Source organism: Sabethes cyaneus, chromosome 3 (genome assembly GCF_943734655.1).
Source record: "Sabethes cyaneus chromosome 3, idSabCyanKW18_F2, whole genome shotgun sequence".
Classification (NCBI taxonomy): Eukaryota; Metazoa; Arthropoda; class Insecta; order Diptera; family Culicidae; genus Sabethes; species Sabethes cyaneus.
The window spans coordinates 69125192-69413549 of NC_071355.1; the positions used below are offsets into that span (position 1 = coordinate 69125192).

General features: G+C 40.3%; 8 protein-coding genes across 10 annotated transcripts; 4 read left to right on the plus strand and 4 right to left on the minus strand.

Moving 5' to 3' along the window:
- Positions 1-12759: 12759 nt before the first annotated feature.
- Positions 12760-15757, minus strand: LOC128739683 (cathepsin K-like). Its single transcript, XM_053835180.1, has 3 exons — positions 15581-15757; positions 13036-13193; positions 12760-12955 (listed from the first exon to the last, which is right to left on the minus strand). Exons 1-3 carry the CDS (start codon positions 15755-15757, stop codon positions 12760-12762), a joined length of 531 nt encoding a protein of 176 aa, XP_053691155.1.
- A 13600-nt stretch (positions 15758-29357) lies between these two features.
- LOC128744754 (uridine-cytidine kinase) lies at positions 29358-45600 on the plus strand. 3 transcript variants are annotated; one of them, XM_053841967.1, is made up of 7 exons: positions 29358-29559; positions 29712-29777; positions 31270-31606; positions 33927-34024; positions 34096-34144; positions 42807-42926; positions 45026-45600. In XM_053841967.1, exons 1-7 carry the CDS (start codon positions 29443-29445, stop codon positions 45127-45129), a joined length of 891 nt encoding a protein of 296 aa, XP_053697942.1. In that variant the 5' UTR covers positions 29358-29442; the 3' UTR covers positions 45130-45600. The 3 variants fall into 3 exon arrangements, with proteins under 3 accessions (XP_053697942.1, XP_053697943.1, XP_053697945.1); XM_053841968.1 differs by having other exon boundaries at positions 44340-45140; XM_053841970.1 differs by lacking the exons at positions 42807-42926; positions 45026-45600 and adding an exon at positions 34498-35104.
- A 9679-nt stretch (positions 45601-55279) lies between these two features.
- On the plus strand, positions 55280-181375 carry LOC128741102 (protein crumbs). The gene is made up of 10 exons (XM_053836677.1): positions 55280-55721; positions 122189-122320; positions 138863-140071; positions 151821-152515; positions 159564-161677; positions 170879-172038; positions 172101-172228; positions 172284-172528; positions 172595-172766; positions 180046-181375. The coding sequence occupies exons 1-10, from the start codon at positions 55673-55675 to the stop codon at positions 180274-180276; spliced, it is 6135 nt and encodes a 2044-aa protein (XP_053692652.1). The 5' UTR covers positions 55280-55672; the 3' UTR covers positions 180277-181375.
- A 5392-nt stretch (positions 181376-186767) lies between these two features.
- Positions 186768-214024, minus strand: LOC128741120 (protein pecanex). The gene is made up of 12 exons (XM_053836699.1): positions 213355-214024; positions 200970-201139; positions 198658-200903; positions 196340-198595; positions 196118-196278; positions 195888-196044; positions 194088-194330; positions 193871-194023; positions 193617-193810; positions 192981-193553; positions 191385-192914; positions 186768-188366 (listed from the first exon to the last, which is right to left on the minus strand). Exons 1-12 carry the CDS (start codon positions 213505-213507, stop codon positions 187872-187874), a joined length of 8331 nt encoding a protein of 2776 aa, XP_053692674.1. The 5' UTR covers positions 213508-214024; the 3' UTR covers positions 186768-187871.
- A 4356-nt stretch (positions 214025-218380) lies between these two features.
- Positions 218381-222643, minus strand: LOC128739684 (uncharacterized protein K02A2.6-like). Its single transcript, XM_053835181.1, has one exon. The coding sequence runs from the start codon at positions 222641-222643 to the stop codon at positions 218381-218383; it is 4263 nt and encodes a 1420-aa protein (XP_053691156.1).
- A 7598-nt stretch (positions 222644-230241) lies between these two features.
- Positions 230242-232700, plus strand: LOC128742342 (mitochondrial 2-oxodicarboxylate carrier). Its single transcript, XM_053838676.1, has 6 exons — positions 230242-230819; positions 230883-231065; positions 231133-231230; positions 231500-231674; positions 232163-232267; positions 232332-232700. The coding sequence occupies exons 1-6, from the start codon at positions 230658-230660 to the stop codon at positions 232530-232532; spliced, it is 924 nt and encodes a 307-aa protein (XP_053694651.1). The 5' UTR covers positions 230242-230657; the 3' UTR covers positions 232533-232700.
- Positions 232701-258745: 26045 nt separating this feature from the next.
- Positions 258746-259915, plus strand: LOC128744289 (uncharacterized). The gene is made up of 2 exons (XM_053841156.1): positions 258746-259712; positions 259773-259915. Exons 1-2 carry the CDS (start codon positions 258746-258748, stop codon positions 259913-259915), a joined length of 1110 nt encoding a protein of 369 aa, XP_053697131.1.
- Positions 259916-273497: 13582 nt separating this feature from the next.
- Positions 273498-274152, minus strand: LOC128739685 (uncharacterized; the record flags this gene model as incomplete). Its single annotated transcript, XM_053835182.1, has 2 exons — positions 273498-273846; positions 273921-274152. Coding segments are annotated over 2 exons (327 nt in total), but the record flags the coding sequence as incomplete, so codon positions are not given.
- Positions 274153-288358: the final 14206 nt, after the last annotated feature.

Consider the following 288358-nt stretch of genomic DNA (forward strand, 5'->3'; position numbering starts at 1 on the left):
AATCAAAACATTTTAATAAAAATTTTGGACACAAATTTCTAAAGAAAATGAATGCCAGGAGTCCGAAATTTTTATTGCGAACTTGCACGATCATTTCGCTAAGTGCTTATTCCAGTGACTAATGAACGTATTCTAACAACCAATGCGTCTGGCAAAGAGTGAACATGTGCAAATCTACAACTTCTGTTCCGTAACTCCAATCCCTAGCTCCACGTATTGCCCGCTGGAGTACGCAACCTTGGTTGTCGTTCGCAGAAAGGGAAGGGAGAACAGTGGCTCTCGCCCACTTTAAGATGGCAGCCCCATCAGCGGGATAGTGTACCCGAAAACTTACCAAGTTACAGAAAATTAAAGAAGATATCGACCTAGATTACTCGCAACGACCTTTAGCATGAAAACACGGACACCAACCGGAACATGGAATATACTGACCTTAGCCCAGCAAGGTAAGCTGCTTCAACTTGCAAGGGAAATTAGCCGCCTGAAGCTTGAAATCCGCAGGTCGTGCGAAGTCCCTTGGCTGGGTACTGCCGAACATAACACATCATCCGGATAGGTCTTGCTCTACTCTGGCATACGAGGATAAAATGCTACTCGAGCAAGAGGAGTTGGAGTCCTACTGAGCTCAGGGGCACATGCCGTCCTGATGAAGTGGGAACCGATAGACGAAAGAATAATCATCGCCAGATTTAAAACCATAGTAAGCAGGGGTAGAATCCTTACAGCGATCTAGTGCTACGCGCCAACAAATGCTGCCAGCATGCGGGAGAAAGAGAGTTTTTACAGCCAGCAGAAAGGCACGGTTGAGAAAATCTCGAAGGGGGACGTTCGAATTCACTTGAACCGCCCACTTAGCTTCGAGGTACGATGCTGGTCTAACAAGCCAGTCGTCGCATGTTCGAATCTCGGCTAGGCGGTGCTTGCTTGATAGAGTTAGTAGGATCGTTACACTGGCCCCGTAATTTTCCTGTACTCTAAACAGCTGGCTGCGTAGTCTGTCGATAAAGAAGGGTAATGTCTAATGACGGTTTCAGCCCACGACTTTGCTTTTCTAATTCACTTGGGCGACTTTAACGCGAAGATTTACAACGCGGACCATTAATGCGTCATGGGACGCTATGGCCTAGGAGCGATGAGCGAAATCAGGGAGCTGGTTACAGAGTTTTCTGCTAGTACCAACATGGTCATTGGTGGATCGCTCTTGCCCCATAGACCAATACATAAAGCCACGCCGGTTTTCCGCGACGACCGAACAGAAAACCAAATGGACCACATCTGTATCTTGATGTACTCAACAAACGCTTTGCCGATATTACATCCGACTGTCACATTGTTCTCGCTAAGATACGTTTGCGCGTCGTACGTATCCAACGACGCGAGGAGAAAGTTGGGTGCCGTTACTACGTCCGCCGATTGGATAATCCAGAGGTGAAAAGGGTCTTTGCCGACCGAGTCAGTATTTTCATATGTATAATTAGATTGCAAATAAGAATTACGTACTAATATGTATTCAACAAAATCGTATTCGACGCGCAAAAGCTGTTTATCCGTACCAATTTGGAGGCGATATACGCACTAAGGAATAATTTTGACCGATACACTTATATAGGTATTTCAATACGATAAGATCCGATTAAGCGCGACCATCTGCATGCAGCTATACGAATTTGTGCTGAAAATCGTAAGTTTGTCAGTTACTAGCATTATGCACGATAAAATATCAACTTGAGCGAGCTTTATTAGGCTTTATTTACGAATCCGAATTTGTAAAGAGATATTTACGATAGTTTTCGTACATTGATATACGAGTTGATGCTAGCTGGGGAATAACTTGAATCCCGAGCCTTGGAGTGTCTACCTGGTGGAACCGTCGAAGAGCAAGAGACCGGCATCAAGAACGCCAAGAACCCTCGACAAAGCGCACAGTGGGCGGAGAGAGCGGATCTATCGGATGAAACTTGGAGTGAGAGCGACAGCGGAAAGAGGCGAAAGCCGGTATTGAACGACAGCTGCACGATTTAAAGACCGTTACTAAAAAATAAAATAGGCTATTTAAAAATTTTGTTTTAAAAAGTTTTAAAAAGCAGATTGCTCATATAAAATAGATAAAAATCTTCGTTGACACTTCCAAAATGAACGTCCGGTATCACAGCCGGTATTGATTTTTTCTGCACCATATGCCCATTGGCGACCATTTTAGGAGTTTTACGCTGTATTGGGACGAACCGAAAATGTTCCGGATTAAGCCCAGCAAACATTTTTGTTCTATAACAGCTTATCAAATGCTTGTTACTCGATAATTAGCTGTATAACGGTTGACTAAGCTGCTATTCTAACTACACCGGCACCAGGAACAGGGGACCTAACGTGCACGATGGCTCGACCAGGTCGAAAGCGATTTGCGACTTCTGAAACGAATAGAAAAATTGGCGACGTGTGGCTCAACACCGAGTTGAATGGAGACGAGTGCTTAAAATAGCACGAGCCACCCCAGCTCTATGCTGAAGAAGAAGAAGAAGCTGCTATTTAACAGAAATGCTTGTTGGGAGTCATCGTTGTGGGAAATGGCCAGTGTCTAACACGAACAAATACAGAATTTAAAAATTAGATCAATCGAAGTCAGATCAACTACCTAGCACCACGTTGGTTATATCTGGACAAGTTCCGGGGACTTCCGGAAACACCAGCACAAGTGCTTCGTCCATGAACTAACAGTTAACGTGCAACACCTTAAATCACACTAGAATACAATAACTAGATCAATAGAAGCCAAATCTGCTATCTATGATCAGGTTTGGTCATATCTGGACATGTTTGGGAGACTGCGGGAACCCCTAGGGAAGTGACTGAAAATGATCAATGGAGCAGTATTGAGCAGGTGTGGGTGTGTATCGAACTCGCAAACAGCAAACTTTTTGTGTGTGGAATTTACATTCCGCCTGATCGAGTACGCGATGACGCTCTAATCGATGTTCACCCCCGGTCGGTTACGTCAGTTATCGATGTGGCTACCGCAACCGACGAGCTAATTGTTATCGGGGATTTCAACCTTCCAGGACTTCTGTGGCAACCATCCCGCAATGGGTTTCTCCATCCGGATCCCGATCACTCCACTGTACACCTCGGAGCTTTACGGCTTCTCGACTGTTATAGATCTGCCACATTGCGACAAATCAACCACGTGACCAACGAGAACAATCGCAGTCTGGATCTCTGCTTCGTCAGCGTACAGGATGTTGCCCCAGTGATTTCGCTCGCTCCGTCGGCTCTGGTTAAGCTAGTAAGACACCACCCTCCACTCATCCTAGGCCTCCACGACCTTCATTCTGATCATATGAAAATCATCCCACCTGTTTCGTACGACTTTCGGAATGCTGATCACCGAAGCATTGCCAAATTCTTTGCAACTATCGACTGGATTGGTGTTTTCGACGGAAACGATGCCGATAACGCAGCATTGACTCTTTCACATATAATTGGGCACGGAATCGATCGTCATGTACCTAAGATAGTACATTCGCGAAACAGTAAACCTTAGTTGACCCGCGAGCTTCGTATTCTGAAGACGGAAAAAAGGGCTGCGCTTAGGACATACTCCAAGTACCGCGCCCTTTCGCTGCGTGAGCATTACATAAGACTGAACGCTGTATACAAACGAACCAGTCGGGAATGCTATAGATGACACCTACACAGAATTCAGCGTAATCTGAAGTTGAAACCGAAAACTTTCTGGAAGTGTGTTAGCGATCAGCGTAAAGAACCGGGCCTCCACTCAACCATGACCCTGAATGGTGAGGTTGCTTCGGATCCTCAGTATATCAGTCAACTATTTGTTGATAAATTCGGTTGAACGTTTTGTGATGAAGTGATCCCAGACGACCAAGTTACTCAGGCTGCCAAACATGTTCTAATGACTGCGAATACGCTGGGTACTCTTAACATCGACGATACAATGATCTTTAGAGCCGCCTCAACGTTAAAATCTTCTACTAAAGCCGGCCCAGATGGCATACCGTCTGAGTTTTTAAAAAAGCACATCGCTGACCTACTTATTCCCCTTCAGCTGGTGTTTAGCCTGTCCGTCTCAAGCGGGGCATTTCCGTTCGTATGGAAAACTGCCCATATGTTTCCAGTTCATAAGAAAGGGGATCGGAAAGATATCAATAACTACCGAGGAATCTTATCATTATGTGCCATTTCGAAGATATTCGAGCTTGTAATCATGACTCCGCTGATGTCACACTGCAAACAATACCTAAGTGATGATCAACATGGATTCATCACCGGCGGATCAACCACTACAAATCTCATGTGTCTCACATCATATATTGCGGAAAGCTTAGCGGATCGTGCTCAAACGGACGTTATCTATATTGATTTATCAGGGGCGTTCGATAAAATCAATCATGCTATTGCAATTGCCAAATTGGAAAGACTCGGCATCAGCGGAAGTGTGCTGCGTTGGTTTAATTCCTATCTCGTAGGTCGTAAACTGATTGTGACGGTTGAAGGTTTTCAATCTAATGCGTTTTCGGCCTCGTCTGGAATCCCACAAGGCAGTCATTTGGGACCGTTAATCTTCCTGCTATACTTCAATGATGTCAACCACGTTCTTGAAGGCCCTCGTTTATCCTACGCCGATGATCTAAAGATTTACTTGAGGATTCACTCCAATGTCGATGCAATCCGTCTTCAACAAGAGCTTGACACCTTTAAGGATTGGTGTAACTTGAACTGCATGCTCGTGAATCCTGAGAAATGCTCCATTATTTCTTTCGCCCGAATCCGTCATCCAGTGATTTTCAACTACAAGCTCGTTGGTACTGAAATCCAACGTGTCGACCAAGTGAAGGATCTCGGCATTATCTTGGACAGTCAGTTATCGTTTAGACGCCACATTTCCTACATTGTGGACAAAGTATCCAGAACTCTAGGATTCGTCTTCCGCATCGCTAAAAGCTTTACCAACGTGTATTGTCTTAAGGCATTATACTGCTCACCCATCCGTTCGACTCTCGAATACGGTTCCATCGTCTGGCATCCGTATTACCAAAACGGAATTGCTAGGATTGAGTCGATTCAACGCCGCTTCTTACGTTTTGCCCTCCATCATCTACTTTGGCGAGATCCGTTCCGATTGCCGAGATACGAGAGACGATACCAGTTGATCCATTTGGAGACACTTCAGGTGCGAAGGAACGTCGCGAGAGCTTTGTTTGCTGCTGATATGTTGCAGGGAAGAATCGATTGTCCTGCCATTTTGGGTACGATTAATCTGAATGTACGTTCCAGGGCACTGCGGAATGACGCAATGCTGCGACTACCATTTCAACGCACCAACTATGGACAAAACAGTGCTATGACCGGAGTACAGCGAATCTTCAATAGAGTTGCCACTGTCTTTGATTTTAATCTGTCACGTGAAACTATCCGCCGAAACTTTTCTGTGTTTTTTTCTACCAATGACGTTTAAGAAAATCTGTGTATATTTGTAATTTTTTTACTGTGTGATTAGTAATAGTATAGGAAACCATCATTAGGGGCCAACCATATATCACGTGGACAGCTTAGAGGGGGGGGAGTACGTGAATGTCCACGCTTGTCCACGGAAGGGGGAAATGTCTACGTGGACAAGCGACATTTTTTGCAATAAATAAAACTTTCATTTGTGCCTTTTGAATTAATTAAAATTAGCTCACGACGTGTATTGTATTTTGCTTTACAATCAAATGCAGCTCACCATGAAAAAGAAAATCCATTGACAACGCCAACGTATTTGAAAAATAACTCGTCTTCCTAAAATTTCACGAACCACAACGGAGAGGAATTGTGATGTGTTAAAGTCAGCAACCAAGCTAAGGTACTCTGGTTGAACAGGGGTTGAAGCAGATGAATCCTCAAGCGAAGATCAAGCTGGAACAGGCTTTCCTGTAGTCCATCATTTATTTGCAATGGACAAGATCAGCATGGATAGAAGAACTAGATCTAGATAACATGCCTAGTTTAGCTTGCTTTTATGTAAGCTTTTTTCTTAATTTTTTTTATATTGCAGAATAACGCAAATGAAAACAGAATTTAGCACAGAATTTCACCTAAAAAAATGTCCACGTAGACAAACAATGGATGGGGTGGGGGTTGAGTCGATGTCCACGCTTGTCCACGGAGGGGGGTGTTGAAATTTGGTATTTTTGTGTCCACGTGGTGTCTGAATGGCCCCTTAGGACAATTGTAGTCTGTTGATGTTGAATAAATAAATAAAATAAAATAACACAATGTGGTATATGTTTGATAATAAAACCATGTCCGGAATTAGCCGTTGTGGTTCTAGCTGCTGCTGGTGTGGGAAAGGGCTACATATTATCACCGCTACTGTTAATCATCGTTATGGATGAAACATTATTTGGAGCGATTGGCAGTAGACCAAATCGAGGATTACCTTGGAAGTCTCCAACGATGAAGCAGGCAAATGACCTCGACCTAGCCGACGACAAAGTCTTGCCCGCACAACACCCAAAAGACATACAGAGCAAGTTGGACCTTTCCGAGAGCTACCAAGTATGCAGGTATCTCACAGTCAATGTAGCAAAAACTACGTCTACGGTAGTGAACACTAACAAACCTACCAACTTCCCAGTAGCGCGACAACAGGTTGAGTAGGTGGAAGTCTTTCAATAACCTGGGATATAACCACACGGATCAGGAAAGCCACTTAGGGGTGCCTTTGCAGGTCTGTGAAACATCTGACGCTCGAACCAATCACTCTACATACAAAAACCGAATTTTCAACTCAAACGTCAATTCCGTAATACTGTTTAGCTGCGAAAAGTGGTGCGCCTCAGCGGAGACAAAGCAAATACTGCAGGTATTTATTAATCCCTGTCCGCGATATATCATTCGTGCCTGGTGGTTTGGCTACTCAATATTCAATGTGGAACTCTTTCGACGATGTTATCAACAGCCGATAGTCACAGCAATTCAAGAAAGTAGATGGAAGGGGACTAGCTGTACAGCCCGAGGACTATTGGAACACCGTCGAAAACAACCATTAGCAAGCAGTGTAGCGGAAAGCTCCACCAGGCACGTGGCACGAAATTGACGGAATAACTGGCTTGACGATGAATTTAGAAAGGTGATGAATGAGGAGAACACTGCGCGGGCGGCCAAGATGCGCAGTGCCACACGGAAGAACAAAGAATGACAAAGACAGAAGAAGATGCAGCGAGCCCAAATCTTCCGGGAGGACAAGCGCCGCTTGAAAGAGTAGGAGTATGCGGAGTTGGAGGAGTTGGCCAAATGGAGAAGAGGTGCTAGTCCCAACGACAGGCGACGTTAAGGAGGCCATCACGCAGTAAAAGAACGATTAAAGTCAGCTGCGATTAATTAGTCTGCTTTGCCGATGATATGGATATTATCGATAGAACATCTGTGACAGTGGCTGACGAGTATACCAGACTAAAGCGCGATGGAGAATAGATTGGGTTAAAGGTGAACACGTCTAAAATGTACATGCTAGCCGGCGGAACGGGGTCGCCGCTTGGGCAGCAGTGTAACGATCGACGGCAATGAGTTTGAGGTAGTTAACAAATTTGTCTATCTTGAGTCACTGGTAACGGTGGACAATGACCGTGCTATCAGCGGTGGTCGTGCTTACTTTGGGCTTCTCAAGCCTTTGCGATCGAACAGACTTAGCCTTCATGTGAAGTGTATCCTGTACAAGACGCTCATTTGACCGGTTGTTATCTACGGGCATGAAACGTGGACAATGCTCGAGGAGGACCTGCGAGTGTTCGGGGTTTTCGAAAGACGGAGTATGGAGGCGGAGGATGAACCATGGACTCGCACAGCTCTATGGCGAACCCCGTTTCAAAAGGTCTCTAAAGTTGCACGGATATGATGGGCAGGGCATGTTGCAAATGGTGCTCTATATACACTACTACCAATATGCGAGGCAGTTGCGCTTGAAACTCTTCTATCGTGTTAACATAGCTAGTATTTGAGTGATAATCACTTGCTTCATGACCGATTCAATGATACACTAGCGCCATCAGCAAGCTGTTGTCACTGCAAAACTAGTTATCTTCAATGAGCCGGTATGTAGGCAATACTTAAATTATTTATATTTAAACAATATTTAATTTAAACAATATTTAAACAACAAAGACACCACTATAGAAAATAGGCCCAATTTAGCCGTAGCAACTTCATAGTTTCTCGCGACTATAACTTAAATTCTGTAGCGTTTCATTAAGATGATACGGTACTGAATCCCAACATGGCCGGAAAAATGGCGTCCTTGTGAGGATATAGGATATAGAATGTTGGATTCTGTACCGTTTCACCTTAAGGGGAAACCGAAAGTGGCTCAAAGATGGCTGGGTAAATGGCTACCATTCGAAGCATGTATTGTTTTGCGCCAAAAAATGCATCTGTATTGGCAGAGCACGCTTTCGCCACGTAATCAGTGCTTCCAGTGCTGTTATAATTTCCTAAAACTTGTAATTCAATTTATCGATCTGCTATGTATCAATAAACGCTCAGCAAAACATAATTGCTAATGGAAAATAAATTTAACTGATCATATCGATCATTACGTGTTCATAAAAGCGACCAATGTATAATTTGGAATTAGTTCATAGATATTTGGTTGCGCACATATTTCGTTGAACTAGCGATTTCCGAAAAAGCAGCAACACAGTATCAAACTTTCGTCACATCAATGAGCTTTTAAAGAGCTTTCAACTTTCGCCGCATCGATGAGCTTAGAGTGAAGTAAACAAACAAAACGCAAACGCAGGAATCAAAAACGCAATCCGATGCAAGCGGATTAATTAAACATCCTAGTGATCCTACGCATTATTCAGTTGCTGCTGTTAATTTTGATTGAATCGGAATGCCTTGATAAAGAAAACAAACCCTTTTTCGGGATGTTTGTAGTCAGTGCGGTTGGCTGCGGATCAGCTGTTTATGTTTCCTAAAAATAAAAAATAAGAAAACTTATCCAATTTAATTCTACTATGTGTATTTTATTCAATGACAGATACGTATTTCGCCTACGACTTGCAGGCTTCCTCAGTGTCTGTTTTCGAAAACAGACACTGAGGAAGCCTGCAAGTCGTAGGCGAAATACGTATCTGTCATTGAATAAAATACACATAGTAGAATTAAATTGGATAAGTTTTCTTATTTTTTATTTTTAGGTTTCGTATTCTACTAAGACGCTCCAAAAAACTTCAGTGTTTATGTTTGCAAGCTCCGCTATTTGACATATATTACCAATACTAATGCAATATTCAAATAAACGTTTAGGTTTTTAACGAACACATGAGATGTACAGTACAGTGTTTGTCGCACTAACACAATTATGTTAGCCACTTTCGGTTCCGCCTTAAGTATTTCGTTTGTATGAGAGCCCCCCTCTTAAAAAGGTAAGGGGTCCTAATTCATCATAGAAAAAATTTTTGTCTCCAAAAACACCCACGTGCCAAATTTGGTTCCATTTGCTTGATTAGTTCTCGAGTTATGAGGAAATTTGTATTTCGTTTGTATAGGAGCCCCCCCTCTTAAAGTTGGGAGGGGTCCTAATTCACCATAGAAAATATTCTTGCCCTCGAAAACTTTCACATGCCAAATTTGGTTTCATTTGCTTGATTAGCTCTCGAGTTATGAAGAAATTTGTATTTCATTTGTATAGGAGCCCCCCCTCCTAAAATGAGGAGAGGTCCCAGTTCATCATAGAAAAAAATTTTGTCTCCAAAAACACCCACATGCCAAATATGGTTCCATTTACTTGATTAGTTCTCGAATTATGAGGAAATTTGTATTTTATTTGTGTAGAAGCACCCCCTCTTAAAGTTGGGAGGGGTCCTAATTCACCATAGAAAATATTTTTGCCTCCAGAAACCTCCACATGCCAAATTTGGTTCTATTTGCTTGATTAGTTCTCGAGTTATGAGGAAATTTGAATTTCATTTGTATAGGAGCCCCCCTTCCTGAGGTGGGTAGGGGTCCCAATTCATCATAGAAAAAATTTTTGTCTCCAAAAACACCCACGTAAAAATAAAAACTCCAAAAACTTCAGTCAACACCCACGTGCCAAATTTGGTTCCATTTGCTTAATTACTTCTCGAGTTATGAGGAAAATTGTGTTTCTTTGGTACAGGAGCCCCCCCTCTTAAAGTGGAGAGGGGTCCTAATTTTCTATAGAAAATATTCTTGCCCTCGAAAACCTTCACATGCCAAATTTGGTTCCATTTGCTTGATTAGTTCTCGAGTTATGAGGAAATTTGTATGGAAGCCCGCCCTTTTAAAGAGGAGAGGAGTTATAATTCCCCTTATAATGAGGGGAGGGGTCTCAATTTACCATAGAATAAATTCTTGTCACCGAAAACACCCGCATGCCAAATTTTTTTCTATTTGCTTGATTAGTTGTCGAGTTATGCAGAAATTTGTGTTTCATTTGTATGGGAGCCCCCCCTCTTAGTGGGGGAGGGGTTTCTAACCATCACTAAAACCTTTCCTGGCCCCAAAAAACCTCTACATGCATATTTTCATGCCGATTGGTTCAGTAGTTTTCGATTCTATAAGGAACATACGGGCAGACAGACAGACAGAAATCCTTCTTTATAGGTACAGATAGCAGATCGATAAATTGAATTACAAGTTTTAGGAAATTATAACAGCACTGGAAGCACTGATTACGTGGCGAAAGCGTGCTCTGCCAATACAGATGCATTTTTAAGGCGCAAAACAATACATGCTTCGAATGGTAGCCATTTACCCAGCCATCTTTGAGCCACTTTCGGTTTCCCCTTAAGACCAAAATGCACGTCAATATTCGGTAAATATTATTCTATCAACTGATATAAAAATCTTTTCTCGAATAAATATAGTTTCAACGTAATTCCTGAATATTGTTCACGCTTCCGCTTAATGGGCTGAAAATACCCTCCCGTACCCTACTTTTTACGCTGGCCCGATAATTAATTGCAATGAAAACTGTTTTCTCACAGATTTTCCATCTACCTTAAGAGAAAACGTATACATACAATGTTTGCATCAGCTATAGATTTTCTCAAGACGATAATCCGTAAATCTGTGTTAAAACACTTTGCTAAACAGTTTTGGGTACATTCCTGGACATGATATATTGTTTTCGTTTAATTTTGGAAAGAATCGCTGGCGTGCATCTAAACGTGCGGCAAACCCCGATCTGTAAGCCGGCCTCGGTAAGAACCTGCCAGCTCCGAACCGAAGAAACTATCACTTTCAATTTATCTCCGATGGCTGGCGAGGTGGCCTTGCGTCACGTGACACCTGCTGCTTATCCTACCTATATGCATAGTATACGTATACATATTTACCAGGACCAGCAGTGAGCGAGGTGACTGAGACTACAAATCAGATCGGCAAGATAGCGGTAGTTGGAGTGCGTTGGCGAACAGTTAAAACAAAAAAAATTAAGCCGAATCAATTGAGGAATAGGGGGTTCTCTTGTGTGACACACCGCACCGCCATGTCAGTCAGGATTCCGAACGTGCGTAAATTTATCACCTCTGGCTGCGGTGACTGGCAATGGGGTACAGTACTTTCTCTGCTAGTACTGGTAAATATTATTTTCTATTTAGATAATTTTAAAAAAGGAAGGCGTTGAACGACAGAAAATGTGAGCCACCAATGCTAATTCTATATTTAACTCTGAAATCTATTTTTATTTTCTTGATATTTATTTTTTTACTATGTACTTAATCTATTCATTTTCAAACGAGATAAAAATGCAGGAATATACTCTTGCTGAGCCAAGACCAAAACGGACCAAAACCTCCCTCTGTTTTCATAAATAAACATGACGTTTGGTGAATAATCCCAAAATGCTATTTCTAAAATGGCTTTTAAGTTCCTGCAATATTTTTTGCATGTTATCAACCACACACTACACATTTTCACTCGTTATTTAACTGATTTCAATTAATTTTCCGAGTTTTAAATTTAATGGTAAAAATTAAATTTTCTACAATATTAGAAGAATCATACAAACTTAGTCGTTCTTAGATGGTCAGCATTTTCATGTTAAGCAAATGTAAATGTAAAAGTATTAGAAAACACTTTTTTCTGGTTGTATTTTAATTACAAACCACTTTCATTTCAAAACAAAAATATTCTGATATTGATACTAGAATTTGAGTACAACGAGTATGCATTAAACGAATCTCTACTGTATTGCTAGGAAACACTGTAAAGGATTTTCATCAGCACTTTGTAGTTTTCATGTGTTTTTTTTTTTTCAAAAAAACCGCTTGTAACTTATACCAGAGAGCACAGCTTCGGTGTGGGCTGCCAAAGATCCATCCACCAGATGGATAAGATTGTAATCTTTTGGTTTTTGCCGAATGGCGCATTTTAATACGTACATGTCACTCATCATCGGTGGAAAGTAGCCGAGTAAATCGTGTGGAAGCTCAATCCTGGACTGAGTACTGCTGTAGGGTTTCTGAGTTTCTGCGCTTCGATCGTCTCGTTGTTGTAGGTAACGTCAACTCAATTTCCCGGCATTCAGACAACCTTTAATTGCTGCCAGGTGAAACAAGAGTGTTTTAAGGCTCTTTTCAATTAACGCAGCGGCATTAAGCCAACCGACATGCAGTTTGACATTCAATCGGGACTTAACTTGACGGGTAGTGTAAGGTACTGGCAGAGATATCATAATCTACAAACTCACATAACTAAAGGGTAACAACATTGTTGTCGATTGCATGTAAATGACTAGATTGTGACGTAAGCTGCAAAATTGCTGATGCCGCACATGTTTTTGCCCCGAGCCAACTTCATGTAGCCTCCCTCGCCCCAGCTTCCCCACCAGTTTTTCAGTATCCAGTAGGTCGGCGCATATCCTACCAGCAGCATGGCGTGATTTATTTTTGTATTGTCGCAGGATACGGCGTCATCGTAAATGCCGCTCCTAGGAAAAAAATACACATAAATAGTTACGTTACTAGGTACTTGGGCATTTTAACAAAAGGTAGAAAAAGTTCTACTCACTTGTACAATTGAAACGATTTCGGTGAGGCATTCAAGCTTACGGCAATGGGACCTATTCTCCAAAGGGTGAACGCCAGTGCAGCTTCGTTTTTCGGCATAATGGCCCATTCGCTGATGTTGGTAATAGCGAAATTTCTGTTGAAGTTGCATTTGCCTTGCTGAAAATGAAGAACAGAAATGCCATTTACATTAATGTGAAAGCTTAAATAAAGTTGCATGAAATATGTGAAGGATAATATTCGTCGAAATTGCCATTCCAGAGTCCGCAGATGGTAAAACCCCTGTCAGAATGAGAATAAGAACGAAAAATTTTATTATTCTTGGTAAAGGCTGATTGTCAGCATTAAATTAGGCTTCATGATGTGCACAATAATTCACTGGTTACATATCACACATATTTTCCACGTCAAACTACAGAATACTTCAAACTTCCGGCAGAAAGGCTACGGGCCCGATTTCTCCAATCAGCGTCCTTTCAGCTACCTGCAATGACCAACCGAATTTAAATGAAAGAGATTTGATTACGGCCGCGCTGCGGTGCTTTCGGCAAAAATGCAAGCATTAGCACTGGCGATAAATTGTTGATATCGCGCAAAATAAATAACCGCTTCTGATGGGCAAGCAAGCTTTCGCTGTCATGTTTTATGACGAGCTCGGATTGGCCTGAAAATGCAGCCAGCGACAAAAAGGTCATGTTTCAGTGGTGTTGTGGAATTCATCGCCGGCGGCTTACGTCCAATTTGGGATGAATGGCCCGCAGATATCTTTTTACAGGTCAGAATCGGATGCAAGCACAATAGCCATTGCACCGCCAAAACCAACACAAAAATATTTAAAACATGAAACATTTTTGTTATTATGAGAATTCTTATTTGTAGAGGGATGTCACATATAATTCTGTGTTTTTTGTTGGAAAAATCTGATCATCTGTGCAGCGAGGAAAAATATCTCTGCAAAAATCTGTCCAATGCAAAACAATACGAGTGAAAGAGACGGAGAGCCATTTTGTAGGCTATGTCCGTCTCTTTCACTCTCATGTAAAAGCTAAAAAATCTAGACTAATCTCAAGTTTTTAGTCTTAACCTTGAAATGCGGTCATACATATATATTAATATTTTTTAAAACGATGGTTTTTCAATTGATGAAGGGACGGTAGGGGAAAGAAATGAAAATTTTTGATGAAGGAGGGGAAGAGCGGAAAGGAGGGGGGGATATTGGTAGCTACGCTTGACAAGTAGTCATTTTGACTCCTACCTTTTGTCCAATGCTGGAAGGTGCATGAGTCGAACCAAGCTATAATCTGAGATTATAACCGGATTCGAACCCACAACACCCGCCAGGGCATGTGATTCGCTGGTACTTGTACCTTTGAACCATAGAGGCGCTGGACAAAAGAAGACTGCAAAATCCACTTATCAAAATAGCGACGCGTTTGGTTGGATTATCGACACATATTGTGCCTCTTCCTACATCTATTACAGATTACCACCGAGCGAGAAGTTTAAATCTAACTTTTCTAAATCTAATTTCTTTTCCCTACCGTCCCTTCATCAATTGTAAAACCATCGTTTCAAAAAATATTACTAAAAAATCTGTTTAATCTGTGTAATTGGCGAAAATCTGTATTCTATGCATACAGATTCTGTACAAGCGATTTCTTTCAAATATCTGTTAAACACAGAATAAACTGTGCATGTGGCAACCCTGATCGGAATGAGGACATCATTCGATTGACCGTACGAGATCGGAGGCCACCAAACTGGATCATATTGCGGGAAGAGCCCTTCCACGATGACTTTTGGGGGCAGGTTTCCTGCAGAGCGGACGCACCCGTCATCTTTTTCGTCACTACCTGGTATGCACCACCCCAGGGGTTTGAATGCGCATCGCGGCATAGCTTCTGAAAACAGGATTTCTTGTTACGCCTAACCTCCTTGTTGAGCGCCAACCTGACTGCTCTAAATTCGACCCCCCGAGCTTCAGCATCTGCATCGGTCCGGGCCCTCTGCGCTAGCCTTCTCGCTCTGTGGCACTTGGAGCGGAGCTGGGCAATGGTATCACTCCACCAGTATACCGAGCGACGACCATTCGTTGGCTGCCCCATCCTAGGCATAGTGGTATCACATGCCTGTATTAGGACGTTTGTCAGCTCACGGGCACTCAGGCTCGAGCGGTTGCTCTCTGCGCTGAGTGCATCAACGAACAGGTCTTTATCGAAGGCCTTCACTTTCCACCTCCTCCCAGTCGACTTCAACCCGCGTGACCGTGGCATCCGTCGTTCAATCGTGTACCGTATAGCTTGGTGGTCGCTATGCGTGTATTCATCGGACACCCTCTAACCCATGTTGGCTAGCAGCGTTGGGCTGCAGAAGGTGATATCGATGATCGATTGTTGTACCCCCTTACGACAGGTACTGACGTATCCCACGATTTCCAGACTTACGTCCAGCTTGGACAGAGCTTCCAGTAAGCTTTGTCCCCTAGGGGTAGTGCACCTACTACCCCATTCGACAGCCCAGGCATTGAAGTCTCCTCCAATGACAACCGGCTTACGGCCCGCGAGCTCGTCGGTAAGCACGTCTAACATCCGATCGAACTGCTCCGGCGACCACCCAGGTGGACCGTAGCAGCTACAGATGTAGACGCCACCGATCACAGCAATCACGTTGACCGAGATCACCTCCTGGATGGGATATCTACCCATGACAGCAATCGCTGCCATCCGACCCTTATCGGTTACCCAGATAGCACCGTCTCGAGGGACCCGGTAGGGATCCGCGATTATGGCAATATCACACCCTGTCTCCTTAACGATCCCGTCTCGGCTGCCGTTTGCCAAAGCAACTCCTGTGCCGTATCACAGTGGTTTAGGTTAATCTGCATCACCTGCACCATCATCGTTGCAAAGCCCTCGTATAAGCGGCACACAGTGAACCATCTGTGATGTGCTTATTTCCCGCTTGAGCTGTGCAGAGCACGCACCTGGGGGTTTTACTACAACCCCTGACGAAGTGACCATCTTCGCCGCACCGCCTGCACAGCTTAGACCGATCGGGGGCCTTACACTTGCCGAAGCTCATACACCTGAAACAGCGTTCCATACGCTATTTGGACGCAAGTGTACAGACTGACCAGCCTACCTTAATTTCGCCAGACACGCAACCGGATGTCTGCGGGTGCCACATCAACATTAAGCTGATCCCGCAGAGCATCCTTCAGGTCAACTGCCGTGGTAATCTCATCGAGGTTTTTACGCTCGACTAGAAGACGCTGCGACAGCGCCTTGACCTGGCCCGCTTCGCCCAGGGACTGCTCAACCAGCTCCCTATCGTTCGAGCTCAGGACCGTTGGGTCCTTTTTGAGCTCGGAGAGCATATCCCCGGCCTGGATTCGGCGGGTCTTCACCACGTTCACCAGCTTGGGGTCCGCCCTAACCTTGCGAAGTAGGTCAGCGTACGACAGTTTACCTGTCTGCTTCACTACTAAGGCGTCGCCCTTATGGACCCGCCTTGGCTTTGCAGCCGCAGCCTCGCTCGGTTTCGGCTCAGGCGGTTTACGCCTAACCACCCCAGTCCCCAGTCCCGGCAGCATCATCCGGGTCCGCCTCCGCGTGTTCGCTGGTAGAGGCGCGATCCGAAGTCCACTGGCTCTTGGCCACCAGCGTTAGTCCATGGTCAGGTATAGCAGCTTTGTGCTTAGCAAGCGACGTACGCGCATGACTAGGCATGGCCACAGCCTTAGCGGCTATTGCCTGAGCTTCGGCGATCTCGCATCGCTGCAAAAGCTCCCTCTTCACCTCGGCAGCTATGACGATAGAGCGGAGGCTCACCGCTAGCTTTTTAATGTCGCGATGTACATTAGACCGTGAGTTGATGAACGAGTACAACACATCCATCAACCTTTTAGCTTCCTCCAGCAAGCCAACTCCCGCCTCCAGGAGGTGCACCTCGTCCTTGACTTTTTTCTACCGCTGTCGCCTGTCTTCTTGGCCGAGCTAACAGCGGTAGCCACCGGCGTTCTAACTGGGGTGTTCGGCTTTGGTGAAATCAACTTTTTCTGCGGTATTGCCCCCGTTTTTGGGGGGCTTGCCTGTTTGGGCTATGCCCCCGATTCCGGCGGACTTCCCTTCTTGGGTTGCGCCCCCAATAACGAGAAACTACCTGTCTTGGTTGGCGGCGAGTGTGTAAATTTGCAGCTCTTGGCGAAGATATCCTCTTTGCCTCCAGTAGCACTCGCGTTCGAATTCCCGGTCTCAGTATTGAAATACATAACAAATGAGCAACTTTATGTTATTAATACGTTGGATTCAGGTTATCCAATACTTATACTGGCTGTCACAAATATATTAGTCTATATCTAGTAACATGAAACTTCATCGCAACACCGTGTTATTATGATGTCATTGGTAAACTATAATGTCACATGATGTTGCATCATGTTGATTCAGGAATATTTTTAAATTAAATGTAACCAAATAAAAACAATAAATGTAAAATCCCATTCCGCCATATTTTATATATTTTGTATAAAAAAATGTTATCAACGAAGAAACATTTGTTTTTTAACAATAATTACATGAAAATATGAAGATCGTATTGCATTTACTAAAATATCAAATAATTACAGTATCTAGTTTGATTTTACAACGCATTTTTCCATCGTTAACGATTTGGCTGGTTTAATACTTTAAATTTGAAAATTAATAAATAAACAAATTTCACAGGGCGCATGAAATAATACGAAGCAAAATTATATAGCATGAAGAATAGCTTATGATAGATCCAAAAACAACAAAAACTAAAGTTTAGTTTCGCATTAAGGATATTAATGTAAATACCTTTTGTTTTGGAGATCAGAGAACAAATTTGTTTTCCGCTAAACATAATTCGCGATTACGAAGTTGCTCATAATTGTTTGGTTTTTATCCGAGAAAAGACAGAAAGAAGTATTTTTGTTATTGTTTTCACGCAAGTTTTGACAACGCGATTTAGGATTTCGTGTGAGTGCGAACAGGCTTAAAATCTCTTAGTATCGTAGTCGCGAATAGCTGCTTGTGTTTCGATAACGTGGATTGATGTTTCATAAAACATCTGTGTAACAATTGATTGCACATAGGCTCCACCTCTTGCGCATTTTCAGTCACATAACAGTTCAATAAAGGTAACGGATGCGAATTTCTACCATATTTGAATGTTTCAATAATAGTTGCGTAACCCTTTAATGAAGGGCCTTGATGCAACAAATGGTGCTGATTTGGAAGTGTATCGCGGGGAAGCATCAGTAGAGGACCTCGTAGCCGGTTTCTTGAGAAAATGTTAGTTGGACAACTACGGATGAGAAGCAGGAATATTCTTTCGCTTATCGGTTCCCGCTTCATTAGGGCCGCATGTGTCCCTGGACTCATTAGGAATCCAACTCCTCGTTCTCGAGTAGCATTTTTACCTTGCACGCCAGAGTAGATTAACCTTCCTAATGCATTAGAAAAAAGTTACATATTATGCATTAAGGGTCGAAAACGACCCAAGTTTTGAAATTGCTCTCATTCATCCATTTTCAATCCGAATTTCATTTTCTTTACCTCGTTTGAAAGCTATGGCCAAAAACTAGCACCCAAGGTATGTTGGGGAATATTTGTTGACTGATGGCCACTTCTACGTCGGTTCCGGAACACCCACTACCAGGTCCCGGGGAACATTTTTATATTTTGAGATAATTCATTTTGCGGCACATCAAATCACATTGGCTTGATAAAATAAGACTAGTGGAAGTACAATGGGGACATTTTGGACCCAAGCGGCCATTTCCTCATTGGTTCTGGAACATCCGGTACCCGGTTTTTGAGGACAATTTTAAATTTTAGGATGATTTCTATTGCGACACGTCAAATTACATCAGCTTGATAACGTAAGACTATTGAAAGTATAATAAAGACATTTTGAAGGCAAATGGCTACATCAGCATTGGTCCCGGAACATTCGGTACCCGGGTTTTGGGGCCATTTTTGTATTTTAGGATAACCCATCTTGCGACACATCAAATCACATCGGCTTGATTAAATAAGACTGATGAAAATAAAATATGCATGGTGAATTATCTCAAAAGCCAAAAATGTCCCCCGAAACTGGTACCGGATGACCCAGTACCGATGGTAAAGTGGCCATTTGGCTTCTAAATGACATTGTTTTACTTCCATCAGTCTTATTTTATCAAGCCGATGTGATTTGATATGTCGCATTATGAGTTATCCCAAAGTACAAAAATGTCCCCAAAAACCGGGTACCGGATGCTCCAGGACCGATGCTGATGTGGCCATTTGCCTTCAACATGTGTTTATTATACTTTCAATAGTCTTATGTTATCAATGAGATGAAATTTGACGTGCCGCAATAGAAATCATCCTAAAATTCAAAAATGGCCTCAAAAACCAGGTACCGGATGTTCCGTAACCGATGGGGAAGTGGCCATTCGGGTCCAAAATGTCCCCATTCTACTTCCACTAGTCTTATTTTATCAAGCCAATGTGATTTGATGTGCCGCAAAATGAATTATCTCAAAATATAAAAATGTTCCCCGGGACCTGGTAGTGGGTGTTCCGGAACCGACGCAGAAGTGGCCATCAGTCAACAAATATTCCCCAACATACCTTGGGTGCTAGTTTTTGGCCATATCTTTCAAACGAGGTAAAGAAAACGAAATTCGGATTGAAAATGGATGAATGAGAGCAATTTCAAAACTTGGGTCGTTTTCCACCCTTAAGGCGGAACCCAAAGTGGCTCACGTTATTGTGTTAGTGCGACAAACACTGTACTGTACATCTCATGTGTTCGTTAAAAACCTAAACGTTTATTTGAATATTGCATTAGTATTGGTAAAATATGTCAAATAGCGGAGCTTGCAAACATAAACAGCTGATTCGCAGCCAACCGCACTGACTACAAACATCTCGAAAAAGGGTTTGTTTTCTTTATCAAGGCATTCCGATTCAATCAAAATTAACAGCAGCAACTGAATAATGCGCAGGATTACTTGGATGTTCAATTAATCCGCTTGCATCGGATTGCGTTTTTGATTCCTGCCTTTGCGTTTTGTTTGTTTGTCACACGTTTTGTCACTGTAAGCTAATCGATGCGGCGAAAGTTGAAAGCTCTTTAAAAGCTCATTGATGTGACGAAAGTTTGATACTGTGTTGCTGCTTTTTCGGAAATCGCTAGTTCAACGAAATATGTGCGTAACCAAATATCTATTAACTAATTCCAAATTATACATTGGTCGCTTTTATGAACACGTAATGATCGATATGTTCAGTTAAATTTATTTTCCATTAGCAATTATGTTTTGCTGAGCATTTATTGATACATAGCAGATCGATAAATTGAATTACAAGTTTTAGGAAATTATAACAGCGCTGGAAGCACTGATTACGTGGCGAAAGCGTGTTTTGCCAATACAGATGCATTTTTAAGGCGCAAAACAATACATGCTTCGAATGGTAGCCATTTATCCAGCCATCTTTGAGCCACTTTCGGTTTCCCCTTAATGCATAATACGTAACTTTTTTTGCTGTGGCTCTTCTAGATGTTGCTGAAAGCTGAAACTCCCCCACAATGCTAATTTTCCAAAGTTAGGAAAAGTCAGAAAATTTCAAGTCTCTAGCTCGTACCGTTACTGAGTATCAAGCTTTGTAAGTATGCCGATGGGTCGAAAACGACCCCAATGCACTAGGAAGGTTAAACAAGACTTGCTTGGGTGATGTCTTGTGTTCGCCAGTACCCGGCCAGCGGACTTCCCTTCTTTAAATCAAACCCTTTATTTTAATTAATTAATTGATTTAATTATTCACTAAAAATAAAACGAACAGTTTCGTTTTTTCCAAATTTGCTCAGTATCACGTGGTATCACCCAGTGTTTTATCTTCACTTTCTATGAGGTCAGGTATTTTTATTTTTATTTATTTATTTTTATTATTTTTTTACAATCGACGGAGGGGACGGTAGGAGAAAGTAATGAAATAAAGGGGTTTATAATACCTCGCGGGAGGCAAGGTGTGATGGGGAAAGAGCGAAAAATTGAGTGAGGGAGGGTCATTGAAGCAACGCTTAGAAAGTTGTGTATAGTTCCTCTTGAGTCATCCGTATATTGCATTGTGAATTCCAAAACGGTCATATTCTTACTCCGACTGCATTTAGCTAGTTACAAGTTGAAAGACCTCTGATCTCATAGCCTGAAGAAAAAATCACCCTGCGAGGATCGTAAACCAATCAGCTATCACCGAAAAATGGACCCACGCATCAATAACTTTTGGCGCCGCCGCATTCCACCTTCACAAAGCCATTATCACGCTCGGCGCTGTGCTCCAATTGCTGATGTGCTGCTGCGCTGCTTATTAAATGTTTTGCAGTTTTTATGCAGCAGACCGTTGCGGAAAGGAGGACTCGGAATGTCCCAGCAGAATTCCATCGAAACGCTAATTACTCCCACCGATGCGATGGAGCAGCAATCCGTATACGGAGGCTGACACAGCTCAATTTGTGCTCATCTTTCAGTCACGGCGTGGAATTTTCGATTTGATTTTAATATCATGTCCACACGCTATCAAATGACTGGGTATTGAATTGGGAAACTAAATTTTGTTTGAATCGTTTTTTTCAATTTTTTCTGTGTGTTCAGTTTATCTCAACGTGGTTTATGCCCATTTCATATGTGGCCCAGAATTCACTGTCTACCGATTAAACCCCCAGGGGTGCAATATTGGAACTTTTGGAACTTTGTTTCTTTTGACCGGTTGCGACCAATATTGCCGAGTGATAAATTTTCACCACTGCTGGCCGCTGTATGCCGGTACTGGTCCCAAACTCGTAGGTACGGTACGTCGACCGCAACCGTCGTCGTCGGCAGGGCACCCAGTTAGCGCAACTGCCAGTAAACCAATAACGCTGGACAAAAGAGACAAAAATCCTGAATCGGTTCGCCATTAAAATCCGATTGGCGTTGTTTTGATCGCACGATGCGATCGTAAATTTGCCAGCCTCCTCCGTCCGTCGACTATGCGATGCACAAAGCGACCGAAGAGCCTGCCAGAATGGTAGTGCACAGGAGGACGGGTGCGATCGAATTAGTGCGCTCGGAAATCTGTAATTAACGAATCGTTATCGAAACAAATTCAGAGCATCGGCGCTGTTGATCGCGGTGATATATGGAGTCACAGCCAAAGGGAGGATAAAGATAAATTCTTTGTTTTATTTTAGTTTATCGGTTGCAGAGCTGTTGGGGAATGGGGAGTAATATTAAGTGTGTAGGGCGCTATATCTCTGCATATTAGGCTTGGTAAGAGGAAATGCTTATCAACTTAGGGACTTGGTTTGTTTTATTGTACCTGATATTGATTTTCAGGTAGGTACAATGGACTTAAGTTTGACACATGGTTTTCTACCTTTTTTCGTGCGCCGAAGAAAAATGCCGATTGTCCTTACAGTAAAGGCAAAATTTTCACTTGAACAACATTACAAAAAACACCTAAAGTCACCATGTGGTACCAACATTTTATTCTGACCTTATTAAGGTGAAATTAGCAGTCATCGATTCTGCCAATTTCAAAAGCAGTTTTTTTTTTTGTTTTGTTTCTGTTTATAAAAATATATTCGCTGTGTTCAGATTGCCAAGAAGAATGCAGTATTTACATTTTTATAAACAGAACCCCGCATTTGGGTCCAAAAACTGCTTCCGAAATTGGGCTCTCCGACGAAAAGTCAATGATTGCTAATTTCCCGTTAAACGAATGTTTTCCACAATCTGTGATGTGAGATTGAGATCAATGAAAATCATCCTTCTTTCCTCACTATTTTTTATCTTCAATCAAACAAATTATATGTCCCCACCATTGTTGCCACTTTGACAGTCACTATCGGACGCGCTTCCCATGTAACAATTTCAGACTGATCAGTTGCTTTTATAGCTGATTTTATTCAACCTGTGGCTGAAATATGGTTTAGTTTTAGAGATAAAAACCTTTTTTCAGCTAGTAAACATCTAAATCTGGCGATTTTATCAAATTTCGAGCTTGTTAATGGCTGCTTTCAAAACTGCAATGAAACTTAATAGTAAGGGTAAACGGGGTAACAACGCCCGCCGGGGTAAAACCGCCCACCATGGTTTTACAGGGCCTTGGTCAAATTGGTGTTAAATGTTGATGGCAGTCATATTACTGAATGCGTACGCAATATTTTACAATACCTTTTACAGCAATATCGTGTAAACTATCGGAGAAACAAATAAAAACAGATTTTTCGTTATAATCGTTTCGTTTTTTATAACTTTGTTCCCGCAGAACTTAGGGTTCATTTTATTCAAAACGTTGAAACTTTTAGTAAATTCAGCCCATATCGCATCTCTGATCCTGTCTTCATCCGACAGTACCTAAATTAGGTAACTGTTCATGCAGTTTTGTTGAAATAAATAGTGAAATGTGTAAATCGGTCATTTGGGGGTAAAACCGCCCACTACGAACGGCGCAAGATCGTCGTGCAAAATGCAAGTGCGATAAGGAGATTTTTAAAATAATTGCATAGTTTGGATCAAAGAATCTCAGATTTACATAAAACAATGTAAATGTGCTTAGCTTGTAGCTGGTAGACTGTTTGAAAAAATTTAAATTGCCAATTTTCCCTGCGGGAATGTCCTATGGACATTTTCTTGTTTTCTCGGATATAGCTTTTATCAATAATTCCTCCCTCTTGGAACAAATATCATGGAATAAACATTTTTTTATGAATATATAGCAAATTTTCTTAGCAATGCAAAAATAATATGTATCTGGTTTATCAATCAGAACAATTTTAAATGTCAAAAAATTACCCACCGGATCAATTGCAGGAACTTTAAAACCCATATTGTTATATTTTATCTTAGATCCTCTCTAGTCCTTAAAGATTGGCTCCAGGATGCTTAACCTGATCCACCTTGTTGTCTAAGGAAACTACACGGTATCAATTTCAAGACTGTAGGTACCTATATTACTGATATTCTTCTAATACGAGTGGTTGCCGGACACTCTTTCGAAATTGCGGATCTCGGGGATCCATGTATTGTTTGATGGCAAACTGATTCAATGTGTTTAAATTAGACAAATTCACGATTCCAATGCCACCAGTTTCGTTCAAATCTGTTAAATATTGTTAAAGTTATACGCAATGGCGGTTTTACCCCGTTAGTGGGCGTGTTTCACCCCGCATGGAAAAAATACTCTATTTTTTGGACGTGTTTCCAAATCGTAATAAAAAATAGAAAATCATTACAGATATTTATGTTTTTATTTTTTACATGTAGGTTATAGATCAATTGTTCATTTAAAGCAGATAAATTAGAAATTGAGCCACAACTTTTTTTTACACTGGTGGTTTTGCTTAAGTGGGCGGTCTTGCCCCGCTTACCCTTATAGGCTTTTGCGTGCTTTAAAATAGCCAATTTGCGTAATGCTGTCAATTCTATTTTTAGGACAAGAAATAATTTTGCTCTGCTTTTCCAGTCGCTTAATCATCGTCTCATAAACCTTTATTTAATCTATTTTTAAATTTAAAAAAAATGGAACGCGTCATTTTTATTCTTCCGTGAACATTGTCGAAGTAAGCTAATTAAAAATGCATATCTTTTTTCGAGAATTGAATCCACCATCTTCTGGTCCATTAGCACTCACCGTATGATCCATACGGTCCATAAGCCCCATCTGAATCTGCAGAATAGCAATAGACAGTGGGAAAAGAGCTTGCTAATTTGCGATTGCGTTAGTAGTTTGTTTTCCCCTAGTTAGAAAAACCCTACAATACTGTCATGGAAAAACCAACAGCAGCATCAACAAATTTTCAGCAAGCTATGATATTGAGATATATTGACACCTGAAGCAGTCGATAATGAAGTAATTTGCGGTTTCGTCACCAACGAGAATGACATTTGCTGAGGATCGCTTATGTAGGAGTGAGAGGGGAGCAAAGAGTGGAGGAGGGGATCCGGGAGTTTGGAATTTGATGTTGTTGATATTACTCCTACTGCAAACAGCCTCAGCGAGGGCCTCAGCTAATGTCAAAAAATCTTTATATGTGTGCGTGGTGGAATACTTCATGTAGATAACTGACATGTATTTTCGCTACCAGCCGAATTGCAAAATTCTATGATCTGACCCCATAGTCCCTAGACAATTATTGACGCTGGCATCACTGGATATTTGCAGGTTATGTTCAGTTTTGTTATGGACTGTTCCACTGTAGTGTACTGTAGTTTTCAGAAGGTCGCATAATCAACCCTTTTACATGCAATATCCGACTTTTTGAAAACTAAAGCCAGAAATGTCAAACTAACATGCAAACATTAACTTGTGCAGATCAATAATAATCATATTGTAAATTGCATCAAAAATGCGAAATACAAGGAACTTGCAAACAAAATGCAGTTTTTGCAAGCCATCAAATTGCTGATTACCAAACAGCAGATGCGGAAAAAGTGAGAAAATAGATACGTTTCGGAGTCGTTTGATGGTTATTTCGAAAAATACAACTGCTAATAATTCAACATATAGTGCAAAATGACCAAAATTTAATAGTAGAAAAATTTACTTTACGAACATTTGGCGCAATCATGTTCACCAAAAGCTATCAGAGCTATTGCGCTCATATCCAGTGATGCCAAAGTTTTGGAAAACTTTGAAATGAAAAATTACATCAAAGTAGCAAACCATTACATTTGATGTTTTTGGGTTTTATCACATATTTGTTAAAAATATTCTGTTAAAATAGAAAAATAGCAAAGAAACAATTTGATTGACATTGCTTGACAAAGAAAAGCAACTGATAATAACCACAGAGAACAGACATTCATCTTGAACCCGCAACATGTGTAAAAGCTCTGCGGCCATTTTGAAAGTATGTGGTAATGCTGCCGTTACGTGGCGCTCACATCACTAACAGAATGGGCTTTGCTTGATAATGTCTCTCAATTCATATCAAAGCTTTCGTCGGATTTTCACCAAAGCATTTAATATAGTTGCTACAGCAACTGACGTATTGTTTACCCAATCCATCGCACTTAAAATAAAGGTAAACATTTATCGAAAATAGCAATATTTGACTAATTCAGTTTAAATCCTGGATTTTGAATACGAATTTGAACAATGAACGATCCCTTGGCATACAGGCCGCGATTTTAGCGGCCGCCATCTCCTAGATCAATGAATCAAAGCCAAACGTTCCACCACCGGCGGCCTTCGATGAAGTGGTAAAAATTTTCTGGTGCTCAAAGATGAAAAGTTCACTTCTAGTACCACCGCGGTGGGGTCATGCTACGTGTAACGATGAAATGGTACAATCCAATGCGGGAAAACACTAAATACGATGCCTATTGGCCATACTTTATCAAAATAAAGGAAAAATTGAACTGCAATTTGGTTTCGGTTTTCCATGTTTAGCCGTGTTCAACAAATAACATAAACAAAATCGATTCGTTGCTACAACCGTTGCTAGGTTGCTACAGTAACTAACATTAGAGTTGGCAGTATTTCGAATATGTAGAAAATGACAAGAATATATAATAAATTTGGCAACGCGGATGTCGGATAACTGGCGCACCCTAAGAGAGATGTCGCTACTGTCTTGTTTAAAAGCTTACACACCATTTGCGTGATATTTTATATGAACATAATTGTCTGTTCTCTGTGTAATAACTATTAAGATTAACTACAATGGTTCTATTTAGATCGCAACACTGACTGCAAGATCTTTGCGTGGTTCCCTGCAGTTTCTGTGCATTTAGTGATTTCACTGCAATTTGCAATATTACATGCATGGATACATGCTACTTTCACTACAAAGAGGTTTACATAGTCCTGCGTCACCTATGCGGTCGTGTCTTGTACACAACCCCTCTGATTTTTTTTCTGTTTATGCAAATATTGCGGCGATTAGGCAAAATCCTCATGCAGCGGCGGTGATAACGCGCTCAGGAGATAACCGCGAGATAAACGCAATATTAAAATTTAGGTTTTATAGTTTGCAATTTTACAAAATAACAGTTTTGTAGTATGGTTTTGACGAAAAACAATTGATGTACTAAATTTTCATGTATTTGCATGTATTTTGCTGATTTGGTTCAACAATCAAGATAACCGCGATGTGAGGATTTTTCTTGCAAGCTGCAATATAATGCATGCAAATGTGTTCAGATTGGCAAGAAGAATGCAGTGAATACATTTCTATAAACAGAACCCCGCTTTTGGGCCTAAAAACTGCTTCCGAAATTGGACTTTCCTACGAAAAGTCAATGACTTAACCGTTAACGGGAAACTAGCAGTCATTAACTTTTCGTTACTAGCAGTCATTAACTTTTCGTCGGAAAGCCCAATTTCGGAAGCAGTTTTTCGGCCCAAAAGCGGGATTCTGTTTATAAAAATTAAATACTGCATTCTTCTTGCCAATTTGAACACAGCGAATATATTTGCATAAACAGAATTTTTGTTTCAAGCAAAAAAACTGCTTTTGAAATTGGCAGAATCGAAAATTGCCAAAAAGTTCTAACAATATTATTTTGAGCTCAACATTTGGGCGATTTTATGAACTGTACGCTACAAACTTGATTGCCTGGTGTTTTCGCTAGGTAGCACGGATCGATTTCGTGATGATACGATGATATTTGTTGCCGTTTGCTTGCTGTAAAGTGACTATATGCAGAGTGGCGACATGTCATCCCAAAAGTATGCAATGCGTATTTATTTTATATTTTCTTTCTCTTTCCTGCATGCACGTTGGATTGGTCGTCTGCTCGATTGGAATTACACTGACAGATAATTATCATTCCAATTTTGACATTGTCGCAACTCTCTATATAGTCACTCTACACTAAGAAAACTTTTCGTATAGTTTCTATGTGTCCCACACATAGATTTTTGCAATGTGCCTGGTCAATGAACTTTATATGCCACATAGTTATAATTTATGGGTACGCGAAACTTTTGCACATACTATTCATATGCGTATATTTTTTATGTGTATAATTGCACATACTATTCATATCCGTATAATTTCTATGTGTATTTCTTGGCGGATTGTGTTTATATGCGGCACATGATAATCATCTAGAATTTCATATGGAAATTTACCATTAGTTATGTGCAGAATATTTTGAGTGTAGCTTGCAGTTATATTTTCTAACGCGTTCATCGACTGATACTCCGCAAGTGTTCGAGCAAAAGATTCAGAAGTTTTCATCGAGATTCATGCCCACTTGGTTTCGACGAACCGAAAATGAGCCTACCTGCATGGCACTTTTTTAGTCAGTTTCTTTAGCCGCGAGTGACTGAGCTCCAAAGTCATTTCTTTAGTCAGTTTCTTTAATTTTTATCCGTTATTTGGAGCCATTCAAATATTAGGTAACGCCAAAAACGCCATTTTTACGAGCCCCCCACCCCCTAGTAACAATTTGTAACAATTGTTCCATACACCCCCACCCATACACGTAACACGTAACTTTTACAGCTGTATATATGCTCGATCGCTCTGCCGCTGATTGCGACACAGTAACTTAATGCAATTTAGCTGACAAATGTCGAGTAATTAGTTTTTGAGTAGTTGTATATATATTTTCTAACCAGTTTATTTTTTCAATATCTTTGTTTATGAAGTTACGCGCAACATTGTCGCTCAAAGCCCCGTCCCCATAGCAAATGCGTAACAGGTTGTAACAGAAATTCAACATACCCCCTCCCCCTGCTGCGTTATGTAATATTTGAACGGCACCGTTCTTATTTTGAATGACTAAAAGTTGAGTTGACTAGAAACACTCAGAGGTGAGAGATACGCGGCACCAGCCATCTTGGAAGCCAATCGAGCAGCGAGAATTGTCAAAAGGGAGCCAATCGAACATGCATACTGTTTGCTTAAATGTTTGACTAACAAGTATTGAAATAGTTATGAAATCTACTTAAGCTATTGTCACGCACCAAGATATATCGCTCTATTGTGCAAAATTGAATATAAACAAAACAGAAGCGGATCATGTTGAAAACAATCAAGTCACACTGCTACAGCATTTTGCTCCGCAGAAAGTGCTGGCAGTTTTTGTACACTGATGCCAAATCGTTGGCTTTAGTTTCCGCGTATCTCTTGCTGTGAGTATTTCAGAGTTGACTGATTCGGCAGCTTCGCTCGGGAGGGACCCCTCGTCTGCTATATTCTAGCAGTTTTTTTGCCGCTTCGCTGTTCAAGTAGTTTAGGAATATTTTAAGAATATCTGGCATCTCTGTCTGAAATGTCAAAATTTGTCTTCTCAAATTCCTTCCAATCGATTCAGCATACGACGTTTGCGAAAAAGTGTGAAATCAATTGAATTTTGTGAAATTTATTAGAGTTAATTGCAAAAAGTTGAACCTGCATGGGAGAAACCAGTGCCAGTGAAAAGATCGATACCGAAATGAAAACAAACGGCTCGGAAAATGGAGTGAAAACACCGTTTTTGATAGGTGTTGGCGGTGGCACGGCTAGTGGCAAGGTAGAAAAGTTTTAATACGCAAATGCAATTGGAGAGGATAGCTATTTACAATCCAAGCCATTGCAAAATTTTTGCAATGTTATATTGATTCCACAAGAAAAATGAAGCTTATAAATAACATCCCCTGTTTCGTGTATTTCGCATTGTTCTAGTCTACGGTTTGCAAACGGATTATGGAACAGCTGGGCCAGGAGGACATGGACCACGCACAAAGACAAGTAAGTGTAAAGTTTAACCAAGTGGAACTAATAAATATTGTTTACGTAATAAGTACGCTTCACTCTCGCATTGCGTTGGTCACATACACTGGTCTGCCAAGTTTTCATCTGCATGGGATATTTCACATGAAATTTTGTTTTTTGAGTGCCGGATCCAAAACTGATTTCCAGTTCTTTGCATCATGATAGGCAGATGTTATGCAAAACACACTTTTAAATGAGAAAATTACAAATACGATGAAAAAATTAACATCAACCTGAACATCTTGTTTCAAAAATGTTCATACCTACCAAGGCATAAATTTTGCTTACAAAACAAAGAAATTCCTCCTCCTTTCCTAATATTATTTTTATTGCTAGGTACCAAAATTTAAAATTTTCTATTTGGCATAAATTCAGGGGATAAAATTCAACGGTCAAAAGGACCTATGATTTTGTAATGCAGGTTTATGTTACCGTCACCCGGGGATACTTGCAACACTTTTGAACTTTGACTTAGTATAACTTTCGAAGTATATCTTTTAGGTCCAAGTGTAAGTAGCCAAAACTTGTGATTTATGATTATATGAAAAAAATATCAACTAAATCAATCTGTAGAATGAACCGAAAGTAGGAGTGTTGCAAGTTACCCAGCAAACGGGGTTACTTGCAAAACTTTTCTGATTTGGCGTTTCTGATGATTTTAAATTTGATTTCAAACCGCGAATGACTATTTTAAGATATTTTGAGTGTGTTTGCAGTAAAACACGTGATACTAGAGGCATGCTTTGCTTCCCAATTTCGTATATCGCTATTTTAAAAATATCCGGTGGAAATGTAACATGTAACTCCAAATTACCTTTTCAAGGCACGTGGAATTTTTCATAATTTTAATTTTTCTGAAGATGGCAGTAGAGAAAATAACACCGTACAGATGCAAACTTACTTTGTACATACTATCTATTACGATAATTATCTATTTTATAAGTGCTGCAACAACACGAACACGAATTCATCGTTTCTTCTCCAAGTTCAAAACATAAACAAAGCTCAAGGTTGCTATTTGTTAGCTTATATGATGCACTAATTGTGTACAGGAACTAAACGATAAAAAATAATTTCATGTCAATGAACTAGCGCAACTTTGCACATCCATTTTTCCTACCCTTAAAGTGAAATTATTTTCCAATCGTATAAAAATAAGCAAAACAATGATATAATGGATTTAACTTAACTAAACAATAGGTAAACGTCCCTTCTTTAAAACGGCATTGACTACAAATGGTTACGTAAACGACGTAAATAAACAAATGCGTTAGAGCTGTCAAAAGCGGCATGCGCAAAAGTTTTGCAAGTATCCCCGGATGACGGTATTGAAAAGTGGCATACCTGTTTCGGTGGTTCTATTTTGATAGGATTTAACATTAAAATTTTTAGTTTTAAGGAAGCAAAAAAGAGATAAATGAATCAGTTGCACGATTTACAATCCCAATTCATATTTTCCTTTCCACAGGTTGTTACCATTAGCCAGGACAGTTTCTACCGGGAGCTGACTCCGGCAGAAAAGGCACGAGCTCTGCGGGGGCAGTTCAACTTTGACCATCCGGATGCGTTTAACGAGCAGCTGATGCTGAAAACACTACAGGATGTACTGCAGGGGAAAAAGGTAGAAATCAACGAGTATGATTATCGGACAAATTCCATCTGTCCGGACCGGAAGCTCGTTATCTATCCGGCTGACGTGGTACTGTTCGAAGGCATTCTAGTGTTCTACTACCCGGAGATTCGCGATCTGTTTCACATGAAGTTGTTCGTGGATACGGATTCCGATACGAGATTGGCTAGAAGAGGTAAATATTTTTTCTAGTTTGCTTTTCAAAGACTGCGTAACAGTATAACGGATGATGGATGGATGAATGGGTAATGACACTGCATTTGCGAAATTGTTGTTTGTGTTTTGCTTTTATTTTTATTTGGAAGGCTTTCACAAAAACTTTCACAGCGATGGAAAACTCTAATGAAAAATCGAGAAAGCTATGTCTTGTCACATGGAAATACCTTTTTTAATGTGCTAATGCGGTAAGCGATAATGTTCAAACATTTTTCGTAAATGCTTGCAATTTTTTTCACGAAATTAATTAATGTACTTTTTCTTAGATCTTTGCAATGATGATTTTCTCTTCCTGCTTTTAATTAGCGATGATCAAAGTATTGCCAAATCTACAGTGCTAAGAAATTTGGCGGTTAGCGTTAGCTTCCGCTAAATTTTTGGTTGATTTAGCGGTTAGCGGTTATCGAAGCTAACGTTTTGATTTAGTGGGTTAGCTGTTAGCGAAGCTAAAGTTTCGGTTAGCGGTGCCCACCTCTGAGCTACTTTCTAATCATTCTTAAGGATTCATGAAAAATTATGTAATCATAGAAAATTGTTCCATTTTTATCACTAATTTTTTATAAATCGAAACTTGCTACAACTTAATAAGCATTAATAGGTCGTATGAATAAAAGATATAGAGCAAATGCTCTCATACGATTTAAACGGGAAAAGCAAAGTAAACTGTTTTATTCATACGGCCTAATGTCACACAGCGTTAATAATGTGAGGTTACGTCATACGTAATGTTACTTTTAGTCATCCAGCTCGTGTTGCAATATATTTTGCATGTCTGTTGCAAGTTTTATGCGACCAGTGAAAAAATTCTAAGCAATGTCATCGACTGCTAACGTTGCAGTTTGCAGTGAATTTTTGTAACCGCCCAGCATGGTGTTGAATAACGAACAAAATATTAACTAATTTCCCGAACAAAATATTAACTAGATAAATACCACTGTCACTTAAACAACCTTTCCGTAGAAAGTAACTTCTTGTATTTCCAAATACGCAAGCGCCGCCGGTTGAGTCAATTATGCACTATTTTCCCGAAGACCGCAACCTTTTAGATAGTCAACAGTGCAAGACACAGCCTATATAGGAATATTATGTATATACTAGCGCCGCGTAGTGAGACAATTTCGAAATTCTATAATCCAACGAAAACCCCTTGATCAACTGAACAACTATGTCGAAGACACCAACGTTTTATACGGTCAGGGTAACGAGTTATTCCATGTTGGAACCAATTAAGTCAATTCCCATATGCTACGTAGCCTCCAATAAGGGCGTTCCATCGCCTTAATGGGATCACTCGAGAGTCGAGACCATCCTTATTGGAAACGTTCTTATTCGAAACCGCCTTATTAGGGAGACTGCTGTATTTGTAAAGCTGCTCTAGTAGCTTACAGCAGGGCAAATGATTGGATAGGAGCTTCGCAGTAAAAACAGCTTGGGCAATTCGTCGTCTCAATTTCAAAGGCTGGATATCAAGAAGTCGTTAGCTCGTTGTCTAACAGCACTCCCAGGTCATTGACGCGCAGTACACGGAGGAGGCAGTGGCCCATAATAGTGTAGTTATACTCGATTGGCACATGCTTTCGGTGAAACGAAATTATGTGGCACATGTCTATACTTAACGTTAAATAATTTGTTGCACACCAGTTGACAAAAGTATTCAAGTATTCCTGTTCCCCCAACTGGGTGGTTAAACAGGCCTTATACAAATATCAATACAATAAAAAGCTCGTTAACGAGTGATGAAAACGAAAGATGCGTGAGCTTATAGTCCTGAGGGACGTCGGATACACTCTGCAGAGAAGCTCCTATTTTAACGTAAAACGATCAGATTGTCACTTAGATACATTCGATTGATCACGGAAGTGCTTAGGCAGCGTCAATTTGTCCGCTGGTGTCCACTATTCGTATAAACTAAATGAGTTTTATTTCTATTAATTTTTTTCCCACTGACGAGCTTTGAAATTGTTAGGGTAACCAACGTATTTTGGACCCCCTCAGCAGCTGTACATAATTTGGACACTTACAGCAAAATCAAATGCAAGTGTCCAAATTATGTACAGCTGCTGATGGGGTCCAAAATAGGTTGGTTACCCTACTCTTTCACATCTCGCGCTCGTTTCTTGATATTTTTTTTCACGTCTCGTCACATGTCAAGTGCGGTGCGTAGCCCTTGCGAGATTAGTTAAGCTCCTGATATAACTTGCGCGTGACAGCTCCTCTGTCCCTCTTATTGAAATTACCACTCATACTTAAATTATTTATACGGTTTATTTTATTTACAGTGCCTAGAGACATCAAAGAAAGAGGGCGAGATTTAGATCAGGTCTTGAATGCTTATATGACCTTCGTAAAACCGGCCTTCGAAGAGTTTTGTTCACCAGTAAGTATCATATAGGTCTTTATACACAACTATCAGAAGAATTTTTCCAACAATGTTTCAATATTTTCTAGACTAAAAAATTTGCGGACGTTATTATTCCACGTGGTGCTGATAATACAGGTATGTTTGCTGTTTGACTAATGTTTTCGTGTTCTGTTTCATTCATTGCATTTTATTTGCTATGTTCGTCATAATCTATAAGATAAAATTTACACGAGAAGACTGAGTTTACTAAATGAACAACGAATAATTCACTCAATTAACCAAACATTTTAATTCAATTTTCGTCAAAACTAGAAAAACGGCAGTAATTTTTGCAGTTTACTTCTTTCGTTATTATCACTACTATTCCAACTCACCGCCGAGGTTTCCGTTTATCGCTTCTCACAACCTATATTTTACTACCAACTCTATCACAACCTTTTCCACCCGCACACCCACGGTTTTGCTTTATTATGATATCATTTTTACAGTTGCGATTGACCTAATAGTGCACCACATTAGCGAGATAATGCATATTAATGCTGGAAATGGAACCACAGTCAACGGAACACAAAAGTCTCACATTTCACACGCGTTCGCAAACGGTGCGCCACACGCTTAGGGATGCGCTTTGCTTGATAATTTGGTTTACACATTCGATTCACATCGTGTCCGACAGCTTCATAAAAGGAGCTGAATGTTAAGCACACAAAGTAGTATCCAATACTAAGCCAAACTAGAACTGGCGGCTCTGGGCAGCTGCTTGCGCAAGATTTAGTTCCATAAGTTTTCCATTAGAATATCCAATGCTGCCTATTATCTGTGGGCTTCTTGTAGGCGTTCTATAAAGTATTAACAAGCGCCTTTGTTCAACCCTATCAATTTGATAACCAAACGGAATGCATTTTCACCCTACATTCCTCACCTCGAATGTATTTTCCTTCCCGTAGCATCATAGTAGATAATTCCTGTGAAAAATGTCAATGATCAATTCTAGTTAAGCGTAATGTTCTAAGCCAACCGAATTGTACTAATTGTTGAACTCGAGCTTAAGTATACACACACACACTAAACCCTTTCTGGGGGAGATCAAATAAATGGACGAATCGAAAACACGCATGGTTTCTTTTCATTTAGCCGATAGTAAATCCCATATTGGCATCAAAAACATGTTCCGAATGCTCTAATTGGAAAGAAAATTGGTTCGAAAGGGATTCATGTGTGTTAACCGGAGCCTGCTCTAATTCCGTCAATGCCCAGTGGAGTGTATTTTGAATCAAGTTGCTCTAATTTATACTAGATTCTCCGAAGCCATCAGCGAACTTGGTTGATAGTTTCTGGAAAATTTTTATAAGTTACAATGTTTTAGCAATTCGATTTAAAAGGCGACATTAGGTGCTGCGCGGAATTGAAGCAGGATAGAGTACTAATTTTTGGTTATTCGTCCTTCTTTTAGAATTATTATTTCATATTTCTCTCATATACCATGCAAGCACCATATTCAGAACAGTGCCTAATTCACTACATTCACTGCCTTATTCACTACATCTGATGATTTCATATTTAATAATATGGTTTAAATAGCCAGAGTTTTGTTATTATTTATGAAAAATTTGCAACTGTTCAGAATTAGGCACTGTTTTGAATATGGTGCTTGCAAGGTACCTATACATTGTTTTGTTATGTTAATCTGCTGTGTTGTTCCAACACACTCGTTTTGCTTACTACTTTGATATTGATTAGGGTAGGGCCTTGTTTAACTTTTACCAGCCCGTCGTCAAAAATTAGGGTAATTGTAATCACACTTTGACACTCTGTTGATTTCTGTTTGATTTTTATGCAAATATTCTTGAAAGAACCAAATTAGACCGAGGTTCAATGAAAATATATACTCGTAAAATTTGGCTCCACGTTTCTGGAGATATTCTGGTGGAATAGTTTTATGGTTATAATTATGCATTGATTGATAGTTGTAACATTTTGACAAACAAAAATTACTTTTCAAGCTTCGAGTGGACTATTTCACACTCTATAAATTAATCAGAAAATCTCTTCTGTGGTTGGATAAACTGCAGAAATTTGCTATTTTCAAAGGGACACGCTCCTGATAAAACCAAACTGCAGCTCGATAACTTCATGATGATGCTCGACTAAAAGTCTGTTCCTAAAAAAGAGGAACAATTTTCTTCGTTTTGGATTCCTGCTTAGCGCTAGTGCTATATGTGGATAACTAGCCCCAGAGTCAAGCAGGTGCGATTTCAAAACCAGCGATCCTCATTGAGCTATTTATTTATAGTCAGTGTTCCATATTCCTCCACAACCACTTTCAAGAACATTGGGCCTTTGTGTGATTTTTCGGAAAAAACCAGTTTAATTTTGTCACCATTTTTCTGATTTTTATAGTTATCCATACTTCATCTATTTGACAGCAGATTTTTCTTGCGATTTTCAAGTAACTAAATAAGTAACTAAAAACTTATGGCAGTTTTTATGATCCAAATTGGTTATAAATTCTATCATAACTGGAATAAAAGCAACAATTTTAGGCTGCTTGTGTTGTTTTGTCTTGAGCCTTTTCCGCCTTTTTTTTAGTTTTCGACGCATTGATTTTTGACCTCGAATTTATTCTTCAAGCCTCCGTTTTAAGTTTTGCGTACATGGCCTTCGCCATCGCTAAGTTTCTAGTAATAATGATGAGTTGCAAAGCCTTGTTGAAAACCTTTCCTCTCGTTTTGAAACCCGCTCACCGGAACACTTTCTCAATACCGATGTTAAACAACATACAAAACATCAGTCTATCCTCTCATTACAAGCCTCTGTGAGTTTCGATTCGAGAGTATCCTCAAGACACACACGCAATACATCACTTGGTCCGGAGTAACTTTCCGGAAATCCACATTCGTGCATTATCTGCCATAGCCGTTCCCGAAGATATGATTCGTTGATTTCTGAATAATTCCCATTCCCCTCCTCTAGTAGCATAGAACCGAAGTGGCTCGTGCTGTATCAAGAACTTGTTTCCATTGTATTCGGTCCTGGGCTGCTCGTCGTCAATTCGTTGAACGTCTCGATATCGCAAGTCACCTTTACCTGGTCGAGCCTTCTAGCAAGTAGGGCCCCTTTATTCTCAGTGCCGGTGGGGTTCCTGAAGAGAAACAGATTTCGCTGCACAGTCATCCTATGTGGTCGACCCACTGTAGCCTCCCGATTTTCACTAAGTACACAATGGGAGTCTCTTCAAGTACTGCCGGCAGTTTGTAACTCATACGCCTGTGTAACTCTCCGCTTTCCGCTTTTACTCCACCAAAAATAGTCCGCTATCCCTTTTGTTCGAATATGGCAAGATCGATTATATCTTCTGGAAGATTCTTCGGAATGTAAACATCTGGTCCCCACAAAGCCCGCCTGATGCTACTCTATGAATGCTCCTGCTATTGGCGATAGACGACGCCAAGATCTGGAACGCACCTTGCAATTGGTATTGATCAGCGTAATGTCCCCTGTTAATTACATCAATTGAATCGATCGTCAGTTTTACAGATAGGACAAATCGCGCCTTGCATCCATTCCTTCCAAATTCTACAAATTATGCAATCAAGTGCCGTTGCTAATGGCTCCTTACCATATTTAAAGAGTTCTGAATGACGTGAGTCGGTCCTTTTATGTGGCTCTATTAGTCCCTAATTGTACGATTTCTCAAATTTCTTTCAATTTTCTGAATTCCTTCAAGATTGGGTGCAAGGACGCTGCTATTGTCCACTTTCCGGCTGCTTCCGCTCTTTTGCCATTGTGATGTTCATAAGATGTTAAAATTTACTTCAATATGTAAACTACCTCGCACTCGTTTGTGATCAGGTTTTCTTATGAGATTAATTCGCCTTCTTATAAAACTTGCGCGTGTCATTAGCCCGAAATAGTTGTTCTAACTTTTCGCAATCTTTGTCCTACCTCTGGCGCTTTTTCTTCCTCAGAATTGTGGTCGAAACGTTCGTCGATACTCGGCCAAATTCTCAGTCATAGCAATGTTTAGACAATTTATCCAACCTCTTTTTCTCCGCCAGACGCGTATCCTGCTCATGCATCTTCGACGGTCGAAGCACCTAACTTCACAGAGGAATGTAGAGCCTCATTCAGCAAGCGCGCGTAGCTGTGGACCCTTACCATCCGACCTGAGTCTCCCTCATATCTTCGATGACGATCTTGATGTCCCGTGGCGAACAGTTGCCGTACGGTGCTGCCAGCTGCGCGTGGAACACTTTCTTCGTATTGATCGTGTTGTTGCGTCGGGTCTAGCTTCGTGTTGACCTTGACAGTGCACGTTTATGAGTTAATGTACACAAGAAATCAATGTTACGTTAACACACCAGGTCCATGGCTATCTGTCTGCAGTTTTTTAACGTCCCTTTTTACTAGGTACTGTGTCACTTGGTTTAATTACTGCTGCGCATATTTGCGCACAGATGGTAGATTTTACTTATTGTGAATTGCTAGATCTAAAATATCTGAAAGATGCCGTAGAAATATGAAAAAATCTGGATAATTTACTAGAGTTTATACATTACTGAACCCGTACTTCTACAAAACTCGGACAAATCTGTTGTAGGTCTTCGAAAATTTTCATAAATCTGGCATCGATGCCTCTGCGTCTGGTACCAGTCGGATTCGAGACAAACATCATTGTCCCCGCTTTAGCGATGTTCATCGTTCTTACATCACATACTCTGCCCAAGATAGTCTCAAACCCACGGCGTTCATAAATGATCAGTGCTGACAAATCGTTAGCCGCCGTTCAGTATTATCCACGTCTCGTGCCTTTAGAGAACTACCGGTCTTAAAAGCGTTTTAAGGGGGTAAAGTTTGCTAGACCGTAAGGTTGTGGAGTCCATAGCAAGCGAGATTTCCGGCAAGAATACCTGTACAGATTTGGCCACCTGCCATGAGCAATTTTATTGACGGTCGTGCCTGCAGTCCTTACTTTTCATAAAAATGCTTTGTGCAAGTTCGTTGAGTGAGTTGAGTTTAAATGAGTGTAATAAACCGTCCGATATTTGTTTATTTCTGGTAATTCATCTGACAGGTTTGTCTGAAAAATGTATCTATAAATTATAATAATTCCATCTCCTAACTCTTTCAACAAATATAGATGTAGCCTTGTCAAACTCGAACGCAGATTCGATTGATGCAAATTGGCTGAGAGCAAGCCCGTATTAACGAAGCGTTTTTAAGGATCGTTCTAGCGAAGGAGCAATACAACGCCTTCAGGCAGTACGGATCCGTAAAGTTCTTGGCAATTTTTTGAGATAAAGCCACTTGCCGGTTTGCCTTACAAAGAATCAACATATAATGGGCATTAAAGATAAACTTTGGATTAAATAGAATGCCATGATCCGTTCCATGGTCCACGGTCCACCCTGTAGTGAATCTAAGATAGTGAATCAATTTTTTGGAACGATGAAAAGTCATCGTTTTGTGTTACGTTTGTAAACGCATTCAGCAACATTTGCAAGGCGACACGATTCTCATTGCAATACATCACTGCGTAAATCTTCAAATCATCAGCGTAAACAAGCTTGCACTTAGCCAAGCGACAACGCGAGAATCATTGAAGAAGATGACAAACAAAAGTGGTCTTAAATTGCTTCCTTGCGGAACGCCAGAGGTTTTAACAAGTCGTGAATAAACGCATGAACCGTGCCTTACTTGCAGCATTCTCGCAGTTAAGCAGGACGAAAACCTGCTTCATCAATCTGTTCAATGCTCCCATTGGAGGTAGTTTTCAAAGTAATATCGACCATAAAAACATTATCGCAATCGCTTTAAAATCCGTATAGATTACATCAACCAAGAACCAACGTCCTAGTTCCAATAACTGTGAAACAGCAAAGCGAAGCAAAGCCTTGAGTATAAAAGTTTTGAAATTTGACCCGTCTTTATCGACACGAACTACGCAGCCGGTTACTAGAGTACAGGACAATTACGGGGCTAGTACAAGGATTCTACTGGCTCCAGAAGCACAATCTAGACGGGATTAGAACATCCAACGACTGGTTTGTTTGACTAGCATCGTACCTCGAAGCTAATTAGGCGGTGAACTGCAAAGCAGGTGGTAGTGCAATCTATCAAATTCGTTGGGGGTCATCCATATACCACGTGGACACCTTAGAGGGGGTTGGGGGTATGAAAATGTCCACGCTTGTCCACGAAAGGGGGGGAGGGGGTATGGAAAATGTTTACGTGGACAAGTTTTTTTTCCTTAAAAAATAGAAATTAGAAAGAGCAATGTTGAATTAATTCTACATATGTATTAGCATTAACCATTGATCAGTGATTGTTTTTGAGCTCAAATAAAGTTTTATCTTCTGAGGCATATGTTGACCTAAACACATGAACCGAGCATTACGAGGGCACATATCTGGCATAAATCTTATCGAAAAGATTAAGCCTACGTTAGTACACATGTTGATTGCCGAGCCTAACATTTGATGTAATGCAGTAATAAAGATATTATTATTGTTTACAATCCTTGCACCCTTATGAAAATGATAAAGGTAACGGAAGAATCCAGGAATATTCACCAGTCACCAGGAATATTCACCAGTGACTCATTTATCATTTAAGTCGCGCTTGTACCAAATGTGGATTGTATTTTGCTTCAAAATCAAATGCAAGGGCATCCATGGGCAACGTATTTCCAAAACAATTCGCCTCCAGAAAATTTTATGAATCACATCGCATCAGAAAGGTCTTGTGTTGCGTTGAAGTAGGCGGCCAAGCTGAGGTGCTTTGGTTAGACAAAGATACTCTGGACACAGATGAATCGTCAAGCGAAAGTCAAACTGAAACGGACTTTCTTGCAGTCGATAATAATTTGCACTAGACAAGATCACAAGAATTAAAGTTCTAACACCTTGCATACGGATTTTAATACGCTGCGGAAAATTGACGGGAAATCCATGGAACTCAAACCGCAACGACTGAACATCCGTAAGCATTGCGTTGGGGCCTTTAGGCTGGAGCTTACTTTCACGTAAGCTTTTTCAATAAATACTGCATAAATCAATTTGATAACAAAATTTAGCACAATGCATTCCTGTTTTGTTAAATTTGACATAAGAAAAAAAAAATGTCCACGTGGACAAACAAAGGGAGGGGGGTGGGGGTTGAGCCAATGTCCCCGCTTGTCCACGGAGGGGAACGGGGGGGTTGAAAATTGGTATTTTTCTGTCCACGTGGTATCTGGATGGCCCCTTGTTACAAATCTACTGGGAATGAAACCCTGCTGGTTAGAAATATGGTTATCCTGCAGTCATTCTTCACGTGTGCTCTGCGCGCATTTAAAAAAATCACGCTACGAAGCCACTGAGCAATACTTTAACCATGCCTATTGCAATTTTCGAGCGCACAACCGTTTTGTGTATAAATCCAAGAATACCTTCGCAGAAATCCGAAGAAGTTCTAGTCATTTGCCAACTCTGAGAAAAACGTAGACGCCCTGCCTGTAGAACTGTTTCTGGACGATCATAAAACCAATGTTGCTTGCGTTAAATGCAACTTCGTTGCTACACACTCCAAGCAGGCTTTCTATCGTTTCCATGCTTTCTTGGAACAAACTGCCTCTGCTGTTAGAAACACACCTAACGAAGTCATCAACCTCAACGTTTTTCGTGCAACAGAGGAGATTGTGGAAAGTCCACTGGAAACTACCATCGGAAAATAAAAATACACGTTAGTGGCCGGACCTGACGGTATTTCATTTTGCATTCTGAGAAAATGTTCTACTGTTTTCGCTTGACCTCTTTCATTGCTCTATGGCAAGAATCAGAAATATACAAGAAGTGCGAAGTTTAACACTATCCGGTTACATCGTTATGCTCCAGCTTTAAACTGCTCGAGATAATCGTGAAGGACGCTTCGTTTGCTAGCTGTCACCACTACATTTTCTCAGACCAGCATGGTTTTTTTTAAAAAACGTTCAATCTCCACGGATCTCGTCGATTTCGTCTCGTTCTATCCGCGCAACATGTATGAAGGAGTTCAAATTGATGCAGTGACATGGACTTGAAAGTAGCATTTGATCCGTGCTAAGCTGAAGAAGCTGGGAGTTTCCACACCGTTCTGCAATTGACTACAATCGTACCTAACACACCGTAGGTTGAGTGTGAAGATTAGGCCCGAGTTTTCTATCTCGTTCCGCAAAATCTCTGGCGTACCGCAGGGAAGCAACCTCGGACCACTGCTTTTTACTCTTTTTATAAATAAACGGTATGCTATCCCAGAATCCTTCCGCCATATGAGAAATCATCTGTTTAATTTGGAGACTCTTCAAAGCGGTGTGCCACCGCTCAAGCCTGCTATTAGGAGATATTGACTGTCAAGCCCTTATGAATCAACTGAATTTGAAGACCATCAAAAGTCCAGGTGGTTAAGCCATCTATTTGCCGTCGATGTTCTAGATTGGATGTATGTGACATACAATTTTTTGCGCTTCCTGTTGTCGTAATGGATTCGTCATCAGTAACGAACGACTCACTTCAAAAACAATTTTTTGTAGCATTTTCTTTTCCGGATAAAAATCACAAGTGGCACAAGGAGCATCAGGAGCAAGTGGCAAGCCCATTTTTCAGCAGCAAGGATTACCGCTTGCAAAAGCTAGCAAATGGTTCGCTAACAGAGCCAGGAAGATCATCCTTTTTTGATTTCTAGAAACGAAAAAGGAAGTTTAGTTATATGATTTGTTCTTGTTAGAAAAAGCACTAATTTTCGCTATCAACTTAAAATCGTTTGTTGCCTCTCATTCCAGTGGCCATCGATCTGATCGTGCAGCACATCCGCGAGTTCTTGAACAACCGCACCCGGCAGGACCACAGTCCCCACCTGGCGTCGGGTGGCACCAGTGCGCTGAATCTTTCCCGCGGCCGAGGTAAGATAACGACCGTCGACAATGATCCACACTATCGGCCACACTAAACAATAATAGCTAAGCCAACCGCCCATATCGTCTGAGTTGAGGGCTTTTATGATCGTGTGTGTTTGTGTAATGTGTTGTTATCTCATCGCATCGTTTCGCTGCACTCCATGCATATATAATTATCATGAATACGGCTGATATATGACAGAAACTGACATAATCGGACTGTTCAGAAAAAAAACAACAGAAACAAGAGCACCATTCTTGTACCACCATTAGAACCTCAAACTCGATCGGTTTAGGTAGAATCATCAGTTCACATCCTCCAGACTAGTTCGTACATCGAATGTAAATTTCACCTACTTTGTTAATCGTTTAGCTAGAACATCAGGATTAATACATTAGGTTTTTACGATTATACTACACTGACACAAAGTTCAAAGGTTATTTCACCAATAATGTAACAAGCGGGTACGGCGCACAACTCATACAATTAACTTTTAAATTTCATTCGGATCATCGCATCCTAAGTCTGCTTTTCTTTTTTTAAATTAAATTTCTTTTCGTTGAATTATTACTAACTGGGGTAGATTAGACCTCTACTGGGGAAAAAGTAGTAAAAACTTCTTCAACTTTTTCATTGTCGACTTTTGATGAATACGATAAAAGGCAGTACCAATCAAACTAATGCATTTTAGAAGTTTATTTCAAAAAAGCATTTTGAACCGTTCAGCTGTTTCAGCTCGAATTGTCCGATACTTTACTCACACGAGTAGAAGGATACAAATAAACCTAGATGTGCCATATTTTACACATTTGTTATACCAGTAATGAGGCTTTAAGTCATTTGTTTGAAACATGTTTTTAGTATCTGAGATATTTAGTTGTAGTTTTGTAGTTGTAGTATTGGATTATATTGCTATATCAAAAAAAAATTAAAGTTTTAAATTGAAAGATACTTTCTATGTTATGTTCATATAATGAAAATATTACGTTAATCAAATTCGAACCTTTAAGAAATAAATTCAAATTTGTGCCTCACATCTACCCCAGTATTGTCTAAATATAATTTAGACAATGAGACCATTGGAAAAGTTGTGGAAAAGTTACTCTTTACGTACTACAACATGTGTTACCTTTATTGTTTTTATATTATCATAATAATCATTATATCATGGGCGTGTAAAATTGTTGTTGATATGTTATCTCAGGTAACAGGTATCAGCATTTGTGGCTCGAGCAGCACGTTGTTATCTCATTACCTGATTATTATTATTATTATTTATTCACATCCACGGGCATTTCACGAAGAACATCTACTAGTATATAATTGGTAACAACAAACAATATACTGCATACAATCACAAACAAATGAATAAATTTACGACTTTACTTGTTTTTCCTTTCCATACAAACAAAACAAAGCTACCTTCAAACACTAAAAAACAAGAACAGTAGAAGCAACACCACAAGAAGCTGATTTCTTCTGCTAAATTGGTTTGAAATTTGCTAGCGTAATACCTTCGCCAAATTTGCACAATCGCCTAACGAGATGTAGTGACTAATCCGTTAGTTTAGCCAAAAAATAGCGTGTTAGTTCGAAGTAAAACATAGCATAACAGCTAGCGCAATTAGTGCAACATAAATTCATCTAAAAAACAAATCAAACTTCATCAATTCGACTGATTATTTCAATTTGTTAACGAGCGCGAAACTGCACTGTCCTATTATTGATGCATTTATTTCGTTTCTGATCCAAATCCCAACCATTCTAGTCCGTTACTTCGTTTTCCATTAGGAAGTCAGTGTCCAAAGTCGAAAAAAGTAGTGCAAGACAAAAAAAAAATATTTGTAAAAAACAAGCATTCATTCAACTACTAACCAAGCAAATAGCCATATTAGAATATCGAGAATACCAAAAATTAGTGCTAGCATTAAAACACAAAAACCTTCTAAAAGAACGACACGCTGGAAATTTTATGATATTGATTTGTTTTTTCCCTATTATTATGCAACAATGAATACTCTATTTGTTTTTCCTCACATTCTACGTACTCATAATATTTTAATTAAAATAAACAAAAAACGCAATACTTCCCCCCCAACAAAAGAAGAGAACGTCCCCGCTCCGCCGGAACCGGGCGCAACAGCCTTTCGGCGCTTTTCGTCAACCATCATCAATAGGAAGCTGTTTTCCTTTACACTTAACTACTAAGCAAGCACAGCAGAATGGATAGCAAACAAAGCAAAAACAAAACTAACGACAAAACAATAGTGGTAGAGCAATAATTTATCGTTGAGCAGCAACCAAAAAGTGTTAGTTCGCTCGTAGGCTTAAACAAAATTCACAGTCGTTACTTGATACAATAACAAGAGAAAAACACATCCCAGCTCTGAAATTAGGTGGCCTTTCGGAATTAGAGTAGATTGTAACAAGGTAGGCAGTTTAAGTTATGTCTATTTATTGTGAGCAAACTCTGGTGTGTCCAGTTGTCGAAACATTAAAGCCATAAGGTAAAAAGAGAAACAAAAATGCTGTTGATTTATATAGTTATGTATGTACTCGAAGACCACCCAATTATCTAGATAAGCCGGAATTTTATTTTACGAAAGCGTTATTTTGAAGTGAGCTTTTATGTATCTATTTTAAGTTTTTAAATGCTAAATTTTGCCGAAAATATTGTTATGTTGCTTTTAGAAAGTTCTATTTATGATCCGAAAGCCGTACAGTATTAATTTAGCAGTAGGTATTCCCGAAAAAAGTGTTGATAGTAAAACAAAGAATGTCTAATTAATTTTTATTATATTTTAAAATGAGCTGGCAAAAGACTGTACTCGTGCTGCAACTAAAGGTATAATTCGTTGTAGTCATCTACTTAGTTACTTAGTTACCGGGTACGCGGCAGTAGCCAGGACTAGGAACGGCGTATAACAGCGACTGATCTGGGGTGGACGGCTGATTTATGAATCGCTACACTGGGCATTGCATACCTAGGTACCGAGGTGCCCCTGGCCTTCCTGATCCATGTTGCTATATGAGTCTTGGAACCACCATCGAGCGTTGTTTGGCTACCAAAATAGTGAAAGGTCGCCACCTTCTCAACCTGATGTCTTGATATTGTGAGGTTGATTGGATTGTCAGAGTTCACTACCATAGACTTGGTTCTTACATTACTGTAAGACCTACTGTATTGAAAGTCTCGGAGAGGTCATTTGACTTGCTCTGTATATCGATCGGCGTTGTGCTAGCGAGAAAATGCCATCGGCATGGTCATGGTCATTTAGCTTCTCTATCGTTAGAAGATTCCATGGCAATACTCGATTTGGTCTACTGTCAAGTGCTTCAACTAATATCTTATCCATAACGTTGAGAAACAGCAGCGGTGATAAAATGCAGCCCTGTCTCATGACAGCAGGGGGAGGGGGGTGCGGTGGTCGGACAAGAGGCCGTTGTGCAAACCCTTGCAAGAGAACGCCTCGATGAGATGGATTAGCTTATCTGGAACTCCTCTACGCCTAAATGCGTCCCAGATGTTCTCGTGGTTAAATCGGTCAAACGCTTAATGAACAACATTAACGGTCAAGTTAATGAACACCAGCAGAAGAGAGTCCTGGAATTCGTTGAGCTGCTCCAATATAATGCCCAGCTTTGTGATACGGTCTACACATGATCGGCCAGCACGGAGTCCAACTTGCTGTGGCCGAAGGACAGCGTCTATCTTCTTCTGGATCTCGTAATTCTGGAGTAATACAGAGCAAAGTGAGGCCAGGCCAATTACCGCATTCAGTTAGGTCTCCTTTTTAAGGACTTTGACCAATGTGCGCTCCATCCAATCTTCCGGAAAAGCTGCGGATTTCCATATATTGCTGAAAAGCTCTCTGACATCTGAAACTCGGAAGAGTTGTTCAAAATGTTCAGTCCATCGCTTAAGCTGTTCTGTACGGTCAGTCAGTAGCTGACAAGTTCTGTCCTTTATCGGCATATGATAGGAACCCAAGTAGCAATTCTAAGGCCACTTGGTTTTACTTGAATTTTATAAAAGTTTTATTGCGGTCTTAATCTGGTTTTATTATGGTATTTACGCAATACCAAGAGGATACGCGCAGCGATGCCACTATGCCAGATATTTGCGCGTACATAAATTTGAGACCCTATCATTTTCTCCGGGATATCTTATTTTCTCAGTCCAATAGTTAACAGCATTTATGAACTCAGTAAGCTGAAAGTGATTTTTTATGCAAAATTGACCGCTGAATCCGAAAATGTGGTCAGAATAATTTAAAGTAGGATAGTTTTCGAGATATGCATTAAAGTTGAAATTTAGCTTAAAGAAAGAAAGTACATGCACATAAATACAAATTTCTCCGGCTGCAGTGCATCAATTTCAAATCTCTTTTTCCCATATTAAAGAGCAGAAAATTTGCTATCGATTAGTTGAACATCATTTTTCGTAAGAATAATAGTACCGTAGATATTTGAGCATTTGTTTACAACAAAACAAAAAAGAACGCATTTTTTTGAAATATTTTCAACTTTATCAAAGGTTTTAGACAAGATTAACGCGTTTCAAAAATTTCAATTGAAATGTGGGTCTTAAAGGCCGATAAAAAACAAAGAAATCATTGGGTTAATGATAACAATCGTTTGAAAATTGTAGAAGTTATGACCATTTTACTAAAACAGTAATGTTTGCGCATTTAAATATTATGCTCTTGCAAACACCCCCTTACTTCACGATTTTGCTCTCTTACTTGTCCACATGCCACAAATATACCTCTCTCTCTCTCTCTCTCTCTCTCTCTCTCTCTCTCTCTCTCTCTCTCTCTCTCTCTATTTTTCAAAGACATACGCATCAACATTAAGGAGCACATTTTCATTTTTTTTTAGTTTTTTTTTATTCACATACTTGTAGCATGGGCTACGGAAGTCGAGTATTATTTGTATCCCTGATGCAGTAATAGGATACCAGAAATGAACCGTTGCTTTTCAAGAGATGACGCTTTTCTCAAAATTTGTCGGTTATCTATGTTTACCTGCCTAAACAATACCTAATCTAATATTATCTAATTTTCATAACTTCTGCCTAACTTTAATAAAAACAAACTTTTCCTATACTCCATTGCATCTTACTACCATTCTTCCGTGAGCCCGGGAAGGTGATTTTGATACCGTGCGAGAGCCGGGAGCTGAATATTTTTGCGACATTTCAATTTAAAGAAATTAAATTTCGTGACATGGACGCGATAAACAAAAACAATATTTACAAACTATTTGTTGGTTCAAATGTCAGAGGTTATACCGCCTTTAACGGTAAACACAAAAGAAACAGAGATGAAAGAGAGAGAGAGAGTGCTGTTGCCAAGCTGAGAAAAATTTGTGTTGCGCAAAATTGGGTAGTTTTTAATATGTACAATATGCGTTACCAAGCAACGACATCTGTTGAATTCAACAGGGAAACATTGACAGTTTCAAGCATATTTTCACACATGACACATGATGAAACACTAGCGCCAACTTCTGATTTTTATTTTCAGAAACTAGAGGCGGTATCCTATACAGTCTTCAAACTCTGCTTAATGCTGTCTATGAACAAACGCCATTCAGCTGGGTCATAGGGCTCAAACAGTAACTTCGAATAGCCCTTTTATATCCAAACACTAACAAGCAATGTCTTAATTGGCATAACATTTATCGAATTGCTTGTCATCTATACCTATAAAAAAGGATTTCTGTCTGTCTGTCCCTATGTTCCTAATACAATCGAAAACTACTGAACCGATCGGCGTGAAAATTTGCATGTAGGGGTTTTTGGGGCTAAGTAAGGTTCTCTCGATGGCAAAAGACCCCTCCCCCACTAAGAGGGGGGGGGACTCCCATATAAATCTATACCTATAAAAATGGATTTCTGACTGTGTCCGAATGTTCCTTATGCAATCGAGAACTACTGAACCGATCGGCGTGAAAATTTGCATATATGGGTTTATGTGGCCAGGGAAGGTTCTTATGATGGTTGGAGACCCCTCCCCCCACTAAGAGGGGGGGCTCCCATACAAATGAAACACAAATTTATGCATAACTCGAGAACTTATCAAGCAAATGGAACAAAATTTTACATGTGGGTGTTTTTGGAGACAAGAATTTTTTCTATGGTGAATTGAGACCCCTCCCCACTTTAGGAGGGGGGGCTCCTATACAAATGAAATACAAATTTCCTCATAACTCGAAAACTAATTAATCGAATGGAACCATATTTGGCACGTGGGTGTTTTTGGAAGCATGAATTTTTTCTATGATGAATTAGGACCCCTTACCTGTTTAGGAGGGGGGCTCCCATACAAATGAAATACAAATTTCCTCATAACTCCAGAACTAATCAACAAATGGAACCAAATTTAGCATGTGGGTGTTTTTGTAGGCAATTTTTTTCTATGGTGAATTGAGACCCCTCCTCTCTTTAGGAGGGGAATAATAACCCCTCTCCTTTTAAAGAGGGGGGCTCCCATACAAATCTATACCTATAAAGAAGGATTTCTGTCTGTCTGTCTGTCTGTCTGTCTGTCTGTCTGTCTGTCTGTCTGTCTGTCTGTCTGTCTGTCTGTCTGTCTGTTTTGTGTTCCTTATAGAATCAAAAACTACTGAACCAATCGGCGTGAAAATTTGCATGTAGAGGTTTTTAGGGCCAGGAAAGGTTTTAGTGATGGTTAGAGACCCCTCCCCCCACTAAGAGGGGGGGCTCCCATACAAATGAAACACAAATTTCTGCATAATTCGAGAACTAATTAAGCAAATAGAACCAAATTTGGCATGTGGGTGTTTTCGGTGACAAGAATTTATTCTAGGGTAATTTGAGACCCCTCCCCTCTTTATAAGGGGAATTATAACTCCTCTCCCCTTTAAGAGGGGGGGTTTCCATACCAATTTCCTCATAACTCGAGAACTAATCAAGCAAATGGAACCAAATTTGGCATGTGAAGGTTTTCGAGGGCAAGAAAATTTTCTATGTTGAATTAGGACCCCTCCTCACTTTAAGAGGGGGGGCTCCTGTACAAATGAAATACCAATTTCCTCATAACTCGAGAACTAATCAAGCAAATGGAACCAAATTTGGCATGTGTGTGTTTTTGAAGACAAAATTTTTTTCTATTATGAATTGGGACCCCTCCCCACTTTAAGAGGGGGGGGGCTCCTATACAAACGAAATACAAATTTCCTTATAACTCGAGAGCTAATCCAGCAAATGGAACCAAATTTGGCATGTAGGTGTTTTTGGAGGCAAGAATGTTTTCTATGATGAATAAGAACCTCTCCCCACTTTAGGAGGGGGGGCTCCTATACAAATGAAATACAAATTTCCTCATAACTCGAGAACTAATCAAGCAAATAGAACCAAATTTGGCATGTGGGTGTTTTCGGTGACAAGAATTTATTCTATGGTAAATTGAGACCCCTCCCTCTTTATAAGAGGAATTGTAACTCCTCTCTCCTTTAAGAGGGGGGGCTGCCATACAAATTTCCTCATAACTCGAGAACTAATCAAGCAAATGGAACCAACTTTGGCATGTGAAGGTTTTCGAGGGCAAGAAAATTTTCTACGGTGAATTAGGACCCCTCCCCACTCTAAGAGGGGGGGCTCCTGTACAAATGAAATGCAAATTTCCTCCTAACTCGAGAACTAATTAAGCAAATAGAACAACATTTGGCATGTGGGTGTTTTTTTTGGTGACAAGAATTTATTCTATGGTGAATTGAGACCCCTCCCCTCTTTATAAGAGGAATTATAACTCCTCTCCCCTTTAAGAGGGGGGACTTCCATACAAATTTCTTCATAACTCGAGAACTAATCAAGCAAATGCAACCAAATTTGGCATGTGAAGGTTTTCGAGAGCAAGAAAATTTTCTATGGTGAATTAGGACCCCTCCCCACTTTAAGAGGAGGGGCTCCTGTACAAATGAAATACAAATTTCCTCATAACTCGAGAACTAATCAAGCGAATTGAACCAAATTTGGCATGTGTGTTTTTGGAGACAATTTTTTTTTCAATGATGAATTGGGACCCCTCCCCACTTTAGGAGGGGGGGTCCTGTACAAACGAGATACAAATTTCCTCATAACTCGAGAACTAATCCAGCAAATGGAACCAAATTTGGCATGTAGGTGTTTTTGGAGGCAAGAATTTTTTCTGTGATGAATTAGGACCTCTTCCCACATTAGGAGGGGGGGCTCCAATACAAATGAAATACAAATTTCCCCATAACTCGAGAACTAATCAAGCAAATGGAACCAACTTTGGCATGTGAAGGTTTTCGAGGGCAAGAAAATTTTCTACGGTGAATTAGGACCCCTCCCCACTCTAAGAGGGGGGGCTCCTGTACAAATGAAATACAAATTTCCTCCTAACTCGAGAACTAATCAAGCAAATAGAACAACATTTGGCATGTGGGTGTTTTTGGAGGCAACCATTTTTCCCATGATGAATTAGGACTTCTTACCTTTTTAGGAGGGGGGGGGGCTCCCATTCAAACGAAATACAAATTTGCTCATAACTTTAGAACTAATCAAGTAAATGGAACCAAATTTGGCATGTGAGAGTTTTAGATGGCAGAATTTTTTTTCTGTGGTGTATTACGACCCCTTTCCCTTTTAAGAGGGTGGGCTTCCATACAAATGAAATACAAATTTCCTTATAATTTGAGTACTAATCAAGCAAATGGAACCAAATTTAGCATGTAGGAGATTTTTGAGTCTTGAATTTATTTTATGATAGTTAGAGACCTCTCACCCCTGTGGTAGGGGGATATGGACTCTCATACAAATAAAACAGAAATTTTGGCGAAACTCAAAAACTAATCCAACTCGAGAAATTCGAGACTCTTCCATAAATCATTAATCAATAACAAGACCACAAAAACTATCTATAGTAACACTAGATCATTCAGGACGAGCCGGTCGCGAGTGTTGCCGGTGACCCGCCGTCGGAAGCGCCGCCCACTGGGGGACTTGCAAAACTCGAGAAGTGATAAAGATCATCCGAGATTCATGATTTATGTACAACACAGGTTAATTTGTGGCAATACGAAGTTTGTCGGGTCAGCTAGTGAAATATAAATTTCCTCATAACTCGAGAACTAATCAAGCAAATGGAACCAAATTTGACATGTGGGTGTTTTTGGAGACAAGGATGTTTTCTGTGGTGAATTGAAACCTCTCCCCGCTTCAGGAGGGGGGCTCCTATACAAATGAAATACAAATTTCCTCATAACTCGAGAATTAATCAAATGCAACCAAATTTGGCATGTGGGGGGTTTTGGAGGCTAAATTTTTTTAAATGATGGTTTGAGACTCCTCTCCCCTGCGGTAGGGGGATAAGGGCTCTCATACAAATAAAACAGAAATTTTGGCGTAACTCAAAAACTAATCGAACTTCAGAAATTTTAGACTCTTTCATAAAACATTAATCAATAACAAGACCACCAAAAACTATCAGTACTAACATTAGATAATTCAGCGCGAGACGGCTACAGTCCGCGAGTTATGGTCAACCGAGAATTGGTGCTCCGCAAAATGGTATTCGGCGAAACGGTTTGCAATGATGGCGAATATTTAAATGCTATCCACTTTGTTTTATCAGGCTGAACAATAGGGGTAGTTGTATTTTACTTTACTGTGAGGAAAATTTGTATATTAAAATACCCATGAACTCCCCAAAAACTTGCAAAACTCAAGATTGTGACAAAGGTCATCCGAGATTCACGAATTATGTACAACACAGTTTAATTTGTGGCAATATGACGTTTGTCGGGTCAGCTAGTGATCTATATAAATGGAAACGCAGTTTGCAATGAAGCAGTGAAATTAACCGGGGTTGTAAAAATATAGTTTCCACAGGCGTAACAGAGTTTCTGTGGATTAGGTTCATGTTCAAACTCATGCTTTGTTACGCTCATTTTTCTTACTGTTCTTACTATTTTCACAGTTGTTACCATTAAGAATTCAATCACTCTTCAAGCATGATCATGAGCAAGATATTCAAATGCTCAAATATTACTGTTTTAGTAAAATGGTCATAACTTCTACAATTTTCAACCGATTGTTATCATTAACCCTATGATTTCTTTGTTTTTTATCGGCCTTTAAAACCCACTTAAATCGAAATTTTTGAAACGCGTCAATCTTGTCTAAAACCTTTGATAAAATTCAAATTATTCTAAAAACATGCGTTCTTTTTTGTTCTGTTGTAAACAAATGCTCAAATATCTACAGTACTATTATTCTTACAGAAAAATGAAGTTCAACTAATCGATAGCAAATTTTCTCCTCTTTAATATGGGAGAAAGCGATTTGAAATTGGTGCACCGCAGCCGGAGAAATTTGTATTTATGTGCATGTACTTTCTTTCTTCAAGCAAAATTTCAACTTTAATGCATATCTCAAAAACTATCCTACTTTAAATTTTTCTAATCACATTTTCGGATTCAGCGACCAATTTTACATGAGTTCACGCTTTTTGTTTTATTTTGTTAACTAGTGTAATTGGCATAACAAAAATAGTTTATGGAGTACTTTAAATTTTGGGAACTTAAGTTGAACCAGAATTCACAGGAACTAAAATAATTGGTGGATCCCAAATTTATGCCTGTCATATATCTGGCAATAGTGTCATTCCTGGATACGAGCCAAAACACACTTATAGCTAGCTATAAAACCATTGTTCCTACACATGTCAGGTTTAGGTGTGTAGCCCTTATGAGTTTTGTTCACCTTCTCGTAAAACTTGCGGGTATCATTAGCCCGGAATAGTTGATCAAGCTCCTCACGATCTCTGTCCTCTATCATCAAAAGCTCCTGTTTCTAACTGATCCAGCAGCACCCTTTCGCCACCAACAAATTTAACGTTTTCCAGTTCCAGCTACCAGGTTCCAGGGCCTTTTTCAATGCCGAATGTTCCGAGTAACGGATAGCTACAGTCAACCAAAAAAGTATTCGGACAGCAGCGCATACAATTTTCTTTTAGTAATTTTGCACAGTATTTTTGCAAAGAATGGTAACACATATTTTTTAAAACAATGTTTAACTAAAGCATATTTAGAATTTTATCCCAAACAGATTAAAACAGGTCATCAAGAATGTAAATGGTCCTACAAGGTAGCAGTTGAGCGAGAAAGGACATTTGTTTCAACTAATAGTTAACTGTCCGAATACTTTTTTGGCTGCATTTTTGAGGAATTCAAACTATATGTAGCCTATCTTCAAAACGGAAAGCTTTTCCCCGAATTTTTGTTGTGCATATAAATATGCTTTAATTAAACATTGTTTTAAAAAATATGTGTTACCATTCTTTGCAAAAATACTGTGCAAAATTTCTAAAAGAAAATTTTAAGCGCTGCTGTCCGAATACTTTTTTGGTTGACTGTACATAGTTGAGAATTTTTAAAGACTGTGACTCGCTCTTTTTGCTCCCAAGAGAGTAGCAGCCTTATAGCGCCATAAATACAAAATTCACAGTAATGCTTACTTCAGCAATAGTGTAGATAATAACGAATTCTACAAACGTCCCATACATCACTTTTTCAAAATTTACTTGGCTGACATGCAGTAATCAAAAGAGCAAAATCGAAGCGAAAAGTGTATGCCAAGCCTGACTGTGAGGAATACAAAAGGATGTCGGTTATATTGTTATTCAAAGGTGCACTCATCAAAAATATACTTGCGCTACAGTTTTCACTTGGTGTATTGTTATTCTGCATTGAAATTTTTTTAAAGTGTAGGCCAAAATATTTCGGGAGGGCCAAGGACACCCACCCCCCCCCCCCCCTCCCTGAAAAATTGCACTTTCATTGCGTTAAATAATGTATTTTAATTCTTTGTGCATGCATTTCTGAACTGCTAGAAAGACATTGTGAACTCACTGTCTGTTATCTAGATATAAAAGCAGGGGCGTTTAAGCTACAGTAGGGCCTTCGACTTGCGGACCTGCTTGGAAACTTTTTGCTAAATCATTCAATGAAAACTTTTTGGTGCCGTGCACATTTTGTCCAGTTTCAGGTACCTGAAAGATTTTATGTTATTTAGAAATATTTTCAGAAAACGAACCGCCAATTCCCGTCTATCAAATCGAATTGTTTACACAGCTCACCTGTCCGTTTTGCGCAGCCTTCAATGTAGTTTCACCTGTGTAACCAACACAACGAACCAACCACCCACCGGTGTTGGTTCTGTAGCGTGGCTCGTTCAGGTGCCACCAAAACAACAAGCCGCTACCAGCCACCATTGATCGTCGTCGTCGTCGTCGTCGTCGTCGTCGTCGTTTCGTTGGCTTGACCACTACCATTCAGGGGCTTCAGTCAGTTGAGTTGTAGCTTTCGGTGCGTGCGGGTTGGATTTTTGTTGTGCGCTACGGCCAGGTTCAGTCGGATTATGTTTTAAGTTTGTTCCCTGTCGTGCTATCCCGTTCGCTCTGCCGGTCGTGATTGTGTTTCTGTGAGGAGAACAAACAGCGAAAGCTGTAGTAGCAGTTTTTTTTTCTCCTCGCTATATGTGTGTAAAGTGTGTGTTTCGGCTCAGTGTTTGAGATTGAAAGCAGAAAAAAGGCGAGCTGGAAAGCTCTTGCAGGCAGGTTCTTCAACGACCAGTCCGCCGTCCGTAACCGTACCAGGCCAAAACGGCAAATATAATTAGTGTGTTCTCTGTGTTCAGTGTTTTTGTGACCCAACCCAGAAGCCTAAATGAAGAGTTTATAGCGGTTGAAAAGCATCCAAAATGCGATTTAATATATTCCTTGCTCCGACGATTGGAGTACTCGTACTAGGTAAGTCGTGATGACGGTGTGGTTGGTGACGATGCCAGCCAGATCGAACGAAGTGGCCGTTTGAATGGATAAAAGGAATTTCGTCGTTCGTCAGTCAAACACACAAAGTGAGTCATAAATTGGAATTCAACCGCGACGATCAACCGAGTGTTGTCGCCGTTCACGTTGTGGCGTGGAACAGCAACCATTTGGAAGAACTCGGGTTTAGTGCAGCCGAGAGCTGTACGATCTGCCGTGTTTGCACACGCACGGTCAGTGGGCTTGACCAGTCGGTGTCCGTCCGCTAGCTGCCTATGGGATATGTGGCGCGGATGTGGATGCATGTTGGACGAGAAACTCCCGGGTGTTTCGGTGCAAATGTTCTGCCGACGTAACGGTTGTTCCCATGTGGAATCACCGTGTGTGTTCCAGTTTGGGAAGCGTATTTAGATTGCGGCAGTGCATCATAAAAAAAACTTTCCTCCGCCATCAGGCAGATGAGACGGCTTGCGGCTGCTAAGAGGTGTTCTAATTAGCCGGGCAACTTTCGTGCAAAAGTTGCAGAGGTGTTGGGTATGCGAATGTTTCATCTGCTGCGGCATTTATCTATCGCAAGAATGGAGTTGAAGAAGTTTACGGTCAACTGATAATGTATTTTCCTCGAGTTATTTAATATTTCATTCCCACTTGTGGAAAGTTGAGTTGGAAATTATAAATAATGTACGATGAGAGTTTATAAACGTGGACAGGTAATTGGGATGAAATTGAAAAGTAATGCTATATTACTGGTCAATTAAATTAAATTAAATTAGGTTCAAATTAACCTATTTCTATGGTTGTCCAAAGCGTCGTTTATGCAAACGAAAAGTTGAATTATTGCTCAAAAGTAGTTAATACAATTGTTTTTTACGGTTTATGGTGCAACAGAAATAAAAGAAAAAAAACCTTTCTCAATAAAAAGTGCTAAGTTCCCCTTTTATCTAATCAATCTAACCAAATCTCGATTGCTTGGATTAGTTTGAAAGTTATCCAACTTTCTGTTTTCATTGAAATTCCCACGGTAAAGCCAGGGAATCACAAATATTATCTAGCTTCATTTATCTTAAGAGCTTTAAATTATGTTGCAATCAAAAGATAGTGCAATTTGATATTAGATTGCTTTTAAATACACCCTAAATGTAAATAGGCCCACATTGTACGACGTTGGCAAACAGCGTATCATGAGCTCTTCCTCTGCTAAAATGCTTAATTACTTTATTTTTTTCTCTGGCACTCCTCTTTCCACTTGTACGCCGAAAAGTTTTAGTCAAGCTCCCTGTAATCATAAACAAGGCACAACATTTGAAGAAACAATACAGGAGGAAAGCTGAGCTGTAAATTTCATACCCTTCCCAAGCAACAATCTGAGTTTTATTGTACTCTTATGGTGGTCTTCAAGACCAATCTTGGTCTTAAATACCATCATAAGAGTGTAATAAAACCCAAATTGCTACTTGGGTTCCCTTCGAATGAAACAATCTCGAATGATGTGCGTTAATCGTTTGAACCCCAAAATAACATGAAAATGATAAGGCAATTTCAACAAAAAGCTAATGGTCAATTTAAACCAAATTTTATCTGAATAAAGGTTTCGGCTTTAGAAATAAAAATCTTTTGCTTATAAACAGCCACTTCTGCTAATTTTAGTGGACATCAAGGCACAAATCTTCCACACAATTGTGAGGAACGTGCTGCACGAGCCACGAATGCTGAAGCTTCAGGCCTGTTAAAGGTTGCATTTGCAGAATTCTTCGCGATCTTAAAAACTAGTTGCATAATGTTTTCTATTGTATTTTCAGTATATGATATAATTTTGCAATGCTTTTATACCTATTCACTTCCTTTATCTTTACATCTAAGATAGTGCAATTTGATATCTGTGTTAGGGAAGTGTGCCCAAAAAAAATGATGAAGTTGCTTGTTCCACAAGATCGCATCGCAATTCTTCACGGCAAGACGATTAAACGTAGGCGGATTTGATACCTGTGTTGGAAAAAGTGATAATAATTCTGTATGCAGGAGCATGCTCGCCGTTTCATTGGAAATGCAGTAAAAAGATATTCTGTTATAAAATAAAAAGGGATAAAAAGGGATCGGATTAGCAAAATCCTTTCAACGTGCGGAAACGATTTTTAAATTGTTTTCAAATGCACATAGAAATAACTGTGAAATGTATTGAGGATTGAACGTATACAATGTTACTACTTTGTAAAATGTTACATACAACGCGTCCAGCATGTATATATGCTGCAGGTATATATACTTAGACTCACGTAGTCCTACGTCGCCTATGCAGTCACAACCCTATGATTTTTTGTATGGAATTAATCGAATATCACTCTACGATAAAACTGAAACTTGACGTGGTGTAGGGCTTTTTAACTTAACAGTAAATAAACCACGGTCACGTTTACTTCTGAATGTCAAAATACTTGTGTGATTTTGTGATTCCCATTATAAATACTGCACACTACCTCTGTAATCTCGAGCGTTGGGAGGCGAGTGCTACTCAATGGTTTAAAGCTTCCATCGACTACCGCGAATGACCCGGTCATGTTGCGCTCAATTTGCTTTGTAGATCTATCTTGGACGGTGCAGAAATGCCAGGAGGATGAAAGATGAAATTTGTCATCCATAAGTCGCGCCCTGATAAGTTGAGACCCATGATGGTCCGAGATTTGTCTTCCTAATAATTCATTTGTGGTTATTGTGCTGGAATATTGACGGTGAGTGCGCGGTTGAGGACTGCCGAGGTCTCCACTTCTTGACTATACTACATTTTGCAACTCAAGTAGAACAAAATGTCTAGGGCAAAGCACATTTACATCTATCATTTTTTCTCTAATCATCATTATCATCATCAACATCATAATCATTATATTTAAAATATGACATTCCGGCCTTTAACACAGAGTCAGTTCGTGCAATCTGCGTCTGCGGGCCAGGGCGGGTCGGCTATGCTTGGGTTTCCACCTGTGTTTTAGTTGGTGGCATTGCCTGTCTCGTCAGGTAGAACTGGTGTTTAAGATCTCCCTGATACTCTTATTATGACAACACAAAAGAGCCCGGCATAGAGTTTTATACACTATTAAGCGACCAGCTGGATAACCTAGAAAAAGGTAAAACGAAAAGGAATTAATTGATGATCATCTTTCAAGATATTCTTCATGGTTGACTGCGAAATTCCCAGTTCTTTGGCCATCTTATGTCCAAATCTCGTTTTCGTCGAATTTGCTTTTGCTCATTTGATGGCTTCCGGTGTCCTTACAGTACGTTTACGGCCAGATTTGGGGAGTATTTTTCAAGAAGCGGTTTCCTTGTGTCGCCTGATGCTACGAAAGAAGAATCTTTTGTTTATTCCAAATGGCTTCAGCTTTTTAAAAATATCACTCGATTTAAAAAATTTCATAAACAGACATCATAAGTTCCATTTTTGCGTCCACGAATCTTTACCGAATGAAAATTCAAAACAAACTGTGTTGACATTTAAATGCACTCTAAACGAAAAATATGCCTGCATATCTGTGTTTAACCCTGTTTTGACTAAACACGCCCCATCGACAGGCAACCATGCTTTTGCCGCCAACATCTCAGCGTGAGCGAAAATGAAATAGCATTTCATCACTTCGTTTCACTCAACTGCCTGCAGCTTGATTTGGGTTCGCTGTCAAATTTTGAGCCCAGGACATGCAGTCGTTGACGTTCACTGCAGCACTGCAGCGTTCTTACCCCTGGCATTCTTTTATTTGTCAACCCAAGGACATGACTACTGAACTGCTGATAGTGTTTGTCTTTCTCAGTTTTCTACCCTTCAAAACAATTCATTCACAAATTGCAGTGCTGAATGATTCCTCTGAATGAATAACTAAGGGTGGCAGCAAATGCTTAAGGTGAAATTAGTCGTCATCGATTCTGCAAATTTCAAGAGCAGTTTAACAAAACTTCTGTTCATGAAAATATAATCGCTGTTTTCAGATTGGCAAAAAGAATACAGTGAATACATTTCTATAAACAGAGCTCAGCTTTTGAGCCCAAAACCTGCTTCCGAAATTGGGCTCTCCGACGAACAATTAATGACTACTAGTTTCCCGTTAAGTCCTGTTCAAGCAGTGGCTCTTATTGCTATGCTTCCCATCGAACTAATAGATGCAGAGACACAAAAAAAGCCCATTTCGAAAAATCCCCGACCAGATAGTACACACTACTGCAGACCTATGAAAGTTATTTCCGCTAAAGCGGAGTCAACGCTCATTTGATATGAAAAAGTCGCAATAGAATCTCGTTATCTCCATACAACAAATCTGTAAATGGTGCACATTTGCATGTAAATTTTGAGTTAATTGTTTGAAAAGCTTGCGGTACGTTGTCACATGAAAAAGCAGCAGCCAAATGTTACATATGTGGGGCTACAAAAAAAAAAATAATACAAACGTTCATGAAAAACCTGAAATTTCAAAAAATTTAAAATACGGAGTTTCGAAATTGCATTGTTGTTGGAGAAAATCCTTTGAGTATTTTCTGCATATTGCATATAAGTTTGTAAAATTCCTTGTTTTCTAATTAAATGTACTAGTGTTCCTCTTTAAAGACTGTCATTTAAAACATGGCAAGTTCACAGAGAAACAGATAAGAAAATTTTTGAGGAGCGCAAAAACTAAATTCAAAGCGAATTCAACGTTCAAATGGGGTTGATAGTAGGTAAGCCGAAACCCTGATACGGCGCTTCTAACAACGACAACACTGCGCGTAAATTCTTCAGTGATTCCTCGACAAGTGCTTCTATCACAGGAAATTAGGAAAATCATATTTTAAAACTTGCAATAATTTTAAGAATAATTTCGAGCGATAATTTTATTTATATTCTAAAATATCAAACACTGTTACAAGAAACAAGACAGCGATACCTAGCATTATACTAATGGTATTACATGCATTTGACTGTACATAAGATATTGATCCATAGTACTCATATTATCGCAATGTTTGATTTACCCATCGGAGAGTTATCAGAGGAAGTTCTGGAAGTCACTCACAAAATCGTAAGAGAAACCTGGTTGAATCACGCAAGGAAAACTCCGAGAATCAATACAAACGAGGATTTAATTAGGTCACTGCTCTTAACCCTCTAACGGGTAAGACCGTCTGTAGACGGCCTTCGCTTTTGGAGCTCCAGAGCCGCATACGAAATTTGTTTTTAATTGGCAATATGCAAAATGTGTTCAGAACAGATTTCTTGGCATTTTGATACTAATATCATAACATTCTGACCATGCATTCAGAAGTTGTCATCTTTCAAAAACAAAAATTGCGAAAAATTCCGAAAATAATTAATGCGCGAATATTCCCTTTTTCACTTTTGAGGTAAAAGGACATCTAGAACAAAATGATTGACCTAAAAAAAATTTCAATGAGTAACTTTCATGCATTATTTTAATTTTGTAACATATCTGAATTGAAAAAATATCTGGGCAGAGCGTTAGACATGAAAAAAGGGAAAGAGAAATTGGACTTTTTCTTACCTGGCGCTCCTCAAGATAATTATTTTTGCATGAAAATCAGAATTTAAGATTTTTTTGTGTGTACTTTCATGATAAAATAGTCATTAGCTTGATCGCATTGTTTTTACGGTGTTGCCCGTTAGAGGGTTAAACTCGGATCCATTTATATCTTCCAGCCGGCAAACAAAATTTAAAAATCACTGTGAAGATACAGAAATTTCAGACTACTTTAAAATTTATGGTACAAACTAGCTTGACTAATGGCTTGACTGTGTTACAGGTTGAGAAATCCAAATTTTTGCAAGTCGATACTGCAAGTTATACTGAGTTGACGGTCAAATAAACATTAGCACCACTACGGATCCCTTCTGCCTTGTCTTCTCTATCATTTTCGAAAGAAATTAATGCTTGACTATTGAATAGTAAAGAATTGCCGACGCAAAGCAGCAATTGAAACATTTAAAACTATTCTCGGATAAAAGAGCCGCCGATTTTCCTCACTTTAAGAATTTCTGCGTTACTTCACTTGCACAAATATCCCTTCAGTCGTGTTTCCTTGTAAGACAACAGTTCCGAAAAAATTCTTGCAGCACCTATTCGCGACTGCGAAAGCTAAAGAGATTTTTAATCCTGTTCGCACTTACACGAAAACCCATTGTCAAAACTTGCGTGAAAACAAAAGCAAAAATACTTACTTTGCTTTTTGCTCTCGCAAAAACCAAGCAAATATTAGCAACTTCATAGTCGCGAATGTGGATACAATCTGGCAAAAGGAAAAGATTGCTGCTCACTTTTCTGTGACGTTGCACCTTCAGGACATCAATTTGGACTGGATTCAATGTTTGAAAATAAACTATGTTAAAAGGAAGGGGTGGTTTCATACTTTAACTAAATTGTTTACTTTCAGGACATCAAACTGGACTGGGTTTGTCGCAGTCCTAAGAAATCTTGTTAAGACGAGCGAACTGTATCACTCTTTCTGGCATACTTCCCAAGCACAGATATCAAATTAGTATAAGTCTAAACGTCGTAAAGAATCGTCGTAAAGAGACCTACTGGAACGAGGGGGTTTTGTTGCTTCTTTTTTCTAAACATAAAGTAATCGAAATCACAGTAAACAGATAGTGTATTTAACTGTCGTCCCTAACTGTGGAGCAGGGCGATCACAAAGAAAATGTTTGGGAAAAGTTGACCTTGAAACTGTTCGGTAGTTTTTACTAATTAGTGATTGAAAAAGAATGTTACAATAGAAAATACATAATTACTACATTATTTATGAGTTGATCGATACCTAAACCATGAAAATCCATTCATAATTGGCAGAGCTATTAGCGTTCAAAATCTTTCATTCTTTCGTGACGCTGGGTTGAATCCAAATTTTGGATTGACACCCTGCGGTTAGACCTAGTTCTACGTCAAAAATAATAATAAAAATTGATTCAAACAACGGAAATAAAATATTGATAAAGTTGATTCAAAAAATGAGTCAAAATATAGAATTAAATCACTTGTTTTCCATGTTCCATTTGTGCTCGCAACAATTTTGCGAACAAATGTAAACATTCCAGCCCACCGTGCGCCCGTGATTCAAGTCACCGATCGTCGTATTGTATACACACTCGATCGTTTAGTAGTACCTACCTCTAGAGTATTGTCAACTTCAAACTTTACTCATATTTGGCGTCGGTATTCCTCGCTCGTTTCCACCTTCTGCCGCCAACTCCTACGCTACAACAACAATACAACCACCGCTTGATGGCTGTGCTGACAGAAACCGATCCGGTGTGGAATAACATTTTCTGTTTGGTCTGCACTGGAACACGGAATGGAAAGACATGAGTCAGACCCTAGTAGTAATGCATTGCAGGCAGAGTGGGGAGAATGGATGATTGCAGAAACATGCGAACGTGAAGCATCAAACAACAATCGTTTTACACGAAGCTCTACGATCATGTGTTTTCCAATTGTATGTGTGAATCTTTCTTCCACTCTATACTCTGCTGCTTGTTGTCGTCAGTGGTAGTGGCAGTGATCTTCATTGCGAGCTGATTTAAACCAAGAAATAACAATTATTGATCAAGTACATAGACAATGTGTCTATCAGCGTGGAAAATAGCGGGAATGGAGAAAATTGTCATCTGATGTAATGTGTCTGACCGCTAAAGCATGGGCGAAAATTGAGTGGAAGTTACCTATGCTTGATCCGGCAGGATCAAACAAAACAGGAAAACTTGCTGATGTATGTGTAAAAGAATACCAGCCGCCGCCGCCAGAGGTATTTAGAAATTCTACGCGACGAGAAAACCATGACGCGTCGAAATTAAAAGGAAGAAAAACAACCGTCAAATGCCGAGAAAGGTAACCTGCAGAAGGAAGAAATACGTGTAGAGAAGGTAGGGGACAATGGGAAAATAGGATGAACTGTTTAACTTTTTGAGTTATTGTAAAAGCTACTTTTGAAACATTATCGAAATTGGACAACTTTTCAAACCAATCTAAACCAGGTAACATATGTACCAGGTATTAGATCTGCCCACTCTCCCCTAACCAAACCGCTAAATGCATGATCGTGTGAGAGTGGTCATAGGATAGAATCGGAGAGACAAGAAATAATATTCCAAACAAAACGTGGTTGAAAGTTAACAAAGAATATGCAATCGCGAGTTCAAAGCAGAGAGACTCCAACAACCAAACCCCATCGAGAGCCCTCTGGATGGCAAGTCAAACGGCATAATGCGTATTATAAGCAAATTGCTGACAGGCGATGCCTGTAGGAGTGGCCATAAAATTCCACCGTGGGGCCGAACTTAGGGAAACGAAACGAAAAAAAACAAGGTCAGTGAGAGGTTGCAAGTTGTGTAAGAAGTACCGTTTTTTCAAATTTTTAAACCAAAAATTTTCTAAGAGATTTAACAAATGCTGTAAAAGTTTGTAAGTAGTTCAGTTCTTGAACTTTTAAGTAGTCAGTTGTAAATTCGTTCACTAAATCTGCACTTGTGGCAAGCCTGACCAAACGCCGTGAGCGATTTTATGGTTGCGATGTGCCTCTCTCACATCGCGTAAAACAGGAATCTGGAATCAAGATGAAGAATCAAAAGATTTCAACGAAGGCACGCATGGACGCGTGGTCTGCCTGTGACCAGATGTACGTAGTTCGAGATTTTGTTGGACATCGAAGTTGGGAATAAGTTACTGTTTATTTCCTGATTTTTTACCAGCTTCGACTTCTAACTTCAGAAGCTTATTAAACTTTGTTAATAGAGAAAAACGCAACACATATACACTCACGCATAGCTTTTTATTGCGGTTTCTGCTTCACCTCTTGGAGAAAAAATCCACCTGCTGTTTTCTGATAAAATTTCGAAGATGCAGCCATGAGCTGCAAGACTACATATCCTTGCACAGATGCTTGGTCGCGGCACCACGTGCCCTGGCGGCAGGTGATCGGAAATATTTCAATTTAATTTTCTTTTCCGAAAGATCACTTCTGTGCTATTAATCGTTCGATAGCAGATGCCCCACAGCATAGCAGTCAAGCAGTAAATCATGCATAATTATCATTCGATGTTGTATTGTTACTGCCAATTCGATTCTGTCAAGTTTCGATGGTTTGAAACTTTTACATGTATCGATTCAATGGATTGGTCACCACTAAGTTAGTAATTTAAGTTCAAACTACAAACGAAATAATTGGGTATTTTCAAGAAAAACCTATATATGGGTCGTTTCACGTCAAGTGTTCGAGTCCCATGTGTTCGACCTTCTCGGATTTGAACCAAATTGTATCAGATTGTTCGTTTCATGTCAGCAACAAAAAGCCCTAAGTTTGGTGCCAATGGGACATCCCCTCGATTAATAGGATTACTTCCATTTTTAAAGAAAAGACATGTTTATGTCAAATCCTCATTTTCTTTTGCTTATATCTGTGAAAATGTTAGGTTTGGAAAGACAATATTTTCATGTTTATAGCAGTATAGTTTTCTTCTTCACCCCTTTCAAATCTTGAGCAGGCGGAGGGCCGACTCGCTCAGGCACCTTTAACTAGAATTTCTTTTGAATTCATCTTTTGAACCTTCTGTTAGACCAAAGTTCGTGGCTAGAGCGAAGTTCCGGAGTGTTTGGAGGATTATCCTGTTTTGGTACGACCACTGGTGTGCCCAGACCTAAACAGACCGGTGGGTCTGTTCAAAAGTAAGTTTTGGACAGTAAATTACCAATGATTCGTAGGATAGCGGATCTTTTCTATGTAATTGATTTATTTATCGTAAAAGTTCCGTACGATTAGTTTAACTATTCCAAAGTGCAGAGTTCCATTATTAGAACTTTTTTACATTGAATATTATAGATCTGAGCCCACCAGTGAAATTCAAATTGGATTTGAAATCAAACCTGAAATTGTACTTTAGATTTGACATTAGATTGGCATTTGGATTTGAAATCGGACTTGACGTTTTATTTAAAATTGAATCAAAATTGAACTTCAAACTAAACTTGAATCGGAAATTGCAATTGGACTTTGAGTCGAACATAAATTTGAATTAATAGACTAGACGTTGAGCTCAAATTGGGCTTGAAATTAGACTTGAAAGCAGACTTGAAATCAGTATTGAATTTGACTTAAAATTGGAAATCGGATATAAAATTGGAATTGAAATTAGACTTTAAATTGGAGCTGAAATTGAAATGAAATTCGACTTGGGATTGGCTTTAAAACGGAACATTAAATTGGGCTTGAAACTGGGCCTCAACTGAACATAAAATTGGGCTGGAAATTGTCGGAGTTGAAATTGGATTATAATTAGACATGAAATTAGACTCAAAATCGGACATTACATTGGACTTAACAGAAGACTAAAATTGCACTTGGAATCGGAGGTGAGATTGGAAATAAATTAGGCTCGGAATTGGATTATTGGAAATGAAATCGTACTTAAATAGGACTTTCAAATTGAACTTGAAATTTGATTTGAAATTAGGCTTGCCATTGGACATGAAATTGGACCTCAATGGGACTTTAAAATGTACTTGAAATCGGCGGTAAAATAAAAATTTAAATAAACTAGAAATTGGATTTAAAGTGGGACATTAAAATGAGACTTCAATTGACTTTCCATTTGCAGTTTAAATTAGAATTGTATTTGGCTTAAGGCCTTAAAATCGGACATTACATTGAACTTTAAATTGGACCTGAAATCGGATATGAAATTGATGATAAATTAGACTCGAAATTGGACTTAAAATGGGACAATAAAGTGTACTGACCAAAAAAAACTTGATCGGAGGTGAAAATGGAATTAAATTAGGCTCGAAATTGGACTTAGAATGAGACATTGAATTGGACATGAAATCAAACCTAAATTGAACTAGAAATTTGATTTGAAAGACTGGGAATTGGTCATAAAATTAGACTTGAAATTGGACTTGAATCAGAATAGAAATTAACTTTAAAATGGGACACTGAAATTGGGCTTAATTTTCTTATCGCTTATTATTCAATACCAGGCTATTGAATTGATAACTCTGGACTTCCCAGTTGCATATCGAGCAATTATTTGCTTATACATTAAAATTGTTTTACAGTAATGTTCCGATTTTGACAGCCCCATGTTGAATTTTGGGCTGACAAAATGGGGAAATTGACAAAATCGGGAATTTTTTTTTCAAAATTCAAGACTTAAGACCTTGCAATATCGAAGACTTCTACTAAAAATTAAATTTTAACCCTCAATTGGTCAACCGAAAGCTCAATGAATCGGGCACAGTACACTGGTCCAGAACCTTTTTTGGTGCGCATTAGCTTTGAGTGGAAAAACTTGGTTTTAGGTGTTGGGACCTTTGGAAGAGTTTCTTAAAATGAACTGTTCTATCCTCCAGCGGAACTCAAATTTTGATTAATCCCCCTAATAGTGCAATAAAAAATTTATTTTTCTTCAGTTTCAATATAACACACTATGTGTTCTGCAAAGTTTTACAGCATATTATTATAAGGAATTTTGCTGAAGACAGTAACCTTCTATCTCTTCAGCAAAGATAGAAAAATCTTATTTCTCAAAAATTAAAAATCGTTAAAATCAGTTTTTCTATTTTAGCTGTGTTTGTAGTTGTTGTATGACTTTTTCTTGTTTTACAAAGTTGTACAAATAGTAAAAATACACAACATTGCTGAATATAGTATACCTCTATCTTTGCTTGTTTGAGAACTATAGAACTTTTACTATAAAAATACCCTAATTTTGACCCCGAAAAGTTAAGCGAAATCTATAAGCTGACAAAATCGGGACAATCGGGGGTGGAAAAAATCGGGGATAGACAAAATCGGGAGCTGACAAAATCGGAACATTACCGTAGAAGGTGGGGCACGTGCCCTAGTATGCCCCAGGCTGGGCACGCCGGTGCGAACCCCAACAACATTTGTTGTTTTTGTACCTGTCCACAGTGGTGCCATTTCGAAAAAAGATGATTAATATTTACGCTTAAAAAAACGCGTAATTTTAGAAGGTTAGTGTCTTTGAAGAAGTTTAGTAATAAAATGTAGCACATCTTTTTGCACTATTAGTATGACAGTGAATCCCCCTATTAGGGTGATATAAACTTTTGTTTTTTGATTGGACCAAAAAAAATTTGAAATGAGCAACAATGCTGGATATAGGAACTATCTATCTCTCACTGGTTGCAAAATAGGGTAAGGAACGAGTTAAGCAGTGACACCTATTTTAATCAGTTGAACATAAATGAGCCGAAAATGCACTTTTTTATTCATATTTTCAAAATCTTTTGATAGGATCATCTTCACAAATCACTTAACCATACATTTGATTCACACAAACACAATTTATTGGGTTTCCGACAAGAAATATGATGAATTAAAAATTGTTGTCCAAAAACGTACATTTTCAGCAATCGCCACCTCGCTGCTAACGAATCACATCACATTTTTCAGCACTGATTACAACCACTCTAAAAGTCAAGCACTCAATTGTCACATACCATATTATTCACTCTCTTTTTTTCTATTATCTAAGGCTTTGTCACTAGCCGAAAGTTTTATTATTTTCTAACAAAACTGAAAACAAATTCTGAATTGACGGAACCTGTTCACCAGTAGCAGCAGCTGCAGCACAACTGATGAACTATCGTGTTGCCAAGACACTGTTTCGGTTCTGGAAATAAGAATTTTAAGTTTGAAATTAACTGAAACCTCCTATGGTGGAAACGTGGTTCATTACTTTCAAGAGATGTATGTTCATAATTAATTTTTCTTTATTAAAAACAACACAAAAGACAGCTTTTTCAATAATTTTCGAAGATTTTCTCAGTGATTTAGTAAAGCAACGATGTGTTTCAATGTTATTTGCTTTGACAACACTGTTCTGAGTCGGATCGTTTGTACTGCTATGTTTACCTCTTTTGTTCTCCCACCATCCTTATGGGACTCGCATAAACTCATAAACATAAACTCGCAGTTTCCGATAAGAACACTAGAGAATAAAAGAGACGACGAATACCGTTTGCCGAACGGTGTGGTGAGTGTATGCCCCGATAAACAATTTAGACAGATGGCATTCTACGCATCTATGCCGATACGCTATGCCGATTACGCATCAGATGCCGATTAGTAGGTCGCGGATAGGAACGCGAACTTACTGAATAGGGGGAAAAGTTCGAGGGATTTTTTAAGGGGACGTAAAAAAATTCAGATTTCAGGATTGCTTAAAAAAGCACCTTGCGGGTGAAAATAGGTTCGGTCTGTTCAAAATTAGTTCCGCCGCTCCAACTTTTAAAGCGAAAAATCAAAAGTTTAGCTCAACAATAGTGTCTTCCAATGGTAACAGCTTGAAGAACTAAAGATAGCAAGAAGATTGGTATGCTGATATCCCCCACTTAGTCAACCCATCGCTTGTAATAAGGTAAAACAATCAGTGACCCGCTTAGACTGCTTAAAACTAGTTCTTTACCCTAGAACGGTTCCTTTAGAAAGACTTTTTAAAAATGAAATCTGCTCAATAACTTTTCACACGATTGTTTTAGTGCTTTTAAATGTTCTACAAACTTATGCAGTATATTAAAATACACATTTTCTTTAAAGACTGCTTTTTTCGCTAGGATGCATATTATAAAATATCTCTAAAAAAAATCGCAGTATCCAAAAAAAATTTTTTGTTCGATTTCGGGCTATTTCGGATAAACCAAACAACTTCCATAGGAAAGTACTATATTTTATCTACAGAAAACGCAAACTTCCACCAACAGCACTCTCCAGCAACCCCAGAAAAAATCATTCGAGAAGTGTACTGTTTTTTGACAAAATTCTTTATAGTTCGCTAATAGAAAGAGATAGAGAGTTATTGTATTCAACAAAGTTGCTTATTTTAGAATGTTCTACATCTTTTCTAACGACACTATACCTTTTTGGACACAAAAATTTTTTTGGCCCCAACCAAAAAAACAAAAATTTGTATCACCCTAATAGGTGGATTCACGGTCATACGAAAGATGCTCTATATTTTATTAGAGAACTTCTTCAAAGACACTAACCTTCTAAAATTACACGTTTTAGCGTTTAGTAACGTTTAGAAATGGTACTAGTGTGCAGTCGAAGACGGGCCAGGCATAGCAGCAGGATGCCAGGTCGGCCAAAATAGTATGAGGCCTTTGTGAAATATCAAGAAGGGCAGAAGTCGCTTTTGGAGGTATTCGTCCTTAAATATATGTGCGCTGACGGTCCCTGTTGTGATGAACAGCTGACTTGTTTTGTCACATCCGCAGATTGGTTGCAAGATTTTCAAAAAACTTTCAGCGACCCAACAAACACTGAAGCTGAATTAAAATGCTACTGATTTGGTCACAGCTGATTTAACTGATTTAACCTGTATTCAGAGGTGGTAGACGCTGAATAAATTTAAGCAAAGACCTCTGTATTGTATAAGTGATTAAGCAGCCAACGAATGCGCTGTAAATCAGCTGCTTCACATACTAGTATCACAAGCAGATTAGGCGCATCTTCAACCTTTCCACAACTAGTCAATATTCTCAATAATTGTGCTATAAACGATTTGTCATCCTAATAAACAGCCCTCCCACGACACATTTATGCGCTGATTAAGTATTTTAGCATCCATTATTATTCAGCCATAGCTGAATCGAATAAAATTTATGTAAACAATTCTACTATACTTATGCAGCCGAAATTGGAGAACTTATACAACCTATTTCGCTTGAGGTAGAAAAAACACTTGTTAAGCAATTATCTCGCCCTTTATATAACCTCTGTGCGCCTTGTTTCCAGCTTTGCGTAGATTGGTTATTTAAAACGCGCAAAAGCCTTTATTGCAGCTCCATTGCAGCTTCGAAAGCAGCTATTAGCAAGCCCGAAGCTTGATAAAATCCCTAAATTTACATGTTTAAGAGCTGAAAAAAGTTTTTTATTTCTAAAACTAAACCATAGTTCTGCCTCAGGTAGAATAAATTCAGCTATAAAAGCGTTTGATCAGCCTGAAATTGTTACTTGGGTAGCTGCTTTCAAAGCTGCAATGGAGCTTAATAGAGGCTTTTGCGTGTTTTTAAATAACCAATTTGCGCAATTCTGTCAATTCTATTTTTAGAACGAGAAATAGTTTTGCAATGCTCTTTCAGTCGCTTAATCAACGTCTCATCAACCTTTAGGTAGCCAAAAATAATCTATTTTTAAATTTCAAAAATGGAACGCGTCATATTTATTTTGCTTTGGCGTCATTAGCAGCTTTATTTTAAATTTCGAATAACTTGAATTCGTATTTGCAAGCTAATTAAAAATGCGTGTCGTTATCTTTCGGGAACAGCATGAGCAATTGCTGTTTACGAGTTGGTTTCAGGCGATCCAAGCTGCATAAAGTAAATACTCAAATGGTGTTTAACCAAGCGAAGTTTAAGCTACTTTAAGTTTTTCCAAACCAGCTTTCCTCCAAAGCTGATAAACAAGCTTAATAGCGGATTTTTCTAGTAAACAATCCGATTCTAAACAGCCATAAACATAGAGCCGTTTTACGGTTGCTTAAAGGTGTTAAAGTTGCTTTATAAACCAATAGACGCTTTCATTAGGCTCACAGCTTTCAAACTGCTTTAAAGCTGCTTAAGGGAGTTAAGGTGGCTTTACAAACTAATACCAAGCTTTCATTCGGTTCACAGCACACATACTGTCAGATCATAGAGTTTCGCAATTCGACTGGCAGCAAAAATATTTGTCAGTTATCGACATTATCGACTGCTTCAAGTGTAATGATATTTTCACTGTCTGTTCTGCATACGACGCCAAAGCAAAATAAATATGACGCGTTCTATTCTTTTTTAAATTTAAAAATAGATTATTTGTTGACTGCATAAAGGTTGATAAGACGTTGATTAAGCGACTGAAAAAGCGTTGCAAAACTATTTCTCGTTCTAAAAATAGAATTGACAGAATTGCGCAAATTGGTTATTTAAAAACACGCAAAAGCCTCTCTTAAGCTCCATTACAGCTTTGAAAGCAGTTACCCAAGTAACAATTACAGGCTGATCAAACGTTTTTTAGCTGAATTTATTCAACTTGTGGCTGAACTATGGTTTAGTATTAGAAATAAAAACCTTTTTTCAACTCTTAAACATCTAAGTCAAGCTTCGGGTTTGCTAATAGCTGCTTGGAAGCTGTAATGTAGCTTAATAGAGGCTTATGCGCGTTTTTAAATAACCAATTTGCGCAAAGCTGGAAACAAAGCGCACAAAGGCGATATAACTGCTTAACAAGGGTTTTTCCGAGTCGAATAAAATAGGTTATATAAGTTCTCCAATTTCAGCTGAATAAGTATTGTACAGTTGTTTATATAAATTTTATTCGTTGGGTATTCAGCTACGGCTGAATAATTGTGGCTGCTAAAATGTTTATTCAGCGGATAAATGTTTCTTGGGGAATTTCGACCACTTCTTCCGTACACTCTCGGTAAGCGCAAATGGAGTATTTCTGTCCCGGCATTTATTTGGTATCCATCTTGATGAGGTTTTATCATTCATCATAATGTAGAATGGTTCTGTGGACCACTTCCTGCACAGCTTATTTGCGCGAGTTTTAGCCACCTTGCTCTGTTTGTCGTTCATGTGGTCATTGAATTTAGTCCAGGTGTCATTAGCTTTTGCATAAAGCAAATCATAGCTTTCGTCTTATTTTCTTTATCTTATTTTCATCTTATTCTGGGTTAACGTCTGAATTGGTTAAGTCCTGGCTTTCTTTCGATGGGCGTGGCGGTACCACTTTTCCTTTTCCTTGAAAGTCGGATGGTCCTTGAACGTTTTGATCACTTGGGATACGGTCGAATGTCCGATTCCGAGCTGTTCACTGGTCCTTCGATGGGAAAAATTTGGTTTTTTTTCGCTCTTAATTTTTCTTATTCCGAAGCCACCCAAACCTGTAACCACCCAATAGTTTTTGATGAAATCGTAGATGAATCTGTCGATATAAACAATACACTTTCATCTACTTTCAGTCATTTTTGCACACAAGGAAGAAACCTACAAACAAAAGGGTGTGTTCAATTTTCTTCGAATACAATCTTTATTAAAAAAACTGAAACCTTTCGCCAGTAGGAAAATGTTTGTATTTCGCGAGAAAGTAAAATCAACACCTTTAAGTTATTTTGCCTTGAAAACCCCATATTCACGGACCCATTGAACAGTCATCTCAGCACGGCAAAACACTACACACTTTCGAACAAAACGAGGTAGTGCACGAAGCTGTGAGTAAAAAAACACACAACGCCAAAGTAAACATTCTCATTCGTTCAACTGGTAAAAATACAAAACAAATCCTACCGTGGTATGCAAATTTTCGTCGAAACCCCACTCGATAGAAGGATGCCAAAGATTCGAACAGGTTCCTCTCCGCCGTGGCAGTTTAATCTTTCGTCGTTAGTTAGGAATTTCACCCCAAAAAAAAACATTTCAACGTTAAAACAGGCGAATCGTCCGAAATCGACCGTGAACGGTGCACCGTGCAGAGCCAAGATGATGAATGGCGAAAAGATAATAGAAAACGAACACTTCATTGCAACAATAGGTCGTATAAACAAACTGTAGCAAATATACTGAGCACTGGCCTCCGACAGCATAGTTATGCTCAACGATTTGAAGGAAAAACTTTGCTTGAGAGCGCATACCTACCCACCTACCTGGCTACTCGAGGCGCCAGTCACGAACCTGGCTTAGCAGTTCGAAAAATGAGTATCGTGAGACCAACCGGCTTGATTCTTTTGTTCCGGACCACTAACTAGTTAGTCTAGGGCAGTTCAAAAAATTTGTTCATTCGCTTTCAGACTGGTTCGAAGAAAAAGTTCACCAAAAAGTTGCGCCACCAGGGAAAAGGTATATTTCCTACCTACCGAAAGCAATGTGCGAAACTGTTTTACATAACAGTCCAAAATTATCGGCTATTCTGCGCCAGGTTATTATAGCAGCTGCATCAGACGGTTTAGATTTTCGAGAAAGGAGTGCTTTCGCTTTCCTCTCGTCTGGCTCTTGAGCTGACTGAAATGCCGGCACTGCTGTTCGAAAGTAACAAGCATAATGCCACAAGTTAGGGTCAATGGTGTTAACTTTTAAGTATAGATGAATAGTCTTAAGTTGAGCAAAGATTTGCACCGTATTTCAAGGAGGGTGAAGCATGATCATTTATTGACTACTATAACGTATAGAATCAACCTCAATTCTATGAGAATCTAGATCAGATTACTTGTAAAAAAACAGTTGCAATTGATTCAATATAACCCGCCCAGTGCTACTGCACGGTTCAACGAACCTCTATGGTTCGGACGGTGACCATTCATTATAATTTGTTGATGTAACGTGAATTGGGAAAAAACGAAACGTTTTGGTCCGCTAATTCGGAGAGCACAACACCACACACGCAGTCGTTGTGCCGGTGGTTGGTGGCACGTTTATTTACTGGTTTTCATTTTGCGCGCTCGTGAACGATAAAATATTTTTTTGCGCACTTCTAATGGCGTGCGAATGAAAAGATTATTTGTTGTGCAAATTGAACCGTAATATTAGCTGGTCATTGAAGACCTAATATGGTTAAATGTATGCGCAAACATACATTTTGGTAAGTTAAAAATTTAAAATTCGTACTTAATTAGTTTCGTACTAAATTAATTTGAAAAAGACCCTTGAAACTGGCAGTTAGTAGCAGATCTTCCTAAGCATTGTTTCAAAAATGAGAAAAATTTGCAGCATTGTTTCGATATTATCGATAATAATCTACTTATATTTGAGAAAATCAGGTTAGTACGGTACCGCTGTACCCCCCAGTTAGCTTCGAAGTACGATGCTAGTCTAACAAGTTAGTCGTCGTATGTTCGAGTTTTGATTGGGCGGTATTGCTAGAATAAGTATAGGAACGTTGTACTAGCCCCGTAATTCTCTGACTGCCTTCGATGACCGGTTGAGAACTTTGTCGATAAATGAAAGACATTTATACGTAAGGCTTTGCTTTGATATATCTCGAGATCAGCTAATGGAGATTATGCTGTATTTTTAGAATGATGAAATTGAACTTGCCTCAATGAATTGATGGTAGTGTGCTTATTTTAATACATTAGATGAGACAATCTGCTCCTGTGAGTAATATTTTTTCGATATAAAAGGTATTGTATTGCTCTAATGTACTCGAATCTATAACGTTATCTATCAACAGAGTTCACTTTCTATAGAGACCTCCCAGTCGGAACTGACTTATCGGAAGCTACAATCGAAAGATAACGTCAACCGTTATCTGTGTTTGCAAAATATGGGAAAACAGCTTGGGTAGACTATTCCTACCCATTAGGACAACATTGCTTTTGTGTTTAGTTTGATAGCGATTGTACACTTGATACGAATGCTGCAGTATTTGCTGGTTTGGTCTTACTCCAACGGACAAAAAGTAATCATTATGATTAATTGAATTCTTTAGGAGTGTTTTGATTCTTGTACATTCTGTTAGGGCATGATGTCACTTTTAAACGCAGCATTACGTCTTGCTGGAAGAGACGATGTCATTCCAAAAAATCTTAGAAGAAATCTTTGTGACGCTAGACAAACAGTGATTAGGTTTTGAGCGTTAATTATTCAGCGGTTTCCTGATCAGTTTTCAACATTGTGGCACTAATCGATCAGAAAATCTACTTGATTTCACGCGCATTAGCGTGTCCAAACATAGACAAAAGGTGGAGCACCCAACCTTTCAGAAGAATATTTTAACCTGGAAAAACGGAGTAATAGTGGGCGGAATAGGCGAATCTATTATTAGGATTACCACGAAGATACCGACAGATTTGGTTGAAAACTTGGGATTCAATTTGATTGAAACATGAATTTCATCGTGAACTGGAAATTGGACTTAAAATTGGAATTGGAATTGGAATTGGACTTAAATTTGGAACAATTTGCAAGATTTGGAAGATTTACTTGGGATTTGACATAAAATCAGACTAAAGACAGAATTTAAAGTGTTAGTTTGAAATTGGACTTGAAATTTTATTGGAATTGAATTTGATATTGAATTAGACTTGGAATTGGATTTGAAAGGCTCGAAACTGAACTTAAAATTGTACTTGAAATCGGACATAAATCGGATTTAAATTTGGCTTGAAAATAGACTTTTTTTTTGTAAGGACTCATCACTGCGACCAGTATCGTTAGATCTATTGTGATATCGCCCGAGTGTTTGCTGTATGACCTGCACTGCATTTCTTTGCTATAATCGCTATTGAGTGAGCGATATAGGGTATGTTGCTACATCGTCGTAATTGCCTATTCCCGTCCTATCCAACACAAATTATTAAAAATATCACCATTTTTATGACACACAATGCAAAACTAGTTATTCCCTAATATTTTAGTTAGTTGTCTATCATACGCAATCAATCAAAGTGAGCTGAGATCTATTTAAATGCTTTTTATCATTAAAGAAGTCCTACCAGCCAAATTTCCTACGTTTTTTCGTGCGACGAAGAAGACAATGTCGACTAATCGTTTTAATTTCCGTCATTCATAAATGAAAATAACTCATGCAAGGCATTGTCGTTATTCTACAGCCAGAAAAACTTGCCAGACCTGCAGAAATTTTGTAGAATAACATTTGTCATGCCGTCCTACACAAATACATGCGCATTAGCTTCGTAAACATTGTTGTGATTTTTAGTTCGGACGATGAAAAATTTTGTTGGACGGATTTTGAAACGGTACGACGAATTTTAGTAATGAAGTCAGTTACGTAATGTCAATAATATGCTTTAATAGTCGCTTTTCAGTGATTTCAAAGTTCACGGATCGGAAGGTAAGTGTGGTTTAGTCAAATCAGTACAAGAACTTTTGGAGTATTCACTAAATCCATCCAGCAAATGATGAACATTAGAATGGCTTTCCTTATTACGACGGGAATTAGAAAAAGACCCTACTTATTGAATTTCATGCGTGCTTGTGTGTAATTGGGTTTTACCCTTCTATCAATGGTTTCTCTACTTTACCCACCTTGTTCCACATGATAGCGCTGTCCCCAATTATAGCCATCCCTGGCACAGCACACCAGTGCATTTAACTATAAGGGTCTCATTTTGCGCTGTCAATAGGCCTTATCGGGATAACATAGAATTTAGCATTAAGGAAGGGTAAATGAGGGGCCTGAGAATAAACCCATGCGTAAGTCACTTTGACATCGAATGGCCTGATTCTACTAAGATTCGAACCCACGACCATTCGCTTGCCAAAGCAGACTCGGTAACCTTGCGGCTACAGAGCCCCTCTGAAAATAGACTTGGAATTACATTTGAAATTAGAGTTGATATCGAGATTCGTAAGAATGGTGATAAAAAGGGACATCGGCAATTCGAAAAAGTAATTTTGGGACCAATGTTCTACCGTTGTAAGCAATTCAACGACGATTCTCAACATGGATTTATGCCACTTCGACCAACCACGACGAATCTCCTTTCATTTACTACTCATGCAACGGATACCGTCGAGGTGTTTCCAAACCGATGCAATCTACACCGACCTCTCTACTGCTTTTGAGAAGTTAAATCATTAAATTGCGATTGCCAAACTGGACAAGATGGAACTTAACAGAATCCTACTGCTCGGGCTGAAGTCCTACTTGGCAGATCGGCATCTGGTTGTGAAAATCGGAGAATCAATATCCAACGAGTTTATTGCTACGACCGGTGTTCCACATGGCAGCCATCTGGGCCCGCTCATTTTCGTACTATACTTCTTCTTCTTCTTCTTCAGCAGCATAGTGCCGGGGTGACTCGTGCTGTCTCAAGCACTCGTCTCCATTCAACTCGGTCTTGGGCCACTCGTCGCCAATTTCCTAGTCGTCTCAGAAGTCGCAAATCGCTTTCGACCTGGTCGAGCCATCGTGCACGTTGGGCCCCCTGTTCCTGGTGCCTGGTAGGGTTGTTGAAGATGACTATTTTCGTCGCACTGCCGTCCGGTATCCTTACGACGTGTCAGGCCCACCGTAGCCTGCTAACTTTCGCTAGATGTACGACGGGAGTCTCCCCAAGCAGTGCCTGTAGCTCGTGATTCATACGCCTCCGCCACACTCCGCTTTCAGTTTGTACTCCGCCGAATATCGTCCGCAGCACGTTCCGCTCAAACACGGCAAGGGCGCGTGTGTCTTCCGTAAGCAGCGTCACGGCTTCAAGTCCATATAGAACTACCGGTCTAATAATGGTTTAGTACATTGTTAGCTTCGTGCGGCGGCGTATGCTTCCTGATCGTAGCGTTTTACGAAGGGCAAAGTAGGCCCGATTTCCCGCTTGGATCTCCTTCCTAGTGTTGTTGTCCGCGGTCACCAGCGATCCCAAATACACGAACTCCTCTACCACTTCTAGTTCGTCGCTGTCAACGGTTACCGTCCGTGGGACGCGCGCGTTTGTTTCCTTTGAGCCTCTTCCTTTCATGTATTTGGTCCCCTTGTCTCAACCCTCGCCGCGTCTCGAAGGGACTCGAGAGTGTCCCAGAGATGCGTACGAAACACATCACTCGATCTAATGTAGCTCTAAACAGTCGCGTCAGTTTGTCCGGAAAACCGTGTTCGTGCATTATCTGCCATAGCTTGTCTCAATCGACTGTATCGTATGCTGCTTTGAAATCAATAAAGATGTGATGCGTGGGCACGTTGTACTTCCGACATTTCTGCAAGATCTATCGGATAGTAAAAATTTGGTCCGTAGTTGCGCGAGCCCCCATGAAACCCGCCTGATAATTCCCTACGAAACCTTGTGCTATCGGTGACAGCCGGCGTAACAGGATCTGGGAGAGTACCTTGTAGGCGGCGTTTACTAGCGTAATACCACGATAGTTGCAGCAATCTAGCCATCTGTAGATGGGACAAACCAGTCCTTCCATCCATTCCTCCGGTAGCTTTTCCTCCTCCCATATCCTCGAAATAACCCAGTGTGGAGCCTTTGCAAGCGTTTCTCCGCTATGTTTATAAAGCTCTGCCGGAAGGCGGTCCTTCCCAGCGGCTTTATTGGTCTTCAGTAGCCCGATTTCTCGTTTGACTTCTTGGAGATCAGGTGCTAGGACATTACTATCTTCCATGGGCGCTCCTAGGTTAATTTCCGTTCCGCCTCCTTCTGCGACTTCGCCATTGAGGTGTTCATCGAAGAACTGCTTCCACCTGTCGACCACCTTGCGCTCGTTTGTAATTAGATGCCCTTCCTCGTCCCTACACATGTCAGGTTTCGGTGTGTAGCCCTTCCGAGTTTGGTTCACCTTCTCATAAAACTTGCGCGTGTCATTAGTTCGGAATAGTTACTCTAATTCTTCACGATCTCTGTCCTCTGTTCTAGCTCGTCGGTATTTGGCCAGGTTCTCTCTAGTGGCAGTACTTAGATAATTTTTCCAAGCATTTTTTTTCTCCTCCACCGCTGGTTGGCATTCCCCATCAAACCAATCATTTTATGTAGTCCGAGGCTTAATACCTAGTGCCGCGGTAGCGGCCTCTCCGATGGCCGAGCGTATTCTGCCCCAACCGTCTTCGAGGTTTGAAGCACCTAACTCCTCGGAAGAAGGCAGTGCGTCATTCAGTACTCGCGCGTAGTTCTCGGCAGCTTGTGGGTTATCTAGCTGCCTGATATTCAGCCGAGGAGGGCGGCTTTGACGTGTCCAGTATACGGTGGACAGCTTTGTGCGCACATGTACTGCTACTAGGTAATGGTCAGAATCAATATCCGCACCCCTACGGGAGCGTACGTTCGTGATGTTAGAGAAAAACCAGCCCTTTATGAGAACGTGGTCAATTTGGTTCATTGTACGTTGGTCAGGTGATCTCCAAGCGGCTTTGTGGATATCCTTGCGCGGAAAAAAGGTGCTCCGGATCACCAGGCCTCGGGAAGCTGCGAAGTTTATACATCTTTGGCCGTTATCGTTTGTGTCGGTGTGCAGGCTATGGGGTCCTACCACCGGTCCTACCGACCTGGGCGTTCATATCCCCGATGACGATCTTGATGTCCCGTGACGAGCAACTGTCGTACGTTGAGTCCAGCCTCGCGTAGAACGCTTCTTTCTCATCGTCGAATCTACTTTCGTGCGGGCAGTGTACGTTAATGATGCTATAATTGAAGAAACGGCCCTTTATCCTCAATACACACATTCTCTCGTTGATCGCCTTCCAATCTATCACGCGATCCTGCATTCCGCCCAGCACTACAAAGCCCGTCCCCAGTTCGTTGGTAGCGCCACCGCTCTGGTAAAACTGGGCCTTTCCGCGACGGATCTTCCATCTTCTCCTTTGCGACAGATTTCCTGCAGAGCTACGATGCCGAGTTTGCGGAGTTCCAGCTGTTCAATCAGCACCCGCTCGCAACCTGCGAAATTTAGCGATCTGCAGTTCCAAGTCCCGAGTCTCCATTCGTCGTCCTTGTTCCGTCGCCTAGGTCGATGCCGAATATTCCGCTCCGAATATGCTTGAATGTTGTTAGTTTTTTTTAAATTTAGGTGTGTAGCCGTACTGGGGCAACACTACCGAGTCTCGTGATGGGGCTGTCATCTTATAGTGCCGAGACTCACTACCTCCTTCCCGGTTAGTATACGACCTTAGTTTCCACCGGGGTTGGTTACCCGTTCTCCGCTAAGGTTGCTCGTATTCCGGCTGGTACCACGAGGAGGTCGGGATCGGAGTTGCTGGATAAGAGGCTAACGACCACTATGGGGTCTATATTCCGCATTATCCAGCCGTTTACCAACTACGTAATACGTTCCACGAACACTTTTATTACGCTGATGACAGCAGTTCTGACCACTTTTGATGATTTCTCGATGTGCGAGTATTCCGGATTCTCGCGACGCGCGAACAAAATTTTAATGCGTCGCTTTTCTTGCTTAGACACCGTTCTCCAAAACTGAGGAACAAACGTCGAAATTAAAAGGCAATTGGAACACGAACATGTTAGCTGAAAATGTTGGTGAATTCAAATTTGATCAACCCGCTCGGCTGTGTGTGAGTGCCACGAAGATGTTGGGCTCGGTGCTCGTGCTGAATAACCCGATGCGGTTTTTGCTGCGGACCTATTGTCGAAATTTTTGTTTTGCTGCTAATAAAATAGAATGTGTTAATCGTAGGCCCAGAAGTTAAGTCAATAAAAAACGTTAAAATATTACTTTGTAAAACTTGTTGATAACAACCATTCCGCAAAAACATAAACTATCGCAATCATTTCCCACGGTGGTGGTTATAACCGGGTGATTCTCCGAAATAACTAAATCGCCTCGGCTTGTTCCCAGTAAATAATTTACGACTCTAACAATAAAGATCGACACTGCCTCTATAATCATCGTTATCACTTACCTTGATTGCTGGTAGGTGGCCCATCAATATGCACCTGTCTACGTTTTTTCAATCTACGGATTTATATTTCACCATCATAGATAGACGATTCTATCTGCCCGCATTCCACGCCGATACCGAACTCTAGGAACCGGCAAATTGAAAACGAGGGTAAAACAAGACGGAATACAGGGAGCGCGTGTGTGCGTCTCTGTCGACACAATTGCCCCAAAGTTGCTTCGATCGCGATAAATCCATATTACACTGGTCGGATAGCGCGCGGTCGGTGTGGTACCTTGGTTGCGGTATGTACACACTACACGCTACATACATACTCAATCCTCGGGTTTCTAACTGGCCACCCGCCGGTCGGCCCCGGCTCAGCTTTACAAGCCACCTTTCCCAGCTAGATGCAGTTTTTGCCGCCCGCAACAGAAAGATGATTAGCCGGAATTACGGTCGATTTACCTTCGAGGGGGGATGTACCTGGTTTCAGTTCAGCGGGTGCCGTTGAACACGTCAAAATAATCCCTAAACTTGCTTTGGTAATCGAAAAACTGCGTTTAAACCGTGATCGTAAATAAAATATTTTATGGACCATATTTTGATAAAACTTTACACAAAAAATCACGGCATACAACCCTGTTGCGTGTACGATTCACTTTCCGCGAAATTTATAGCTTGCTTGGTTTGTTTCAGCTTTGTACCTTTCCAGCAAGCGGCTTGATGAAGATGACGTGATACAGTTTTCTATTCAGCACTCAGGTTTCCGCGTCTGAGCCGATAATGCAGAAGCCATGGAATGCGATATCGAATACGAGCAAGCCTATTTTAGAACTTGCGACGACGTAATGTTCGATTCACCCACTGGTACAAGCTGGATTAATTAAATTTATTGAAGCTTTCATGCGTTTCCAGCGGCGTTGTTGATATCGTCAACCGAGGTCCAAATCTGGTGCATTCACCTTTTGTCCGATTCTGATAGAGGAAAGTAAAGTAAAAGCCAGTTAGCTGTAGCGGGAAGCTACTTATGGAGTGCGAAAAAGGAAAACAAACATATCGGATTGCGAGCAACAGCTCCAGCCGGCCTCATTTCAACCAAGTTCGAGACGTCGTCGTACCAAGTTCGAGATCTGCCGATCCGGTTCAATGTTTTTGATACGATTAAATTCCCAGTTTCGAATTGAAAGAAGCTTGGCAGAAGGTCATTGCTGCATGAGTTCTCAAATCAAGAATGTTATTAAAACATTTATGAACACTCGTGAGTATTGTTGTAGGTACCTATCACAGAGTGCTTAATACTTGTAATTTGTGATATTCACAACATGCATGTAAATCAGTTCAATTATTAACTACACCAGAGAGCTGGTAATCCGGTAATAATAATGAGCTCGATGTCACGTAAGGTTCATTTAGCTAACGCAACCTGAAACCGACACAATAATTAACCGCAAATTATGCCCCATGCCAAACCGGTTCACTTTGATCGGCTTGAACTCCACCGAATACCACGCCACGGTAGATGCAAACGAGAGTACCTACCCCTTTAGCGTAAAATTCTACCGGATGCCACACTAAAAGAGGCCAAACATGCGCCAACACGCGACATTCTATTGAGTAACTCAGGCAGCGGGTGTAGGCGTACATATTTCACGTGACATGGCCGGCAGTTTATTTGGTTAAATATTCTGCAGAACTATAGAATGTCGAGCAAAAACGGAACAGAACATAAAATATTTAGATGTTGACGGCGCGTCACGCTCCTCTTCCTGTGCTTTGTCGCATCGATCGATCGATGCACTGTATAGGCGGCACTGTATCGCTTCGATAGTTTCGATCCATACCGAAGGACGGACGGAGTGTTCGAAGGTTACCCATCCGGTAACCACGGACGGAGCTCCACTCGTTTGATGCGACAAGCACCAGCGGAAAAGCGAACGAAATCAATCTCCAACAACCTGTTGACCAACCTAATTCCGCTTTATTAAAAATAAAACCGTTTCCTTTTTGGTATGGCACTGTGTATTAAATACGAGTGTCAACTTAATTATTTATCCGTTTCAATGAGCATGGTCATTTTGTGTCCGTTACACTTACTGTTGTTTTGTCTGTGGAGCCATTTCAACGAATTTAACACCATCATCCTAAATCTTCATCGTTTATTCTATTTACTAAGGTCACTTTTTAAACCGGAAAAAATCAAATGAAATATGTATGATGTGGGCTATGATGTATCAACAACTTAATTGTACCGCAAGGGTGTAATATAGGGCACACAGATAAACAGAAGAGACTCTCTCGTTAATTCCATCGTCCAAGCAAAAAGCACTTATTTCCAAAAAAAACTTGTTTCGCAACATGGCCACACTACAGCACTCGAGTTTTCAGTATAAAACTGTACAAATGTAAAACCCCTGCAGCATAAAACCCTACAAATATAAGTTACTCAACAAACTGCATAACAGAGAGTGCTAGTGAGCAATCAATATGCGTAGGACGACATTTTTTTTGTGTCATCATGACAGTTCGTCAGTGTACGGCAGTTAAATATCGGCTGGAGACTTGTTGTGTACGCTGAGATCTGAAGCCGTTTCTGGCTGTTCAAACGGTTGCAGATGGTCGCCACCTGCAAGCGTACTCGAACCACTCGCAAGTGGCTTAAAATAATTGGCGCGAAATGCGAGGTAATAAGTTTCAGCGGTATCAAAAATTCATTTTTTTTAGCTAAGAAATCGATAGGACTACACTAAGTCAATCATGTTTAACACTAAAATTACATTTGAACACAAAGATTACATTTACCTTACATTTGATCTCAACAGTCCCTGTCCTTCTAAATCTTCTAAATATACATAAAAGTGAACGTATGGGTTTGTTCCGCCATAACTCAGGAACGCCTGAACCGTTCTCCACCAAACTTAACATATATGCCGTGTTTGGCATAAGGAGTTGGTTTTAGCGGGATAGAAAAACAAGGGGCGACCCTTGTCGAATGAGGAAGTCAAAATAAGTAAAACGCGTTGCGTGTCTTTCGCATTCGGACAGCTAACAAATGTACATGTGGCTGTTGGACAAAAGGGAAAGGGAAAGGGAAAGAGCTGACAAGATGGGAGGGATGGGCAAATGAGGAAAATAGCTTTGCTCTTTGCATTATGGGAATTTACGAAACGAAATCTGATATGCAAGTGGCTTGAAGATAAGAAGGAAGGTCTACTACTAAAAATATAAAAGTGAATTTAGGTTTTTATGTACCGCCATAACTCTTAATTCTTAATTTTGCCGTATGCCTTGATATAAGGGAATCAGCACGATGCATAGTGGGGAATCGCTGGCCAGCAGCCAAAAAATGAAAGTTCATTTTGACTCTCCGTTGTATTTTTCGTGTGATTCTATACTATTGAAGAGTTCAAATCCAAAATTTTAGATCAATATGACAAAATTTGAATTTTCTATGAATCTTGAAAATATGCTATCTCAGCATACCTTCGCCTTTTTTGAAAAATAACCCAATATTTTAAAACATGCTAGAGGTCTAATGGTAGCTCGGATTTCAACGGTGTGTAAGGAAAAGTTCTTCAAAAAATAGTGCTGAATAAAGCCCTTTAATTGAGTATGCAGTAATTTTATCATAGAATGCCACAATTTTAATTTTCATTAAAAAAGTGCTATATTTTCGCGTAAAACACGCTTAAAAGTTTTGAAGCCAAGGTTCGGCACTATTGACAGTACCGGTAAAAGTTAGTGTGAAATATGAGTTTTCAAATGGATATAGTTTCATTTAGCGCAGAGTAGCGCAGAGCACAGATGTTACGCTTGTAAGGCTACTATATCAGAATTCAACAATATAGACAAAAAGCAAACACTCAAAGTAAACGTAGAATATCTTAATTATGGAATATCTCCTTTACATGGCTGGATGACCTGCTTCGAATGCATAGTCCATATTAGTCCATTAGTCCATTGCATATTGACTAGATTTTAGAGGTTGGAGAAAATCTGGAGGATATAGCGATAGTAATTACGGAAATACAGCTCGAAGATCTTATGCAAATCCTGGTATTAGTTCTGAAATCACGGGCATAGATATGAAATTAATTAAAAGATTGAGACATTTTCTTATAGCAAGTTCTTGAACACATTATTTCAGAAAAATTCGAAACTTATTGTTTGTATACCAAAAACCTTTATAGGGGTATAGGGGTATACCAAAAACCTTTAGGGTATAATCCTCATAGAATACGTCCACTGCAATGCAAAGGATTTGAATTCACGGTCATAAATGAATCTAGACAACTATATTGCTGATAGGACGAATGACAGAAGAAGTACAAAAATAAGTTTTTTTGTTTAATTATAGTCAATTTAACAACTCGGGTCATTCGTGACTTCTGCGGGGTTGGGAATTGAACCACGGTCCTCGGTGTGAGAGGCGTGAATGCTAGCCACTACACCGGTATTGACCCTCACGAGGTTATTGCCGTATGCTAAAAATAGTGATAAAAATACAAGACAATATTTTACATGCAAAAATAAGTGTAAAAATACAAATCGTGATAGAATTATTCGTCTTCTTATTTATCCGGATAAAGTTTATAGCTTCTTCGAAACGGAAAAATGTAATTATAAAAATCTTTCTGAGAACGCTATATTACTATTGAAGACGAAATGTGAAACGAGTGATTCTGCAGAAGGAGAAGAAGAAGAAGAAGAAGAAGAGAAAAAAAGAAGATGGAGATAAAGAAGATTAAGAAAACTAATAAGGGGAAAGTTTTGATTTTTGATTAATATTACCTTATATGTGATTTTGTGTTGATTATTAAAGCTCATACTTGCTTTGTATTGTTTTATAAAATGTTTTATCCTGTAAAAATCCATCTGCAAAAATTTTCCAAATGAGCCTCATTTCTTATACGTCATTATACTTAAAGATACTTGAAAAATAGTTGAAAATTCTCCCTAAATACAAAAAATATACGTTTTAATGCAAAATAAACCTGAAATTTGGGCTCAGCACCCCAAAATTACTTAAGAATCACATATTATCCTTGATTTAAAGGGATTTTTTTGCTTGGCCAGCATTTGTATGGAGTCGCCCCACTGTGCGATGGTGGTCCCTAACAAGAGGGGGGGGGGAGAGCTATAGATAAGGAAAATGAGACTTGACCAAACTCGTGACTTTAGTCATGACCTTGAAATGCGGTCAGGCATATATTAATTTTTTTTTTTTTTGAAACGATGATTCTACAATTGATGAAAGGACGGTAAGGGAAAGTAATGAAGAAGGATTTTTTCGGAAAATGAAGGGGATGGGTGGAAAGGAAGGGGGGGTAATAGGTAGCTATGGTTAACAAGTTGTCGTTGTGACTCCTATCTTTTGTCCAATGCTGGAAGGTGTATGGGTCGAACCAAGCTGTAATCAGAGATTATAACCGTATTTGAAAACACCCCCCCCCCCTTCCTTTCCACCCATCCCCTTCATTTTTCGAAAAAATCCTTCTTCATTACTTTCCCTTACCGTCCCTTCATCAATTGTAGAATCATCGTTTCAAAAAAAAAGTATTAAAAAGAGATTTGTTTGTCTTGCATTATGCGAATTTTCTTACACGTACAAGTGACTGGGAGACAATATTAGGCCTAAAAAGAACGGTTTTTGGCAGCCATTGAACAGAGGGGGCTCACTAAAAGGAGAGGAATCTTTAATCCATTACAATAACCGTCACGAATTTCCGTTTCGATAACAGATGTACAAATAACTGGGGTGCCGAGTGAGATCGAGCACTCAGCTAGTTAAATTATAACAGACGTATAAAACCGTAATTATTAAGCTTTTCATATGGCACTTGTGTTTCCACTTCTTATTTGAATATTTTATAACGTATGACTAGGATTTTGTTTACCATATTTACAAGCACGAAACCTGAGCTTGTAACGAAGAATAGTTAGGTTTTATACTCTCAGAACTCAGTCTGCTTTTTCTGCTGATTAATGCATGAATATTATACGAAGTGATTGATAAAATTTGATAATAATTATTTGATCAATCATTAGCTGATATTCAAACGCTAATCAGCAGCTAGAGCTAAAATGATCCACAATTGTGTGTGACCCATGATTAACTGACTGTAGAAGATATTTGGATCAATCAAATGGAAATAATAAGGGAGATAAATGTATTTTCCTGAAGAACGTGGATCGAATTAACTGGAAAAAATAATATGCAAACTGTAAAAAATATATAATATAATAACTGAAATAAAATAACTCTCAACTCATATCATTTTTCCCAGTTCATTCACGAAAAAATATATATACCGACTTCCATTAAGAAAAGTACAATACTTGACCAGTATGATTCGGCAAAAAATTTCTACGTATCTTTTACAAGACAGAGAATTGTCAACTTTCGCAACAAACTACTGAACATTAAATAACGGGTGGCAACTAAAAGGCAACGATACTTGAAGACCCAAGTAACAATTCCAAGTTTTATTACGTTCGTATAGCGGTTTTCATGACCAATTTCATAAAACCGCTAATAAAACTATGAGCTCCACCAGAACTTTCTGATGACCGCTATAAAACTGCTTTCTGACCAAGTGGCCCACGCCTCAGAATGTTTTCATAACCGCTATAAGAATCAGGCTATAAACTCAAGTAGTCGTATCACGCTCTGCTAAAAGCAGCAATAAAACCGATTAAGCTTTCGCTACTTGACAGCCATCGCCATAATTTAAAAAAGCTTTTCGCTTTTTGCTTTTCGCTTTATGCTTTTCGCTTTTTGCTTTTCGCTTTACTTGCAAACGTCAGATAAGTTCGGTAGCTTTGTCAACTTGAAAATATATCCGTGAGCAGAAAAGTTTTAGTTTTACTGACAGATCATTCTGAACGATTTGGTTTATAGCTGCCAGAGTTAAATATCCCATAGAATATTTATTAATTTTAAGCAATTTCGTTGGTTTGCACTATGTGCGCATTTAATTTCATCGTGCATTTTGATATGATAGGTCGATAAAATCAGCGCGCCACTGAAATTTTGCAATTTTCGAAAACTGGTTGTTTTAACAAATTGAAAATATTCAGTTAATCAATCTCAATTTCTAGCAAAATCATTTTAGTTGCTTCCTCTGACAGGAAAACCGATTGATAATGACCTTCTTTCTGCAAAATACTTTGCTTTGATGAATTGTTGTTTGCGAGCTAAAACAAAATACTAGAATATGGCAATATGGCTTCGCATAAAAAAACGATTTTGGTGTTGAACTTTGGTATTCTTCATAATAGCAGCAAAAAAACTGTTTGGTTAGGATGGTACCATTTCAATAGCTCTATAAAACTAACAGATTTATTGCGGTTTGACAAGTAACCGTGATAAGATCAATTTCGATTGGTGCGCCATTTTGTGTTGCTACGCCACACTTATAGTAAGTTTATAGCAGACGTGGTGCAGCCAACAAGTTTTAACGTGGTAATATAAGCAACCACAATAAATTCGCTTTATTAACAGTTTTATTATGGTTTTCTAGCTAGCTACAAGTGTGTTTGGACTCGTATCCTCTTGGTATTGCGCAATACCACCATAAATCCAGTGGTAATGATTCATACCGCAATAAAACCTTTATAAAATTCAAGTAAAACCAAGTAGCTTTGAATTGTTACTTGGGGAAGATTTACTGAAATTAAAGATACATTTTCCATTGTTGAAAAATATTAGTGTACTTTTGAAAACGGTCCGTAATCGGTTGTTCGACGAAGCTTACATTTGATGTCGGAACAGGAGAGTATTTTGCAGAATAACATTCCCGCATTCTGCCGTCCTACACAAAAACGCGCGTTAGCTTCGTAAACATTGTTGTAATTTTTAGTTCGGGCGATGAAAAATTTTGATGGACGGATTTTAAAACGGTACGACAAATTTGGGAAATAAAGTCAGTTGCGTAATTTCAATGAAATTCTTTAATGTTGGTTTTTAGTAAATTTAAAGGACATGGATCGGAAGGTAAGTGTGTTTGAGTCAAATCAGCACAAGAATTTTTGCAGTATTCGTCACATACATCCAAGAAATGATGAAAATTAGAGTGGCTTTACTTACTACGACGTGAATTAGAAATAAACCTTATTTGCAATTCGTGGCTCTCCAGTTATTTTTATACACCGAGGAACTCAAAATCCCGAAGAAATCTTCGATTGGGCGCATTGAGACAGATTTGTCAGGTCTTGGTTTTTGGGTACAAATGGGATCGAATGGTAATTCAGGAACGATTATGTTTTTTCGGCGTAATGCGATGATGCTCTATCCGCTCAAAACACGTATTGCCCATCTGCATGATGTTTTAGTAGAAACGGGATCAGAATTTTTTTTCAAATAATCGTCTGGTGCACATTTTAATTGATAGCCAAACTAGAAGGCTTGTTGTTGAAGGCACGAGAAAAAGAACTATGTCCTTCTGCATCCATAATTTTGACTGGTCTTCCACTACTTTGCATGCGAATAGTTGTTGGGCATCTTAGGATATGGTAAACAGTCGAAGCCGAAACATATTTGCTTTTTTCCGAGATTTCTGAGGCAGTTCTTCTTCTTTTGACGCCAATTGGCAAAACTGGCTAAGCATAAACAAAACAAAAAATATTGGCAAAAAGAGGAGAGAGAGAGAGAGAGAGAGAGAGAGAGAGAGAGAGAGAGCTAACACATACATGAAGTATTCCACCACGCAAACATATATAGTTGAGTATAAGGGCCTCGAAAAAATTCCAAAATTTTAGTTGCCACCCGTTAGCACTTCATTCTTCGCCCTGTCCAATCACAAGTCCAACTTTGTGATTGCACCTTACCCTTATATGCCAAATGAACTGAACCTCAAATAAATCACATAGCCTTTAGGGCATAACTAACGCATATTAAAATTTTCACTTTCTCTTCGTTGACTCACCGATATGTTAGGTTAGAAGATTCCGAAAGATTTGGTCCCAGTGTCATTGCTGAATAGAAGTGAAGAATAGAAGGACTTTAACAAGTTGGTTTAACACTTGGTTGCCCCATACGGGGCAAGACTTAGCAAAACGTTGCTATTGAAATCAGTGTCACGCAAGTTATGGTTCAATCGCCATCTCCCACCTGAGTAAGTTAGAAAACGACTTAGAAGCAATCATACTTTTAATACGAAACTGTGAAGGAAAAGTTTGTCCAAAGCGACGCAAGCAAATCGCCAAAGGAAGGCCTTGCAGACTAGCGATATAGTGGTGGATAGGGTAGGTTAATGCAAACTTTCGTGATATACCATGATCATGCCAGGTAAAAATCAAAACAGAACTACTGTATAAGAAATTAAAGGCGATAAACATATTTTTTATATTTGTTTAACAACCGACGAAGAAATGGGATAGAAGAAAGTATTGAAACACAATTGTTGACAGTATCTCCGGGGAGACAAGGCGTGAAGGATGAGAGCGGAAAATTAGCTACGGGAGGGGGTCATTGCAGCAACACTTATTAAGTTGGTATAACGTTTCTCCTTACCCAAGCTGGGAAATCCGCGGATCGAAACAAGCTACAATGGAAAGCCAAAGGGAAGTGAAAAGAGAACGGAAATTTGTTGAGAAACAAATAACCAAGCTATGGCCATTTCCGTGAAATCAGTACCAGCAACATTTATCGTCATGACCATTTTGGGACGTGTTGCAAACCATATCAATATGAGTATCAAACTTTAATGTTTTATCTTTTATGAGCCACTGACATTGGAAGCTTTTCGTGCTTCGCAGCCCAGGCAACCCTGTAGCAAATTCTGGGAATCTTGGCAGAAGTGGTCCATAAGGCCAAAATTACCATAAAGAAAGGACGTTACTGACAGCATTTCCAGAAGTAATTTCACAGATGACCATATCTCGGTTATTTTTCGTCGGATTTCCGTTCGCATTTCACCAGTAGACTGCAAATTGATTCTAGTTCGTACAAAAAATATAAATGTGAATTAATTTTCATACTTGAAAAAGATAAAAGCAATGAAAAAATCATCTTTTGACATACTCCTATGAACCGGTAATATCTCCGGTATGCCCTGGCTATGGCGAATCTCGGAGTACTTTTAAAAACTAGAAAAGTTTGTCCTTCGAATGCAATTAGTTTCATCTAAAAATATAATCAGTTTATCCAACTCCTGTACATCCCTTAACCCCTAACGGGTAACATCGGTGCGATCAAGTTAATGACTATTTTTTCATGACGGTACACTCAAAAAAAGCTCAAGGTTTGATTTTCATGAAAAATAATTATCAGAACGAGTGCCAGGTACGAAATATCTTAAAAATTAGTAGAACTTACGGGTCCAGATTCTGGTCATTGTTCGTTGGGTTTGCTCGATAACACTTTTAGTATTACCGGAGACGGGTTCGCCTTTGCGAGTTTCAATTCCTAACAATTTTTTTTCTTTCCAGTTTTTTTAGCAAAATGAAAATACATTTTTTTGAAAACAAAAATTTGGATTCAATTCAAAAATATTTTTTAATGTTTTTGTCTATATTCCTTTGTACATTAGCATCTATTAAGTACTGTACTGCGTCATTTCCCAACTAAGTTTCCTCGGCCTCAAAAAAGAGGAAAAATAAATATGGGAATTTCTTACTCTGCAAAACTTTTAAATACACATCACACTTATAAAACTGCCCGTTCCGCTAGAAGGTCATTAGTTATACCACATCCATGGCAATTTTGGGCAGTTCTTCGGATTCTGTTGACCGTGACGAAGGCACAGCGCAAACCGAAATCATCAAAACAAATTCTTTGCCATCGTCTTCATTCCCACCGACGAGGTCTGTACTGTGTATGATTATACCTGCAGAAGAAATTTCCCATTAATTGCTGCCGCTGTTTTTGTCGGCAACAGCACTGCACTGCACTGCACTGGTTCAGGTAAAGAAATCAACAACACAACAAACCAGTCAAACTCAATGAGCCTCGACTATTGGAAATGTAAATTGTTACAAATCACCTTCGGAGCGAGGGCTAGCAAACCGTGGAGTTTTACGAGCTAGCGAAAGGAGGAAATCCCCCAAAGACAAGGTGTGCGTTTCTTTTTGTTACATTGAGTGTGCAGTAGTTTATGGTCCGCAGGTAGTGCGTTCGGCTGCAGCATTGGTTGTCTCAATTTGAAAGCCATGCACTGACATGCACAGCATAACCAATCAATGCATGGTGGTTCCTTCGAAGAGCATTTCCTTCGGTTTACAATTAAACAAATACGTCAAACTCTATGTTTTGTTTAAGATACGGATGAAAATAAAAAATCCGATAATTTTAAGCATTACGATTAGAGTCGATGTGATTTTTTCAGTTTATCGATCAGTGTTACTCATCGATAAATTCCCCATAGGCAAGCCGAGTAAACGGAGCCGATTGATATAAAAAGCTTTGCAGTATCATCGACCCAATAAAATGACCTGCACTAAAGCCCAGCTGCACTCAAACGAGGTTTGAAGCCACATACCTATTTGATTGATGGTCATTTCGTTGTATGCTGCCGTTGATTTTGAACGACTCTTTTAAGCGCTAAGTAGGTACAACTGCAAAGACATTGCAGGAACCGTGAGCTAAGTGGCCCTCGTCTTCTCATAGGGGAACTGTGGGTAAGACGAACAGGGTGGGTAAGACGGACAGGTGGTTGATTCTACCAGTTAAGCATTAAAATTCGTAAATGTTTTGATGGGAATCCAACCAGCTTGCTATCTCATGATGTCTGGACGTTTCAATCATCATTTAAAACTTTCCAATTTTGATAAAGTACAAAAAAACTAAAAATTGGTCATGATTCAACGTTTGGATGTAACTTTTTTTCCGTCGGAATTAAGCTTTTTGAGTGGTTTAATTCCAAAATGTTGCCCATAGCATGAGGTATTTCGATTTAATACCTTTTCAAGTAACGTCTGCATTGAAATAATACGTAATTTCATTTGCGTATGAAAAATTGTGAACGCTTTAAAAATATGTATAATGATGGGGTGAAATGGACAACTGCTAGTGTGGATAAGATGGTCAGTGAACATATTATATTAAAATTGTTGATTTTGCTTCTTAGTGATATCTCAAGCATATAAATGAAAATTTAACCGGAAAACGTGAACTTCAAACAAATCAGCAGCGGCCAGGCATGAAACAGTTTTTGGAATGCTTGTTCATATTACCGCTGCCAAACAACTTTCTATTGGCTGCCTCTAGTGGGAGGGGGTGGACTGCCCCCTTCATTTTTTGCACGCTACACCACCATATTTTACGTATTCAATTTATTAAGGGTCAAAAATAATAATATGCGCTCAGTTGGGGCGATTCACAATACCTGTCCATCTTACCCCCACACATTGTCCGTTTCACCCGCAGCATTAAAAAAGTTCACTTTTTCGGACCATTTTTAAAACTCAAAATACACATTGAAAAACATTTTTTGTTAAATATTTCACTAGCTCCTTTTGAAAACAATATGTTGAACTGAAGTAAACTGTATTTAGGTTTTATAAATCATAAGTTCTCTGTATTATATTAGATGTTCTTCTTAACCTGTTCGTCTTACCCACAGTTCCCCTACATACGTGAAAAGCGAAAATGCCGGTATTACACAAGAAAGTACACGTCTGAAAAGTACAATCGACAGAACTACTAGTACCTAGTAGCTTTACGATATTTGCCACCGTTACTTACTTAGACGTTCAATCTTTCAGTATATGTTTTGGAACAACGAATTCGTGCTTTAACTGTCGTCTTATACTACGAACAATTGAGCATGTCCCAAAAACTTACTAATCACTAGACTAATAAATCATAAATTACGACGGCGTAGAAACTTTCTTCTAAAATAATTATTATCGTGTCAACCGAGATAAATTCTGTGTTAATCAATGGGATTATGAGAATGCCGAAGCTACCATTGCAAATTAATGAGAAACTCGTGCGACGCGAGCGTGGATAAACCAGGTTAAAAAACGGGTTTGATATTAGAAAAACCAAGCTGAGCCCCGCCAGTATGTGAACGAAGCGCATTCAATAAAGTGGTATGATAGTAAACATCAAACAAAAATTTTCCGCATAGACGTAAAATCCCACGGATTACGGGCCGGAACTGTGTGACTGCCCTGCCAGCCAGACGCGGCAACCTGGCAACATAATAAGCCAAACAATTGCATGTGCGAACAAACAAAGCTTGCCAACGTACCTACATTCGGTTCTGCTATCAGTTCACTTCTCGTAGCCGTAGGTGGTATGGGTGCGAAACAACCACCCACTTACGTGTAGAACGTGTAGAGATAAAATATGCCGAGAGAAAACGGATAATATTTTCTTGTCGGTTTACTCAATTCAATTGACTTTTTATTACCGTACCTATTTAAATTATTTTTTTTATAGAAGGAAAAAATGGACGCTGGCATTTCAATTCGGTTTCATTCATCTTATAGGGCAGAAGATCTATTTTCAGCACATTAAGCGGCAGCCTGAATTATATTCACTATAATTATAATTAAATTGCGGGCACAGCAAACGTTAATATTTATCAAAATAATATGAGCGCTCGAGGGCTGAGACTGAAGTATTCTAAGTTTGAATGTCGACCATGCAAGCGTTAAAAGTTTAAATCAAATATTTTATACTTATTTTTGACATTTTCCCGGACAAATTTGACACCCTGAAAGTAAACTGTTAAAGCAAAGAGCGCAACTAACGCTTCCGTTCAACCGATAATGTTGATATACTGTAAGAATTTATTCTAAATTGAAGTCTTGTATGAAAACATGATAGACAGAGTATTCGAGCATGTGATGGGACGCAAAAATTCTCAAGGGCCTTAAAATGCACTAATCTATGCCGAATATATGGATCTCTTTTTAGGAATAAGAACTGAAGAAGACATCAATGTATTCCATAATTAAATGCACTGAAGTTTTTTTACGCGACTATTTTTACGCGGTTTTCGGAATTTACGCGGTTTTTTTACGCGGTTTTCTGAATTTACGCGGATGTGCTCAAAACGTCTATTTTTTCGCGTAGTGTTGAAATCCACAGTTTTTTTTACGCGAAATTTTGGTCTTTTTACGCGGTTTTCGGAATTTACGCGGTTTTTTTTTACGCGGTTTTGATTTACGCGGGACGTATCCTGCGCGTAAAAAGCGACTTGAGTGTACACATATTCTACATATGATTTAAAAAAGTTTATTTTAACTCAGAAATATTTAAATCATACCGATAATTTCAATTACATTAGGAAATTAAACAAAAAAGCTGAAAAAGGTTACGATTTAGGAATTATCTTAGACTGCAAACTAACTACTGACTACTGACTTCACCAATACGCTGTTTCTTCACGCATTGTATTTATTGCTCATTAGTATGATCCATTCTCGAATTTGCGCTAATTTTATGGTCTTCCTATGATGAATTGTGGATTTGCCGAATCGAATCAGGGCAGCATAAGTTTTTTTCAATATGCGCTACGAAATCTTCCATAGACGCACCTGGAAGACTTGCCTTCTTATCAAGACCGCTGTATCAAAACACCAGAAGATCGACGGAATATCAAACAAGCTGTTTTCGGTGAAAAATCTTACGATTCGAGATTGACAGTTCCGTATTGCTTGCTATTGCTGGTCAACTACACATCTACGCACCACAACATATTCTAAGGCCAAGCCGACGATTAGTTTGAGCGGACGACTCCAAGAAGCGTATCAATCGTACGACTTTAATGTGTCCACAACAATCTTCCGTTAACGTATTTGCGCGTAACTTGAAGCTTGTGATAATCGAATCCGGTTCGATTCCGGTTATAACCTCAGATTATAGCTTGGTTCGACTCATGCACCTTCCAGCATTGGACAAAAGGTAGGAGTCAAAACGACTACTTGTTAAGCGTAGTTACCAATATCCCCCTCCTCACCTTTCCGCTCTTCCCCCTCCTTCTCCAAAAATTTTTATTTCTTTCCCCTACCGTCCCTTCATTGATTGTAGAACCATCGTTTCAAATAATTATTATCTATAATATTTCTGAATTAAGTATTGCTCTACACTGTTAAATGATTCTACCTGTAAATTGGTCGGATTTAGTTAAAGCTAGGTTGAAACTACTCAAAATGCCCTTAAAGTGTACAAACTCAGATTTTGAATAGTTTTTCAACCAAAAAATTGGTAGTAGGAACTTACAAGTGCGTTATTTGTCATAGAGAATAATTCAATTATCGGCAGCAAGTAGCCAAAATTGGTTGAAATTTTTACCCAAAGTTTGAGTTTGTACACTTTAAGGGCATTTTGAGTAGTTTCAACCTAGCTTTAACTAAATCTGACCTATTTACAGGTAGACTCATTTAAGAGTGTACCTCTTGTATTGACGGCACTCTCCCGTTGGTCCACTAAGAGCGCACCGGCTGGCAACCCGGAAGCAATACTTAATTCAGCGATACTATAGATAATGATTAGCTCTACAAATATCCCACACATAAATTTTTCAAACTTTACCTAGTGGCAATAGGATTGCTTTGCATTCCCGGATAGAAATGCATAACGAATATTACTTAATATAAAAACATTACGGTTACTATGCATTTTACTGTTTACAACACTTTATGCTGTAACTTCACTGTACTGTTCCTGGAAATTTTGACGTAGGACTACGTCTTTCAGGAAGGTAGCTGGTATAGGGTGTCATTCCAAAAAATCTTTTTCGAAAAGTGGTCAGGTTTTGAACGCTAATAGCCTAGTGGTTTCCCGAACGATTTTCAATATTCTTATACCAATCGATTGGAAAATCTTCTAAGAATTGGCCCAAATGAAGAAAAGTATGGATTTCTGATGTTGAACTATTGGAAAATTGAAAATAATGAACCTATGTTTTACCAATTACCAATTTGGTATCTGTGCTTGGGAAGTAAGCCAAAACAAGTCACCAAGCTCCCTCATTTCAACAAGATTTCTCAACACCGCGATTAAACCTAACCCATTTTGATGTCCTTGCTTGGGAAGTAATCCAGAAAGAGTGACAAAGCCCCCTGTGCCATCAGATTACGAACGCTATTAAACCTAGTCCAATTTGATGTCTGTGTTACGGAAGTGTGCCAGAAAAAATGACAAGTTCGTCGTCCCAACAGATCGCAAATTCTTTACTGCGAGACGATTAAACCTAGACGAATTTGACATCTGTGTTGGAAAAATGTGCTACAGCTGTAGTGTTCGATTATAATACGACTCTGGACATACTCATGCTTTCCGTTTCATTAGAAGTGTAGTGAAAAGATGTGCTGTTGATAAAATAGGATTGAATTGGTAAAATCCCTTCAACGTGGGGAACTATGCGTAATAAAAACAATCTTTAATTTCTGTAAGGTAGCAGAACCCTACTAGCACGGTTGTTACAAAGTAGTTGTGGTAACCGAATTATGACTAATTTCAGTCGTAATCCGGTTGCTTCAACTAAATGGACCTAAAGTGTGCTACTTGGGAAAAGCAATAGTTTATGTTCTTGATTTTGTTAAATTGTTTCCAAATGCACATAGAAATAACTCTGAAATCTTTTGATGACTGAACGTAACGCTACTACTTTGATAAATATTACATACAACGCATGTAGTATGTATATATGTTGCATATAGCATGTATACATGAAGAATCGAATAATTACAAGTATGGATTCATGCTACTACAAAGAGACTTACGTAGTCCTGCGTCACCTATATATGCGGTCGTGTCTTGTACACAACCCCTCTGACTTTTAAGGGTAGAATTTACAATTGACGGAGGGAACGATAGAAGACAGTAATGAAACAAAGAATCGATAGGATCGATCACCCATATATCAGGTTATCTTGACAATAAACTAAAAAATCTAACAGATTGAAACCAGGCGTCAAGGGGAAAGAGCGAAACTTGTTTATGTCGATGTACTGACCTCTAGTACCTACTAGTACTTATGAGCGATGAATGCAGCTTGAAAATCATAATAGTTCGAAGTCTGTCAAATTCCTTGTCATTATATGATATCTTTTCAAAAACTTAAAATACTAATACTCCGACAGCTTACAATTTTATTTGCAGAATTTACCTTAAATTTCCCTTTCCCTTTCCCTTTAAATTTCATTGTAAAATAGTGTAAAACTTACAGTGAATGTACCACAAAGCTCACTGGTTTTGGTTTTTATTTGTATGGGAAAAAGCCGAAAAACTTAGTGTAACAGCACTTAATCATCCCCTTATTCGCTGTAAAATTGGCGGTTTCCATTAAAATTTACTGTGAAAACAGCGATATTTATGGTAACTTCAGCGTAACTTTTTTTTCACTGTTTCAATGTGATTTTTCGAAGTTTTTCGATGTTTTGTAACAGTGAAATTCAATGTTTTTTCACTATACATTTTTATTCGGGTTGTTTTGCAAGACATACAGGCTTTGTGGAATTTAACAACGATGAGTCAAAGAATCATTATATGCAATGCATATATAAATTATAGGAGATCCGCTATTTTCTTTTATCCAGGTATATTGTTCCAACAAAGAATTTTGTGATCGACAGTCTGCGTATTGTCTTCACATGTCGACTATCATCATTACGTTCTTTTCAAAAGTGAAATTCTTCACCACTCCATACGAGTCAGCAATCGCACTCATCAAATTATCACTAATGGTCAAGCTCATTGCCTTCACTCATAGGGTTCGATACGTAGGAAAAGCAAACGAACGGGCCCATTTATTTCCCATTTACGACACCATTGCTGCAGAAAAGATTCAGTGGCAATGTTCAGTGGTCGCAAAATTTCTTTTCCCAGCATTCATCGGTTGGGGCTCTTAACAGTAAAGAAAAGGCTCTTCAACTTTCCACTATCAACGTCCTTTGCCGAATGAAGCGAAATGGACAACCGCAGCCAATCTGCAAAAATGATATTTCCTCTGTATTGGAAACGGCACACAGCCGATGGAAATTGCTCTTTTCGCCAATAATGCCGTTCCGTTCCGAGTGGGTCCGTAATTATGGCGCTTGATTTCGCTTGCAAACTTGCAAGCAATGCAGTTTACACAACCAACCAAATCAGTCTATTCGATTCGCGATTGCATAATTCTAATATGAGTTTGAATGCAACCACCACCAACTTTCAATAAATCATCCATTGATTTACTCATAACTGCTCGCGCTTCTGACGCTGAAGAACGTGCTGTTCAAACAAGATAACACTTGTTGGATGGAAAATGCTATTACGCCGCCCCCTACTTGAGAGGTTGTCTGCAACCCGCCCACTTCACTCTGTAGGACCGCGCCTAGCTGCGCAACAGTTAGCAGGCGGCTGTTCGTATAAGTACCGATAATTGAATTTTGTAAATGATCTTCTCTTTTTTTCAAGTTCTGTGGGAACTTACCGAACCGTTTCGGCCTCCAGCTGGAATCGATGGATATTCTAAACATATAGTCATGAGTGGTTTGTTTGCATTTCATTCCTCTCGCTTATCAAGTAGGTAATGTGGTAATGATTTTACATTTAGTTGCTCAAGTATCAGTAATCAGATTCTTGTGGATGTTAGAATCAGAAGTTATGTTTACAACTTATAATTTGTCTCAGTGACTGAAAGGTGACACGTGCTCAAAAACATGTGTTCGAAAACTTGCCCAACCATTATATTTGTCAAATCGCATTAGCCCCACGTACAGTGTGCCACAGTAAAACAAAAAGACTGCATGTGGTAGCATTCCGTAGGAGCTTTTTTTTGCTGCTCCACGTTACGCATATTACCAAGCAAAAAAACATATCAAGAAATAATCTTGTAACACGTGAGCTCTAACATCAAGTCCATCCACCTGACTGAGTCTAGCTGGGATCACTCACAGAGGCGGCAGTGTATTTTCTTACATATTTAAAACAATGAAGCACGAACGGGACTACCTTCCAACTCCAAGTACTGGGGGGTACCTACGCACCGTGGCAGAAGGTACGGCGAACCGAGCACGAACATTGACCTTCACTGGTCGCGGTACTGGAGCGCGTCCTAGATTGCTATAGTTTTAGCGGCAAACATGGTCGCTAAACTTGATTGAAAGGCCCGGCAACCAGTGCAGTACAATGCAGTGCAAAGGCACTGCAATGCAATGCAGTGCAGTGCAGTGAATCGATCTATGTTCCACATCAGAAGAACATTATTTTTTATTTCTTATTTCTTATTTCAAACAAATCGTATTGTAATCCATCTTAGTAACTGCATGGCCAGTGAGCTGAACGGCTGTTAGGATGATGCAATTTTTTTTTCAAATGGTGCTGAAAACATTAATTTCATATAATTTATATCAAACAGTTATTTGAACCTGAGCAAGATGGATTGAAAGGTTCAAGTTCCTTTCAACTTTTAGCATAATTATGATACAGCAGTGGAGTTATTTTTGAGTTAGTGCTTGTCATCGGTTGGGATGAAGCTCAGAAAATTGATTGTAAATAAGGTTTTTCACTTCAATAAACCGAAGGAATTCTTTGATTGGCTTCTGTATTTTGGGATACGCATCAAATTTTGCTTATCCACTTTCTAGCGAAGAACGATATGATCAACATCAACTACTACTGTATTGCCTTGACGTATCGATTAAGTGGTTCATTGAAGCCTCACGTTGCAAAGAAAAAATCATTGCTTCACCAAGAAGATAATGTACCAATCCACAAACAGATAAACATGAAATCGATGATGAATTTGAATGATTTACAATTCAAATTATTTCTACAAGCCATATATTCACCGGATCCATCTACATCTTATTGAAGCCTCGTCGTGATATTTCTCAGTTGTCCTAATTAACTTACTTACTTTACTTTCTTGACGGCAATCGACGCTTATTGAATCTGGGCCGAATTTAGGAGTTGTCTCCACGCTTATCCACGCTCCAGTCACCCCTGACATCCGCTGTTCTAGCATCCTCGTCAACAGCGCTCATCCAACGGATAAGGGGTCTGGTGTTGAAGTCGTCGGCCTCTGTCGGGATCTCTGCTAAATAATGTTATTGCTGGTCTCTTATCCGGCATCCTTGCTACGTGACCAGTCCACTATAGGCTGCCGTGTTTTATTCGCTTTACAATATCCGCATCTTTGTATACTTGGTAAATTTCGTGGTTCATGCACCTGCGCCTGACTTCTTTGTCGAATATGCCGCCAAGAATTGATCGCAGGATCTTGCGCTCAAAAACACCAAAAGCTCGTCGGTTGCTCTCCACGCTTCGTGGCCTTAGAGTACCACTGCACAGTAGTTCAAAAGAGCGAAAAGTGGAACTTTTTTCCTAGTGTTTTTTACTTTAAAAATTGGTTTTTCATACTTAGCTTTTCTTAGTTGCATTTTACAAGAATACAATGTTCTAGGTAATTATCGAAGCACTCAAAATGCACGTTTTTGCAGAAGACCGCAAATCTCTTGGACCTTTACTTGCTAATTTATCGCATCCATAGCTTCACGAGCCCATGGGGTAAAATGGGGCAAACGTATATGAAATCAGCGCTTCATCTCAAAGCTTAAGTCGAGTACTATAAACTTGTATGGGTTCCGCTTGTCCCCAACCACTCAAATGAGAGTACGGCAAGCATACGTTTTATGTGTTTTGCGTTCGCTATAGGCTCGATACACGTCCATTCTTTTGTGTTAGTTGATAGACACAAGGTTTCTTCAGCAAAGTTATAGAAAATATAAAGGCAAACAACTTTGCTAAAGAAATAACATTTCTATCACTATCGAGTCCAGGGCTATAGAGAATTTTCTTTTAGTTCTTCAGCAAAGTTGCTTGTTTTTACATTATTTACAACACTGCCGAAGAAACTATGTCTATATTTCCTAACACAAAAAAGTAATTTTTTCATTTTCATTATAGTAAGCAAAGACTAACTTTTGACAGTTTTAGGCTAAGGGGGATATTCATACGAACAAAAGTGCTGAAGACCATAAATGATGAAATAAAACCAAAAGAAACTAGGAAAAAAGTTCCGCTTTTCGCCCGTTTGGACCACTGTGCACTGGGAGAAGTAGCTTGTAGGGCGCGAGGTTCGTATGGATTTGCAGGCTACGTAATTCATAGTAGGCCCTTGTCAAAAACTCAACTGGTTTGGATACTGATTCTTTTGATTGTGGTACGTCTGTTCAGCTTGATAAGGTTTATGCGAATAAGGGTGTTGGCTGTTATATACCCGTTATAAAATACGTTCAGTGCCCGAAGGCAAACATGATTTTGAAATGAGTGACAAAGGCCTACAGGATCCTTTCGCTCGATCTATAAAAACTGAGTGATAAGATAGATCTATGATGATGGATGATGCATTGGATGTGATCTCACTTTTGATAATGCTAGGGTGCTTCTATTTATTCCTAACACAGCCGGCCACTGTATCTAATTTAAGCAAAAAACATCGTAATTCTAATTCACTTGTAATTCTTCATAATTACTAATCATTATTACTACAAAAGTTCAATTCAATGGACAAAGTAGTCTAAGTCCCCCTTAACAAAAGAAATCACTATTCAAGGTCTCAAAGATCCAAGGAAGGTTGATCATCGTTACTAACAGGTACGTCTATTTGTGACACACTGCACGTTTGTTCGACCATGTGACCGATCGGTTCGACGCTGGAGTGAACACTTCAAGATCTTTAGGGTCAGTAGACAACCTGGTGAGTGATCTAGAGTTTAGACATCTCTCAATCTGGACTTGTAGTGTCTCGAAATCGTCCTTGCAAAGGAATGTGGTTTGAGGTATGTGTTGAACGACTTCACTTCTTACATGTTTTGAGCAGCAAGGCGGTATAAATTTGTACTGCATTTCTTCCTCCAGGCAGTACGAAACTACGGCATGTTGATGTTGCTGAGATTTGAATTGGTTTAGAAGTTTGGCTAGCGCTCGGGAAGCTCCATCAAAATTCTTCTCATTGTCGCAGGCAAGGATTGCTGGTTTCGATCACCGTATGATAAACCGCTTCAGGGCAGAGATAAATGCATCGGTGGTTAGGTTAGCCATCAATTCAATGTGTCACTTTTGTAGACAGACATACAAAAACTGCTATGTAGCATTTTACCAGAGGTGTTTCGTGGCCGACATGACGGTAGAATAACATACCACAAAAGTCAACGCCGGGTTTTAAAAACGTTCGCTGGGAAGATCACCCATCAACTGCTCCTGGACGGTAGGCTTCCTCTCAGTGATCAAAACTGTTCCCGCAGGCTAGCGAAAAGAAGCTGGGGTTCAGCATGTAGGAGCTTTTGGTGATAGTGGATGACCATCATTTCCGTAAACAGACGGTTGGCAGGAAGGATTATTAGATGGTTTCAGCTTTCTGGAATAGGTACGTTATGCAGGTGGCCATCTACCCTAAGAATTCGATCTTCCAGAAAAGGTGTCAGATTTTTGTAATTTGGAGTTGCGGGTAACTTCTCCATGAGTGGTTATCGCTTTTTTTTTTGTATCAGCCAAAGACTCGTTTTGGGCGATACTAACGAGTACTTTCCGGGCTTCCGTTAGTTGACAGGTACGGAGAAATCTAGTCTGTCGGATACTCGTTGTTTGCAGTTCTGAGCAAATCTCTAGATATATACCACTAGTGAGCCCAATTTAGCGTACGATGATTGTAGACTGAAGAAGGGATTTGGAGTTCTGAGTTGCATGGGTAGTGCTACTGTATGTTCTTTGAGTTCGTCAACAGGCAATTCTTCAGATGAGATGCGATCCAGCGGGGGCCTAAATCGGTTAGGCCATTCCACCATATCGTACAGGTTGTGAGTTCTGCCGGTAACATTCCGCGGGATATTATATCCTCCGGGTTCTCCGAACCTGGAACATGAAGCCCACATTCCATCAGTAGTTAGGTGTAGTGTTTCTGAAACTCCGTTGGCTAGTGGTCTTCCAGCGGGACGGAGCGGCAGCACTATCATAGAATCGGTCCAGCAAAAGCGCTTCATAGAGATGGTAATAACTCTAGTGGAGCTAGACAGATTTTCTTCTGCCGTCGAGTGTTTTCCAATGGTGCTAGCAAAGACTTCGAAGTTAGTAGTTGAACCGAAATTTCCCCGTTAGGGGATACCGCTCGTAAATATACACAGGCCCCGTTGACTCGTTCTGACGCATAGTAGAATTCAAGTGCTTCTATATGGGTTCTATATGGGCGTTAACAACTAGAATTACCCATCATACGACAGAGATCTTTTCGATTACGGTATGATCAGATCGAAACTGCAGCCAAGGCTTCTTCCAAGGCACGATTGCTTCGCCACAAATCCTGAACGAACAGTTTGGCAATTACTACATATAACCGGTCCAAGTAATCCTGGCGGGTCACACAAGCTAGCAGTATCGGAGGCGAAAACCCTTTTATTGAGGGGGAGATTGTCTTTCCAATTGGGAACATGGAAAGCAAAGACATCGGCTGCCGGCTGCCACTTCAATCCTAAAGTTTTGATCGAAGCTCCAAGGTCCAGCCCTAGCACATTGCGTTCATCTCCTAGTGCTTCGGGAATGTGGAAAAGAATCTCGAGAGAATCGAATGACCTTTTTCTCAGCTGAAATCTCGCTGAACCTGGAGGAGTTGATGGCACAATAGTTTTCTGGATTCGACATCGTTGCATCCCGTAAGCAAATCATCCATATAGAAGTCTTTGTCGACTACTTCTGCCGCATAAGGGTGTAACTGTTGACCTATCTTGGAGAGTTCTTGCAAGCAGCGAGTGGCCTGGTAGGGTGCTGCAGAGGTACCGTAAGTCACCGTTGTTAGCTCGAAGATTTGAATCGCCTCAGTAAGATCATCTCGCCAAAGAATCCGCATTGATAGGAACGATGCATCAAAATTTGCCGATACGTTTTTTTTTCTTTATCGGCAATAAAAACGTATCGATGAATTCGGAAACGTTGGATTAGGGTGACCAAGTCATATTGTACAACTGGCCCGACCATCAGCGTATTGTTAAGCGAAATACCAGTCTCAGTGACGCAAGATGCGTCGAAGCCGACGCTACGTCGTCAAGCTAAATATCAGGCCGTTCAACACAGTGTTGTGGAATGTAGTAGGGTAGGGAATGTACAGGGTTGGCTGCAAAAGGAGTATGCGGATTTAAGTTTGTGGTTAGCTTGTAAATGGCGCTCCAACTACAGAAAACGGTGCTTGGCAATTTCGTATGAGTCTCCTAAAAAAGACTAGTTGGAGATAGAGAGAACAGAGACTGCTAGATAGAGTCATTGGCAGAGATGCCAATGTTCCTGATTGTTCAGGATTATCCAGATTTTTGGTGCATTTCCTGATTCCGGAAAAGTCGCTCTTTTATCCTGATTTTGCAAAAAAAATCGATTTTTCCTGATGTTTATACATTTGAACTAAAAACCTGCAGAAACTCAACCCTCATTTCTCTACTCTCCACTGTTATACTCTAGTGGAGTCTATGGCTATTTTTCTATAACTCTTCACTTTGAGGTCACTGTCGTTTAGCTGCCGAAATTGAACCTTGCGAAGATGAAACCAGAAACGTCAATGCCGTCAATGCCAAAACGTCAACGTCAACTTTAACTCGGTATATCTCGGGACTCTGGCAATAAAGAAAATCACTGTTTTCAGCCAGGCTGATCTGCGAACCAAGATCTTTCAATCGGTAGACAAAGTTTCATAAGTTTTTCGCCAAGTGGCGTTAGTATTCGAGTGAATTTCGTACTTCATTTTATTTTCTTTATTTAACGTCAACGAGCAGTCTTCTTGAAGTGTATGGGAAAAGCCGATTTGAGTTGACAACGTTCTGTTTTACCTTGCCTATGAATCAAAGTTGCCGCGAGTAACGAAAGGATTAGGACGTCCATTTTCATTCCAAATTCCGTGTAATTACGATTGTGGTAGATAAGAATTTTTAGTATGAAAATGTATGCATATTACTTTCCTAAAACAATTGATACAAAAGTCCTGAATTATCCTGATTTTTATTTCCTCTGCATCCTGAGTTCTGAGAAAAATTTCTGGCATCTCTACCTGCGACCAAACTATCATTTATAGAAAGGTGCGTATAACTTGCAATGCAAATTGAAAACGACGCTCAAATTAAAAGTTAAATTTTGGAGTTTTGAACGCCAATTATAATTGAACTATAATTTTAATGTATGCATTGGAGTTGTATCTTCCATTTCTAGAAAGGTTCGGCAGGAGAACATTAGGTTGAAGAGAGTTATGTGCATCGTTCCCACTTACTCCGTATTCCCACTTGCCCCGGGGTACCTTACTCCATCTATCTGTATTTATGTTCATCTTCTGGATCATTTGTAGGTTTCGATCAAAATCATCGATGAACCGAAATAGAAAATCATAATTTTCTCGCTTCCGGGGTTTCACCGAGAAAGCGTCTAAGTGGATTTTGACAACCAATTTCTAGTTATCTTCTTTGGTCCAAGATGTAACAAGACAAGAAAATATATCGAAGTCTGATAGGTTAGGGTTGGAATCAATAAGACTTTTAAACGTATTCGGAAAGACAGCCACTTGGTGACTGACCCATCAAAGGAAGGAAGCTTTACTTCCGGGAGCCTTATCCTAACCATCGACTGAGCTAGAGTAGATATCGTACTAGCACGAATCTCGGCGGTAGTGGCGAGTACGGTCACCTTGCGTTCAGCATTAATCAATAACCCTTTCGCCCTCACATAATCCTTCTCGAACTGCTCGCGTGATTTACGACTGGCTTCGTCTTGAGCATCCGCATCTTTGGAATAGGGATCGTGCTGTAAATCTATCTGCAGACGGATTTTAGGAAATAAAAGTTCTTCTAAACAATCCTTCCACCCTGAGAATTGCCCTTGATCACGATTCTCACCCTACCAGCATAGTCGTTGCAAACTAGTTGTGGCAACCGGATTATGACTAATTTTAGTCGTAAATAAGTTTCGGCAACCGTAAGTGCGTAAAATGTGCTACTTAGGCCTTGAGCCCTCCACAATTTACGTTGTTTAGCGTATCGAAACAGAAACGTTCTTGTTCGCACAATGGTCTTAAATCATCCAGCAAGGCGAAGAATTTTTATTTTTACCGATAGCTCACTGCTCTATATCACAACCGCTACCTTGTGTTAGTCCAGCTAGCCTCAATTCAACACAAAATTTTATCCATTCGATACAGTAAAATACAAGTTAATGGCGTTGAAGTGTAGCACAAACATTAGAGGGCCCAGGTGGTCTTCTTGTGTGGGGATTCCGTAGCCGCCAGGTCTGCTTTGACGTGGGTTCGACTCTTAGTAGTAGAATCAAGGCTATTCAATGTCAAAGAACTTTTTTCTTTTTCATGTGTGGACTCATCGCTGCGACCTGTACAATTGTGATCGGCCGGGTGTTTGGTATAATCTGTAATGCATTTCCTTTTGCTCCAATCCTCGTTCTTATTTCTAATGCTGTCTCTAATTATAGTCATCTCTAGCATTCAGTACGAACGCAGGGTAATCAGTGTCTTGAGAATAATAAACCCTTGCTTGATTAAACGCTCAATATTATACAATCTATGAAATATTTTGTATTTACAGCCACATTTTTGGAACTCTATAATGGTTTGCTTATATTAGGCCGTAGGAATAAAAGAGTTAGAGCAAACGCTCCCATAAGATTTGCACGGGAAAAGCAAAGCAAACTGTCTATTATGTCGAATGTAGATTGAAGAAAACAATGAGTTTTTTGTATTCCACACTTCATTTTCTTTGCACTATGCTTAAATATTGGTACATGTAACTATATGGCTTTCCACTCTTTTTTCTCTCAAGCAAACCAGTTTGCAATACCAATTTCAATTCACCGTATTCATTTGTACCGAGTTAGATTTTATTTTTCGATATTACCCTTTTTATGGGCCACAGTTATGGCATGTCCAACCACAATCATAGTCGGAAAAGGTTTCGCATTCAACACTTATGCTGTGCCACGAAAGTAAATCAAATTCAATTTTAAACTTCACTTATTTTACAATCATAAAAAGATACCGCAAAGGTAAACAAACCATTAAAACCCAGCAAGTGTCGGCAAAAGAGTCTGGAAAAGAGTCTGAAAAAGTTTTTCGAAATAAAATCACCGACTTGAACCAATCTAACAAGCATGCAAAAACCGTAGGCCACGTCTTTTGCGCTCCTTTGCCTTGTGCAGGGCTCGTTTAGTCGACGCCATTTGTTTGTGTGGTGTGACTTAAATCTAATTAGCATTTGCCGGTGTACATAACTGGCTAGTACCCACCTTGGGCAATATGGGCCCGATGAAACGTCGTCGTCGTTGAGGCAAACGGAAAAGATTCACCACACATAAAGCACGCCGCTGCTGCGGTCTACAGTACAGGCTGCAGGCCATCTTGAAATTCACGCCATGTGTGCTCGCCGTTGCGTTGTCGTGATTGACGTGATGATGGCCTTAGGTACAAAGAGAAAAGGTATGCGAAATCCTTTCCATTGCGAGGCAAACTAATCGTAAATCTTTCTGGACAATGCTATGCAATCGGACTGGGCGAAACAATGGCCACCACCAAGGATTAGCTTAGCTGCCAGCTGAAGCGTATCCGGAGCTTATTAGCTATGATAGAGTTGGTTGGTCGACATTTGGCGATGGTTATCTGAACACGTTGTCCGAGCCGAGCTAAACTGGTTTGCACGGAACAGCGATTTTTCGGTACTAACGGTTCTTGCCACACGGCGTAAAATTTAGTGTGATGTTCTCGTTCTCGCTGGGTTGCTTATAAAATACGATTCGTCGTGATTCTCATTAGCATTCCGGTCGTTCGATACCCGGATAGGTAAAACGCCGAACATGGAAACAGTAGCACACCAATTTACCAATCGAGGTACGAGTAATTGCGCAGTTACTCCTTAGAAGCAAAAAAAAAGAAACAATGACAGAATTTATGTTATTAGTATTCATTCAGCAAAACAAGAATGCAAAAAACACACATCTATAAATGGAGAGAATGCATCTGTGGTTCGACCTCAGACTCGAACAGGTGCTAGAAGCTATATAGATCGTAAATCGCTTTGATGGATATTAGTTGCAACCTGACTAGAGGTACCTTCTCGAAGTTGTGCATTCCCTGGCTTAGGAAAGTCTATCGATCAATCTATCATGTCATCCGAATGGTTCAGCTCAAAGTAATACACAGGTGTTGCACTGTCTAGTCTAACTGATGATCTATAGTTGCAGTGAAATTGTAGTGCATTCAGGAATAACTAACTGATAAGCAGTGGCATGGCGAGTTCGGGGCACACTGGGACACGTGCCACATCTTCTCTTTAAAATTTAATATGAAACAAAGTAATTTCTGTAGCCCAGTTTTTAGTTCAATCTGCCACTATTTTTTATTTGCCAAATCTTATTTCACTTCCAACTTTAAGTTCAATTTCGGATGTAATAATTTCATTACATTACCAGCGCTTATTTCAAGTCCAATTTCAATTTTTGATTTTAGGTCCAACTTTAGGTATAATTTCAAGACCGATTTCATGTCCTAATTTAAGTTCTTCCAAGTCCAACTTCAAGTCCGATTTCAAATCCAGTTTCAAGTCCAATTTAACTTTCAAGTTTAATTTTAAGTGCAATAATGGTATAAAACAGTCTCTCAGTTGGCTACGAAGTATGATGCTGGTCTAATAAGCCAGACGTCGTATGTTCGAATCTCGGCTGGGAGAGTCTGTTGAAATCAATAGGAACGTAGCAACTGGCACCGCAATTGTCCTGTATTCTGACAGCTGACTGCGAAGTCTATCGTATAAAAACAGAAGGTCAAGTTTCGATAACGGAATTTAGCATCTAGACTTTGCTTTGCATTTTTCGTATAAAGCATCAAATATGTTTTATCACATGGGACTTTTTTGAATTGAACTTGTCTCTTACCCTGTCGCGGTCCAACGTAAACTTTTTAGTAAAGTGAAGGAGTTTCTGGTGCAATGAATGATAAACTGGATGAAACTAGGAAATTTCGATATGTAAGTTAAAAATATCTTGGGTCGTTGAGTTTAAAATATCCTGCCATTGAGGTGCCCCACACTCTTTTGATTGGTGCCCAAAATTTTTTTTGCAATTAAACTTCTGCGGCAGAAGAATGCTTATATTAGATAGTCTCCTATCCAATTTTGTCCCACCGTTTTTAACCGTTCCATTCACGTACACATACTCTTCCCCGCCGACGGTAATTATTTTTGTATAATTACACTTTGCGGGTGCGGGTGAGGCAGTAGTTTAATTGCAAAAAACTTTTGGATACCAACCAAACGAATGTGGGTTGGGGTCCCACCAGCCATTGAACGACTCAATATGTTTTTGGCCTACATATTGAAAATTCCCCAGTTTCGTCTAGTTTATCATTCCTCGCACCAAAAATTCCTTCACTTTACAAAAAAGTGTTATTTCTAATCTTTTAATGATAAAGTTTTCATGCTACTGCTCCTGGAGAAAAATAAATTACAAGAGCACGGAGGAAATCGGAACAAAAACTAGACAAACGGGATAGAGAAGCAGAAAAACACGAAAGAGAAAAAGAAGAAAAACTTACAAACCAGAAAAAAACAAAGAAAAGCCGAGAATAAAAAATAGAACGTAAAAAGAGAAAAAACTCGAAAAAAACGGAAGAACACAGGAAAACCGAGGCAAACAAGAGGAGACTGGACAGAAAAAAAGGTAGCAATGATTAAGAGAACGACAAATAGAGGACAAACTGGAGAGAAAAGAAGAATAGGCTAAATAAAAGGGGAGAAAAAACGTATATAAAAAAAGAAAAAGAAAAGCATAAAATACGGGAGTAACCTCGAGAATAAAAAAAGAAAAAATAAAAAAAAAACAAAAGGCAAACGGGATAAAACAGAAAATAGAAACGGAAAGTGACAGAAAAAGAGGAAAATCAGGGCATTTTAAGAATAAAAATGGAACAGAGAAAAAGAAAAAACAGAATAGGAGTTAAAGGAACAGAAAATAAAAAATGAGACTTGAAAAGAGGTAAGGAACCTGAAAATGAGGAACGACAAACAAAAAATAAATAAAACGGATTCAAAGATTTTCTCTTTGAAAAGAGAAAATCAAGACTGAAAAGGGTGAAAAACGGAACAGGAAAAGAAGAGAAAGAAGAAACGCAAGCAGGAAAAAGAAAAAAACGAGAGAGAGAAATAGGGGGAAAACGAGACAAGTAGAGGAATAACAGGACAGAAAAAGGAAAAAAACGTGACAGGAAAGGTAAAACGGTATAAATTAGGAAAATGAATCAAGAAATGGAAAACAATAAAAAACGAGAAAAACAAATAGGAAATAGAAGAATAGCGAGAGAAAGAGAGAGAGAGAATATAGATAGAGGAAATTAAGAAAAAGGGGGAAAACAGGTCAAACAGGATACAAAAGAAGAAAGATGGGACAAAATGGCAATAGGAAATGGGAATGGCATAGAAAAACGGGACAGATAACGAAGAAAAAAAACGGACCAAGGAAAAGAGTAAAACGGGAGAGAAAAGGTCAAGAAATAGTACGTAAAAACAAAAAACCGGACAGCAAAGCGAAAAAGTCAGCCAAAAACAAAATAAACGGTACAGTAAGGAAGGAAAAACCTGACACCTAAAAGTGGAAAATCGGAATAAACGAAGACGAAAACGAGAAAGAAAGAAAAATAAAAAGAGTTAGAAAGACACGCAAACTGAAAAAATTAAACACAGAAGATGAAAAGCAGGAAGGAAAATAAGTAAAAAAATAAGAAGAAAAACAAAACTGAAAATATTGAACTGAAGGACTAAAAAAATGGGACAGTAAATGAAGAAAAACGGACCAATAACACAGAAAATACAGAGGGAAAAAAGAATAATGAGCAAAAAGAGCAAAAACAAGACGAAGAAGAAGAAGAAATGTGAGATCAATAACCCATGAAAACGGAACAGAAAACAGATGAAGAGGTAATAGTAGAATCACGAGAAAGAGAAAAAAGAAAACTGATATAAAAAATTAGGAAAGCGGGAAAAAAGAGGTCAAACCGGATCCAATAAAAGAAAGATGGGATAAAATGGCACAGTGAATAGCATGGGAAAATTGTACAGAAAAAAAGAAAAAAAGGCTCAAAGGAATTTACTCTTTCCCTACGGCAGAGGAAAAGTAAAAAAAACGGAAAATAAAAAAGGAAAACCGGAGAGCAAAACGAGAAAGAGAGTCTAAAACAAAGGTGACAGTAAAGAAGAAAAAACGAGGCATCTGAAAGAGGCAAAACAGAACTGACGAATACGAAAACTGAGAATGAAATATGATTAAAAGATCTAGAATAAGACGAAAACTGAAAACTGAATAAGGAAATGAAGATAGCAGTCGGAAAACTTGAAAGAAAACAAGTGAAAAATAAGAAGAAAAACAAGAATGAAAATACTGAACTGAAGGACTGAAAAATAGGACAGTAAATGAAGAAAAATGGACCAATGACATAAAAAACACGGGATGGAAAAAATAAAAATAAGAAAATAGAGGAAAAACTAGAGGAAGAAGAAGAAAAGTGAGAACAATAACTATGAAAACGGTATATAAGAAAATAAAAAACAACAAAAAGTGGAAAAACGGGACTGAAAAAGAGGAAAAAGGAACAGAAAGGAGGTAAAACATATGATAGGGACAAAAAATATCAATCATAATTTCAAATAAAACTTCGTCCAAATTCAAATCTAAATTCAAATATAATTTGATACTCATTTTAAGGGAAAACCGAAAATGGCTCAAAGATGGCTGGCTACCATTCGATGCATGTATTGTTTTGTGCCTTGAAAATGCATCTGTATTGGCAAAGCACGCTTTTACCACGTAATCAGTGCTTCCACTGCTGTTGTGATTTCCTAAAACTTGTTATTCCATTTATTGATCCGCTATTTATCAACATACGCTTAGCAAAACATAATTGCTAATGGAAAATAAACTGATCATACATTTAGATCATTACGTGTTCATAAAACGTATAATCTGGGATTAGTTAATAGATATTTGGTTGCGCACCATGGTGGGTCTAGATTCACCATGGTTGCGCACATATTTCGTTGCACTAGCGATTTCCGAACAGCACCACGGTCTTAAAGTGTCGTCACATCAATGAGCTTTTAAAAAGTTTTCAGCTTTGCCGCATCGATATGCTTAGAGTGAAGTAAACAAACGAAAAGTTGACCAGGACTGGCCTTCAAAGCAAACGAATTGATTAACCATCCAATTGATCCTAGGCATTATTCAGTTGCTGCTACAAATTTTAAATGAATCGGAATGTCTTGATAAAGAAAACAAACCATATTTTGGGATGTTCGTAGTCGGTGCGGTTGGCTGCGGATCAGCTGTGTTTATGTTTGCAAGCTCTGCTATTTGACATATACTACCAATACTAATGCAACATTCAAATGAACGTTTAGGTTTTAAACGAACACATGAGATGTACAATACAGTTTTTGTCACTCTAACAGAATAACGTTAGCCAATTTCGGTTTCTCCTTAAGCCCAGTTTAAACTCTGTTTTCGGGTTCAATTTTCAGTACTTCCAATACAATTTGAATTCCAATTTCAAGTTTATGTTCAATTGTAATTCCAAGTAAAATCTCAAGTCCAATTTAAATTAAATTTACGTTTAATTTCAATTCCAATGTCATGTTCAAATTCAACTTGAATTTAAAATTCAATTTCAAGTCCAATTCCAAAGCTAATTCAATTCCAATGTAGTAGAAACTGAAAATTATCTTTTAAGCCCGATTTCATGTCTTTTTAAGTAAAACTCCAGTCCAAAGTAGTGCAAATTTAAATCCAATTTCAAGTCCAATTTATGTCCAATTTCAAGTTCAATTTGAAATAAAGCTTAAAGCCCAAATTAGTCCAAATTGAAGTCTGTTTTAATGTCCTATGTCAAGTCTGATTGCAAGTCCAATTTCCACTCTAATTTGAAGCCAAGTTCTAGTTCAAATTTATAGTCCTATTTAAACTTTGTTATTAAATCCAATTGCACGCGAAAGACCAGATTTTTCAACGTAATCGGTCGGTATTCTTGTAATTGCTAATAAGAGACTCGCCATTCCACGATTACTCGATTTATCAGTCCAAAACATTCTTCTTCCTGAAGGTCACGTGCCCCACATATTTACTCTTAACCTTTTCCTAAAATTTCTACAATAATTATGTATCAATCATAGTTGTTCAGACTGGAATCGTACTGATTGGTCGTTAAATTGATGTTCTGTGAATAGTAAGTAATCTGAAATTTCGTTGACACTCTGTTTTTTTGCTTTCGTTTGTGCTCATTTGTGTTCATTTGTCTTTGTTGTGATTTTTCAGGAAACGAAATTAGTTTCCTATAAAATATGTCCCATTTTCTTCAATTGTATAATCAGCTCGTCGTTTTCGTACAACATAGGGTAATTTGGTAGTTATTCTATAATTGACTAATGTTCCGTTCGCGTGTCCGTAAAACTGAATAGCTCAATTTCGAATAATTCTGCACTTATTCTACTTCACGGCAATGAAAGAAAATGGTTGTATTCGGCAAGTGTTCAAAGCGCTCAAAACTCGGTTGTAATTTGCAAAGTGGCCGGTGTATCTATAATTATCATCTGGTTTAAACAAGCAGTGATCACAGAAGCGTACACACTGTATGCTATTATATAAAACAACAGCCAAACACGCGGCATCGTAAAGCGCCGAGACGTGATACTCCTTTGGAAACAAAATTCTCCGGTCGGATTTGTTTTCCCACATGACAATAACGTTTGCCCGTACGAAATTAATTCACCCATCACTGGGCGCAACTTGCATCAAAATACCGGTGGACAGCTCCGCTCTAATGGACCTTTCCAACGTGACGACAAACGCATCGAATGATGCCGCCTCCGTGTCCGCTGTCGGTGACTCAAATGCCGGAATGGCGGCCGCGACGGGCGGAAGGTGGAGCAAACTGTATCAAAATAATTGCGAACGCGTCACCGACCGACCGACCGGCCGACCGTGCGCAGCAGCATGGAAGAAACACGCGACCGCATCTTGTGAATGGAAAGTGAAAACTCCCTCCCCCCCTCGGTGGGGTGGGGTGCGGTAAAGTTACGACATCAACGGTGGCAATGCACCATGTAAAGAGCGTCCGATATGTGGCAGTTTTTGGGCTGAACTTATAGAAAACTAAATAGAAAAGCTATTGTTTCAGTAACTAGTTTCAGCAAAAAAATGTGTGTTACGCCCTTAAAACAGCAAAAAATTCTGCCATCGAAACTAATTCACCGTACACTGCCACCGCCGGTGGGTCGGTAGCTACCTTTCCCCCCGCACTAGACCACGCCAGTTGAAAAGAAAATTTTCTCGTGAGAGACAATTAGCCAAAATGCTTTGCGGACCGGACCGGCCAACCGGATGATGATGATGATGATGATGATGATGATGATGATGATGACGGTGGAAGGCAGTACTTGCTGCAATGCGACGGAACAAAATATGTACTTTAATCACAGCATGAAAAGCATGCATTAGAGCCTGTCATAGGCCGGCTGGCTTAGCTTAGGGAAACGGGTTGACGTGTTGTATGGAAGACAATTTTATGGACTTTTGCACCCGCATTACAATGGGTGTTATTTTCTGCAGTGATTTCAGCTGGCCAGGTGTTAATGTACTGCACTGCCCTGGCGACGGTGAGTGAACGGAAGTGCACAATCATGTGACGAATGCGGCGTGATTTACTCTATCTATCGTGACTCTTTGAGGGAGATAATTAAAATGCTTTTTATAGATAATTAACTTCTTTTTCCGAAAGATCATTGATCTTGCTTGCCAATTCCGCATTCCGAGTCAATTATTTTAAACGCTCTTTAGGAGTATTTTCTAAAATTATCATACAAAATGGGCCGAAGAATCTAAGAATTTCATGAAATTTTGTACACGGGTATAGTGGATGGACAAAGGAAAGCGATCTTTAACAAAAATGAGGGTTCCTTCTGACCCTAAAAACTTTGAGAGTTTTGAGAGTTGAGAGCGCCCAACAACCTTTTATTTAAATTCATGAAAATTTTCTCAGCAATCCAGCAAAAATTTCAGTTGAAAAAAGTTTGTCACAGAATTCGCAACCAGCTACTACTTATTAGAAAATTTCTAAAATATATTTTTCTTACTATATTCGCAAACAGAGCTATCGGCGCAAAATTTACGATTCCAAAGCAGGATAGTAAACGGACCATTTACCGACATCCTGAGGGGACTGACCATTAAGAGACCTTAATGGTTTCTTACATGTTTAATTCACCAATTCGTTTATACAAATTTTAAGGGCTTTGAAGAAAACGAGCCTAGCTGCGTCTGGCTCAAGGTCCAACATGAAGTTATAAACGAAAAGGCGGTTGAAGCTTATAAGTGCATTATAGAACCGTACAGCCTGCAACACCCCAAAGTTTCGACACATTTTCCTTGGGATTCTTGGAAGAATTTTATCGATGTTGGAGTTCAGCTGCCCCTTACGCGTCTCAAAGCGCCAAAATTTGTATGTCTTCTTGAAAGATTCTGAGGGACCCATCATCATCCAGACTAGATGATCATCGCTTAACTTTCTTTGATTTTGATACTGCCTCTTTAAGGGGACATGAACGATATGAAAATTTAAAAAAAATCATTATTTGTTTATTTCAGATTTTGATTCCGCTTTCCGCAGTCTTTTCCGCTTATTTTGATACTCACTTTGTAATGATCCGATCATGGGAAATGGCCTAAAAACGATCATACACATAAGCATTCCATTGCGGCGTGGAACAACTTCGGCGGAATAAAACGCCGCTCCTGGAAAACCACGATTTTCCAACTTTATGTACCTTTTTCTCAGAAACTACACAACGTATTGGAACAAACTTTTTTTTGTTTTGTTGATAGTAGCTTGGCAAAGACTTTTATAACTTTTGAAGTTTGTACCGTGCTGCATCACTATCCGGACACTTAAGCAGGTCATATTTTTAATATGCTTCGTAAAAAATAATTTCGCAACGTAACGATAAATGCTTTGTACTATAATCAAATATAAAGTTTAAACTTACAATAACACATAATTTTTTTAATAAAAACTCCATAAAATACATTAAAATAAGTGAAACAAAAATCTATGTCTTGTTCATAAATCCGGACACCTCACATCTCAATGAATCAAAATCCGGACACTTTTGAATCGTTTTCCGGACAGGCAATATTTTGCCTAAGAAATTTATGCCTACAGGCAAACAACTTATCAATTGTAACAAAAACTACTAAATAAACATTCTTCTATACATTTTTCACCTTTAATTCCACTCAGGCTTGGCATACACTTTTCGCTTCGATTTTGCTCTTTTGATTACTGCATCTCAGCCAAGCAAAATTTGAAAAAGTGATGTATGGGGCGTATGTAGAATTTGTTATTATCTACAATATTGCTGAAGTAAGTATTACTGTGCATTTTGTATTTATGGCGCTATAAGGCTGCTACCCTCTTGGTAGCAAAAAGAGCGCTCTTTTTGCTACCAACGGCATTGCTGCGCTAAAGCACCGTAAATACTAAAGATAGAACTTCACTTTCTTCAGCAATATTATAGATAATTACTAGCTCTACAAATTCCGCATACACCACTTTTTCAAATTCTGCTTGGTTGAGGAGCAATAATCAAAAGAGCAAAATCAAAGCGAAAAGTGTATGCCAAGCCTGATTCCACTTTTGTGTCATTAAAGATATAATTTTAGTCAAGTACGACACAGAAGAAATTACCTACGTAGTTAGAGAATGAAAGTGATTAGATACTTCTCATTAAAAGCTTTAAAGTATTTAAGGCATGTATTTGATAAGTAAAAAGATGTGTTTTGTAAAGAACAGATCAATAAGAATTTATTTCATTGATTTAGATCCAATAGTTTTCATAATCATAGATGGTTTCATCATAATCTCAGGTTGCTACAATCGTCTGATGCACTCACGGTCAGGAGATCTGTTTTTAAACTCTTCTGACTTCCCAAGACATTTTACGGCTACCTTGTATCACGATTTTTGCGGTGACCAGACTTCCTCTGCATTTGCAACAATGTAATCCAACACGATTTTCTCATCGTCATTTGAACACGCATCCTGAGTGTTCCTTCGATCACCAACATATTTAGAATTCATTTTATCTTCATGCGTAGTTTTAGGAATTCCTAATATTTTTATGGTTCCATGAATCGAGACTCCTCCTCGTACCACAGCGTACCACTGCCTGGTTAAACGCGCCCTCTTGCATTTTCTAAGAAAAACATTAGGTTGTTTACCATCGATAGTGAAGCGTGTCCGGATTTAAAAACATGGTTTTGAATCCGGACAGCGTAATTATTCATTAAAAAATACACTTTATTCCAACACTTTAATGAATAACACTGTCACAGTTAATTAAAACTAACCTTCTTTGTTAATGCTAAGCCTAAAAAGTTGGTTTCTTTGTATTAATTTGTCCCCAAAACCTTAAAGTTTGAAAGCACTACTTTTCAGTACTCTGAAAAAAATCGCAGAAAACAGACACTGTTTGACACCAACGTTATGTTTGGATTTATTTAAGTTATTTCGCGCAGCCTACTTAACCACCGATTATGTTTAAACGATCTTAGTTATATTTGCAAAGTTATCTCATAGCTACACCTCATAAATTGTATATTTTATTGCTTAATAAGGATAAATTAATGAAGATGTCCGGATATTTATACCGTCCGGATTTTGATGCAGCATGGTAAACGAAACACAGCCAGAGAAAAAAGAAAAACTAAACAAAATTTTATTTTTTCAACCGTCTTTTCTACTTCTTTTTCGTTTTTCTCAAGCTATGTTTTGTTTACGAAACTCAAAAGTTATAAAAGTCTTTCCCAAGCTACTACCAACAAAACAAAAAAAAAATGTTCCATTTATGCGGCCGATTTATGCGCTATTATTCTCATTTGAAAGGTAATATAGCCGGATAGATCACTATTGAATTGTTTTTAGATTGGACTTTTAGTTTGAAAGTTATGTGCAATTGAAGTTACACGTTAAATTTACAATACTTTATAGCGATTTTAACCTAGATAATTTATCTAGTTTCAATTGTTTTAGTATTAAACGAGAGGTCTTAGCACTGCAAATGTAACTTCAAAAACAGAATAATATAGTAAAAATGTATAAATTTTCAACGAGTGTTTCTTTGGAGCAGTTAATTAATAAAATATAGCACATTTTCTTACACTTTTAGGGTGACTGTGACGCCTAATAGGGTGACACAAATTTTTTTTTTTAAACCCGTCCAAAAAAATAGCGTCTTCACAAAAATTGTAGAACACACTAAAAAAGGCAACTTTGCTGCAAATAGTAACTATCTATCTCTTACTGGTTGCGAAATTTAATGATTTGTTTAAAGAAACCACTTTAAAATCAAGCAAAACAAAGCCATGGGTGTAAACGTCCTTCAGAACTTGACCCTTCTTTATCGACAGACTTCGCAGCCGGTTATTAGAGTACAGGAAAATTACGGGGTTAGGGCAAAGATCCTATCAACTCTGTAGCGGCACCGATCAGTCGAGATTCGAACATACGACTACCTGCTTGTTAGGCTAGCATTGTACCCAAAATTTTACCCATTTTTCACTTGACTATTTTCGATTGGAATTGGAATTTGAATGTGAAAATAGTTTCTTTCCTAATATTTGACGAGCAACATTTCAAAAGGTCCAATGTGCAAATGAGAGATTTGCGTCTCGTCTCTTACCCCGAGCAAAATAATATAAAAACAATATCAAACTATGTTATAATGCTATATTTTGTTATTGAATGGATATGGAGATACATTGATAACAAATTTTGTTATTCAGTAGATATGTAAAACAGTGGTTGTAAGATGAGCTCAATAACTGATTTTGTTATCATATCTTATTATAATCTTAAAATAACATTCGAAATATTTCATTAAATTTTATTTATTGATTAAAGATATTTTAGATTATAAATATTTTATAAAATGATTTTTTAAAATCTCATATGCTATTGCATTTGTTATTCAAAACCTTAATAATACTAAAATATGTTATTCTAAACTGTGAATACAGTCATGTTATTGCTTTGTTATTCAAACACAAGTAGCTATTTTTTGGCCTTAAACGAGCAAAATTTTGATATTATTTTTTGTTATTTTACCAACTATGTCAGCCAAAACGAGACCAAATTTTGATATGAGTTATTCGATTTCCAATAACACATTTTGATATTATTTTGCTCTTCACTCCTGCTCAGGACGCTTATTACGGCGGCATAAATGCACTTGAATGCGTCTATTTTGCATGAAACGGTTACTCTTGTTATTGAAAAGCTTATCCTTTAGAATAATTGGGTTGAAATGTATTTATGCCGAATTTAAGATTTTTGCTTTCTGACCTAAAATGAACAATCTGACAAAATTTGGTTCAAATCCGTGAAGGTCGATTACACGGATTCGAAGGTCGATTACGCCGGAATGACTAAAAAGTGATGAAAAGACGATAAAAAGATAGCAAAACAGTGACAAAACAGATGACACATGCCAAAAAAGACTACAAATGACGACAAAAAGACGTCTTTAAGAGCAACCAAAAACGCCACAAACATTGAAATCGTTAAGATTACAATATTTTGGCGTATTATTATCGGAGGTAAAATTATAGTTATGATCAATAACTAAAAAAAATTTAAGCGATCTTGCCAATTTCCGCAGTTTCTCCTCTATACTATTCCATTTCCGTGCCGATTCGTTAACTTGGTCTTGATCGTCCTGCTGTTCATTCTTTGTACCAATGAATTTCCTACGGTTTCCACGGAAGTAGCAATTGGCACAAAAAACGCACAACTCGCGCCGGTGCATTTGATTGATTCAAGAAAATCAGCAAAATAAACATAAAGTTGACGATATGTTTTTTTATTGTTGCCTTTTCAACTCAATCTTACTTCAAATGCAAAATTGTAATTTCAATTCGGCGTTGCTTTGTACGGCATGAACGATTTAAGATAATTTTACCCAATCATGAATATGAAACAACTCCCCCCTTTGCATTTAGTTCTGTGTGAAAACCATTCAGCATCCTCCATAACCGTCAAGCAGGGCAGTTCCGCCCTTTGTGCTTCGAACTTACTTATTTATACTAAATTTGAAAAAGTTATGTTTCAACATTTATAGAGCTTATCATTACCTACAAATTGTTGTTGAATTTGTATTTACGGTGCACTCCCGGTTTATACTGGAAGCTACTACACAAAGAGTGCTGCAATTAAATAAGTAAAAACGGTACACAAAGAGCAGGACAGTCACGTAAAGAGAAAGGTAATGAGTAAAAAATGGGTTTTCTGTTTAACTCTGTTATTATCACGACTAACACACTCAACAATTAAAATTGGGATCATTAGAGAAAGGGAATGTTTATAATGTAATGTAAGTAGCATGCTTAAGCGACTCATCCGGAGTGAGTTCGAATGACCAATAAGATTAACACCTAACAGCAAAAAATATCTAGAAAACTTTACTTTTAGAATATTATTCGCCTGTTGAGAAATACTCCCTCAAATAGTTTACTTCGAAAAAATTTAATCTATTTGGTTTTGTTGCACAATTACACGACATCCATCCAATAAAGTTGTAAAACGAACTTAATGGCTTAGTTTTTTATTTTCAAATATTGGATAATTTGTCACCAATTCACCTAGGTCTAAGCTTACTCTTTAGAAATTTATTGAAACTTTGTAGGAGTGGGTACAAAGCTGGATTGAAATTCCAAAAACAACAATACAGTATTAACGTATCTGTTACTCTGCAACGGTACTCGTCGCTAATGCAAACTAACAGAAGTCCACAACTCCATCGATGGTATAAAACCGACTGAACAAAGCTCACTTGAAGAGCTTGACATTCATCCAGAAAGTATCAACATGCAACGAACCGTCAACTTCCTTTGATTCAGAATAAATTAAATCGACCCAGCCAAAAAAACCGAAATCATCCAATTTATGACCACTTTGTGTATAACGTGTAAATCTATTGCTTTGTTATGTAGTAATTTCCCGTCCGGAAAATGACGAGTGAAAAAAAGAAAAAAAAACAACAGCGCGACGAACCTTATTAACACATTCCTGCCTGCCTTGCTTTTTTCGTACACTTTTTTGATTTCTCCTCCTGTCTGCCTTTCCTCCCATCCACAGTGCTATGCTCGTCACGGATTGCGTCGATACAAGTCGAGAAGGAGGCCTACTTCAATGGTTCGTCGTACCTCAGGTTAAAGACGCCAATGACCCTATGGAGCCATTCGGCGATAAGTTTTAAGACCTGCCGAGGTAAGTGTAGTGTGTTTTTTTTCTTCCTTTATTTCCATTTTCATTTCATCATCATTTCTTTGTTCTTCTACGACCGAATTGCTCCGGTTCTTGACGCGTCGCAGTTTGACCCCAGCGCGGCGGCGGCGGCCAGCAGCGGCTTCCTAATTTTCACCTACTATTTCAGCGTTTCAGTTTTCGTTATCCTACAGATATTGCTATTAGGTGTAGAAGAAACTGTGCAAGCTGCTTTGTCTGTGGTTTCACTCGAAGAAGCACGTGGAATCGCTATGAAAGCTAATTTTGATTGGTATGGAATAGGAAATCAAATTAGCTTCAAAGATTGAAGTTAAATTGTGTCTTAATGAATGCCAATTTTGCAATCATTTGTTTAATCATTTTTTGTAATCATGTGTAGGAAACTGCCGAAAAGTTTTTTTTTTCTTACGATTACTGGGTATTGAAATTTCTGTATTGACAAACGGAAACTATGTTCCTTAAATTACTACTTTCCCAAGATTTTTCTAATAATATACCAACAATTCTACGTTTTTGCGAAACCAGTGCTCATTTCTAACTCAGTTTTCTAACTGCAGCTAGAAATGCAACTAATTCAATTTTTCTAGAGGGGCTAAATCTTTTCATGATCTAACCCCTCCTAGTTCACAGCGAAAATTGGTGAAAGTTTTTGAGCTCAAGTTGTTACGTATCTACGGGTTCTCTATGATCGCCTCATTCAGATGACGCTGATAACAATAATATAAATTAAACTACTCGACTATAAAGTATATATTTTTATACGACCTGACCAAGGGTGGACTGGCCCAACGGGCAACCGGGCAAATGCCCGGTGGGCCCCAGTAAAAATTTCGTCGTTACACAAAATGAGATTTTCCAAAATTTTTATTTCAGTTAAACTCTTTCTACGACTCACGAATGTTCAATTGCTGGGGCCCCATGATTCATGAAATCCTTTAACTTGAACTGTTGGGGCCCAAGCTCCGAAAATATTACCAGCTTCAATTCTGAGTATTTAAAAGTAGAATTAGTATTTCATCCGCAGTTATTTGACTACTTATAAATATTGAACTGTCGGCTTAAGCTCCATACTTAGTTTACTACAGTGGCGACGGTCCGTTATCGATCCTGCGCCGAATGAATTATGGTCCTCCAGTACTCAATCCTGGGCTACCTTTCTTCAAACCCGTCGAACACCAGCTGAACGTGCATTATCCTCGATAGCGCACATCTATCAGAGCGATGTCTACTCCGAAGTCTACGGCCTCTTCTTGATTCTCTGCTTAAAATAATTTTGGCTACTCTTTCGTCGGGCATTCTAGACACGTGACCAGCCCAGCGCAGACTGCTACACTGTACTATCTTCATTATAACAGCATATTTGCATTCTTAATACAGCTCGTGGTTCATGCGTCTGCGCTACACTCCATTTTAGATTTTGCAAAATTTTACGCTAAAACCCCAAGCATTCGTCGATCAGCTTCTTTTAGCGTCCATGATTCATGTCCGTAAAGGGCCACCGAGAGGATTAGTGTTCTCTAGAGCGTCAGTTTTATGTGAATTTGCAAGCTACGGGACTTCAGCTACAACATGTAATGCCTGCGTGAAGGCCAATTCGCAACTGCAATTAGTCGTTTTATTTTACGACTTACATCGTTGTCACATGTCACGAGCATACCAAAATATATTCAGTTCCTCTTCGACACCAACACCATTTGGATTTCCACGCCATGTACTTCATTTTGGCGGTGTTAATAGTAAGTCCCAATTTCTCAATAAATGACCTAAAGGCTTCTTTCGCTGCTCTACTTTTGATTTCGGTGATATCGACGTCATCGTCATCCGCAAAATCAAAAAGCACGTGAGGTCTCATCTGCTATACTGACTCAAAATTTTTACTCATCCAGCGTCACACGAATCAACGTAACTAGTTCTGTGGGAAAACCATGTCCTAGCGTTAACTGTCACAGCTCATTTCGTTTGAGTGAATCGTATGTCGCCTTGAAATCCATAGAAATATGATGAGTCTGCAAGTTGTTCTCCCGGAACTTGTCAGTTACTAGACTCAGGGTAAATATCTGATCCATCGTGAAGCGACCCTCATGAAAATCAGCTTGATACTCGCCGACGAAGAACTCAGCTAACGGACTCAGTCTAAAACACAGGATAGGGAGAGCACCTTACAGGCAAAATAGAGCAACGTAATGCCTCGATAGTTTTTACTGTCAAGTCGATGTCCGTTTTTAAAATTATGGGAAATGAGGCAAATCAATCACTCCTCTGATATTTATTTTCCTCCCATATTCTGTTCCTAACAATGAGGTGGCGAATTGTTTCGTACAGCTGCTCGCTCCCCGCTTTTAGAAGTTCAATCAGGATACCATCTTTTACAGCAACCTTACCGTTTTTCAGCTCACTGATTGCTCTTTTGACCTCCTCCTGTATTGGTGGCTCCACAGTTTGGCCGTCGCTCAAAATTCTTATCCTGTACCTGCTGATCTTCGTGTTTACTTCTCTATTCAACAGCGTCTGGAAATACTCTTCCACCTGGCTGCTACCGTCGTTTTGTCAGTAAGCAGCTTGCCAGCACTATGATTGCACATCACAGGCATGGCAAAATTCTTGCACCTGACAGTTTTGTAGAAACTCCGTGTGTCGTTTCTGGCGAACCTCTCCTCTGGACTGGCGAGCACGTGCTCTTCGTACTGGCGTTTTTAGACGGTGGGTTCTTTTTTCCGCAGCTCTACCAGGACGAACCAAAAAGATTCGCGCAGAGTCTAGAGCATTCCTCACAATAGAATCGTGTAAAGATATTCTGCAGAGGATTCGCACAGAATACCTTGCTTATAGAAGCAGGATTCTTATAGGAAAATCCAAGAATTTAATCCCAGGGATAGCTGTAACTCGGCACGGGAATCGCCTGCACTATGAACTGTTCTGTTCTGACGTGTAGACGCAGTAAGCTACTCATATATATTGAACTGTTGACATCCTATCATTTATAAAATCGCCTTATTTGAAACTGGCAATTTTGCATGTCATTAACCCTATAACCTAAAATCTGCAGAAGTATAAATGGGTGATAGATGAGGAAAGCGTTGCATTGCTGGCAAAGTGGCACTCATCATAATGTGGAAAGTTCTCTTGCGGGTTCGCTGAAGGACGGTCAGTAAAGAATCAAATATTCACACTGCGGCGGATCCTCCAAAAAGTCCATGAATACAGAATTCAACTCACAATTATTTCATTGATTTCAAAGTTGCGTATGATACCATCGACCGTAAAAGCATGGCCATTCTAACCTCGCAGGGGACTTTATCAACGTCATGGTCCCTCATGCGGGCTGCTCAACGTGCCGTTACAGGATGTTATGAAAGGAGCAACACACAGGCACAATCTTCAGCAAATCTAGTTAGTTCGTCTGCTTTGCCAATGAAATGGATATTGTCGATAGAACAACATCTGTGGTGGTGGCTGAACCAGCTAAAACTGAAAGTAGCGAAGATTGGGTGGAAGAAAAGTGCGTCCAAACTAAAGTACCGTGAACCGCTAATATGACGCACACGCTAAAAGCTGGTAACTCGGTCCTAATAACGACTGAGTTTGTTTTGTTTCGAGCATCGAGCCGTTATGCTGACCGTTCTCCCGATACTCGACACTCGACAGTGCCTGAGTCGAGTCGAGTTGCACGGCATGACTTACAAAATAGAGCCCATATTCATTCGATTTACTGTCCTTGTAACGCTGATATCTTTTGAGTAGATGTCGTTTTTTGTGCTAATTTACTGTCATGAGAATATTGCAAACTGGGGCCCCTAATCTCAAGGGCCCGGTGGGCCCTTTGGCTCCCAGTTCGCCCGTGAACCTGACTATCATTTTAAGTTTGTCATTTTGCGAGTTGCGTACTGCAACTATTCATGATTTAAATTTATCCAAAATCAAGAAATTAATCGTTTTCATCCGACATCCTAACGACGTGTCCGGCCCACCGCAACCTACCCACTTTCGCTAGGTATACGATGGGAATCTCTCCAAACAGTACCTGTAGCTCGTGGTTCGTACGCCTCTGCCACCCTTTGTTTTCAGTTTGTACCCTGCCGAAAGTTGCCCGCAACACCTTCCACTCGAATACGGCGAGGGCGTGCATGTCCTCCATGATCAATGTCGCAGCTTCAAGTCTATCAAGAATTACCGGCCTACTAATAGTTTTGAATATTTAATTTTAGTCCAATCTTCCTAGACTCCACTTTCAGTCTACGAAGTTTCTGACTATGATAAGCCAAAGCCATCTGCGACGCCTAGGAGACTATTCTGGCAACCAATAAGCATTACCAATGCAATTCAAATTATCGAATGATGTGTTTCGCGCGCATCTCAGAGATCGCCCTTCGAGACGCCACGAACGCTGAGATGGTAACGGTAACGGTTTATTCTAAATGGTATTCAACATCACTCTTGAGAGGGTGATTCTGCATCCAAAATTTTATTCAAAATTCTTCTTATCAGTAATCGCTGCAAATAAGCATTGTCAGCACTAAGTCAGCGCACTGTCAGCCAGTTGAGTAGCCGCATATATTCCCAAAATAATACTTAAATAGCTTTTAAGGTGACATTAACACGAGACATTAACGTCTCGGAGGGCGATCTCCGAGATGCGCACGAAACACATCATTCGATCCAATGTAGCTCTAGACCCCACAGTGGTTCACAGCCTCTTACCTAGCAACTCCTACCCCAACCTCCTCGTGGTACCAGCCAGGATACGAGCAACCTCGGGTTGAGATCGGGTAACCAACCCCGGTGGAAACCAAGGTCGTATGCTGACAGGGGGGAGGGCTCCTTCGAGCTACGTTGGCCCTCCGGCGATACTGTGGGGTTGGTTGCGGGCTTTGCAAGCCTGAACCACTAAAAAAACCAAAGCAATGGACTCCGTAAGTAATAATAATAACTCTAATCGGAACAATCGGCAAAGACCCAGGCGACGAAAACGGACTAACGATTGGAAATTAGGAACATGGAACTGTCGGTCTCTAAATTTCCTCGGAAGTACCCACGTGCTTTCTAAAGAAGTGAAGAGCCGCAAGTTCGACATCGTAGCGCTGCAGGAGGTATGCTGGAAAGGAACGATGGTACGTACGTATAGAGATGGTCATACCATCTACCAGAGCTGCGGCAATACACACGAGCTGGGCACAGCTTTTATAGTGATGGGCGAGATGCAGAAGCGGGTGATCGGGTGGTGGCCGATCAACCCCCGAATGTGCAGATTAAGAATCAAGGGCCGATTCTTCAATATAAGCATAATTAACGTGCACAGCCCTCACCTGGGAAGTACCGATGATGACAAAGACGAATTCTACGCGCAGTTGGAGCGTGAATACGACCGCTGCCCAAGACATGATGTCAAAATTATCATCGGGGACTGTAATGCTCAGGTTGGTCAGGAGGAGGAATTCAAACCGGTGATTGGACGGTTCAGCGCTCACCCGCAAACGAACGAAAACGGCCTAAGACTTGTCGACTTCGCCGCCTCCAAGAACATGGCCATACGTAGTACCTTCTTCCAGCATAACCTCTACCATCGGTACACCTGGAGATCACCCAACCAGACAGAATCACAAATCGACCACGTTCTGATAGATGGTCGGCACTTTTCAGACATTATCGACCTCAGAACCTATCCGGGCGCTAACATTGATTCGGATCACTACCTAGTGATGGTAAGGATACGTCAAAAACTATCTGTTGTGAACAACATACGATACCGCCGCCCGCCACGGTATAACCTAGCGCGACTGAAGCAACCAGAGGTCGCCGAAAACTACGCGTTATCTCTCGAAACCGCGCTGCCGGAAGAGGGAGAGCTGGATGAAGCCCCTCTTGAAGACTGTTGGAATGCCGTGAAAACAGCCATTAACAGCGTAGCGGAGAACGTCCTAGGCAGTGTGGCACCGAATCGACGTAACGAATGGTTTGACGAGGAATGCCAGTAGATATTGAATGAGAAGAACGCAGCGCGGGTACAAATGCTGCGTAGAGCCACCCGTCAGAATGTGGAGCGATACAAACAGAAGCGGAGGCAGCAAACCCGACTCTTCAAGGAAAAGAAGCGCCACCAAGAGGAGAAGGAGTGCGAAGAACTCGAACAGCTGTACCGCTTTCACGACACACGGAAGTTCTATCAGAAACTCAACGGATCTCGCAAAGGCTTCGTGCCGCGGGCCGAAATGTGCAGAGATAAAGATGGAGGTATCTTGACTGATGACCGTGCGGTGATCGAAAGGTGGAAGCAGCACTACGATGAACACCTGAATGGCGTGCAGGCGGAAGACCATGATAGCGGAGGAAGTGACCACATTGGTGCAGCAAGCGACGAAGATGTGCCACCCCCATCGATAAGGGAAGTTAAAGAAGCCATCCAGCGGCTGAAGAACAACAAAGCAGCGGGAAAGGATGGCATTGGAGCGGAACTTATTAAAATGGGCCCGGACAAGCTGGCCGGCTGTCTGCATCAATTGATTGTCAAGATTTGGGATACGGAACGACTACCGGAGGAGTGGAAAGACGGGGTTATCTGCCCTATCTACAAGAAAGGTGATAAGCTAGATTGTGAGAACTACCGAGCCATCACTATCCTGAATGCCGCCTACAAAGTGCTGTCCCAAGTCCTCTTTCATCGACTATCGCCAATAGCCAATAGATTTGTGGGAAGTTACCAGGCCGGCTTCATGGAGGGTCGGTCTACAACAGACCAAATCTTCACCCTGCGGCAGATCCTCCAGAAGTGCCGCGAATTCCGAGTCCCCACGCACCACCTGTTCATCGATTTTAAAGCCGCATATGATAGCGTAAACCGACAAGAGCTATGGAAAATTTTGGACGAAAACGGCTTTCCGGGTAAGCTTACTAGACTTATCATGGCTACGATGGATGGGATCCAGTGCTGTGTGAGAATCTCGGGTGGATTGTCGGACCCATTCGAATCTCGCAGGGGACTTCGACAAGGAGATGGTCTTTCCTGCCTGCTATTCAACATTGCGCTTGAAGGTGTTATAAGGCGAGCGGCGATCGAAATGCGGGGCACGATTTTCAATAAATCCAGTCAATTTATCTGCTTTGCTGACGACGTGGATGCTGTCGGCAGAACATTTGAGGCGGTGGAAGATCAGTACACCAGACCGAAACGCGAAGCAGAGAAGATTGGATTGCAGATAAATACGTCTAAAACGAAGAATATGCTGGCGGGCGGGACCGAGCGCGACAGGGCTCGCTTGGGCAGCACCGTGGTAATCGACGGGGATGAGTTCGAGGTAGTCGACGAGTTCGTATACCTTGGCTCGCTGGCAACAGCTGGCTACCAGCCGTGAGATTAAAAGACGTATTATCAGCGGAAGTCGGGCCTACTACGGACTCCACAAACACTTGCGGTCGAACAATCTGAGCCCCCGTACAAAGTGCACATTGTACAAAACGCTAATTAGACCGGTTGTCCTCTACGGGCACGAAACGTGGACATTGCTAGAAGAGGACCTACGAGCACTCGGAGTTTTCGAACGGCGGGTGCTAAGAACCATCTTTGGCGGAGTGCAAGAGAACGGTGTATGGAGGCGAAGAATGAACCACGAGCTCGCGCGTCTCTACGGCGAACCAAGTATTCAGAAAGTGGTTAAAGCTGGACGGATACGTTGGGCAGAACATGTTGCTAGAATGCCGGACAACTATCCTGCAAAAATGGTTTTCGCATCAAATCCGGTAGGAACAAGACGAAGAGGGGCACAGCGAGCGAGGTGGCAATACCAGGTGGAGCGAGATCTGGCGAGCACTGGGTGCCCGCGGAACTGGAGATCAGTTGCCATGGACCGAAACAGATGGAGAAATTATACTGCGCAGGCCTTGTCATAAGACGTTAGGCCAATTAAGTAGTAAGTAGCTCTAGATAGTCGCGTCAGTTTATCCGAAAAACCATATTCGTGTATTATCTGCCATAGCTGGTTTCGATCGACTGTATTATATGCCGCTTTGAGGTCAATGGAGATGTGACACGTGGACACGTTGTACTCCCGACAATTCTGCAAGATCTATCAGATGATAAAAATTTGGTCCGCAGTGGTACGAGCCCTCATGAAGCCGGCCTGATAATTTCCTACAAACCCCTGTACTATCTATCGGTGACAAATGGTGTAACATAACCTGGGGGGATCTTGTAAACTGCGATTACCAGCACTTTGTCAGGATAGTTGCAGCAGTCAACCCTTTTTGTAGATAGGACAAACCACGTCTTCTATTTCTTCAGTGGCTTCTGCTGTAGGCCTTCAACAACTCGATTTCTCGTTTGACTTCTTGGCGATCAGGTACTTAGGCTTACTTCTTACTTCTACCAGCAGAGAGTGGCTCTGCTGACGTATCAAGAATTTCTCTCCACTGTACTCGGTCGTCGATTAATTCGGTGAGTGACTCAACACACGCAAGTCGGCTTCAACCTGGTCGAGTCATTTCTAATCCTGGTGCCGGTGAGGCTCTTCAAGAGAACGGATTTCACTGCATAGTCGTCCGGCATTCGTGCGACGTGGTCGGCCCACCCTAGTCTCCCAACTTTCCCCAGTTATACAATGGGAATCCCTCAACGTGGTGCATGCAACTCGTGGTTCATACGCCTACGCCATTGTCTGCTATCCGTACTCCGCCAAAAATAGTCCGCAACACTTTTCGTTCAAATACGGCAAGTGCACGTATGTCTTTCGCAAGCAATGTTAGTGTCTCAAGTCCGTAGAGGACTACCGGTCTGACTAGCGTTTTGTACATTGTCAGCTTTGTGCAGCAGCGTATGCTTCTTGATCGAAGCGTCTCACGGAGGGAAAAGTAGGCTCGACTTCCAACTTGAATGCGTCTTTGAATCTCCTTATTCGTATTATTGTCGGCGGTATCCCAAATATACGAACTCATTAACTACTTCCAGTTTATCGCCGTCAAAAGTTGCTGTCCGTAGAAGGCAACCGTTGTTTTCTCTGGAGCCTCTTCCTACTATATACATATTTGGGTTTCAACGCATTGATTTGTAACTCAATCCTCCAAGTCTCCGTTTGTAGTCTGGCGCAGAGTGCTGAAGATAGTTCCTCTCGTTTTGATGCTCGTTCGTCGGATCACATCTTCATTAGCGATGTTGAATAACATACAGGACAGTCAAGTAAATGACTGAAGCATTGTAAGTCGAAACGTTCGCTGAAAACATTTTAGTTCTTATTTCTCACCGAAAAAGTCAACAAGAGTAACATACATACTTTTTATGAGTGTTCGACAGTAATTACCTATAACCTTTTTTCATGAAACGACCATGATAACGAATGCATTACAAAAATAAACAAAATATGGACGGCGATGAAAAGAACTACAAAAGGTTTCCTTTACTTCTATTAAGCCTTCTACAACAAATGCTTCGATTGGGGTCAGTCCCGGTGTAGTTAATCATGGCCGATGAAACGATAAAAATGTTCTACTGTTTGCAGTTAGGGGTATCAGGTAGGTATCAGCATCTTTGGCTCGAGCAGCACGTTCCTCACAATCATGTGGAAGATTTGTGCCTTGCCCATCTTGCCCGTGTCATCATTTACCTGATGAGGACGGGAAGGAAAACAGGAGGAATAGGAAGGGGTGGATGAGGAATTTGGACAAACACAAACATATATATACCGAGAGATTTTTGTACCCCCGAGGGGATACTGCAATCCTTGGTAGTTAACTTATCAAAAGTACACCCCCTGGGGGGTATACTCATGATAAATAAGAGCTTATAGCTCAATACCGCTTTCGGTAAGGAACATCAAAATGTCTCGTAATTTTAGTTTCCTAAAATCCGATTCATTTAAGACGTAGGATCCAAAGATCCTATGACACAATTGTGCTACTGCAGGACAGTTGCAAATTACGTGATATGGTGTACCGTATTCGGATTCACATAAATCAAGTCTCCGAGCAAAAGCCCATGAGTCTAAGCCACCTAAAACGATTTCTGGATCGTTTCGAACTTCAGGTTCCACACAGCCCGGAAAGTGACTATAAAAGAGACATTCCAGGATTTCATTGTCATTCGAACAGTATTCACCGTTCGAACTTCGAATGTTATTAACCTGATAATCTTTCGATTTTGACAGTATTTTATTAAGTCGACTTGCCTCGCCGAAACTGGAAACGTTGCTACAGAACCTGTGCCAGCTCGTGCGTGCTGAAGATCGTAAAGCCTTTGCATAGGCTTTCCGGGCCTGCTTGAAAGGCTCCACGCCATCTCTCCGACGTCTATTCCAGGCTCTCCTGCATCGTTTCTTTAGTTCCGCGAGATGAGAGTTCCACCATGGTGTTCCTCTAGTCGTTTTAATAGTTTTTAGCGGGCAAGCTACTTCAAAAGCTTCCGCAATAAAAGATGTTGTGACATCTACAGCCACATCCAAGTCGATCGATGACTCAATCGTCGGTTCGAATCCTTGAAATTTCGTCGCCAGTTCCTCCTCAAAGAGTTCCCAGTCAGAAAATCTCGGATTGCGAAATGTTGCAGCGTTCAAGGAGACACCCAAATGATCAAAATATATAAAGCAATGATCAGATATTGGTGTCTCATTTGAAACATGCCATTGTGCCAACTCATGACTGATCCTGTTAGAGCAGAGTGTTATATCTAACACTTCCTCTCTACCAGCTCGTATGAAAGTTGGACAATTGCCAATGTTGAGTATTCCAAGGTTGGTACCACTCAAATATTCCATCAAATTAGAGCCTCTCAGATTGATATCCGAGCTGCCCCAAATGATGTGATGGGCATTGGCATCACTGCCTACAATGAGCGGAAGCCCACTAGATTGGCAGTATCTCACCACATTTCTGAAATCGTCGCTGGGAGACGGTTCATCGTGTGGTAAGTATGCAGAACAGTAGACATAGCGCCTATGGACATCATCCACGACGAGTTCTACTGTGACTGCACAAATATCTCGAGTAGTCAACTCAGAGATAAGGCATGCACTAATTGACCTATGCAACAATATGCATGCCCTGGGCATCAAACGAGGATTTGTCATACCAGTTTTGCTGAAAACAGCAAAGTTCTGGTTTCCAATATCCGTCGAATGAAAGTACCCCTTGCGAAAATATGGCTCCTGGACCAATGCGATGGATGGTGACAGAGCCATTAAAAAGTTTTTCGCATAAATACAAATTTGCTGCCCGTTTGTGTTGAAGATTTATTTGTGCGACTCTAACTATTTGACTAGCGGAGTATATGCACAAACAATCTCCAACACAGATCAGACAGCAAATTGTAAGCGAAGCCAATTAAGTTGGCCAGAACGCATTTGGCGTAAAACCCATAAGGGAAATTGGGCAGGACTACTATGCTGTTCCCACGAAACGCAAGGGACAACAAAGATCGACCGTACCAGAGCCCCGCATGGCACAGTAGGGGCAGATGCCCAAAGCACTCCGTTCGCGAATGGCATGTTTTCACCCCTCCAGCCATTCAGTCATCGGCACGGAGATAGACCTTGACTTAGGGGCACCTGATTTGCCGACTCCCGGCAGGATCAGGTCCCGTGGCTCAATTTTTGCCCAAACGTACAATTCGGCACCAACCGCCAAAGGGCGTAAGTGCAGATTGTGTAAAACAGACCGATTAAGAGTCTCTCTCTCTCTCTGTGCTAAGCCAGCTGAGAAAATAACTCTCTCCCGGTGTGCTCACACCCCGCAGCCACGTCCTCCGAAAATCCTGCGCCGAACTGCATGATTAGGTAGCCGGAAACCACACGGCGAGTGTTCCACCTTCTCTGTCTGCATACGACAACCAAAGTTGCGTACCACCAGGTGCGCAACTTTGGCTACCGTACCCCAGCCGGCACCTCGTGGAGGTAGAGATAGGAGTTAGAAAACAGACGTGATATATTTGCACATGTTCACTCATTTGCCAGCCAAGTTGATAGGATGCATAATGTACGTTTTGATGCTCGTTCGCCGGATCACATCTTCATTAGCGATGTTGAATAACATACAGGACAGTCAAGTAAATGACTGAAGCATAGTAAGTCGAAACGTTCGCTGAAAACATTTTAGTTCTTATTTCTCACCGAAAAAGTCAACAAGAGTAACATACATACTTTTTATGAGTGTTCGACAGTAATTACCTATAACCTTTTTTCATGAAACGACCATGATAACGTATGCATTACAAAAATAAACAAAATATGGACGGCGATGAAAAGAACTACAAAAGGTTTCCTTTAATGCTACTTCTATTAAGCCTTCTACAACAAATGCTTCGATTGGGGTCAGTCCCGGTGTAGTCCCGGTGTAGTTAATCATGGCCGATGAAACGATAAAAATGTTCTACTGTTTGCAGTTGGGGGACGCTGGAAGGGTTGGCGGTATTCAGTACAATAATTATCTTTAGCCAGTACATTTCCTCCATTGACCTTTTGGCATATTGGGCCGAGGCCAGGGCGGCCAAAAGACCACGTCTTCCAGGTGGTAACTTCTAGCAAGCACATCATACTGTATATATCTCCGGTCACCACAAGCCCCAAAGGAAAGAACAGCAGCTTGAACATTCGCTTCTCGCTGATCGATGGTTACAGAGGGACCTTCTTTGGGAACTTTGTGTGGAAGATATATTTGAGGCCATCATTTACCTTCTTGGTGGGGAGTAATGTACCCAGTGCTTTGCCAGTCGTTGCCGTCTAACATCAAGTAAGTCTCGTCATCCTGCACCGGTAAGATGTTTTTCACCATCACCTTCAGCATTCAGCCAGCCTTGACTGATGCATCCACAGAAAAATGTCCATTTTGGCGAGGTACTTCTTCACTGTTTAGTTCCGACCTCCCTAAGGCGCGGAAGGCTGAGGGAAACTTGCTCTTGGTGTCCCTTTTTAGCTTCTACTGCACTAATCCATTCTCTAGAAGGGAGAGGACGTTGTATGTGCCGGATCGGCTATATCCGGTGGACACGAAGTACATCACGATGTCCAACTCCTTCACTCCGGGCTTCATCTCGCAGTACGAACAAAGCATTGAGTGAAGTTGCTTGCCTGTTTTCGTCACAACTGCTAAAAATCAATTGATAACGCTGTCAAATTATTTATGTACACAATCAATTCCTACGATTGGCAGTACGTAGGTGGGGTCATCACCAATTGGCTGGGTAATAGCGTTTAACGAAATTTTTGCTAATATGAGTTTATCGATTAGCCAGCTAACCTTTTTTTCGGTTAGCGGATTAGTGGTTAGCGACGCTAAATTTTCGGTTAGCGGTGCCCACCACTGCCGTCATATGCAAAAGTGACGTTAATCCATTTTGCACATTTTTCAGTACAAGCAAAAAACTAAAATTCGAGGCAATTTCTAAGTAAAGCCCAATTTCGGAATTTGTTTCTGTACAAATTGCTTATTTTGATGTATTTTAACTAACCATTGGTGTTTCATTAATTGTTTTGTAGATTACATGAAATCCAAGCGCTAACGTCACTTTTGTGTATAAATACAAATTCAATTTTTACGTTTCACTGCAAAAGTGACGTCGGCGAACAAAACGGCAGGGACAGCATGCAAATGCGGAATTTAACATGGATGGTGTCTTTGGAGAAGTTATTTAAAAAAATATGGTCCACCTTTTTAATTTATCATGGTGATCATGTATCCACCTATTAGGGTGATAAAAAATTTGTTTCCTGTAAATCGATCCAAAAATATGACATCTTCATAAATAATTTGGAACACATTAAAATAAGCAGCTTTGATGAATACCTCAACTCTTTTGTAACACATAATGACTCAGAAAAAATCCTCTAAAATCATTGTATACCAATAACTTTGCAGATGTTTTTTTGTGCTTTCAAATGTTCTAACGAGTTATTCGTTACATTAAAATACATACTTTTTCTGACGACTTATTGCTAGGATGCATCTGAATTCTGAACCTCCAAAACCACTCATATGCGAATGTTATGTGTATCTCACATTAATAATATTCAAAAGGTTGCCGAGGACATCTACCATATTGAAGCTTTTTTTAAAAAGCAACTCTAAAACTTACTTCCATGGAGATTGATCATATATAATTTATGTCAAATATAAAGCGATTATTTTAATGTCCAATAATTTTTTAAGCACATACCATTTTTTCACAATCCTGTGTTTGCGGGATAATCAATTCACCGTTTTGCAATAGTTTTATAGTGCTTATTGCCCGAGGGGAATGACTAATTTCCGATCTGGAACCCTGTTAGGCAGGGTATCAAATTTGTTGTTTTAACTTACTTATTGGCAAACCATGCATTGGCCATCGCATGCATTTCTGGCCTTATTGGAACAATTTGGATGTGTTTTAGATGTGGATTAACCTGGGTACATATTGAGTTATCTAAATCTTGTTTTTTAAATATGAGAAAATCACGAATGCACTTTTAGGTGAATTGAGCCATTTTTTCACTAAAACCATCTGATATGACATATTCAATTGAATTAATGTGTAACAAAGTGGTTTATACCGCAGTTAACACTATAACGTCATTTTTGCAGCGAAATGGCGGTTACGTCACTTTGTTTTTTCAATTTTTTATATAGTTTTCGATGAAAATGCATCGAGTTCTTAACAGCAGAAGCAAAAGCATTGCGTAAAGCACCATTTGGCAAAATAAAACCGTTTTTGACCAATTGGCGTTTACGTCACTTTTGCATATGACGGCAGACCAGTGAAACGGCTATGTAAGTGATGTTGATGCAGGTTGAGATTTGTTTCGGTTTTTAGTTCATAAAAATTGATCAAAAAGTGTTGATGAAGAGTATTATTTACGTTAGGAGAGGTATTCTGAATAAATTACTCTAAAAAAAAATTTCAATAAAATGCATTTTGATTATGTTTTCATGACACACTTGGCTCACAAAAAACACACATCTAGTTTTTTTTAAAACCATTTTAGGTTGATGAGCATAAATTTAAATATGTCGGTTAGAGTGAGACTTGTGACACCAATCGTAATTTCTTAACCTGTAATAACCTACATTTTATGCCTATAAACTTCTCCGGAGAGACTAAAATTGCTCCTTTCCGTGTAATAAAAGATGCATGATTTCGTTGAAGGGTTGCATCGGTGTGCAAACAATAAGAGCAGCTTCTCGGTACGATAATCGATCTCCAACACTACTTTAACTGCTTTATGATGAGTTTTGATTTCCTCATCAACAACGGCACAGAACTGCAGAAAAGATACTTAGCTTTCGAAGCGCGTAGCTTTCAGCCGTTAAAGTTTCTTTAGCGGATGTCGAAAGTTACACGTCTTATCAGAGAACTTTTTCTTTTTTTCTCAGGCCGTGTTTCGTTCACCGTTCTCGTAAGTTATAGACCCATTCTCCAAACATTCACCAATAAAACGAAACAAAAAAAGTTTGCTCCAACATGTTGTTTAGTTTCCGAGAGAAAGTTACATGAAATTTGAAAAATATGATTTTACAAGAGTGGCGTCTTATACCACTGAGTTTGTTCCGTGAAACGCTGAAGCACTAAGGAGATTTATTATTTTTCATTCACTTCTCGTGGTCGGATCGTTTCAAAATTAGTATCAAAATAAGTGGAAAAGCCTATAGAATCAAAATCTAAAAAAAAATGTAAATAAGAAAACGACGGCCATGTCCTTTAAAATGATATAGTAGGTATCAACTGATATTAATATTTGAAAACGTTTTTGTACGCTCATTCTAATCGGGTTTGGCATCCGTCGCGTTACCGTGCTTGCGCTGCGACCGCTGCGGACCGAAACTCTTCCACAAAACTGGGTCTTATTTGGAACACAAACGGAAAGAGCTCTTAATGCTGCGACAAAACCCGTCTATTTTGTGTCTACCTCGCTCGCTCGCCTAGCGCCAAGCGAGACCTAGATTTGGTCTTATGGCCCACGAACGATGCGAGTCCCAGTAACGATGGGAGACGGGAGACGCCGGCTGGAGCGGGTTCCCGCGCTCGCAAGCAGCATGCATGAGTCACTCCGGCGCCACCGCTGCTGACTGGCCGCTGGCGCTGTTGCCGCTGAGGTGTACATGCGCGAAGCACTCGGAGTACCTACATTGCATATCCAGAAGTGTGTTAATTGTTCGACTGGCTCTTATACGTGTTGATACTCAGCTAGAGTTATAGTGTTGTGGAATGAACTTTTCTCTGCATGTTGTTTGATCGCATAGCGGTTGTGCCCGAGTCGGTAGCTCGGGAAAATTATTTATGCTTCCAACTGTCTACTTGTTTCTGTTGACCTCTAGCGGTATGTGTGGCAATGACCGGCTTGCTTCACGGCCGGTTGACACGAAACGGTTCCAAACGTATAGGTCCTTGCTAACCAAGGTGATGCATTTGCCAGTAGCCATTAAAATAAAAATCTGAATACGAAACAATGAGATTTCGAAACAATATCAACAAACTCTCCACGATGAAAGCGGGTCAAACTGCGAGTGAAAGATTATTTACGATTTCCTGTGGTATTTGCAAACAATAATCCATGCATTATTACTTTTTTCCATTTTCAGGTGGTGAAATCCTGTCCCAACGTTATGCCAGCCATGCCCTGCTGGTATCGGTACTGCCGGATTCAGTTTCGATAGTGCTTTCAGCGCCCAGCAGCCAGCCACTGGAGGCACGCGTTACGGGCCGCTTCCTTGATAATAAATGGCACACGCTGCAGTTTGTGTACCAGCTGGGAACGTTGTACTGCATCATCGATAAGCAGTCGACGACGATAGCGAACCAGACCTTCAATAGTCAGCTAATCACAAACAAATACATCAAGGACGAAGCGGCAGTGCTGATCCTTGGTAATCAATACTCGGGATGCTTGCTCCACGGACCAGGGCTGGTGTTCAATCAGAGTGCAATGAACTACGAAGGTGTCGTGTTTGGCCCATGTCCCTTAGCTCCGGGACCCTGTACGGATCACGATGTCCTCACAGGACCCCCAAAGGATCATTGTGCAACGGATCCGTGCATGCAGCATGGAACCTGTATCTCGCGGTCTGAAGGATACGAATGTCACTGTACGTCCCGATTCAAAGGGAAAAATTGTGAAATTGACATGGGCAATCCTTGCCAATCGCATCCATGCCAACATAGTGGTAGCTGTCAGGAAGATTCTAAAGGAGATTACAAATGTATTTGCGCTCCTGGTTTTACAGGAACGCTCTGTGAAACCGAACTCAGTTCTCACCCGCTGTGTGATCCGACTCCGTGTCTGAACGATGGAATCTGTCGTGTTCCACCGGGTAAAAGCAACTACGAATGTGATTGCCTGAAAGGATTTATTGGTCCACGTTGTGAAATCAATTGGGATGATTGTAAACCAAATTTGTGTCTGAACGGAGGAAAATGCGTGGATGGTGTTGATGCGTTTACTTGTGATTGTAAAGGAACCGGATACGGTGGGACGCTTTGTCAGAATAACATCGACGAGTGTTCCGTAAATCCTTGCCTGAACGGTGGAACCTGTTTTGATACCTATGGATCGTACTTGTGCGAATGTCCGACTGGGTTTACCGGTGCCAACTGCCAACTGAGCATCAACGAGTGCAAATCTGCACCCTGTCAGCATGGTGGAACGTGCATCGACACCCAAGTTGGTTTCGAATGTCGCTGTCCGTCAGGTTTTTCAGGAGAGCTGTGCGAAATTGAACCAGGCTGCAATCAGTGTCCCATTGATTCCGATTGCGTGTCTGGTCGGTGTGTCTGCAAACCTGGAACTACAGGTGAGTAGAGCGGATGGTCATAAACGTTAGCGTTCAGCTTCACACCCTTCCTCACTATCCCATCCGTATCTAAGCTTTTTGGCAAATCAATTTTAACACTAACCCTAGAAACATTTTGTGCATTGACTCAAAAAAAGTCTGCAGCTGGGTTATCAACTGTACCAAAATATCCCTGCAGCGCTGCACGCCTTATCGAATCAATGCACAATTCGCAAACCCGCCAGCGTAACACCAAATAGTAACAAAAATTCAAAATTCGAAAGTTGACCTCCCCCTTACCACATTGAATTCGTTTTCCGTAGGCTTGATAGGCCAGTGCGTAGAGCAGCACACCGCCGCGGCCACGGCCACCGCCGCCGCCGGCGGCACAGCTGGCCAGCACCAGCAGAGCGGGCGCGTTGCGATCGCCCAAAAGTCGGCCCAATCCAATGCGTGCTCTAGCTATTGCTACAACGGTGCCAGCTGTGTGCGTGCCAGCCCTAGTGCCGCCGTGCCCACTAGCACCGCCATCGTCGGCAGCAACAATCCCGCACCGGGTTACGGTAGAAATATTACATGCATTTGTGCTAGCGGATTCACAGGTTGGAAACAGCATACTCAAAATTTACTCAAAATTAAGGTTGTAAACGCAATGAAACCGCTGGGGTGTTCTTTTGGTTATGGTAAAACTATAAACATAGTGGAACGATGTTATCATAATTTATTAGTAGTTTTCATGGCCCTGTTGTTGTCGGTGTGAGTTGATAGCTCCCTTAAATGGACATGACATCGTTGTATACACCACAGCCTACGATACCAGGGCGTTCAATATCTGTAAAATCCTCTAAAACTGGTCAGGGATGATCTTAATGATAACCACTGGGGTGCCCAGACAAAAACAGAAGGAGGCGCACCGACCCCCCAAAAACATGTTTTGGTTTGGAAAAATCATTATAAGGGGGATCTATTTTTACACAAAATTCCGAATTTCAGAGTTACATTATGAAACGGGCCCTAGCCTAGGTTTATCAATGGACTTGAAATAAACTTAAGATTGAACATTAGATTGGTTTTAATATTAAATTAAAATTGGGGTTATAATTTGAATTCTAACTTAAACTTGAAATTTTGTTTTACCTTACATTTAACTATAAATTGTATTTAAATTTAGAATTTAAAATGGATTTTAAATTAGTCATGAAATAGGACTAGAAATGTGACATGGAATTTAACTTGAACTAGGTCTTAAATTCGATCTGAAATTGGAATTAAAGTTGAAGAACTTGGAGTTAAAGGTCAGTCAGTTGAAAGTCTAAGCATAAGCATAAGTATAGGATACCGACCGTGTGCTGCTACTCCGTTATTGACCAGGACCGATGAAAATTGCAAAATGATGGCTGGAAAAAGCATACTTGGGACAGCACGCTATTCCTCATTGTGCAACCTTATCAGGTCCCTCCCAAGTAACAATCCAATAGCAAATTGGTCTTATGCATTTCTTATAGTAATTTTATTAGAGCATTGCAAAATCTATCAGGTTTTATAATGTTTTTCCTCTAGTGAATGCATTCTTATTTGATTAACATTTCTGAAGTATGATTGAAGGAGACTTGAAGAAACACGCATAAAACTGAAATATCAATAAGTGTAATTCACCTTATAAGTTGTTTTAAAGGATACTTGATTTCTGCTCAAAAACGACGCTCCTTAAAACCTAGCAATAGTTTTGACAAAAAATTATGACATTCTTCTGCAAGATTGGTTTGTCTTAACAATGCTACCATAAAACCGTCTTAAAACCGTATATTCTTGTAAGAGAAACCATACTCTGAAGAAAGAACATTCGAGCGTAAACAACTGATCTGTCAAAATGGGCATCTGAACCAGGAGAAAATTGAACAAATATAGATCTTTTGAACAAATTTTAGCAAGATTTCATATGAAAAATCAGCGAAATCAAAAAACAATGAAGATTTCCAAATGAGCTGAGGAAGGACTATGCCGGTGATGATGCATCAATGGTAGATTTGTATGTTATTATAAAATTTGGTTCGATTGTATTTTGGCGGAGGTGGTCCGGTGCCGGTTTGTAGAGTTGTTTGTATTTTTTAAACTGAATATAGAGGTCATTAACCGGTGTTGGGAAAATGTTCGAAGAGTTTGAAGCAGTTGAAGCATATTTTTTATAAAGACGGTTGTAACGACAAAGTATATAAACATTTTTGCAGATTAAACTTTACACTTGGACTTGCGTGCAGCCCTCTTTTAATTTTTAAAATCAATTTATATGGGTTATCATAATGACTACTGTACTTAAAAAATTAAATTACTTAAATTAAACTCAATAGAAGTAGGTGAACCTCAGGCACAAAAAACATTTTACATTGACACTTTGTTGACGTTTTCTTTGTTTGTACGAGAATGATTATCTTGCAAAAAACTTGGTCCCCTTAAGTAATTCAAACAATTCTTGTTCAAGCACAACTTGTCTTCTTCAAGAATACAATAAGTATAGATGAACTTATCGCCCTCTTGGAAAAATTTTCTTTGTCTTGTGCAAGAAATGTTAGTCTAATAAGCGCTTTCTGGTTGATTTAGATAAAACCATTAAAAAAATGGCGAACAGGACTGTTTTGATTACTTTTGAAATTCTAGCCAATTGCATATGGGCGTTTATAAATATGTTGTTATGCAATACCATAAGCGAGCTTATATTTTTAAATAAATGTTCGGTCACTTAAAAGACTTTTTGCTGCAATTTGTTAAAAATTTGGTAGCTATCAACTTCTTCATGAAATTATTGATTTTTTTTTAATTAATTGAATTTTTTAATAATCTAGCGAAAATAACCGGTGCGTTAAAATTTTCTAACTTTCATGTCACAAAACATCGACAAACTGAGCGTGGCATGAAAAATTTCTCATTGAGTGACAACAAAGCAGCTGCTATTATTTTCAATTTTCATTTATATGTATTTTGGAAAGCAATATCTGTGAGTACTTTTTCTATCATAGCTTTTAGTCAATTTAAAAAAATTAAAACTGTGAAAAGTGTATGATGTCTTGCAAGTGTTCTTTGAGACGACAACCATAAAATCATCAACACTTGTGGTGGTTTTCTTTTAGTTTCAACCGACTCTTGGAAGTCACTATAACTACATATCGATAAGAATTACATGTTTTAAAAGGATTTTTGGAAATATTCTTGAGAACCTTCTTTAGTGTGGGCCTCCCCAGATTTATAAGGGTTTTATGGCTGTTTTATCGCAGATTTGTAGAATTGCAAGTTTTATATTCGGTTTTAAGGAGCAAATGCTGGAAACCTCTTCAAGTGCATCTTAAAATTGAATTTGTTACTTGGGCCTGCATGCTGATCAATACCGTCGCCGGCCACGTCCGAATGCGGGTCCTGGAAAGTCAGTCAGTTGAAAGTCTAAAGCAAAAAGTCAAAAGTCACAATTCAAATATTAAAATTTTAATTTTAATTTTACAAATGTCAAATGTAATCACACATTTAAAAGTAAAAGTCGAAAGTTCAAAACTAAAAGTCGAAACACAAAAATCAAACGTCAAAAAACAAACTATAGAAATAAATTTAACAAGTGAACTTAAAATTGCACTTAAAATTAGACTTGAAAGTGGACTTGAAATTGAATAGAAGCTAGATTTTACCAGATTGGACTTGAATTAAACCTTAAATTTGACTTGCGAAGCCCACACTCTTGTGGTTTAATTTTCTCACACACGCGTACTCATTCTAACGAACGCGCCGCGCCGGCATGAGCGTCCCTTTCGGACTCTCGCTCGTACTTATTCATTCATTGCGACGAGTTTTGGCGAGTGTGTGTTAACCTTCCTAGTGCATTGGGGTCGTTTTCGACCCATCGGCATACTTACAAAACTTGATACTCAGTAACGCAATGAGCTAGAGACTTGAAATTGTCTGACTTTTCCTAACTTTGGGAAACTAGTATTGTGGGGGAGTTTCAGCTTTCAGCGACATCTAGAAGAGCAGCTGCAAAAAAAGTTACAAATTATGCATTGGGGTCGAAAACGACCCAGGTTTTGAAATTGCTCACATTCATCCATTTTCAATCCGAATTTCGTTTTCTTTACCTCGTTTGAAAGCTATGGCCAAAACCTGGCATCCAAGGTATATTAGGGAATATTTGTTGACTAATAAACACTTCTGCGTCGGTTCCGGGACACCCACTACCAGGTCCCGGAGGACATTTTTATACTTTGAGATAATTCATTTTGCGGCACATCAAATCACATTGGATTGATAAAATAAGACTAGTGGAAGTACAATGGGGACATTATGGACCCGAATAGCCAATTCCCCATCAGTTCCAGAACATCCGGTACCCGGTTTTGAGGACAATTTTGAATTTTAGGATGATTTATATTGCGGCACGTCAAATTTCATCACATTGATAACATAAGACTATTGAAAGTATAATAAAGACATTTTGAAGGCAAATGGCCACATCAGCATCGGTCCTGGAACATCCGGTATCCGATTTTTGGGGATATTTTTGTATTTTAGGATAACTCATAATGCGACATATCAAATCACATCGGCTTGATTAAATAAGTCTGATCGAAGTAAAACAGTGCCAAATGGCAACTTTACCATTGGTTCTGGAACATCCGGTGCCAGTTTCGGGGGACATTTTTGGATTTTGAGATAATTTACCATGCGGCATCTCAAATCACATCGCGTTGATAAAATAACAATAATGGAAGTACAATGGGGCCCCATTATTTATAATAAACCGTAAAACGGGGTAACTCGGGGCAGATGAATTACCATGCAATCAGTGTTGAGAAATTCATAGCAGCAAAAAACTCAAAGAGATTTCAAGCACATGAAATTTCAACCTTGATCACAAGCGCGAAACTCACATATGAATTTCTCTCGCTATTATACACGATGTCTCTGTTGCTATGCGATGTGAACTAAATTCAGCTGTAAGCATTTTGCTTAATTCTTCCACAGTTGGCATTTTATTACAACGAATCAGAGCACGAAAAAGAATCTACCGTCAGAGAAAACATCATCAGCGAAGAATGCCACCAACATTCAAGAATAAACATGGCAAACATATAAGCGGAATTTACGTATTTCCTTCGTGAGAATCGACATTTTCTTAACTAGAACGTAAAAAGTCTGATAAGAATGAGATAAACTTGTAATTTAAATGTGTGTTTTAGTTTAACTTTTCGAATTATTTAGAGATTCAGTTTCTCACGCTCCTTCACAGCAACGTTTCGCACGAGAGAGCGCCTATGCTGTTCAACAACGAATTTGTATCTATATGTGCATAGCTCCAGGTAGTTGAAGCAAAGCAGAATGTGATCAAGCGGGGAGAAAGATGTGTGAGCTTTGTGCTTCTTGCTATGAAAACAGAAAAACTCAAGCGTGAGTTTTTCTGCATAGGATCAAGTTGACCTGATTCACAATTGATTTTGATTTTTGATGCGTTTTGAGATTTTGAGTTTTTACCATCACTGCACTGCCCTTAGTACCGGGTACCGGATAATCCGGAACCGATGGTGAAATGGCCATTTGTCTTCAAATTGTCTTCACAGCTCGTGTAACTGTCTTATTTGATCAAGGCGTTGTGATTTGATGTGCCGCAAGATGAATTATTTCAAAATTCAAAAATATCCCACGGAACCAGGGGTGACATTGCGATTCTCGTTTCGAGTGATTTTGGTTCGTTTCGCCCATTTGTTTAACGTAATCGAAACAAACCAAAATCATTCGAAACGAGAATCGCAACGTCACCCCAGGTACCGGATTTTGCGAAACCGATGATAAAGTGGCCATTTGGCTTCTAAAATGATCTTATTTTACTTCAATCAGTGGCAAGATGAGTTTTCCTAAAATTTGTTTATTGGTTTATTTGTTTTAAAATACAAAAATGTCCCCAAAAATCGAGTACCGGATGTTCCGGGACCAATGCTGGTGTGACCATTTGCCTTCAAAATGTCTTTATTATACTTTCAATAGTCTTATGTTATCAAGCTGATGTAATATGACGAATCGCAATATAAATCATCCTAAAATTCAAAAATGTCCTCAAACATCGGGTACCAGATGTTTCGGAACCGATGAGGAAGTGGCCGTTTGGGTCCAAAATGCACCCATTGTACTTCCATTAATTTTATTTTAACTAGCCAATGTGATTTGATGTGCCGCAAAATGAATTATCTCAAAATATAAAAATGTCCCCACGGGACCTGGTAGTGGGTGTTCCGGAACCGACGCAGAAGTGGTCATTAGTCAACAAATATTCCCTAACACCCCCTTGGGTGCCAGTTTTTGGCCATAGCTTTCAAACGAGGTAAAGAAAACGAAATTCGGATTGAAAATGGATGAATGAGAGCAATTTCAAAACTTGGGTCGTTTTCGAACCCAATGCATAATATGTAACTTTTTTCTAGTGCATTAGGAAGGTTAAGCTAACAGCTACGGTCGTCGCTCTCGTTCTTCGTTGCAGCCCGAGCTGCTGAAACCGATTACTCGCGAGGGTTTGCACTTCCAGGAGAATCGAGGGCGAGAATAAAGAAGAAAAGAAAAAGTGATATAAAAACTGTATCCCAGTACGCTACTATGCCTCATGGGCAGCTGAGTACTCATGAGTTATTTGACTTGCGCATAAGCTATGCAGGAAGACGATGTGAGGATGTGCGTGTGCGAGTGTGTAGGTAGCAGAATGTCTGCATACACCAACGGTGGCTGTTTGTTTTACGCTTGCGTGTGCGGCATTAGCGTTGAATCCTATGTTTCTCATACTCACCCGCGAGTAGACAACGTTGGCTTCTCGTTCAATTTGCAACATTGCACAATGGGCAAAAACGAGCTCGTAATCTCAAGTATTAGAAGCCGCTGGTTTGGAATCTTACAAGATACCTATTCTTATGTAAAAAAATACGGGAATTCGATTGGTAACGGTTTCATCCTACGCAGACTTCGGGAAGTGGTCCATTTTGCCCTATTTTCCCTAAAAATCATGATAAAAGCTAATTAAACAGTATGAAAACTTATTTGCCGCTCGTGAAACGAACTCAAATTTTGTCATAACATCAGAAGAATCAAATCCCATCCATTCCATACTGTGCGAAATGCAGGTATAGTCCATTTTGCCCAATTCACCCCTAAATACATAGTAAAACCTAATTAGAGCGATTAAAGCTAATTCAAAGACAAGGAGATAAACTCGAATAGTACCAGTTTACTCGAAAGACATCAGGAGAGTTGTTTGTCATCGATTTAGTAGCGTGATGAATTCACAATCGGTCCGTTTTGCCTGATTCTCTCCTAGATCTACAAAAACACGTTCTTTTGCTGTTGCGTAAAAAATCGTAATTTTTGAACGATGGTGTCTTTGGGGAAGTTTATCAATATAATACAGCGCATCTTTTCAAACTATCAAGTTAATCTGATATTCATCTATCAGGGTGATACAAAGTTTTGTTTTTTTGAATTCGTCCAAAAAATTTTTTTATTCAAAAAAATTATAGAACACACTAAAATGAGCAACTTTGCTGAATATAATAACTATCTATCTTTTGCTAGTTGCGAGATATAATGATTTATTTAAAAAGTACTCTTAAAAATCAATTCTGTACAATAACTTCGCATCCAATTAATTTATTGCTTTCACTTGTTCTCCGAAGTTATTCAGTATGATAAAATACACATTTCTTTTGAAGGTTATTTTTGCCTTTGAGTTAGTTTTAATTGCTTTAATTAAGTTATCTATGTATATGGGGGTGAATTGGCAAAATGGACTATTCTTGCATTTTGCACAGTATGTAATGGATGGAATTTGATTCTTCTGATGTTTTGACAAAATTTGGAAGCTATTTGAGTTCGTTTCACGGGCGGCATGTAAGTTTTTAAACTGTTTAATTAGCTTTTATCATGATTTTTGGGGAAAATAGGGTAAAATGGACCACTTCCCAAAGTCTGCGCAGGATGAAACCATCACCAATCGATTTCCCGCATTTTTTTTACATAAGAATAGGTATCTTGTAAGATTCCAAACCAGCGGCTTCTAACACTTGGGATTACGAGCTCGTTTTTGCCCATTGTGCATTGGTTGAAATTGGCCATATATTTTTAAGACTCAATTTAAACTAAACTTGTAATTGGACTTGAAATCGGGTATGAAATTAAATTTCAAATTGGACTGAAGTTAGATTTGATATTAGGCTTCAATTTAGATGAATTTGAGCTTGAAGTTTTAATTCAGTTTGAACTGGAAATTGGAATTGATTAGACTTCAAATTAAATTTGAAATTGGTTTTGAGCATGGACTTAAATATGGGCTGAAAATTAGACTCAAAATTTCCAATCTAATCTAAGCTCACACTAACGCAGTCAATTCTTGAAAGCATCCTGGAAAATAACGATTACTTGAATCAATCATTTTTCTTGTCAATGGCCAGGCCAACTGCGCAGCATGTACCGCAGAGAGAATTCCAAGAAATCAAGTAGAACCAGAAATAATACCTAACTCCATTAAACTTCTTGAAGGGGAAGGACGAAAGCGTGGACCTCCCGTACCAAACGCTTCTCATATAGATAATTATTTAGTTACAGTCGTTGAGAATATCTTTGCTAATAAAGGTTAGGCGATACTCCGGACCTTCGGGATTGAACTAAAGGCATTTAGATCAGAAACCAAACTGCAATTGGCCAAGGATGTAGCGCCTTATTTCGCTCTCTGAAAATAGTTTAGCCTGCCAAAAATATTAGTTTAAACAATATAACACTTGAAAATAAAGTCGTGGGGTTCAATGGCTGCCCAAAACTTCAGTTGTAAGGTTAGGAACTGAAAACTACACGACTAGCGGCCACGTGGAGGCGCTGGGTAGGGGCTCGGGATAGCTAGAGCTATGTTCGGCGCGTTTTCCAAGTTGCCTTCCCTATTTCATACCCTGAAAATTAGACACAAGACTTTACTTGAAATTAAACGTGAAATCGGAAATTTTATTTAGAACTGGACTTTAAAATTGAGTTGCAATTGGATTTGAAATCAGACATGAAAGTGAACGTAAAATTGGCCTGAATATGATCATGAAGCTTATCACAAAAATATCGAGAGAATAAATTAAGTTTTCCGGGCTTCCGGGTTACACCTTCAACTTTTTCGTTTCTAAATAAATGTTATAGAGCAGATGAGGCCAGTGATGATAACAATGATCAATTAATTTCTTCGAAAATTTTGACATATCTATCGCCATCAGAATAAAGTTTGCGCCCTAGAGACAGTAAAAAAGGATAAGGAAATAACTGAAATGATAAAGTTAAAAGGATTACAGTAGGATTTCGAATTTGGCATGGTTCGATTTTGGCATGCCTCGTTTTTCGCAACACAAAATATTTCCCTTACAAAATATGCTTAAATATTAGTCAGTTTTCGCAAACATGCTTTAAATGACGCAAAAATGATGCCCTCAGTGTGTTCATGAAAAAAAGTTTGCTGTTATAGAATGTTTCGAACAATTATTGATACGGTTTCGATTTTGGCAACATAGGCGACACACATTTGTTGCCAAATTCGAAATCCAACTGTATTGAAGATAATCTAATCAATTGGGATGAGTTAAAAATAGTTTGAAGGAAAATCAAAGCAACACTAAAGAAACGGTTGTCGAGTGTGAACAAAAAACAAAACAATCAACACGGAATAAAGACAAAACGAAGATAATTTACCCCACAGCAACAAGATTTTAATTTTAACTGAATTCACAGTACGGCAAGGCAAGGAATAAAATCAAAATAAGATTAGCATAAATTTGAACTAATTTGAAAAACGCACTCTGGTTACATCTATGACTAAAAAGATACAGAGTTTTGACCAAATTTAAATACAATTAAAAAATTAAAACAACTTAACACTAACATCAAACTAACATTGAGAGAAAACTGATACAAAAAAAACCTACGAAAAAAGATTTTGAGCGTAAATTGATAATATTTTTTTCTCAGTGTTAATATTATTTTATTTGAATTTTCACATTTGATACATTGGACTTTTCTCATCAATAAATTGCAAATTTTGTACGGTCAAACGCTTAATGGAGCAGATTTTAATGTTTATTTGTAACGACAAAATCAAAATCGTATTCGATGCGCAAAACCAGATTATAACTAATATTTTTATGGCGATGTACGCACTGAGGAATAATTTTTAACAATTCACTTATATAGATATTTCTATACGATAAGATCTGATTAAGTTCGACCAACTTCATACTGCTATACAACTTTGTCAGCTACTAGCTTTGTAAACGATATAATGTCAAATTGTACGCAATTTATTCGGCTTTATTTACGATTCCGAATTTCTAAGAGATATTTGCGATGATTTACGTACATTAATATACGATTTGGTGCTGGCTGGGGGCCCCTTTGTCTCTCAGCCACTTGTACATCTGTTATAGTGCCAATAATTCTCATAATGCAAGAAACAAAACCCTTTCTCTTCTGTTGAATGTGTCTAAACTTTATCAGATCCCCCTTCTGTTATCCCCCAGCTACTTGTAAACCTGTCTTCTTTCCTATAAAGCCATACGAAACCTTTTTTATATTTTTGAACCTCCCCACAGTGGGATCGATCTTTTGATACCAAAAGTAAGCTATTTTTTTAGGGATTCTAACGGTGGAGTCCTTATTTACGGCACGCACCTTTTTCTATCAGTTTTGGCCAAAGGAAGGGGATTTTACCCTAGTAGGAGTATAGAGATAAATTGATCAATAACTCTGGAACCCGCTGGGATGAAACCAATCTGTTCTCGCCACAAGAAAGCGCGTATGTAGATGTAGATGTGTTTATGTAGATTCCGATGGCAAAATATTTGATCGGGGCAAAATTTGTCATTTAACCTCAATTTTCTTAGTTAACGTTGCCAAATTAAGGTAGCATGATTTTTGACCAAAACTACAAGAAAAAAATAGGTGCTGTGAATAAACATCAAACTGTTCGAAAACATATAAAAACAACTTTCTTGTGGTGAAAACAGATTTAATTTATCACAGCGGAATCCAGAGATAATCACTTTTATTGATAATCATTGATAAAACTAGGGTAAAATGCCGTTTATTTAACCAAAACAACTAGAAACAATCACGTTTCGTAAGCAGATACCATGCTGTCGGATTCTTCTTGAAGATAGCTTATTTATGGCGAAAAAAGATCAATTTTATCTCATCGGCATCCGGAGATATGGACTTTTACATCTCTCCATGTCGAGGAAGGCAGGGTAAAATGCCCTTCTTTTGGCAAAAACTGCTGGACATAGATGCGTGCCGTAAACAAGCATCACTTAATTGGAATTCTTATTTAAAAATCCTTTCTTTTGATATCAAAAGATTGATCCTAGCCCAGCAGCATTTTAAGATATAGAGAATAACGACTTTTTTCGAAAAAATCCACACTGTGCTCCTCCTTGTTAATGATCACCTTATTCCCCTTTCAGGAATCCCCTCTTGTCTACACTTGTTTATTTTGTTATTTGCTTATTGTACAACTGCTATCGTTCCAAATGCTAAGAGCAACACGACACACATACAATTTTATTCGATATAACTCAAACCATTAACTAAAACAAAAGAACACCACAGCGGCCATGCCTAAAATACATCAAAACAGCACACGTTAGTTACTGCATGCATACCGTAAACAACAGACACGCTTTGTTTTATAAACATTACTAATATCTCTTCCTTGCTTGCTCCCCCACATCGACAGGATCCCGTTGCGAATCGCCCATCGCACTTCCCTACTCGGACACGGAGTGCAACTGCCAGAATGGTGGAAGCTGCACACCGAACAGTAGCTCGCCCTGCATCTGTCCGCCTGGCTACGAAGGATCGCACTGCGAAATTCCTGCCGTTTGCACGGCAGCCAACTGTCAGGAACCGTTCCGTTGCATCGCCGGAAAGTGTCAGTGTCCGGAGAATATGAACTGTGATCACGTGTGCGCATCGACGCCCTGCCTCCATAATGGGTCGTGTTTCGCGAAAGGTCAGGATTACGTTTGCCAGTGCCCGCCTGGATACGAGGGAAAACGTTGTGAAAGTGATGTGGATGAGTGCAAAATTAAGGAGAAGATCTGTGGAAACGGTATCTGTCAGAACACGCCTGGTTCGTTTCGGTGCTTCTGTACGCCCGGCTATACGGGTTTGAATTGTGATCTCGACGTTGATGAGTGCCTTAGCCATCCGTGTAAAAATAGTGCCCAGTGTTTGAACAAGGAAAACGATTACGAGTGTATTTGCCCACCCGGATACAGCGGGAAGGACTGCAGTACGGATATCGACGAGTGCGAAAGCAATCCCTGCTCGAAGGGATCCACCTGCATAGACAGGGTGGCCAACTTCACCTGCATGTGCATACCGGGTATGACCGGTCGGCTGTGCGAGATCGACATCGATGATTGTGAGGTAGGTTGTGATTTTGTGGCACTTGGAAGTGAAGTGTCCACTGCCTTGTTTTCTGATTAATATAGTTTATAAGAAAATATATCGAAATCTAGATAGTTTTTCTGGTTTGCTGAAATAATTCACCTACATTTTTATTAAAAAAAATGGTTACTCTACAATGCTAGATTCAAGAGACTATTTAAAAACTTACTGGAAAAACTAGTACAAACATTGTTATTCCCTTCCAAACTTTCTCATAGCACATGCCACAATCTATACCGTGCTTTTGTATTTTTATTTTTGACTTTTAGGACTTAAAACGATTTAATCTCACTTCAATTCAAAAAACTTTTTCGAGATTCCTTGACCTATGTGCTTAGTCCAGGTTGAAGCAGAGCAAAGTGTGCTTTGAATTCCAAGTAACAATTTCACTCAAATTCAGTGCAATTGGACTTTAAGTGTACCGTGATGCAAGAGTGATTTTATATTTTTTTAGTTTGGCGAGCCAAGCGGGTTGTTTTATAAATTACTGCCGTTACTCGTAAAGTCGACATTCGCTCCGCTACATAGACTTTCCGGATGGTGAAAATTCTACGCTTTCCGACAGTATCGACTTCTTGCTTTAAAACGTTATTGTTTTATTTTAAACCCAAAACATGAATATCTCCTTCGTTAAGCGGAACATCTTCAAAAACATCGTAGCGCAGTATCTGGAATTGTCTCTAAGGTAATATTTAAACAGGAGCCTTTCAGCATCTACGAATTTACGATCTTCGTTTAAATGCAGGTTGAAATATTCTCCAACATTTGGAAAATTTATTAAGTTATTGTTTATTTATGCGAGTAGCGACAGTATAAATACACAATACGCCGTATATGCATTATAGCAAGCGCTACGTGAATACCCCCCTAGTATATTTCCTGCATTTTCTCCGTGGAAAATTTTCATTATTTTCATTGCCATTTAATTCAATAATTTCACACGCAAAATCTTTTTCATGTTAGATTTACGAGGAAATATACACTCAAGTCGCTTCTTACGCTAGGGATTTTCCGCAAAAAACTGCGTAAATTCCGAAACTGTTTTTAAAGCACGCATTGCATAGTGCATAATGCGTATAAATTACTTTTGACAGTTGCAAATTGTAAAACTGTAGCATAACTGAGACTTTGCATCCGGAACGGTCTGAGCTGAATTCACAAGATGGGGAAATCTGTTACCGACTGCCAAAGCGATCGCTTAATGGATCAGTAATGAAAATATTTTTTTTTTTTTTGAACATAGCACTACGTCATTCGCAGTGTGCCATTCCAAAATTTAGATTCAAGCGAGCGTCACGAAATAATGAAAGATTTTGAACTATAATAGCACAGCTAGTTCCGAACGGTTTTCAATGGTATATAAACCAACCGGTTCATAAAAGGTGTAACAATTGTATGGTAATTAGTATAACTTCGGGTTTCAATTGATCACTAGTGAAAATGAAAGGCCAAACTGCCCCATACATTTTCTGTGTGATCACCATACTTCCCAGACACAGATTTCCATCTACGAAAAAAGTGACCAAGTTTCTGCGTTCCAATAGGATGGATGTTGTTTTTGTCGCTTGAACCTGAACTAATATGATGTCCTGAAAGCAAACCGGTTTGAAAAAGTACGCAACGATACCCCGCTTTGAACGATTGTATGGATACCTTCAACATGTTCAAAACTGATGTTTTGTAACAAAAATATGATGAAAGTTATGTAATCTTGTATTCTCCCAAGTATTTGGGTTTTGGGTTTTATTATACTCTTAGGATGACCAAAATTGGTCATGACAACCGTCCTAAGAGTACAATTAAACTTACATTGTTGATTGTTGCTTAGGCAGTCTTCGCGTTTTCTGATTTACTTTACGTATTATTTATAACACAGAATCAAAAATGAACTGAAATGGGCAAATTTTTGTTGAATTTAAATGCATAGTAGGTATTAAATCTTACATATTTCATTGAGCATTCGCCAATTGACACAATATTTGTTAATTTATTTGCATGTCAACTAAACAAATAATCTCAGCAAAATTCGCATGTAAATTGTTTTTGCAGCTTATGATGTTTCCACAAATCTGCTTCAATTGCTATGTACCTAATGATGTTAACCATTAAGTAATCGCTGAACAATCAAAATTGGTTGAAAAGTTAGGACTTTTCATTTTTATTTTTAACCGATTGCATGCAAGCATACTTTTTGCTTCCCTTGCACAAGACGACGATTTTATATACCTGCGATTTCGTTTATTTTAGTTTCAGGAAAAGATAACCAAGTCATCCCGTCCCAAAGGTTAGAGATTATGTGGTTCGAATTTTCCTAAAAGTAAACCTTACTTCTTTGTGGTGCTACGTTTCCTACCACCACTGCCATCTTTCCACTTGGCAAGTTTAATGCTCCTTGAACGTTCCGATCACTTGTGATGCGGTTGAATGTCCGAATCCGAGCTATTTACCTATACACCTATGAGAATCATTTGTATTTTCGGCCCACATTTATTTTATGCACTTTTGACGTAGGACTACGTCTTACGGCAAGTTTTGAGATAGGGTGTCATTCCAAAAAATCGAAAAATGCCAGCGTCACGAAAAATGATAGGTTTTGAGCGCTAATAGCTCTGCGGTTTCCAATCGATTTTCAATATTCTTACACCAATCGATCGGAAAATCTTCTAAGAATTGACCTAAATGAAGAAAAGTATGGCTTCTTGATGCTGAACTGTTGAAAAATTGAAAATAATGAATTTATGTTTTACCAGAATTCTTGCTTCGTGATTGGTTGTTGGAACTTGGAAATGACGTCACCAAAGTAGAAACGCGTTTTCACGCTTCGGCTTATAGTTCAGTCAATTTTCAATAGATTTCCAAGATATTTACACCAATTGATCGAAAAATCGATTTGGAAAATATTGAAAATATAGAAAACTATTGATTTTCAATACGCGTCATTGAAAAATTGAAAATAACTCTAACTCGGTCGTACTAGAAATTGTCGCTTTGTGATTGGTTGGAAACGGTCGTATTCATCGGCTGAGGAAAGGAAAGTATGCTGAGCATGTGTTGGAGCTGGAGCACTTGTTTCGCTGCCGTGATGGAATATCTAGCTGCCGAAGTTCTGAAATTGGCAGGAAATATGCTGCTTGCGGCAACGAAACTACCAGAATTATCATCACTTGCAGCTGGCCATCCGCAACAACGAAGATTTGAACAAATTGCTGTCCTGTGTCACCACTGCTCAGAGAAATGTTTTTCAGACCATCCAAGCTGTTTTGTTGCTGCCCAAGAAGACGGAAAAAAAGGCTTAAATTTCCAACATATCACGTCGACAAAATGTTCGTTTAAGGACGAAACATAATATTCATAAAGATTTGAGGAATTTTCGCTCACTGATTTTAATTCTATTTAATTCGATTGATTCTAATTGTTCGCTTCTTATCAAATAATTTTAACCGATCACCTCCCGCGCTTCTGTTCGCTTGTTGCTGCCGGTTGAGTTGCCCGTCTCGCAAGGTACCAAAGCAGCCTACAAATATACCAGCTCCAAGTAAATGTGTTCGGTCAAGCGTCAAAATGCATAAAGCCATGGGTTTAATAAAATGAAATAGTTTTAGTAACATCCTTTGCATCTTCATATGAGAATTTGTTCGTTCTTCAAAGAACGGTTTTCGGTAATTGATGAAACCTAGGAAACTTGGAACTTAGGGCTTTTCACTCGGTTTTCTTTAGCACAAATTTATCCATCACCAATGCTACAATGCTATTCTTTGGCAGTAAAAGGCGAACGGCTCACTGGTAAGTTTGCTCTTTTGTTCAGACTGAAATTGAAATGCTCTATTTTATTTTACGTACATGATAGAATGAAGGACCATGAAAAATAGGTGTGGCCGATTATTGTCGCTTACTCTGGTACTACATAACGCGAGGTAAGCCGGCGAACAGCATTATTCAAACGCTAGCTGAGATACTGCTAACATGCACGTGCACGTTTGCAGTTCCCAGTCGGTCGTGTTCATCGACTGCTGAGGAAAGAAAGTATGCTGAGCGTGTATTGGAGCTGGAGCACTCGTTTCGCTGCCGTGATGAAATATCTGGCTGCTGAAGCTCTGGAGTTGGCAGGAAATATGCTGCACGTGACAACAAAACGACCAGAAGCATCCCATGTCACTTGCAGCTGGCCACTTGGAGTGGTATTTCATCGTGATTCAGGACCATGCACGAACGGCTTCGTTGATCGCATAGCTGCTGACGTGCCTGGTTAGCGGTTATCGGTACTCCAATTTGCCGAACAGAGAATTACGTTAAGTGGGTTAGTGCAAGTTTATTGCAAGCTGGAGTTAAGGTAAACAAATAATCGGTCCTTTTAAGGGCCACACAACGATTGAAGAGTTTATTATATTTTCTTGCCCAGTTAATACCATAATAACACAGGCAACGAAGGAAAAGTTGAATTTTTCGCCATTGCGGACTACCAATAAATGACGGAAATAAGCTTTCTGGTCACGGACGACATTTTCTGCGACTTCCAAAACGTCCAGCTTGTTAATGCTTTATTATCAATGTTCTTTTATAAGCCGCAGAAAAATTGCGCAAAATTTTCAACTTTTTGAAAACTCTCGTGTACCGTCTACCGATTTACTGAGGAAAAGCACTATTCAACGTAGAAACAGATCATACAAATGTATTAACTGTTTGGTTTTAGTTACTGACTTGGCTTCGTTTTAATAAAATAAATTCAATTAATTCATGGATATAACTCCAAAATCGGTTGAGGATTGAACGTATACAATGTTACTCCTTTGATAAACGTTACGTATGTAGGTTATATACATGAAGAATCGTATTATTTCATACATGGATACATCCTACTATCGCTACAAAGAGACTTACGTGGTCCTACGTCACCTATGCAGTCGTGTCTTGTGCACAACCCCTCTGATTTTTAGTCTGGTGTTGATTTCGCCTGCCGTCCCAAGGTCGACTTCGAAGCTAGAAGTTTTGCTTTTGTTGAGAACGTTCCTCTGGTTTCGATGCCCGCTCGCAGAATGCCCGGAACGCGTACCTAACACCGTTCTCGTGCATTATCTACCATACTTATTCGTGCTCGACTGTATCGTATGCTGCCCTAAAAATATGATGCGTGGGCACTTTTCACACGTGCCCGTGCGGGACGTTATATCTCTGCCTATTTGCGTTGATAGGAAAAGCCTATCAACTTAATAGTAGGGTAATTTGCCAATTATTGCACACCGCCCATTTGTTGCACACTGCGTAGTGTTTGAACCTTTTCTCGATGGTTTATTATGTTAAATGTAATTTGACAACAACATCGGCTATACAATTTCATTATTTATTGTTATTAGTAGACGAAGGAGGAGGCACAATTTGTATCTAAACCCCAACCAGACGCGTCGCTATCTTAATAAGTGGGTTTTGCAGTCTCCTTTTGTCCAGCGCCTCTGTGGTTCATAGGTACACGGGTACCAACGAGCCACATGCCCTGGCGGGTGTTGTGGGTTCAAATCCGGTTATAATCTCAGATTATAGCTTGGTTCGACCCATGCACCTTCCAGCATTGGACAAAAGGTAGGAGTCACAACGACAACTTGTTAAGCGTAGCTACCTATTACCCCCCCCCCCCCCTTCCTTTCCACTCTTTCCCCTTCATTCCCAAAAAATCCTTCTTCATTACTTTCCCTTACCTTCATCAATTGTATTAATTGTCGAACCATCGTTTCAAAAAATATTAATATATGCCTGACCGCATTTCAAGGTCATGACTAAAATCACGAGGTTTGGACAAATAAACAAATATTTTGGATAGGGGGACTGGGGGTATAATGCCCACGTTAAGAAGAATATCATATTATTCATCAATGCGGAATGCATTTCCAGAAACTAGACTATAAACCCTAAAGTAGAACAGTTTTCTACCTAACATGCTCGTCCTGAAGCATAAAAATCAATAAAACACGTTTAAATCGTGAAATTATATAAGGCATTTGAAAATTTGTTTTCAGATTCGTTAGGGGTAAAATGCGCATAGGTGTGTACAAAACGAACCACAACAAAGGGTCAAAATGCACCACAACAAATTGGCAAAATGCGCTGTCTATTTTATTTTAATGTAAACCCGGCACGACTCAGAACAGCGTGAGGACCTACCTACTTGTTAAATCTGTTATTCCGGATCGCGGTTTTGCAATCGCCAGGTCCATCTTCGCTGGAGCGGTCGATGCTAAGATATCACACAAGGGTTTTTCTTGGTACCTTGCCGGCAACGCGTCTTTCACTGTTTTTCACTGGTTTTCACTGCCGCCGCAAGTGGCAGGCCACCGGCGGTGGGTTTTTTATGGGCCAAGACCGGCGGTGGGTTTTTTATGTAGCTTCGCTACATCTTAACCGGGTTTTTCGGAGCGAATCAGAATTAAAACAACACTTTGCCTTTTGCTTTTACCAACATTTTGACGTTTGCCTAAAAGTGTATGGGCTACTAGATCGATTAACGTTTGGTTGCACTGCAAGTATATTCATGCTTCTCACGGCGCATTTTGCCCCGCTAGAACTTGTTTAAAAAAATCGTTTAAATCACATAAATAATAATTCAATTAAGCAATTTTACATTGGCTGCTGGATACCGAGATCATTGTTCAAAACAAGAGCCATTTACAGATACGTAATATTGTTTATTGGTGGCGTAATGTCTTACGAAAAAAGTTGCGAAAATTGTAAGAAATAAGACGGCAAGTAATTTTTTTGTTTTTTCAAAGGATTTATGTAATTTAGAAAGCTTATATGCTCAACACAAGTTTGTAATGTAAAATAGAAGCGATTGGCACCTTAATTACAGTTTAAAAGTGAGTAATTCGTGAAATATGACAGCGGCGCATTTTGCCCCGACTGGGCATTTTACCACCAGTAACCCTACATTAAACTGGCAAAAAAATAGCGCCAGATGAAATATGGATCATCTACCATATTTGTATAAAATGTTCATCTGATTTGATTAATGAGTTCATTCTTTTCTTTTCAATTTCAGTCCCAGCCCTGCCTGAATGGGGGCCGCTGTATCGACCAGCTGGGTGGCTTCCTGTGCGATTGCAACCAGACCGGCTATTCCGGTTCCTTCTGTCAGCTGAACATCGACGAGTGCGAATCGAACCCATGCACCAACGGTGCCGAGTGTATCGATAAGGTGAACGATTACACCTGCAAGTGCTATCCGGGCTACAGCGGCAAAAACTGCGAGGAAGATATCGACGAGTGTGAATCGAATCCGTGCCAGTACTCCGGCAAGTGTCTGCAGCGGTCGAACATCACGCTGTACTATTCGAATAATAAAAATCTGCCGGCCATCTTTACACAACAGTTTTCCTTCCAAAATGCTAGCGGGTACGAGTGCATTTGTGTTCCCGGTACGATGGGAAAGAATTGTGAGATCAATATCAACGAGTGCGACAGTAGTCCTTGTAAGAACGGAAATTGTGTGGATGGAATTGGAAACTACACGTGTGAATGTGAACCCGGTTTTGAGGGAATGCACTGCGAAACGGATATAGACGAGTGTTTGAAGTACCAGCCTTGCGTCCACGGTACTTGCATGGATGGACGCAACAACTATAACTGTGACTGTGATGGTTTATGGGGAGGGAAAAATTGTTCCGTTAGATTAACCGGGTGTGTAAATGAGCCGTGTTTAAATGGTGGTGCATGTATACCATATCTGGAGAATGAAACACAACATAAGTTCAACTGTTCCTGTCGGCAAGGATTCCAGGGGAAAACTTGTGACACGGTTACGACTATGTCACTTGCGGCTAGTAGTTTACTGATTGTGAATACATCGCGAGATGAAGGCTACGACATTCAGTTGAGATTCAAGACGACTTTGCCGAATGGTATTTTGGCGTTCGGAAACGGTGCTACCTCGTACATTTTAGTATTAAACAATGGAAGACTTAATCTGCACTCTGCCCTTTTGAATCGTTGGGAAGGAGTATTCATTGGTTCAGGGCTCAACGACAGTAAATGGCAAAAAGTTTTTGTCGCCATTAATTCGTCTCACTTGGTGTTGTCTGCCAATGAAGAACAGACAATTTACCCGATTAACTCATATGAAGGCACGAATGGAAGTAACACTTCCTTCCCGATAACTTATCTGGGAGGAACTACACCGACTCTTGCTCAACCCTATTTGAAGCATATCGCAAGAGCAGTCTCTAGCTTCGTTGGATGCATGGAAGATGTCGTCATCAACGGACAGTGGGTTCTTCCGGGACAGGAGCAAGAATTCACAACACTGCACAATATTGATACCGGATGCCCTCGCACTCCGCAATGCGAACCCAATCCGTGCAACTCCAACGGACACTGCACTGATCTGTGGCACACGTTCTCCTGCAGTTGCCAACGACCGCATCTGGGTCATACTTGCAAGTACAATATCACAGCGGCTACCTTCGGACACGAAAACACTACCCGCTCGGCCGTGAAAGTAATCGTGAGTGAATCTGCCCGAAGAGCAATACGATCAGTGCTGGATATTTCGATGTTTATTCGAACGCGACAAGCTTCCGGAATGGTGTTCTACCTCGGAAGTGATCCCGACATGGACAATAATCAGAATCCAGCTGACGACTCGTACGTGGCTGCCTTCCTTTCCAAAGGCGAACTGCTCGTGCGAATGATTTTTAACGACACCCCCGAAGGATACACAGTGGGTGGAAATAAACTCGACAACGGTTATCTACATCTTATTGAAGTGATTCGGAACTCGACCCTCGTGCAGGTCAAACTAAATGGGACGGAATATTTTAGAAAGACTCTCTCCTCATCTGGACAGTTGAATGCTCAAGTGCTTTATCTGGGAGGACCACCTCCGTATGCCGATTCGATTAACAGTTTGTACAAGGACGAGTCTGAGAAGCAATATTTTAAGGGTATCATTCAAGATGTCCAAGTGTCCAATGGATCGCATGCAATGATTGTCGAACTGTACCCGCTCAACGAGGAGGGACTAATTTTACCACCGCCATTTGGAAGAGTGACAATCGATCGCAGCTCGGTGCTGGAGGGTGTGGTGACGGATGACCTCTGCCGGACACAGCCTTGCAAGCATGAAGCAATCTGTGCCAACACCTGGAACGATTTCGTGTAAGTATTTGAACTGCACTTTTTTTATTACCACAAACAACAGCTCATCTCCTTATCGATACTAATGAGGAACGGACATTATTTCCCGTTTATTTATCGCAAACGCTTGCACCTGCCAATCCCACATTTTTCAAACACTCATCGTGCATTTGTGCGCCCGAATGCAAAGTATTCTTGCTAGCCGCTGTAAGTGGAGCAATCTGGAGGATAGATTGGTAACATTCTGGCGACTTTGGAGTAACCATTATCGAGCTAGGTAACATCGAAGTCAAACATTTTCGTTTCGCTTCCTACCCGGTGTACGCTAGGTGTATTCGCTAAAATAGGTCATGGTTAAACCTTAGCTATTAGCCATAGATCCAGATCAGAGCATGGCAGCCTATGAACATCATGAATTACAATATTACTCAAATAGGAATGCTTATCAACAATGAAAAATCAACAAGATGTTAGGTATCTAGTCGGACTAGACTAGTCCTATCCTGTTCTATAATTGTTCTCACTGGGAAACATTTACCAGACAAGAAAACATTATAGCTAACTCAAAATAGCTCTGAACATAACTGGAGGAGGTGTTTACCTTCGCCCCAATTCAAGAAAAAATAAAGGAATAAAACGGAATTACTCCTCGTTCTCTTTTCTACTATAACTATTTGGATTGCGCTGGTGCTGCTGGGGTGCGAACAAGTAATCAAAATCGCAATAAAATTTTCTTTCTGATGTGGTCTTATAAAAGAAGCAGCAACTGAAAGCTGTACACTGGAGGTGCTATTCAATGATGATTGGCAGGAGACACAACTTCCTACCTCGGATTAGGAAGTGCAAATTTCCTGGACATCGTTGGGTTTCAATAGATAAAATGAATCTGTTAATTAACCGTCCGATTGAATTGAGAAACTTCTGTTCAAGGCATGTACAGCGGAAGTTAGTGGCATTGTGCTATCAGCACAGCAACATATAATTTCACTTGTAAGAGTAGTTCGTGAACATCACGCATCCCATAACATGTATCAGTTCAGTTTAGCCAAATAGCTAACTATGGACAAATTTTTTGTCTGATTTAGCTAATCAATTTAATCCAATTCGACAAAAGTATTTTTCGCTCTACAATATTAGTTACTAGACCAGTCATTTCCATCACGTTCAGGTGCAACATCCGTATGCTATCCACTTTCAACAAAAGTTTATGAGTTTCAATTGATCCCCGTCGTAATTATGAATCCTTTTTCACTTCAGTTCATTTCCTTCACCACTTGATCAGACCGAAGTAAGCACAATTCGATATCAAGAATTTGTGAAATATAAAAAAATAACGATATATTTTTATTCAAAACATCATTACCGAACTTGCAAACTCTAACTGCTTCGCACCAACTGCAGCAACTCAACTGGGTAAGTTATTTTAAAAGTATTTTTGTCGTAATCGTGTAGGTATGGAAGTTTATTTTTCTCCACGTAAAATGAATAGTTTGCACAAGATTTGCCATGCCATTGATCACTTTGATCTTATTAGTTCATGATTAGTCCAGATATTAAGTTAATTATTCAAATCAGAATACGAAACTGTGAAAGAGTCCAGTGTACAGTTCGAAAAGATCAAAGAAGAAGGAAAGTTTTTTTTTTATTTTGTGTGTGGATATTAACACTACGACCAGCATTTTGATCTATTGTGTTCTTATCCAGGTGTTGTTCCGCACTTCGTTGTTAATGCAGTATCGCTATAGAGTGAGCGAACTGCTTATTATCCGTGCTTAAAGTGTCGAAGTGTTTTTCACCCTTTTTTCCCTCTACGCATCTTACTACTTTTCAACCAATTTAGCTCTAGAGCCAGGAAGTGCGGAGACTAGTTATAATTTGTCCTTGGACAAGAGGCTTCATTCGCACCTCGAGCAAGTATCATTCTTATAACCACCCCGGCTAAAGGCTTCATGGTCAGTAAAGCAGAGTTCAGCACAGAGTGAGAGTGTGTATGTGTGTATGTATGTATTCCTTAACTACTTATATATTACCAATCTCGTGCCTAGAACCAGGAAGTGGAACAAGCTATAATTTGCCCTTGAACAAGAGGCTTCATTCGCACCTCAAACAAGTACCACTCTTATAACTTGCCCTGGCAAGAGGCTTTCATTGTTAGTAAATACAGAATGCAGTAGGAAGGATGTGGAGGGGCCTGAGGATAAACCCATGCTAAAGTCACTTAACATCGAATGGCCTGATTCTACTAAGATTCGAACCCACAACCACTTGCTTGTCAAGGCAGACTCGGTAACCTTGCGGCTACAGGGCCCCTACAGAAGAAGAGTATTTTTTTATACTCTTCATATAGAAGAAGAGTATAAAAAATTAGAAAAAAATAATCAACAAAATTCAGCAATTCAACTGATAATTTTATTACTTTCAGAAAATTAACCTCCAACCAACCAGAACCATTTCGCTTCCAAAACCAGATGCTTACATTTTCTTTTTAATATTACACATAAGATTTTGTACAACACCACATCCGACTTTTTCCTGTTTGGGGTCATGTATCATGCTGATCTGAAGCTGAAACTGTTTTGACAATTTTGAGATATTTACGATGTTCCTGTTTCATACGGCCCAGTGTTTCTCTATCGGTTGCAGTTTATTTGAAGTTTAAAATCTTTCGGTACGTTTCTTCTTCATACTTTTCCTGCGCGTTCTTCGAGCAATGGGTTGGGAATAAATCCTTACAGAATATCGTTCAAATTCTTACTTACTTACTTATGTGTCCATGTTCGCCGGTCCGGCAGAACAAAGGGATGAAATCAAAGATCTCCACTGCTGACGGTTACCCGCCATGGCTTTTACCTGTCGCCATGAGCCTCTGGGTCTGCCTCTACTACGCTGTGCTTGTGGATTGCAGTCGAGTGCTACTCTGCAAACCACGTTCACTCCTTTCCTCAAGGTGTGTCCGATCCATTTCCCCCTACGTTCACGAATTTCTGTGGCTATCGGCCGTTGATGACGCCGTTGATGACACCGACGATGGAGTTCCTCATTGGATATCCAGTTATCAGGCCACCAGGCACGAATGATGTATCGCAGTAGAGTAATCTGGTTTGAGCGCCAAATGTTTCGCAGACCTGCAAAGGCACCCCTGGCCTTCCTGATCCGTGTGGCTATATCAGTGTTGGTACCATCATCGGGCGTTGTCTGGCTACCAAGCTTTTGAAAGGCGTCTACCTGCTCAAATTGTTGTCCCGCTACTGTGAAGTTGGTGGAATTGTCAGTGTTCACTACCATAGACTTAGTTTTCGCTACATTGACTGTGAGACCGGCTGCCTGGGAGCTCTTGGAGAGGTCATCATCAATCCTCGATTTGGTCTACTGCCAATTGCTCCAACTAATATCTCATCCATAACGATGAGAAACAGAAGCGGTGATAAAATGCAGCCCTGTCTCACGCCAGCAGTAACCCTTATGGGGTCGGACAAGACGCCGTCGTTCAAAACCTTGCACGAGAACGCCTCGTACTAAGCCTCGATGAGATGGACTAGCTTATCTGGAACTCCTCTATGCCCAAGTGCGCCCCAGATGTTTTCGTGATTCAGTCGGTCGAACGCCTTTTCGAAGTCAACGAACAACAGCAGAAGAGAGTCCTGGAATTCGTTGATCTGCTCCAATATAATGCGGAGTGTTGTGATATGGTCTACACATGATCGGCCAGCACGGAATCCAGCTTGCAGCCGCCGGAGAGTAGCGTCGATCTTCTCCTGGATCCGGTTGAGCATTACTTTACAGAGTACCTTGAGAGTAATACAGAGCAACATGCTGCCACGCCAGTTACCGCATTCAGTTAGGTCTCCTTTCTTAGGGACTTTGACCAATATGTCCTGCATCCAGACCACCGGAAAAGTTGCGGTTTCCCAAATATTGCTGAAAAGCTGATGCATCATCTGGGCTGACAAAGATGGGTCAGCTTTGAGCATTTCGGCTGAAATACGATCTATCCCTGGCGCTCTATTGGATTTCATACTCTTGATGGCTGCTACAATTTCATCCAGCGATGGCGCCGCCGAGTTCACGCGATTGATTCGACGAACTGCAGGCGTCATACGCTGCTGGTTTTGTTGGTCTCTGACATTTGAAACTCGGAAGAGTTGTTCAAAATGTTCAGTCCATCGCTTAAGCTGTTCTGTACGGTCAGTCAATAGCTGACCAGCTCTGTCCTTTTGCGGCATCTTTGCATTCATCCTGGCACCACTAAGGCGGCGAGAAATATCGTACAACAAACGGATATCACCATTGGCGGCGGCGGTTTCTCCTTGTTCGGCTAGGGAGTTAGTCCAGGCTCTCTTGTCCCGCCTACAAGCACGTTTAACAGCCCTCTCCAGTTCGGCGTATCGTTGCCGGGCAGCTGTCTTAGCCGATCTGGTCCGCGCTCGCTCAATGCCGGCTTTCGCCTCTCTCCGCTTGTCGAACTTCCTCCAAGTTTCATCCAAAATCCACTCCCTCCGCCCACTGCGCGCTTTGCCGAGGGTTTCATCACTGGTCGTGATGAAGGCGTTCTTGATGCCGGTCCATTGCTCTTCGACGGTTCCACCAGGTGGTAACTCCGAGGCTCGAGATTCAAGTTGTTCAACAAAGGCCCTTTTCACCTCAGGATTCTCCAATCGGCGGACGTCGTAACGGCACCCAACTTTCTCCTCCCGTCGTTGGACACATGCGACGCGCAGACGTATCTCTGCGATAACAGGATGATGGTCGGATGCAATGTCAGCGCTGCGTTTGTTGTGTACATCAAGAAGGCTCCTTCTCCATTTCCGGCTGATGCAGATGTGGTCGATTTGGTTTTCGGTTCGGCCGTCACGGGAAACCCACGTGACTTTATGTACTGGTCTATCGGGGCAGAGCGATCCACCAATGAGCATGTCGTTATTACCGCAGAATTCTGTAAACAGCTCCCCGTTTTCGCTCATCTCTCCTAGGCCATGGCGTCCCATGACGCGTTCAAGGTCCGCGTTGTTTGAGCCAATCTTCGCGTTGAAGTCGCCCATGTGTATTTGGATGTCCCCCTTCGGGATTTTCTCAACCACGCTGTTCAGATGGCTATAAAAACTCTCTTTCTCCTGCAGGTCGGCAGCATATGTTGGCGCATAGCACTGGACTGCCGTAAGATTCCTAACCCGTGTTCTGAATCTGGCAACGATTATTCGCTCATTTATTGGTTCCCACTTCATCAGGGCCGCATGTGCCCCTGGGCTCAGTAGGAATCCAACTCCTCTTTCTCGAGTAGCATTTTCACCTCGTATGCCAGAGTAGAGCAAGACTTGCCCGGATGATGTCCTGTGTTCGCCAGTACCCGGCCAGCGGACCTCGCTCAGCCCCAGGATTTCAAGCTTCAGGCGGCTAGCTTCCCTTGCAAGTTGAGCCAGCTTGCCCTGCTGGGCAAGGGTCAGTATATTCCATGTTTCGATTCGTGTCCGTGTTTTCATGCTAAAGGTCGTTGCCAATAATCCAGGGAGATTTCTTCTTTCATTTTCGGTAACTTTTTTATGTTCTGGTGCAGTAGGCTGTTAACCTAAGGTCCTTATCCCGCTGATGGGGCTGCCATCTTAATGTGGGCGGGAGCCACTGTGCCCCCTTTCCTGTTAGCATACGACAACCGAAGTTGCGTACCCCAGCCGGCACCTCGTGGAGGTACCGTCACCTTGTTGCAATTCTCGCCGCATCACTCGATCGATCGAATCACATCACTCGATCCAATGTAGTCGCATCAGTTTGTCCGGAAAATCGTGTTCGGGCATAATCTACCATAGCTGGTCTCTATATACTGTATCATATACTGCTTTGAAGCCAATAAAGATGTAATGCGTGAGCATGTTGTAATCCCGGTTGAGCCATTGCCAGCGTCAATCGGTCATGTTTATAAAGCTTTGCTGGTAGGTTGTCCTTACCGACAGCCATGTTGATCTTCAGCAACGTGCCTACACGTTGCTGTTTAATAACATGCAAAATTTCCTGTTATATTAAGCTTTTTAATCAAATTTGAATATAGGTCTCACTTGCCCTAGAGAGCCTTAGAGAGTCGCCATCTGAAACAAATAATCTAGCAACAATGCAGCTGCGTATGTCAGTGTTGCCGCACGCACAGATTATTCTGTGATCAACAGACATTTGGAATAAATAACTTTTATAAAATCTGGATATGTAATTCTTTTCATGACAATTTTACCACAGTTAATGGTCGTACCGTAAATAGTTATGCTGCTGTTGCCTGTTATTGCTAATTCTTTTGAGAACCAGCGATTTAAATTGAAGATTTCGAGTTTCTCGATGCTACATAAAATAATAACATCCTCAAGGAACCTTCCTCTGAAGCTTTCATTTTTAATAATTCATAAAAAGCTGCTAAAAATTTAGAAAGATCTACTCAAAAAATGTTCTTGATTGGAGATGGCGTCTCTCTATCTTTAACAGGCTCTCTAGTCGTTACTCTTTTTAAGGCTCTCTAATCGGTGTTTTGACAAGTCTCCTGTTCGATTGGACTTACTTTTGACAACTGATTCTGTTCGATTGGAATTTTCGGTTTAAGATGGCGACTCTCTAAGGCTCTCTAACTTGCCCCATTTACCGGGGCCATGATTTTGAAAAGTTCTCTTCAGATTCATTTTATTTAAATCGATAGTTCTTCTTTGTAATTAAACCTTCGAAGTAATACCACTGAAGAGTTTCTGTGCCGCTAAAATTTTAAAATTATCATAGCTGATTACACGGTCGAATAAACTCTAACTATGCAATTTTTAGGTCCCACTTGCCACGGGGTACCTTATAGGCTTTGTCCGTCATCAGAATTCTAACAAATAAATGGTTACATTACATAGTTATTAAAATATTGCTTAAGATTATGTTTTAGCTGGCCATTTGACATCTCAATGGAAATAACGGAATGAAGAACGTTGCAAAGAGCCATCATTTGATACATGGGCTCATTCCGGGCATAGTTCTGCGACCTATTCGATAAATGGAACGGCCTAATTCTCCTTAAGATAGCTCTTCCTTCATATCTTGTCACTTGGCTGAGCAAATATGGAGCACTGTATTTCTCTATATTATTGGCCTAGTAGGTGCTTATCCGTTTCGGCCACAAAATTATTGAAATAAATGCTACCTTTGAGCTTCGTCCTAAAATTCACTATTGTTCGCAGTTGGAAGACGTTGGGATAGTTGCTGATCGTCGGTACCACCTTTATCTTCATTCGGTTCATCTCCTCTAGTGATCTCTTGGCTTAATGGGCCAAGGCCAGTTCCGGCCAAAAAACCACATTCTTTGTGCGATACTTTTTATTGAAGGCGGCAATTTCCGGTATGTACTTCATACTGTATCTTCGTATCTCTTCGTTCACCGTAAACCCTGATCGAAATAACAGCGGCTTGAACATTATCTTCTCTCTGATCATCAGCCACAGAAGGATCGTCTTCGGGAACCTGGGGCGGAAGATATACTCGACGTTATCACTTACCTTTTTGGTGGGAACGAAAAGTACAACGGTCCTTTGCCAACCGTTGCGTCCAGCGTCAAATAGTTTTCGTCGCCCATTATGAGCACGACATCGTGCTTCGCCAGAAAGATGTTTTTCACGAGCACCTTCAGCCGCTCTATATTGCTCTATTCGACGGATACGAAGTGCTTCATCATGTCCAACTTCTGCACTACGGGGTGGAGCTGGAAGTACGAACAAAGCATCAAGCGTAGTTATTGGACGGTTTTCATCATGGTTGCTGCATACAAATCAACTGTTAACGTGGTATGAAAAATCGCTCAAATCAGTATAGTTTTTAATGCGTACGTTATTGCTAATGCTATACTGAATTGCAGGCCCTTTTTGGCGCCGCTAAGAGCTTGCGCCATTGGCGGGGGCCAGTCTGGTCAGCCGCACACTACGGCGCTGCGTTATCCTAATCCCTTTAGCGATTCAATGTTTTTCAGTTGTTCTGTTCAACAACTCATCTAAATGTTGTGTCCTGCACTTGGCCATTTCCGATTTCATGGTAATCAGATTTCACTCCCTAAAAATAAAGAGAATTCACATGGTCCAGTTTCTGATGCTGATTCTATAGAATCGTCTGATGCCATCACAGTCAAGCAACGCTCCACTTCCGCCACAACGCGATTCCATTGCTGGCGATTTTTATGGCACTGAAAGCCGCTCAATAGCACTCCTTGATCTGACGAGTTGAACTCAACGACGTGTAGGCTTTAAAAAAATATTGCTTATTTTACGCAAACTGACGCAGTTCAGAATAATTATGAGCAATCCTTATCATTTGCTGTTAACCCGAAAGTACATAACAACTGGAGTTAAACACGATTTGAACGGTTTTTAATCATAACGGTAGTTTTTACAATTGACGAAGGGCGCGGTAGATAAAGCAATGAAACAAAGGTGTTTATAGTATTCAAACAGAGTGGCATAATACGTCAAAGGAAAGAGCGAAACCGGATTCGAATCCATTTATATTTGGCTTGGGTAAAGAGGAACGATACACATACTTAAATAAGCGTTGCTTCAATGACCCTCCTTTACCTTGTTTTCCACTCTTTCCCTTTATCGTCTCGTCGCATTCTGCAAAAAAATAGGATAAAAGAAGGGTCATTTATGCAGGAATTACTGGGCTCGTAGTTTTTTACCTGGTTGACCTATCCTCTATGGCTGTAGGGTTGCGCTTTGCGCAATACTGGTGAATACTAAAGCCTAAGGAAAATTGGGTTCAAATCCGACTATAATTGGCTACCATTATAACCTACTGCAACCCACGGATCTCCTAGTTTGATAAAAGCTAAAAGGTAACGAACCACGAACCTATAAAACGTCTTTGTTTCATGAACTTTCTTCTACTATTTCCTTCAACTCGACTTCATTATATGTCAAGAGGTTGAGTCAAATACGTGAACCCTAGGAAAGTGAATTTTAATTAGTACTCCACCTAGATCTGGGATGATCTTTTTTCGATTTTTTTTTGTGAAAAATGCGGTTTATAGTGTGTTCGTATGCAATTTAAACTCGCATTATCCTTCCACATCAAGAAAGGGTATAATTTGTCTCCTACAATTTGTAGAGCGAAACCGCTTTAAAATAATTGCCTAATTTGACCTAGACAAGCCATACGCAATATCTTTATAGAAAATCCCAATTTAGAAATCTTTTAACCACATATCTTAATTTCTTTCTTCAACAGCTGCACCTGTCCGCGCGGTTACAAGGGTAAACTTTGCCAGGAGATACAGTTCTGCGAGTTGCAGAAGTGCCCTCAGAATGCCACCTGCCAGAACCTGGACACCGGCTACGAGTGCATCTCCAACATGACGTTCCACGATGACAACGAACCGCTAAAGTTCTCGTTCAACCCGGGCACGGCCGATCTGCTGAACAACCCGAAGGATACCGGGAACATGGATACTATCGAAATCTCCTACAGGACCAAATTTGGCGGGACCCTGCTGTACGTTCAGGATAGCGATATGTATTTCGAAATTTCGACGATCCGCAAGCTGGTGACCATATCGTGGAGGCTGTCGATGGATCTGCCGGAACAGCATCGATTCGAGTACGAAGACGACGACAATTACGGTTGGCATACGGTGTTCATAATGGTCACTTCAAACGGAAAATTGGAAGCCGGCTGGAAGGGATGGGAAACAACACTCGATCCGCAGCCTAGTATCTCGGTTAACATTGACTACTTAGCGTTTAAACACTTGTTCTCCGGTAAACATTTCATCTATTTGGGTGGAATGCCGGTGTTGTCTCATATTGAGAATAATTCCGTTGTGAACGGTGGAATTGACAAGGGCTCCACATTTAAGGGATGTTTAGGTGAAACTCGTGTCGGTGGATATTTGTTGCCGTACTTCCCACACGACGTCATCTATCCAGACACTTTCCAGTTTACCGGAGCTCACTTCAACCTGAACTCTAGTCAGCCGGAAGAAGGATGCGTTCTGTGTTTCCAGCAGTCCTGTAAGAACGGTGGTGTGTGTAGTAATCCTTCGGAAAAGTTTGCCTGCGATTGTCCCGCCGGCTACGAAAGCGACGACTGTTCGCAAAACATCGACGAGTGTTTAACTGCCAACTGTACTAACAACTCGACGTGCATAGATGGAGTGGCCAGTTTCACCTGTCGATGTCTAGAGGGTTACGAAGGTGATTTGTGCGAATTTGAAATCGACGAATGCATGTCGAACCCCTGTCATAATGGAGGCACTTGTACTGATCTGGTAGCGGGCTATCAGTGCGAATGTACGGAGGAATACGCCGGTCAGCAGTGTGATACTTTTCGATTGGTGACTTGCGAGAATCAACCGTGTAAAACTGGCTCAATTTGCATCGATGGGTTTAGTAAGCTTTTAGTCAGATTGTACATTTTTTACAAATTGATCATTATTCTTGATTAATTGCAGATTCCACAACGGGAAATAATTTCACCTGCTTGTGTAAACCAGGATTTGCGGGACCGCTGTGCGATGCCCCGTTCTGCCAATACGAGGAATGCCGGAACGATGCCGTGTGCATCACTAACGACGAAAATGTACAAATAAACAATTTAAAATGGGTATCGAAAAATAATTAGTACCTTTTCGTAGGTTCCCATTTGCCGCTGCACGCCTGGCTACACGGGACGTCTCTGCGAGATCGAAATTGACGAATGCGAATCGGCCCCCTGCCTTAACGGGGGCCAGTGTATCGACTTCATCAACATCTACCGCTGCAACTGCTCCGGCACTGGGTTCGAGGGACACAATTGCGAAGTGGATATCGATGAATGCTACGAAGAACGAATAAACTGCGGTGGGCGAGGCTTGTGCATCAACACGAGGGGTTCCTTCAGGTAAAACAACAGAAATGATTGAAGTTTATGTTTTGATTAAAACAAACTTTTTTTTTGCTGCTGTAGGTGTCAATGTGACGAAGGAATGTGTGGCAAAGAATGCGCCCAGATAGACCCCTGTCGACTAAATCCTAACGTTTGTGAAAACGGTGGAATCTGCATAGAAGACTGTGACAAAGATCACCGGTACTACTGCAACTGTACGGTTGGTTTTACCGGTATCAACTGTTCCGAGCAGGTATGTTTTAACCTAAATGTACCGTTTTTCATCCAAAAGCTACGCTTCCTCATCGCTTCACTGGGAGAAGGTTCAGAGTGGTGGAGTGTTTCATTCGCAGGCAACTAAATTACACTGACCATCATCCTCACACTTCATTTTTCTCTTATAGGTCGGCAATAGAGTCACTCAGATACATTATTTGGATTCGGTCTACTACTATGTCGATAAGATTGTGGGGAGTGTTCTTTTCTTTTTGTAACATACCTACATAAGCTTTTCACTCGATCATGTAAAATTCAAATTTTTTCCTGAAAAAAACTAACGAATTCGTAGAAACTAATGTGCATGCGCTTCTTCTATAGTAGTTTAATACCATTCGTATTAGTACTAATACAGCTGTTACTAATTTAATAGTGTCTTCTTAGGTCGTAATCTATAAATCCAGGCAAACATTCTTGCTTTATAATTGATGACATTTGTTAGTTGTATCTTTTAATGATGATACTAAGGCAACTGTTAATTAAGATTGAAGGACAGCTGAACCATCAAATGGCCCTTAAAATTGTTTGATCTGCATCTGCTTAACCTTTTCGAGCAAAAATCTGAATTGGATAGGGTCCTATAGGCCGGAAGTTGCATAAAATACTTGCAGGTCTAGGAATTTTCTAATTCTAGGATGTAATTCAGGATCATACAGGTTCAGTTGACTCAGAATGATGGGACAGGCAATGTTGCCTAAAATTACTCTTGCCACGAACGTAGCTTGATCATACACATGTTCCCTTTCAAGAGGTTCCCACACGGCGGTTGGTATCTGAGAACACGCCATACAGGACTGCTCAGAGAATAACGTAAGAATTTTTCTTGCACTGCTTCGATTCTTGTGATCCAAATTTGTTGCCCAGATCACGGCACCGTATTCCAAAATGAAGCGTACCAGTGAATAGTACAATGACTGAAGGAAGTATGGATCACGGAACCCGTTTCCGATTTTAAAAATAAACCCAAGTTGCTTACTAACTCTGGAGATAATAGGATTTATGAATAAAATAGTCTGCTTTGCTTTTCCCGTGTAAACCTTATGGGAGAAGTGAAGTCAACTCGTAATTAGATCATGCGTAATTAGATCATTTAATTGATCGGGTCAATCAAATTAAACGCAAAACTTCTACAAGACACCGCACTGAAATTTACTGTTTCATTTGAAGTTTGTCAACAATTGTTAAGGGGAATCGAAAAGTTGTTACAAACAAACAACAACTAGCAAATTACCTCCTTCAAAAACCGAAGATGAAAGTACTGCGAACGAATTAACCAGAGCATAGAAGCTAAATATCGTGGAAGGTGGAGAGCTAATTAAAGAAAAAACGAAAAATAGATCTTTATGAGCAATTCCAAAAAGCATCCAAATACTAAGATTTCCCCGGTCGATTCGAAATCAACAGAGCCTTCGTACAATAAAATGTAAAACCGCAAGTTTGAGATTAAGCGGCAATTAAAACAATTGTAATTGCCAGTACTAGATGATGGTTCAGATGCTCCACCTCGGAATGTAAGCGAGCCAGGTTTGCAAAATTAAGTATAGGTAGATGATTTACATGCAGAATTTCGTGTGTTAAATCGAGATTTAAGGGCTTCACTTGCAAAGTCACTGGATTCAACGACAAAATTTGGAACTTAATCAACCTACAAGTAGAATGACAAGACGGACCCAGAAGTTTTTGGACGAAGAAGACCAACAACTGGGATCAAGAGGTTGGCGAAGAATAGATGGAAGACAGAGCTTAAATGTATGCGATGGTGGCTGAGAATTCCAGCTATCAACGAGAACGGGAGCCTAGACACCGCCGGAGAATAGAACTCTAGCAATTATTTTTCTCGGTAGACACGAAGTCCGTACCGGTCGAAAACTGTCTCGACAAATGCGAGAAAATTACTAGAGGAGAAGGGGTATCGGATAGTAATTTGCTTAGAAATATACATCTCGTTGTAGAAGGACCGACTTCGGACTGGTTCATTAACATATGTCGATGAATTCGAGCACTGGGATGATGTCAAAGAACGGATTCGATATCGATTTGGGAATCTAAAATGGGACCATGGAATAAGACTGAAAATCCAAGAGCTGAAACAGCGTAGAGGTGAACGCGTTTATAACGGAAGTCTAGGCCGATTTCGCACGCACGTATCGTTTGTTCGTTGACTTCAAAGCCGCATATGATAATATCGACCGGAAAGAGCTATGGAAAATCATGAACGAGAACAGCTTCCACAGGAAGCTCATAAAACTGATTCCTTTTACGATGGTACACAGTGCTGTATTCGGATTTCGGGTGGATTACCTATATACCTATACCTATACCTATACCTATACCTATAAAAAAGGATTTCTGCCTGTATGTCTGTCCCTATGTTCCTTTTAGAATCGAAAACTACTGAACCGATCGGCGTGAAAATTTGCATGTAGGGGTTTTTGGGGCTACGGAAGATTCTCTCGATGGCAAAAGTCCCCTCCCCCCACTAAGAGAGGGGACTCCCATACAAATGAAACACAAATTTCAGCATAACTCGAGAATTAATCAAGCAAATGGAATAAAATTTTACATGTGGGTGGTTTTGGAGACAAGAATGTTTTCTATGGTGAATTGAGACCCCTCCCCACTCTAGGAGGGGGCTCCTATACAAATGAAATACAAATTTCTTCATAACTCGAGAATTGATTAATCAAATGGAATCATATTTGGAATGTGGGTGTTTTTGGAGGCATGAATTTTTTCTATGATGAACTAGGACCCCTTACCTTTTTAGGAGTGGGGGCTCCCATACAAATGAAATACAAATTTCCTCATAACTCGAAAAGTAATCAAGCACATGGAACCAAATTTGGCATGTGGGGGGTTTTGGAGGCAGGATTTTTTTTAATGATGGTTTGAGACCCCTCACCCCTTTGGTAGGGGGATATGGACTATCACACAAATAAAACAGAAATTTTTGCGTAACTCAAAAACTAATCGAACTCGAGAAAGTTTAGACTTTTTCATAAAACATTAATCACGAACAAGACCACCGAAAACTATCAATAGTAACATTAGATAATTTAGCGCGAGACGGCCACAGGCCGCGAGTGTTGCCGGCGACCTGCCGTCGGATTCGCCGGCCACTGCGGGAGGCAGCCCCCGTAGAGATCATCTCTATCTAGGTTTATTTATTTTCCTAGATCTACTGACCTCTAGTAGGGGAATGTCGTCGTGGTTGGGCCACGTTTTGGCATTCGCCCATAACTTCCGTTTCAAAAAGAATTACGGTAATCTATACAAATCGATGGAAAGGTCTAAGTATAAGGTACATTTCTGGAAAATCTTGAACTGATTGCTTGAAAAATAATAAAGTTATAGGCATTTCCGTGAAGACAAAAAATGTTGTCATAGTTGGGCCATGTTGTACAGGTTGGGCCACCGCGGAAAAACCAAGATATACGTATTGAAATTCTATGTAGAGACAAGCAAACAATGAATTTCGTGAACTACGGCTCATATAAGTACAAATACTCTATTTTTATTTACATTTTTGCGAAATTTTAGCGATTTTGTAAAATCAATATTATTATTTATCGCCTTTTCCGAAGTGAACTATTACAATGAAAAAACGACAACAATATAGGTTTTTCACATAGTAATTTTGCTTTATTATATCTCATAACACGTGACTGATGTTTTCTAGCGAATATTGTGCTTTCGCGCTAAAAATTATGGTGGCCCAACCATGACTAAACAAGTGGCCCTACCTTTACAAAAAGCGCTTTTGTCGTATTTTGCCTTACCCTACCCAAACATCTTACTGAAACGGGACTTTTATATAGTCTTCGTATAGAGCACAACACACTTAATATGTTTTCAATATTTATCTCGATAATTGCATTTTATGAATCATTTCTTGAAGAAAAGTTCACTACGCCTGAAAAACTTTTTTTGTACGATTCAATCACTAAACTCAGTACGCGTGTTTTGAATACACGATTGAAACTCACAATATTGTGAAAAGTTAGCGGTCACAGTAAGAAGTTTTACAATGCTTGTACATAGATATTTCGAGTTACTAAGACTGAAAAAATTGTTGTGGCCCGACCATAACAGTGGCCCGACCGTCACGACACTACCCTACTTTCCTTCAGTTGGGTTATCCCTGCGAAATGGTACTTTCTACGAAAAGATTTTCCGTGAAATGGTACATCCCTCGTAAGGTCTTTCGCGAAATGGTATTCTGCGAAACTCTATATTCCGTGTTATGGTCAACCGAGAATTGGTGCTCCGCAAAATGGTATTCGGCGAAATGGTTTGTAATGATGGCGAATATTTAAATGCTATCCGCTTTATTTTATCAGGCTAAGCAATGGGGGGGAGTTGTTTTCTACTTTACTGTGAAGAAAATTTGTATATTAAAACACCCATGAACTCCTCAGAAACTTGCAAAACTCGAGATTATGACAAAGGTCATCCGAGATTCACGATTTATGTACAACACAGTTTAATTTGTGGCAATACGAAGTTTGTCGGGTCCGCTAGTATACAATAAACAAGACGCTTATTACACTGGTTGTTCTCTACGGGCCTGAAACATGGACAATGCTTGAGGAGGACCTGCGATGTTCAGTTTTCGAACGACGAGTGCTAAGAACGATCTTCGGCGGCGTACAGGAAAACGGAGTATGGAGGCGAAAGATGAACCATGAACTCGTACCAGTATCCAAAAGGTGGCTAAAGCTGGACGGATACGATGGGCATGTAGCAAGAATGCTGGACCTCTACCCTACAAAGATGGCGTTTGCCTCAAATCCGGTAAAAACAAGACGACCATGAGCACAGCGAGCAAGATGATTAGACCATGTGAAGCGAGATATGGCGGAGAGTACTCCGAGTCTGAGGAATTGGAGAGCGGTAGCCCACAACCGAGTTAACTGGAGAAACCTTGTTCAACAAGCTTGACGGTAAACCACTTAACTGTGTGGCCATGGACCGAGTGGAATGGAGACGACTTCTTCGTACAGCAGAGGAAACTACGGCCTGGAGCTGATAAGCAAGCAAGCAGGTAAAAGGGTGTACGACTGGGTACACAGTCATCCCTATTACTAAAAACGTTCCTTATCTACAAAAGTACAACCCCCTTATCTGTCTGTAAAAGTTAGAGCTCACCGAAAGATATGGTTTGCAACTTCAACCAACAAAAGCCGATACTAGGATTTAATTTCTGGAGAAGCTTTGGAATTCAACTTATGGAGAACTTGGGTCGAGATCCAGAACCCGCGGGACAGTTTGAAGTAGTTAACGAGCTCGTTGCACTTACAGTGTGACAGATATGTCTTCGAACAAAAACAAAGTCATATATTTTTGTTAATAAAGGCTGAATTTCGAATTTTACTTTTAGAAGTTCTTTACCGATAGATACAGAACGCAACAACCAATTATTCTCTATTGAATCGCCTTTTGCCTGGATAACATACCCCAAACGCTTTTGACGTAGGACTACGTCTTACGGCAAGTTTTGAGACAGGGTGTCATTCCAAAAAATCAAAAACTGCGAGCGTCACGAAAAATGAAAGGTTTTGAGCGCTAATAGCTCAGCGGTTTTCCGATAGATTTTCAATATTCTTACACCAATCGATCGGAAAATCTTCTAAGAATTGACCCAAATGAAGAAAAGAAATGGATTCTTGATGTTGAACTATTGAAAAATTGAAAATAATGAACCTATGTTTTACCAGAATTCTCGCTTCGTGATTGGTTGGAAGATTCTTTACGATGATCTAAACCTATACCAATTTGATATCTGTGCTTGGGAAGTAAGCCAAAACAAGTGACATAGTTTCCTCATTTCAACAAGATTTCTTAACACCGCGGTTCAACCTACACCATTTTGATGTCCTTGCTTGGGAAGTACGCCAGAGAGAGTGACAAAGCCCTCTCGTGCCAACAGATTTCTTACGAACGCGATTAAACCTAGTCCAATCTGATGTCCGTGTTAGGGAAGTGTGCCAGAAAAAATGACAAAAGCTCGTTGTGCCAACAGATCGCAAATTCTTTACTGCGTGACGATTAAACCTCGGCGAATTTGATATCTGTGTTGGAAAAATGTGCTACAGCTGTAGTGTTCGGTTATAATACGGCTCTGTATGAATACGCATGCTTGCCGTTTCATTAGAAGTGTAGTGAAAAGATGTGCTGTTGATGAAATAGGATTGAATTGGTAAAATCCTTTCAACGTGGGAAACCAAGGATAATAAAAACAATCTTTAATTTCAATAAGGTAGCAGGAAAGTAATAGTTTGTGTTCTTGATTTTGTTAAATTGTTTTCAAATGCACAATCTTTTGAGAATTGAACGTATGCAATGTTACTACTTTGATAAATGTTACATATAACGCATGTAGCATGTAAACATGAAGAATCGAATGATTACAAGCATGAATACATGCTACTATCTTTACAAAGAGACTTACGTAGCCCTGCGTCACCTATATATGCGGTCGTGTCTTGTACACAACCCCTCTGATTTTTAAAGTCGTTACATGCGACACGCACTACTTCTATCGGAATATCATTCCATACCTTGTTGATAAGTAACTTAAATTCATCCAAATTATGATATTTATAGTCCTTGAGCTTCTGCTGCATGTACCGCCATATTCAAAAATCCAGTGGATTCAAATCAGGAGAATTTGGAGGCTTCATTTTTCGATATGAAATCCGTCGGATAGGCTTTGCACCACGTCTTCACAAGATTTGCAGTGTGGGCCGGAGTTCCATCCTGTTGAAAGCCGTAATCTTTTTCACCATACATTCCCCGAAAATAAGGCATCACATTTTGTTCTCAAACCATTTCTAGATAGTATTTTTCGCCCTTGTCCATAAATAATAGAGGAAGTTTCCCTTTCTTTGAAATGCCTCCCCAAACCATGACCGTTGATGAATTTTGGTATCGTGATACATTCCGTTTGTGCTTTGAAAGGTCCATGATTGAAACCAACCACAACCGATCATTTTGAGCATGATGCGGGGTTTGAAGAGCAAACAACTTCTCATCAGAATAGATCACTTCTGAAACAAACACCGTGCCGACAGAGCAGCAGTTTGCATCTTTCCTACAATTAGAACTATTCCTGTGTTTAATTTCGCAACTTACTCTCATGCATGCTTCGACTAATAACACACTGCATCTGACAACGCGTAGTATAGCGAACCTATCTTACTCGGAACTCACAGCGTAGAATAACAATGTGCGCTCGTTTTCTTCTTCTCCCACAGGCCGTACTGGAAGCGGAAGGAACAACCGGTGCCGACATTGCGCTGATCGTCGTCCCCGTAGTGATCGGTATCCTGACACTGGCGGGTGCCCTGATCGGAACGTTCCTGGTGATGGCACGCAATAAACGGGCCACCCGCGGTACGTACAGCCCCAGTGCTCAGGAGTACTGCAACCCAAGACTGGAAATGGACAACATGCTGAAAATACCGCCGGAAGAGCGGCTCATCTAGTGACGTACAAATTATTGCGCGATTGTTAGTATAAATGCGTTCCGTTGTTGTATCTCTAACTTTGAGAAGAGAAGAGCTTTATGCTTTGTTTCTATGTTTTTGTCCAGACAAAGATGACGCGCACCGGGTGTCGTTTTCCCCCCTTGTAGATAAAAAAAACTTTATTGATCTTGTTACGGCTCTCCAGGGCTGCATGATTGTGAATAGACATACGACTTTTACTCATAGTAGAAAACCGGATTAAATTAAACACAAACTTACGGATAAGCTTACACACTTAACAATAACAGCAACATCCTGCGGAACAACTTGCGGACGAGCTAGTTGTGGATTTTTTTGTACTTAAAATCTACCGAAAGGCGAACAAAAAGTTTTAACTTAATGTAAAAGAAATAATGTGATATGAATCCTACCCCATAAACAGAATACGATAAGTGAAGAGAATAAAAGAAAAAAACAAACAAACCAACGGCGAGTATTTTAACATTACTCAAAACTGTCGTAAAAAAAACAAAAACGATCAAGGGAGAATAGAATCTAGACTTCTGTTTTTAAGCAAATTTATCGTTTCCGAAAGCTTTAACCTACATTCCGTCCATTAGCAAGTGTATATAACATGAAAACAAATCAAAAACAAATCAATGTTGAAAAACAACTAAATTCAAGTGCCGTATGCAGACTGTTTTGAAAAACCTTTTTTTTTCAGTTTAGGAAAACAAATGCGAAACTCGAATGCGAAATTTTAACCTTCATTTTCTGTAGTGAATTATTATATACGAAAAAAGACACGTGTTCTTTCGGCGGCAAAGGCGAAACGTGGCTTGTAAACCCCGCAACCGCTTGCTATAGAGACTGAACTTCTGAAGCGGGAAACTTGATGCCTTCATTTTAAAGCGAAACATTACATACATAGGTATGGTAGTTTGATTGAGTAAAAAAAAATATCACATAAGAACAACTGCGCCACAATTTACTATGTGAGCAATTTATTCGGTCAGATGTTCTGCATCCATCCATCACAAGGACGGTGGCGAAGTGAAAGACTCTTTTTGTAAAGTAGACTAGAGCGTATATTTTAAAAGCGTCGTTATTAAATAGTTTAGTGTAAAATATAGAAAATATTTAAATATACTGCTTCATTTATTGCGATGACTTCCAATGATCACACGCCAATCCAATTTCATTTTTGAATCCATTATCCAATAGCATATCCAAGGCGTTGCGTAAAGGGCGATTTACTTTCAGGACATCGTATTGCTCCAAGTTCTTGTAGAAATAAATACCTTTTGGATTGTATTTCCATTTTTTTCAACAAATTGGTTCATCTATTCTCAAACACTTCTAACTGATACGATGCAAGTGGCATGACAGTAGTTGCAGGGTTTTCGTAGTGTCACAGTGGTGGGCGATATGAGTTCCCAGTTTATACAATTTTCTCGATATTCAATTCTTCCTCACCGTTGTTGTTCAAGCTCACATAAGGCTTAGCAAATTCCCGGGAAAAGAATCGGATAATGCGCTCTTCTTTCGAAAGCGAACAGACATCGCCTTCAATCTTTCTTGTAGTTTGCGTACCAATCATATTCACAGCCTGTACTATTTTTTCAATTTGAATCGACACATAATGATGTGGTGTTCGAACTGGAACCGGTGGAGAACTACATTGTAGCAGTTGAGGAGATTCATTACACGTCGCAACAGAAGACTCCGCTTCTGGCGTCAAAATCACCGGATCACAGGTTTCAGTAATGGAAGAATTGACTTCTGCGTGATCTTGAAACAAATTACGCTTCCTTGCAAGGCATTTGGAATAATCCACATTGCTTGGATTGAACGGATGTATTCACGTGAACAAAACTGAACAGGAAATTTTGGGACCATTCGGCCCAAACCTGTAACTACCCACTTTGTTCAACAGTTTAGGCTAATACTTTGCCAAAATGTGCCAAGGTCAATATTTCTCCATGGTGCTCAGATCGCCACTGCAGCACTGCACATCTCCTTAAGTCCTTAAGTGGCTAAAAAACAGCCACGTCAGGGTTGGGTTATGTGAGTTGTGTTCGGGTAAAATGAAATAAGTATTATTCCCAGCGGCTTGCAGAGGGTTGCTACTTCAACCGATTTGTAGCGAGCGTGACCGTCTACGGAAAGAATAACGGGAAATTCCACTTGCTGTCCCACCAGGTACGGATAAAAGATCTGGGTGTGTTCCCGAAAATTATTTACATCCGTCCAACCTCGTTCGCTTTGTCCTAGACCCCAGCCGCTAGGGCCGCTGTCCTGGCAGGTTCACGCGCGGATGACCTACTGCTCCACGTTCTACGTTCTGCTTTCCAGGTACTTGCTCTACTTTGTAGAAGTAGAGCAAGTCATTTTTCGCGAGCAATCGTGAATAGAACGAAACAGCGTTGCCAGATCAGCGGTTTTCCCGCTAGATTTAGCGAGATTTTAAGTCGGACAGCGGGACTTAATAACCAAACAGCGGCTAGCGGGAATCTAGCGGTTTTCTTAAATAACTCAGCGGAATTTTAGCGGGATCTCGATTTAGCGATATTTGATAGGCAAAAAGAGTGCTGAAAGAGAGGTTGACAGCAAAACACTTCGTTTAGTGACATTCTAATGTCTGCTCATGCATTGGCAGATGGTTCAGTATATTCTGTTGATTATAAAATTCCGTGGTTTTTACCTAGAATGGGATAGTTCTGACAAATACTCATTAGAACTTACTGAAAAAGAAGACCACCAAACAAATCCGTTTTGCACTAATTCGTTGCCAATGGATGGCAAAATCCAACTGATTCATGAATTGGAAACAAAACAACACTTATGTATCTATATACATCATTTGGTTTGTATGATAACAAAACCAAAACAAATCGGTGCTAAAACAAAATAAAGGCGAGAACAAAGAGCCGATGCGCTTTACAGATATTTTTGATTTTTGGGTGTTTCTAAAGATTGAAACATATCTTCTTTTGTCACCAAAAACCATAACCATTTGCCAGCGTTGCTGAAATTTTGCATGATTTTTATCATAGCTAGACACAGAAAAAGAATTTGTGCTAAAAGCTTCTTTCGAAATTTTCGCCTGTGTTCTTAGACTCCTTAATCTTATAATTCTTGCGAAATTTCGCAGTAAACTGTCATTATATAAGGGATAACAGAATATTTCGTTTTCTGTTTCCTGAATCCCAAAACTTCGTCAACATGAATGCAGTAAATTTGCATAATGTTCATTCAATTGCAACCTCTCAATTTCAGCAGATCATCCTAATTTCAAATGCAAGCCTTACTAAAATATTGCACCAGAAACGAAAGAATAATATGACTTTTGATTCAGCGGGATTTCTAGCGGGAAATTGATCCTGGCCAGCGGGATTTCAGCGGGAAATCAAGCTCTGGGCAGCGGGAAAATGGGCAATCGACCTGGTAACACTGGAACGAAACCATCCGCTAATGGCATTCTCACTTAGTCATGCACTGCCTGAGGAGATAGCTTCTGGTGTGCATCCCAGTCAGCCAGTCGGTTATTTTTAGTTCTTCGTGGTCCCGGAACAATCTTGTTCTTCCACTGACCACTCAAGCGATACCGCACCATAGACAACGGAGCATTGTACAACTTGCAAGCTGCGTAGACCGATATTCTGCTTTGTCCATTTTCCCCTCTAATCCGTCCGATTAATTTTTAAATCGCCTCTTCTGAATAGTTTGCTACCTTACCTTCGTTGCACTCTTTAGACACTTTTCCTATCCTAAAAATTAAATTTATTATTGCTGTTTAAGACTGATAATACATTCTACGAACCTAAAGTGAGAATGCAATTTCAGATAGGACAAACTAGAAAAATTTGTGCTTCCACTACAGATGACGACGACTGCCGACCACGTTGTAAAATTATATCAAATATTGGATTGAAACGACGTAATGAATGGTTTGACGAGGAATGTCAGCAAATATTCACCCCTATTCTGTATTTCGAACGAGTCTTCATTTCGTTCGACTTGCTTCGAACGATATGTTTTGCCCATTTAATTTTGCTGGCGGAAATTTCGTTCGAAAGAACTTTCGTTCGAAATACCAAGTCGTTCGAAATATAGAATAGCGGTGATTGGCTGAGAAGAACGCAGCGCGGGTACAAATGCTGCGTAGAGCCACTCGTCAGAATGTAGAGCGATACAAACAGAAACGGAGACAGCAAACCCGACTCTTCAAGGAGAAGGAGTGCGAAGAACTCGAACAGCTGTACCGCTTTCACGACACGCGGAAGTTTTATCAGAGACTCAACGAATCTTGCAAAGGCTTTGTGCCGCGGTCCGAAATGTGCAGAGATAAAGATGGAGGTATCTTGACTGACGACCGTGCGGTGATAGAAAGGTGGAAACAGCACTACGATGAACACCTGAATGGCATGCAGGCGGAAGACCGTGATAGCGGAGGAAGTGAACACATTGGTGTAGCAAGCAACGACGATGTGCCACCCCCATCGATAAGGGAAGTTAAAGAGGCTATCCAGCAGCTGAAGAGCAGCAGGAAAGGATGGCATTGGAGCGGAACTTACTAAAATGGTTTTTTTTAAACGATGGTTCTACGATGGTATTACAATGGGCCTGGACAAGTTGGCCGGCTGTCTGCATCAACTGATTGTCAAGATTTGGAATTTGAAGATTTGGATACGGTACGACTACCGGAGGAGTGGAAAGACGGGGTTATCTGCCCTATCTACAAGAAAGGCGATAAGCTGGATTGTGAGAACTACCGAGCGATCACTATTCTGAATGCCGCCTACAAAGTGCTGTCCCAAGTCACCTTCCATCGACTATCGCCAGTAGCCAATAGATTTGTGGGAAGTTACCAGGCCGGTTTCATGGAGGGTCGATCTACAACGGACCAATTCTCACCCTGCGGCAGATCCTCCAGAAGTGCCGCGAATTCCGAGTCCCCACGCATCACCTGTCCATCGATTTCAAAGCCGCATATGATAGCGTAAACCGACAAGAGCTATGGAAAATTTTGGACGAAAACGGCTTTCCGGGTAAGCTTACTAGACTTATCATGGCTACGATGGATGGAATCCAGTGCTGTGTGAGAATCTAGTGTGGATTGTCGAACCCATTCGAATCTCGCAGGGGATTTCGACAAGGAAATGGTCTTTCCTGGACAGCCTGCTATTCAACATTGCGCTTGAAGTTGTCGACGACGGCGAAGACGAGCGGCGATCGAAAAGCGGGGCACGATTTTCAATAAATCCAGTCAATTTATCTGCTTTGCTGACGACGTGGATGCTGAACATTCGGCAGAACATTTGAGACGGTGGAAGATCAGTACATCAGACTAAAACGCGAAGCAGAGAAGATTGGATTGAAGATAAATACGTCTAAAACGAAGTATATGCTGGCGGGCGGGACAGTGTGCGACAGGGCCCGCTTGGGCAGTACCGTGGTAATCAACGGGGATGAGTTCGAGGTAGTCGACGAGTTCGTATACCTTGGCTCACTGGCAACAGAGGACAACAATACCAGCCGTGACATTAAAAGTCGTATTATCAGCGGAAGTCGGGCCTACTACGGACTCCACAAATACTTGTGGTCGTACAATTTGAGCCCCCGTACAAAGTGCATACTGTACAAAACGCCAATTAGACCGGTTGACCTCTACGGGCACGAAACATGGACACTGCTAGAAGAGGACTCGGAGTTTTCGAACGACGGGTGCTAAGAACCATCTTTGGCGGAGTGCAAGAGAACGGTGTATGGAGGCGAAGAATGAACCACGAGTTCGCGCGTCTCTACGGCAAACCAAGTATTCAGAAAGTGGTTAAAGCTGGACGGATACGTTGGGCAGGACATGTTGCTAGAATGCCGGACAACTATCCTGCAAAAATGGTTTTCGCATCGAATCCAGTGGGAACAAGACGAAGAGGAGCACAGCGAGCGAGGTGGCAAGACCAGCTGGAGCGAGGGCTGGCGAGCACTGGGTGCCCGCGGAACTGGAGACCATTTGCCATGGACCGAAACAGATGGAGAAATTATACTGCGCAGGCCTCGTCGTAAGACGTTGCATTTCACCATCCGAAAATGTTTCATTTCCTTATATTTTCACGTTTTGTTACACTATAGCAATAACTGGTGCTATCGCCGTAACTGGCACACCTTCCCTAAGTCGTTTTTTAAAATTAGGTACTGCTTTTTTGGAAAGTCTAATAAAAGTCCATGGTGCTTCAAGTAACAGAAAAATCCACTCGAGCTAGACTAGTCTTTAAACTCTTACTAATTTGTCAAACTACGAACTTAGCAAGGTTTTGCCTCCTTGTGATATTTTTCCCTTAACATTTTTGCTGGTATTTTATCTATGACTTTTCGCAGCGGTAATAGCGGGTTCAGAATCGCCTGAAATCACGTTTCAAAACAGGCGTTCTGACAACAGAACTTCCCCGTAAGAATATTTCGGATCAACCACTACCCGGCGTACAGTTTGTAAAACGATTCTCTTCATTTATTGTATCGAAAGTAAAAGCTTAACATGAGCCTATTTCTCTGATTCAAAAGTTGTTTGTTCTAGTTTATTAGTTCTCCATTAAATAAGAGCGAGAATCAAAGCATATTTTGCTTCGTTTTAAATAACTGCTTTTGTCTAACCGTTTTTTTTATTAATTAATATATCTAACTACAAGAGTGATTTGTAATAGCTTGTTTTCTGTCGTTAAACCGTCTTAATAATATATTTGTGGTACTTTAAACTTCTGTTATCATTTCACTTCAACATATTTTTTCGTGAATAATTTAACGATCTCTTTTTGTTGTGTTCAGTTTTTTTTGTTCAATAATAAATCTAGAATAGGTAAAGTTACTTACTTTTAGTTATCACATTTTCATCTTTTGCAGTAGATTTTATCGCTTTGCCATTACACGCCGGAGCTTCGACACGCATTCGAATTTCACTCTCTTCCACTCGCTCTTGGAAACAGTGTCTAGTAATGAAACACGCTTGTTTCTGCGATAAAACTTTACATGTTTTTTTTTTTACTTTTAATTTAAAATCCATCCCCACTCTACAAAAATGATACATACTAGCTATACAAAAATAAAACTCTTGCCCCAATTTTCACTATCAACGATCCGAACTGTGCTAAGCATCGCTATTCCGAATATACAATGTTGCCTTTCATTGGCTGTTGGATGCTGACCCACTAAATTTACTACCTACCATAAGACTTTAATTCGTTAAAGATCATTCCCCTAGAGAGTGCCGAATATTAGGCAGTTTGTAAAAGACAAAAAAGAACAACACATAAAAACATTCGTGTTCCGTCGAACTTAAAAAAGGCAGAACAATATCTAACAGAATGATCCGTTTCGAACTTAATTCGGCATCTGATTAGTGCTATTAAAGGGGGCGTAAGGCGACCTATTGTAGCGAAATGTATTTGATTTTGTGTCCCACGGAGGATTGGAAATTTGCAGAAAGTTGGTCAATATTTTGAAATTTCATACTATACCGGTTACAGTTATTGAATCGTCGTAAATGACAGCTTGATAGCGGTAGCTAAAACGTAGAACGAACGACTGTCGACTTCGACCTTGGCAAAATCGAGCATCTAAACTACTGTTGGGTCAGAGGGATCCAGATCAACATTATGACCATCATCACTGCACGAGCTTACCTTTGGTGTAGACGACTGCAAGCCATCCGGTGTCGTTGTTGGCTCTGATTCAGAGGGTTTGCTAAGATATACCTCACCTGCCGAATCGGTTGTCGCCTCGGACGATGTCTGCTTGCCGATTATACCAAGACCCGATGTTGATGATGAAGCTACCGAACCGGGTGCCAAACCGACCGTGTTGTACTCCTTGACACCTTTATCGCCCACCGGCACACAATGGTCGCCGATTTTAACCAGCAGTATAGTACGGTTCACGTTCGAACGAAAGTGATGATCCGGGTGGTTCGGTTGCCAGTAATGGACTACGTTACCGACCATGCCCTCCTGCGGCACCCAGTCCTTCCAGGATGACCGTCCACCGCAGGCTCGCAGCTGCTCGTTCGGCCAGATGACATCGATGCGGCGACCCAAATCAAGGCAGTCGTAAATCTAAAAAATAAAAGGAAAATATACCAATTTTGGTATTCAGGTACAACGATTTGGGTTTATTGTTTATTATTTAAAAATTTCATTTAACCTATTCTCCTGTTATATGCAACGAAAAGGAGCCCGAAAGATTGGAAATGGCCAGGCATTGGAAACAGTTCGATGTACTGTTGATTGGTGAACGAGATGAAGCTGTCAACAGAAACGGGATAACGATTGAGGATGATGGACAAGCTGTGGATCCACCAACTTTGGACGAAGTTAGAAAAACAGCAAAAGGTCTGAAACACGGTAAAGCAGCTGAAAAGGACGGCTTACCCGCCGAACTTTTGAAAGTCGGGAGCGAACGGCTGTATTGTGCAATCCATCAGGTTATAAAAGGTAAAGGTAAGGACTGAGGAGGACTTACCTACGGACTGGTTGGAAGGTTTCATATGTTCTATTTTCAAAAAGAACCATCAACTCGAATGCAGCAATTATCGAGGCATTACTCTCCTCAATTCTGCATACAAAATTCTCTCCCGCATCCTGTTTCGTAGACTGAAGCTGATGAAAGAAGCCTTTGTTGGCGAATACCAGTGCGGGTTTCGAGAGCCCGACGGACCAAATGTTCACCTTGAGGCAGATCCTCGATGAATTCCGGGAGTTCAACTTGCAGACTCACCGTTTGTTTATAGACTTCAAGGCGGCGTACGATTCAATTAAACGAAATGAGTTGTGGCAGATTATGCTTGAATATGGTTTTCCAACAAAACTGATTAGGCTGATACGTGTTACCTTTGATGGTTCAAAATCAAGCGTCAGCATAGCAAATGAGGACTAGTTTGTGACGTTGAAGCAATGTGACGGACTATCGAAGGGCCGGCGTGCAGAGAAGCAGTACCTTCATCACAAAATCTCATATGCTTCTAGGGTTCGCGGATGACATCGATATCATCAGTATTAACCGTACAGCTGTGGAAGAAGCTTACACGCATTTTGAGGATAGGGCTTATCATAAATTCTACCAACACAAAATATATGATGGCTGGTAGAGAGCGTGGTAGCCCTTCGGGTGTTGGAACTACGGTGGTAATAGATGGAGATTCTTTTGAAGTGGTCGACGTATTTGTTTATCTTGCTAGATCAGCGGGTATTACGGGCGACTGAAAAGCGGCAGCTCAAGACCGAGAAATGTGGAGACTTCTTCTGAATTCGGCATGGATTCGATAAGCGGATTGTCGCCGAAAAAGTAAAATAACTAAACTATTCCAAGGCATCAGCAGGATGAGGAGAACTCCAGAAATTGCAAGGGCAACGCGCAGTGACTCAAAATCAGCTCTGCGGAAATCGAAACGCGGAACGTCTGAGATATCCACGGATTGTACCGGCTCCATTAGACTGACAGAAGTGTCAAACGCTAGGTGGTTAGCCGAGTCGGGTGGTAGTTAGATAGCGTTGAAACATATGCAGTGAGGAGGGACTAAAATTTTAACCCAAGTGCTCAAGTTGCCCAAGTGTATCACAAATTCGCGTCGGATAGCAACATAGCTGATTAGATATCTGGAGACAGCAATCAAGGGTCTTGCTACTTTTGCGATAATCTCGATCGCAACGGTAAACGATGGTAAAAAGATTACCAAAAAGCTGCATGGAATAACCGCAACTGTCCAGCGAGGTTTCGGTCAATACTACAACGTCGTAGTCACATTCCGAAGTATATCCGAAGTCCAGCAGTCAGTGAACCGTCAGTAGGGTTTCGCTCGATAGAGATCGACGATGGATCATCGAGTTGCGTAGTACTAGAAGCACGGTACGGATCAGTAAATGAAATAGAGTTAGCGAATATGCACTTGCCGTGAAGAGTATTTTGGAAGCCCCGTTCCCCACACCCCAATTTGGGACAACGGTGGAACGAGTATAGTGGGGGGATCAAAAAGCAAAGCCATGGGTTTATACCGTCTTTAGACATTACCCTTCTTTATCGACAGACTTCGCAGCCGGCTGTTAGAGTACAGGAAAATTACGGGGCCAGTGCAACGATCCTATTGACTCTAACTAGCAAGCACCGCCTAGCCGAGATTCGAACATTCGACGACTAGCTTGTTAGACCAGCATCGTACCTCGAAGCTAACTGGGCGGTGGGGGGATCAGGGGCGGCCATAATACCAACAACGGTGCATCCCAGTGTCACGTCATTTGATGACATAACAGGCTGTCCGAAGACGGATGTAGCGTTAGGGTGGCAGGAGTCGGCAGGCAGAGCCAAAGAGTATCCCAGTACAGTCGGTTTTTCGCAAATTATGGTATTCCTAAATGGACCGGAGCCATAATTAGCGCGAGATCCAACCGATGGAGTACTAGCAGGAGCAGGATCAATAGGAGGCAGCCACACTGCTGAATTCGCCCGAACATCGCTAAATTCCCTGAATACAATACCTTGTGGCCAAGCATCAAACCAACTTTGAACGAAACGAAGTTGAGCGCTAGAAGGTCGATCCCCTTTTTCACCGTAGGTCAACCCGAACGGCATCCGTAATTTGTAGACCGTCTCGTACAAGACTATCCAGGATATCGGATAGTCACGGTGGGGTAATACCGCGGAAGATACACCTCAAATAACTTAGACGGGGAGCTGACCACCAGCTTTTTATGGTTTTCGATAGGTCTAGTGCCGGTAACCAGTTTATTGGGTGTCTCCGTGTCAACGCGGTCGATCGCGATCAGGTACCCGCATCGGGGTTGCAGCGTTGACCTTGTCGGCGAGTTTTGCTACCTGTTGGTTGTTCCTGATAATTTCGTCCTTGAATTCCGAAATTCCATGTATTTAGCCCTCGATAACGATGGAAATAACAGTTCCGAGAGATGAGACAACGCTTCTGAAGCTCATTTCACTTGACTGTAGTTAATAAATACTTGTTTACTGAAAAAGCTGTCCCTAAAACTGAATTCTAGAGAACCTGTATGTACCTACTCAAAATCGGAAGCTAGCCAGCACATGGTAAATAAATGAGTTAATATTTATAGGAGTGTAAAACTCACCTGCAAAGCATCGACGATGATGACCTTTCGATTTAATCCAATCGTCGGTGGAGCATTGACCGCCTGTGATGGCACCTGCTGTTCTTCCAGCTCGTTCCCGCGTGCTTTCTCCTTCACTAGATTATTTTTATCTCCCCGCTCGCCGCTGGTCCTCTCGCTCGACGTCCCTGTCGCGTCCATGTCCATCGCAAAAATTGCATACTGCTCAACGGGAGCAGACAACGTAAACATTACGGAACTGCCGCCAGCAATTCCAACCGCACCGCTGTTCGGCATGTTCAAGTTAATCGACGACGAGTTGACGCTCCTCGCATTTCCGGACGTTGATTCTACACTCTCCTGCTGTTTAAGACCGGAACTGGTACTGCCTACAACTCCGGAGCTGGCCAAACCAAGCCCACTGCCACCAGCAGTAGCAAGTGCTTCCTTAAAGGATTCGCGTTTACTAGCAGCTAAAGCTCGATCAATTCGGTCTTTACTACTGCTACTCAGATTACATCGTTTCGTTACTCCGGCTCGATCCCGCAGCGTGTCTCGCTCCGAATCTCGCTCTCGATTTAAGAAACCAGCCAACAGAGTGGAACTGGTGGGCTTATTAATGCTAGCAAGGCTTCCACGATTAGCTGCTCCCGATAAGGACATATTCTGACTACCATAGGATAACGTTCCAGCAGTACCTGAAAGAGTATTGTTCGGTGTAGGATAAACTCCCTGAAGTTCACCCATTTCGTTGTCTATTATTGCACTTCCACTGCTGCAACCCTCGCGACACCGCTGCCTTACACGGTTCCAACAGTTTATTATCAAATGCTGCAACTTTTCTAATGTTATCTCACCCCCGATAATTTTACAAAGCTGCGGATTCGTTTCCGCATAGGACGTTGTCAGCGGTGACACATAGATCGGATAACCGATCGGTTGATCGCAGGACGAATTGATAATATTCCGTAGCGCTTGTTTTGCATTCTGTATGCTACCTCGTTCGGGATTCCGATTGCGGAGATAAATCAGTTCCTGCTGCTGCCCGGCCCATAGGCCTCGAACACACTCGCGATTCAGCTTAATCACGCGAAAGCTTAGGAATCGCTTACTCAGTCTTATAACTCGATACTCATCCGATCCGTCGTCCATTACGTGGCGCAAGGCAAGCAGATTGGGCGTCCCCCTCAGTACTGCATTTCGCCACAATGGATCTGCCTCATGTGAAATGACCAGCTCTTTGGTGTGGTAGTCGATCGCATTAAACAGCGCTCCGTAGTCATCGTATTCGTCCGGGCAGAGAAAGTGATCCTGGTGCAGTTTGAGTGACATCCGTACCGCCGGCGCAACCACTCCATGCAGCAATTCCATATCGGCAAACACCCACTCGTCTCGGGTTGAAGTTATACGGAAATCACCTTTGAAAAGTGCATGCAATCCATGGAGAAAAAACTCAACCCCACTCGATGAACTGTGGCTGGCGGTAGCCAATGTTCTACGCGCAAGTAAGGCCAATGCCATGCACAGTGAAGTAACAAGAGACTCTCGACCCTGAAATAAAGCAAAAAAGAACGTTTATAGTTCGAAATTTACACATGAAGTTAGCATGGTACTTACCGAGTTAAAGAACGGCTGGCTAGAAGTACCGGGAGTGACGTTACAATTGTTAACCGAACTTGACATGGCAGCGCCATTCGAAGCACTGGATTCTGGCTCCATAGGTTGCTTGTTTCCGCTGCTTGAACTCTGTTCTGCTTCCGGCTCTTTCATCGCTACTGTTGGGGTAGCCACAACATCGTTCGCTTTCGTTGTACTATTGTTTAGCATGGAATTCGACGTAGCTGCTAGAGGAGGTCCACTGGCACTGCTGGTGTTTCCGGTAGCAGCACCCACCGCAGTCGAAGTCGAAGCTGCTGTCTTTTTCGGAGTATTTTTTTCATTCAATGCAGCCTGCATTTGTTGACGTTTCTTTTCACAGCAAAACTGTATCCATTCGCCATACACGTTCCAGAAACTTGCTCGCGTTATTCCGGCTGACCGGAAATCGTAATCATCATCCAGATTGTGATTGAACACCGGATCCAAGTCGACAAACTGCCGATCTAGGGTATGTTCCAGTGCTTCCTCAATCGCTTGCGACTGCAGCCAGTTGACGAGTTTCGGTGAACGGATTGCGTAATAGATTATACTCTAAAATTTGTGAATAAACTTGCGCTTAGACTTTAATCTACCCAATAAGTTGTCAAATAATACCTTCACATAGTACGATATCAGCACCTTTCTGAATTCGAAAACCTGCAACGTAGCCGTTGCCGAATTGTCCGATATTGAGTATCCCTCTAGGACGTATTTAGAGGCCATCACCTGCCACGCAAGCCATCGGGTAGTGAACATGGCATTTGCACTCAACATTCTCGGCAAATGCCCTACAGTACAGCAGCAGCAACCTGCAGAAGAAAAGAAGTTACCTTACTCTGTTCAACAAGATTATTGACGGAGCAACGTACCGATATTTTCCTCAACTTCCTCCGATATAGCCTCTACTTCACGCTGCTGACAGTAAGTTCCTCTGAACTCTAAGCCTCGCATTTGAAACGTACAAAGTCCATTGCCGAGTTCAATTATGTGAACTAAACAATTAAGATAATCCGAAGCTAGGACTAAAATCAATTGATCATTTAGACTTAGACTGCTCAGCACAACCAAATCGCGAATGAGACTTACCAAAGCAATCCCCTTGGCTGACATTTCCCCAGCGTCCCATCAGCAGATCACCGCACAGCGAATGCTGCAGCGATCGGGTCAGATGTTCGTAGAAGATACTATTCAGATTATTATCGTCGGCTCCCAGGTCACGCTCCAACTGTGAGCTCAGTCGGGTGTTGGAGTGATCTATGCGGCGGGTGTTGTAGTCGCGCTCCCAGAATTTGATTGGCCGAACGTACGAGGTGAGGAATATGGCACTTCCTGCGAAACGGAACAGAGGCATTAGGAAGCAGGTAATCTAATTAATTTCCATTAGTGCCCGATTTTGCTCGGCAACTCTCTTTTTGTCTGCATTGTTTTTATTTCGGATATTCCCTTATGGCAAGAAACTAAGCGCTTTCACTAAACTCCGAAAAACTATTCTTTCAAAATGAATTTTGCATCGAAACCGGAAGGAACAAAATGAAGAGGGGCACAGCGAGCGATGTGACAAGACCAGGGGGAGTCAGATCTGGCGAGCACTGGGTACCCACAGAACCAAAGACCAGCTGCCACGGACCGAGTTATATTGAGGAATTACGGTATGCAGGCCTTGTCATAAAACGTAAGTCCAACTCAGTAAGTAAGTAAATTCAGTCTTGCACAATGCTTCCATATTGGACGAAACTGCGAACAATTTTGAGGAGCTCTTTTGGGATGAACTGAACTCCATTGTTGTTGTACTATTGTAGGACGACCTTGCTGTAATTTGGCTAGATCTGGAGGTTATGAAGGGAGGATCCGCCGAGGAGAGATATGTGAAAAAAAATGTTTTGTTCCTTTTCCGTTATAGGGATTTTCAGTAAGCAAAAAAGCCTTGGCTATATACGTCTTTAAGACTCGACCCTTCTTTATCGCCAGACTTCGTAACCGATTATTAGAGTCAATTACGGGGCTAGTGCAACGATCCTACAAATTTCAGCTGCACCCAGCCGGGATTCGAACATAAATACAACGACGAATTGGAGAACGGTACCAGAGTTTTAAATTGGTGAATAACAGCCATCAGTTTTATCACACATTTTTAGGAGACATTCAATAAAAATGGCTTGAGAAACACTTATTTCATAGCTTTGTGCTTCTAAAAAGTTATTTAATCTCATGAAGTAGGAGGTTTAAGACCAATTTTCAGTACAAAATTTTTTCAGCTTTCGAATGAAAGTAACTGCATTGAGCTTGCTAATATAGTTTTTGTACCAGAGCTAATTTAAGGCAAACAGAATCGAACACTAATAATGTTCAATAACTCTGTAACGATTGAGATTGCGAGGGTTGTTGAATTCTTCAACTTAGTTATCAGTTTGCTTTACTAATAATAGATTAATAATCTATGATTGGCCTTTTAGCCTTTAGAACTCCTAAGTCGCTTATTTCTTGGGGCGCTGGCAATCAGCAATTATGGCGTTGACAACAGTTTATGAATAAACATTTTCAGTTCTTGTAAACGATAGCAATCTTCGATACCAGAATCTCACTGCAAAATCGTTTTAAATTCGTAGCATTAACAAGGTTAAGCAAAGACGCAACATAGTATAAAAAGATTGTGAACCGCAAAGGTCCCAAGTTACTTCCCTAGCGCACTACCACGTTCCACGGTGAGGAAATGCACGTTCTCAATTTTACACATGCTGTTCTACCGTTAAAAAATGAGTAAAGTCATACAATCAAGCTATCAGAAGTGGCAAAATGGGCAGACACTAGTGTCCCCGCAGAAATCTCCAAATGACTTTAAGCCATACAGGATGGTCCCAACCTCATCTGATAGAGTAGTATACTTACCCAAAAACGGATTCAAAGGAGTTGAAAGGAGCGCACTGATGGCAGTTTGCAGGAAAAGCATTGCAGAGTGTGGCACGCTGAACGGTTGTGCAAAAGCATGGAATGCAGAGCCCCAGGTTATCTGCCACGGCGCTATGTAGGTGACTACAAATTGCAGCTGAAAAATAGGAAAATATGAGTTAGGGTAATGTTTAGTTTGTACGAAAAATATTGCTCCAAAAAAAACATACCTTTAACAAAAATTCGCTAATTTTTCGGTACAGAATCGACACAAAAAAGTAATCGATCAGAAACGTTTCACTAGAGAGTTTGTAATCGATCCGGAAGAACAGTACGGTAAAGATCAGTATGATGTATTGGCTGCCCACGTCCGAGTACGCATTGCGAACACCTAGAAGGAAAAACGACAACATGAGGATAGACCACAGACCAATCCACAACGCAATACTAACACTTCAAGCCACTAACAACGACGAACGTCGTCCCTAGCGTAAGACCAAACTTTTGAGCGATTGCACCCGAGTCCGCCGTTAGTGCACTCAGGAAGATCAACGGATAGAGTATGTTGCGCTCGAAGAAGCACAATCCCACGTACATAGTTTCAAACCACATGATCTTCGAAAGATTTTGCACTTCGAACTGACCAAACTCCTTCGGTTTCAGTATTGGCTTTGCAATGCACAACCACGGCAGATGTTTTCTTAGCTGCGGTATAATGTAGTGAATCAGAAAGCCAAGAATGCACGCTCCGGTGTGTAGCACATAATTTATGTCCGGCTGTAAAACAGTAAAAACCGTGCTGCAGTGCAAACTGAAAATGACAATCGATAACACGACACAAACGACTGCATCGTTTTTAAGTCGGACAGTGACCGTGGATTGTAGCTTCTTTGGCAGAGGATCGTCAAGTTCCTTTACAGAATCCCGATTAGCCTCCTCGTCTACATCTTTGGGATGCATTTCGTCACTCGATCGTTGATGTTCTCCACTATCAGCAGACATCTTGTTTTCATCGGAATCGGTCGACATTTTGGAATCCTCTTTGCTGCTGTCGTCATAATCTGGATGAACAATAAGGCTCGATTTTATAACAGCCCAGATGTAGGTAAAATCGCTGGTGCACCGCGATAGATGATAGGAAACGGTGATAAGAAACGCACAAAACATGGAAAACAGGACGTGTTGCGTCCCGGTTTCGGACAGACCACCGTAGGCTGGACCAAACAGTAAAGTGCACGCCAGAATAGATCGCATGACTGACAGAAATGATGACAGTAAGCTGCAGGACGCATTGCTCCCAAAAATGTGCATATCAATCTGCTCCAAGAAATACATCGCGAATGTATTGATTTGTGGAAACAATCCCAAGCTAAACAGAAACGGAAACAAAAGTATCACTACCGACAAGATACTTTGAATGTACTGGAGAAAATCGATTATCGATATCTGAAAACCGAAGAACGCTGCTTTGGGACCCACGGTATCCGTTCCAGTTTGATAATCCCTCAGTATGTGGTGTGCAGTCAGCAGCAGAGAGGAGCAAAGGCAAAAATAAATCGGTCTTGAATACGTGACAGTCTTGTTGAAGCCGTGGATCGGCGAGGCAGCATCCGGTTGAACGCTTTTTAGCAGTGAGTACTGGCTTCCGGCAATAACAAAACAAAAAATAAATGCATACAAATCTTCGTAGAACTTCAAATAAAGCACCATTGCACCCAGCAGGGAAACTAACATACAAAGCACGACCGCAAGACACACTTGGAGATAGTTCGTATCCCGGTCGAATAGTGCCAGCAACTGCAGACGGTTCATGGAAATACTGACTTCCTTCAGGCACAGTAGGTTAATCGTTAGCTTATAGTAGCGCTTTGGCCGTATTTGTGGTTCACCAAACATCGAACGTGGTACGACATCAATCGCACTTTGTGCACTGGACAAGCTATACTCGGTCGGTGCCATCGCTTTATCGATCCCAGACGAATTAATCGAGGTACAGTTATTGTCACCGGACGCATGAGCCAAACCACTTCCTATTGCGCCCACGCGGTGACTCATTGCTATACGCTCCTTGATGACATCCTCAATAGTTGACCGCTCAATCAAATGTACCCATCGCTCGGGTTCGTCTACAAATAAATTCAAAGGCACCTCTGTTTGATCATGGAACGTAGAACTGGATCCGCCCACGCTTCGACTGCTAGACGTCGTTGGATTGTCCATCGAATCTAGACAGTAGCTATAATTGTTATTATCGTCATCTCGAAATAAACCGCCATTTGGTCCATTCTGGCCACCAGATCCAATGCTGTTCGGCTCCATGGAAACCACCGGATGTTTACTTCGAGACATCCGCAATCGGCACTGAATTTGTCGATAGTTTCGGTCGGAACCATACGCGTTAGGCCTTCTAAAAGAGGTAAAACTGGACGTATGCTGCTCGGAAAGAGAACTATTTCCCGGCAGATAAATCGAGGGTATCGGCACTTCCGGATGGTAGTTCAGGAACGTAATCAACGGAGCAGCGGTTGCGTTCTCCGGAATACGTTCCGCCGACAGCCGCTGCGAAAGCGTCCGGTTGTAGATCTTGTTGCTGGTGCTCGGGTAGTTTTCTTCAGCGCTCAGTCTTCGATTGGTGAACCGACTGGAGTTTGTCGTCTTAGGAATCGCTCCCAGGTTGCGGGTAATAGTGACAGCTGCCTCGGAAGTAACTAAAAAATACGACAATATTTGAATGAACCGCAACAGATAGGAACAGTTTCATGGTACTCACCAGCGCCCGTTTTCTCCCTATCAAACTCCTTTCTGCTGCTATCCTTCTTCGACTGCAAATCGGTCTCGTTCGATCGGTCATCGTTCAGAACAGCTTCGAAGCTGCTATACTCCAACCATTTCTCTGGCGACTGTTTACTTTGTCCGTTAGCTATATTCCCACTGGTAGCATCATCAACAACGCCGGAGATGGATTTTGTCATAACTCCTTCGCTCATACCCAGCTGTCCGGAGCGTTCTTTTGTAATGAGTAAATCTTTCGAACTGGCACTGGCCTGCTCCCAGTCGCTCGAAGAAGGGCCACCATTTTCTTCAAAACCCTGCTGCTTGATGGGCGAGTCTTCAATGGTAGGCCCAACAGATTTTTTCATTTTGTCACTTGATTTTGAATATTTGAGTGCAGCAATACCGGCTTCTACTGTGCTGGATGCAATGCAAGCTGGATTTTTCGCCTCAACAATAACTAAGGGAGGTCTACTGCGTGGTTCTAACAGCGGAGATCTGGATCCTGCATTGTTCTCGGTATCGGAGTCCGTCGATTGAAGGGCTGGTTGATCGAGATCGGACTCGGTATCCTGTTCGTCGCCTTGTTCCGTTTCTGTGCCAAGCTGTGATGTTTGCGATATTTGCTGAGATGGAGGATTCGATTGCTGAGAGTGTTGCAACGAGGCCTGTCGGCTAATGGCACCGGACCGAGAACCAGGATACTGATGATGGTGATGGTGATGTCGATGGATATGAGTATGAATGGTGTGAACACTTTCATCTTCGCTACCAACTCCTTGAAGCCGATCGATTGTTTCCTCATCATCGTCTTCTTCCTCGTCGTCATCGTCATCGTCTTCATCATCATCATCCTCTTCGTTGTCATCGTCGTCATCTTCACATCCATTATCTGAATCGGAATTCAGCTGAAATGTTTCCACTTTGTCTGTTTGATTTTTAACCGGAGTGCTTTCGTCGGCTTGCTCGGCTATAGGATAAACGGGTTCCACATTAGACGCATTAGCGTTCGCCGCGGAAAGCACCATAAGGCCAATAGATGTCTCTCCGTTAGCTTTCGGGAACAAATTGAGATGAGGGTTTCGAGAGAGACATTTACTTGGTGGTGGAATAACCGTATGCTGGGGGTTCCTTAGCGTCTGTCCTCCTATCACTTCGACGCTATTCGGATGGGTGGGGGCTAAATTCGAGATCGAAGATGGGCTACATGTTTCCAGTGCAGCACTTTTAATTCGCCGCACTGAGGTTAATGATCTTGGTAAAGGACGGACACCGGCCGCAGCGCCTGCATTGACGTTGGAATGGCGTCGATTTTTGCTGGTGGTCGCTCCGTACGAGTTTCCTACCACAGTTGGCAGCTGTAGGGCAGACATTGTGCTATTCGAATCACGGCGTATGGGGGTCGACTGTTGCAGCAGGTAGATCTTACTCGTTGTTTCTCCAGGAATATTCTCCACCGCCAGTTGGACTGCAGATTTTGTATAATTATGATCCATGTACAGATCGGGATCAAGATTCTGCAATGCTAACAGATGATGATGATGATGGTGATGATGGAACAGTGACGTGTTTGATTTATTATTTTGATCTTCCGAGCTTAAGTGCCTCTGAAGCTGCGTTCCTCCGGGTGCTTCCTCGTCAGCATCAATACCCATGCCAATTTTTTCCGAATCCAGAGAAATCTGTCGCTGTAGCTGACTGTTCATAAAACGCTGTTTTCGTTTGGATTTGTATTGATGCCTACGTAAGGTGGCACTCTTTTTACCACCGTCTTTCGTCGTCTCGCCTCCTACAGCGCCCTCGTCACCATCCACCAAGTCCTTTTGTCGGACCGAATCAGTTCGGGTTTCCACTTCCATCTCGCTTGATTTCGTTTCATTTGGCGTACTGAGGGATCGTTTGTGCGTTGCCGTGCTGCAAATATCGGCAGACTGTGTTTGAACTGAAGAACTGTGTGCATTTGATTTGGAAAACATGGCACCGCCCGCCGTCCGGTTACCCCCGGTTGCCATTTCAGTACCATTGCTATCACTGGATTCGGAACTATTTTTCCTATGCACGTCCACTTTTAGATCAATGGTACTGGCGACTTGCTCCTGATAGTCAATCGACATAGCACTGTTGGCACAGCTTATTTCATCGCTATGACGCTCAACCGAGGTACGAGACGACATATCAACCGGAGGAGTTTCCACCACCTCGGTAGTACGAAGGATCTGCATCTCAATGCCGGTATCATTTTCACTGCAAGTAGCAAATAGAAAATTAGAAAAAATCAATCAAACTCAATTTGCATTAATTGAACCTTACCCGGACGTTTCACGTGTAGTTTTTACAGGCTTCTTCAAATCCGTTTCGGACATGGTCCTCGCCTTATCGTACATTCGGTGGAGGGCCATGTTGAGAAACTTGAAGAAGCCGATGATGATTGCGATTAGTACGCAGTACAGACTCCATACTATTGCAGCGGTGGGAAAATACTGAAAGAGAGATTGAAACACGTTATTGAATGGCTGTAAATAAATGTGCAGATTGAGTACCAATACAGAAATCAGGATACTATGTACCCGGACCGGAGCATTATGCAACGATCTGATTTTAAGATTAAAATTGATAAAATTTAAAAATACCTTCTAGGGTTTTAGAAGAATCTGGAGCCATTCAACCGGTTGAAACCATTCAACCGATTCCAACAATTCAACAATTGATCTTTCTGTTTGCTTGGATTATCAGATTAGTGAATTGCAGTTTGGGCCTAAACTATGAATTAGTTAGAGAGTGACTTCGCCAGAATCCTGCACAATGACCAAAGATTAGAATGTGTCTCAATCGTCGATTAGGAATATCATCAGACATGGGTCGAAGCTCGAAGCTCAAAGCATAAAGAAAGCAGCAGATTTACAAACTATCGGAACTAGCCGGAACAGACTGGGCTGCCTATAAACGCATGACAGTCCCATGTAATTTTTCGTCACTTTTAAGGTAAGCCTGGGAAGCATCTTTAAATCATTTATTCTTCCAGTATCGTTATGATTCTTTCCTACATGTTGACAAAAATACCAAACTATGCCAGTCTCACATTACAAATAAACGCATTATAGTGTCAGTAGTGGAAATATAATGATCTGTTATATGAACATCTGTTTTTTGGAAATCCTACCTACCTGGACCGATTTGACGGCAACAATTACTAAACGAAAGGTTTTATAACCTATTGAACGCTATTGAAAAGAATTTGGATGGGATGTACTACAGTTCCGAAGGTATGGCCGAAGCGAGTTCCGGAATATATAGAAATTGACCGCAAAAGCACCTTGAATCTTAACAATCTCATATTGCGACACCTCTAAGTAGTTAGAATTGTAAAACTTGGCCATTAATGACCTATAAAGTGTTCAAAACGTCAATGGCCACATCTGAGCATGTCCGAGAATGCTCTGAATACCTCTACTGGGATCAGTTTCTGAATTGAACTAAAATACAACATCTGCAATCTCGGAATTGCAAAACTAGTTTATTTGTCGTCATATGAAGTGTCCTGGACCGTATTGGTTACGGCTTCAGGAAACAGTTTTTCTATATTTTGGAACAAATTTTAAGCACCTTGTGAACAAATTGAATGAAAATTGTCGTGGCTGCGGGATGTGAACAGACCGATTAAGAGTTATTTTAGCGAGATTAGCATAAATAAAGAAACGCGCACTGAGTCTGTCCACATTCTGCAGTTGCACCCTCTTGGGTGGTTAGTTCCAAATTCTAAAGTTAGACCTACATTAGACCTCGGGACCTGGCCTGGGCCCCTAATTCCTAAGTGTAACTTCGTGCCATTGACTAATTGGCTGGAGGTATGAAAACATGGTTAGAGCATCATGGATCTGTTGTATCATGCGGGGTTCTGGTACGGCCGATTTTTGCATGCATATTGTTGCATAGGTCAATAAATGCATGCCTTATCTCTGAGTTGACTACTCGAGATATTTGTGCAGTCATAGCAGACCACGTCATGGATGATGTCGATAGGCACTACGTCTACTGTTTCGCATACTTACCACATGACGAACCGTCTCCCAGTGACGATTTCAGAAATGTGGTGAGACACTGCCGGTCTAATGGGCTTCCGCTCATTGTAAGCAGTGACGCCAATGCCCAACACATCAGTCGGGGCAGCTCGGATATCACTGTGAAAGGCTATGATTTGATGGAACATTTGAGTAGTACCAAGCTTGAAATACTCAACATTGGCAATAGTCAAGTTTCATGCGAGAGGTAGAGAGGAAGTGTATAATATAACACTCTGCTCTAACAGGATCAGTCATGAGTTAGCACAATGGCATGTTTCGAACGAGACACCAATATCTGATCACTGCTTTATATATTTTGATCATTAGGGTGTCGCCTTGAACGTTGCAACAATTCGCAATCTGAGATTTTCCGACTGGCAGCTTTTTGAGCAGAAACGCAACAAAACTTCAAGGTTCCGAACCGACGATTGTATCATCAATTGAATTGGATGTGGCTATAATAGATGTCACAACATCTTTTATTGCGGATGCTTTTGAGGTTGCCCGCTAAGAACTAATAAAACGACTAGAAGAACACCATGGTGGAACTCTCATCTCGCGGAACTAAAGAAACGATGCACGAGAGTCTGGAATAGACATCGTAGGGATGGCGTGGAGCCCTTTAAGCAAACCCAAAAATTCTATGTAAAGGCTCCACGATGTCCTGCATGCTTTCAACGTTTCTAGCTTCGGCGAGGCAAGTTGGCTAAATCAAGGTTAGTCAAGAGAGACTTTTAACTCACCTTGGGCTAAATAAAATACTGTCAAAATCAAAAGATTATCAGGTTAATAACAATAAAAGTTCGAACAGCGAATATGTACAGTACGAAGGACAATGAAATCGTGGAATATCTCTTTTACAGTCACTTTCCAGACTGTGTGGAACCTGAAGTTCGAAACGATCCAGAAATCGTTTTAGGTTACATAGACTCATGGGCTTTTGCTCGGAGACCTGTCACGACTGAAGCGATTGAGTGGACCGTGAACAGCTTTTCTCCATACAAATCTACTGGAACAGATGGAATATACCCTATTCTACTGCAGAAAGGATTCAAATGATGTTTGTGCGCAGTATTGCTATTGCGTACGTCCCAACTCAACGACCTAAAATAACCCTTAAGTTTATTCCTAAAGGTGGACGCGCGACATATGAGCAAGCAAAAACTTTTAGACCAATCAGTCTAACGTCTTTTTTGCTTAAATCACTTGAGCGGATTGTCGACCACCACATCCGCGAAACAAGCTTAGTAGCTTAGTAGTCTTCATTCAGCAGCACAACATGCTTATCAAAGTGGCAAGTCTACAACCACTTTATTACATGTCTTGGTGAATAAAATTGAGATTGCTTTTTCACGAAAGGAATCTTGCTTAGGAACTTTTTTGGATATTGAAGGCGCGTTTGATAGCGTATGTTTTGCTTCCATTTTGGAGGCTGCTCGGTATCATAATGTGGCTTCAAAAATCATAAAGTGGGTTGAACAAATGCTTAGTAACCGATTGCTTTTTTCGTCGTTATGGCAAGCAAGAATTTGGAAGCAAAGTGTTTGTGGATGTCCACAAGGTGGCGTTCTCTCGCCTCTTTTATGGAACCTTGTGGCGGATGGTCTACTGAGAAAACTCAATGTTCTAGCCTATCCGTCATATGGTTTTGCGGATAACTATCTCATCCTCAACTCCAAGCTTGAATGGTCCAACTCCAAGCTGGATTGGTCCACAAATATTGATTTTCGAATTAAGAAAGACGTAGACGAGCAATTGGCAACTCTTGGGGAATTAGACCCGAATACATATCACTGGTTGTATACGGTTATTATCAGATCAATACTGGCGTATGGTTATCTCGTATGGTAGCAGAGGGGGGAAGTTTTGACTTTCCAGACAAAGCTAAACCATCTTCAAAGGATGTGTTTAATGGCAATGTCTGGAGCATTTATTACAACTCCTACTGCCGCCTTAGAAACTGCTTTCAATATAAAACTTCTACACTTCTAATTGAAGCAAGAGGCACTGATATTGTTGCTGATATTGTTGGTGAGGACAAGTATGCTCTTGCTCCTAGCAATGTAACGTTCATGTGTACTTTTTCGTATAGGACTTTCTCTAGTAACTTTCCTCCTAGGAGGAGTTGTTATCAGGCTACATGGAAAAGAAAATTTCCGACTATGTGGTATGTTATACCGATGGTTCCTTGTACGAAGGTCGCGCGGGTGCTGGTGTTTACTGCCGTGAGCTGGAATTGAAGGAATCCTATTCGTTGGGTAGTTACTGCACCGTTTTTCAAGCTGAAATCTTTGCAATCATGTGCATCCACAGTTCGCATTTCAGAAAGAACTGATAGTCAAGGTTATCTATTTCTGTTCTGATAGCCAGGCCGCTATAAAAGCACTATGTGCGGAAAACTCAAAATCTAAAGAAGTCTTCGCCTGCCACACTCAATTAGAAGAATTAAGCATTCTGAATTCCGTTTATCTGGTTTACATTCCTGGCCATTCTGATACAACTGGGCTGGTATAATCGGCTATAACTGGTATGAACGGGCTGATGAACTAACAAGTTCTGGAGCAGAAAAGTTAGTTTTCGGTCCGGAACCTGCTTTACCAATTGCGGTATGTTGGATAAAATAAGTGAGCTGAATCGTTTCAGTGTGCTTTATGTGAATCCGACTACGGTACACCATATTACGTAATTTGCAACTGTCCTGCAGTAGCACAAATGCGTCTTGAAAACTTTGGATCTTATAGCTTAAATGAATTGGATTTTAGGACACTAAAATTACGTGACATTTTGATGTTTCTTATCGAAAGCAGTATAGAACTATAGGCTCTTATTTATCATAAGTATAACCCTCAGGCCATTGGGAATACGAATGCACAGGTCGGAAGGCCTGAGGTTGACAAACTTCGCTGCAGCCAGAGGAATGGCAATCTGTAGCACCTCCTTTGCACGCCGATAAACTCGAAAGCACACCTGGAGAAACCCGAATGGTGAAACGTACTCCCAAATCGACCATGTCTTGATTGATGGCCGACACTTTTCTAACGTCATAGATGTCAGGTCCTTCAGAGGCCTAACATCGACTCTGATCATTCTGATAGTGGTATGTAAAATTCGCGCTAGGTTGTCAAGCGTAACAAGAACAGAGAACTATGCAGCGACATGCAACATGCAACAACATGTGAACATCCAGCGACTTTTGGCTCAGGGTGTGACCACAGAATATGCGCAGAAGCTTGATGCTTGAAAACACTTCAGATGCGCAGTGGCGGCGGGTCCATGATGTGTTAAAAAGCACAGCCACTAAGGTACTGGGTACCGGAACAAGCCGACCAAGAAATGACTAATTTGACGAAAAGTGCCAAAGAGCGGCAGATGAGAAGAACGTGGCTAGGAGTCGCATGCTCACTGCGGCCACACGTCAAAACAGGGAACGATATAAAGAGCTACGAGTAGCAGAGAAAAGAGCCCATCGGCTACGTAAGCGTGAGTACTAGGAGCAGGTGCTCAGTGAGGCAGAAGGTTGTTTTGCCAGGAAAGACGCGAGGAGTTTTTATAAAATAGTCAACAGTACGGCGAATACGAGCATCTCGGTGCCAGTGATGTGAAACGACAAGGATGGAAACTTGTTGACTGACGAGGCTGTGGTGGCTGCCAGATAGAAAGAGCACTTTGAACACTTGAATTTTTTTACCGAACACCGTAATTTTTTGACGAAATTAGAACTCCTGAACGTTCGGTAAAAATTTCGGTGATGGCAAACGATACTGAGGATCCGAAAACGTTGATATCTATCACAGATTTTTTTACCGAGCGTTTAGCAGCTCTAATTTCGTCAAAAAATTACGGTGTTCAATAAAAAAATTTAGTGTGTGAAGAGCTTCTAAATAGTACAGGTAATAGGGAAAGCATCAGACACATAATACGAATTGAGGAAGACGGTCAGCATGGAAATCGGCCTACATGTTCCCTGTGCATAAAAAGGGAAATAGGAAAAACGTAGTTAACTATCGAGGAATCTCTACACTAAACTCAATTTCGAAACTGTTTGAGCTCGCCCTGTTTGAACCAGTATTTGCATTTTTCAAACCGTACATCTCTGATAACCAACATGGTCTTATGCCTAAGCGCTCCACGACTACCAATCTCTTGACTCTCACATCCTACGTGATAAATAGTTTCGATGCTCGGTCGCAAACAGATGTCATTTACACTGATCTTTCTGCAGCTTTCGACAAATTGAACCACCAAATCGCTATTGCTAAACTGGATAAACTTGGCATAGGTGGTCCGTTGCTGCGTTGGTTCCGGTCATACTTATCCGATCGCCACTTAAAGGTGAACATTGAGGGCAGTCTCTCTGGATCGTTCACTGCTCATTCTGGAATACCACAAGGCAGCCATCTTGGTCCTTTAATATTCCTAATCTACTTCAATGACGTCAACTACCTGCTTAAAGGTCTGCGACTCTTGTTTGCTGACGACCTCAAGTTATACTCAAAAGTCGAAAATCTATCCGACGCCGCAGTCCTTCAGAAGGAACTATCGACCTTTGACAAATGGTGTGTCGACAACCGAATGCTGCTTAACCCCAACAAGTGTGAAGTCATCACATTTTCCAGAAAGCTGAGCCCGTTCGCTTTTGACTACAAGCTGTCAAATACGCCATTACGTCGTGAAAACTGCGTCAAGGATCTGGGGATACTGCTCGACTCTAAACTTACATTCAAACAGCACATCGCGTACATCGTGGACAAAGCCTGCAGAAACCCGGATTCATTATGCGCATCGGCAAGAACTTCAACGATGTTTACTGCTTGAAAGCTCTTTATTGTGCATTAGTCCGCTCCAACCTAGAATACTGTGCTCCAGTTTGGAGCCCATACTGTCAAAATGGAGTTAGCCGAATCGAGTCAGTGCAGCGGAGATTCATTCGTTTTGCTCTTCGGAAACTTCCGTGGAATAACCCTTTCCAGCTGCCAAGCTACGAACAACGCTGTAGGCTCATCGACCTAGACCCCCTTCATGTTCGTCGCGATGTAAATAGAGCAACAATTGTCTCCGATTTATTGACCTCACGGGTGGATTGCCCGTATATATTGCAAAACCTTGATATTCACGTTCGGAGTCGTACATTACGCAATGGCCACTTTTTACACGTGCCGAATCGACGGACTAACTACAGCAGCTTCAGCACGATTACCGGTCTCAAACGTCACTTTAACCGCTTTTACTCCAGCTTCGAATTTGACGTCAGCCGTAACGTGCTGAAAAATCGCTTTTTTTCAATAGCGCGTAGTTTTTAGGTTAAATTATCATTTGGGTCACAAGGCCTGTTGATGTACAAATAAATAAATAAACAAAATAAATAAACGGTCAAGCTGTGGAGCCATCCACGCTATTTGAAGTTAAAAAGGTGATAAAAAAAGGTTAAAAACGGAAAGGCTGCTGGGAAGAACGGAATTCCGGCCGAACTTCTAAAAGTGGAGAGTGAGCAGCTACACAAAGCAATCCATGTCACAATCGAAAAAATCTGGCCGTCAGACTGGCTTGATGCAGAGTGACTATATACAGAGTGGCGACAATGTCAAAATTGGAATGATAATTATCTGTCAGTGTCATTCCAATCGAGCAGACGACCTATCCAACGCGCATGCAGGAAAAAGAAAGAAAAACCTTGAAAAACCCGCATTGCATACATTTGGGATGACTTGTCGCCACTCTGTATATAGTCACTCTATCTTGATGGTCTCATTTCCCTGATATCCAAGAAGGGACACCAACTCGATTGTAGTGACTATCGGGGTTTTCGAGAAGGAAAATCAACTGCAGCTCAAATGTTCACCTTGCGCCAAATCTTTGACAAATTTCGGAAATACAACTTGCGGACTCACCAGCAGTTTGTGGATTTTAAGGCAGCGTACGATTCAGTGAACAGAAATGAATTATGGCAGATAATGCTCGAACACGGCTTTCCGACCAAGCTAATAAAACTATGTCATACGACGCTTGACAAATCAAAATCAACCGCCAGAAGAGCAGGCGTGCAAAGGAATGGAACCATCATCAGTAAATCGCACATGCTCCAAGGTCATGAGTCATGGACGTTGAGAGAAGCGGATCGGCGTATACTTGGTGTATTTGAACGATAAATTTTGCGGCAAGATGGACAACGACGAGTGGCGTAGACGCATGAACCACGGGTTGTACGAGCTGATCAGGTGCCAGCGGTCCAATCACAATCTTCCACATGATTGTGAGGGACGTGCTGCTTGAGCCAAAGATGCTGATATCTAATAGGACTCCAAGATCTTTGATACATTGTACATGGAAGAGACTGTGGCCGGGAATAATGTAATTATATTCGATTAGCGCACGCTTTCGACAAAATGTTGCACTTGCCAATACTTAACGCTAAGCAGTTGGTCCTGCAGATCGCCATAATCGCTTTGCCACGTGATGACTTGAAAGATTTTCGTATCGTCAGCTTGAAACAACCAAAAGCAAAACGTCGCAGGGTACGGGAGGGTATTTTCAGCCCATTAAGCGATGGCACCTATTTTTTCGGCCTATGGCCTAGTAATAGTGGAAGAACAGGTGGTTTTGACGTTCTTTGAATAAAAAATAGTAGATTAATTACAATGTTGAGAAAATAGTTATAACATATTAAAATTGTATGTCGGCAAAGTATTTTTAATGGCGAAAATAAAGACAAATAGGCTGAAATTAGAATCCTGCAGAAAATACCCTCTCGTACCCTAAATAAAAATGGAGTAAAGAAGCGGGCCCTGGTTGCTGCCTTACGGAACTCCAGATCGATTGAAGAAACAGTTGGAAACGAATACTTCAGTTTACCGACAGCAGCAATTACGGTATCAGCATTAATATACGGCAAGTCGAATGAGAAAACTTCACGAAGCGCTACGTTGCGACTCATCCTTGGTACCATCGAGCGACATAAGGAAACCGGTTCTTGAAAAATACTCCCCAGGCCTGGCCGTAAACACACTGCAAGGACACCGAAGGCTATCAACGAGTAAGAAAGCGAATTCAACGGAAACCAGATCAGTCTAGACGGAAGATGGCCAAGGAACTGAAAATTTCGCAGTCAACCATGAAAAATGTTTTGAAAAATGATCTTCGATTGATTCCATAACGGGTGCACAGTTTGACTGAAAAGCAGAAAGTTTCAAGAACCGAAAGATGTTGGCAGCTGCTCAAGCGGCACGGTCATTGTAAAGTTCTGCAGCAAAGTTTGTCATTGTAAAGTTTCCTACTGCAGCATCATCACAACCAACAAAATGTTCGGATATATGCAGCGCATCTTTCTAATATTCCTCGAGACAAACTGGCTGTTCAAAGATTCCAAAATGTTTCCAGGATGATGATATGGGGATGTTTCTCGAAAAATTTGAAGATTTCATTGCTGTTCATTGAACCTGATGTTGAAATGTGAGGACAATTTTCCAGATTCTATTTCTTCGAAAGAGTGGCCGGTTCTTCGCCCGATTTTAATCCGCTCGAATTCTATTACATCTATTACGACGTTACATACTAGGCAAACTAGGAAGTACCAAAGGTTTAACTGGGGATACGTTGAAACAACGTTTGGACAAGATTTGGAATGAAATGGCTCCTGATGTCGTACGTGCCAGCTGTAACGCTTTTTAAACTACGATTGTAACTAAGGCTAAGGGATTAAAATCGTACTAATTCAAGACAAATGTTATGGTTGCACCTTGCACGAAATACACTCAAAATTACAATACACTCAAATTACAATTACAATTTGATGCAAGCGTCTTATCGACAGTTATTACTACTCACGCTGTATTACGAGGTCATGATGTTAACTGTTTTTGTAGAGGGAGCAAATGTATAATATGCAAAATAGTTAATACGATGAACAGGACAAATTCAATATACTCTAAGTACACCTAATTCTGCGAATTGTTCTTATTCTGCGTACCGCATATTTTTTATCAAAAATTCTCAAACATTCTCAAATTAATAACTTCATGCATACATAGGGTATGTTGCTGCTTCATCGTAATTGCCTATTCCCGTCCTATCCAACACAAATTATTAAAAATATCAGCATTATTATGACACATAATGCAAAACTAGTGATTCCCTAATATTTTAGTCTGTTGTCTCTTATACGCGATCAATCAAAGTGAGCTACGATCTATTTAAATGCTTTTTATCATTAAAGAAGTCCTACCAGTCCAATTTCCTACGTTTTTTCGTGCGACGAAGAAGAAAATTTCGACAAATCGTTTTAATTTCCGTCATTCATAAATGAAAATAACTCACGCAAGGTATTGTCGTTATACTACAGCCAGGAAAACTTGCCTGACCTGTAGAAATTTTGCAGAATAACATTTATCATGCCATCCTACACAAATACATGCACGTTAGCTTTGTAAACATTGTTGGGATTTTTAGTTCGGACGATGAAAAATTTTGAAGGACGGATTTTAAAACGGTACGACGAATTTAAGAAATAAAGTCAGTTGCGTAATTTCAATAATATGCTTTAATAATCGCTTTTCAGTGATTTCAAAGTTCACGGATCGGAAGGTAAGAGTGTTTTAGTCAAATCAGCACAAGAACTTTTTTAGTATTCATTGAATCCATCCAACAAATGATGAAAATTAGAATGGTTTTACTTACTACGACGGGAATTAGAAATAAACCCTATTTTGCTAAGTGTGTCAATTAGGTTAACAATTTGTAAGAATTTGGAAAGTTTAACTGAAATGTGGGGTGCGGTGTAGACCAAGATTCTTTCTCTGAAGACTGCCCGGCCGAATATTACTGACTGTTAAGTAGTTTAACACAACTTTGCGAATAACAGCTATCAAGATTCGGCAATGCAATTCTTTCGACTAATTCTTACCAAACGATTCATGAATCAAATAAAAATAGAAATCTGAAGGCTTATAAAGTACCGAACTTTGAGACAACGTTGCAAGTTGATAATAGAATGAACGCACAAAGGCAAATAGAGAGTATTTGAGGGCGTTAGTAGGAAGCTAGCGGTGCAATAATTTTGTTCTCAGAAAGTTATGAAAATATGCCAATCATAATAGACGATCAACTGCAGCAAATGGCTTATGTCATTGATTTTATTTTTACCAAAAGAAAGAAAATAACAACCATAACAATTGTTGAATGCTATGTGCAGGTTTCAATGAGAGAAAATAAAAGAATTTTTATAGAATCTCGCGTAACTTTTCAAAAAAACTTGTTTGCTTTGGTTATCCCGCAGGTTACGTTTCGATAGTACGTATTCACGCGCATTTTCTGTCCCTTCCTTTTCTATTAACATGAGTTTGCGCTTTACGTTTTCAGCATGATATCAAAAATCCTAAAGTACTAACTCAATGTCTAGAAAGATGAAAATGAACCGAAAACCCGAAAAATTAACATGAAAGGAAAACGCACGTATGTAAACGAACGCTCGGAAGAACCTACGAATCCAAAATTTCAGAAAAGTTAAGGAAAAAATTAACATTTCAAAGCGTTTCACGAGAGCTGACAATCACTTAACTTTTTCGAACAATTATCTTTTCTGCGAGTTGACTTACTCGATATTCCACTGAAGTCGAATGTCATTTTTTTATTATTAACTTTCATGGTTATGTAATTAGTGGTGTACAGAATTTTTAGTGATTCAATTACAGATTAATCGTTGAGCTTTGCTTTTACTAATAGATTGATTCAACTATTCGTGCTGGTAGTATTCGATTTAAAATTCGATTAGTTGACGTTTCTGTATATGCTGTGACAAAGTAAATTGCTGTTGAAATTATAATTCACCCGAACAGGATTACACTAAAAGTTTTTTGTTGAAAAATTTATTAAAAAGTTGTCAAAAGTTTTTAAGCATGTTTCAAAGGAAATTCTCTTTCTACAAGTAGGTCGAATAAATAAAAATTACTACGTGACGTGAAATAGGTGAACAATTTCAACGTGTTCAGATGTTTATATTTTGCCAAAGGTAGCGGAAATGGTGCCAAAACAAATGACAATAGACAATAATTAAATTGCATAGGCCTCGAACGTGTGAAATGGGATACGAGGCAATAAAAGCCATTATTCGAATTCAAAAAATCGTATCTAATTAATTACTCAATAAATTTTTACATCTCGTAGCCACACATGGTAAATCATACTGCACTTGGAAGGTCCGTTTCTCGAATGTGAAGACCAAAGTATATATACAAATTGATTACCGCACAGCTGATGAAACAATTTTCAAAAACAACCTCCACTTAAGAAACGCAATCGCTCACAATCCGCAGCATGCCAACAAGGAAATACGCTCGCAATTGTGCCACTTTACTCATTCACAATAAAGTAAAAATAATAAGCTAAACAGTAAATACGGACGAGTTTTCGCATTAGCGAGCAATTTTCAAGTCAAACCGGACGAGAACCGGAGCCGATCCAAAAAGTGAAAATTAACAATAAAGTAACGGAACTTGCGAGCAGCATCTCACGCACATTTGCGCGACATGTTTAACCTTTCTCTTGTCGATTGACTACCGTGTCTGGTGGTGACTAACAGTAGGTAATGACGCACTGCTGCTACTGTTGCTGCGGCCAGCAAAAGGCGAGACAAATTTACTTACCATGTAAATGATGAATGGCAGGAACAGCAAAAACAGCCAGATGTACAAGTGGACCGCGTTGCAGAATACATTCTGATGGACGTCGTAGAACCAACCACCGGTCAAGCTGGCCAGCACTCCTTGTCGTAGTATTTCCAAGGTTTGCGATCCCATTGCCGAAGGCTCATTTCATAATTTACTCTCACGCTGCTTTCTACGCTAGTCACCTCTTGCTGCCGACGCAATGCAATTTTCTCAAAACACTGGCCTTCAGTCACCAGTGCACAGAAGGCGACCTTTCACCACCCAAAGATCGTTTCTCGGAATGCCCATAAATGCTTCGGTTGTCGCGTAAAAATTTCACTAAATAGCAGAAACAGCATAAATTGTTCGACACACGGCAGTCAGATTTATGAGAAATTTTTATATCATTTTCTGGGTTGCCTTTACTTCTTCGAAGGGGCCTTTACCTAGCGCTACTTGTAATAATGCAGAGTACTGCAACAGTGAAAACTTTTCGCCTGGTACGAGTAACTTTAATCATCCAAATTCACAAAATACGGAACGTATTTCTTCCCTTGTTAAACCGAAATCGATTCCGGCGACTACAACCTATAAAATACACCCGTAATTTTGCCTTTCAAAACGATTTTCTTTGAACAAATCAGACACGATATTTTATTTCTACGAACGACACTACTTTCATCTTCAATAATTTTTAAGATTTTCTTCCCTTTTCGCTGTTTGACAGCTACTTTGACGTATTCCAACGCAAATTAATGCGTTCGGACATTGCCGGTCAAAAATATTGAACAACTGTTTGCACAAGACGGATTTCACGCCAACTCCGCCAGAGGTTGGTATGATGACCCTCTCAGAATTTAATGAAACTTTGTGTGTGTAAGGAGTTCATGTAAATAAACAACTTTGCATGAAGTAATTTCATTGGTGGAACTAGCGCTCATTTCTCATTTCGGCATTTTTCTCGACCATTTTATTGGTCGGCCAGGTCTATTTTTCTAGGGTGGGTTAAATTCAAGGCTAAATCTCTCCTAAACTGTAAATGCAAAAGAATTCTGTAGAAATTCAACAAAAAATATTGTTGACTGAAGGCTAACCCAGATATTGTTTTGATTCTAACTATTTGACCTTTTAGTTCAACAATAAGGTTTGTTGTTTCGAATAATAGCTAGTTTCTATCAAAGAAAAAGTTGTCAATTCAAAAATAAGGGTTTTTGGGTTTATAAACGAAGAAGCAAAAAGAGTATGAATTAAGTTTAAACAATATTTTTTTGATTCAAAAATATGATTCCAGTTGAACTCAACAACAGGTAATTGTTGTTTCAAACTATCAGCATTTTTTTGCGTGTAAGCTACTTCAAGTTTTTCAAACCAGTTTTCTCCCAAAAGCTGATAAACAAGCTTAATAGCGGATTTTTCTACTAAGCAATCTGCTTCTAAACAGCTATAAATATCAAACCGTTTTACGGTTGCTTAAAGGTGTTAAAGTGTAGAGTGGAAGCTTTCATTTTGCTCACAGCTTTCAAACTACTTTAAGGCTGCTTAAGGGTGTTAAAGTGGCTTTACAAACTTCTACCAAGTTTTCTTTCGGCTCACAGCACTCATACTGTCAAATCATAGAATTTCGCAATTCGCCTGACAGCAAAAGTTTGTCAGTTATCGACATTATCGACTGCTTCACGCTAGGCGGGCTAGGCTTCAGTAAAAATATTCTCACTGTCAGTTCTGCAGATGTAAATGGGGCGGATCATATGGTCAGTGCGGGTTCAATTCCCGGAAAAAGACATGCATTTTTAATTAGCTAGCTTACTTATACGAATTAAAGTTATTCGAAATTAAAAACCCAAGTAACCATAAGCATTAATCTAAAACCGTATATTGGAAATAATTCTGCATCCCAAGTGCCAAACTTTTGTATATTAGCAATCTTAATGCTTATAAAACGTATATTAACATTGTTGATGCATAAAAGCATTAACGTAAATCAGCATTAAAGAAAGCAATATATGCGCATATAACGTAACAATATAATGCATTTAGTCAATTGCATTAAAACGAGCCGTAAGTGTTGATGAACGGCTTGTACTCGACTTCTTATTTTGCTATTCTGCGGCCACTATTTGTGCCCTCTTCCATCTGACGGTTGCCGTCTTTTTCTATCCTATTGGTAATGCAGGACAAGTAGCTATGATATGAGAGGGAATATCACCAAGATTTAAATACGACTAATTTCACCTCACTCAATCACATCCGCTATGGTTTAGATAGCAAAGGTGCAAGGAAACGAATGAGGTTGCATGACTAACTCCCGGTTCGAGCCCTGCCTAGGTGGTAAGATTATTCAGCATTTCCAAAAATGGTTCTGTATACTCCTGCTCCCCTTGAGATGCTGCACAAAAAAATCGCTTGCTTTTTTATTTTTTTAAATCCCGACCGAATCTATTTTTATTTACCATAACAAGCAAACGATATGCCATCGATACTTTTTCGATATGTCGATAATGTAGACAACATGACGTTTCGTTTAAGCCTCAAAGAAACACTGATAATGCTTATTGGATGCTTGTGGCGTAGCATTTTAACAACCCGCTATTTCGCCTTTTTAGCATTATGTGAGTTCTACAGAAGTATATAAAGAAAAATATGCTTTTAATCATAGTTCTGTATGCTTATACAATGTTGTCCAAGGGCTAGTGTTTAGTGCTTACTGGTTACTTGGGAATATCGCGTTCGACCGGCGGTTCACGGCAAAATAAAAATGACGTGTTCCATTTTTTTAACCGTTATGTGTGCAACAGGGTACCCGGGTACCTTTTCAGTTTTAAAATAGTTATAACTCATTCAGTTTAAAACATACGTCATTGAAATTTTGCGACATCGTAAAACTCGTTGATCTTAAGTAATTGAGGTGTTTTTGGTGCATATCCATAAAGGGGATTAGCCATGAGAGGCACTTGAATTTTTTTATTACGTAGGAGGGCGACAAGGGTACCCGGGTACCCATGATTTGCTATGTTCATAACTTTGGCTATCTTGAACCGATTTGGATGAAACCAGTGGCATCTGATTCATACATTTATCTAGTTTTGATTAGATAAAGCATTTGGCCATCAAATGACATGTAGTTCCGGGGAATCGGTGATTCCGGAGCAATGTCCGGTAAAACGTGGGAAGCCGTTTGTTTTGAAAGAATATCAGCTTTCAGCAAACTATTTGCTTTGAACTTGACGTTGTGGACCCTTTTTTCATCTTATTATATGAATTGGTGACTTTAGATCGCATTGGCCATTCCAGAATTGCGTTTCTGTAGGGTTACAGATGGCCAGTTGGGCGCCCAATCCAATATTAGAATTGGTTTAGCGGATCTTTTAGATGTTTTGAGCCGATGTGGCCAGTTTAGTACTGATTAATAATTTCGGAACTTATTCCAAATGTATAACGGATGGTTCTACGTTTTTAACTGTTCTGAAAATGCTAAGCATTATCTTGAATTCTGCGGTATCATCTGTGACCCCATAGAAACCATTTTCGAAATAACCAATCAAAATACATCGAAATGTAAAAAATATCACCTACCGAACTATTTCCAAGAACTTTGATACCCATATTGCTAGGTTTTACCTCCAATCCTAGACTGGCCACCCATGACCTCTAAGGAACCTACTCCGGAATGGCCAACCTGATTCACCTCATTATATGAAATAGTTCATTGTATGAATTTTTAGATTTTTTATATCCGCATGACTGATTTTCCTGCAATACAATCAGTTCTCTACCTCACAGCGGACACTCTGTCGGAATTCCGGATTTTCGGGCCCCGTATGTCTTTTAATGGCCAAACGGCCAAGTAATTCAAAACTAGATTAATTAACGAATCAAATGACACCTATTTCATCAAAATCGGTTTAAAATTGTTGATATTATAACAATATCAATTTTGGGTACCCGGGTACCCTTGTCGCCCTGCTAAAGGTGTTTTTTTTTGTCGCACACATAACGGTTAAAGCGGGGTACGCTGCTGAAAAGTAATGGGTAAAAAGATAGGACAAGAAATGCTCAAGAAATCGATTTCTTTTACGATTTCTTAAGCAGTACGCACCTCATAAGTACTATTATTTCACGTCCAGATGGCGAAGTTTTACACGCAAGTGAATTAAAACGTCACTTTTCCGAACGGAATAATATCCGGCGCAATTATTACCACAAGAAAAAATGACAGGTGGAGCTTGTATTCGAGTTGTCAAAATTTCTTCGGTAAATAGCAAGATTTTTTCTTGAGCCGTTTTCTTTTCAGCAGCGTACCCCGCTTAAATTTAAAAATAAACTTTTTTTGCAGCTGATCTTCAAAATTAAACAATGTTTACATTTTTACACTCGAACAACAAACAATCATGGATGTTTCCATTAGTAACTCCGTCAGAGCAAACTCGACGCACTTGCAACGAGTGACAGCGTCAGGATGTCTCGGGCTCAAAATTTGACAGCCGGCCCAAATCAGACTGCTGGTAGTTGAGTGAAACGCAGTAATGTTGTGCTATTTCATTTTCGCGCACACGAGATGTTGGCGACGAAAAGATGGTTGCCTGCCGATGCACAGTGGTCAAATTTTTAAAAAAAGCGGACGTTACACTCAATATATTCTGCACATAACTGATAGTAAATTTCCATATGAAATTCCATATGATTATCATGAGCCGCATATAAACACGATCCTTCCTGAAATACACATAAAAATTATACGCATATGAATAGTGTTGTGATATCATACGGTTATTCACACAACAAGAATTGTTAAAAACTATTTATTAATTATATAAAACAGAGATAAGTAATAACGTGGTGTGCTTGCACTCGACCGGTATATCTCGGGACGGAAGTAGAAGTGAACCAGTGATGACAGCTCTGTTAGATAGTGGGCACGGTAGACGTCAGTCGCTTGACAGTGTCAGACGGTGAGCCCGCCGAGCCAGTGTTATCAGTTGTATTATCAGTCGGTAGGGTGGTCCTCCAACACCTCCCCTTTTTATTAGAGATGATATGGGTCATACCTCACGGGTGCTCTTCTGGTCCTCGAAGAGTGGCGAAGTGGAAGTTTTTGCTGAGTAGTAGCTTCTGGCAAAGGAGCTGTATGCTGAGGAACCTCCATAGGTTCAGGTTCACACAGAACATGATTTTCGGATGATGATGACTGTACTGGCATTGGTGATTCTGGAAACTGGGTTTCATTTGTCTGCTGGTTGAGGCTCCAAGAATCCAGTAAAATGCTGAGTGGTATCTGGAACGACTGCTGCTTTACTGGTTTGGTCTCTTCTGCAACGAACCGCTTTCGTAACTGGTTACAATGGGATCGGATGAGTTTCTGCTGTTTCGATAACCACACATTGTATACGACTTTTCCAACTCTTTCAACTATTGTTCCAGGTTCCCAGGTCCACGAGTTGTTTCGATGCACTTTGACCCAAACGTCGTTTTTAGCATCATAGCTGGAAGCTTTGGTACCATGTCGCCGATTAAACTGAAGATCTTGTTTTGCATTCATCGGCTTGTAGTACGATGAGGGCGGCTTCAACAAATCAAGTGATGTTCTCAGCTTTCGGCCTAGTAGCAATTCTGCTGGTGATTTGCCTTCCTGTGCACTGCGACATGGGGTAGAACGGTAGCACAATAGAAATGTATCTAACGCCTCACGGAGGGCCTCTCCCCCCGCTGAAATCTTCTTCATGGTTCGCTTGAACGTATCGACAAACCGTTCTGCGAGTCCATTCGACTGAGGATGGTAGGCTGGGGTTTTCAAGTGCAGGATTCCATTGGTTTCACAATATGCCGCAAATTCAGCGCTGGTAAATTGTGTACCATTATCGGTTACTAATGTTTCTGGCATACCATGTCTGGCGAATATTTCCCTGAACATAGCTAAAGTGGCTGCAGTGGTGATTCGCTTGGATGGTACAACCTCTGGCCACTTGCTGAACGAATCTACAACTATCAAGAAAAATTGTCCATCTACGGGACCGGCAAAGTCTGCATGCACACGTTGCCACGGGTGTGTAGGTATAGGCCAAGACTCTAAATTTGTTTTGATATTTGTCTTAGCTGCTCTGGAACAATTTGTACAAGAACGAACAAAATTTGCTACGTCCTCGTCGATACCTAGCCAGTAGACATAATTTCGGGCGACCGATCGCATTCGGTCAATTCCAGGATGTCCTCTATGCAGTGAATGGAGTACGTTGTCCCGGAATTTGCTTGGAGTTACCAGTCGTTCACCGTAGAAAATGCAACCCGAGATGACAGAAAGACTATCACGCCGGTCAAAGAACTGTTGGATTTGGGAATTTTCGATGACATTCTTCCGTATAGGCCAACCTGTCTGCACATGCTGCTTAACCTGCCTAAGGATTTCGTCTACATCTGTATTAGCTTGAACAGACTTGAATGTTACTGGAAGGACCTCTCTTGACTGCTTGATGATGTCGAGCATAGAATCCTCCAACTCAACTGAAGCGATGACATATTCCTCGTTTGGCCGAATGTGAGTGTTTTTCAGCCGCGACAGGATATCAGCATAACCGAAACTCTCGGTATTGACGTACTTGATGCTGAAATCATATAGAAGCAAAGTTAATGCCCATCGTTGCAGTCTATTCGCCGTATAAACCGGTATTCCTTTCTTGGACCCAAAAACAGATAATAACGGTTTATGATCCGTTTCGAGGACAAAATGTCGACCAAAAACCATCCGATGGAAGCGGGTAACGGCGAAAATCAGTGCGAGCGCTTCCTTTTCTATCTGGCTGTAATTGGATTCGGCTTTGGTTAATGCGCGAGACACGTGCGCAATCGCCTTGATTGTCCCATCAGGAAATTTGTGTGCTATACGACCTCCAATTCCATGCTGCGATGCGTCCGCCGACACTATAATTTCCATATTAGGGTTGTAGTGTGTTAATGCCAACGGACTCTGCAAAATTTTCCGGAACTGGTTGAATGACCGTTGACACGCTGCTGACCATTCCCACTTTGTGCCTGCTTTGAGTAGTTGATCCATTGGGAAGCGCAGCTTACGCATTTCGGGAACATACTTTGCATAGTAGTTCACAGCTCCGAGATACGAACGAAGAGACGGTACGTCGTGCGGGGGTGGCATGTTGGCGATAGCCGCAGCTTTGGTAGGATCCGGTCTGATCCCTTCACCATCCATAATCTGCCCCAAATATTTTACTTGTCGCATATTGAAGCTACACTTATCGATCCGTAACGTGAATCCATACTCTTCCAGACGGCGCAGTACGGCGTTGAGGTTAGTGTCATGCTCTACTTGTGTTCGGCCACCAATGAGGATGTCATCCATGTATCCACTCGTACCGCTAAGTCCACTCATCATAGTGTCCATTAGCTGCTGGAATGCGCCCGGTGCTACCTTGATACCGGGAGTGAGGCGAGTATACTGGAACAATCCCTTGTGGGTGTTGACGGTTAGTAGTTGCTGGTCCTGTTGATCAACTTGCACTTGTAAGTACGCATCGGAGAGATCCAAATGACTGAAAATTTTGCACCCAGCCATTTTAGTAAAAATATCCTCCGGCAACGGCAACGGGTACTGATTTGGCTCTAGCACGTTGTTCAGACCCGTAGAAAAATCAGCACATATGCGTACCCGTCCATTCGGTTTCCGCACAACAACGATAGGCGCGGCCCATTCCGAATGCTCAACCGGCTTAAGAATACCCAAACTCAAAAGACGCTGGATTTCCTCTTCGACTGCTACTTGCACACTGTATGCTACAGGACGCTTGGGTCGAAAAACTGGTTTCGTGTCTCCTTTCAGAGTGAACTGGATTTTCGTTTTTGTGCAGAGGCCCATTTTCTCGGTGAACACCTTCGGAAAACGAGCTTGTATTGCTTCGATACCTTGTTCCGACTGGTCGTTGATTCTGTGACAAAACTGGCTGATTGGTACGTCCCACAGATTAAACAACTCCATCCAATCGGAACCTAAAATATTCAGGTCAAGGTTAGAAGATGCAACGCGACACATACCTCGTTTATTGATGCCACTGAGCTCAACGTCACACCAAAATTCCAAAGCGAGATTGAGTGGCTCTCCTGAAGCAGTTCTAGCGTCGCATGACGGAGTATCACCCTGTGGTTGTCCAATCCGCTTCCATGTCGCATCGGAAATGATAGTGATATCCGACGCTGAATCTACTTGCATTTGGACTGGTACTTTGTTGATCTGAACTTCAGCATACTTCCGTCTCTGGCTAACGTTTTTGACCGACACAACGTTCACGTCCTTTTGCTTTCTCGGCTCGAATTTCTTCTTCGCAGGCTTCTTCGAAAAACAACCGCAATAGCCTTCCTTATGCCCCTTCTTCTTACAGTCACGGCACAGGTGTTCACGGTATTGGCAATCTTTTGTATAATGCATGCCTCCGCAAGACCAGCACGGGGTCCTGGGTAGCTCACTATTTGGTTTGTTACCGGAACTTTGTGGTTTATTTTTCTGCTTCACGAATCGGTTTTGATGCACTGCTCGCACTGCTGTTGCTGCTGCATGCGCATTCTCCACCAGAATGTTGTCCTGCTTCAGATTCGTTAGCTGCTTGCATTCTTCTACAATTTTCTCCAGTGAGATATCTGCCGTCTCGTTGAGCTTCGTAATCAACCGCATGCGTATGTCGGAATCTTTCGGTGACTTTAATCCACAGGCAAAGATTAGACTTTTAAACTGCTCCTCAGACAAGTCACGAAGTTTAAAGTCAACACACGACTTGTTAACTTTGCAAGAATATGTCACAAAGTCATCTGCATCTTCTTTGACTGTTTGAAGACACTGATATCGGCGATGAAAAATTGACACTGGCGATCCGTAAATAGCTTTCAGCTTCTCAATGGTCTGCGCGAACGAAAAATCTTTCGTCTGCTTTGGGAGGATGAAACTGCTATACCGCTCGTGCACTGCTGGATTCAATTTCCGCATCAGAAGTCGGACCTTCGCATCGTCATCCAGGCTGCTGGCATCTTTGTCGAATAAATCAGCATACCTCGAGTACCACGTGTCGAAGGTGGATCCGTGCTCCGGATCATAGGCAAACTCAACTATATTGCTGGAGAGTGAATCCAAGGCTATCTCGTCTCTCGCTAGCGATTTCATGGCGATCTGTGTCGCAGAAAACTGATGCGTGAGCTGAGCCATCAGCTGCTGCTGCTGGGACAGGATTTGAAGCAACATCTGATTGTAGCTTTGCTGCTGTTGAGCTCCTGCCGCTGCGGATGGATCGGTCATGATGACTTAACCTCACTGTTCGAGCTGATGTTTTTTCCGTCGAGAACGCGATTTACTGGACTTTACGCGAAAACCGGTACCGAAGTCACTCGTCGCCACTTTGTTGTGATATCATACGGTTATTCACACAACAAGAATTGTTAAAAACTATTTATTAATTATATAAAACAGAGATAAGTAATAACGTGGTGTGCTTGCACTCGACCGGTATATCTCGGGACGGAAGTAGAAGTGAACCAGTGATGACAGCTCTGTTAGATAGTGGGCACGGTAGACGTCAGTCGCTTGACAGTGTCAGACGGTGAGCCCGCCGAGCCAGTGTTATCAGTTGTATTATCAGTCGGTAGGGTGGTCCTCCAACAAATAGTATGTGCAATTATACACATAAAAATTATACGCATATGAACAGCTTGCACATAAATGATAACTGTTTGGCACATAAAGCACATAATCCTATACGCGTATGCAGGAAAGAGAAAGAAAATAAGCATTGCATACTTTTGGGATGACATGTCGCCACTCTGTATATAGTCACTCTACAAAAATCTGTGGGACACAAACTAATACTAATTTTCTAACTAATTAAAAACTAATTTTCTCAGTGTAGCAATTGGGTATTGCTGATTGCAAGTAAGATCGTCCAATCAATAAGTGCGCAATCGCTCATAAAAGTGCTATTTTGGCTTAAATCGTTTCGATCTTTTCAGCGCACTTATTGCTTGAACTGTAACGAAAAAGTGCGCCGAACAGACCGAAACGATTTAATGCACGATCGCACTTTTATGAGCAATTTCGCACTTTAGATGGTGCAATTTTCCTTGCAATCAGCAACAAAAAATGCAAAAGTTTTCAAGGGTGGTGTCTTCGGAGAAGTTTAATAATAAAATATAGTGCATCTTTCTGCACTATTAGGGTGACCGTGAATTCGCCTATTAGGGTGATACAAACTTTTGTTTTTTAAAATAATTTCAAAATTTTTTTTTTTAATTTTATCAAAATATAGGGTACTTGATCCAATAGTTGTGGTAGTACCAATAGGGTAACCAACGTATTTTGGACCCCCTCAGCAGCTGTATATAATTTGGACACTTACAGCAAAATCAAATGCAAGTGTCCAAATTATGTACAACTGCTGATGGGTGATAGGTTGGTTGCCCTAGGTGCGCTACTATTCATTATTAATGCATATTTTCGTCACCGTAGCATTTTAGATAAAACAATTACATTCATTATATAAAACAGGTTTTCAGAAGTATTGGTAATTAGACTACACCATTTAAAATTAAAGCATTATTTGCTAAATTTGCCAAATTTCCAAAATCCAACGCGCAGTTGGAGCGCACAACTATAGGCGCTCATCTATAGTTTTGCTACGATGTTTTTTCACTTAGCAACCTAGCAATGTATATGAAATACCACAATTAAAGGAACATCAAACTTAATTAAGGAAACATTAGCGCAACTGTTGGTACAATATAATTGAATCGAAAAGTTCATTTTTTCTTTATAAAGCTTCTCGTACAACGAAAGCAATTGTCTTGCCTTGTGACAAATACCTTGTATTTGATAAATTTATGTCCCACAAGCATTACTTGAAGCATATACCTCAATAAACAAGCAAAATAAAGTTATATTGTGCTTAGTAGCGCAACTAATGGATCATCTACCCTAACACATTTTTCAATTGATTTTTCTGAGATTCCTTTGGAGATCTCCTGATGGAAATATTTTTTGTATAGACAAAATATAGTACTTTCACCTAATGGTTGTCTAGTTTGTGCGAAGCGGCTCGAAATTGAATTTTTTTTTTGAGTATTGCAATTTTTTTTCATTTATTTTTTAACTTATTAAATATTAAACAGTTGAAAGCAGTAAAAAATCATGTGCAAAGTTATTGAGCATAATTGATTTTTAAGCGCTCCTTTTTAACACATCATTATATTTCGCAACTGGTAAGAGATAGATAGTTGATATATTCAGCAAAGTTGCTTATTTTAGTATGTTCTGCAACTTTGTGAAGAAAAGTTTTTTTAAATTATTAAAAAAAACCCGGTTTAATCCACCTAGTGGTGAAAGGAACCTTTGTTATACGGTCTTACTTGCTATTTTAGATAGAAACCGACACGTCTTCGGAGCAGGGCTTGAAAAGGGATCGCAAGTTGAATGTGACTGCCGTGAATGCGAACTTTCCGCATTCAAACTCCGCTTTTTGAACGATCATTTGACTGTTTTTTTGAATTCAGTCAATCTCCCGCTTGCGCTGCTGCCGTCTTACAATTCATGCGGCATCTCTGCAGAAGCAAACAGTCAATCTCCCGTTTTGCTTTGCGCTTTGAGAATATAAACTGCAAACTGACTGGAAGCATACGGTGACGTATTTTTTCGTTTCTCTTTTTGTCTCCAAATCGGCTGCTCACAGTAATAGTTTGTCACCCGGACGTCGGTCCGACGCAAGCAAAATATTCGTTTGTATTGGACGGAGTCCGACCGACTTCTTCCATGCACATGTAGTGGTTGTTTTTTTGTAGTATTGAATCATACGATTGTGCGGTTGCTTTTCGTTAGCGTGGTGATTGCCAGTCATTTGACTGTTTTGCAGTCATTCGCTGCTCTAAACGGTAAAGGCAACTTGATCGAAACGAAAATGTCAAAAAGCATTAGAACGCATTCATACTGTTGCGTGCATTCGGCGTTTGACTGAGCAAACTGCCAGTTGTGTTATGCATAGCGTTCGTATTCCACCTCTAAACGGACGGTGTGAACTTGAATGCGCGTTGGTGTGACTGCGGTAGAAAAAAAGGATCGGTCGAAGCCCTGCTTCGGAGTATAATCCATCTATTGGTTAACGTTGCGTACTGCGTTGGTTTACATAAAATTTTTAAAAATTGAATACGTTTACAAAATTTGAACAAAATATGACCACTTATAAATTTTGATAGATCCTTTTTTCATGAAATTGCTGAATAAGGATAAGTCAGTTGTTAATAATTTGAGTAAGTGCAAGTAAAAGTAGGTTGTAAGAGCAAATATTATTCTTTAATATATACATTGCGTAGTAAAGGTCTAGTTTATAGATTTTTGAACTATGCATAATTTCCTGTAATGCCTATTTGATTCACACCAATAAAGTTTTCTAGAATAAATTTCATCAATTTTTATTAACCTTCCGTTACTCACGCTGTTGTATTTTGTATAACACGTGTAGGTTTTTGAACGCCATATTGTTATAAAGTTACAAATCGTTGTGTAACTAACGTATATTCTTCAATAAACTTGTTATGAGAAAAATGTCATAATTATTCAATGCATTAATACTTTAAATTGTTGGGAAAATTGATCAGCATAAACTGACATCACAGAAATGAAGCAATCAGCAAATGAGGTGTACCGGAATTGACCTGGAATTTTCTCTCGTTTCTTCATATGGAAAAATGGTGTCTGTATGCATCAAAACAATCAGCAATAATGTAAAATGTTTAAAATGTATCCGTCTGTTGGTAGTCGAGTAATTCGGGGTCAAAATTAGGGTATTTTTTATAATCAAAGTTCTACAGTTCCTAAACAAGCAAACATAGAGGTATACTATATTCAGCAAAGTTGTGTATTTTTACTATTTGTGCAACTTTGTAATACATGAAAAAGTCATACAACAATTACGAAAAGAGCTAAAATAAAAAACTGATTTCACTAATTCATATACAATAAATAATATTTTTCTAGCTTCGCTGAAGAGATAGGGGGTTACTGTCTTCAGCAAAATTTCTTGTAATAATATACTCTAAAACTTTGCAGATTACATCAATGTGTTATATTGAAACTGAAGAAAAATAATTATTTATTCCACTTTTAGGGGGATTAATCAAAATTTAAATTGCACCAGACGATAGAACTTTCAATTTCAAGAAATTCTTCCAAAGGTTCCATAAACCTAAAACCAAGTTTTCCCAGTCAAAACTCTAGTGCGCATGTCTTTTTGGCTTTGGGTCATTGTGCGCGCGAATAACCCGTATTACAAAAGTTGGCGCGAGTGTTGGAGGGTTAATATCTTTTGATCGGCAAAACCAATTCTACTGAAATTTTGCAAATATATTTGCAGCATTAAAATCTCTAATTTGATGTCAAAATAATTCAAACTAGATAAATCATCTTAGATGAAATGATTATAAATTATTATAAATTTTAATGTGTTGTATTCAATTGCTCGTAACTTTCAAATTGAACGTCCAATCAAAAAACAAATCAATAGTGATCTATTAGGCTATGTTACCTTTCAAATGAGACTAATAGCGCCTAAGTCGGTTTAGCCATCTCTAAGAAACAGGCGATAATTATTACCTTGTCAAAACAGGTTTTTTTAGGATAACTTTTAAACTACTTGTTTGTTTTCAATAAAATTTACCCGAAAAATTTGGCGTTAACAAGAGCTTTCATTCGATACCAAGATCGTTGAAATCGGTCACTTGGTTCCGGAGAAAATCGTGTCACGTAATTTTCACGTTTTTACTTATAACTTTTAAACGAAATGTCGGACCTCGAACTAATTCAATAGTGATATACTAGGTAATAATACCTTTCAAACAAAAGTAATAGCGAACAAATCGGTTCAGCCATCTCCGAGAAACAGGCGATAGAAAAGTTGCGCCCCGCACATACATACACACATACACACACACACACACACAGACATTGCTCAGTTCGTCGAACCCTGTTGATTGGTATATGTGGCTCGGCCCTCCGGATCAATTTCGTGTTTTTCGACCAATTCCTAAACCTTTGTTATAGTATAACAAAGGTAAAACGTATCACCGTATTATTTATTATTATTGCTAATTGCAAGTTGTTCAATCCATAAGTGCGCAATCGCTCATAAAAGTTCTATTTTTGCTTAAATCGTTTCGGTCTCTTCGATGCACTTATTGCTTGGAATGTAACGAGTGCGTCGAAGATACCGAAACGATTTAATGTAAAATAGTACTTTTATGAGCGATATCGCACTGTGGATGGCATAATTTTCCTTGCAATCAGCAATATTTAAAAAAAAAAATAAAAGTTCGTAATAGGTGAATTCACGGCTAGATTCACGGTCACCCTAATAGTGCAGAAAGATGCGCTATATATTATTATTAAACTTCTCCGAAGACACCACCCTTCAAAAATTACGCATTTTTTACCCAATTGCTAATGTGTGCTTTTTATTAAAATTTGACCACTGCGATGGGGTGGTCGCTTCAGTCTCGTGTTCGCTATTCAGCTTTTCACGAGCGATAATAGCGGAATGGCACAATCGCTATGACTCAATTCACATTCCTTTGACAGTACCGTCTCTGTCAAGCAAAATTTGACAAAGTTTTATATGGGACAATTTTAGAATTATTTATTATCTATAATTTTGCTGAATAAAGTTTTGCTGTATCTTTTGTAGTTACGGTGATACAATGCTATTAGCTCATTAATAGCTAAGTAAACGTTCACTTGGCTACTAATGAGTAACTAGCATTGTAGCACCGTAAATACAAAAGATACAACCCAACTTTATTAAGAAAAGTTGTAGATAATAACTAATTCTTCAATTGTCCCATACAGGGATGGTCCGATTACTTTGACAAAGTTATGTATGGAACATTTTTAGAACTATAATTATTATTTACAATTTTGCAGAATAAAGTTTTGCTGTATCTTTTGTAGTTACGGTGCTACAACGCTACCCAAGTAACCAGGAAGCACTAAACACAGTCCTTTGACAACATTGTAAAAGCATACAGAACTATGATTAAAAGCTTATTTTTCTTTATATACTTCTGTAGAACTCACATAATGCTAAAAAGGCGAAATAGCGGGTTGTTAAAATGCTACGCCACAAGCATTAAATAAACATCATTAGTGTTTGTTTGAGGCTTTATCGAAACGTCATTTTGTCTACATTATCGACGTATCGATAAAGTATCGACGGTATATCGTTTGCTTGTTCTGGAAAATAAAAATAGATTCGGTTGGGATTTAACAAACTAAAAAAGCTAGCGATTTTTTTTGCAGCATTTCAAGGGGAGCAGATAAACAGAACCATTTTTTGAAATGCTGAATATTGTTACCACCTAGCTAGACAGGGGCTCGAACCGGGAGTTAGTCATGCAACCTCATTCGTTTCCTTGCACCTTTGCTACCTAAACTATAGCGGACGTGATTGAGTGAGTTGAAATTAGTCGTATTTAAATCTTGGAGATATTCCCTCTCATATCATAGCTACTTGTCCTGCATTACCAATAGGGTAGAAAAAGACGGCATCCATTAGGTGGAAGAGGGCACGAATAGTAGCCGTAGAATATCAAGATAAGAAGTCAAGTACAAGCCGTTTATCAACACTTCCGGCTCGTTTTAATGCAATTGACTAAAAGTATTATATTGTTACGTTATATGTGCATATATTGCTGTCTTTAATGCTGTTTTACGTTAATGCTTCTATGCATCAACAATGTTAAAATACGTTTTATAAGCATTAAGATTACTAATATACAAAAGGTTGGCACTAGGGATGCAGAATTATTTCCAATATACGGTTTTGGATTAATGCTTATGGTTACTTGGGTAGTATCTCATCAGTAACTAAATGAACGTTCACTTAGTTACTAATGAGGTACTAGCATTGTAGCACCGTAACTGCAAAAGATACAACAAAACTTTTTTCAGTAAAATTGAAGATAATAACTAGTTCTGCAAATGTCCCATACAGTCCCATAAGTTTGTCAAATTTGGCTCGGCTGAGATGGTACTTTCAAATAAATCAAAATTGAATCAAAGTGATCGGACCATCCCTGGTCCTATACATAAATTTTTCAAATTCTGCTTGACTGAGACGGTACTTTCAAATAACGAATGTGAATTTAGTCCGGGTGATTGTGCCATCCCTGGGCACAAGTGGGTACAATCTTTTGACATTTATTGCAGGTGCGTCAAGTTCGCCTTGAAGAAGTTACCTTGGGAACATCCATGATTGTTTATTGTTCAAGTGTGAAAATATAAACATAGTACAAAAACACTACTTGTTCAAACGACATTTAGTGCCTACTTTATGTAGCTTTCATTACCTTTAACCAACCCGTAGACAACTCTTAATTTAATTGCTTACTTGAAGATAGAATTAACAAAAGGGCGAATGTCGCAAATGTAAACGAACCGAGTGAGGGTTGATTTTCCTATGCTGGTCCAGCAAAAAATAACTCTCACTCGTTTTGTTTACATTTGCGCCATTCGCCCTTTTATTAATTCTATCTAGAATTGCTCTTGCAATTCAGCTACCGTTTTTATTTGGGTATTTATTGAGAATTTGAAATAGCAAAATAAAAACGCTATACCAAACGAACGCAAGTTTAAACTGTTGCGTAAATTGTTACACTCCCCTACGCTGGACACGAAAGTTGCGTTTTTTATCAGCTGACTTTGACATCAGCGTGAAAACATGGCCTCACACATGTAAAACATATATGAATGTATTATGAATGAAACCGATCCAACACAAACACCTGGTCCCGTTAGGTCAGGCCATCCATCTATAATAGTAGAAAGCAGCTGAGAAAAGTAAACATTCTCTGATAGGAACGGAGAATCATTCGGTGTGTGCTGTGTGGGACAAATAAGAGCAGTTTTCAGATGCTCTTATAATTTTTATTAAAGAAAGACCAGTCATTAAGGACAGGTTGTTAAATTCAGTGTAAGTTTACCGCAAACTAAATAAGCATCCAGGATTATCAGTGGCTAATTTACGTTCTGTAAACATTGATAAAAGTTATCATGACTTAATCATGTTTTTATAAACTAAACAATATATGCTTAAGTAAAAAACAGCAGCATATAAAGTGCACGCACAGATCATTTTATATGCAGTAAGAATAAAAACCTATAGCGCATGTCCGACCTTCTTTGTCACCGTTGATCAAATCTAATACCATACCAGACAATCGTCCTTGTAAGCACATTTTGGAAATCGACGGATTACGAACGGTCCTAAAAATTTGTAGTAATGGGCGGTGACCTAAAGGAGTTTTTAAGGCAGGCGGCCATGCAGGTGGGAGCCGGTGGCTCAGCTGGTTTTGTAGAAGTTTGCATTATGCATCCGTTGGATTTGGTTAAAACCAGACTTCAGTTGCAAGCAACACCTGGTGCCGGAGTGACAAAATCGCAGGTAGTTTCGATTGATGCAATCAATAGCTGCTGTGTAATGTTAATCAAACCGTTTTTGTTTCAGGCTTATTATAATGGAGTGTTCGATTGCATTCGAAAAATGGCAAGAAATGAAGGATTTTTCTCGTTGTATAAAGGAATTTTACCGCCAGTATTAGTGGAAACTCCAAAACGTGCTGTAAAATTTTTAACATTTGAACAATACAAGCGATTCTTTTTGTTCGGAGCAGATAAGCCAACGCCACTGGTAAGAGTTTGTTCAACCGAGTCTTGCAGCTGAGAAGTCTTATCAATATTTTGCAACTTTTTCGCAGACGTTTTCTTTGGCAGGGCTCGGAGCCGGTGTGACCGAAGCAATTCTAGTAAATCCGTTTGAAATGGTGAAAGTAACACTGCAGGCCAACAAAAACAAGTAAGTCCATACATATGCTGATACGACTTAAAATTGAGCTTGTTTATTTGATCTGATAAAAATCTACTTTGCGCACTGAATCATAACTTGCTGGATACGGTTGAAATATAGGTAGTGGTTTAGTAGATCACAGATTCCAAACCCTACTTATCTAAGAGTGAATTAAGCTACTATGAAGTAGTTACTTTAATACCCTAATACTTCCAAGACCTTTTTTTAGTTTGTTTCAACAGATTTCTGTTTGTTGCACAAATTTTCCTTTCCTTTAGGGTTGGCCAAATTCCAAGCACCTGGTCGGTAACGCGCCAAATAATCCACGAGTCAGGTTTCGGACTGAATGGGCTGAACCGAGGGCTCACTGCGACGATCGGCCGGAACGGTGTCTTCAATATGATTTACTTCGGCTTTTACCACAGCGTGAAAGGGATTCTGCCGGAGTACAAGGTGAATAGAAAGCAATTGCTCGTGTGTCGGTTTTTCAGCCATATGACACAAACTTCTTTATAAGTGCTTATTTTCATTGGAATGGTTGGTATCATTTTTCTGCTTGCACTAAGAGATGCATTAATGTTTGGTTGGACTAAAGTTGGTAAGTTAAGAATCCCATTGTGTTACCAGTAGTGATCACTTCCCTATCCCGACTAAAACCTAATTGGTCCTTTAGAAACGTTTTGAAGTAGGTATAGTATAATGTAGTTAATCATACTGATGAATTTTCAAAATTGTCATGTGCAATTGTAAAGCAGTCGCTTCACTTTTTCGTAGCTACATATTGCTTATGTGTTTTCATAACCTGATCACTAACTATACGGTTCAATGATTGGCGTACCCATGATTATTTTTTCTCATTGTGTCTTGTACGTAACGTGTAGCACGTTGGTCATTCAAACTAGCTATAAAAGTGAAGTAACTTTAACTATATTTGACTTCAGGATCCAGTGCAGGAGTTCCTTCGTAAAGTTGGAATTGGCTTCGTTTCCGGTACTTTGGGATCGTGTGTCAATATTCCTTTCGACGTTGCCAAGTCCAGAATACAGGTAATTATTTTTTGCTAAGCAGATGTATAGTTCAAATTTTGAAATGTTGTTCTCCTCCTGTTAGGGCCCTCAACCAGTGGCAGGGCAGGTAAAGTATAAATCTACATTTGGTTCGATTGCCATCGTATACCGGGAAGAAGGATTTGCTGCCCTTTACAAAGGCCTAACTCCAAAGGTGATGCGCTTGGGCCCCGGTGGTGCTATCATGTTGGTCGTGTACGACTATGTTTATGAATTCCTGGACAACTACTTTAAACGCTCATAAAGTCCAAGTCTAGGGCGCGTCGTAAGATAAAGCAATAATTTGTAAATGTTGCTTTTGAACATATCTCAGGTAATGCATATTTCAAAAGCGGACCACGTTCCGAAAATCATCCATAATGTGATGATTTTAAGAAGGCATTTAAGCATATATAACAATAAAGATTATGTTTTCAGCTAATGTAGCTGTTTTTTTAATCAAAGCAAAGCCTTTGGGTCGCAAACATCTTTAAAAGACTAAACTCTTAAATTTTCTTGTTCGTAAGTTGTACGTGTCTCGTATGTTCGTTAAGTGCTGGGACTATCTTCTTTCTGGTGGCATCATTTAATCTTTCTTTGTGATTTGTGATCTTTAACTGTCAATGTAGTCAAACGTTTTGTTATACTTACCTATTTAAAAACTCTTTTGGAAAAAAAACATGTTGAGATTTAGGATATGAAATAATTTAGCACATTATGGAGTAATGTGTAGTAGGGGGACCCGGGGCAAGATGAGCACCCGGGGCAAGATGGGCACCCCTCCATTCCACAGCTACAAAACAGCTTTTGGTTAAAAAACTCCCACAAACTATTAGATTGTGTCGAAACGAAGTAATGTTTTAGCGTTGAACATAAAATATCACGCGCTTGTTGGAAAAATTCCATGAAATAAAATTTCGTTCTGACAGCCTTGATTTCTTATAACATTTTGCCATCAGAAAATAAGCATTTTTAATAAATAAAAGATGCTTGTTTATAAATTACAGCCCTTTTAAGATTGAACAACATGTACTTTCCCAATTGAATCGTTTAAAAATATTTTTTAGTGATTCTTTTATATTTTGTAACATTTTAAAAATATGTCGTTTTGCCGGGGTAAAATGAGCACCATTTCCCAGGGCAAGATGGGCACCCTTAAACTTTACAACATAGCTTGCAAAAATAAAAATTGGGGCCAAATTCAATTATTTTTATCGTCATAAATGTTTTTGGGACGAAAACGGTTAATGAATAACGTTCTTCGAGCTGTCGTTGACGCGTTGAATGTAAAAGGTTATTTCATTAGAAGATACGGAAGAAACGCAAAAAACTATGGCATGCCGATGTAAATTCTTGAATGATATCCCAAAATGCTTGAGCAAGTAACGAATACCAATGAAATGAGACCATTTAAAATCATATTCAGCAAGAAACGAGAGAAAGCGATGATCCATCACATCCTTGAAATTAAAACTAGCAAAACAAAAAAAAATTCATTCAATCGATAAAAATGCAATGGTTTTTCATAAACAGCCATGCAAATTTATAAATTTAAAAAACAGCTATGCAACTTTAACCTCGAATCCCTTAACAAACTTTAGTCCCTAAAGCTCGGAACTTAAAAGTGACTATTGGTAAACTAATCGAGTTGCTTAAAAATGTTACCTCACCACCGGCTTTTTCATCTAACTCAACGCTTTTGGAACTAATGTTTAGTTATTAAGGCTTTACTAAAAACTAGGAACGTAACTTTAAGCAAAAAATTCGTTTATTAAACAGGTGCCCATCTTGCCCCGTGGGGGTGCCCGTCTTGCCCCGGTATGCTTCAGGCGGGTGAAAAAACAACTATTTTCTTATTTCATTTTTTTCAATATAGTTTCAAATATTTCAAATCAAAATTGTATAGGAAAGTTAGATGGATAATAGAACAACTGTTTAGCAACGGTTAGCTGAAGAAAAATCGTGCTTTTTATAACCAAAACTGAAGCTGAGCTTAGGGTGCTCATCTTGCCCCGGGTCCCCTATCTGGTATAAAAACTATTTAAAAATTTAGCTAAATTGCAAATCGGATGAAAAATTACAGGGATACCTCGATATAAGACAATTTATAATTTCAAAAAGTTGTCTTATATCGAAATTGTCTTATATCGAAACATGATTTTTTCGCAAAAATTTGGCATTAGCAGTCACCAATTTTGCTCTGTGTTATGTGTTTATGGTTTTTGAACTATTTAATATTGTTTGAGCTATTAGTTGTTTACAATTTTTAGGATTATTTTGAAATAATGAACAAATTTATGGCGCCGCTTTTGGAATGGAAAATGTACTCTGGTGTCGTAACCAACTATGTCAAAGGGATTTGTCTTATATCGAGGTAAAAATTGTCTTATATCGAATTGTCTTATATCGAGGTTGTTTTATAACGAGGTTGCCTTATATCGAGGTATACCTGTACTTGAATCTTAGATATTGTTGTATACAAACTGACTGAGTAACCGACCGGTTTTGTTACAAACTCGGCTCGCGCGTTACTCTTACGCTAGCAGTCGCTACTCGCTTAAGACTCTATAGTGGTTCACAGCGTTTTATCCAGCAACGCCTATCCCTGCCTCCTCGTGGTAGCAGCTGGCATATGTGTAACCTTAGTGGATAACGAGTAACAAGCCCCGGTAAATATTTAGGTCGTATGCTGACCAAAGAAGAGGGCTCTTTCGAACTTCGTTGGTCTTCGACGAAACCGGAGGTTGGCGCCGCAGGCTTCGCAACCCGCCGCCATGAACAATCAACGCGTAACGAATGAGGAATAAGAAAATTCGGATTAGAACAATCGGAATAGACCCACGTAACGAAAACGGACTATGGATTGGAGAACTGGGACATGGAAAAGCCGATCTTTCAAATTCCAAGGGAGCACTCGAATGTTCTACGACGTCTTGAAGACTCGCAAGTTCGACGTCGTAGGGCAGCAGGAGGTGTGCTAGAAGGGTTACGGTACATACCTTCAGGGGTGGACGTGCCATGCACCAGAGATTGAATGGTGGCCAATCGATCCTCGAATGTGTAGGTTGAGAATCAAGGGTCGGTTCTTCAGTATAAGCATCTACAGGAATTCTACGCACAGTTGGAGCATGATTACAACCGCCGCAAAAATATGACCTCAAGATCGTCATTAGAGATTTCAACACCAGCCGATGACTTATCGACTTTGCCGCCTCTAAAAATATGACTGTAAGTAGTACCATCTTTCAACATAAACTCCCACAAAAGTACAACTGGAGGTCACCAAATCAGCCAGAAATACAGATCGATCACGTTTTGATTGGCTATCGGCACTGTCTCAGGCATCATTGACGTCAGACCCTATCGAAGCGAAGCGACTCTGGCGATGGTTAAGAAGCGCCTAAAACTCACGGTTGTGAACACTATTCGATACCGACACCAACCTCAATTAAATTTTATGCGTCTGAAACAGCTAGACATCACCGTAAACTACGCACATTCACTCGAAGCTACGTTGCCAGAAGAGGACAAGCTGGACTAAGCCCTTCCCGAGGACTGCTGGAACTGGAACACTATCAAAACAGCCAATAGCAGTGTAGCGGAGAGCACCATCGGATATGTGGCACGGAATCAGCGACGGGTATGACGATGAATGTAGGAGGGTGATGGATTAGGAGAGCGCTACGCGGACGGCAGTTGTATCGTTCTTTAGAAACGCGAAAGTTCTATCAGAATTGTGATCGTGAGGTGACCGAAAGGTTGAAACAACACCTCGATGAACACCTGAATGGCACCCAGGCGAAGAACCATGGCGGCCGGGAAAGCAATTTTGACGGTGCAGCAAACGGGTAAGAAGTGCTAGCCTCAACGATAGGCGAAGTTAAGAAAGCCATCAAGCAGTTAAAGAACAATAAATCGGCTGGGAAAGATGGCATCGGAACGGAACTTATTTAAACGGAACCAGAAAAGTTGGCCTAAGTAGCTGTACTGGCTAATTGTTAAAATTTGGGATACAGAACTGCAACCGGAGGAGAGGAAAGATTTGCTCAATCTACAAGAAAGCTACAAGTTGGCCTGGAACTATCGTGCAATCACTCAATACCGTCTACAAAATGTTGTCCCAAATCCCCCTAAAACAATCGTCAGCGATGACTTCAACGGTAGTTGACAAGTTTGTCTACCTCGGTTCACTGGTGACAGCGTTCAATGACAGCAGGCGTGATATTAGGAGGCACATTATTAGCGGACGTCGTGCTTACTATGGGCTTTACAAGCAAATGCGGTCAAATAGGTTAAACCTTCGTACCAAAGTGTACCATATACAAAACGCTCATTAAACCGGGTCTGCTCTACGGACATGAAATATGGACAATGCTCGAAAAGGACTTGCGATTGCGAGTGTTCGAACTTTTAGAGAGACGATGAACTCGCACAGCTCTATGGCGAACCTGGACGGATGGGCAGGGCATGTTGCAAGAATGCCGTACAACTGGCTTGCAAAGATGGTGTTTGCTTCAAATCCGGTAGGAACAATACGACAAGGTGGAGTGAGATCTAGCGGAGAGTACACTATATCCAAGAAATTGGAGAGCCGTAACCCACAACCGAGTAAATTAGAGAAATATTGTTTTTAGGTTACTTCTGAGTATGAAGGCCAATTAAGTAAGTAATCTGTTCAACTGAAAACGGCGGTTCGTGTTTGGTGCAGATCGGTTGAAGAGTTTCTGGAGCGCCACATGAAAGGCTCGTCGAAGAATGGAGAAGAAAATGTGATGGTCTGGGGGTGTTTTTTGTGGGGTGGAGTGAAACGCCTTGTGAAAATCGACAGTTTTTTCAACTAAAAAGCGGACGTTTATGTTTGAATGTCCGCCATTTTAAAAGCATTTAGAAAAACGATGGGTTAAACATGAGATAATTTAAAATACTTTCATGTCATTTAGCAATTTTTCATTTCGAATATGCCCTCGAGCGACAATCCATGGAACCGAATATGATCATTTTCAAGGAGCCATACGAAAAGAAAGAAAGGTTCCCATATGAAAATAAAATTATAGATATTAGTCTAAAGTGCAAAATTTAGAATATGAAAACCCCGAATCCGTTCGTTTTTGCGTTATCAAGAACAAATTGAAATGAGGCAAAACCATGGCGTTAGATGTCCTATGTCACTTTGACGAAATTTTATTAGATAAAAAAGTATTTATTTTTGGGCGAACCAACCAACGGTTGAAAGCCCCATCAAATAGTAAATAAATAAATAAATAAGTATTTATTTTTACTGATATCGGCGTTACATGAAATATCGTTAATTTGTTTTTACAATTATCGCCATTCAAGAATAGTTTTCGGGAACTTAGCATACAAAATTACCTAGAATATGCAAAGTCGATTTTTTTTGACGAAACCTCGTTCAAATGACCATTTACCGTTCAAGTTCAGCATAAACTTTTACCGAGGTAAAATTTTGGATTCAAGCGTGTAACGTTTGCATTAAAAAAATGGACTTTTTTCGGATGGTGATCAAAAATAACTAAAACAGCTAACTGAGTTTGATAGATTCCCCATGGATGGTTATTATATTAGCTTACTTGCAGAAAAATTCTACGCCCTTGCGAGCGGCCTTCCGGCAGTTAACCGGAACATTCACCATGGCGGACGAAACAATGCGTGTAGGCATGTTTTTGAGTTCTTTCTTCGTTTTATTTATCAATTTCTCCTGAGTTTGCGCGACAAAATTGTTGGAGTAGATCTTACGCTTCACGTTTGGCCAGAAACTCTCGATGAGACGCAGCTGGGGCGGGTTCGCCGACTTGGGTACCAGCCGCTCCATATCCTCCAACGATCGCTTCGAGTAGTGGGCCAACGCCAGATACGGCTAGAACACTGTATCTTCGCTCTTATGGTATTTCTAGATTAACAACGCAACTTCCGGCATTGATATCCTCTTCTCGCTGATTGTCAGCCACAGCACCACCTTCTTGGGGAACTTTGTGCGTGGAAAAAACTTCCCCTCGGAGCTCCCTTTTTTCGTGGGGCAAGTAAAATACGAAGTGCCCTGCCAGTCATTGCCATCCAGGGTGAGATAGGTCTCGTCGTCCATCACCACCGCCACGTCGTGATCTCGTGATTTGCCGGGAAACTCGTCTTGACCATTCAGCCGTCATTGCCTGCAGCTCCGAGACCTGTGGACGGGACTGTCACTTCCTGACATGTATGTCCATGTTCGCCAGGTACTTTTTCACTGTTTGGCCGGTTGCACCGACCTCCCGGCCAAGCGCACTCAGCGATGTAGCCACTTTTCTCTCGGTCTTCCTCTTCAACATCCTTTGGAGCTTCTTGTTGTTCAGGGTCGTGGGCCGTCCTGAACAGGGATTTTTTTCGATGCTCTGATTGTTGTCCAATAGTGCCAAGATGTTGTAGATGCCGGAACGGGGGTATCCGGCGTCCACAAAGTGCCGCACGATGTCCGTTTTCGACGCGGCGGGGTACCGTTCTTTGCGCACACTTCTGAACGGAGTAGCTTCACTGTTTTCGCCATTACGGTTAGAGTTCTTTCCATGGGAAATTTATCACACTCAATTAACTGTCATAGTTTTCTTTTTATCACCGTTTGAAAAAAGTCCACTTTTAATGCATACGTTAGATTTGATTTCGCTCTCGAATGCGTTACTGAATCTCCTTACTAGTGTTGTTGTCCACGTCAGTAGCGAGTTTGTCTCCTCTAAGCCTCTTTCTTTCATGTATTCGATCTTTGACGTATTTATGTTTAGTCCAATATCCTTCTAGCCTCCGCTTCCAGTCTGATGTAAAATGTTTCTGCCGTCGCAAAGTTCTGGACATTATATCAAAATTATCTGCGAAATCTGGGAATTGACTATGCATCCAGGATAAGCCGCCGTCCCTGTCTCCGAGATGCGTACGAAACACAATACTCGGTTCAATGAAACTCTGATCATTCGCAACAGTTACTGCGGAAACCGTGTTCCTATATAGCCTCTTGATGCGCTGATGGCCGACCAATAAAAAAAAAACCGTGTTCGTGCGTGTTCTACCATAGCTGTTCTCGTTCGACTGAATCGGATGCTACTTTGAAACCATTAAAGATATGAAGGGTGGGCACGTTGTATTTCTGCATGTTTTGCATTCGATATTTCGGTAAAAACTTGTGGCATGAGCTCCCATGAAGCCTGCTTTGTGCTCACGGTGGCAGCCGGTATAACAGGAATTGGGAGAGTACTTTGTAGGCGACAATTATGAGGGTTGTCGAAGAGCTACTTTTACCTGTCGACCGCCTCACGCTCGATCGCAGTCAGATTCCCTTCATTATCTGTACAAAAAGCTACTAAGTAGGCTTTCAGTTCTATACAGGAAGTAGCACAAAGTGGCCGAAAAACGATCATACACATAAGCATTCCAATGCGGCATGGAACAACCTTTATTTTTAACGAGTAGGGAAATCTGCTATTAGACAACTCAGGGAGTGGGGTTTGGTATCCCGACCCCCCTACTGGGGCGTGAGGATCTAGACCCACTAAAACCCTACTCGAGTCTCCAGCCTCAATCCCCCCTGATACCACCTTATCGGTATTACTTCAGGGAGGGGCTATTGTGCTTAACGCACACTCTTAGATAACTACTGGACCATGGTAGTTAGGCTGTTTATTCACCGTTGATCGGCTTTCCAGCGGTTTTGTAGTTCAAGTACGATCTGGGTAGCAGCCGCATTGGCCGCTCCCCAGACGTGCTAGCTAAAACACATCCTTTGGACTAAAATATCCGGAGTAGTGTCCTGTCCGCTAACTGCCATCATGTTGCTTCTCACGCCCGCGAAACGAGGGCATATGAAGAAAGCATGTTCTGCAGTTTCCTCAACGTTCACGCATTCGGGACACGCGGGGGACTCCGCATGCCCCAACTTGTGCAGATACTGTCTAAAACAACCATGCCCTGACAAAATCTGTGTCAGGTGGAAGTTGACTTCGCCGTGGCGCCTGTTGACCCATCCGGATAGTTCCGGGATAAGTTGATGTGTCCACCGGCCTTTTGTGGAATCAGACCATGCCCGCTGCCATGTGATCATCGGGGCCGATCTTGTGGTACTCCGTATGACTCTAGTTCCACGTTGGTTGAAGCACTCTACGTCCTCGCTGATGATGATAACAATAGGTATAATACCCACTAAGACGCAAATTGCGTCATGTGAAACTCGCCAGTCTTAAGCACATGAGACGATAGGTGCTTTCCAGCTTGGCTAGATAGCTTTTGGTATCTAACGCCGATGACCACACCGGCCCGCCATACCTGAGACGAAATAGTGCAGTCCCCGACGTTGATATTTGCTTGCTGCACCGAAGTACGGTTGTTCACCCCGATAACCTCCGTTTTACGATGCGCTAGATCCAGTTTCCTGGATCGCATCCAATCTTCAACAATGCTTATAGAGTGGGCAGCCATCAACTCAACCTCTCTGATAGATTCACCGTAGCCTTCCAAGATGATATCGTCCGCAAAGCCGACAATCACCACCCCTACCGGGAACTTTGGCTTCAACACATCATCATACATCACGCTCCACAATACCGGGCCCAGTATGAAACCTTGCGGAACCCCTGAGGTGATTGGAACGCATTTCTGACCCTCCTCCGTGTTGTAGCATAGCACATGATTCTGGAAATAATTTTCCAGAATTCTGTACAGCGACACCTGCACTTGAACGTTCCGAAGCGAGCTGGCTATGCAGTCCCAGCTAGCGCTATTAAACGCATTTCTCACGTCGAGCGTGACAACTGCGCAATAACGGATACCTGTCCTCTTGGGCTGGATTGCCACCTCGGCTGTCCTAGTGACAGACAAGATGGCATTCACCGTAGATTTGTCTTTTCGGAAGCCGAATTGGTGCCTTGACAGACCGTTTGTACCCTCCGTGTACTGTACGAGTCTGTTAAGGATAACCTTCCCAGTACCTTGCCGGCAGTATCGAGCAGACAGATCGGCCTATATGACGAGGGGACACCCGGAGGGTTTCCCGGCTTCGGCAATAGGACCAGGTTCAGTCGCTTCCATCTGTCCGGGAAGTGACCATCTTCCAGGCATCTATTCGTTACTGCCGAGAATAATTCGGGAGCCTCTAGAATAGCCGCTTTAATGGCCATATTCGGGATACCGTCTGGCCCCGGTGCCTTGCTCACCTTTAGGGATTTGACGATCTCAATTCCTCGTTCGTAACCGTCACTTCCTCCCCGACCTCCAAACCGCCGTCGCTCACGCTGGGAGGCCGACCATCCTACGCTATGGTCTGAGATACTGGAACGTCGGCCGTGGAACGACTCAGCGGCCTGGGGCCAGGGCCTTGGCTCGTGGCGCGGAAAGAGGCCCTCGATGATCTGCTCCAGCATCTCTGGCGATTGCTCAGCAGGCGCCATCAGGCCCTTGGTCTTTGCCATTACGACTCTGTAGGCATCACCCCACGGGTTCGCATTGGCACCAGCACATAACCTTTCAAAGCAGGCTCGTTTACTAGCTTTAATCCCGCTCTTAAGCGCTGCGCGTGCAGCAACAAGTGCTACTCGACGTTCAGCCCTACCTTCGTCCGAACGAGCACTTTGCATGATTCTCCTCGCACGAAAGCATGCCCCGCGGAGTTCCGCAATTTCATCTGTCCACCAGTAAGCCGGTGACCTGCCATACCTATGTCGACCTTTCCTAGGCATGGTAGCGTCACACGCTCGCGACAGTACCTCAACCAAATGATCAGCGTTCGGATCGGGCATACCGCGATCACCGCACTCTCTCCGGATCGCTTCCACAAATACTTCGGGATCGAAGTATGATGTCTTCCATCCACGGGTGGTTGGAGTGTTGGCCCTACTCGCCGCCTGCCGCCTCGTTATCTGACCGACACCATAGCGGACCGCCTGATGGTCACTGTGAGTGTAGCCATTGTCTACCCTCCAATCTCCTATCAGACCAGGACTGCCGAAAGTCACGTCGATGATAGACTCCGCACCGTTCCTACTGAAGGTACTTGTGTTGCCGACTTTGGCCAGATCTACGTTAAGCTTTGCCAGAGCCTCAAGCAGAATCCGACCCCTATGGCTCGTGCGACGACTTCGCCACTCTACCGCCCAAGCGTTAAAGTCGCCCGCCACAACCACCGGCCTTAAACCAGTCAGCACAACTGATACTCGGTCTACCATGCGGCGTGGAACAACCTCGACGGAATAAAACGTCGCTCCTGTACCTTTTTTTCAGAAACTGCACGTATTGCAACGCATTGGAACAAACTTTTTTTTGTTTTGTTCGTAATACCTTGGCACCCAAAACCAGTAGAAAGTATCCTGGTAATTTTGTTTGAAATTGGCATGAAATTGGATATGAAATCGGTCTCAAATTTAGATCAATTTGCTTTGCTTGGTTCTACTGGCGTCAACTTCTCTAAGGCTTTCGATAAAATTCTGCATATGCTGGCAGTTGAGAAAATGAAGCGCCTAAATAGGCATACGGGATCCGGCCGGAGTAGATATACAATTGATTGGGCTCCTATATAACTGGACGCACTGCTTGCGGAAATGTACAAGGAGCTAAATCACATTGTTTTCCTATACCATCTGGATTTTCTTTAAGGCAGTATTCTAGGACCATTAAGTTTTGTGGTTTTTGTAAACGATATTTGTAATATACTTGACTCTGAAAAATTATTATTTGCTAACAATCTGAAATTTTTTAGAACTATTACCTCTTCTCTCGATTGTGATAGAAATGCAATTATTAATTTAGAACAAAACTAGTCTATACTGCAGTATACTGCACTATGCCGAAAATTATATTACAAATAAATAATAAATAATTTCGGAATCACACATCATCTGCGGGTTAGCGTTTTCAGGTAGCTTCTAAGTTTCGTACTTGTTAGTGTTCTAAACATTCCTGAAAACCTATTTATGCTTGTTTCCCCGTAGAAATACGAAAAAAACTAGCTAATGTGATGCAGTGATCTATTATTTACTGTGGGATTCGTTGTGTAAAAATCCACAAAATTGATTGAATTAAGTTCAAGATACTCCTTTTTACTTTTTATTATATGTTTATTCCCTGTTGGGAATCAGTAAATGTTAAATGTGAAAAAAAAATCGGATGGGCTGAAAAATTTTATATGTCTTTGTAGAGACCATTAAAATTTTGTCTTAGGCAAGTAGGTATAGGATCCGAACCAAGAGCTCTCGACTGCTGGTCAAAAATTGTGCGAGCGTTTTGCTCATAATGCTGCTATTCCTGTCTATGCGAAAACCCAGCCAAAGAAAGATAAAATCGAAACAGACTTTGTTATCACTTTTTGATCGTCCCATTGTTCGAACTTCCACTTTTGTGGTGTGGAATATTCACGACATCATGATTAAAAAATTTCTTAAACAGCATAAAAATGCTCAAACGTTTGAAAATTTTTAATCATTGGATTTGAAATTAAATAAAAAAGAAAACTGCCCAGTTAAATTCTACTATGTATATTTATTCGCCACAGATACGTATTTCGCCGGCTTCATCAGTGTCTGTTTTCGAACTCGAAAACTCGAATTTAATTGGAAAGTTTTCTTTTTTCTTTTTTATTTAATTTCAGGTTTCGTATTCTACTAAGACGCCCCAAAAACTTATGTCAATCATTGGACACCATAATCAGTCATATTGAATCTATCATCTCATGAACAATAAAACTTGAGGTCTTAAGCGAAGGTTTTTTATAACAGATTTTTTTGTTAGAAGCGAAACAAATGGTTGGATTCAAAAATTTATTGATATCCTATTCAACGGCATTTGCATGTTTTGTTTAAATTCGTTGTGACGTATGCAACTTTTGGAGAAATGTTCACTGCTTGCAAGTGGTCACACTTAACCTGAACACTTCGTAATAATCTTCATTGTAACTGACATCACAAAATAATAGGTTTATTTTTACTTTTCATTATGCTAAATAGTAAAACAAATTATTTCAATATATTTTCACTGTTATTTTTTTACAGTTTAATAAACCAAATTTCACTAATTTTTCCTACTTTACGACATTAAACACACAAGAACAACAGGAAAGATTTGAGTATTTACATAACACTTGCAATTGGCACTAAACATACTCGGCGTAGCAGCAATACCGTTCCTTTATCGTCCGTTTAGGGGCGAAAAGGGGCGCACCGTCAATACGGTCGAGGAACACGTTTTCCGAACACTTGTACTTGATAGTTAGACGGTGCACTTACGGAATCCCCGTGATAGGTCACGAGATCGTACGGCTGATCGTGCATTTTCACACGACTGTGCGATGTGGCAACGGAGGGCGAAATCGGAGCGACTAAATTTGCGCCAGCCGGTCGATACTGTTGATGTTGGTAGGCTAACGGATTGAACGGTTGCTGAGGCAGGAACGGTGATTGCAGGAAGACGTTGTTCCCGAAGTACGATGTGAACGGAAGTGTTCCGTAGGCTTGCGAAGCAAACGGGTTCCATAGGGGCCTTTGGATGAGCTGTTGTGACGCAAAACTGGTCGGTGTTTCCGGTGAGGTTCCGTTGCTATCCGTCTCGTTATCACCACGGCTCTCTGCACTATCGGTAACGGTTGAAGTATCCTCGGTAGGGGCATCGGCCGTAGTCTGATCGGGTTCGGATGGTGTAGGCTGAATCGTGGTTGTAGTAGGTTCAGATTCAGATTGTTCCGTAACTGCCTCTTCTGGAGGCGCTGCAGGTTCAGAAGTTGAGCTAGATTCAGGTTCGGCTTCTACTGCCTCGGTGATTGCTTCAGTCGTGGTAGTTGTATCCTGAAGAACTAGCTTAGATGGCCCTGTGGCTTGCTTTTCATCCTGAACTAATCGTTCTGGTTTATTAGGTATCTCGTATTGTAAGCTAAATGGCTTGGGTGTTGTAGACTTTGTTGAGCCACTTCCTCCGGAAAATTTAGCAGATGAACCCATAAACAGTTGCTTTAATGGGTTAGCTGAAGTATCCTGCTTTTCGGTAACTTTTATAGGATTGCTCAAACCAAAAAACTGGGCAAAATGGTTCACTATATACTGAATAGTTCGTTTATTCCGGTTAAGTTCGCTTCTGCTGCTGTAGCTCGCAGCCGGATTTACCATGACTACCAGCATCACGAGTGCACACGAAAGCACCAGATTAATCTTCATCTTTTCAGAACCACAATTCTTAAGGATGTGGCACAAGAAACTTAATCGTTTAAAATGCGACGGACACGCCTGACTCGAATCACGTTCAAAAGTGAACTGATTAAACAAGTTCAGGTGACCGTTGCTTATTAGAATAGAGAGAATACTGTATCATTTTTTTCATTCACCCATCGTTACAGTGGATTGATTTTTGCTTACTTTTTGCGTGTGCCGGTCGGTTTTGCTCAACTGTTTGGGACATTTATTTTTCTGTGCGTATGATCAATAAGTAAATGCATGAGTAAACCGCGCTCTGCGCAGTGCCTGCATGATTGTAGAGTCGCATAACAGACTGTCAACACAGACTGTTACGGTTCAATGTTTTGTAAATCACAATGCAATAGTCCTAAATAACGATGAGCACATGAGTGAAACACATGTTTAATGGACGGATGGTAATTTCAAATAGAGCGAAATCATTGGCTTTTTGAACAGAAGCTAATCAATATAGTCAGTACCGGATATGGAAGCAGTTCCTTATCGGTAAGTTAGTTACAGCGGTCATCTAGAATTTAGACATTCCTCTCATCTGTACTCTTGACAAGTCTGTGCCATATTAATTTCAACTCAAACCGCGCTACCAAGCGAACGATTACCAGCGGGTGCACGCGATCGGATGTAGAATTAATAGCCGCCCGAACGACGACGTGGAGTGTGAGTAAAAGTTGTTCCAGTTTTTCGGTTGATGCATTTGAAATGGCTTGTTAACGCCGATTTATGGAGACCGAAAATATAGCTGCATTCACCGCCAACACTGGCAAAGAACGTAACTTGAAGGACTGCTTTTACGAGGAGAAAAAAGGCAAATCATGCATTCGGCGGAGAATGTAAATGAACGTAGCCGACTGAAAATCGGTCTACCAGTATTATAGTTTCTATATCTACTACTGTCGTTTAATGCGTTTTATGTAATATTCTGTGTTGAAGGAACAAGGTTAAGGGAACGTTTCATTGTTGCATTGCATGACATTGAAAATTATTTCGATACGATATAAAATAAATTCATAGGATAAATTGCTAACTTCAAGTAAAGATATTGAATTATTTTATCTAAAGCCCATTTCTGCGCGTTTAGTTCACCATAAAAGCGAATACGGATTTTACTTATTGACTAAAGTCGTAAATATTGTGCTTTTAATTGATGTCGAAAAATATACAATAGCAGATGCAAAAAATCATCCTCAAGTTCAAGCATGAATTATTGATTTCTAAGCTTTCAAAAGCCGGTTTTATGCTCAAAACAATAGTAATGTTCATGAAATAGTTGTTACTTCAAAAATTAATGATTCGTACTTGAACCCTAAAGTATACGTAATTATAGAAATATATCCTTCTACGAGCTGCCGATAAGAGTTTTACTTTAAAAAAGTGTTCTGTCAAATTTGATAAGGGTAAACGGGGTAACAACGCCCGCCGGGGTAAAACCGCCCACCATGGTTTTACAGGGCCTTGCTCAAATTGGTGTTAAATGTTGATGACAGTCAAATTACTGAATGCGTACGCAATATTTTACAATACCTTGTACAGCAATACCGTATAAACTATCGGAGAAATAAATAAAAACAGATTTATCGTTATAATCGTTTCGTTTTTTATAACTTTGTTCCCGCAGAACTTAGGGTTTATTTTATTCAAAACGTTAAAACTTTTAGTAAATCCAACCCATATCGCATCTCTGATCCTGTCCCCATCCGACAGTACCTAAATTAGGTGACTGTTCATGCATTTTTGTTGAAATAAATAGTGAAATGTGTAAATCGGTCATTTGGGGGTAAAACCGCCCACAACGAACGGCGCAAGACCGTCGTGCATAATGCTAGTGCGATAAGAAAATTTTTAAAATAATTGCATAGTTTGGACCAAAGAATCTCAGATTTACATAAAACAATATAAATGTGCTTAGTTTATAGCTGGTAGACTGTTTAGAAAAATCTAAATCGCCAATTTTCCCTGCGGGTGCTATGGACATTTTCTTGTTTTCTCAGATATAGCTTTTTTCAATAATTCCTCCCTCTTGGAACAAATATCATGGAATAAACATTTTTTTATGAAAATATAGCAAATTTTCTTAGCAATGCAAAAATAATCTGTATCTGGTTTATCAATCAGAACAATTTGAAATGTCAAAAAATGACCCACCGAATCAATTGCAGGAACTTTAATACCATATTGTTATATTTTATCTTAGATCATCTCTAGTCCTTAAAGATTGACTCCAAGATGCCTAAACCGATCCATCTCGTTGTCTCAGGAAACTACACGGTATCAATTTCAAGACTGTTTGTACCTATATTACTGATATTCTTCAAATACGAGTGGTTGCCGGACATTCTTTCGAAATTGCGAATCTCGGGAAACCATGTATTGTTTGATGGCAAACTGATTTAATTTGTTTAAATTAGATAAATTCACGAATCCAATGCCACCAGTTTCGTTGAAATCGGTTGAATATTGGTAAAGTTATAGGCTATGGCGGTTTTACCCCGTTAGTGGGCGTGTTTCACCCCGCATGGAAAAATATTCTATTTTTTTGGACGTGTTTCCAAATCGCAATAAAAAATGGAAAATCATTACAAATATTTATGTTTTTATTTTTTACGTGTAGGTAATAGATGGATTGTTCATTTAAAGCAGATAAATTAGAAATTGAGCTACAACTTTTTTTTATACAGGTGGTTTTTCTTAGGCGGGCGGTCTTGCCCCGCTTACCCTTACATAGATTCTTTTTTTCATAGATTGCAAACTAGATGGTATTATTTTTTTCCATAATAAATATTTAAAAAAGATATATAAAGTTTGAACAGCATTCACATTATTTATTGCCTGAAACTGAATTACTTTTTTAATAGATAAGGTTAGAGCTTGCCAAAAGTTTACTTAACGATATCCATTCGTTGCACCGTTTTGATTTAATCGAATAAATTGAAATAATTTTCTTAAGTTTTGATAAATGATGTACTGATCATGTTCGGTCGATACACAATAGTTTTCAAACCATAACTCACGAACAAAAAATATCACTATCGTGAAACTATCAACATTAAAAGATTAGAAATAGGTAAACGAGAAACAACTATTTTAAAAAATTTCTCGATAACCCGAGGAGGACTGGTTGAATTCCTCCTTTTTCTGCAAGCATGGTACTTACTTTACTTACTTTACTTCAGTGATGTTAAAAACTCGAAATCTCAAAACTCATCAAAAATCAAAGTCAACTGCGAATCATGTCAACTTGATCCTAAGCAGAAAAAACTCACGCATGAGTTTTTCTGTTTTCATAGCAAGAAGCACAAAACTCACACATATTTCTTCCCGCTTGATCATATTCTGCTTTTCTTCAACTGCTACCCAGAGCTATACACCTATACATACAAATTCGTTGTTGAACAGCATAGGCATTCTTTCGTGCGATACGTAACTGGGACTGAACGTAAGAGAATGAATCTCTAAATAAATCGTAAAGTTAAACTAAAACACACATTTAAACTACATGTTTATCTAATTTATATTAGGCTTTTTACTTTTTAGTAAAGAAAATGTCGATTCTCGCGAAGGAAAAATGTAAATTCTGCCAATTTGTTTGCCGTCTTCATTCATGAATGTGTGCTAGCTTTTTTCGCAGCTGATGTTTTCTCTGGCGGTTAGTTCTCTTTCGCTCTCTGGTTCGTTGTATGAAATGCCAGCTGTGAAAGAAGTAAGCAAAATGCTCACAACTGAATTTGGTTCACATCGCAAAGCAACAGAGACATCGCATATAATAGCGAGAGAAATTCATATGTGAGTTCGGCGTTTCTGATCAAAGATGAAATTTCTTGTGCTTGAAAACTCATTGAGTTTTTAGCTGCTATGAATTTTTCAACACTGCTTTACTTTAGTGGCAACGGTCCGTTACCGATCCTGCGCCGAACGAATTATGATCCTCCAGTATCGTCGGCCCTGGGCTGCCGTTCTCCAATCCCCACAAACACCAGCTGAACATGCATCGTCTTCGACAGCACACACCCACCGGTCGCGGGGTCTGCCTCGGGGTCTTCCATTTTACCACCAAGTATAGCTCGAAGAATTTTACGCTCAAAAACCCCAAGCACTCGCCGATCAGCTTCCTTTAGCGTCCATGATTCGTGTCCGTAAAGGGCCACCGGGAGGATTGGTGTTCTGTAGAGCGCCAGTTTCGTGCGAATTTGCAAACTACGGGACTTCAGCTGGCTACGTAATCCGTAGAAAGTCCGATTCGAGGCTGCAACTCGTCGTTTCACTTCGCGGTTTACATCGTTGTCACATGTCACGAGTGTCCCAAGGTATAAAAATTCCTCCACTACTTCATATCGTTCCCCATCTAACTCCACCTCGGCACCAACACCACTTGGGCTCCCACGTTCCCTACCAGCAACCATGTACTTCGTTTTGGCGGTATTAATGGTAAGTCCCAATCTCGCAGCTTCCCTTTTAAAGGGCCCGAAAGCCTCTTCCACTGCTCTACGGTTGATTCCGATGATATCGACGTCATCCGCAGAACCAAAAGGCATGTGAGATTTCGTGATGATAGTTCCATTCCTTTCCACGTTTGCCCTTCGTAATGCACCTTCCAAGGTAATGTTGAATAGCAGGTTAGAGAGTGCATCCCCTTGCTTCAGTCCATCCAACGTCACGAAAGCAGTTGAGGTCTTACCCGCTATCCAAACGCATGATTTGGATCCGTCCAGCGTCGCACGAATCAGCGTAACTAGTTTCGTCGGAAAACCATGTTCTAGCATTATCTGCCACAGCTCATATCATTTAACTGAATCGTACGCCGCTTTAAAGTCCACAAACAGATGGTGTGTCTGCAAGTTGTACTCCCGGAACTTGTCTAGCAATGACGCAGGGTAAACATCTGATCCGTCGTGGAGCGACCCTCACGAAAACAAGCTTGGTACTCGCCGACGAAGGACTCCGCTAACGGTCTCAGTCTGCAGAACAGGATACGGGAAAGCACCCTGTAGGCAGAATTGAGCAATGTGATTCCTCGATATTTTTTACATTCCAGACGATGTCCCTTTTTGAAAATTGGGCAAATGTGGCCATCCAACCACTCCTGCGGCATTTGTTTTTCTTTCCAGATCCTGATAATGATCCGGTTGATTGCTTCGTACAGCCGCTCGATCCCCGCTTTTAGAAGTTCAGCCGGGATACCGTCCTTCCTTGCGAGATACTGCATTTGATAATCAACCGCTCGCTCCGAGACAGACGCTGTGTGAGCCGCCCCTCACCTGGGGTACAGGCGCTCAAGTACGCACCCCCTAGCTTTTTTTTTGTATTGTTTATGCAGGGAGAAAATCTTCATAGACAGTACCTTCACGGTGCCGAATAGGATTCACATGGTGCCAACATGCGCCTACCTACTAAAACTATCCTGCTGCCCGTTCCTGAACCCCTCCCGGAACTACCATTAGGTTTTACTTCAGGAGGGAGGACGTGCTGAAGCACTCCGACTTGTCCGTTGCGTGTGTGGGTTCACACAACACCCTTGCCATTTCATACCGCCACTACCCTTCACCTAGGGCCTGGGCTACCCAATCAGCCCATTACTGACCCTAGCAAGCTATGTCAGGCCCTGTCGTTGCAAACGTTCTAGCCGTTGCAACTCCGTTATCACCGCCGTTGCCGCCCTATCGACGGCACCCCATGCGCGCTGCTCAGCGCACATTCTCTGCACAATGTTGTCGGCGTTGGTGTCTTCCCCAACGACCGCAAGCATCACCCGCCGAGTGGACGTAAACCGCGGGCAGTGAAAAATCACATGCTCCGCCGTTTCCTCGGCTACCGTGCAAACGGGGCAAAAGTGTGAATCTACCCGCCCGCGCGTATGTAGATACTTCTTAAAGCATCCATGACCCGACAGAAACTGGGTAAGGAAAAAGTTTACCTCACCATGACCTCTGCCTATCCAGGACGATATGTTCTGGATCAGCCTATGGGTCCACCTACCGTGGTCGGTGCGATCCCATTCCGCCTGCCAACGCCTAATAGAGTCCAGCCTAACTCTGTTCCTAGCGCCGCTGACGTTCCTCTGCCTATGGTACTCGATATCCTCACCTAGGAGTATGCATATTGGAATCATGGCTGCAATAACCCCAATCGCATCCAACGATATGGTACGGTAGCCGCACGCAACGCGCAATGCTAACAGCCTGAACACCTTGTTCAGGCATGCCTGATTGCGCTTACTCTCCAAAGCCGGGGCCCACGCCGGTGCACCGTATCGTAGCATCGACATGGGAACGCTAGCCATCAGGCGTCTCTTACTGCTGCTAGGACCGTAGCCGTTCGGCATGATCTTGGACAGCGCAGTAACCGCCGTTGATGCTTTACCACAAGCATAATCCACATGACTGGTGAAGTTCAGCCTGTTGTCTGTCATGACACCCAGGTACTTCACACTTCGTTTGGAGACAATCACCTGTCCCCCAACGATTATTTTGCCCTCTAGGGCCGACTTGCGGTTACTGACCATCACCGCTTCCGTCTTATGGTGGGCCTATCGTAGATTGACGCCCGCCATTCAACCCTCTATTATGCTTATAGCGTCTGACGCCAGCATTTCCACCTCCTCTAGAAACTCGCCTACCACTGTAAGGACTATATCATCGGCGAAGCCAGTGATATCGACCCCAGTGGGTAGTTCGAGCCTCAGCACCCCATCGTACATGGCATTTCAAAGCGTGGGGCCGAGAATCGAACCCTGTGGAACACCAGCTGTCACTTTGTACCTCTTCGCCCCATCCGCCGTGTCGTACACTAGCGTCCGGTTCTCGAAGTAGCTTTTAAGCAACCTGCATAGATGATCCGGTACCCTCATCCTATGCAGCGCTAACGCAATTGCACCCCAGTTAGCGCTGTTAAAGGCGTTTTTGACATCGATTGTGACTATGGCACAATACCTGTCGCCTCGCCTTTTCCGTTTCATAGGCTTCTCGGCCCTCTCCACCACGGACTTTATGGCATCTACAGTGGACTTCCCCTTACGGAAGCCAAACTGTGTGTTTGCCAGTCCGACATCACTTTCCACCACAGGCGTTAGCCTGTTTAGGCTTACCCGCTCTAGCAATTTGCCTAGCGTGTCCAATAGGCAAATTGGCCTGTACGACGAGGGATCACCAGGCGGTTTCCCCGGCTTTGGCAGCAGTACCAATCTTTGGACTTTTCATTTGTCTGGAAATTCGCATACCTCTAGGCAATTCTGAAGCGTCTCTCTAAACATATCGGGATATGCTTGGATCGCCACTTTGAGTGCCTCGTTCGGAATCCTGTCAGGACCGGGCGCCTTCTTCGTTTTCAAACCCCTGGCAATTACGATGAGTTCCTCATTCGTGACCGGAGTGAGGACGTCATTCGATTGACCGTACGGGGTCGGAGGCCACCAAACTGGATCGTGTTGCGGAAAGAGCCCTTCCACGATGACTTTCAGCTTTTGGGGGCAGGTTTCCTGCGGCGCAGATGTACCCTTCATCTTTTTCATCACCACCTGGTATGCACCTCCCCAGGGGTTTGAGTCCGCATCGCGACATAGCTCCTAAAAACAGGATTTCTTGCTACGCCTAACCTCCTTCTTAAGCGCCGACCTTGCCGCTCTAAGTTCGACTCCCCGAGCTTCAGCATCTGCATCGGTCCGGGCCCTCTGCGCTAGCCTTCTCGCTCTGTGGCACCTGGAACGGAGCTGGGCAATGGTATCGCTCCACCAGTATACCGAGCGACGACCGATCATTGGCTGCCCCGTCCTGGGCATAGTGGTATCACATGCCCGTACTAGGACGTTGGTCAGCTCACGAGCACTCAGGTTCGAGCGGGTGCTCTCTGCACTAAGGGCTTCAACGAACAGGTCTTTTTCGAAGGACTTCACTTTCCACCTCCTCCCTGTCGACTTCACCCCGCGTGGCCGTAGCGTCCGTCGTTCAACCGTGTACCGTATAGCTTGGTGGTCGCTATGCGTGTACTCATCTGACACCCTCCAGCCCATGTTGGCAAGCAACGTTGGGCTGCAGAAGGTGATGTCGATGATCGATTGTTGTACCCCCCTACAAAAGGTACTGACGGATCCCACGTTAGCCAGACTTACATCCAGCTTGGGCAGAGCTTCCAGCTTTGTCCCCTCGGAGTAGTGCACCTGCTACCCCATTCGACAGCCCAAGCATTGAAGTCTCCTCCAACGACAACGGGCTTGCGGCCCGTGAGTTCGTCGGTGAGAACGTCTAGCATCCAGTCAAACTACTCCGGCGACCACCTAGGTGGAGCGTAGCAGCTACAGATGCAGACGCCATCGACCACAGCAATCACGAACCCCTCTTGGTCGGACGACACCACCTCCTGGATCGGGTATCTACCCATCACGGCGATCGCTGCCATCCGACCCTTGTCGATTACCCAGTTAGCGCCGCCACGGGGGACCCGGTAGGGATCCGCGATAATGGTAATATCGCACCCCGTTTCGGCTGCCGTCTGCCAAAGTAACTCCTGTGCCGTTTCACAGTGGTTTAGGTTAATCTGTATAACCTGCACCATTATCGTTGCAAAGCCCGCCTATAAGCCGCACACAGTGGGCCACTTGTGGCATGCTTATTTCCCGCTTCGGCTGTGCAGAGCAAGCACCTGGGGGGTTTGCTACATCCCCTGGCGAAGTGGCCTTCTTCACCGCACCGCCTGCACAGCTTAGACCGATCGGGGGCCTTACACTTGGCCGCCCGATGGCCAAAGCCCATACACCTGAAACAGCGTTCGATACGCCGTTTCGACACCAGTGTACACACTGACCACCCTACCTTAATTTTGCCGGACGCCAACATCTCGTTGGCGATTTCCTCCGGTACGTTTAAGGTCGCGGTTTGCATATCTCCATATGCCTTCCGCAAGCGGATGTCTGCGGGTGCCACATCAACCTTAAGCTGATCCCGCAGAGCATCACTCAGGTCAACTGTCGTCGTAATCTCGTCGAGGTTTTTACACTCGACCAGAACACGCTGCGACAGCGCCTTTACCTGGCCCGCTTCGCCCAGGGACTGCTCAACCAGTTTCTGGTAATTCGAACTCTGGACCGTTGGGTTCTTTTTCAGCTCGAAGAGCATGTCCCCTGCCTGGGTTCGGCGGGTCTTTACTACGTTGGCCCCAAGCTCCTGCAACTTGGGGTCCACCCGAACCTTACGCAGTAGTTCAGCGTACGACAGCTTACCTGTCAGCTTCACTACTAAGGCGTCGCCCTTATGGACGCGCCTTGGCTTTGGCTTTGCAGCCGCAGCCTCGCTCGGTTTCGGCCTCGGCGGTTTAGGCGGTTTACGCCTAACCACCCGCCATTCATCCTCCGCGGTCCCGGCAGCACCATCCGGGACCGCCTCCGCGCGTTCGCTGGTAGAGGCGCGAGCCGAAGTCCGCTGCCTCTTGGCTACCAGCGTTGGTCCATGGTCGGGCGTAGCCGCCTTGCGCTTGGCAAGCGGCGTACGCGCCTGACTAGGCATGGCCACAGCCTTAGCGGCTATGACCTGAGCTTCGGCGATTTCGCATCACTGCAGAAGCTCTTGCCTCTCCACCTCGGCAGCTATGACGGTAGAGCGGAGGCTCACCGCCAGCTTTTTTATGTCGAGGTGGACATTTGACCTAGAGTTGATGAACGAGTACAACTCGTCCACCAACCTTTTGGCTTCCTCCAGCTTGCTACTGACTGGAGGAAGCCCAACTTCGCCCTCCAGAGGGTGCACCACGCCCTCCGTTGACATTTGCCTACCGCTGTCGCTCGCCCTCTTGGCTGAGCTAGCAGCGGTGGCCACCTGCGTTCTAACTGGGGTGTTAGACTTTGGTGGAGTCAACTTCCTCTTCGGTATCGCCCCCGTTTTCGGGGGGCTTCCCTGTATGGGCTGTGCCCCCGATTTCGGCGGGCTTCCCTTCTTGGGTCGCGCCCCCGATAACGGGGGGCTACCAGTCTTTGCTGTTGGTGACCTTGCCAACCTACTACTTTTGGCAAAGATATCATCTTTGCCACTAGTAGCACCCGTATTCGATCCCTCATTAAAATTTAAATACTTTTCCATTCGAAAGGGTCCCAACTCTAGGCCGCTATCTCCACTCGTAATTGTGTAGTCGCCTAATCAGCGTTAGTCAGGAATGTATCATCTGAGCCTACACCACCGCACTTTGACGTGAGTGACGAGCTTTGAACGTACCTAGAGGCCAGCCACGGTTTTAACGGGACGGAAGGCAGCTGTACCATTAGCCTACTCGCCGTTTCAGGAAGGTACCACCCTTCCTTACCTAAGGTAGTAGAATAGCACAGCCGTCAGCCCTGTAGCGCCGAATCCAAACGTTTATTCCCGCCCGTCCAGTACACCATAATTAGGATCTTCCTGGAACCGATCCTAATGTGCCCATGGCACTCCTGACCCGGCTTTTTTGCTTAAAGTCCTGAGGACGCTAGTACGTCCGCAGCTGGCTTATAGGAATTGGGCCCCGCACGCCTCTTTACACCACTACGCCACGCTACCCTCAGGCACAACGTGCCCCCCTTTCCCTGTTAGCACACAACTGAGGGTGCAACCAAAGACTGGTATTTGGTTGACCCTAGGCCCAGTTGCGTCCCGGCCGGTACCGCGTGGAGGTAGGGATAAGAGTTCCCGCTCCCATCTTAGTGGCTATACGGAGTCGCGCAAAGTCGAATGCAACTTTGTTCGGCGCCTTAACCTCGCTGGGTTAGGGCCTTAATCGACGACGCAGCCTAGCCAACGACATCCGGGCTATAGACGAGAACCTGTCCTGGCGACAGGTAAAAGCCATGGTGGGTAACCGTCGGCAGTGGAGATCTCTGACTTCATCCCTTTGTTCTGCCGGATCGGGGGACATGGACACATAAGGCATGGATAACAGCTGCTAAAATCATCCACCTTTTAGGGGCTTTGGACCCTCTGCTTTGATTCTCAGTTGCTTTAGATTCGTTCGAACTTGCCTCAACAGAAATCCGTCATTTGCAGGCGGAGTTTAGCAAACAAAAAGCTATGCTTGAAAGCCTATTTTGACTAGGTAATAATTATCGCATATTTCTCAAAGATGACCAAACCGATTTATGCGCTTTTAATCTCATTTGCTAGGTAATATAACCTCATAGATTCCAATCTATGAGGTTTCAATACATAGTGTAGTTTCTGAGAAAAAGGTACATAAAGTTTGAAAATCGTGTTCTTATAGACGTTTTATTCCGTTGGCGTTGTTCCACACCGCACTGGAATGCTTATGTGTATGATCGTTTTTCGGCCACTTCCCGTGATCGGATCATTATTTTGTAATGATCAAAATATCAAAATAAGGGGAACAGACTGCAGAATCAAAATCTGAAACGAAAAATTGTGATTTTTTCAAAATTTTTAGTCGTTTTTGTCCCCTTAACCGTGAATCGAGGTTATATAAACTAAATTTCACAGCGTTAACTAACAGTTGAATTATGTTCCAAAGGCGTGTCGATTTCTATATCAAATAACAAGTAAGCTGGTATAACAAAGGTTCCTTTCGGGTTTTTCACTTTGCGATAATCTATTTCAATCATTAATGTTGCTAGAATGCAACGGAGCTGCATGGTGTTTTGTATTGACTTGCAATAGACAAATATTTTTGGTAATAACGAACCAGAAATTCCGTAATGATAGATTTAAACGGAAAAAATTATCGTTTACCCATTTCATTTTGCATTTGAATCTGTCTAACACTCGAAAGATATAGATATATTTCCAACGCAAATATAGAATCGTTTGAGATTCAATTACATTGAAAGACTCTGTACTGCCTTTTGCTCAATGATTAGAACCCTAACATCGTTGCACCATTCATCACTTCAAGTTTTTGACGCTGCTGTTGACTGGGAAAACCGGTACCTATGTATACAAGGACTGATAGAACCGGCCTTTTTTTAGAAACCTAAACAACTTTTATTCGGATTTGACGAGAAAAAAGTTTGAGAGCGTAACATGTGCGTCCAGTATGTACGTCTTACTTGTAAAGCTTTTTTTTTTGCTTCACCGTAGATAATACAAACTGGATTGCACGTAACTGACCTGACACCTTCGATCGGTCGGTATGCACCGTGCCAATGGCCGGGTGCCACCGGGTGTGATTGTCACGAACGGATAAATTGCTTTGAGCGCCAGAATACTCTAAATTTGTCTCCATTGAAGTACATTGCAGGTGATGGGTGGCATACGCAGCATATCGCATACCAACGATCAGTAAATGCATGCGGATGTCATGTCCGAGTTCCATCGCTGTCAGCATGTATATGACACTTGAACTTGTTTATGATAAACAGCGAAAACGGGGAGTATAATGAAAAGTTCGTTCAAATAGTTTAAATAATGACTTCTTGTTTTAAATATTTTTATGCAACTATGCATTGTTGAACAAAGGACAAATAAATCAGGAAATCAGTTGATATATTATCTGTCGAACTTAAAACTGCTGCGCTGGGACCCGAGCGGTGTCAATTGTAACTGTAGCAATGTGAGTGCGAATTGGACACAGATTGTGTCAGGAAATGCAGCAAACTTATACGGCATTGCTTCACTATCGCCTGGCGTTACAATGTTACGCCATCAAAATGCATCACGCGCCTTGTGGTGGTCCATAATTGGGGATCTGAGCTGGCCCTTCCTTTGGTTTTGCATTGCATTACCTCACATTTATTTCGATCGATAAATTGCGGCTGTTATACATATCGAGAGCTGCGAACCTGGCTGGCTCATCAACCGACTTCTACTGTAAACATTATTCGGGCAAGGAAAAGTTTATGCTTCCGAAGCACGATCGGATAGGGTACAGTGAAAACCGAAAGCATTTATCGCGCGGACAACTCTAGAATACTAATCGCACCGTGGATTGGCTGCTTGACACAGACTTTTCTTTTCGTTTAGGAACTCACACCTGCCTGGTCGACTGTTGGAAGATGGTATACGGCTTATCCACTCCCGAATTCGTTGTCGGACGGTTTAGTTTGTGGTAGATCGCAATAGTTGAAGTAGGGACCGATACTTGTGTCTTTATTAATACATATTATGTTAAATTGATTGGAATTACACGCACTAAAGAAGGTGTTCAAAAAAAATGGAAATAATATCAACTGGCGTGTTATAAATATGACCTCATGTTTTGACAAGTAGTTCATTGTTGCGTTGCTATCCGGTCGGGTGGATATTTCGGACCTGTTATCGAACTTGAAGAGGACAGTGTTGTTAACTAGTGTGTTGAAAATTGGACAAACAGTTGAACCATGAGAATCAATAAGTGCCTTAAAGTGTGTTTAGTGTTATGCTGTGTTATAGTTAGTATATCTGCATTGAAGAAGAAACGAGGGTTGTACCATGGATTACCGGGTTATAGTATACCATTAGGAGCCAGTCTATACAAACCATATCACGCCAGTCCGTATGCTAAATTTCCCGGATTTTATAAGGGATATGGCGCCTTATCACCAGGATTTGCACTGTTCCCCGGTGGAGCAACGGTGGCATCGTATCAAAGAAACTTTCCAAAACTGCCGGCAGTTTATACACCGCCGTACTTGCCTCCGCTTGGCGTTCAGTCGACAGTTCTACGTCCAGTTTCGAGCTTTGCTACAGTAGCTCCAGTGGCACCTTTTGCTCCAGTTGCGCCACTAGCCCCCGTAGCACCTGCAACACCATTGGTACCGGCATACCCGGCCGTGCCGCAGGTTCCAGTCATCCATACTCCTACATACATTCCAATTGGAAACGCACAGCAAACCTCCTTCTTTGCAACCTACCCTCAGAAACCAATTATTCCTGTTGCCGTTCCTGCAGTTCCAGAGAAGCCGAAAGTGCCCATTTTCATCCAAAAGCCGCTCTATACTGGCTTTCAAAATGTCATTCCAACAGGTGTGTTCCCTGCGGGAGTGTACAATCCTCAAGTAGCAGTGTCAAATGTTTCACCCACCTTCGTGGGAGTTCCCATCGCAGGACCAACAGTTAGTACGCCTACAGTGTCGACAGCAACGGTAACTCAAACTGCTCAACAACCCTGGCGTCCGGTGGTTCTACATCATCCAACGCCGGCTCCGGCCACAACGACGGCATTCAAACCGTCAATCAACTTGCTACCTCCTTTCACTCTGCCCGCTGGATCTCAGGGTCAAATCTACATCAGCAGTACACCCTCGACAATCGTCCATCAGGATAGCCAACAGCAGCAACAGCAGACGTTGCTTGATCTGGAACAAGGTATTACTTTGGTCCTAGTAGGAAGCAGATAACTTCATCTAACAAAAATTCAATTTTCAGCATCCCTTCATCATCACAGTCAGGAAGATGGGAACGGTGCTTTCAACGGTCAACCGTACGACGTAGCTTCGAACCACGGCAGGTACAGCGGTCCTTCCAGCTACGATGTCGATATTACCCACAACGGATATCAGAAGAAATAAACACGATTAAATATCCTGTAAGGATTGTTCCGATCCAATTGCCATACTTTCTGTGTATAAATAGGAAACAAACAATTAATAATATTTATTACTCAAGCTGCATTTTATTACTGACCACAACCGAACAAAAGACTTTTCCATGGCTAAAGCCACGAACCTGTTTTCGACATGCAAAAATCGTGCTCTTGACTAGTAAGACGCAATAAAATGCTAAATTTGATGTTATAAAGACACTTCATAATATTATCATATATTAATACTTTAGGCCCTATTAAAGCCATATAAATGTATATCATTATAGGGCTTTAGGTTATATTGGGGTGGGAATATATTAAGGTTGAAAAAATATTTCCATAGAGAAAAGTAATATATTTTCAACAGTGTCTTGCCCCTCGATTTGATGTTAATAATATTAGAAATTGGGCTGTTGGACTACGCACTTGATCCATCAATCAAAATAGATGTGGTATAAAAATGACAAACTGTTATCAAATTGGTGAAACAGGCTATGATTGATCACACCCCAGTGGAAACGGAACTCATTTGCTATTCTGCATTGCTACTACCTAGTTATTTTTTCATCTTTTTTAACTATTCCGGTCATAAGTTTTAATTTTGGCCTAGCGGATTTTTGATTATTTCATAATCGTACGTGTCACTAGAAAATATGGGAAAAGATGAAAGCATTTGTGTAACGTGTCATGTCGATATTATTTTATTGGCAGTCGAATCACCACTAGCATACATAATAAAGTGCGACGGCGGAAAGCAATGTTGAATGCGTCTTGTATCATGTTGGCCAATGGAAATGGATAGGCATGCATTTTGCAGTGCGATCCGGCGCATTTAAAAAGTTTTACGCCAGCTGCGCATACTCAATTGCTTTAATGTGTACCTAGCATGATGCATCGAAATCCGGACGGTTTTGTTTTAAAGTTTTACGGTTTTGTGAACTTGTTATTACGAAGAAATCTATTTCTAAAGCTTAACATCAAAATAAAATATAAGTATAAAGTATAAAAATAATATAAGTATAAAAATAAAATATAAAATTGATCGAAAGGGCTTTCAACCAGCGCTTTTAAATGTTAAGGAAAAAATAATGCTGGAAAACGTTATTGCAAGTGCAGAGACAGGATATACGGTCACCGAAAGACTACCCAGCTAGCACCAACTCGTATATCAATGTACGAAAACTATCGCAAATATCTCATAACAAACTCGAAATCGTAACTAAAGCTGGATAAAGTGGGATCAAGTTGATTTTATGTCGTATATAATGATAATGACTGACATACATACGATTTTCAGCACAAAATCGTAGAGTAGTACGGAGCGACTCGCGCTTAATCGGATATTATCTATACCTATAAAGAAGGATTTCTGTCTGTCTGTCTGTCTGTCTGTCTGTCTGTCTGTTTTGTGTTCCTTATAGAATCAAAAACTACTGAACCAATCGGCGTGAAAATTTGCATGTAGAGGTTTTTAGGGCCAGGAAAGGTTTTAGTGATGGTTAGAGACCCCTCCCCCCACTAAGAGGGGGGGCTCCCATACAAATGAAACACAAATTTCTGCATAATTCGAGAACTAATTAAGCAAATAGAACCAAATTTGGCATGTGGGTGTTTTCGGTGACAAGAATTTATTCTAGGGTAATTTGAGACCCCTCCCCTCTTTATAAGGGGAATTATAACTCCTCTCCCCTTTAAGAGGGGGGGTTTCCATACCAATTTCCTCATAACTCGAGAACTAATCAAGCAAATGGAACCAACTTTGGCATGTGAAGGTTTTCGAGGGCAAGAAAATTTTCTACGGTGAATTAGGACCCCTCCCCACTCTAAGAGGGGGGGCTCCTGTACAAATGAAATACAAATTTCCTCCTAACTCGAGAACTAATCAAGCAAATAGAACAACATTTGGCATGTGGGTGTTTTTGGAGGCAACCATTTTTCCCATGATGAATTAGGACTTCTTACCTTTTTAGGAGGGGGGAGGCTCCCATTCAAACGAAATACAAATTTGCTCATAACTTTAGAACTAATCAAGTAAATGGAACCAAATTTGGCATGTGAGAGTTTTAGATGGCAGAATTTTTTTTCTGTGGTGTATTACGACCCCTTTCCCTTTTAAGAGGGTGGGCTTCCATACAAATGAAATACAAATTTCCTTATAATTTGAGTACTAATCAAGCAAATGGAACCAAATTTAGCATGTAGGAGATTTTTGAGTCTTGAATTTATTTTATGATAGTTAGAGACCTCTCACCCCTGTGGTAGGGGGATATGGACTCTCATACAAATAAAACAGAAATTTTGGCGAAACTCAAAAACTAATCCAACTCGAGAAATTCGAGACTCTTCCATAAAACATTAATCAATAACAAGACCACAAAAACTATCTATAGTAACACTAGATCATTCAGGACGAGCCGGTCGCGAGTGTTGCCGGTGACCCGCCGTCGGAAGCGCCGCCCACTGGGGGACTTGCAAAACTCGAGAAGTGATAAAGATCATCCGAGATTCATGATTTATGTACAACACAGGTTAATTTGTGGCAATACGAAGTTTGTCGGGTCAGCTAGTCGTATATAAATACTTATATGGTCGTAATGCTCAAAATTATTCGTAATCACGTATATCGCCTCCAAAATAGTACGGATATGCCAATTTTGCGCATGAAATTCGATTTATTTAGCATGTATATCTGTACGTAATGCTGATTTTTACCTTTTTTATACATATGAAAATGCTAGCTGGGTAGTAGCGTGCCCAAAACAACGGACTGACAGACTGATTGTTTCCTGAAGTCACCAAACATTGCATCGTTGCGAGCGCAGATTGATTTGTAAGAACCATTCATACTGTGAATCGTAAGGCGAACTATGCAGGGCAGTATACTCCGAACATATCCTGTTGCTGAATAATTATTTAACCAGTGCCTTAAAATGCGTGCGCAGATGACAGTCTTTCCAGCGCGTTAGCCTAGACATAAACAAAATGTGGGGCACTCGATCTTTCAGAAAAACGTTTTGCCTTTTGACCCGGCAAAGAGAGTAACCGTAGGAAGACGAATCTATTTATTACTTATCACAAAAATGTCGGCCAATTGGGTTGAAAATTCCGGATTTTCCGGGCTAACTGGATTTAAAATCAAAGTTGCAATTGGATTAGCAATTAGACTTGAACTAGAAATTAGTATAGAAGTTGGACCTGAAATTAGACTTAAGTTAAGAGTAATGTTGACTGGAAGAAATACTTGGAATAAGACCAGATATTGCTCCTAAAACAGAATTTGAAGATTTGATTTGAGGCATTGAATAAGACTTCGAATGAGATTTGAAATTAAACACGAAATTAAAATTAAACTTAAAATTGAAATTGAAAGTGGTAAAAATTGAATTGTACTTGAAATTGGACTTGAAATCGGAGTTTAAATTTGACTTAAAATTGAACCTGAAATTGGAATGACAATAGATTCTAGATGGATCTTTAAATCTGACATGCAATTGAACTTGCAATTAAGCTAGACATTAGACATTACATTAAACTTGAATTTGGACTAATTTGAACTTGCAGTGCTACTTCAACACGATAATTTCGTAATTTTACTTGGAATCAGGATTGACATTTTTCGTCTTATTCTCGTTTTCTGTTCCGTTTTTTCGTTTTTTCACTTATTGTTCCGTATTTGTGTAGCGTTTTTTTTATTTTGGATTTCCCTTTCCACCATTTTTCATCTTTTTCTTTCGTTTTCGTTGTGTTCTGTCCTGTGTTACATCCGTTTTTTTTGCTATTTTCTTTATCGTTTTCCGTCTTTTCTCTTCACTTATTCCCTTGTTTTCGTTTAAGTCTTCGTCTTTTTTAAACTCTTTTTATCTCCTTCCCTTATCGTTTTTCTTCTCAGTCTGTACCGTTTTTTCTCTTTCTCTTTCGGTTTTCCCATTTTATCCCCCGTTTATGCCTTTTTCTCTTTCGTTTTACACTTTTCTTTAGTCTGTTTTTCCTTTCTTGGGAGTGAAGAAGTGTCTGGTGCTAATAAACCGGATGTACCAGAAAATTTGGATATAAGGGCCAAAAATATATTCGGTCGTTCAATGACAGGTGAGGCTCGCACCCACGTTCTTTCGGCTGTAATCCGTATGTTTTATCATATACAAGTAAAAACAAAAACGAAACACCCGGTGGTAGCAAATTCACACCAGACACTTCCTCACTCCCAAAAGAGTCCGTCATGACTGTTTTTCTAAACGGAACTTTTTCCAAGTTTTGGTCCGATCTTTCTTTTCGGTCAGTTGTTTCTTCTCCCTCTGTTATGTTTTCCTGAGTCCTGATCTTTCTTTTCCGTTTTTTACCTTTTTTCTTGCAATTTTTCTTGTTTCCAAGTTTCCCGGTTTCAACCTTTCTTTTTTTTCATGTCCCATTCTGTCTCGATTTTTCTTTTTTTCATACCAGTTTTACTTTCTCTCTCTCTCTCTCTCTCTCTCTCTCTCTCTCTCTCTCTCTCTCTCTCTCTCTCTCTCTCGTTTATTCTCTTTTTCTATCCCGTTTGTCCAGTTTTTGTCACGTTTTCCTCTGGGTACTTTTTCCTCCTATTTTATTTTTCCTACATTTTGCTTCTTTTTGTGGGGCGCAGGAGGAAACGGACTATCTCTTAGTCCTAATGTTTCTAAAGTTTTCGCCTTTTACCTTTGTTATACTATAACAAAGGTTTAGGAATTGGTCGAAAAACACGAAATTGATCCGAGGCCCGGAGGGCCGAGCCACATATACCAATCGACAGGGTTCGACGAACTGAGCAATGTCTGTGTGTGTGTGTGTGTGTGTGTGTGTGTGTGTATGTGTGTATGTATGTGCGGGGCGCAACTTTTCTATCGCCTGTTTCTCGAAGATGGCTGAACGGATTTGTTCGCTATTACTTTTGTTTGAAAGGTATTATTGCCTAGTACATCACTATTGAATTGTTTCATGGTCCGACTTTTCGTTTGAAAGTTATAAGCAAAAATGTGAAAATTACGTGACACGATTTTCTCCGGAACCAATTGACCGATTTCAACGATCTTAGTATCGAATTAAAGCTCTTGTTAAGGCTAAATTTTTCGGATAAATTTTATTGAAAACAAACGAGTAGTTTAAAAGTTATGCTTAAAAAACCTGTTTTGACAAGGTAATAATTATCGCCTGTTTCTTAGAGATGGCTAAACCGATTCAGGCGCTTTTAGTCTCATTTGAAAGGTAACATAGCCTAATAGATCACTATTGATTTGTTTTTTGATTGGACGTTTAATTTGAAAGTTATGAGCAATTGAAAACAACACATTAAAATTTACAATAATTTATAACGATTTCAGCTAAGATAGTTTATCTAGTTTGAATTATTTTGGCATCAAATTAGAGATTTTAATGCTGCAAATATATCTGCAAAATTTCAGAAGAATCGGTTTTGCCGATCAAAAGATATTAATCCTCCAACACTCGCGCCAACTTTTGTAATACGGTTACTCGCGCGCACAATGGCCCAAAGCCAAAAAGACATGCGCACTAGAGTTTTGACTGAGAAAACTTGGTTTTAGGTTTATGAAACCTTCGGAAGAATTTCTTGAAATTGAAAGTTCTATCATCTGGTGCAATTTAAATTTTGATTAATCCCCCTAAAAGTGAAATAAAAAAAATATTTTTCTTCAGTTTCAATATAACACATTGATGTGTTCTGCAAAGTTTTAGAACATATTATTACAAGAAATTTTGTTGAACACAGTAACCTTCTATCTATTCAGCGAAGATAGAAAATCTTATTTATTGTTTATGAATTTGTAAAATCAGTATTTTATATTTTAGCTCTTTTTGTAATTGTTGTATGACTTCATGACTTCATGTATTATAAAATTGTACAAATAGTAAAAATACACAACTTTGCTGAATATAGTGTACCTCTATGTTTGTTTGTTTAGGTACTGTAGAACTTTTATTATAAAAAATACCTTAATTTTGAATCCAAATTACTCGACTACCAACAGATAAATTTTAAACATTTTACATTTGCTGATAGTTTTGCTGCATACAGACACCATTTTTCCATAAGAAGAAACGAGAGAAAATTCCAGTTGGGATCAATTGCGGTACACTTCACATGCTGATTGCTTCGTTTCTGTGATGTCAGTTTATGCTGATCTATTTTCCCAACAATTTAAAGCATTAATGCATTGAATAATTATGACATTTTCCTCATAACAAGTTAATTGAAGAATATACGTTAGTTAAACAGCGATTTGTAACTTTATAACAATATGGCATTCAAAAACCTACACGTGTTGTACAAAATGCAACAGCGTGAGTAACCGAAGGTTAATAAAAATTGATGAAATTTATTTAAGAAAACTTTATTAATGTCAATCAAAAAGAATGGCATTACAGGAATTTATGCATAGTTCTAAAACCTACAAACTAGACCTATACTAGGCAATGTATATCTATATAATAAAACCAAGTTGGTTCGTTTGTTTGTAAGGGATAAACTCAAGAACGGCAGGACGGAATTGCATGATTCTTTTTTCAAATGATGTGCTTTGGTTTGCATCAGGTTTATACGCAAAAAAAATATATTAAAAATCTACGCGAAAAACTGAAAAATAGTAAAAAACCGATATTTTACTTTTCCCGCCATTCGTCGCATAGACAATGTTTTAGACTACTATGATTATTATCGGTGCAAATCAACCGGCGTCGCATTCAATATGCGTCGTTGCTGGGCTAACAAACATGTTGATGAGGGTAACTTTGATTGAATGGTCAATAGTGCCTGATTTTCACAGAACATCTGTTCGTTACAACTGTGTTAGAAATACTGAATACTGAAATACTTAGAAACTGAGTTAGAAATGTTTGTTCGATTTAATCGACGTTTTTCGGCGAAATAAGTATGAAGATTTTTAAATACCAGTTAGTCCGGACGTTTCGTGCTACTACTGGTCTTCGCTCATCATCTGCGGACAACTTTTTCGTCCATTAGGTTCTACTTGGTTTATCTTTCTCCAAGTCCAAGTAGAACCTAATGGACGAAAAAGTTGTCCGCAGATGATGAGCGAAGACCAGTAGTAGCTCGAAACGTCCGGACTAACTGGTATTTAAAAATCTTCATACTTATTTCGCCGAAAAACGTCGATTAAATCGAACAAACATTGCGGTGGCGGCGATTATCTGAAATCAACATTAGTTAGAAATGGTAATCTTTCCAGAATCCTAAAACTTATTGCCAAATATTCATTGAAAACATGTGGAAAATGTTGATTTTTCAATTTATAGCACTCAACAGTTAAGCTGGCTGTTAATATATTTTTTGTAAAAGTAAATTCGATAGCTATAGATAATGCCTAATTCCGTCTGCTGTAGTTGTCCGTTAATATGGTATGCAATATACATATATTGAAACAGAAGTTTTATTCTTGCTAATAAACAGTTTTATGGGCTAGCAAATTTAAAAAATAATAAATGTTGTATAATGCGTTGGGGGTTCAGTTTATAAAAGAGCCTAACAGTCTAGAACTAATTCTTTCACATCATTTATCAAATTAATGAAATTAACCAGAACTGGAAACTTTCTACATTGTATGCGTTTCTAATGCATGTTTACAAAAGTTTCAATGACTAAAAATTGTATGAAGCTATATGACCGTCAAGTGAAGAATATACTTTATGTATTAAATTTAATTGAAAAATGTACTTGAAAAGAATATTAGCTGAAATAAATAAACACTAAAAGTACATGTAACCCATTAGAATAAATCGTATTGAAAACAACGTTAATTATTTTTTGTCCTTTTCTCTTCTGATTAGACTTCTAAAAGTGCAAAAAGGCTCATAAAATTATAATTCTGTGTCAAATTGTTTTGAAATACCAAAGTAATAAAGAAGACAAAAAAGGGTTTAAGACAAGGCCGTACATTTATTTGCATTTTTGTATGTTTGAGGAGTTCAGCAAGAAATAATTTCATTTTATATATAGCATTGATTATATTTTGAGGAATAATGAAACCTATCGGATTGGTATAATATACTAACAAAGGTAATTGTTTGAGGACTTTTAGTAGAGTATAATTCATTCGGTAAATTCTTACCAATCGATTGATAAGTAAAATTAAAAATCTATAATGAATCTAATTGACATTCTCATTTCATACATATGAATATCAAATTTAAATTCAAAAATTACGGTGGCAATCACAACAAAGCTCTGATTTCGATAGAGGAAATCGAAAGTGTCAACAAATTATATGTTTAATAAGCCAAAAATTTGCGTAAAAAAGGACATGCAAAATTTCAAATCAATGGGAGAATGCACAAAGGCGAAAGAAAACATTTGAGGGCGTTGAACAAAACAATCATAGATTTCGGCGGCAATGAAAATATAGTTGGTGGTGCAATGATTCTATTCTCAAAAAGTTTTGAATGTATATTGCATATCATTAGACAGTTAACTGCAGTAGATGGAATTAGGCGTTATATAATAACATCGAGTCTACTTTTACAAAAAATAAATTGACATTCAGCACAACTGTTGGGTACTGAGAATTGAAAAATCAACATTTTCCACATGTTTTTAGCGTATATTTGGCAATAAATTTTACGATTTTGGTTTAGCACAGTTGTAAGATACAGATGTTCTAGGAAAATCCGGTAGTCAATTAACCATTCCCTCAAAAGATAAACTTCTCAAAAACGCACAAAACTTAACCTACACTTTGAGTACATCCAAAATTTAGTATTTACGGCATTTAATTCAATTAGTGGCAGTACGAAGTTTGCCGGGTCAGCTAGTGTTAAATAATAATATTTCCTCTTACAACTTGCTTTTACTTGCACTTACTCAAATTAGTAACAACCAACTTACCCTTACTCAGTAATTTCATGAAAAAAGGATCTATCAAAATTTATAAGTGCTCCTATTTTGTTCAAATTGTGAACACTTATTCAATTTCCAACAATTTTATGAAAACCAACGAACTACGTAACGTTAACCAATAGATGAATTATGTTCCGAAGACGTGTCGATTTCTATCTCAAATAGCAAGTAAGACCGTATAACAAAGGTTCCTTTCACCACTAGGTGGATTAAATCGGGTTTTTTTAACACTCTTCGGTTTTCGTTTTTGTTTTCGTTCCGTTTTTCCTTTTCAGAGGCCCCGTTTTGCGTTTATGTTATTTTGTACTCTTTTTTCGCTGTGCTCTCTGGTTAACTCTCGTTTTTCGTTTTTTACTTTTATACCTATTTTGGGCTGAACAAGAATTCTTTTTATTGACCATTTTCCCATCCCATTCTTACTTTGTCTCATCTTTCCCCTTTTATGTCCTGTTTTACCTTTTTACCTTTGTTATTACCTTTGTTATACTATAACAAAGGTTTAAAAATTGGTCGAAAAACACGAAATTGATCCGAGGCTTAGAGGGCCAAGTCACATATACCAATCGATAGGGCTCGACGATTTGAGCAATGTCTGTGTGTGTGTGTGTGTGTGTGTGTGTGTGTGTGTGTGTGTGTGTGTGTGTGTGTGTGTATGTATGTAATGATTTTTTCTATCGCCTGTTTCTCAGAGATGGCTGAACCGAATCGTTCGCTATTACTTTTGTTTGAAAGGTGTTATTGTCTAGTAGATCACTATTGAGTTGTTTCGTGATACGACGTTTCGTTTAAAAGTTATAAGCAAAAATGTGAAAAATACGTGACACGGGTTTCTCTAGAACTACATGACCGATTTCACCGATCTTAGTATCAAATGAAAGCCCTTATTAAAGCTAAATTGTTCAGGAATTTTTAATTGAAAACAAACAAGTAGTTTAAAAGTTATGCTTAAAAATCCTGTTTTGACAAGGTAATAATTATCGCCTGTTTCTTAGAGATGGCCAAACCGATTTATGCGCTATTAGTCTCATTTGAAAGATAATATATGCTAATAGATCACTATTGAATGGTTTTTTGATTGGACGTTTAATTTGAAAGTTATGAGCAACCGTATACACCACACCAAAATTAACAATAACTAATAATGATTTTAACCAAGATAATTTACCTAATTTGAATTATTTTAATATCAAACGAGAGGTTTTGACACTACGAATATATATGCAAAATTGCATAAGAATTGGTTTTACCGGTTAAAAGATATTACCCCTCGAACACTCGCGCCAACTTTTGTAACACAGTTACTCGCGCGCACAATAGCCCCAAACCAAAGAAAACGTGTACACTAGAGTTTTGACTGGGAACACTTGGTTTTAGGTTTATCAAACCTTTAGAAGAGTCTCTTGAAATTGAAAGCTCTATCGTCTGGTGGAATTTAAATTTTGATTAATAGGGGGATTAATAAAAGGGAAATAAAAAAAATATTTTTCTTCAGTGTCAATATAACACATTGATGTGTTCTGCAAAGTTATAGAGCATATTATTACAAGAAATTTTGCTAGAGACAGTAACCTTCTATCTCTGCAGTGAAGATAGAAATATCTTATTTATTGTATATGAATTTGTAAAATCAGTTTTTCTAGTTTTGCTCTTTTTGTAATTGTTGTATGACTTTTTCATGTACTACAAAATTGTACAAATAGTAAAAATACACAACTTTGCTGAAAATACTATACCTCTATGTTTGCTTGTTTAGGATCTGTGGAACTTTGATTATAACAAATACCCTAATTTTGACTCCGCATTACTCGACTACCAGCAGACGGATACATTTTAAACATTTTACATTTGCTGATAGTTTTGCTGCATAAATTTTCCCAACAATTTAAATTATTAATGCATTGAATAATTATGATTTTTGCTCACAATAAGTTTGTTGAAGAATATACGTTAGTTAAACAACGATTTGTAACTTTATAACAATATGGCGTTGAAAAACCTACACGTGTTGTATAAAATACAACAGTGTGAGTTAATAAAAATTGATGAAAATTATTCAAGAAAACTCTATTGATGTGAGTCAAATAGAATGGCATTACAGAAAACTGTGCATAGTTCAAAAACCTATAAACTAGACCTTTACTAGACAACGTATATGCTAAAGGATAAGATTTCCACTTACAACTTACTTTTATTTGCACTTACTCAGATTAATAACAACTTACTTATCCTTACTCGGCAATTTCATGAACAAAGGATCTATCAAAATTTGAAAGTGTTCCTATTTTGTTAAAATTTTGTAAACTTTTTCAATTTTCAAAAATTTTATGTAAATCAACGTACTACGCAACGATAACCAATAGATGAATTAAGTTCCGAAGACGTGTCGATTTCTATCTCAAATAGCAAGTAAGACCGTATAACAAAGGTTCCTTACACCACTAGGTGGATTAAATCGGGTTTTCTCTTAGTCCTCGTTATCTCTCTCCCGTTTTACCTCCCTATTTGTTTTTTCTCCTTTTCTGTCCAATTTGTCCATATTTTTTCCCTCTAGTCTCTTTTTTCATCTATTCTCTTCCGTTTTCTTTCTTTTTTGGTGCAGTTTCCTCTTTTTTTACCTCATTTCCATTTTGCTCCCGATTTCTTCTTTTCAACTTTTTTATCTCTTTTTACATACTGTGTTTTTTCCTCTTTTGCTATTCCGTTTGTCCAGTATTTTTTCACGATTTTCTCCGAGCGCTTTTCTATATTTTTATGTACTGGTTCTAACTTGGATTCAGATTGTACTTGAAATTGTGTTTGGAATTGGACTTGAAACTAGACTCAAAATTTAACTTGAAATTAGTGTTGAAATTGGGCACGACATTGGAATTGAATTTGGATTTGAATTTATATTTAAACTAGGCCTCTCAAGGTAAACTTGGCATTTAATTTATAGCAGTAACTATTTTTACGGAACTGCAGCTATTTCTACAGCAATTTCTTCGCAAAATTAGTGGCAGATTAAATTAAAATCTGCAAATTTCTGGATTACAGAAATAAAAAATAATACGGTCACTATAAAATTTTACTTTTAACATTCTTTTGGTAAAATTTACTAAAGGATTCCCCGGTATGATCCACAGCAGAAACGTAAACCACGATAGGTTCGTTGAATCCAAACGCTGTACGGTGCGATGGAAACTGTAGTGATTCCGCAGATCGAAGAGAATTAATATTGTTGAGGAGCTCGAAAGCCCAGTAACGCACGAATGTTCGGCGAATCGATTTCTCCGTTTAGCATTTTAGCGACAAACTCAGCTTGGTGGATTTTCCTGCCTCTTTCTAAGGTATCAAGACTGATGAGGCGACACCGAACTGGATACGAAGGAAAGTTCCTAGGATCCCGCCAGGCAAGATCACTTAGTGCTATGCAAACAAATCTCTTCTACGCTTTTGCAATTCTCAATATCAGAGCATGTTGATAGGTAATCCAAACTAGGCATGCGTTTTCTAAATGTGGTATCACTAAGGAGCAATACACTGCTTTTAAACAGTTCAATGTTATTTAAAAAAAACCAAGCTGTCGGTTGGCATTTACCCTTCCTTCATGCAGAATTCTATATTTACCCTCTGAAGCCTCTTGACAGTGCAAAATGCCCCTCCTCTAATTTAAGTGTACTGGTCAGAGGTACGAATGAGTCCTCGCCAGGGACGGCTATAATAGGGGATATAGTACTGGCAGCGAGGAACAAGTGGGTAAAGTAGATCAAACTTTGAAGGAAGGGTAAACCCCCCTACACACAAGCACGCATAAAATTTAATAAGCATATCGCTCATTCAATAGCGATTATAGCAAAAAGAAATGCAGTGCAGGTCATACAGCAACCACCCGGGCGATATTATAATAGATCAACTATACTGGTCGCAGTGATGAGTCCACACATGGAAAAGAAAAAAAAATGCAAATTATGACAGTCTTCGATGGACCAAATGGCGAGATATAATTTCAAATCGCTTGCGTACATTAACTTACATCCATTTTTCAAAAGTAAAGGTACGTTGTTGAAGTACAACGAGAAATGCAATGGGTTCATATTGCTACCTTGAGGTATCCATGATTTGTTTATGAATGCGGAGAAAAGACAAGAATTGAACTGTACGCGTGTTGTTCGTCCGCCTAAGCAGGAACTTATCCATTCAGCAAAATGATGCGATGCGCCAAGCTGGGAAAGTTTTCGTAAAAGTATAATATGATCTACATATGTATATAGTCAAATGCAGTGATGGTGCGTGGAAAATTTGTATTCCTGCTCTTGCAAGCGGCACTTTTTCTCCCAAAATATTCTTCATCTTCTTCTGTCTGTGCCTTTCCATGTTCTGACATGTGGCGTTGCGCCACACGTTGACATGTGGCGTTGCGCTACACGTATTCCAACAGTTCTCGAGCGGAACTTCGTCCAGCGCGTCCTCTTCTGGTAGCGCAGCTTCGAGTGAATGTGCGTAGCTCGCATCGGTACCGAATGTTATTCACAATGGCCGAAAAGCAAATGTTGCTAATCTTTAAATTCAACAAGCAAGTAATTTGTTTCATAAGCAGAAACAAAAATAGATTCTCAAATAAAAAACAAGCAGGGAATCTCTTTTTTTGTAAAAATTTATTATACTGTACAAAATCTACACTCTAAAATAATAATAAGATGAAGAAAGAGTTGAATCGTCTGAAATTCTTTATGCACAGCAATTTCGAAACTCTTAAACACTGACAGTGTACCGTTTCAATTGAGTATATAATACATTAAATAAAGAAAAGTGGTTGTAAATCGTATCGTCCAAAGTAGTAGTAAATCGTGGTCAAACCAAAACACACATTTCTCATTAGATTTCTGAAAGTCTTCGCCTCATAGTACAATGGGTGGGAGATAAGGAACAGCCTTAAATTGAAAGCCTTGCCACAGATACGCCTTAGTGCAGTCCCCCGTATCCGAAACCATATCCAGGGTATCCGTGTCCCAAACCACCATAGTATCCATGGCCGCCATAGCCTCCATAACCTCCAACTGGCAGGAAAAATACAAACACACAATTTAAGTACAACATTGTCCTCAGAAATATAAAATCATTTGATTCTTACGTGGGTAACCACCGTAGTATCCGCCATGATATCCTCCCAAACCATGATATCCACCGAGACCACCGTAGTATCCGGAGCTCAAGCCGTAGCCTCCATAGCCTCCATAGCCTCCGTAGCCTCCGTAGCCGAGGCCACCATAGATGCCACGCTTCTCGGTCGTCTTGGCCTCTTCAACGCCATAGACGGCAGCGACGGCGAGGATTACGAAAAGAGCGATCTGGAAGGAGATAAAACAGACAAATTTTTAACTTTTGTAAAACACTATTTGTGAAGCCGGATCATGGTCGGGGCCATCCCTATTCTGACAATAAAAACCTGGAACAGTGAAACCAGTAATGCTTTTTTTTTGAAGCATATAATCCCTAAGTTGATAATCATTTCCTTATTTGGTTTATTTAGTGCTTTGGGTGCTTCGTTTTGAGTTTAGGAGATTCCTAAAACCGTCGTTTGTGGCAACCATTCTTTTCTTAAAAATTCATAAACTAGTGTATCACTAAATTTTAATGATTTTGGTTAAAATGAAAAGCATTTTAATTAGTTCTTAAAAAATCAGAAAGTAGCACTACGTTAGGCTAGTTAGTTTTTGCGAAAAAACCTTGAATATTAAAGAAAATTTATTACATCTTATTGATCTTGCACATGAATAGCGTAAAGAGAGAAAAAGCAAATGGCATAATAATATTATTATCTTGCTTAATAAATTTTATCGTATTTTGAGTAGGTGAGCTATTTTATGATGCCAAAAACGAATATTTTTACCAGTGCCAAAATCTGAGTATTCCAGAATAGAAATCTCTCTCACGTATCCAGCTATTCTAGGACAAAATCTAAATACTCAAAATAATATGTTATTGGCATTAATAAGAGAACAGGCATTAATAGAATAGTCCATAACAGCATATATCGCTTGTTTGCAGCATAATGTAGCAAACAAAATAGCTGAGCCTCTCAGTTGGTCTCGAGGTACGGTACTGGTCTAACAAGCCAGACGTCGCATGTTCAAATCTAGACTAGAAGAGGCTGTAAGAGTCAATAGGATTACAGTACTAGTCCTGCAATTGTCCTGTACTCTTACAGCTGGCTCCGAAGTCTGTCGTGTAAAAATAGAAGGTCAAAATTCTAAATCAAAATGTAGCATTTAAGCTTTACTGTGTTTTGTAGCATGCAACAAACACGATCGGAAGTGAAGCTTGTAGCCGATACTTTAGCGAGGCAGGGTTCATCTACGGACTTTATCGGCCCAGAACCGTTCAGTGGTGTGTCACCAAGCGCGCTTAAATCCGCGCTTCGTGCATTGGAACACAAACCAATAGAGGAAAATTGGAAATTCTCTACAGGACTAAGACAGTCTAAACGCTTTATACAGCCAGACCGTAAAAAAGTCTATTATTGCTTAATTTGAAGAAAACCAAACTAAGTATAATAATAGGACTATTTACCGGTCACTGTCCGAGCAAACGCCATCTCAAAACGATTGGTAGGCTGGACAATGATATTTGCCAACTCTGCGAATTCGAAAGCGAAACCGCAGAACATCTGCTCTACCAGTGCAGTGCACTAACTCTTCGCAGACTAAGAATCTTCGGTAAAGGAACACTGGAGCCTTTCGAAATCTGGTCTGCAAACCCCAATCAGGTAATAAACTTCATAAGAAGTTCAATGCCGGACTGGGAGAAGAGGTATGAATTGACAATGACAAACACTTCCATCAATAATGTTATGTCTAGTTGCCGACATAACATTATTGATGGAAGTGTTTGTCATTGTCATACCTAGACAAAAGAAGAAGTATACCACAATAGATCAAAATAATGGTCGTAGTGGTCAAATCTTCCGACAAAAAAAGCTTGTACAATAAATTTCGATGATATCTAAGTTTAGATTGAAGTGGAATTTTGCAGTGATTAGCTCACAAGTCGAGCAACGAATGAATGACGCTAATGGCTCTGCTTTACTTTTTAGGGGAAGGGCGGTAAAGACGGACACCTTAAGGTAAAGACTCAATATCTATTCAAATATAACTGTATTGATCGCAATTTTTGTACAAACTGAACCTTTAAGTCTCTGTCTAATAAAGTTACAACGTGTGGTGGAAAGTTTCTTCCAAAATTTATGCTTTTTTTAAATATTATAAACATCATGTATTAATCAGAGTTTCTGCGCATGGGCGGGAAAGACGGACACTCGCAAAAAAGTGTCACGCGTCGTCAAAATATCATTATTAAGAAAGATTAACATATTTCATCATGTATTTAGGAAAGAATTGGTTTGGGAAAACCCCCTTCCCGATCCCCCCTTTGAGCGAGAAAATATAGTGGTTCCTTTCAATATTTTAATTGGTGAAGAATTAATCGTTTCTAAAAGTTGGCCTATTCCAACTGCTATATGACTTCTGGTTACTTTTACATTCTGGTTGGTTACTTACATATAATATGTAAGTATTTGCAATTTTAAATAGTTGTTGGGCAAAATGGGTTCAAAATCTGTGTGTCCGTCTTTCCCTACCTTTTGGTGTCCGTCTTTCCCGACTTGGATACCATTTTTTCAAACTTCTATAACTTTTTACTGAACATTCAAAAATTCACCAGGTTTCCAATGGATATTCAGTGAAGGATCAAACTAACGCAATGTCGTCGGTTTAGCATGAATATGTTGTTTTTTAACGATTTACCAGCTATTTTCTTCACACACAAAATTACATCGGTTAGCGTATCTTCGCATTTTTTCTTTGTTTTTCTTATAAATTTGACAGCTGCGCTGCTAAAAATCGGCAGTTTTAATCAAAAGTGTTAATTTAGACTATAGAAACATTTCCCATCATTGATTTGCTTCAAAAAATTATTGCTTATGAAATATGACAAGTGTCCGTCTTTACCGCCCTTCCCCTATGTCATTTCATTAGACATGGCAAGACGGCGAAATTACGCAACCGTCGTAAGTTTATTTTGCTTCTTTGTCTTAAAGCAGCAGCAGATACAAGCTTGGTGTATGTAATGGTCGTCCGTGCCTGAGAAGCAAGACTATTACACGGAACATGCATGAAAAAATTTTCATTTTTTAACTACTGTTTTCCAATTTTTTCAAGAATGCCATACAATTGCTGCTTCTTTCTTTAATCGAATGGTATGCGAACCATCTAAATCCGTTTTAATTTGGACAAGCTATTAGCGTTCAAAATCTTTCATTCCTTCGTAACGCAGGCTTGAATCGAAATTTTGGATTGACACCCTACCGTAAGACGTAGTTCTAGTAGTTAATTATAATCGTAAAAATATTGGGACTTTTTTTCGTGCTTCTATGACTTAAGAGACTTCTATTTTTTCTGGAAAGTTGGTTTTTTTACAAATTAAAAATTCCGAAAAAATGCTTGCCTCCAAAAGCCTTCACATGCCAAATTTGGTTCCATTTGCTTGATTAGTTCACGAGTTAAGAAGAAATTTGTATTTCATTTGTATGGAATCCCCCCCCCCCCCTTAAAGAGGAGAGAGGTCATAATTCCCCTTCTAAAGAGGGGAGGGGTCTCAATTCACCATAGAAAAAATACTTGTCTCCAAAAACACCCACATGCCAAATTTTGTTCCATTTGCTTGATTAGTTCTCGAGGTATGCAGAAATTTATGTTTCATTTGTATGGGAGCCCCCCCCCCCTCTTAGTCGGGGGTGGGGTCTCTGACCATCATAGGAACTTTTTCTGGCCCCAAAACCCTCTGCATGCAAATTTTCACGCCGATCGGTTCAGTAGTTTTTGATTCTATAAGGAACATCCCGACAGACAGACAGAAATCCATTTTTATAGGTATAGATTAGTTACAGTGGATTCTCGAAAACGTTAATCGAAACTTTGTCGAAATATTAACTTTTTTGAATAGTCCTAAAAGTCATGAAAAATGATAAATCCGTAGTTCCAATCCGGGCTGATTGTGTGATAAAACGATTTGTTTACATTTTGCTAGTTGCGAATCGCTCCGGAAATAGAAAAAAGAAAAATAGATTTGCGCATATAGGATACACGTTTTATTGTATGTGGAAGTTTCAATGGAAGAAAATTACAAAGTTTTTATAAAATAATACTGGGTAGTTGCTTTCAGTACGTTTAAAATAGTCTGTTATATTAGTTTGCGTTGTTCTTTCGTGGTCTACGTTTTGATAATGTTCGCGCGCATTTTCTGTCCACTCCTGAAGTAACTTTCTGCTCGTATCAAACTATAGTTGCACATGTCTGGTACAACAGCTTAATTCAATCCCTGCTATGATGCGAATCTATATGAAATTGGGGAAATACGACAAATAACCGAAAAAAATGAAAAATAAACATAGAAGGAAAGCATACTTGTGTGAAAGAACGTTTGGACCACTTTGGACCACTAAATTCAAAGTAGCTCTCGAAAATTGATCTATATTCTGTAATTTGCTGGAGAAAAAATTTAAAATTGTGATCAAATTCAATTCATAACTCTACGTTTGCATCCGTCCAATTTGATAGCAAATCATGAATTACTTCCCAGCAAGAATTTGTCGCATGACGTCGGACATCGAAGTCAAGAGAAAGATAAATCCCAATTAACTTGTTTATTCTTCACAACTTGCTTTATTCGTGATCTATTCGCATTTAAGCAAACAGCAAAACCTGTAGTAAGTAGATCTATATTTGATTGTTCTGGCCGTTAAGCATTTTAGAAAATATTAAAACTAGTCAAGAAATTTTCGAATTGGTAGGCAATTTGTGGGGAAATGCCCTGAAGTTTTGATTATACAATGGAGATGCGTGGTGTTTTGTTTTTACTGGTAAGGAAACGAAAAAATCTCTCTTAGTCGAAAATATTCATTTTCTTTCGAGCGAAAACAGAGCACTGTACGTCTCCATTATATTATCGGTAGTTTATTTCTTTACAAAACTGTATCTCAAAAACAAGATAGGGGGAAGTTCTCTAGGTTCGGACACTTTAGGATTTAAGATAAAACTCCAAAAATACCGGGTTTATTATATCTATTTTCAATTTAATGTGGAGAAAAAGAGTATTATAAGCAAAAAAATACAAAGTAACAAATTGGAGATGCAGAGTTAATTTTGAAAGTAGATAGTATTTTGTGTACAAATTAGCTCAAATTGAAAACTGTCCTCTATGCTCGGATACGAAAACTGCATCAATAGATGAAAAAGATCCTAGAACAATTAAAACTCCAACACAAATCTTGTGAGTCCAGTCCTTGCAGGTTTGCTGGATAAAAGTTGAATAATGTTCTATTCTCATAAATTTTTTGTTGAGTATGCTGGTAATGCGAAATGCACGTGAAAATGTACGCGGCAACTCCATTTACAAGGCACGTTGATAGGTTGACATCAAATTGATATTTTGCTGCAATTTTTTTTCTGATTTTATCTACCTTTTCAATTGCTTAACTAATTTTATTTCACATAGGAATCAAAGATATAGTAATTCTAGACGAAGTAAGCAAATTTCGCTAACTACTTTACCGGTCCGGTCATAGAGGACAAGTTGGTGTCCGGCCATAGAGGACACGACACAGTTTAAAAAACCCGATTTAATCCACCTAGTGGTGAAAGGAACCTTTGTTATACGGTCTTACTTGCTATTTGAGATAGAAATCGACACGTCTTCGGAAAATAATTCATCTATTGGTTGTAGTTGCGTAGTGCGTTGGTTTACATAATATTTTTGAAAATTGAATAAGTTTACAAAATATGAACAAAATAGGAACACTTTTAAATTTTGATGAAAAAAGGATCATGAAATTGCTGAGTAAGGATAAGTAAGTTGTTATTAATCTGAGTAAGTGCAAATAAAAGTAAGTTGTAAGAGGAAATCTTGTCCTTTAACATATACATTGTCTAGTAAAGGTCTAGTTTATAGGCTTTTGAACTATGCATAGTTTCCTGTAATGCCATTCTATTTGAATCACATCAATAGAGTTTTCTTGAATAATTTTCATCAATTTTTATTAACTCACGCTGTTGTATTTTATACAACACGTGTAGGTTTTTCAACGCCATATTGTTATAAAATTACAAATCGTTGTTTAACTAACGTATATTCTTCAACAAACTCATTGTGAGCAAAATATCATAATTATTCAATGCATTAATAATTTAAATTGTTGGGAAAATTTATGCAGCAAAACTATCAGCAAATGTAAAATGTTTAAAATGTATCCGTCTGCTGATAGTCGAGTAATTCGGAGTCAAAATTAGGGTATTCTTTATAATCAAAGTTCTACAGTTCCTAAACAAGCAAACATACAGGTATACTATTTTCAGAAAAGTTGTGTATTTTTACTATTTGTACAATTTTGTAGTTCATGAAAAAGTCATGCAACAATTACAAAAAAAAGCAATAATAGAAAAACTGATTTTACAAATTCATATACAATAAATAAGATTTTTCTATCTTCGCTGCAGAGATAGAAGGTTACTGTCTTTAGAAAAATTTCTTGTAATAATATGCTCTATAACTTTGCAGAACACATCAATGTGTTATATTGACACTGAAGAAAAATATTTTTTTTATTTCACTTTTAGGGGGATTAATAAAAATTTAAATTCCACCAGACGATAGAGCTTCCAATTTCAAGAAACTCTTCCAAAGGTTCGATAAACCTAAAACCAAGTTTTTCCAGTCAAAACTCTAGTGCACACGTTTTCTTTGGTTTGGGGCTATTGTGCGCGCGAGTAACTGTGTTACAAATACAAATGTTGTGTTCGAGGGTTAATATCTTTTGACCGGCAAAACCAATTCTTATGAAATTTTGCATATATATTCGTAGTCTCAAAACCTCTCGTTTGATATTAAAATAATTGAAATTAGGTAATTTATCTTGGTTAAAATCATTATAAATTATTGTAAATTTTGGTATACGGTTGCTCATAACTTTCAAATTAAACGTCCAATCAAAAAACCATTCAATAGTGATCTATTAGGATATATTATCTTTCAAATGAGACTAATAGCGCATTAATCGGTTTGGCCACCTCTGAGAAACAGGCGATAATTATTACCTTGTCAAAACAGGTTTTTAATGCACAACTTTTAAACTACTTATTTGTTTTCAATTAAAAATTCCTAGACAATTTAGCTTTAATAAGGGCTTTCATTTGATACTAAGATCGTTGAAATCGGTCATGTAGTTTTGAAGAAACCCGTGTCACGTATTTTTCACATTTTTGCTTATAACTTTTAAACGAAACGTCGTGTCACGAAACAACTCAATAGTGATCTACTAGACAATAACACCTTTCAAACAAAAGTAATAGCGAACCATTCGGTTCAGCCATCTCTGAGAAACAAGCGATAGAAAAAATCATTACATACATACACACACACACACACACACACACACACACACACAGACATTGCTCAAATCGTCGAACCCTATCGATTGGTATATGTGACTTGGCCCTCCGGGCCTCGGATCAATTTCGTGTTTTTCGACCAATTTTTAAACCTTTGTTATAGTATAACAAAGGTAAAAATTAAGTTTTTACCTTTGTTATACTATAACACAGGTTTAGGAATTGGTCGAAAAACACGAAATTGATCCGAGGCCCGGAGGGCCGAGCCACATATACCAATCGACAGGGTTCGACGAACTGAGCAATGTCTGTGTGTGTGTGTGTGTGTGTATGTGTGTATGTATGTGCGGGGCGCAACTTTTCTATCGCCTGTTTCTCGGAGATGGCTGAACCGATTTGTTCGCTATTACTTTTGTTTGAAAGGTATTATTGCTTAGTATATCACTATTGAATTGCTTCGAGGTCCGACATTTCGTTTAAAAGTTATAAGTAAAAAAGTGAAAATTACGTGACACGATTTTCTCCGGAACAAAATGACCGATTTCAACGATCTTGGTATCGAATGAAAGCTCTTGTTAACGCTAAATTTTTCGGGTAAATTTTATTGAAAACAAACAAGTAGTTTAAAAGTTATGCTTACAAAACCTGTTTTAACAAGGTAATAATTATCGCCTGTTTCTTAGAGATGGCTAAACCGACTTAGGCGCTATTAGTCTCATTTGAAAGGTAACACAGCCTAATAGATCACTATTGATTTGTTTTTTGATTGGATGTTTAATTTGAAAGTTATGAGCAATTGAATACAACACATTAAAATTTATAATAATTTATAACCATTTCATCTAAGATGATTTATCTAGTTTGAATTATTTTGACATCAAATTAGAGATTTTAATGCTGCAAATATATCTGCAAAATTTCAGTAGAATTGGTTTTGCCGATCAAAAGATATTAACCCTCCAACACTCGCGCCAACTTTTGTAATACGGTTATTCGCGCGCACAATGGCCCAAAGCCAAAAAGACATGCACACTAGAGTTTTGACTGGGAAAACTTGGTTTTAGGTTTATGGAACCTTTGGAAGAATTTCTTGAAATTGATAGTTCTATCGTCTGGTGCAATTTAAATTTTGATTAATCCCCCTAAAAGTGCAATAAAAACATTATTTTTCTTCAGTTTCAATATAACACATTGATGTATTCTGCAAAGTTTTAGAGTATATTATTACAAGAAATTTTGCTGAAGACAGTAAACCCTTATCTCTTCAGCGAAGCTAGAAAAATCTTATTTATTGTATATGAATTAGTGAAATCAGTTTTTTATTTTAGCTCTTTTCGTAATTGTTGTATGACTTTTTCATGTATTACAAAGTTGCACAAATAGTAAAAATATACAACTTTGCTGAATATAATATACCTCTATGTTTGTTTGTTAGGAACTGTAGAACTTTGATTATAAAAAATACCCTAATTTTGACCCCGATTAATTCGACTAGCAACAGACGGATACATTTTAAACATTTTACATTATTGCTGATTGTTTTGATGCATACAGACACCATTTTTCCATATGAAGAAACGAGAGAAAATTCCAGGCCAATTCCGGTACACCTCATATGCTGATTGCTTCATTTCTGTGATGTCAGTTTATGCTGATCAATTTTCCCAACAATTTAAAGTATTAATGCATTGAATAATTATGACATTTTGCTCATAACAAGTTTATTGAAGAATATACGTTAGTTACACAACGATTTGTAACTTTATAACAATATGGCGTTCAAAAACCTACACGTGTTATACAAATTACAACAGCGTGAGTAACCGAAGGTTAATAAAAATTGATGAAATTTATTCTAGAAAACTTTATTGGTGTGAATCAAACAGGCATTACAGGAATTATGCATAGTTCAAAAATCTATAAACTAGACCTTTACTACGCAATGTATATGTTAAAGAATAATATTTGCTCTTACAACCTACTTTTACTTGCACTTACTCAAATTATTAACAACTTACTTATCCTTATTCAGCAATTTCAAGAAAAAAGGATCTATCAAAATTTATAAGTGGTCATATTTTGTTCAAATTTTGTTAACGTATTCAATTTTCAAAATTTTTATGTAAACCAACGCACTACGCAACGTTAACCAATAGATGGATTATACTTCGAAGACGTGTCAGTTTCTATCTCAAATAGCAAGTAAGACCGTATAACAAAGGTTCCTTTCACCACTAGGTGGATTAAATCGAGTTTTTCATTAAAATTTTGTATTTTTATGTCAAATTTAAACTGTTTCGAAAAACAACTTTATCAAGCCAATGTTCAGAAATATTGCATCTTTTATTTATTAAAAACATTTGCAACTACAGCTTTATGAAATTTACTCGATTCTCTTTGTTTTATTGGTTCAACCGTACGACAGCTCTCATTTGTTTATCTTTAGGAACAAAGATGTCATAAGTGGAACACCATGAAATCTTGCAATTTACTATTGTTACGTGCTTTCCAAATATTTTTATTAAGCTTTGTTTTTGAGAAATCCTAGTGTTCGGCCATAGAGGCTGTCCGGCCATAGACGACTTCCCCCAAATATAGATTTTATGAATTTATGATACGTCATAACCAAGGAACAAATAATTCATAAATCACCATAATTCAGAAAAAGGTACACCAAGCGTTCTGTTTCCGAAAAGGAACAAGTAAACAAGTCATTAAATTTCGGTGGTAGTCATTTTTCCTGGAACTGCTGTATTATCTATCGAGTCGTATAATAATAAGGTGTAAATGTCGTGATTTTTTCACATTGCTTTAAACTGAATTCGAAATTCAAATCTCTATCTCATAAACTTAGTTCCATCGAAAACGAAGTAACAGAAAAGTTAGCAAAAATAATTTTTCGTTTCAAGCCACGTGGTTATATTTTTTGCGACTTAATTAAAGTTATGATTAATAACACGTTAGGTTCTCTCCATTACCATATTTATGTTATTTAAACGTTCTTGCTGTTTATATTATGCGTCTTTTTTCCGATTCTTTCACAATTTAGAATTTAGATAAAGCATACTGCGAGCTTAAAACTTGCAAAAACAGAAATTTAAAAAATTCTTTTGGACAAAAATAATGAGGAATTTTCTATTTAATTTACACTACGACACTGACACTTAGGTATTTTTATAATTCACGTTTCACAGACAAGTGGTTCGATGATAAAAATAATAGGTTACAAAATAACACAATTTATGCATATTTTAATTAAAAAATCCAATATTATTTAGTAAACGCGCCTTATCATACAGTTTAAAGGAGCTTTTTAATGTCTCAAAATGCAAGTGCGTATTGTTCACTTTGTCTCATCTGAAGTTTTCATCACTCGAACACATATGTTAGCACAACGTCATCTATACCCACTGAATGCAAAATACCCTCCAATTCCCATTGACACTATCGTAATCCAGACTATCCACCACACACAGTTCATATTTGAAATATCTCAAACGATTTTCACTTACGAAAGATTTCATTTTCACGTTTAACTCAAGTACAAACTGCAACGGTCCCTGCGTGTAGAACAAAGCTTAGATGCACTGCAGCACTCTGACGGATTGCAACGACTGATTTGATACCACGCTAGGAGAATGCCATTACTTTTATACCGAAAAGTGCTGGCCACTGCGGTGCATTCGTAGGCCTTCTCGCTCCGACCCATTCGGCTAGCTGGGAGGAAAACTGCTCGAATGCGAGAAGCGCGCCAAAACCACGCGAAAACTACCCGCAATATCAGTGCGGTGCAAATCGAATGCATTTGCCGCGACTGGCTGGCTGGCCCGAACGAACGCCCGGTGGAGTCTGCAGCAGAAGCGCTGGTGGAGCCGGACGGGGGTCGCGCCGAAAGGAAGAAGAAATTATCGCGATGCAAGTCCCTCCGCCGCCGAACACGAACGACCAGCAAACGGCCGATTAGTGGATGCAGTCGGCGCGGTCCAAGCCGGCTGGCTGATGCATGTCGACCGGCATCAATCAGAAGGGTGCCACCGCACAGTGGGTTGCTCTAATCTTTGTGCTGTTGGCCCTAAAAACTATATTATACCTTCTCAAATCCACCGCCTGTCGCACAAATGGCTTATTTTGTTATTATAATTTACTTGATTATTTTTCTTTTAATTTCATAACATTATAAGAACTGATTGTGGTTTTGTCCAGATTTCGCTAACCGTGCGTCCCCATGATAGGGCGCCGGGTGGGGCGTGGTAGTATGCTAGTATTAATCCGATGCTAGCTAGATTCCCTGCAGCAGTTGGGCCATCGGGTTGGCAAAATATATTGGCAGTAGAATAGTATTAACATGAAGCTTGAAGCCATCGTCTGGCGTTCTTTCTCTAAGCAAGGGAACCCAACTAGCGCTGCCAATAAAGAAGTGGCGTTGTTGGACGAGGTGCGGCACCGGCGTTGGTTCTAAACTATCAACCTTTCGGTGGAATCGGATTTCTCTGCTTTCGCGAAGGGAGGGGCGGCACGGCATGTGCTGGGAATAGTGCAAACATAACTCATAATGTTGTTGCGATAATAACGTCGGCAACAGCAGCGGCGGCGCGGCAACTCACTAACGTCCAAGTTCTTTTTCGGCGTTGTAGTTGAGATTAATTTATGATCGTACTCAGCAATTCGTTACTCACCCGTGGGATTTTTCCAGCGGTACGGGATGGCTCGTGCGGATCGATTTGCTTACGAGGGGTCGCGAGATATATGTTCGATTCGTACCATTTGTCGAATGATATAGTTCAATGTCTGTTGTCTGATAAATGTTTCGTGTTTCAGCGTAGCAAAATAGTGCACTAGATGGTCATTAAATTTACTTTTTATTGACTGCTGTTAATAATCACACTATGCTTGCAGTCCTTGAATATTATGAGCTTCTGAACTTTTCAGCAGTACGCAGTGCTGCTCAACTCTGAAGGGCGAACGCCAAATGCTGACTTAAATCAGACACATTTTCCAATCACGGAATAGGTTAGTATAAAGCTTTGTTTTATTTTATGTCGATCAGTGACTATTTATTAACCTTAAGCTATTTTGAAATACATCTAGGGTGCGTTCGTGAATGACGCTCACCTTCGTTAAATTTAAGCATTACTTAGAAAATAAACTCTTAGTATTTTTCTTGTTCATTGCTAAACGGATCATAGAACAGCAGATTGGTGCTATTTGAATATTATTGCCCAGTCATCCATTGCGACGATCCTTTAGTTCGCCGCTTCGTGAAGCATTGAAATCGTTTAATAACCAATCGGCACAAGACGTGTCCATCGAGTTGTATGAAAAATAGTTTTTACATTAACTTTTGTCAATGGAGAAATTGTTTATATTTTGATACTTATTAAAGTACATAAGAGTAATCTGTATTGTATATTTAATCGGAAGTCCTAAATTTTTAACACTAATGGAATTATTTGGTATTAAACTTCTTTATTTTTACAATTTAAAATGGTAAGAGAACCATTGTCTACTGCGCTCGAAAAAAGTGAAACACACATAAATGGTCGCCAAAAATTCATTTTAAAGTTGGATTTTCTTCAAACTTACAGGGAACCGGCTATAGGCACTTAGTCTCTGACTAAGGATTTACGAGTTTGTCACGTTAGTAAAATAATGTAAGAGGTTCAAAATGCCAAGCTATTGCAAACAGCTATCTCTAACTCCCAGTATGCATTCAGAGTAGCTTCTACCTACCAACCATCAGGGGGCGGAAAATGGGGAAAAATGACATGGTTTAATGATGGCTATAGCGAGGCAAGAAAACGATAAATAAAGCGGAGTTCTTCGCGCGTAGAAAGGTCCTAGGTTGCTGAACAAAGGGTAGCCTAAGCCGTTTCGAAGCATGATGCTGAAGAGTACAGCGCAAAAGCAAAGTTCAGTAGTGCAGAAACTGATTGAAGCTTAAAGTTTAAAGCTTAAAAGTATAAGTTTCATAACGAAGAACAAAGAGAAAAGTGATCCAGAGGGAACCAGAAAGGAGAAATTACTGAAAGAGTTTCGAAGTGAAAAGAAAAGATTTGTTACACAACATTGTAACATTTGTGAACAGCAGGTATGGCTTTTCCCCGACCACGACTACCTTAAGGTCCAAAGCCTGAGTTTTCTTGGTTAAACCTGTATGATATCGCTGCATGTACTGTGAGTGTTGTCCCGCCGAGTTTGCCCATTGTCACCAGATCCGCGGATCCGACGTTGGAAATTCGTCGCCGCCAACGTAAATTCATTTAGAATTGGAACAAACGTTTGCTCGTATTATGGTGATCTTGGTGGACGGATTTAGAAGTTCTTTGAGCCCACGTGTCGCAAATTTTATTTGCTTCACCTATGTATTTTTGATATTCCGCAAAACGACTGCATTTTGTAAACAAACAACATGGAAGCCAAAAGAACGGAAAAACACACAGTTATTTGGGAAATCTATTATGGTCTGCATTTAGGCTAGCTAAACAGCTGTAATTGCCCAGTAATACCGTATCGAGCGTTATCGAACGGTATAAGAAAACATTGACGACGATTCGGAAGCCTCAAGCTAATCATCGGAGTGGAACTGTCGACCGGAAACTGTGTGGTAAGATTTTGAAGACCATCAAGAGGAATCCCAATCTGTCGGACCGTGGTTTGGCCAGAAAATTCGGTGCGGTGAGGAGAAAAACTGGAACGAATCAAGTCGTATCGAGCTAGCAAATAGCCAAACCGAACCATAAAACAGAATAGTGTGGCCAAAATCTGTACTCGAAAGCTATATGACCGAGTGCTAACCAAGTTCGACAAGTGTCTTCTGATGGACGATGTCAAGGCTGACTTCGGGCAAATGCCAGGTCAAAAATTTTACTTGGCAACGGCTTGGGGGGATGTTCCAAGCAAATTTAAATTTGCACGAAAATTTATGTGCCAAATCATACATTTTCGTGCAAATTTAAATTTGCTTGGAACATCCCCCCAAGCCGTTGCCAAGTAAAATTTTTGACCTGGCATTTGCAGCTGTGGCAGAAAAACAAAAGTTTTCGTTACAAATAACTCAATGACGTTGGAACTGTACCAAGAGGATTGTCTCCAAAAACGAATTTTGCCATTCATTTGATCCCACGACCAT

Coding starts and splice junctions, on each gene's coding strand:
- LOC128741102 (XM_053836677.1), top strand. CDS start 55,673: ATGCGATTTAATATATTCCTTGCTCCGACGATTGGAGTACTCGTACTA. Junction 172,229..172,283: donor GCATCACTAACGACGAAAAT/GTACAAATAAAC, acceptor ACCTTTTCGTAG/GTTCCCATTTGCCGCTGCAC. Junction 172,529..172,594: donor AACACGAGGGGTTCCTTCAG/GTAAAACAACAG, acceptor TTGCTGCTGTAG/GTGTCAATGTGACGAAGGAA.
- LOC128744754 (XM_053841967.1), top strand. CDS start 29,443: ATGGGAGAAACCAGTGCCAGTGAAAAGATCGATACCGAAATGAAAACA. Junction 29,778..31,269: donor TGGACCACGCACAAAGACAA/GTAAGTGTAAAG, acceptor TCCTTTCCACAG/GTTGTTACCATTAGCCAGGA. Junction 42,927..45,025: donor GAATCTTTCCCGCGGCCGAG/GTAAGATAACGA, acceptor CCCCAACAAAAG/AAGAGAACGTCCCCGCTCCG.
- LOC128744289 (XM_053841156.1), top strand. CDS start 258,746: ATGAGAATCAATAAGTGCCTTAAAGTGTGTTTAGTGTTATGCTGTGTT. Junction 259,713..259,772: donor GTTGCTTGATCTGGAACAAG/GTATTACTTTGG, acceptor TTCAATTTTCAG/CATCCCTTCATCATCACAGT.
- LOC128739684 (XM_053835181.1), bottom strand. CDS start 222,643: ATGACCGATCCATCCGCAGCGGCAGGAGCTCAACAGCAGCAAAGCTAC.
- LOC128742342 (XM_053838676.1), top strand. CDS start 230,658: ATGGGCGGTGACCTAAAGGAGTTTTTAAGGCAGGCGGCCATGCAGGTG. Junction 231,231..231,499: donor CTGCAGGCCAACAAAAACAA/GTAAGTCCATAC, acceptor CCTTTCCTTTAG/GGTTGGCCAAATTCCAAGCA. Junction 231,675..232,162: donor GGATTCTGCCGGAGTACAAG/GTGAATAGAAAG, acceptor ATTTGACTTCAG/GATCCAGTGCAGGAGTTCCT.
- LOC128739683 (XM_053835180.1), bottom strand. CDS start 15,757: ATGGCAGCGATTGCTGTCATGGGTAGATATCCCATCCAGGAGGTGATC. Junction 13,194..15,580: donor AGCTCGCGGGCCGTAAGCCG/GTTGTCATTGGA, acceptor CTTCATTTTCAG/CAAGGCAAATGCAACTTCAA. Junction 12,956..13,035: donor AAATCGTTTCAATTGTACAA/GTGAGTAGAACT, acceptor TTTTTTTCCTAG/GAGCGGCATTTACGATGACG.
- LOC128741120 (XM_053836699.1), bottom strand. CDS start 213,507: ATGGGATCGCAAACCTTGGAAATACTACGACAAGGAGTGCTGGCCAGC. Junction 193,554..193,616: donor TGATATCGTACTATGTGAAG/GTATTATTTGAC, acceptor CACAAATTTTAG/AGTATAATCTATTACGCAAT. Junction 188,367..191,384: donor TCATCGTCGATGCTTTGCAG/GTGAGTTTTACA, acceptor TTTATTTTTTAG/ATTTACGACTGCCTTGATTT.